The sequence below is a fragment of the Megalops cyprinoides genome, chromosome 1 (genome assembly GCF_013368585.1).
Source record: "Megalops cyprinoides isolate fMegCyp1 chromosome 1, fMegCyp1.pri, whole genome shotgun sequence".
Taxonomy (NCBI): domain Eukaryota; kingdom Metazoa; phylum Chordata; class Actinopteri; order Elopiformes; family Megalopidae; genus Megalops; species Megalops cyprinoides.
Window position 1 is genome coordinate 38,313,442 of NC_050583.1, and position 285,522 is coordinate 38,598,963.

General features: G+C 44.5%; 9 protein-coding genes and 1 non-coding gene across 13 annotated transcripts in view; 4 read left to right on the top strand and 6 right to left on the bottom strand.

The window, feature by feature from the left end:
- The first annotated feature begins 55,090 nt into the window (after nucleotides 1–55,090).
- LOC118787677 (transmembrane protein 98) lies at nucleotides 55,091–62,901 on the top strand. The gene is made up of 7 exons (XM_036543260.1): nucleotides 55,091–55,284; nucleotides 58,745–58,958; nucleotides 60,891–61,022; nucleotides 61,500–61,533; nucleotides 61,653–61,768; nucleotides 61,884–61,943; nucleotides 62,608–62,901. Exons 2-7 carry the CDS (start codon nucleotides 58,828–58,830, stop codon nucleotides 62,813–62,815), a joined length of 681 nt encoding a protein of 226 aa, XP_036399153.1. The 5' UTR covers nucleotides 55,091–55,284; nucleotides 58,745–58,827; the 3' UTR covers nucleotides 62,816–62,901.
- A 2,154-nt stretch (nucleotides 62,902–65,055) lies between these two features.
- On the bottom strand, nucleotides 65,056–117,553 carry svild (supervillin d). 2 transcript variants are annotated; one of them, XM_036521217.1, is made up of 29 exons: nucleotides 116,951–117,553; nucleotides 100,936–101,574; nucleotides 95,641–95,675; nucleotides 93,241–93,302; nucleotides 91,057–91,187; nucleotides 89,585–89,813; nucleotides 87,500–88,110; nucleotides 87,089–87,224; nucleotides 79,334–79,481; nucleotides 78,794–78,883; nucleotides 78,580–78,666; nucleotides 78,170–78,350; nucleotides 77,582–77,754; nucleotides 76,088–76,243; nucleotides 75,531–75,667; nucleotides 74,755–74,902; nucleotides 74,067–74,212; nucleotides 73,367–73,542; nucleotides 71,884–72,022; nucleotides 71,153–71,444; nucleotides 70,378–70,532; nucleotides 69,701–69,803; nucleotides 69,169–69,376; nucleotides 67,988–68,121; nucleotides 67,550–67,705; nucleotides 67,145–67,288; nucleotides 66,615–66,727; nucleotides 66,204–66,359; nucleotides 65,056–65,729 (listed from the first exon to the last, which is right to left on the bottom strand). In XM_036521217.1, the coding sequence occupies exons 2-29, from the start codon at nucleotides 101,325–101,327 to the stop codon at nucleotides 65,643–65,645; spliced, it is 4,725 nt and encodes a 1,574-aa protein (XP_036377110.1). In that variant the 5' UTR covers nucleotides 101,328–101,574; nucleotides 116,951–117,553; the 3' UTR covers nucleotides 65,056–65,642. The 2 variants fall into 2 exon arrangements, with proteins under 2 accessions (XP_036377110.1, XP_036377118.1); XM_036521225.1 differs by lacking the exons at nucleotides 93,241–93,302; nucleotides 95,641–95,675; nucleotides 100,936–101,574; nucleotides 116,951–117,553 and adding an exon at nucleotides 91,824–91,892.
- Nucleotides 117,554–127,981: 10,428 nt separating this feature from the next.
- Nucleotides 127,982–137,406, bottom strand: nmt1b (N-myristoyltransferase 1b). Its single transcript, XM_036535219.1, has 12 exons — nucleotides 137,105–137,406; nucleotides 133,875–133,983; nucleotides 133,413–133,557; nucleotides 133,201–133,319; nucleotides 133,004–133,095; nucleotides 131,830–131,946; nucleotides 131,443–131,613; nucleotides 131,191–131,299; nucleotides 130,590–130,760; nucleotides 129,986–130,153; nucleotides 129,559–129,696; nucleotides 127,982–128,953 (listed from the first exon to the last, which is right to left on the bottom strand). Exons 1-12 carry the CDS (start codon nucleotides 137,212–137,214, stop codon nucleotides 128,933–128,935), a joined length of 1,470 nt encoding a protein of 489 aa, XP_036391112.1. The 5' UTR covers nucleotides 137,215–137,406; the 3' UTR covers nucleotides 127,982–128,932.
- A 3,470-nt stretch (nucleotides 137,407–140,876) lies between these two features.
- LOC118786560 (1-phosphatidylinositol 4,5-bisphosphate phosphodiesterase delta-3-A-like) lies at nucleotides 140,877–167,541 on the bottom strand. Of its 2 annotated transcripts, none has more exons than XM_036541680.1 (15): nucleotides 167,040–167,541; nucleotides 159,937–160,104; nucleotides 154,248–154,476; nucleotides 153,422–153,551; nucleotides 151,653–151,878; nucleotides 150,957–151,158; nucleotides 148,687–148,831; nucleotides 147,244–147,396; nucleotides 145,308–145,451; nucleotides 143,854–144,007; nucleotides 143,372–143,488; nucleotides 142,815–142,993; nucleotides 142,059–142,194; nucleotides 141,654–141,803; nucleotides 140,877–141,550 (listed from the first exon to the last, which is right to left on the bottom strand). In XM_036541680.1, exons 1-15 carry the CDS (start codon nucleotides 167,122–167,124, stop codon nucleotides 141,426–141,428), a joined length of 2,343 nt encoding a protein of 780 aa, XP_036397573.1. In that variant the 5' UTR covers nucleotides 167,125–167,541; the 3' UTR covers nucleotides 140,877–141,425. The 2 variants fall into 2 exon arrangements, with proteins under 2 accessions (XP_036397573.1, XP_036397583.1); XM_036541690.1 differs by lacking the exon at nucleotides 167,040–167,541 and adding an exon at nucleotides 163,527–163,590.
- A 1,228-nt stretch (nucleotides 167,542–168,769) lies between these two features.
- acbd4 (acyl-CoA binding domain containing 4) lies at nucleotides 168,770–177,213 on the top strand. 2 transcript variants are annotated; one of them, XM_036536285.1, is made up of 11 exons: nucleotides 168,770–169,019; nucleotides 169,541–169,752; nucleotides 170,858–170,978; nucleotides 171,128–171,212; nucleotides 171,455–171,575; nucleotides 172,489–172,581; nucleotides 173,486–173,574; nucleotides 173,777–173,981; nucleotides 174,335–174,537; nucleotides 175,196–175,249; nucleotides 175,936–177,213. In XM_036536285.1, the coding sequence occupies exons 2-11, from the start codon at nucleotides 169,623–169,625 to the stop codon at nucleotides 176,062–176,064; spliced, it is 1,230 nt and encodes a 409-aa protein (XP_036392178.1). In that variant the 5' UTR covers nucleotides 168,770–169,019; nucleotides 169,541–169,622; the 3' UTR covers nucleotides 176,065–177,213. The 2 variants fall into 2 exon arrangements, with proteins under 2 accessions (XP_036392178.1, XP_036392187.1); XM_036536294.1 differs by having other exon boundaries at nucleotides 173,846–173,981.
- Nucleotides 177,214–179,701: 2,488 nt separating this feature from the next.
- Nucleotides 179,702–181,597, top strand: hexim1 (HEXIM P-TEFb complex subunit 1). Its single transcript, XM_036541034.1, has one exon. The coding sequence runs from the start codon at nucleotides 180,043–180,045 to the stop codon at nucleotides 181,171–181,173; it is 1,131 nt and encodes a 376-aa protein (XP_036396927.1). The 5' UTR covers nucleotides 179,702–180,042; the 3' UTR covers nucleotides 181,174–181,597.
- An 8,696-nt stretch (nucleotides 181,598–190,293) lies between these two features.
- LOC118784542 (rho GTPase-activating protein 23-like) lies at nucleotides 190,294–222,982 on the bottom strand. The gene is made up of 24 exons (XM_036538864.1): nucleotides 221,425–222,982; nucleotides 214,585–214,767; nucleotides 211,722–211,746; nucleotides 211,233–211,325; nucleotides 209,826–209,904; nucleotides 208,636–208,690; nucleotides 205,639–207,175; nucleotides 200,136–200,291; nucleotides 199,383–199,494; nucleotides 199,079–199,118; nucleotides 198,630–198,767; nucleotides 197,322–197,654; nucleotides 196,552–196,613; nucleotides 196,033–196,151; nucleotides 195,799–195,917; nucleotides 195,384–195,536; nucleotides 194,909–194,987; nucleotides 194,371–194,444; nucleotides 194,142–194,231; nucleotides 193,718–193,843; nucleotides 193,584–193,625; nucleotides 193,016–193,109; nucleotides 191,946–191,977; nucleotides 190,294–191,718 (listed from the first exon to the last, which is right to left on the bottom strand). Exons 1-24 carry the CDS (start codon nucleotides 221,716–221,718, stop codon nucleotides 190,294–190,296), a joined length of 5,460 nt encoding a protein of 1,819 aa, XP_036394757.1. The 5' UTR covers nucleotides 221,719–222,982.
- Nucleotides 222,983–266,670: 43,688 nt separating this feature from the next.
- LOC118791236 (kelch domain-containing protein 1-like) lies at nucleotides 266,671–276,092 on the top strand. Its single transcript, XM_036548537.1, has 13 exons — nucleotides 266,671–266,783; nucleotides 267,155–267,225; nucleotides 267,646–267,763; nucleotides 268,107–268,219; nucleotides 270,675–270,759; nucleotides 270,853–270,951; nucleotides 271,298–271,372; nucleotides 271,728–271,786; nucleotides 272,135–272,244; nucleotides 272,746–272,818; nucleotides 273,408–273,492; nucleotides 274,457–274,536; nucleotides 275,317–276,092. Exons 1-13 carry the CDS (start codon nucleotides 266,682–266,684, stop codon nucleotides 275,465–275,467), a joined length of 1,221 nt encoding a protein of 406 aa, XP_036404430.1. The 5' UTR covers nucleotides 266,671–266,681; the 3' UTR covers nucleotides 275,468–276,092.
- Nucleotides 276,093–277,050: 958 nt separating this feature from the next.
- Nucleotides 277,051–277,122, bottom strand: trnac-gca. Its single transcript has one exon. It is a non-coding gene; the product is annotated as a tRNA-Cys (tRNA).
- A 7,502-nt stretch (nucleotides 277,123–284,624) lies between these two features.
- LOC118787420 (LIM and SH3 domain protein 1-like) overlaps nucleotides 284,625–285,522 on the bottom strand; it is a 25,627-nt gene continuing 24,729 nt past the window's right edge. The window contains exons 6-7 of the mRNA XM_036542980.1: nucleotides 285,434–285,522; nucleotides 284,625–284,829 (exon numbers count right to left, since the gene is read on the bottom strand). The exon at nucleotides 285,434–285,522 is cut by the window's right edge and continues 6 nt beyond it. Coding sequence (XP_036398873.1) covers nucleotides 284,656–284,829; nucleotides 285,434–285,522 — 263 coding nt within the window. The 3' untranslated portion in view covers nucleotides 284,625–284,655. The remainder of the gene's footprint in view (nucleotides 284,830–285,433) is intronic.

The window sequence follows — 285,522 nt, forward strand, 5'->3', positions numbered from 1 at the left end:
CATTGTTTTTGTGTTGTTGTTGTTTTTCTTTTTGCCCTGCTTTTTTGCACCTGGCCAACTGCTCATCTTTCATGAAAACCTTATCTCTGTTTGTTTTTCAATAGGAACAGCTGCCAGTGATGAGCCGGACTACAGGAAATTGTAAGTGTAACAAGATAATGCTCACTGCTCATCTGTTACTGTTTCCTGGCAACCAGTGAAAGAGAAAACGACATATGGGCAGAATCAGAACAGCTGAGTGTGTATATACATAGACACAGGGCTCCTCTGACACAGAAAGAACATCCCCGAAAAACAGTGAGATTATTACATTATCATGTGTAATGACAGGTGAGCTGTATTTTCACCATTATTATCATATCATATTATCTTATCACATCGTTACATATACTAGATATACCTGTATAAACAGAGAAGTCACTATGTTGTATATACTCCAAAAACAATTCCATAGTTTTGAAAGAAAGCATGACAAGAGAGTGTTCAGTCTGTATAGATGGTTTCTTTGACATTATTGTATTAGTTTCTATTCCGGTTCACTTTTGTCATTTTTATTAAATATTTTTTGTAGAGCTGTAGGACCACATGTTTTTAAACATGAAAATTAATTAATAATGATTAATTAATAAATGTAATTATCTGTGAACAATATTGCCTTTCTCTATTCAATGCTGTACATTTTCTTCAAAATGTACTATTGAAGAAAATATAAAATAAAGAAGAAAATGTATACATACATTTTAACCGCTATGTTATGTTTTTCCTATTTAATCAGGGGTTGGGGGATAAATTAATGTGGAGGGTATGTAAAGTACTCACTGGAAATTCTTATTCTTATTCTCATTAAGTTGAAGTGCCATGGAAAACATGAACTGAACAACTGCAGTGTACCATCTAGCATTCAGCATTTGGTTCATAAATTAAGCTCTTGAAATGCTGTTCCATGCTAATTTTTTATTGCTGCAGATTTGAGAGCCAGTAATAGTCAGGATAAAGTCAACTGAAACTCATCCTTATTAGCACCATTAAGGCCCTTTGTCTTATGGGGTACCATCACAATTTTAATGTCTACTTGCATGTTGGAGACACTCTATAGCCTATGCAGTGCACAAGGACACACAACCACTACTGCAGCGACGAGTACAAAAACATGTTTCCCCTTCAGTGTTCTCAGCCCAAACCACTGCAAAATCAGTTCATTATTCACTTCATTTAGTTGCTCTCGCTGAAGATAAATCTCTCCTTTCACAATATGAATGATGCATTTAGAACAGTACGCCACCAATTTCTGTTGGTTTCAACAGGCTGATGAAATCATCTATCTTTCTTCCCTAAAAAGCACAACCCCTTGCTAACAAGACAGCATTTTTATTACACCTGTAACTCAGCGATGCATTTTATATTCCATATTAACAGCATAATCTCACATTTCTTTCCAGTTTATCTTTTGCCACTTGACACCCTTCTGCATCTCTGTGCTCTTTATATATATTTGTCTCTCCTCTCTCTCTATGTCTCTCTCTCTCTCTCTCTCTCTCTCTCTCTCTCTCTCTATCTTTTTCCTTCTGGTTTCAGAAGGCAGCTCTCATCCCGCACTGCCTCCATCACATGCTTTTAGCACATACAAGCACACCAAGTGAATCATACAATCATACATGTAAATCACATGCTTCCTGTGGAATAGATGCAAATTTCGCATTCAGTGTTACCAGCCTGTGAGCCGACAGGTGTCTGCAGCGGAGGGGTTCACTGACAACGCAACAATTTGAAAGATGCCCCTGTTTTTCATGTTTTCTCCACAGCCCCTGTGTTTAATTCTGCAAAAGCAGTTACTGCTAGGTGCTGCATCTTAAAATGCTCACATGCTCTCTGGAATAATGCAGAAGTTATTCTCATCCTGAAGTAAGAAATTATCAAAGGTTTGATGTGATGTCCCTGTATTAAATCATGCAGTAATGAGTATCAGTTTTTGAGAAATGATAAGGGAGAAGTGAGACAAGGACCAATTATTCATTCTATTTAAAAGACAAACTCACAAACCTCTTCACTGATTGGCTTTTGATAATGCAAACAAACAGTATTTGTTTACTTTTAAAAAGCAGTTTCATTTGCACTGCTTTGAACTCCCTCCCATGATTTATGAATATATCAGAATATAGTTTTGCATGCTGCCATGTGTAAACTAATACACAATATCACAATGAAATGATTAAATATATATATTTATATATAATTTGGGACATTTAATTGGTTATTTAATATTTAGAACATTAAGAGTTATTTAAAAGTGTTGAAACTTTCATTAATTTTGAAATATAGTGCTTTTCATGAAATGTGAGATAAATGCTGCAATTTGGCAACCAGCATGTGTCTTTCTTTCATTCCAACTGTGGTGCCACTGTCTGAAACGTGGACCTGAGATGTATGCATGTTTGATATGAGTAATTTCCTCACTATGAGGGAGAAAGAATAAGACTTTCTGAGGGAAAACAACTTTCAAAAGGAAGTCAAGGACAGAAATGTAAATTTGCTAATTAATAAAGCTGTTAAAAAATAATGATGAAGCAACATTGCAGTGTGCTGCTATGAAGCACAAAGATTTTACTGTTGGGCCACATATTCTCTGAGGAGGAGGAGATGAGGGGAAAAAACAACAGACACACGCACAACTAAATTAAGCCAAGTCCTGCATTTTCTGCAGTGAAATGAACCTTGCAAGTACACTCCTGAAGTGTGTCGTAGAGCAATCACAGGAGAAAACTAGCTGGGGTGTGTGTGTGTGTATGTGTGTGTGGGGGGGGGGGGTATGGGGAAGAGCACGAAGCAGAACAAGAACAGCATCTGCAGTTATGTCACAATTATCCCACTATTTCGTATTGGTAATACACATGTGCTTTTAAAATAACCATTTCTTTGAAATTCTCTGTTGTGCATCCTCAGCTGACAGTAACAGCTGAAAGCAAGCTAGGACCCCTTTGTCTCACCACTCACCAGTGACTACAAGAGTCTGTAAGTTACTCAGACTCAGTGTGAAAAACAGCCTGTCCACAGCTGTGTGGAAGGGTGAAAAGGGTAAAGAGACGTGAAAAAAACTATTTAAAAAAAATCATATACCTCTTTGTGTCATTGTAATGATTTGACATAATGCTTCCAAATTCCATAAGACTCCACTTCCTCAGTATTTACTGGTATTTCCTCTATTGTGAGAGGCCATCTGTTCCTTACTAACCTTACTAAGCCTGTGAGAAATGGTAAGGGAGAAATAAGACAAGGACTGTTCATTTAAAAGGTTTATTTAAAAGGCAAACTCAGAAACATCTTCATTGACTGGCCTTTGCTTTTTAAAAAGCAAGTCCAGTTGCACTAAATGCGTTCTGTGATTTATGGATAGATCAAAAGAGCCATGATCAGAGGTTTTTTGAAAAGAAAAGTTTTTAAACATTACAAATGATAACATATTCATAAATGAGCTTTGGTCTCAGGTTTTACTGACCAAGGAATACCCACACAAAAAAATATATACTGCACAGTATACTTTAGGTGGCATTACTTTAGGCCTAATAAGCCATTTCAACAAAATCCATTAAATGCATTTTCCCCAGAAGCTAATCATTGCCCTTTAAAGTAGACACATTTTATGTAGTTACCCAAACTGTGCTTACAGCACCCACGTGGCAATCATCACTGTACCACCATTAGACTCTAAAACCTCCACTGTAGTCCTCTTCAGTTCTGATGTATCATACTCTTATGCTCTGAGGGATGAGTTAGGTGATATAACAGTGAGGCAGCAGTCTAAACTGGGAGGGCATTTTCCCAATGAGTTATTTTGTTTGTTGTGATCAAGGGTTGTCATTTGTAGACAGGGCAGCGCTTGGTAATACTCTATGCAAACTGTGAAGGTTATTTACAGATTTTCTCTGAGGTTAATATGGATGATGCATATCTAAATTTTACAGATTATGTAACCTTTCATTATCCACATGTCCAGTTTTGTGAAGGGCCCTGCGCTGCAACACGACCTGTCATGTCTCATCAAGAACACCTTAAACCTATTCATCAAGCCATTACAGATTACTTATGATTCATAATGGGCTTATAATGAACCTAATATAAGGCCTTAAAGCACAGCATTAGGTATCTCAGCCCTGTCTTTCATGGAGATTTGAGAAAATACAAATTAGAGTAAGAGTAATATGATGTACCAGGATTCTGCTGTCAAATTCAACCAGAAACTCACCACTGATTGTTTGGACACAGTAATTAATTGCACACACACAAGTTCACAGAGGGACCCGAGACATTTCCCCTGTGATGCTGTCCAGAGGAATGTGGGCACAATTTGCTTTTTGCTTGATTTTTATTTCTGTCCATGTTTTCTTAGTCCTCTAAAACTCAGCACAATGGAAATGACATTGCATACTGCAGGTACATGAACTTACTACATCCAAAGCTACCAGGTTGTCTTGAGGAAAAAGATAAGAGGATAACAAACAAGTAGCCCCAGTAATGACACTTCCAAGCCAGGGAACAACAAAAACAGCTTTCCATTCTGGCTTTCTCCACTCGGCCATTTTGTGAAATCACCAGAAACCATGCACACTGTAATAAAAATCCATCTGGTTCAACTTAACTTAAGTTCAATTGCTGCCTTTAAGTAAAATCAAATTGGATTTACTAATTGTTTCAACTCATTGTTCACTGAACCCACTTAAAAACCTGAGTTGGAATACTGAGAACCCATAACATTCAGTTGAAATTGCATAAATAATTATGTTAAGTTGAAGTAAATGAAAGCAAGAAGTTACCATTACTTATTGATCAAATTGTTTTTTTACAGTGCATCATACAGTTTCAAATTACAAGAATCTCACAAATGTGTTGCGACAATTAGAACTGAAATACACAGAAAAAAAATTCTTTTTAAATTGAATATATTGAATATTATCAAATAAATACGTATGTTTATATGTATTTATGCTTGCAAAAAGATCAACAGATTCTGAGCACTTCAGCAATGTTCAGTGGTGAATTCATGTAATAGTGTGAAGAAGGACTGTTAAATATATGCATTGTCTTGAGATTCAAAATGCAAGATTCTAATTAAATATCAGTAAAGTGATTTGTTGAGATACAGAATGCTCTGTACAGCTTACATCCTGACAAAAGTGATGCTTTATTATTAAATTAAATGTTCAATTTGATGTCCTTCTTGTTGTCCTTTGCTTTGATGTCTCAAATTTGAATGCATATGTGCACAGGTGCTCAGTACAGGTGCTATCATAAGGTCTTCAGTGGTGTATACTGTATGTGACCAGTCATTGAACACAACAGGCTTAAAAGAAAAACAGGCAACTATTTCTGATGAGTGCTGCTCTTGCATATCAGTCATTCTTCTTACAACAATGAAAGGGTTAAAAATAGATTTCTCTTCAACAGCAAGCTTATGGGACACTCTGCAGAGATACAAATCATTATCATTATCGTTATTAGTTGAAATTTGGCCCTCCAAAGGTTGATGAAGCGGCAGTGAATCAGGTCATTTTTAAACACGCCTCTCTATGTCTATACCATAGCAAATAATAATAAAAATAAACTGACAGAAACACTGTTATCCATCATAGAACATTTAACTTTACTGATGCTGACATGTAATTAAGAGGAAAAAAACATGCCCAGCAAAACAGCAAGTGTCACAGCAAATCTGTTAGATGTCTCACCCAATTACAAAACAGCATCATGGGACAAGCGGGCAGCCCAAAATTTCACTTGACAGTTCACAATTCAGTATACAACCAGTGGGTTCCACTGAGGACTGAATAACCTACATGAAATTAATATGCATGTGGCAGCATTGTTCTCATCTAGGCATGCTCATAAAAGGCCACTATGCCAGCACCTTCAGACATGAAGGCCCCATTCATTAACAATTAATTAAACATTAAAACATTATTAACATTTATTCGAGTACCTATCCTAACTGCTTACAAATGACTTCTGGACAGGCATTGCAAAACAAATCCAGACTATATTTGAATTCAATACTATATGCATTCATGTTAAAACAATGTGTTTTAACATGAATACATATAATATTAAGACCAACAACATACAGTAATATTTACTTAATAGTTCATTAACAGGATACATTACCAATAGAAAGTTTTTCTGTGGTCTCTCCTCCTTAATTACCGGATGACAGACTAAGCTTATAGTAATATATATGGTAGCAAAGTCAACACTAACACTTCTTTAACAATAATAATATGCTGACATAGTAGCAGGAATTTCCTCTTTTCCTTTCAATGACTTCCATTAATGTTGTCCCACACTAACCTATCCATGGAATAACTGTATAGCCACAGGAGAGGACTGGGTCCAGTATGCAAGATATGCTCTGCACAGACAGCAGGCAGCTAAAATGGAGTCAACATCTCTCATTTATCTATGTGGTATAGTTAGGATTCATCTTCAATATTCAGTGTGCAGGCAGGAGATAAAGACATGAACCACACCAGATAAAGCTCATTCTAATTTCAGTACAGAGGATAAAGTGCAATGAAACTGCTGCATTGAGAACCGTTCCCCCGTCTGAGATCAATATTCCCTTACAGTTCCTCTACCTTTTTTATTTGACCTTTTGACAAACAGCACATGAGTGCTTTGATGATTAAGCCAATTAGCGTTAATGATTCATTCAGTCTGAGTGTCTTCCCATGAAATGCAGGGAATGATAAATAACGGCCTGAAGAAACTGGATGCTGAGTCGACAGAAAAAAGAGTGAAATGTCTGCAGGACATAAAAACAAGTTAATTAAATTGCCCTACAAAAAAACTGACCTTCAGCTTGTATGGTCCCTGTCTACAGTGTCTCAATCAAGGGAAAAGGCTCATTCTGTGGAGTTTCCTCCTGGCTGCTTCACGGAAGCCTAACAATGCATGATTACTCATACATCAAAGATTTTTCAGCATGCAGCCATTTCATTTTCTGCACGTTTCATTCATTCTGAGGCACTCTGATATGAATGATTGTCTGTTTGTTTTTGTTTATTGTGGATTTTGATTACTTGTGTGCAAAAATCACCATTACGCCCTTAAAAGTATGTAGACCTGGTGAAAAACTCACTCATTTGGCAACACGGTTGTTTTTGCATTCTGTTGGTAAATCTAAAAGTTGCATCAAAGGGGCAAAATAAGACCTTGGTATTAATTAGTTACCACCCCATTCAAGTGCTCTAAATTAGAGTTTCCTGATTTTGGTTACGTAGTACTCTTATGTATGTAGGTTTTCGTTCCAACTGTGCTCTTAATTAATTAGTGTTGAGAAGCTGTAAATTGAATACCAGCCTGTATTTGACATCTCAAGAGAGTTATTTGCTTTAAGTCCCTCAAGAAATGTGCTTTTGGGATTGTGTGTGCAATAATGCAAAAATATGAAACTACATCTTCAAGATATGTATCTTGAACTTACAGTTTGGCTTTCCAATTATTGAATTGTTTGCCCTTTCCCCATTAAATTACTAATTGTGATTAGGTTTTATATTCATTAGCATTCCTTAACTTTAAAAATAGCTGCAAGTGCATGAGGAGCTAGCTGTTGATGCTGTATTTTCCGTGAGTTAAATTTCCTTGAGGATCATGATCACATGTAAAACTGACTGACAAAATGACTGAAGGCTTACTGAAGACAAATAAAGATGAAAGAATTAGAGCCAGACATCAAGGACAACCACTTAAAACCAGATTACTGATAAGTGACTAAAGTCCACGTCAGAGATAACTGTGATGAAGTCATTAGTAATTTCAGCTTTACGCTACTGCATCTAAGCCGTGACTAAGGCTCTGTTTCTCTTAGCATCTGATTGAAATAAAATCCCAGGTACAGGTGGATTTGCAGAAAGCTGATTGTTTTTCCATGGAGGGCTTAGACAAAGCTGTTAATAGGAGAATGCTTTTTCCTTTCCCACTGATGGCTGTCTGCAGAATGCACAGTAAAGACGAGCAATGTAAAAAAAACTGCAACAACATGGTCTATTCCCAACTTTAACTTTACATTTGTGGTTATCCATGAAGTATTTGACAGGCATTTACATTTTTTATTACAGCTATGAATGTTCAAAGTGTTGAGATTTTTAGTAGTAGGGGTAACATCATAACAGAGGGTATATAATGGCATTATTTTGGTATTCTGCCAGTAATTACATAGCAAGGTAGCTATTAGAAGCCTTGGTGTTATAATGAGTCTATATTGTCCAACTGCCATGTGAGTCCAAGCTTGTACTGAATTTGAAGGATTTTTTTTTTTCATTTTCATTGAACTAAACTGCTTGGGCACAGAGCATGTTTCCTGGCCCTCTGGGGTAAAAATTATGAACAGTTAATTCCTCATGACTGCATAGACATAGACAGGGGGTTATATAATAACAGAAGCAACAACAATAAAGATATTCCTTATAATATTGTACCACTCTCATAAGCAAATCAGTGAAGATACATCTGCAAACAGTGCCAGACGCACTAACTGATTAGCTGGGGTTTGTGTGTACCTGTTGAATCTGGAACATGCTTACTGCAGCTTCAGACATTCATATTATTATTATTGTTGTTGTTGTTATTATCTGAAAACAATTTAATGGGATAGCGGATAGCAGAAATGCATGTCTGAAATTGAGTGTCTAAGAGGAAAATCAATGATTCAATAGGCCATGCTACTTAGACATACAGTAAAACTAATGGTAATTACCTTGAGACATCACAATTTTGCTAACCTGCATAATAAAGATCTGAAAACGTGATAGTATGCTAACGTCATTGAATTCAGTAATTGTTTTACATAAAAAAACGTTGACCTTCCTCCAACACATACACATACACCTACATACACACACACACACTAAACAACCCTGCAGTGCACTACTTACTGGCCACTCAAAAACCATAAGCAGCGAGACAGCTAATTACAGCACTCCATTACAGTGGATGGTGGTGGTGTGACATGGAGAGAAGGCCACCTTCTCTCGTTTCTCCTCACAATGATTGCTCAGTAGAAATGACAAGCCTGCTGGGGCCAGCCTGCAGAACAAACAACCTGTCTGAGTGGAGCTGCAGGAAGTACACTGCTGATCAACACTGTTACGCAAGACATCTTTCCTAGTTTCTGAACCTTGCGAGTATGTGCCTCAAAACTGCTCCCATAAAGTGCAAACAAAAAATGTGTCACTCAGGCAGCTCCTTCAAATTTTCACATTACTGCAACAGAGTGGCACTTTGTGTGCATGATGCATGCGTGTGTCTGTATCTATGTGAACCTGTGTGGGTGACTGATTCTATGTATATGAATGTATGAGTCCACACACAAGTAAGTCTATGTATTTGTGTATGCAAGTGTATGTGTGAGCCTGTGTGCATGTGCGTGTGTGTGTGCGTGTGTGAGTGAGTCAGTGTGTGAGTAAGTCTATGTGTATGATTTCTCCTCCCATATGCCCCGATCATTCACTGGCATACTGTCACGGTGCATCAGCTGTAGATGTTCCTGTAACTCATGGCTGGGTAAAGGGTGAGCACTGCACTGGCCATTAACATGGTGAACGCTGCAGGCAGCCTGATGCTGGTAACTTCCTCCAAAGGAAGAAAGCAGTGCACGGCAGGAATCTAACCGTTCTTTGACTTTAGTGAATCCTTCACATCCTGGGCTGAACTTACACTTGTTTCAGGTAGTTGCAATTTATGATTATGCAGCCCCCTCCCTATTGTATAGTGCATAATTTCATACTTTTTATTGCAGTGTATGCAAGTAAAATACAATGTGTTCTATGATACAGAGCATTGTTCTGGCTGCAATTTGTTTAAATGCATAATACGTATTTGTATATTTGGACTTGGACTTGTTAAGTGCAGGATTAAAAATAAATTGAGTCCAAAACTTATTTTATGCAACATACCTTAATTATTGGAATACATATATTTATATATAATGTGTTATATATTGGCATGGATTTTAAAAACATGCATTTTAAACTATTTAGCATACAGTTTTTCTCCACATTAATTCAATTCTTAGTATGGCTCAAATCAAATACATTTTAAGTCAACTTTTCCACACATAGCAAGCTCTTAAATAATTTTGAAATGAATTACATTGTCCCATTTGTGCAGATCATGATTTAAACAACAAGACAGATGGTATCAGAGATCTTCACATGAGGCTTTTCTTGGAAAGTTGGTGTTTTTCTTCAATCTTGTCCACTGTTTTCACTTCTGAGCATTATGCCATTTTTAAAGGTGAAGGAAAAACTGACGTCTGACTATTGATTAAATTAGATACAATCTTTGAGTTTCAGATACTTTAATTTGAGTGTAGTACCAAACTTGAACTTGAAATAAAAGCATTTCAGTAAGAATAAGAATAAGAATAATGCATGTGCATATGACAGTATTTACAATTGTCAGTATGAACATTTCAAAACTAACAAAACATGGAAACTGAAGCAGAAAAAATGATTACGATACCATACATGGCAGCAGCAGAAATCTCCCCCTAAAGAGAACAAGGGCTATTAGTACCAGTTCCCATTTTTCGCAATGATGCAATAAAATGAAAAGACCCATTACTGCCACACTGTTTATTTATGAAAAGCAAATGAAAAGAAAGTAATCCTAATTCACCATTCCACAACATCACTACAAATATGCTTGCATCAGCTCAGCCCACCTTGGCCGTATTCAGCATAATATCAGAAAGTGAGTCAAGAGAGATTGTCTGGGCAAACATATACTTTGACTTTATGGAAAGGTGACAAAAACAGCAATGTATCCAAGCTAGTGTAAATGCCTCTGTTTGAAATACACTCTATATTGAAAAACTCTGTGCATAGACTAAATGGAAGTTAAGAGAATTTTCCGAAACAGGGTTTACACATGTGAATCAGACTGTCTCAAACAAAACTTATTAATTTGATATGGGATTTTGTGGTAAATGTCAAAAGCAGGTGATTACCAATAAAAATGTTCATGTGAGAAGTGAAGGAATAAATACCATTTCTTAGGATTTTTATTGCGTGAATTTTTCCCATTTCTGAACCAGCGTGCTGTTGAGTAAATCCCAGTGTACTTATCTGATCTATCATAACTACATGCTACAAAGTCTCTGTCATTTTTAAATTGTTTATTATTTTCTCTAGTAACTCATGTACATGCCTCACAAAAGAAAAATAATTACAGAATAAGACCCTGTATTAGCTGAGGAGCCCAGTGAAAATCAATTAGTTGCAGCAATTACCTTCTCCAAAAGAGATGCAAGCCTATTTGTTGCAATTTTTTCTACCTGTTTGAAATCAAAGAAGTGATGTCTGCTTTTATTTTATCCACTTTCATTTTATGCTCAAAATCTAAAATTTCTCAGGGGCATCTCTTAAATTTACGCGACCCATGAAAATTGTTGCCTGTGTTATGAACGCTCTTACATAACACATTTTTCGCTCTAGGTGTTTTATTATTTAACATACTCTTTTTTGTTACTGACTCATACGCTCTGAAATAACACATAATTTTGAGATTTCAGTACATCTGATCCAAGATAATGCTGCCCATTACAACTGTGGCAAATAAGAGTGCACCACCTTCTTTCTAACTATTGTGCCCTAAGGTTAAAATTCAACAACTATCCATGAAATTCACATGCTACTGCCTTATGCAAATCTGTGGAAGATGTGTCCCAGTCATTTCTCTGTGGTTCCCAATCAATAATGATGAGGCGCCCTCCTCCAATGTTTATGCCAGTGCGGATGTCTGGTGAGGGAGGCAGCTGTCCTCTCAGTCTCCACTAAAGCTTGCGCCCTCCAAATACCCCAGAGCTCAGGCCTAAATCTCGCATCTACAAAGCCTCTGACACTCCCTCTGAAATCTCCCATGGGGCCCAGAGTGTACAAACACAGGGAATAAGCTGTTTGCATCAGATCCAGCTCAGTGAAGGATTTCACGCCACATTTTAATTTCAGTGCCGTCACAAATCTGCAAAGGTGCCATGAAGCAGGACTTTTCAACCAATGGGAATCAATACAGAGAGAATAGTGTTTTCTGGGGAAAAAACAGTGAGGAGACATTGGCTTTGTTTTTAACAATCCTGCATCAACTTTCATGAAGGTACTAGAACCAACACATTTGTTCTTGACGACATCTGAGCCACTACGCTTTGTGCTTCTCGCTCATACTCAGAGCAGCAGGGATGAAAAGGAAAATCCTCCCACTCAACCATCAGCTCACTTTCAAACACATTCTAATTGGTTTGTGCTATGAAACGTGCACCTCGCCATTTGCTCCCACACACAAAGGATGACTTCCAGCCCAGTTTCCAAACATATGATATGTGAGGGTGTGCAAAGGTGACCCATTACCAGTAATCACACAAAGCATCATTTTATTATTATTATTGCTAAGAGACTGCTTTCCAAACAAAATTAAGCATAAGAATCTCAGCAAGGATCTGACTGTGAGAATGCTGCAGATGGCACACTTCCTGAATTCCTGACGCGTTAAACCAATCCTACTGACAGCCCATTGAAGTCTTTTCTCCCTGCATATGAGAGCTGCTTAGATTGGGGGGGCACAAATGTTTACTGTTCATTATTATTAAAATCAAAGTATGGGGGGGGGGGCAGAAATATGCAGTTACGCATCTTTGAATCATATGCAGCAAAAGGGAAAAATGGGATCATATTTTGTTTTGTCATTCTGCCTTTACAGATAATGCTTTTAAAACAATACTTTATGAAAAATAAATGGAGAAATCTAACATTTCTGTTGCAGAATGCTGCAATCTCAAACGTGCTTGAAGAGAGCCCGTCTCCTCTCCACTCTCCTGCTTTAATTAGCGTGAGTGGCTAGAGTGGCAGGCACACCATTGGCTGGACATTTTACATGCTGCACTGAAGAGCAGATGCTTCAGAGGCTCCTAAAACGGTGATTTTTTCCATGTTATTTGTTGTCTTCTACATTTGTTTCCATCCTTTCAGATTTATGATAATGCTTCTAATATTGTTGACTCCTTATGGTTTTTTGCTTGTGTTGTACTCTGCCTAACTTGGTTGCCTCTTAACTCTTGCCTAACTAAGTTGCTTTGGATAAAAGCGTCTGCCAAATGAGTAAATGTAAATGTAAATTTACATTTCAAGATTACCTTATGTCCCTGGGTGTCTGACTGAACTGAAGCCTATCCAGTTATTTTATTCCATTTTCCTGGATCCCTTAAAAAGGCAATCCCAGAATGGTAGCTGCAGCCAGATGCATCAGATACTGTGGTAGAGACATTGCAACCATGTTCTCCCAAGAGCAGGAACAAAACTATCATACTCCATCACCCGGTCAAACTATATTGAGTAATCACTCATAATATAGAATTTTCCCATTCCGCAAACAATAGGACTTGACAGGTTACGATAGATCTATTGTAGCTTGCACTCTGGAACTGCGGTAGCTGCAAGGGATGCTCATTAATTCAGACTCAACATACCAATTTGCTCTGTAAAGGGGATGCATAAAACACCTGGCTTTGGCTGACGTTCTGTGCTTAACTCATTAGCATACGGCTCAGTGTTTCTTCTACCACTGAGTGGAAATGGCAGGCAAAGAGGGCACCACAATCTCGTAGAAGTGTTTATGTAATTGGGCTTCCAGTGAATTTGAACAAAGAAGAGATGTTCAGAAAATCAGGTTAGGCTTCAGTTTGTGGTTTTGCATTGGATGGGCAGGTCATTATAGGGATAGGCTTGGTAGGACAGACATTTAATGTCAGATTTGATTCTTATGCCTGCCTTACACCAAACGACTTTCAAGCGATTTCACTGTTGCAGACAAATTTCCAATGTCAGAATAAAATCATAAGAGATTTGCTAGAGTTGTGGCGCGCTCCCGTGATCTTGATCGTTTGGTGTAAGGTGGTAATCTGAGCTGTTTTAAGTCAGTCTTTTTCTTGTCTTGCCATTTTGATGAAATCAACCGTGTTTAATATTATCTTTAGTTTTTAGTCTTGGCTGATGTAAATAGTGATGTGGACATTGTCAACAACCAATAGGTGTCTTCCTTGGTAATGAGTGGTGCCACCCATTCTAGTAGGAAGTCACATTGCTCCGCTGTCATGCAGAGCAGTTTATTAAAGCTGGTCCTGTCATTTTCCTGTTAAAATGCCAAGAGTAAGTAAATAAAAACACCAAAAGTGTTTACATTTTCTGCTTACCCATAGTATTACAATAATTTGAATATAATGTCAGCTTTATGGTGTCGACATAATAGATGTGCATTCACAGGGAGGTTGGGTGGCATTTGGCCATGGAGGCTGAGTAGCACCAAAAACATCATTAGTTAAATCCCTGGCACTGTATTCTAGTCCATGTCCATGTTTCCAACATGTTGCAATACTTCAATATGAAGTGATGATGACTACCAGCAGTTAACTTCAATTAGCTTGTTAAACTGAATTTATGTACAAAACAGAGCTGGCTGGATTAAAAAAAAAATGTAACTGAATCATATTCCACCATATCCAAAAGTGGTAGTACAGAGCCAAGTCATAGTATTCTCATGACATCTTTTGTCATACAATATGGCACCATGCCACAGCTAATTGGCCACCATTGTTATTTAATGACCATCACCTGATCAATGAATAGATAGCCATGCATGCTGCTATTACAAACAACTATCTACTTATAGTGTTCAATCACAGACATATTGGTAGTAAACAACAGGTGATTGTAACCAATTAGTTGGTGATTATGATTAAATGACAACCTTGGCCAATAAGTTGTGGAATTGAGCCATATTGTATGGCAGAACACGTCATGAGAATATGAATTACTGAGCTAGTTGTCATAACTCATCTCCAATTCCGTTTGTAGGATGGACAGACTTTGCTGTCCCCGTTCACACAACAGGGGTCGTGTCCACATTCTTCTGTGTCTTCTCTTTTTCTTTTTGGCTGTTTTTTCCATACAAATCACGGCACACACAAGGGCAGCTGTGGCCAAAAGCTGCTTCTGCTTCTCTCAAAAGGAATCTAGTTGCAGTCTTGCATATAGTGGCGCTGCAAGATCCCCAGTCTTCGCAAAATCATAGTCTGTGAGTAAAAACTCTGTGACTAATGACACATTGTCTTTAGATGTGAGAGGGTGTCAGACTTTAGTCCTTTAAAAGTCTTTTCAGAGTCTTCTCAAAGTCTTCTAGTGTATGGTTAGCATTAGCAATCAATAGCATTTAACATGACTAAGATTTCTTCTGCTTCTTTTCATAATGTATTTTCATTCATTTACCTTTATTTTACCAGGAAGTCCCATTGAGATAAAAATATCTTTTACAAGAGAGAACTTTGTAAAGTGTTATCATTCATTTATATGATGTCATAGGATCAGGTGCCATTGATAAGTATGACTTCTGCAAAAGGCCCACAGTAGCTCCAGAGACATCAGCGTTTGAAAAGACTATCTTAGGAATGTTTTTTTTTTTTTGTTAATGAGTATTTACACGATTTTCAGTTTGCACTGCTCGAAGAAACATCAAAATATCAAAGAAAATAAGACCAAGGAATTCAATAATCAACTTTTCAACAGCAAATAACCCTTTGTTATTTAGCTGTATATTTATCTGTATTTTCAGAATGCACAATAAAAGATAGTGAATGCGTTCAATATTTGTATCCTGCACATGTGACAGCATCAAGCCGGGGTTCTAAGTGATACCAGTATTTTCTCAGTTCCTTCTCTCCCCTTAGCTTCATCCACACGTGTGAAATCGAGCCAATGTCTGGTGCAGCATTTATATTTTCATTGTTTTAAAACAATTCCCAGACACTTCCAGTTCTGCAGTATTTATGACAAAAAATTATGGAATTGATCTAAAATCTGGCATTATGGCATTAACCACAAACCAGATTTGGAGTTATTCTACTGAAATTCAACATCAGATACGAATCTCAGACATTTCACCCTAATTTTGCCAAGATTTTATAGACCAGTTCTGACCATGACAAGCATCCAAATATGACCAAAGTTGCAAAAATTCACACAAACAAGATAATGTAAATAAATTAGCTTTGTAATCAATGCCAACTTTGCTCTCATAAACATCCAGCATAGTAATATTGACAATCATAAACTAGTCAGTTACTTGATGTGCATGTAGCCTATGCTAGTGTTAATCCACTGAGCTGAACAACCATTGTGCTCAAATTCTCCATGCAGCTCTGACTGAAAATCCCTGGAGATGACAGTATGGTTGCCCAATAGCCTTGGTTAACAAAACAACGTGGTAAAGGGATGGGAAAGTAACACTAATCAGTCAGTTGATGATAATGTCTCAGATCATTGGCACGTAATCCTCTGCACTCAGCAATGCCCATGATGCATACTTCTCCACTGTAAAATAGACTGGCTGCTCCCATGGAAAATTCCTGAAGGTGACAGCAGTTGACTAACCAGGGAGCTAGCTGGCTGGCCAGCAATATATGACAGTCATTTTTTGTTGGTTGCAGTGTATTTGTCATCTGCATAATCTCGCATTCGAAAGATTTCAACAGAACAAAAATACGATGCCAAAAGAAACATGAGGCAGGTATATTGGAAGAGCATAGCTCACTTTTCTGCATTTGAATATTATTATAAAACACATTCTTTCTGTTTGAAGCAATCACATCAAGCAGAAAGTAGAGAAAGCAAACAATGCAAGTTTAGGATTGGCCAGCAAGTGTGTCACTGCCAGTCCCTCCAATAACTGTGTCACTTGGCGCCTGTTTTGTTTGAGAGTTGGTTGCAGATTACAGACGCAGAACACAGTGGACATACGGTGAAAATCTTTTGCTTCAATCTGCTTTGGGGAGATTGGCACGAGGCAATAGGTTCACAAATTTTTAAAAAGTAGCCACCTCCAGTTATACTGGCCCCTACTCTCACTGCAGCTTGTAACACTGTTGTTGTTGGTGTTGTTATTTTAAGGTAAAATTGCTGTTCAGGTAGCAACAACTGATATTCAGTAATAAAATGACTTATGTTCAAGTTTAATGCTGTACTCAACCACTGGAGTCAAGACTCAAACAGCTAAATAGGAGGAATGAAGGAAAAATTTATACATTTTTACACAATAGGCCCAGTTACTAAGGCTGATTAACTGGCTGGATATCACTAGTTGGCAAACAAACCAGTTAGCTAATCAGAGTCTGGCTACCATCCCTGTTGACTGAAAAGCTGTCAGTGTCTGTAGAGATTTGTAGATACGTACAGTAGCAAAAAAGAAACTTTTTTCCCAGATGAAATATAGACTAGAACAGTATGTTTTTCCTTGTCTATTACCACTGCTATCTCCTCACCCAGTGCTTGCACAGACTGCAATTCCAGTCCTTTGTGAGATTCAGAATCATAGTATAGAAAGCACAATAACTAGTGATGATTCTGATGACACCAGGAGCTGGTTCTGAATACAAAAAGCCCTACCTTCCCAACCCCATTTTTGCCACCTACTCTGTCAAGAGACACCACAGTGCAACAGACAAATAATGTAAAGAGAGAATAATGTAAGATAAATGTATGAGCAATCACAATACACACATATATATATATACACACACACACAATATAAAAGACAAAGGAGGGTAGTAGGTGGAAAGGGGTCAATTGGGGGGGAGTTTCAATAGCATCAAATTTTGAAGGGGTACATGCCATAATGTATGCAAAATAGATGGCTGACAAGCCATCAGCTCGTTTTGACCATAATGATTAAATAATGTAATGAGCTGTGTGCACACATTGGCCAGCAGTGAAAAAATGTCCTCTTTATCCATCCTGTGTGGAAAGTCTCTGTCTGCTCATGTTGAGTAATCTTTTATAAATACCAGTGATCAATAGGTGAGGTTATTTTCGAATGGAAAAGAGCTCACAGTAATACACTGCAGTGTCTCCTTGCTTTATGCACTTGCCAGGCGCCTTGACATGGAAGCCTGGCAAGTGCATAAAGCATTGAGGACAATGCTGACACATCACACTGTCTGTTTAATGTGACCTCTGGGAGAAATGGGGACAAGTAAGCTGGCATCTGGCTTTAAACAGAAGGTGACTCTGGAACGAGAATGCACATCTGAATTCTATGCAAGATTGAAAGGCAGGTGCAGTTAAATGGTAAATACAAAAAGAAAAGCATTTTCAGTCACCTGTACTTTCCAAAATTCAGCAATGAAAAGCTGGAATTTGCATTACATCAAAGAGCTCACATTTGCATTTCATCACCCCAAATTGCTCATCAAAACACTGAGCCCACAGAAACAAGGATGGAACTCACTTTTGCTTTTAACATTTCACCCTCTAATCTACTGTTCTTTCCATATGTACATATGTAGATATGTACTCCTTATGTTTAGTTTAGCAATTGTATGAGCCAGAAGTGAAAATTCTTGACAGCCTCAGCCTTGACAGCCGCATGTGAGGAATGGGATCAAAAGAAATCATTCAATTGAAGGATCTCTGTCGAATTTGTGCCGTGACATCCATCCTCAGACGTGCTCAGACTTTAAAGTTCTTACAAGATCACACACCCAGGAATAGTGTGCTTCTGTCTCAATAGAAATCTAGCTTCTTCAACAAGACATAAAGGTCAACCTTCATCAGCGATTAATATGATCAATTCACAAGCACTCCTTAAACTTAGGCCACGTTCGTCCTTAATCACGGACATAGGATTGAAAACATCTTGAATTACAGTGAGAGAGCTCCACAGCAGAATTAAAGACACTTCTTTGTATTGGAGACCTCATAAAATCAATTTTGGTGAACATAATCCCTTCAGCTCTGTCTCTCACTCCTGTTTCACAGCTACTGTCTTCACTTTCTAGCTTTATTTCAGTCCTGGTTTGTATTAATCTTTTTCTCGTTGGTTTGCCTGTCCAAACCAGTGAATGGTTAAACTGAGCACTGTTCAGATCACCCCAGGCTACCACCCCTGTCTTACCAGCGGCTATGAAGAACCGTGCCGCTGAGCAATGACATCAGACAGAAAACTGAAACTTTAAAGAACCAATTCACGATCTGCCTGCCCAATTAAAGCCTTAATCGACTGTAGAAAGGCTAATATACACATGCACACGGGAAGAGAAAGCTTATGAGATGATGATCGTAGTCATACTACCCAGTTCTCATTTTCCCCAGCCTCTCTGCAGATACAGATGAACTTTTGGCGAGAGGATGAGAAACCTGAGAGCGATTTTCTTTCTGCTGTTGGAGCTCAATGATGAATTTCAAGGTTAGACAAGGCAGAGAGGTGCTAATGGGGCCTGTCTCAACAGGTAATGAATGCTGAAAGGAAAGTGAGAAGCAGACGTGCCAGGATGGGGACCCTGAACAGGCTAAGGACAGGAAGGGGCCAATGTGGGACATCCAGGGAGACGTCTCCTATACTATCACCACACCAACCCCTGATTGTCATGTCACATCATTTTAGCTCCAGATCTAAATAACAACATGAATATGTAACGGTCTTGCTTCCTCTCTGTCAGTCCCTTCAGACCTGAAAGTGCTGAAGTGTGCTCTGGGGCACCACCACGCTTCTTTGAAATAACAGAAGAACGCAGGGATAGGGAAGCTCAGGAGTTTAGTTTGGACATGAGGTTCTGCTTTTTTAAAAATGCATGACCATGTTGAAAAATACATAGTGTATTGAATGTCTTTGTTGCAGGGGAGAAATAGTGCCCAGATGCACATACACTCAACGGCACGAAGGTTGCTTCATATTTATGATATGTATTTTATCTAATTCCAGTTTTAAAGTAAAACTTAGGTTTGCTTTTAATTACTATGACCCAGTCCCTTTCTTTATGGAATTCTGTATGTTATTGTATTTGTGTTTATTTCATTGCTACCAGAGGTTTGGTTCCATTCTGTCTCACCTCTGAAAGTGAGGCAGGTTGACTATATAAGTGCAATTAGTATGTATGACTGTCTAACTACCTGTTATGGTTTACAAGAAAAAAAATCTCCGTGAGTTATGAAGGTGGGTTTAGGCGTTAATGTAGAGGTAGCGCAGACATCTTTCATGTCACATAAAACCGTATGTGCTAGCTGGTCTGCCAGCAAGCTGAAGGAATTTTAGCTAGCTTGTAACCACAGGATAGCAGGTCTAGTTTGCAAACTAGCTGATAAACAAGTCACACAGCCACAAACTAATTGGTTAATTCACGTATTTTCTCACACTTAAACAACCATTTTGACCACAAACAAGTGAATGAATTGCATAATCACATCAGTAACATTAGATATTATCAAACTATCTTATAGCATCCTGTCTTTTGGATGTAGTATTAATTGACATTCAGTTTGTGTTGTTTTAAATGATTGTGAGTGTCTGAAATCATTGCAAGCAGTATGCAAGTCGTTGTCCTTCTCTGGACCATGGGAAGGACGCTGACAGGGAGTTGTTGGAAATGTTTTATTACTTTCTGTATAAGAAAAGGAGAATAAGTGTGAACATTCAAAAATAATGCTCTTTCTCATCACAGCTGTGTAAACTCCAGCAAAAAGTAATCGTCATAAAGCAACAAACATTCAGCTTTGTATTCAACACAGGTAGCATCTCAGTTTCTTTTTTTGGTTTTGTAAAGGAAAACATCTATTGTGGCTTTGATAGTGTTGTGACATTTTGAAAAAAATGGCTCTTCCTGTTATTTTGGTTCTGACCCCCAGACAAAGTCAAGACATATTGGCTAGTTAGCTAACTAGCTGCACAAAAGCACCTATCATTGAGCACATGCAATACTTGGCTAGCTAAAGAGCTTATGCATGATGTTAATAGTAGATTTCACTAAATTGGACAAAAGTAAAGCTATCGAGTTGGTCTGCCACATCGCGTAGGGTTTGAGAGAATGGATTTGTAACATTCACAGAGGCTACAAGGAGTAGAGTGGAGCAGCACATTGGTTGCTTATGTCTGCCATACCTACCCACACACCTTCGACGAAGGGTGTGTTAGAATCGTGTTAGAATGGCCCACCATATTGACACAGAGATACAGAAATAAATAAATGTAGAGATACATAAAGAAATGTATAAATAAATTAACATTTATTTATTCATATAGTGTATTTATATATTTGTTCTCAACACTTATTTATTTATTAAGTCAGCTTTCACTCTCCATATTACAGTACATATTATTGACATGTACATTTAGATAACTGACAGTTGAGTTAAATTATCTTGTTCAAGGTTACAACAGCAGTGGCCAAGCTGTGACTCAAACGTGCAACCTTTTGGTCCAGTTCCCTAAGCATTGATCCATACTGTCTGGCATGTGGATTGTACAGTCAGTATCTTGATTTTTCAGTCTAACATAGACTTAAGGAGCCAGCAAGGATACAGTTTGATGCAATGAAGAGACATGCCTCCTTGTTTGAGGTTGGGGGCACAGCTCATTAAATGACAATTACAAATACCAATTTTCAAGTTTCCAATTCCCAGTGTAGGTTATACCTAACTGTGCCAGACTCCACAAAAAACTCATCTCCTGATGAGGGAGAATGAGAGCCCACCCCTTTCAATGATCACACACTGGGGGGATCATTAATCCACTCTGTCTCCATGCAACATGTCAGAAAAAACTACTTATTCTCATTTGGTCTCTCACAGACCAAGCAAATGACCCTCTTCCTGCAGATTGGCAGCTTCAACATTCCTCACCTTTTTTTCACAATGTGTTTTTTTTCCCACTGGGTGCTGTTTTTGAGCTGTAACTTTCATTTTTGAAGACAAATGAGACAAACGGCCTGAATCTAGGGAGCATTGCATCAATGACCCTCAGTTCAAAGGAGTGTATTATTTCTCTCTCTCTCTCTCTCTCTCTCTCTTTCTGTGTGTGTGTGTGTGTGCGTGCATGTTATTTCAGTACTGGCTGGCATATGAAGGGAAGATCTTCATGCAGTGAGCTTGAGCAGGCCACACAGGTGTGTTTTTTGGGGGCGGAATGCATGAATAAATTGTGTGAATTTGCCTCTGACTGGTATTCCCTTGCTAAGGCTGAAACAAAAGGAGAAAAACATTTTTGGCTGCTGATGTCCCTTGATCCAATGAGGTAATTAAATCTGAAGCTAAAACTGCAAGCTGACACATGTTAGATTGCCAACCATCCACATTTGTGCATCATTAACAGCTTTCCCCCATCATTGTTTTTTTCACTGTTTCCTGACAAAGGTGACATCAAGTCATTTGCACCCCAGATGGACATCCAAGCTGCATCCAGATCTATCTGGGACAGGACAGAACAAGCCTGGAAATCTCCCCCAAGTGAATGGCACACAAGCCCCAAGCAATCTAGCACTTCCAATCAACACTTTTATAGTTTTTTCATTAGTAAACAACAGGCACAAAACAGTCTGTCACTGGCTTCAGTTGATCATACACAAAGATACTAAAAGGACAAATATTCCCATTCTTACCACTGACTGTGAAATTAAACATATGGAATTACAGAATGTGACAAGAGGATATGTTTGTTGTGCTTTGTTGCTGTACTTTAGGTCAAATATAGCCACTTTGCACATCTTACTGTGAAACCATACATGTCCTGAGAGTTAGACAAAGATATTCATCTGTCTCCATGAAATAATTATGTCTTATGTTGCGTGAACTGCACCTAGCATTTACTGTTAGCCATAAAGATGGCTGGAGGGCAACTTTTGGAATGAAGTCATGGAAGTTGAGTTGGCCTCACCACATCACTCAGCTATGATGATCTAAGGTACTGAAATTCCTTCCAAATCTGTGCTCCCTCCCTTTATTCATGTGTGCAGGAGGTCGGAGGTATGGCCAGTGGCAGTATCTTTGTAGCTTTGGTACTGGAGAAGGAATGACATGGTTGCAAAAGCTATTAAAAATTATAATATTTTCTTAAAAAACTTAAATGGCAGGGAATGAAAAAAACAGTCTTACATGCTATAACTGGAGAAGAATACAGTTGCATAATTTTATTTCCAGGTTTACAAAAACAGTCCATCACTCTTTCACAAAAAGCCCAGTTTGGTTCCTGAATTGATGTGTTTGTTTGCATTCAATTTGGATGTAAGAACATGGTTGCTTGATTTTCACGAATAAACATATTTTAATTAATATATTGTAGTGTTTGTTAGCTAATGCATCACCAGTGTTGTACCCCTCCCGCTACCCCTCCCCCAGGTGCCTCTGGGTCCTATGCACCTGTGTCATTGAAGCTCAGGTGCATAGGCTCTTACTGGCCAGAATGGCCTCACTGTGGGGGGAAAAATGGGGACACTCTGTCACTCATGGCATTGATATATTAACACAGCCCACAATTCAGCAGGAGCAAGGACACAGTCTGCCACTCCTTACAACCAGGGGGAAGGAGGGTTCTTTTCATCCAGATGTTTCAGTGCAGAATTTAAATGATCAGCAGGCCTCCTTCTCCAACAGGATCTTTCGTTGCATCATTGTAGTGGGTTCTATGACTTCTGCCTTTGGAGGCACACTTCACAGTAGGAAGGAAAATATTTTAGAAAGCAGCTGTTCAAAAAAGGGGAAAAAGGGGCAACAAAAGTGAGTTAAGAAATGTTTTATGGTTTGTGGCCCACAAATATTTACCCTTGATTTCTTTGGAAGTGACCCTCTCTCAAGAGAGACTGTATGGAATGACGGCTTGGTACTTTGTTCTGTCGATAAATCTTTACTAAAATATTACCCGACCGTAGAGCAAAGTGGAATTTTGATGGTGCAATTCAACCCAATGATCATTTGTGTAATGATCACAGAAAATATAAAAGCCTGCATACTATTGTTTACATTTGTACTACAACTGCCATGTTTTGCCATAGGTCTGTCACATGCAAAGAGATTCACTCCTGCAGTATGGAGACATGAGTCAATTTGGCATGTGGTGAACTCCAGGTGAGGGGTACACAACAGTCGTGAAGGGAATGGATTGAAACCCAGGTAGCAGAGTGGGTTTTAGGTTATTTTGATCCATGTAATATGTATTTGCAATTACTGACAGTGGCATGCGTATTTTGAGCTGTCCTTCGCAGTGGACAGTGGGATAATGGGCTGTGACACTGACATTTGCCCTCTTGTCCTTTTACTCCACATTAAGCAAGCCTCCAGGGACAGAAGTGTTGGATAACCTTGACAGGCTTAAACACAGGAATATTTTTATTTTTTTCTGCCTTGTAACATCAGCCATCTGCTTGAACCTGCTAAGTTCTTTCTATGTTGCTTTCATTATGTTATGTTATTTTCATTATGGAGGCCCTTCATACAATCGAACACCCCCATGGTCCCTTAACTCATCCCCCTACTGTTTGGTAAACCAAATAAGTCTCGGGATAAATGGATCATCTCCGCAGGTAGGCTTTACAATGCATGCATAATTTGACTCATGAGCAGGATTCATGAGCATGCACACAGATAACATTCTTCAAACACCTGGGTCCACCATGACGCAACGGTGGCCTCATGTGCAGCTGAATTAAACATTAAGACATGTCCGTCTGTCGCTGGGCTCTGGAAAAACCATGTCTGCTCTCTCATGTTTTATTCCTTAGGATGAAAGATTAACAAAGCCTTGTGTTTGCCTTCTCCTTTGAGCTAAATTGTTCCTCCAGCTCCTGTCTTACATTATGCAGGGAGCAGGCAGCTGTGGAAGGTGAGAGAGTGAACACAGGAATCCCATCTACCCCTCCGTGTCCACCACATGCTCGAAGGGGAGCAGTTCCTGAGCCGAGGGGAAACCCCGGCACATGGTGGGGCCTTGGAAGGAACCTCCAGCCGAGTGTGACGCCTACCCTTCATCACTAAACCGCAGCCAACTGGAGCAAATCACCCATAGCTGCATCCACTGAATAATTTAAAGAAGTAGTGTGTGCATGATGCAAGCAGATTAAAGTGGCGGAGTGTAAACTTGGCAGGTGTGTATGTCTGGATTAACGTCACCCTCAGAGGTATAAACGTTAGGCTGTTCTGCGCAACACGGTCATGCTGCCTGTTGGCAGAGGTTTGTTTAACTTTCTCCACCTTTCTCCACCTGCATAGGGATGCTACTTGTGTTCTTCCCACAAAAGCAAACAAGTACAGAGTGCACCCCGCCTAGGCCTCTTGTGCAGGACCTCAGTGGAACAGCATCAGAATGCTTGATGCCTTGAAGTCATTTGATTCAGTGGGAAGTGCCGTGAACACCTACGAAAGGGTAATGCTGCAGATTTCATTAAATGGGCGATGATAAAACACAATGTATTAGAAATGCATTTCCAATATACACCAAAATATGCGGCATCATTGCCTGAATATTGTAGATTGAACATTTAGCATGAATGTTATGCTTATTTCATATGTGCAACTTCATGCATATGTTGTAGAATATATTTCCCCATGTATGCAAATTTGAAAGATATTCAGTTAATTACACACTATATACACAAAATGACATTAAATGAAAAAATGAAATAATGTTAGCTTTGCCATACAACATATACAATAAGTTTTGAGACATTTCCAAACACAGTACATTTGTTATATTTTTTAAAATGTAATCTTTTGACATGTACTCTATATTTTGTATGTTATATTTACTATAATTATATTGACACTACATTTACTATATTTATATAGTATATTTTATATACTGTATATTTGGGATAGAAAACAATTGTAGGCAGATATTAAATGCACAAAGTATACTGCATGTTAATTGGAGGTGCACAACACAGGAGGGATAAGAGTTAAGTCCAAGAGGAGACACGCTGGATCACATCAGAAAGAAATCCTGTTTGATGGAACACATTCTCGATTCATTTACACAAGGTGTTATGCAGAAGACTTGCAGAGTGGCTTACAGTAATCTCATTCAGTTCTTCATGCTTACATATATCCCCCAAATTAATGTAGCCAGGTACATTGTTGGGAAATAGACTGAAGAGCAGTCCAGCTCCCTAAACATGTTTCAACACTACTGTTCACGTGCAGAGAGAACTGGTACAGAATTGGAAAGATGACATTACTCAAACCTATTCTAATGACACTTCCCCTTAGGAATTTGTGGTGTGATTCAGAAATTGGGATTGCTACTGAATTTGCTTCAGAATTTAATCACAAAGGCTCCTAAAGCACCTAGAGAGTGTAGGAAAGCCTCTTTGTTATGGAGCCACTAGGCAGATGCATTTGTTACCCAGGTTTATACTCTATGAAATCAAATAGTTCAGAAGGGTCTTCTAGCTCTTTGCTCTTCACTCTTCCCTATAAAGCTTTGTCCTTACCTCCAGAACTGCTACTCTGCTATTCTACTTTGGTATGACTCGGGTCTGGTCATAAGCATGGCAGTAGGAATGGGTGATGACATAAAATTTGTGCCAATTTTTATCTGTACAGGAATGTCAACAGGGAGTCATTCTTTTAATATGCGTTCCTTTCACACATCATGATGAAAAGTAAAATGGATGGTACCTATACATACCTATACCTATACATACTATTATGTTTTGACTTAATCCCATTTAGAATTACATTAATTTCATATTCAGCGATATTTTGGTACCCTTGGTATTTTTATAACGGTTATCTTACCATCAAAATATCATACTGTGACATATAAAATCTTAAGATACATAAGCTATTCTGGATAAGATTGTCTGTCTAGCAATAAAAATAATAAAAATCTTATATAATCCCTGGTTATCTATTTTTGTGTGGCATTGTTGTCTTTCATGTCCTTCTTTTGAGTTCTCCTCACTCATTTCATTTCTCTCCTTTTCTCTCACAAAACCCTTTTATGCAGATGATTTTAATTATCTTTATGGAGATGATTCTCAGCTCAATAATTAGTACGACAGTGGCAGCACATAATTCCTCTAAATTGCATGTTTTAGCCTACAGACTCTATTGTATAGTAATTGACTTTTGGCCTTGACAATGCCCCCTACATTGATTCACTAAATTATAAAAAACTTAATTAAAATAGTGTTTCCCCCAATACATAACTTGCTGCTGTACTATACATTTGCCTTATATTTGTCTTACATTTGCAACAGTGTTTTGAAAAGCCTCAATAATTTTGCAAGCAGTGAAAGCAAACACATTACCTTGATGGGAAGAATTCAGTAGGGACTTTCAGTAGGGAGTTTTACTGCTGAATGTGACATGTATCATAGAACAAGTGAATTGCACAATATATTAACTTTCCTAATTCACACCACTTATTTCACACTACAGAAACACTTACAAGGTAACACATGTGTGTCATTCTTAGGGCAGGGTAGGTCACAAATGAGTGTGAGACTGCAGACAGCTTGTGCAAGGAGCTTGAGAACACTGTTAGCTTCCAGATATACAATTAATAGATTAGCATCTCTAACATGAAAAAAATCCACAACCACTGTTATACTAATGGTTAATGGTGGACAAAGACAGATGAGCCAAAGAGCTCAAGAACAGTTCAGCTAACAAGATGCTGCATACTGTTGCAAGTCTATCACATACCATTTAGTGCTAGAAAGCACCATATTTGAGTAAAGATGGACAACTCTGAAAAAACCACCTAGTTGACAACATTGATGGTGTTTGAGAGAATGTCAATGTGGGTATTGATTCTTTGCATCTCCTCAAGAGTTGCTCTCACTATGTAATCACTGGTGAGCCAGTTGAGCTCCCTCATCAAGACATACTTCCACATATGATTAAATTAATGGTAGAGGATCTACATTCCTCCCCAAAGAGCTCCACTATAACCCCCCTGCATCAGTTCACAAACTCACTCCAATTTGAACCATAGAACCATCAAGGAGATGGATTTCGCTGAATTTCCTGTCATTCAGTTTACATAAACCAAGGCAACCTATGCTCTTTTTTATGAATTAATTTCTCATTCCTTTTCTGGGGCCACTTTCTAAACATCAATCATTGTTCCCCACTACAAGTTCAATAGACAAACAAATAATAGTAAGGAAATAAGACTGAATTACGGAAGCATAAAAGACACAGTACCAGTAAAATGTTTGCCTGGTACAGAAAGCCTTTGAAATGTATGAGACAGTGCAACTCCTACTGCCTTCCCCTCTTGGTCATGAACAATGCATTCTTAGAATAATTGGGCAGTATCCTGGGCTACATTCTTTGTACGCTTTAATATTTCTGCGTTGCTTGTGTTTTGCTTTACTTGTTTAGCTTATGAAAAAATAGTAACACAGTAAAATATCACCATTATTCCAATGGAAATTTTGCACTCAGCTAGTGTCATGTTGGCAAAAGCACAAACTGAACATCTCCAAGTAACATGTGCACAAACAGCATTTTAGTACAATACTAATGTGATATTCACCAGCTACATTTTATTTCATTGAGTGTTAACAGATAATTCTCATTGTGTATTTATTTTTTGACAGACGCTCTTATTCAGTGTATTATTCAAATGTACAGGGTTAATATGGCTAATATACATTAAGGCATAAAAAAGATCATCAATATAGGTATAAAACTTACACTTTGAATTATATCAGTATTAAGTAACTGTTTGAATCAGATTTTGGGGATTAAGCATAGGAGTCTGTATAGATTTTATCCAGTATGGAAGATCGTGAAGTTTAGGGGTTGAAAAAGCATTAGAATTAGAAAAGAAGTAGAAAAGCTAATTTGAGGATGTGCAGCCACACAAGGTAGGAACAGCCAAATGACTAGAGGTGGCTGAGTGGATTGACCATGCAGGGATATAAAGGCTGATGGAAGCTGATGGAAAATGTTAGTAATACATGTGGCAGTGTGCATAGAGATAATGCAAGTCAGAAAGTAAAATAAAAATAAGTGTCAGTATAACAGTGGCAGGGAAAACCCATGGGCATAAATAACAGGTTCAAATGACTGTAGCAAAGGGCGAGAGCAGTCACCCCACCCAGCCTCGAACGCAGGTCTACGGGGTACCAACCATGCCACTTTGACCGCGACGCCAAAGAGCCAGGCTCATTGGTATGGCAGTCAGAGCGCATACTCAACCGTAGTGACGGCACTCCGTCACAATGACTTTGCATCAAAGGAGGATAAAAGTGGGCTAAGCAAGGACCACTGGAGAACTCCTGTTAAGAGAGTGTGAGAAATTGAAAGAGAACCTCTCCCGGTGTTTTAGTAAGAACAACTTCAACAATGTTTATACTTATACAGACTCATGCAAAATTATTGAGTTCTCGTGTTAGAATTACTACAGGCACATTGTTTGTTGTGGTGATTAAGTAGAGCTCCCAACATGATGTGTTACTGTATAAAAACAGATGTGATCCATTCAAACACTGTCTCCTGTTGGTTCAAACTGTGTGACCTGTGGAGTTCTTGGCTGATAACTGACTATTTCATGGTGAGTTGAAACCAGTACAAAATAAAAGATAGCAAAGAATTCATGATTTCTTGCACCTACTGAGAAAGTGCTTGTGATTAATAATTAAGTAACTAGTCAGCATAGTCAGCTGCCTCACAGGTGCCAGAGTGACCAACATCTATGCAAACCTACAGGTGCTGGTGAAACATAAATGTAAATGGAATGACTAACATCCGCCTGAGATAATCAGAAGTCCTTAAAGGTCATAACCATGAATTTCGCAACATTCAGTCCAAAAGCCCTTGCTCTTTTCATTGTCATTCAAAAACAAGGAATAAATAACAAACAGTTGTGTCTCAGCGAAGCCTGGTGATTATCTGCAGATCTGCAGACTTGAAACAAGGATATAAAGTTTCGGATGATCTCATACTTGGTCCCACCAAATTCTGACAAAACAGAAATATTAGTCCTGGGTACAAAAACCTCTCCATGGCAGTTTTTGCTCAATTTTTATGACTGTCACTCAATCACCCAAAATCTATTTGTAAAGACCTTGGGGTTATATTTAACCCAGACCTCTCTTTTCAAAACCATGCAAAAACATTTCAGGACTGGCATTTTTTTTTCAGCTAAGCAATATTGCCAAAATTAAGCCTTTTCTTTCATGACAGATGCAGAGAAATCAATCTGTTCATTTTTTACCACTCAATTACACTATTGCAATGTTCTCTTGTCAGGATACTCAAATCTCATTTTAAATCCCCTACAACTCCCCTACAACAAAATGCTGCTGCTAGAATTCTGGTTCTAGCACTGTTAAAATATCAGATTGATTTCAAAATACTGCTTGTAATGTAATTGTGCCTGCTTAGTTGAAGGATCTACAACCTCTGCCCCTCCTCAAAAAATCACTTCTTTCACAAAAGACTGACTTAGTGGTGCTTCCAAAAATAGAAAAAAAATAAATCTGGTTGCAGAGCTTCCTCACATAGAGCTCTTCCATTATGAAACAGTCCATGAAATAATGTCTGGGAATCAGGCACAATCTCAATTTTTAAGTTCAGATTGAAAACCTGACTTTATAGTAGTTCTTATTGTACAATTAGGTGTTGGGAGGAAGATGGCCCCTAGTTATATAAAATTTCTGGTGCTAAGCTCTGTCACCTCATTTCCTGTGGGGCTGCCCTTTGATTTTAGCCGGTTGCTGTTCTGAATGTGTCAGCACAGTCTTCAGTCACCTTGGGGCCAAACCTAACCTACCTGCTTAACCCCTTTTTACGCTGTAATGGTTTTTCATTACTGAGGCTACATAGTGTCACACTGCCCCACTAAATAGTACACCCAAATTGCCTGGTCACCCTATTCTAACCACTACCTTCTATCCCTTTCTATGTCTCTCTGTCTCTTTTGCCATCTAAGCAGCAGGTGCTTCTGCAGCCTCTGTTCTCGATGGACAAGATGCCTGGACCATTGTTGCCCTGCAAAACCCATAATGTCCTGCTACTTTTAGATAGAGGGTCCCCCCTCATGGCCTGTCCATGCCTATAGTGCTACTCCCTGTCTATCATACACTGTCCCGAGACTCAAACTGATACGGTAAATTTTCATGTTATTCCGCTGTTAATATTTCACTTTTCCATATGAAAGGAATTATTAAAAAACAGATGCTCCAAATCATTTGTCAGTTAGAATCATGTTATTAATTGTCACATTTTTATCTCAGATGTTGTATGACTGTTATCTGTTCACCAGAAATGAAGGGAACAAAATATAGTTTGCCTTATGAAAATAATCTGTTTATTTTCACATGTAAAATTGTATGAATTCTTCAAGGATTTAAAAAGAAAAGCATTGTCTATATGAGACAAGAGCCATTATCCTTTCAGAAACAGCCAGGTGCAGATTCACCCATTTCCAGCCCTTCAAGCCTTTTCTCAAGTCATTGAGAGTGCTTTGATTGCTGTGGAGGAGTGAGACCAGCTGACAGTCTGCAGGACAACCTGTGCCATTCAGAGCTCTGACTCAGCCAGTCATGTCCACTGGCTGTTTGCATCTGAAACACTGCAGTGAATGTGCAAGGCATGAAACTGTGCAGCAAACTCAACAGAGAACATGTTATACACTGTTTGGTCATCCATTTTCTGGAATGAATTGCCTCCATTGGGCATGAAAGTGTAGCTGAATTGCATTTCAGAGAAGGTGAGCTATTTTTACATTAAAAGCCAGGTCATGGGATGTAGACAATAAGAAGTGGGGTATTATCCTAAGTACCTTTTATAAATTTCTAATCTGAGAGAGCTTTTTCAGAATCAAGGAATAAGGGCAGTGCACCCTCATTCTCTGAGAGTACCCGTGTACCTTCGTGTACCAAGCACTAGCCCCTGATATGAAAATAATCCCCTACACTCAGAACAGCTGTTCTCTTCAGAGCAGCCTGCACACGAATGCTCAGTACTCTTTTGGTTTTCAATGCAGCTGGAGCACTGGTGTGTGGAGGGATGCTGTAAAGATTTAATTACAAAAGCAATGCAGGGGCTGACCGACGGAGCAGATGAGATTGTATTGTGCTGTGCAGAGCATACCAATGTCAAGAGAGAGAGTGCACTATCAGCGTTCTATACTATGAAACATAGGCCCACCACCAGGGAACTCACCTCCTGGGTGCACTCCTGCATTGTAATTGCCTATCAAGCCATCCCTGGAGAAAGGTCCCCCTGTATTTACTAGCTGAGACTACAGAAAGGAGCGCATACATGAGCGGACACACACTTCAGTACTACTTCTCTACTACTATCCCAGAGATGAATTAAAAACAGCGTCTCATGCACTGACACTGACACTGACATGCACTGAAATGAGGTCTGGAATGGATTTTGCGTTTCATTTCCCCCCACTGGTGAGACGCTAGGTTGAATTCTGGGGAACGCGGGCCACGCTGCAGCACAGCTCGCTTCTCAGAGCGATTAAATACGTCACCTCATGCCAGCAGGCCCTCAGGCAACACGGTGTTCTGTCAACCACCTGACACTATATATCGTCTCTGTGTGGGACATCATCTGTGCATCAGGGTAAACCAAATGTGACACAAAGCAGAAACACTAAAGCGAGAATGCTTCACTCTCTTACTGGCATGGGCACAGATAATCCCCATCAGAGGTTAAGGTGTGAAGTTATCAGACCAGAAAACAGTACTCTGTCACACGTATTTTCCTTCATGGTGCAGGGGAAACTGAACACAGACTTGAGGTCAGGGTGAAGATATCTTTTATATTTCCAATCTCCTTTTGTATTGCTTGGACGCACAATTCAAATCACAGAATGTTTTAGACTCCGTGTCCAAAAATATTTTGAGCAAAGAAGCAATGCAATTACATCATCATTGCATAGAGAATCCTGATTGATTTGTGTTACTGGTGGGTGTGTGTGTGTGTGTGTGTGTGTGTGTGTGTGTGTGTCTGTGTATGTGCAAAGGTAGTCAGGGTTTTAAAAAGTCTCACATTAGATAATACTGCCATCTTCATTCACACCTCCTTGTCATGTATGTTGAGAAGTCACTTGTCTTAATCACTTGGCCCTTGAGGCATTCGACACCCACACACATCAGAACATGTGAGCTTTCATAACAGAATGAACTTGACTTCAATACAGGTCCACCAACTCCATTACAGTAATGGCCTCTTGTGCGCTGTTTGGGGATGAAGTGAATTTTTTTTAGAAGTACTTCTGCTCACCCCCACAGTTACAAGGCAAAATTTTCACTCATTACTGATGATGTGTTGTCAATATGCATTGCAGAGGTCTTATGTCATCTGTGGGGATGAGGCAGGACCCATTACAAAGATCAATCCTTCCTATACAGAGATGGCCTGGTGAGGCGAAAAACACCTAAGCAAAAGGCCTATTTACGTAATCTGCAAAGGCAAGCTTGTTGATTTACAGGGCCTTCTCGTTCTGCTGAATCCACTCTGCGTCTAGTACAGTAATGGTGTCCAATGGAGAGCCACTTATTTATGGTCATTCCAAAGGTTCTGGTTATTTCATTGAAGCCACTGATTACATGGTATTCCAGCTGCCAATCAACCAATGGTTGCAAGATAGCTCTGAAACTCTTGGGACTATGGTTATCCCAGACCAGGAGTGGGTGACCACTGCAGCTTGGAGTTTAATGGTGTTCTTATGTTGTTCTTGAAAAGGACACCATGAAGCTCTGGGACCCATTATAGATGACAGGGTCATTCATCACAGGCAGAGATAGAGTTTATCCTCTGGTTTCATCCTCAGTTTAACCACTGCACTCCCAGAAGGATGAACAACAAATCGATTGGCCAGACTGTGTTAAGGGAAAGACCCACGACCAGGCTAAGCCATCCCTGCAGACATAGAGGCCAATCAGATCAATACATCACGCCACAGAGCATTTCATTCTCATTATCGGATATGCCCAAAGTGTCAGACGAGTGTGTCATCTGGCTGATGGCTCCTAGCAGCTCCAACCTCTCTCCCTTGTGTTCTCTCTCTCTCTCTCTCTCTCTCTCTCTCTCTCTCTCTCTATCTATCTATCTATCTATCTATGCATCTATCTCTTTCTCAATCTCTTTCTTTATTGAGCTAATAATAAGGTGGCTTCTCTCTGATCTCATGCTAAAAATCCTGCCACAATGGCAGACAGTGCAGACACTGAATTATCACACTACACTGCAAAACCTTTTCATCATTATTGGAGTTGGGAAATAGATGAAGAGAGTGAAGGGGGAGAGGGAGGGCAGACATGTCAATATATCAGGTAACTGGAAACATCAAAAGGGCACTCAGCTCTAGAATAATTTGAACAGACCTTTGGCATGAGTCGCTAGGCAAAATCCTGGGCTGAGGGCAGCTGTGGATTCAGTAGGCTGAGCCCTGCTAAAATAATAATAAATTCCAGCTTTTGACACTTTTAAAAAGTCATGCAAGGATGTTGAAATATTTTAGGCAAGCCATAATCTAACTAATCTAAGAAAGTAAAATGTGTCAAAATTGAGTTGAACTGCATCATTTAGTTCATTTTGCATGCAGTAACAATGAGCAAAACATTAATTAAAATGAAATAGACCCCATGATGTGAACCCATATCCTTTGAATATGCAATTGTTATTTATTCATGCTCTGGGAAGTTTTGTGTTATATCACACACTTGAAAATAGTGGACTATTAATCTCCTCCTGTGAGCATCAAAGCATATGACATTGGCTGTGTTATAAGAGCTGGCTAGTTAAATAGAGCTGTGAGGTGAAGTCCATCAAAACAGAAATCAACCAGGCATATTTCACTTTCTTTCTGTACAGCTTGAGAATTGCCAGGTTTGTTCTCACTGGTAGGCTTTGTCATTACACTTTTTATACAATATTATGAAGTATCGCAAAATTCAAGGTTGTACTGCATGTTTGCATGTTGCATGATTAAACTTGCAGATTTAACTTTAAAAAACTTTAAAAAACAGATCAATTGTAAATACGAGCTTTGCTTCACATAAGTAATCATTTTTGCTATACATAGAAGTACACACTGTTATGAGACCATTTGTTGTAATCAAGACACTAAATGTGGAGTGTTCCTTCACCTACAAATGCTTGTTAACTCTCACTAGCTCTTGTATCATTTATATTAAACTGGGGGTTTTAATTTGTGATTTTTTTTCTTCCTCTAATGAGCTTGTAAGAAGCGCTTACTCTAGCCTGGATTCAGCCTTGTTGCAGTGTAGCTGTGATTTTGCCACCTCCATGTATCACTTTCTGAACAACCATAGTTTAAATGTAATACTGTATTTTGCTAGCTAGTAAAATTACTGTTATTACTGATTAAGTACAATATTTCAGTGTTCACAGATGAAGTAAGTACATTTCCATCCTGAAATCTATAGTTTCCTTTTTTTTTTCTTTACAGAATGGTTTACAAGAATAGAAATGCAGTGTTCATCTTTCCATATTCTGATAATAAAAGGGCATTAGTTGTAGTTAACAAACACACCTATGTCTTTCAGTCTGTGTCATTTTTCCAAAATCAATATTTTTGCTAACCGCAAATTATTTTATGTGCTTAGCATTATGAAGTATTGTCACCTTGAAAATGAACCAATCAACCTCTGTACAGCTCACAAGCCCCGGTTAGAAACCCATGAAGTGACATGTACATTCCATCTCCTTATTCGTATAACTTTCACAGCACAGTAACACTTTCACCCTTAATCATTATGCTCATATTTTTTAAATTCTCATATTAAGGTACGATAGGAAGTGGGGATGCCCCATGCTGGGAAAAAAAACTGGGATGCAGATTTTTCAGATCTCTTACACTCAATTAAAGTCCGCACCCTGATACATGAATAATGCATGAACAAAGGTCATTTACACAATCTGGAGAGCAATCCAGTGGGGTGCTTTTTAGTAATCCATGGGAAAACCATGACAATTTGCATGCACTCCACTGAATTGAAATATGACATTATTACTCCTAAAGCCAAATGTTCCACTTGCAGCAGAAACTGCATTTTTATTCATTAGCAGAGCATGAAGATTAGATGTTGCCGTGCTGTCAGTGTTTCCCAATTTTTCAGGAAAGGATCATTGTTTCGAAATTATTGTTACGTTGGCCTGCAGATGTATTCGGCCCTTTAATTTCTGTTCACATTGTTCCCAAGAATGCATCACTGTGCAAATACATTTCCTTTGGCTCCCCCATGCACCTCCCACCACTGCTGCATATGTACAGAATATGAGGAGTGAGGACGAGTGTGTGGCAGGAGTGAACTGCATACTCCACTTTGGTCTTTTTACCATTCTGCAGTTCCAGAGTATGTGTGCTGCTCAGAGCTCTATTACAGTAAATGACCCTTTGCCAGTCTCTCTCTCTGGATGTCACCATGCAGCTAATGCAGCAGCAGAATCACTCTCAAGAGATGTTCAGGGTGCTGCAATTTTTGCTTTCCGCAGAGTGGCCGAATGATGTGTTCTCTTAAGTAGTCTGTCAAGTACCATGGTTATTATCATGCTAAAATTGCCAAAGAGAAAAACTGTATGAAACAAAACAGAAACTGGCAACAATGTAGTCTGTCTTGTACGCACATTGTGCTTCATAAGAGTTCTCTCTGAAATTTTTACTTTTCAGTAATGTCAAAATCCAGTTGCAAATTTTCAGTTTTTTTTTCTCCATAACAAACAGCAGTATAACTACTGAGGAAATTTGGAATAGGAATAACTGTGCAATGTGATAGTATATAACTTCTTCTGGGCAAAATCCTGTGGACATTATTTTAAAATGCCTGAATGTAATCAAATAAAACACTAAGATGTTTACCAAATAAAATAGAATTGGGCAGACTTGCAGCATGACTGAGCAGGCAAACATAATTTGCCAGCATTTTGTTTTTCCCTCGGGCATAAATTATTCACCACTCTGTGCAGTAGGACTGTCCCACAGGTGTTCCTCGGTGGTTGCTGCAGCAGAAGAGCAGGGCTGCTTTCTCCCCTTTACATGCATTGGCCCTCACAGGGGTGGACTTGGAGTGCATTATGCTGCCCATTTAAAAACTGATGAAAATCATCTGGATTAACATGGCTTTTTTTTTATACAGAGAGAACAAGGAAGTAAGCCTTACCCTTAAAACGACTGCAGAGGGCACGCCATAGAACTGGATGTATGCCAAATAGTCACACTGCAGCTAAGAGAACAAAAGAAGAAGAAAGCCTCCTCTGGTGGCCAAGCACAATTAGTCCTCCATCTTACATGATTACCAAAAGCAGGGACCTGGGTCAAAGCTATGAGGGGAAAGAGTGAAGGATAGCTAAAATTCCAGTGAGGGTACACAGTGGAAGTGGAACTGTACGGTGGAGCCCAAGCATTGTCAAGGAGTAGGATGTAGTTCAGTTTAATTAGTTTGAAACATGTTTGCCATCATTAGTAGAATTTACTTTTGTTTGAGGATAACTGTGCTCATGCATGTTTTTGCTTCTCTGCTTTCACAGGACATGTTATTTTTGATGCTGTCAAGCCTTTCTTTTGTTTTTGCACCTTTTATATGAATACCCATTGGGACTCATTATGTATTTTTAAAATTAAATCTGGAACACTTCTTTGGCCGACTCTATGCTGTGTTTCTCAACCCAAATACAAAAGAACCTGTGTGAGTTTGCTGGGAACTGAGAGCTGAGAGTTCCTTTCTGTCTTAATAAACTGATGGGTGGTGGTGACTTTGTGTCATATGTAAAAACAGTGATACACAGATACACACTGCATTTCCATATGGCCATTTTATTTTCTGTTAAACACCATGAGTGAATACAGGGGGAACAGCATTAGCAGTGAAATCAGGAAGTAATGTTCATAAAGGTTATGGCAGCTGAGCATATTTGATGACTAACAACACCAAGTCTTTTTTTTTTCCAAAGATGATGCTGACAGCTGAATGGACCATTTCTCTGCGAAGGGGCTGTCCTACATTTCAGCTGGTAACCTCTGCCATGTATCATTTCAAAAGTAAAATTTTATTTGCAACTACACCATGAACTCTTTTATTATCATCAGATTTATGATATGGTTCTTCTTATGATTCATCATCATAGTGTACCATCAGGGTAGCATACCATTCTACTCCTACTCAGAAACAAGTGAAGAAAAAATCTCTTAGAGAAGAAACAGGTACAGTGAGGGCTGGAGTTTAAGAGTGTGGAAGAGAATAAAACATACCTTCTGTCTGCGTAAATAAAACATAAAATTGTGCTATCTTTAAAAGCTTTATGCATCCACAACCCAAATTAGCTGCTCCAAGGCAGCTACCTTGTCCATTCTAGGTAACCCAAAAAAGGAGCAGACCACAAGGAGAACACACAAAAAACAGCTACAAGCATCTGGGGGGAAAAGCCTTTGCAGCCCTGTCACAAGTGTGCTTATGCGTTGTTGCCATTACGCGCCATCCAATATACAATTGTCCTAGTTGTATGTTATTATTCAGCCTTCTGTTGACCGAAGTGCTAGATGATGAAAATGAAAGAAGTGAAGGGGGGGGGGGGGGGGGGGGGTCAAGGAACTGTGTGTACAAAAAACATCTGGAGACATCACAAGAACACTAGAGAAGAAAACACAGAGCTCAGACAGCCCTTCTGAGTCATCTGCTTAATACAAAAACCCAGACTGAAAGGAACACTTTCTGCTCTGAGGAGAAATAATTCAGTAATACATATTTTATTATATTCGGCGTAAGAGCAGATCCATCTCTGAAAATATGATTTTCCTTAATTAAAAGCACTGATGTGAAGCCAGCATGCTTCCTGTTGATGCAGGAAATCATTTCAGTTTCAGTATTATTTGGGGGGAGATTTGAGGTGTGAAAATCTTTCAATAATATTTTATAAAACCTTTTCAATAATATGGCTACATCTGATGATCTGGGCTCTGTGTTGTGTATCTTGATACATTGTTTATATTGTAGGCTTTTATTGCTGGAATCTACAATTTTTTTTACTTCTTCTTGTCAGTGTGTATTAAAAACTTAAACCCACAATTTGTTCTTGTTTTGGCACACAAGGCATATCCGGAGCAGTTTTACATGTAGTAGGACGCAATTCCGTGTGGAGCAAAGATAGAGTTGGAGTGAGACACTGAGGAAAGTCAAGGCTTATACTCTCTCTCTCTCTCGCTTTCTCTCTTTGTCATCTCATTGATTGCTCCCAAACACTTCAGCTTCCCTCTTTTCCTTTATCCCTCTGGCATCCCGCAGAGCACAGCTCCAAAAAACAGGCTTTGCACTGGGAGTGAAATTCCAAAATGTCAAGCTAGACAGGCAAAAGCAGTGTGCAATGGCATACATACAGCTGAACTGGCTGTGTTTCTCCATCTCTTCGTTAAGGGATCATGGCCACCCCTGCTCTCTCTAAATGAGTTATCAGCCTAACAGCCAGCAAATATTTATCACTAAGCTCTCTGGAAGTCAACCTGGTATTCATGTTAAACCATTCACTTTCCTACCTTTTGTCTTATGTCTTCCTGAATTAAAGGAAAGGACTCTAAATCAGACATAAATACCCATCAGTAATTTGTAAAGAAAAAGTCAGCCAGTCCTTCTGAGGTCATCAGAGCCATTAATCATATTATTAATGGCAGTTCTTGTTAGCAGCAGTGACTGCTCCAGGTACCAAGATCACCTTTTCATAATGCAGGAAACCCACCATCATCAAAAGCAATGACATCAAGACATTTATGCCCACATCTTATCCTTGAAGGCTTTGTCAAGAACATTACACATACTGACAACAGAGACATGGTGGCGGAATCAGATGGGACTTCATTTTGAGTGATGAGCACACCGGAGCTCATCTCGTTGATCATCCCTGTAGTGCTCCACACCAGTACTTTTCAGTGCATGGGTGCACAGTGTTTGCAAGAATATACTGGTGTGTCTTTGTTCATTTATTCATTTCATTCATTTGTGAGTTATACTGAGCCACAAACAGGTGATCGCAGTGTTATCTCTTGCTGTGGACCTGTATGGGTGTGTGTGCGTGTGCGTGTGTGTGTACGTGTGCCTGTGTGTGTGTGTCCATCATGACAGTGAGGGACTGTCAACAGTGCTCTTCTGTCTTGACCCTTTCCCTTGCAGTGAATAACTGCTCCTAGGTTTGTAAATAGGGACTACAGCACCCAGAAAGGGCCAGCAGCCTAGTCTGTCCCTTGCTTCTGGGGCTAATAAATTTTTAAAGATAGCATCAGTCAAAGCGTAGGATGGATCAATATGGCAGCAGTTGACGTCTACAACACCACAACGCACAAGCAGTTCACGGGATGCTGCCACAGCCAGAGTGCATGTCAAAGGCTTTTTATCTACATTATGTGGCATATGGCCAGATGATCAACACCGGCTGCCTCCATTGACAAAAATGCCTTCAACATTTTTGGTCACGTGCATAAATAACAGAGAATCTTTGGAGTGTAGGTTCTGTCATAAGAATCAATGTCTCATCTAAAATACATGTATCCCAGCATTTCAGAGTTCCTGGCATATATCATATCGGGGACACATATACACCTTAGACATTTCTCATTTCCTATCTTCTGCAATTCCAATTTGCCTGACTGGCTGAAATACATGTTCTCATTTATTCCATGTCTGTAAATCAAATCCATGCATGAGTGCTGAGAGGAGAGGGAGGAGTTGTTGAAACTCTGCTGCTGATTGGTTCTCAGTCCTGCTCTGGCTCCTATAGAAGTTCTCTCCACCTGCATACTCAGAGGCTAAAATTTAGGGTTGGATTTGTGGACCTTTGGCAAACTTAAGAGAAAGGTTTCAAACAATTAAGCTTTAATTAATCTTCCCTGGGCAAGCCTATTTCAAATCAATAGGGCACAGTCAGTTAGAGTTGGTCAGACTAGTATAGAGAAAAAGCCTTTATCGATGCCATTTCTCTGTCACTTTATTTAGACTGTTGCTAACCTTCCTCTTATGTTTTGTGTCAATGAACAAATAAAGACCTCTTAATTACTGGATAGCAAGAATGATGTGTATATTAAATGGTTTTATTTTAAATTAGATGATAGATATTAGGCAATGTCTGATATTGACAGATGACAAGATTTTCACATACATGCTCTGATATGAAGAACATTCAGTACTTTTTGAAAATCAATAAAATGTAGTTATTAATGTAATTAATTATCTAAAATAAAGACTTAATATGTTTGCAATAAGATGTGCACTAAAGCAAACATACAGTACAAATATATTTTGCTCAGTGCAGAGTACTGCATCCATCTGAATCTAGGGGCATGAATAATACATCAAAGAAAACGAGTCTTGGAAATGAGTCCCAAGGCTGACACACAATCTTGACAAGAAAAGTAGCTCTGTGTCCCTTTTCTTCTCATTGTTCCAGATATTTTTTTTTCAGTAGAATCAAAAGATGGGAGTTCCAGCAAGCAAAGAGTAGTCCAATAATGGAGTGAGCAGCCAGGGGTATGAGCAATGGGAAGCAGGCCCAGAGCCCGGGAGCAGAATGCCACATCCAGGAGCCCGACAGCAGTGGTTAACTGCAGAGAATTTGTTGCAACATTTACCAGTCCCGAAGAGGGGTCTGCAGCTGGAGACGTTCACAATGGCAACCGAATTGAAATGGAACAGCACAGGGCTTAACCACAACACAGCCCACCGCAGTGGCTGCTCCTGGTGACTCTGTGTTGCCACGCTGTGCGCACAATGAAGTGCCGAGCTGCAGCTATCTGCAGCGCATCACGTTCAGCACCACCCTCTGCCAGAGCCGCCGGAGCCGCTGGAGCCGCCGGAGCCGCTGGAGCCGCCGGAGCCGCTGGAGCCTTGTGACTGCGCTCCGGGTCAACGAGCCGCACGACCACCGAGAGGCAGGAATCACACAGCACATGGCTGCATCAAAGCCAACCTTTCATCATACCGCAGAGGCATGCATGACAGACATGCGCGCGAAGTGGGACTTTATTAGTTATACATTACAGCAGCAGAGGTGCTTGTCAGGCAGTTCAGAGGTCAGTCCCATGTTGTGCCGCGCAGCGCCTTGAGGAGCAGCGCAGTAATCCCAACTCAAATTGGAGCCGCCGCCGGGGTGCAGAGGGGAAAGCAGCCCCGTGCCAACGTGATTACAGCATCTGAAGAGCCAGGGAAGGAGGGGGGCCGACACTCTCACGCCTCAACCCTTTTGGGACCCTGGAGGGGGTTTGCGCATGGGGGATCTCATTTGCAGCTGACAGCCGCATGTTCTTTCAGTGACAACCTGTGTGTGAGCTGTACGCTCGTCGGGTGATGGAATCACTGACGGGGGGAGGGGGTTGGGAACATGATGAATAGCCATGTCCAGCAAGAGGTGTGCGAAATTTATTCCTGCCGCTCCCTCAATTGAGTGAATAACTCGCGGGTGTGTGCCTTCAGTAACACATGAGTCAGGACAGATGCTTTTCCAATGCAGTGAGAGCACCGTAAGAGGCTGCCATTTTCCACACAAAACACTCACTGTGAATTTCCCCTTGGAGTTGTTAGAAAGAAACCCAGTGAACTGTGACCACCATCTTCAATTTAAAGCATGAAAAAATGAAAAAAATTATAAAGCAAGAAAAAACTGAAAAAAATCATATGTTCTCATTTTATCACTTTACATCAATGATTCAATAGTTAAATGATTCAATCAATAGTTAAATGATTCAATCAATCTTAAAATGTTTAGAATTTCCTGGAACAACTCAATACTTTTTTATGAAACCCAGTTTGAGCTTTGTTTGATCACACCAAGTACTCACCAGAAACACTGTCTCACAAGATTTCCCTCCGTTTCATTTTTTTTTCATTGAAGGGCCCTCGCTGTCCTTCCATTGCAGTTGCTCGACATGCATAGACATGCCCTCGTCCATCATGTCTGGCATCCTCATTAAGTGCCATATACTGTCAATTCAAAGAAGCGGTTAAATGCATTTTTACTGTTTATACATGGGTTTATTCATGGTATAAGATGCCTTTAAGTCCTACATGACATAATTCCAACCAATCACATGCATAGATGTGTAGGCTGGGGCAGAAATTAGTATCCACAGGTTTTAAAAGCACAGAGAGAGAGAGAGAGAGAGTCCTACATTAAGTGGACTACCTCTCCAATACACCCACATCACTTGTACAGGAGAGTTGAAGCAAGTCAAATGCAATTTACAGATACACTTGCATGTGGCCGACAGCTATTTCTCACACTACAGCATCCACAGTGCACCACAGCGGAATGAGCTGGAGAACAGGCACATCTCCACTGACACCATCAAAGTGAACTGTAGGCGCCTCATAAGCTGCTAGGACAAGTGGATCCTGGCCAACAAAACCCGTCCTACCCCCACAGAATGAGGCCAATCGTATTCCCAATCATATTATCAGAAAATGGCACAGCTCACACTTTAGTTGAGCTGTGAGCTGTGCAACTCAACCTGCACTCACAACAAATGCCTCCAATAGCTGGGCTACCCGAAAACCTCAAAGTATTGTATTTTCAGCATATAATATAATATATAATCAACATGCATCACACATTAGCTGGAAACACAGTGGTACACAAGTGTGAGCTTTGTAACTGTAATTGCAGTTGTATAATAGCATTAATTTACTACTCAGCTATGATGCTACCTACAGTGTATAGCTACCTATAATTCATCAGCATTGTTCAACTATTTTCTCAGAGAAAAAAAATTTAGGTTTATCCCCGGATGCTTAAACTAGCTAGCTAAATTGAAAACACATTGAAACATGAAAACACATGCCATTTCTATGTTTATCTTTCTTGCATATGTGGAAGATTTGTAAAGGTAAATCTTTTGATTTTGAGGTAATGTAGGTCTTGTAGGTGATGAACCACTATTGAAAGCTTGTCAAAAATGAAAACACAAGTAGAATGTGCAAATTAAGTTCAATGAACTATTTATGATACAACAGTCATAAAACATGCAAGCCTATTAGACATGGTTTAAATATACATTCTGTTATGTTAAAGATGGATCTGTAATGGAAAGCATACATTTTCATGATGGCACAGAAATGTTCATGAATCTGATCATAAGCCTGTTATTGCAGGAGAGACTGCAAGACACTTTGTTCCAGTACAAAAAAAAAGGATTTTATGTAATGTTGTGCTCTGTGTAGGCGTTTCCAAAATCTATAGGCTACAGAGAATATCAGTTCTCTCTCACACACACACACGTACACAAGCACGAAAAACCCCAGTAATTCATCCCGATAGATGTTCCTCCATACTGCTGCTCTCCAAGGCTTGCGTCTGTCTCCCGCTCTTGTGCACCACAACAGAGATGAATTATTCTGCACAGCCCTCCAGAGACAAGATGGCAGACAAATGACACAACACAGTTCAGCACACTTGTTTCATTCATTTCACAGTCGATGATTTCAGATGACGTGTGTGATGCTAGAAAGCGGAGTACTACCTACTTTTGTCTCAGACGTGGCCCAGACTGTTTGTTTCGACCTTTATTTATTGATTGACTCATTCGTAGACATGCATCAACAACCTAACGAGAGTCCCCCCGGGCGCAGAGACACGGCAGGATGCCGGTGATGCCTGATCCCACTTTTGATAAAAATCTGCTAAATTAGATGCTGGCCTGCTTTCCAAAAGTTAAGTCTCTTTAAAATCCTGCCAACAAAATTCTCTCACAACTTAATTCTGCTGATAACTCTGATTATGAAGGATAAAGATACAGAAACATCCTGATCTACACTGATTCTGTTCAGTCATTTATTTCGCCTCGGAACCTAATCATAGCATGTCTGATATCAAAACACAACTGATATCAGTAATGAAATGTGGTCTATCTGGTGGATATCCTGCATTCAACTCTGAATAATATGGAAACAAGTGTGAATAAACACACACACACACGCACAGAGAGAGAGAGAGAGAGAGGAGAAGAGAGAAACTGCAGACAGAAAGGTAAAAGCTGACACATGTGCAAGTGAGGTATAGGGTCAAAGCCCCTATTCCCTCCCTTCTTTGACACATTTAACCTGAGAGCATGTGCAGCCACATAACTTCAGCTATTCTTCAGAGCAGCCCCATTCATCCCCTCCCCCTTCCAGCCGTGATGAACCCATACTGACGTCAAACTTCCACTGTCGCACGGCATAACAAACCTTCTCCTCTCACACTGTTATTACAAAGGTGGAGCTGGTAATCCATCGTCTGAGTGCAGGATGATCACAGTCGGCGCTGTGTGGGCTCCATCCCCGCTGATATTAGACTCTCTGGGCACGCATCACACTTAAGAGGACATGAGGAAATGAAAGCGTCCATAGCATGGATGGAGCTGCGGGTCACCGTTGCTCAGTGCTCTTGCAGTCGCAGCTGCGCAGGGGTCCTACAGGAGTTCCATTTAAATCCACACGTGGGAAAGTTATGCACGACCTCACATGAAAGGCCAGTGATCCGCAATGGTAAAGACTGCGTATGCAGCAGCGTGGATTCCATTTTTGTCCGCGAATGCTGTAAGCAGACAGCGTCCGGGGCCTCCTGTGAAAGCAGCTCCTTCTGTGCACGCTTAAGATCGATCGATAGAGCAGCCTGATGTGCTGTCGCGCTCCGGGAATCGTAATTTCCATTCAAAACATACAATATTCCTCACTTTACCCTCCCCTGTTGATTTCCTGCATCTTATAAGAGAGCCACAGTCTTTTGACATTTACCGTAGTTCATCCATGGACTTTTAAGGGGCTTCATCTATAACATAAAATTATTTTATTCAGCTGTCAATTGTATATTGAGACGAGGAAGATGTGTTTGACCCTGCACTAGATCTCTTCTGACACAAAACATAGCTGACATTGTATGTTGCAAATAAGTCGATTACTTTGTGTTTAAATGTTACACTTTTAAAGACCAATACATCAAGGAGGCATTTTATCAACACAACCAGACCACTCCCGGAATAACATCTGAAGATTTAATTTATCTTGGTCTGCTCCATCTTGTGCTTAGTGTTGTGCCACTGTGCCAAATTTCATTATTAATACAGCTTTGTTTTCTGTTCACATTACTATTCAGAATGCTTGCAGGGTGTGGACAGAGTTCCGATTAGCTCATTTTACCCTAGCTGCCCTCCAGCTTTTGCTTTTGCAGATGTAAAGCGTTTCAAGAATGACTGTTCACCGAGACAATCAGCGCTCACTGATATCCACACAGGCTCAAGGTCACAGAGTACTTCTTTGGTGTAATACACTCGGAGCCAAGTAATGAATTTTCCATGCCTTGTCTTTCTGGGAACACAAAAACAATCGTGTTTACCCACTACTGCCTTGTGAATCATTGGTATCTCAAGGACGTGCTCATATAGAGTCTGCTCAAGTTCCTCAAGCAAATCCTCTCCAATCAATAGAAATCTTCTCAGCCTGCCTGTTATGAAAAGGGATGCAGAATAAACAGTGCCCACATAAGGCAGAACAGCTGGAGGGGATCTGAACAGCATGAAAGCGTGCGCTCTTTTGGTTCGTTTGTCCTTCAAATTCAGGATTCAGAATCGAGAACTTTCATAAGCACTGCTTATCATTGCCTTTAACTAAATTGACTGTTGTGGCAATGGCAAATCGTTGCTATTCATCTCAAAATTTCAAAGGTGTAACATGCATAAAACGGCAGCTCCACCCCCCGGGGAAACCTGGGCTTTATTTTTTTTCTGCCTCTCACTATTTAACCTTGTCTGTTGCCCTTATTATTGTAATGGATCTGTTGGGCTAATCACCTCAACGCTGTGGACTCCAACGCATAGACAACCACCATCACAGAGCTCAACAGTCCAGAGTTATCGATGCTGTGAGAGACACGCAGTGCATCCTGACTTATGTCTATGCAACTGCGCCTAATCCAGGCCAAGTCCTGGCCCTCGTCTCCATCATTTACAAACCTGTACCAAATAGTGTCAAAGTAGGTGAAAAATCATTTAACAAGGCCACTGAAACATTGCATAACAAATATGGGCTTGTTACGGTGCATGCACTAGGGTGTTTTAGAATATTTATCAATCCAGTTATATTGAGCGTGCATTGCAATTACATGATATATGAACATGATTACATTAAAATGTTTATTGTACGATTGCTTGGCCTCACCACTTACCTGAATTTAATCTACATTGGGTAAAAGCTGATTTGATTAATTGATTATTTAATTAGGCGAATACTCAAAGTACACATTCAACACGCATGACTGAGTATATGACAACAAATTAAACAGATGAAGGAGAAATGGCTTGTTAACGTTCCCCTGGATTGATGCCGGCGATTTCAGTTCAAATAAGCGTGCATCTGGAGTGTCCAAGAAGATTTAATTCACCTGCAGTGAATACATCCACCAACAAGACTGATTGATTTATTTGGACTGCTCCGAAATCTTTTAGGTTAACACACAACCTGTAGTAATACCTCCATCTGCTGATTCCTGTTACTGTATTAAATAATCCCTCCCACTGAACCGACGACACTGACCTCAGCACAGCACTCAAGCCCAAAGTCATTATTCCGGCTTTGTCATTAGCAAGAAAACGCATTTCACTCGCCCCTTTCCACCCATCTTTACATCTCTATCATTTCTGTCAGGCACAATTTTGTTCCTATTATGAAGGGGCCTGGCGTTGCTATGGATGCAGCGTTTCCAAAGTTCAGTGTACTCACAAGCCTGGAGTGTCATCTAAAACCAGATATTCTGATAGATGTCATTAACACACGATGTTGATAATTTGTTGAGTTGTTCCTAATACAAGTGCAGGGAAAACACTCATTACATACTTCGAGTTGTGTAATAAACTTTAGAGAAAAGAGGAGTCTTCTGATTACCTCTCAAGTGCAGCTCCATGCAAAGAGCGAAGGAGCTCAGTTATAAACTACTGCAGAGAAGAGAAAACCTGTAAAGAAGTTGCTATTTGTGGGCTTCATCCTAATTAGCTGGACCCCCTGGGTGGTTTTCTCTGCTATTATACGATAATCCTCTTGGAGGGCTCCATCACTCGCCTAAATGCCATATTATTATGTTTGTCTATTTTAATCACGCAAGCTGCGCTTTTCTCAGTCCCGCACAGCATTTGTGGTTTTGTGGGCGGAGTTGACACCTAATCCTGAAACACAATGGCCCCATTGATGAATGCCGCGACAACGTGATTTGATAAACAGCGCAAAGCAACAAAAAAAATGCCTCACGAGCTCTTGCTCCACAGCAATGTCTTTGTTTCTTTCATCCGTTGATGCAATTATCCAGCGGCATAGTACGTCCACCTTCGTTTCATGGCTGAGAGACGAGTGTGGATGTGAGCAAATGAAGGGATGTTTACTTCATTACGAGAGAAAAAAAACCTTTTGTAAAGAGACACCCCGCGAGGAAGAATCAACGCGATAAAATTGGAGACAAAGAATAAAAACACTGGAAAAAGGCCTGGCAGTTTGCATTTTGAAAAACATGTCATTACAGACTGAAAATGGTGGGAGTCTTCAAATAGAATGCAATTGTTGACACTCAGCCTCCCTTAATTAAAGAATAGATAACAGTATCTTTTAAAAACAAACTATGCAGTGAATATTGTACTGCAATTTGGAATATAAGCAAGGTGCATAGTGAAAATATGTGAAAGTATGACAACAGGGTAGTCAAAGAATCGAAATACAGCCGTGCTCTGACAATTCACTTGAGCATTCCTGTTCCTCTAGTAAAAGCTGTTGGTCAATGATTATTGCACCCCTCACTCACTTTAACCCTCAGTAAGAAAACACCATCCCTCCTGAATTTGTCAGGCCAGCGATGTGGGCCTCCTCACCTGTGCTTTACCTGGTTGGCTCAGTCCAGCTCCACACACCACATACACACCGTGGCACCGGCTAACCTGTCTCCATGAGACAGCACAGAACAGCCATCCCAAAAACATACAAATTCATTCATTCTTTGAAGCATGTAGCATATATTGCATCCTCATTGCATCACCTTTGGTTCCAGGATAGGCTAAGGAAAAGGTTTCATCATTTTATTCATTTTGCATGTATTTAAGCCTTCAGGACGGAATGGCCGCCTGTTGTATTGGCCCTGTTTTTTTCCCTCTTTTGTTCCTTATTTCTTCCTCCTGTTTGTCTTTCCCACAGAGTTCCCACTGAATTCAATACACCTATTGGCCATACTTTGGAGATATGTGCATAAAATACCTCCAACACCCAATGTCCAAGAACAGACACAATATGGCCACCAAATGTGTTTTTCACATTGATATTTTTTGGTTCTTCCTTGGCAATCCCCAGCCACATCCATTATGTAATAATTAATGTTTTTGCCTTATTTTATCAGACTTAAATTTGACATATAGTGTCATATAAACAGAGACACTGTTTATATGTCTACATCTGATTGAAATTTTTTGTCACCCCAGTTCATAAACCACTACTGTTACATTACATTACATGCATTGAACAGACGCTCTTATCCAGAGCGACTTCCATCACAATAAACATAAGTGCATCCATTCAGTTTAAACAAGCATCAGTGTCAGACCAGGCTAACAACACTCCCAGACCAGAAAGTGTGATCATTACACTATTCAAGCCCTACCACAAGTCAAGCCAAGTATGCTACGATACAACTGTATCAGTATAGTAGTATATCAGGCCAGTATAAACAGGGGTCGTGTCTGAAAAGAGCAACCCCGTCAGCTCACTGCACTCAGTTGCCCTGTAGATGCAGAGCGCAGTGATCCTGAGGGAACGCAGGGTTTGAAGAGGGGTCATAGGTATGAGGGAGCCGTCCCATTCTTTGTCCTGTGTGCCAGCACCAAGGTTTTGAACTTGATACAAGAGATAACAGGAAGCCAGTGAAGTGAGATGAGGAGGGGAGTAACTTGACTACGTTTAGGGAGATTATAGACAAGTTGTACAGCTGCATTTTGAATTAGTTGTAGATGTTTGATTGCACAGGCAGGAGGCAAGTGAAGAAGGAGTTGCAGTAGTCCAGGCCTGAGGGCCTGAATGCGGAGCTGTGTTGAATATGTAGTAAGATGGGGCAGATCCTTCTGATGTTGCAGAGGAAGAATCTGCATGCCTGACTCACTGTTGCCACCTGAGTGGAGAAGGACAGTTGGCTATCAAGTATTACACCAAATAAATCAATGGTCATAAAATAAAATTCTTGAATGAATTCTTATATATTGCCTGATTAGGCTCAAGTCACATGCCCCTCCCAAACTTGGCATATTTTGTTCCTCATAGGCACTAGATGTGTGTGACATACTTTTCACTGCCCAGTGTTGTTAACCTCACCAGATGTGTTTGTAAAACACATGCATCACATCTCACAGCATTCACTCCCTCCCCTCACAATTGATTTAGGTACTGTACTGGTATCTGCTTCAAGACACTCATAACAGTTTTTTTACCTCTTGATCCTTGTCCGCTCACAGTACAAGCACACAACACAGTAATGTGGCATTTGCAAAACATTTGTCAGCAGTCAATTACCTTGTCTTTGGCACATTTAAAAACCCTTGACATGTTGTGTAAATGCGCTCTTGACCACAGGGCAAAGTTACTGACCATTTCCCCTGAAAGCATTGCACTTTGCCTGCAGCCTCTATTTGTCTGTGTAACTGGATGAAAGCACAAGTTCCTTTTTGTACCTAGAAGGGGTGCTTGATTGACCAAGCAGAGCTTTACTGTCCGTCATTTGTAAAGTCCTGTATAGATCGACCTTTAAATCTCTTACCTGGTCCAGAGCCAGCTCACAGGACAGGCATAGTACAATGCTAAAGGTCAACCGGCTAACAACAGAAGAGCACGGCATCACATCTGTTCCCATCTTCCCACATGTCCAAATTCTGCGACAGCAACCATTCATTTTTCTTTGACTGCACTAATATACTCTCAGGGGGCCCTGACCCTAACAAAGACCCTGTGAACTGGTATACGGGGCACATCTCCCATATAGTTCTCAAGAGAAATACAGTAACTTTAAAGAGGAGTTCTGAGGCAGTATGAGACACGGGGATGTCAAAAGCAGTCAGTTCTGATTATATATTGTTCAAGGTTCTTATACCTGAGAGGCTGCTATCAGCTAATGAGATCAGAGGCTGACTGGAGGAGTGTGCCTCAGTTGTAACTGCTGTTGCTATGCGGAGCCATTAGCAGCATCCACTGACGGGAGACTGAATGGAGATTTAGAACCAGCTTACAATTTTGATCCTGCCACTAATAGCAAATTGCAAGGTCTCTGTGTGTGACAGGTTTCTCCAGGGGTAGGTCCAAGAGCATTCTGACCCTAATTGGAAAGTGTAAACTGCACCGTGTTTGTGATACAAAATTAGCAGTCGGCGCAATGCTGGCACAGGTAACGGTGGAAGATTGCTATTCTTCTGACCTTGCCCAGACTGTAGTGATGGCATGGATGGAAAATGAATCATTACTGTGCTCCGGAGTGTGACAACGTGCTGTCGCTCAGGAGGCGTGCCCATCTGTCATCCTCAACGAACGTTCTCCTCCTTGCTTTGAGGTGTCCCCATGCAGCCCACCTGGTCTCTGGACCTAAAAGTACCACGGTAATCGGTACTATAACAGCATTTAATGAGTAACAGAGCACAGTATGACAACTATTAGACAAAAAGAAAATAATAACAGTAAAATGAAAAGCCTGAAAATCATATTTCACAGCTATTGTAACATTGTCTGTAGCTTCTGAGGCCATTCAAAATATGACTTCATGCTGCCACACCATCCATCAGTTGACATTGCAACTGTAACTAGCCAAAAAACTTTTTTTCTAGTTGTTACTATTTTCTCAAATTTTTGATGAACTTTTTCTGTTTCCCTTTGAAATATTTTAACCTGGACATTTTCAAACCAATTATACCATGTCTACAGCACTTACCTTTAATATAATTTGAGTATGTCAGTCACTGAATGCAATAATTGCACCCCCTCTTAAAACAAAAGCAGACATTTTAAAAGAATGAACAACATCCACATCTTGTTTAATCTATAAATTACTTACATTAATCTTGGTTTGTTTTAAAATATACAGGTCACCTGATAAAGTTAATTGGTCTTTTATACCTGCCGTCCTAATAACAAGTATTCACATTCTGGTGCTGGTAGAATGATACTTATCCAAAGCACACATCGATGTCTACAAGGAAATTGTTGAATGAAGTCAAATCTGTGTTTTGGACTGGCTGTTACAATCTCCAGACATCAACCTAGGAAAAAAAATATCAGTCAATCTTAAGAAAGCAGTTCACAAGAGAAAACCAATAAATCTGGATGAAGAAATTCTGCCCAGAGGAGTGATCAAATATCCCTCCTGAGAAGTGCCTGAACCCCATTAAAGCATCTCTTCAGTGTCATCAAAGCCAAGGGAAGATGCAGAACGTACTGATTGCAGGGGTGTGAATAAATTTCTTCATCATGTTTTTTGAAAAACATGTAATTTAAATAAAATGTTTGTGGTGGCTCTGCGCAGTTGTGCAATTCAAAGTTTAGATATTTTTATTTATCTGAGCAAGAAAGAAAATTGAAGTAAAATTAATAATGAAACAACTGATTGAAAGTGCTCAAGTGGAAGGAAAACGTTATACCTTTCTCATCCTCGAGGATGGAATGACCCAAGAGTATGAAAAGGAACTCAGAAATTTTCTTGCTAAAAACATTGCCTGCTACAATGAGGACCTCACAGCCCTCTCACTGTGTCACTCTAGCGATGAATGCGAGCTTGCTTGTTTAGTAGAGGAATACGCCCCCGCAACGATCCCATCGCTGAAACCTTGCTGCCAGATCGCCATGGGCGTCCTCAGACCGACCGGGAACAGCTTGCACACCCTGCTGGAGCAGCACTGCAGACATCCTGCAACTCGCGGTCAGTCCTGCAATGGGGGACACCGGCTGCTTCCAGAGGGGTCGGGCTGCTGCCGTCGCCAAGTGCCTGAGGTTACCCAGAAGCCTCATCTCTGTGAAGGAAGGTAGCATTGCACCTGGTACCACTTTGGGTGGAACGTGATGAAAAGGCCTCGATGCTGAGAACGACACGGGCCTCTGGCCAACGGAGCAGCTTCCTGTAAGGGCAGAGGGACAGACCATCTGGAAAGCTCAAATCTGCCTCTGTGCTCAAATGAAGTGAGGTCATACAACCACATGGGGCATCAGTGGTTATCTGCCAAACCTGAAATAGTGGCGAGAGAGACAGGTCATACATCATTCCTTTTGCCTGCCCGCTGCCCAGAGATGACCTCCTTAATGGCTGCCAGTAAGACTCTGCAAAGCCAGTATGTCCATGTTAAAATGAACCATTTACCAAAAAGTCTGAAAAAGGACAAAAGACAAGGAAGTTGTGCCAGTGTTATGTGAATCACTACTTTCAATGTACCTCTTAGCGAGCCAAAAAGAAGCACATTGAAAAATGAAAATAAAAGACATCAGAGTGAATGTGCAGGTCACTCATTGGAATTTAACTCAACAGTAGTAGAATTTTGCGGATCTACAGAAAATGAGTTCATTTCAAACCTTGATAAAAGATCTCCACTTTCAATAACAATTCCAAGAATTTGCAGGAGCGAGCAATGAATGGCCATTGAAAGATGCCAATGACAGCTTCTTTTTCAGCTTGTGATATGAGAGACTAATATCAAATTGAATTTGATCCAAGAGAAAGTTTATCTGATTAATTCCTGTTCAAAAACCTCTAATGCCATATGGACAACATCAGTCAGTGCTGAGCCTGTGTTATACAGTTGCCTTTGAGCTGCTGGTACCCTTCCAAATCTCTACACACTACTGAAATAGTGAAAAGTATCCACGTCAATGCTGCTTTGGTTATGTACCATGTATATGTGCTATGTACATGTACCATAGTGTATGTACTATGTTTATGTAAATAGCATATAATTATGGTAAAAAATACTTGCTTTATTTGACTTTGCCACACATTTGTAGAGAGTAAGCCCTCCCTCTGGAACAAGTCAGATGAAGCAGACACATGCTCCAATCCTGAATATCTGTAAAAACCTGTCTCTGTGATGAATTTCCTCTGTCAAACACTGTGGGAGAGTACACCATCAGGGAAAAACCGCACTGTGAGTGTCAAATAGTATCAGAAGTATGGCAGGGCTGTGTTTTCTGCCAATTCATGTCCTAACATGATTGTTGTGCTTGAATGCACAAACTAATAATGCTTCTTGACTGGTGTAACATATTTCTCAACTTGGGATTACTTCCTTATTTTTTCTAATGAGGCATTTTAATAAATTCGCCAAATACCCACTAGTAGCCAACATAATGTAAATGCTGTTATTGTTCATTTTTCACTGCTTGAAGTTTTACGCTGGAGTCTGGCGCGGTTTTTTAAACATTTCAATTATCCAAAGCACTTTTATTTTGCGTTACTCCATTACGCTGGCCTGCAGCGCAGATACGAGAATCCCAAAATGTAGCGTTCAGAACCTGCCACCTAGCGGATGAGGATATGAATGTTATGATTTTACACAATTTCAGCCGTTCGTTTGATATTTGGAAAGGAATTTTCAAAAAAGCAGGTTCTGCGGTGGCTTTCACAGACCATTTTGTTTTGAAGGTGAAAGAAAAATGCATCAAGGAAAAGGGCCAACATTCTGATATGTACTTATTGAACCATTAAAAATTTATATTAATAATCAAATCATTCATTTATCATTTCGAGATCTATGGGCATTATTATTCGTCCATTTCTGTTATTACTTTGGCAGCATCAGTGGTATGAGTATCTACCATATCATCTACCACCATGAAGTCACATTATTTCTGAGAGGGGCTAACGTGGCGGTCGCGCTGGCAAGACATCTAACAGCCATTTCAAATACACTGTCTAGATTTTGACAATAGTTTGTATCCAGTCTATTCGTTTCTTAAAGGGAAAAAGCAGATTCAGGAATTGTTGAAACCTTGTAGCAACAGCAGTTTTAGGCTTTGTGTTAAAAGTGTTTGAAGTAGAATTATCTAGCGGAGTGGTTGGGAAACATTCTGGCATCCTCACAGGCTATGTTGTTTGTGCTATGTTGTAAAATAAAATGTGACAACAGTATCAAAGCACACAATGGATTGTAGCTAATGATAGTGGCCTTGACCAGGTTAGTGAATTTGGTGGAAGAAAAAATTCCTCAGCGCTCGCTCCCGTAGAATAAACATCCCCATGACTCGTTCACGACTAATGGGTTAGAGCGATCCCGTCGCATTTGGTTATAACCTGAGTAGCGCCGCTTGGGGAACAGACGCATGAACACAGCCTACAATCTCAAACACAGGGGCCGCCAGCTGGAATTCACGTAATGGACAATGCGCGCTCACCGAGGTGATAACTCCGTGCCGTCTCTGGATGGTGTCTAAGCCCGCGCACACGACCTGGGTGCCTGGCGACTGAAGAAAAACACAAAGAAAAGGACAGAAATGATTGTGTGAGTCAAATCTTTTCAATTAAAATATGTTCGGATGATTAGAGAGGTTTCCCAGTTAATACTTTTATTAATATCATATATTTCAAATGAAACAACGCGTAACGCAAAACAGAAAAACACAATCTATTAATGTTTTATCTGTACTCTAAGAATGGTCTGGGGTTTTTTTTTTCTCCAGAATCTGTGCTATTTTATAATATAGTGGTTTTAATAGTACCTTCTGTCCATCGTTGGGCGAATCATGTTCATTTCAGTTTCGAGTGTTGCATAACTTTAGATGATATGAGTGAAGTTAGTAGGAGAATACTTTATCAGAAGTGCAGGCGGTCTAATGTATTTTTACTTGCGCTTTTTTCACAATCCCTGAGTTGTCATGTTTGGGAAGGGTGGTTAATGATAATGTTGTTCGCAATGTATATTACGAGGAAGGGCCTACCACCAGTTTGAAAAAGAATTGTTTGATTTCGACTAAACAAGGCAGGAGAAGGAGCAGGGGAAAACAACCAAAACTTAATTCTGTGTCCCCTCCCTGCTTTGTCTCTTCAGTAATGGACATTTTTGAGAGAAGAGGGGTTGAATTTATGATTGAGTTCCTGTCCAGTTCAGTCATTTGAGCTGTTAACTTCGTCAACAGTCGCTCAATTGTAAAGTGGGATTTAGTGCTTAAAGCTGTTTTTTGGCCATCAGATGGAAATTGTCAGGGTGTGTACTCTTTCGCCCGTGAATGTTGTGTACCGACTTGACATGAAATGTGAATTTATGTTTTGAACCAGTAATATAAAATGTGTGACCTGACTAATGTCTCTGATCAAGGCAAGATCTCAGGCAAAAACCTGGAGCCATATATGTTTAGAGGCTGTAAGGGGACACCCCTATTCAAGCAGCCCTAAGTATTATCCTAGCTGAAATTCGGGGGCCGTTCCACTCTGTACCATTCCACATCCTGGCATGTCAGATGGAGGCCTTTGTTTAAGAGCATGGTCTGATTCCCAGGTCAGCCAGTAATGTGTTGTTGCAATAGTACTTGATATAGCAGCAGTAACGTGTAGTTGTTATGAACTGCACTTCTATCCAAAGGCTGGTGATTCACTTCTCTGGTGGTTCCCTGTTGAACCCTTAGGCAAGTCATTTTAACCCTAATTGTCTCCATAAAGTATACAGCTGTGTAAATTGATGATATGTAAGCTATGTAAGTTGATCTGGATATGGATGTCTTCTAGGCAAAAAACTAAAACAAAATCAATACCATTTGAAAACTGACAATTAGTATGAAATGAACATACTTAATGATTAGGAAGCATCAATTCCAGCATAATTCTTCTCAGATGAAGAAATACAGTATTTTATAATGAAGAGTGATATGGCATTGTATGCAATTTCTCACGAGTTGAGACAGACCTAACAGTTAGTTTTACAAGCTTCACTAGCTTTTAGACAGAAATAACTGAGAAATGAAGGTCCAGTTTGAGAGAAACCAGTGCATTGAGGATTAATCCTATTAAAGACTTACAGCATTCCAAACTGGCTTTCCAGATGGTTCCTTGCTCGCAGTGACTGTGCACCAGCACAATTTCAAAACCCTATCTATTAATGGCGGGCGGTCCCTGGTACATGCTGCTCTTGCTGGAATTTTAATGCAGATTCCACAGACCACATACTATTAAGTAATGAGGTAATTCAGATGTAAATAGGCTCCTAAGGTCAAGAAAGCCATGTTTGAGATATTTGAAATATAGCTTTATTGTTCTGTGCCTTTGCTGGAATGCAGCTGTATGTTCATCTTATGTTTGCATGCATGTTTTCTGACTGTTTTCAGAAAAAAAAAATTCTCTGTTCTCTTGTACTCTTGAAAACAGTAATCCTTCATTCACATATGACATGATTATTTTGTCTTAAAGAAATAATCATTTTATAGTTCTTATTTGAGACACCTAAAAGAAGCCTCAATTTTGCTGTTGTTTTGTTTAGTTTTGTTTAGAAGTCTTCATTTGCCTCCATAGCAAGACACTTGACATATTTTCACATTTGTGTGGCAAATAGCTTGCTTTCTTCATGGGAATCTTACCTGTTCTATATCATGACACAAGCAGCAGCAATGTCTGTGTTATGTGGCACAGAGGGCTATGCAAGAATCAAGCTAGATGATGGTGATATTTGGGGCAAAACTTCCAGAAATGAGAATTTCAAGTAAATGCAATTATGTGGTCAACTTGTTTAGCTGACTTGTTGTTTCAACATGAATAATATATGTCTATGGTACTGTATATGATCATAGTAGTGTGCACAGTAGCGTAAATTCACCTGTGTCCCAAAGTAAGACATAATGTCCTTTCATCCCAAGATGAAACGTGTGTTTGACAGTCAGTTAATATGCAATATAAAACAGTACTTTTTGGTGTTCAGCTACTGGATGAGCTCAAGATAAGCATTGAATTCAGGATGCTGTGTTTACTATGCTCTCTGATTGGATAGAGCTTGTCAGGTGTACTGTGACACCTGACAAGGTGGCATCGACTTTGTTAATGAGTAACGCAGGCGTCTGGTGGGGGCAGGCCTGTTTGTTTTTACCTGGAGTCCTCTGCCTGGAGAAGGTGATCAGTGAGCTGCAGCTGCAAACCCAGAATCAGATTTCTCAGACATTCAGAAGCTATAGACTGCTGAAGGGTAAGAAGTGACTGGCTTCATGACTCCCCACTTTCTTTGTCCCTTCATAGCTGTGTCTCTGTCTGGAAGACAAATGGAAACCCTAACAATGCTGGGGGTTGTATATACCACCATTTTCCTGTTATAAAACATGTTTCTCTGCATTGTTATGTAAGTGACAGTTTTATACAATGTGGTAGACAGAGGGTTTTGCTTTAAATCCTCAAGAGAGGCCCTTTTCAAACTGAACTTCATTTCTCTGTTTTCTTAGCCAAAATGTCTTATTCCTGTTGATGTATGTATACTACCACTGGCATTGTACTTTGTGTTGACAATTCCTGTTGATACAGATATTGAAATTCATAGTCTCATTTGGGTTGGACAACATATACATATAAGGATTTTGTTATTCAAATCTTCAACTCTGTTGGTGTCATTTTATACTGAGGTTGAAAATGGTTCAAAGACTGGCATGATGATTTTCTGTTCATCCACATGTGTGTCTTTGTAACACTGATTATGTATAAAATGTAAAGAATTCACATTGTATCAAGAAGTGCAGGTTAAGACCCTTGATAGAAAGCATGAGTAAGCAAGTGAGGTGGAGAAAAAATGTTAACTTGACATTTTTTTTAATCTGTACATTACAGTTTTTTGGGTTGCCTGCATGGCACACCCTAGCTACTGACCTAATTATTGCTGTCAATCCACACAGTATGAAGATCTGTGAATCAGTCCAGCATCTGTACAGCACTGTTCAAAAAACCAAGCCCCTTATCAGTGAAATCGGAGATCAGTGGCATGTGTTCTCTTACAGATGAGAGCTGATACTCACTGAATCAGTTGCTGATCTTCCCCGTGTGTTGCTGAGCATTGGCTGGTGCGGGAGAACTTGTCGGCATGGAGACGGTGGTGATTGTGGCCATTGGGGTTCTGGCCACCATCTTCCTGGCGTCCTTCGTCGCTCTGCTGGTCGTCTGTCGCCACCGCTACTGCCGCCCAGTTGACCTGCTGCACCACTTTGACACCAAGTCAGTACCTGAGCGGGTGGAGTAGGGTTGGGGAATGGGGAGCTCTCCATGGGACGGGGTAAAACTGGGGGCCATCCGAGTGTCTGAAAATGTGGAGGTTTTTAAACTGAAGGACGGACTTGATCTGGCTTACCTCATCTTTCATATGATCTTATCAAAGCAGTTTACCAGGCCATAACATTATAGGCTTTAGCATGGCTGGTTCAATTCATTGGACGTAGCAGATATTGTTTGAAAGGTTCCAGGGTACTCTTCTTCTGTTAAAATGCCTTTATTTAGAATGACATGTCCATTTAGGAAATAATATCTGATGCAAATAAATCCAGCAGATCAGATTTTATATCCTAACAGGACATGTCACTCTAAATAAATACCTTTGAATATAAGAATAACCTCATCCTTTTTTGGTTTATTGCAATTGCTCAACCCCCTTCCAGAGTGCACCTTTGATCTTTTGGTTTTTTCACCCTGAATGTTGTGAGCATACTGCTAGTGGCTGTGCAGATAAGAGGGGTACCGCGGGGGTGGGAGCTGCCCCTCTCCATCTCCAGCTCGACAGTTCTGCCTCCTTCTTCTGTGCCGTACCTGATTTCAGATGGCCACTAGATAAAGGCTTCCCTTTGTATTAAGTCTGTTTGTGTAAGGCAGCTCTGAGCTTCGGTTCCAGCTCATTAGTCCTTTGATAAAATTATCACCGGTCTGTGAATAGACCCCAGAGTGTGTGGCAGGTGGCAAAGCTGTTTCACTCTCCCCTATGCTGGTTGTTAAAACATAGCACACACACCAATGTTCCCAGACCACTCCCTGTTTTGTGTGAGAAGTTCCCTCATAAAAACGTGCTGTCATTCCATTGTCTAGTCTTCAAACAACAATCACTGAGGCATGAGAAACAGTAATATCATAAACAGGCATAATGGCTGAGATTTGCTCTGATTTTGGCATCAGTGAGGAATACTGTTTGAGGAACTGAGATTAAAACCAGAACCCAGTGTGTCTGAAGCTGTTTCTTGGCTGTTATTATGCTGAGAAAATGACCTAGCCCGAATTACTTTGGGAAATACACAGGTGTCTAAATTAAACGGAAGATTCTAATAGGGGTATCTGACAAGCCAGTAAATGGTGTAATGTAATTGCTTTAATAAGGGAATATTCAACACATCTAATTTAAATATGCACAAGCAAAAAATATTTTACATACAGCCTGAGTGGACATCTGTAGGCGTGGTCAGAGAGACAAACCAGACGTCTTCTCAGTAGATACTCAAAAGTCTTTGTTTTCCTGGTACAAAAGCAGTAATGGATTTGAAACAGATTCCGATGAAAGAGATCCAGTCTATTGCTGGCATTGCTCTGTGTGGCACTGAATGGCAGACCACAGTATCACATATTAATGTGCACCATGTGTGTTTATTCAAGGGTCCTAATGGAGATGTGCAAATTATAGGGAATAGGGAGAATATATGAATAGAGAAAAACTGAAATGCTCACAGATGTACTGGAATTCTCAGAAGAGTTGGCAGCTAGTTTTTTTTTCTGAATTCTCAAATACTCATGCATGTTAAGCTCCTCTTCCCTCTGAGTTAATTTATTGAAGTGCTATTATGGGAAGCATGGAGAGGGGTAACACTGAAATAATGAGTTAACTGCCACCCACTCCCAGGTAAATCTACATGTGTGTAAATGAGGGAATGGGATGGACAAAAATGACCTAAATATATCCTAAACCAGCTTAATTGCATAGAAGAGCACGTATGTTCTTAAAGCTCCCTCGACCTCAACAATCCCGATGTACATCCACTTATGATCAAACAGGAAGGACGTGATCAGTGTCACTTTGAAGATACAGGGTGTAATCGGTGTCAGTGTTCCTCTGCAGGGTGTGATTAGTGCCAGATATGAGGATAGGAAGGTCAGGCCTGTTTGCCCCCACAGGCCTACGATGGACCTGATAAGCGCCATGGAGACCCAGAGCGAGCCGTCTGAGCTGGAGCTGGACGATGTGGTCATCACCAACCCGCACATCGAGGCTATTCTGGAGAATGAGGACTGGATTGAGGATGCCTCGTATGTCACACCTCAACATTCCTTTTATCTCCACCGCTTTTATTACTGGCTAGGTCACCATCACTGTTATTTTAATTGCTTGTATTATTTCTGATGTTATCAGTACTACAATTCTCCCTTGTTACAGCATCTAAAAATCTTACAAAGGACTGCAATAACATGTTAAGCTTATGAACCCCGCTTCTCCATTATCAAGGATTTTAAGATACTCTGTAGTATTGTACTTACCTGATGGCCTCGTCTCCTAATTATGGATATTAACAGCAATTACTATATTACTGTTAATGTCTTCCATTTCCTGCTCTTACCATATACATTAATTACGTTACACTATATTACTGTTAATGTCTTCCATTTCCTGCTCTTACCATATACATTAATTAATCCCATCTCAGATCATCTTTCCCCATGTCAATCAGACTATTCCCATGTGGAACTATCAGTTTCCAAATAGTTACTTCTGTTTTCCTCCAACAGTGGTTTGGTGTCCCATTGCATCTCGATTTTGAAGGTAAGGTTTTGCACACTTCTGAAGGTGGGCTTAGAGTTTTGTATCTGAATGAAACCCAGCAGACGCTTCTCGACTGGCTTAGGTGCCATTATACACTAATCTGACCTCTCCCCCTGCAGATCTGCCACACTCTGACCGAGAAGCTTGTAGCCATGACGATGGGCTCGGGGGCAAAGGTCAAAGCCCCTGCCAGCCTCAGTGACATCATCACCGTGGCAAAACGCATCAGCCCCAGGTATATTTGCAAACACTGCGTTAAAGTGCACAGACTGCCTCTGGCAAAATAAGAGTGCCTTTAGGCATGTTTTTCCATCTGATAAGCCAAGCCAAATCTTCTGTTGTCTCTGCAGGGTGGATGATGTTGTGCGATCTATGTACCCTCCTCTGGACCCCAAACTACTGGATGCCAGGTTCACTTTTACATCCAAAGCTAACCTAAGACTTACAGCGCAAATCAAACTAAACCCACCATTTAAATAGCCCTCTTTGTTATATTATTGTATCACATACACTTTATGAAATCAGCATTTTTTATTTCTTAATTCATATAAATCATGAAAAATGACAGATCACAAAGTTCACTATATCCGAAGGTGAAAGAGGCACGTATGTGGCTGTTAGGCTTAGAAGTTCACTCCGCTTCTACCTCTATATGGCATCTTTCATGATCAGTAAGGCATCAAGATTTACATTAAATGAATCGTTAAAAATGACAAAAACTGTTTCTAATATCAGAAATGGTTTAATTATGGCATTTATGACTGATTAAAATTTCCATTGTGGGTGTGTTTTACTTCAACAACTGAAATTCACCAAATTGGATTGTAAAAAAAAAACACATGAATCTGGGCGATAAGGAAATATTTAATATATACATGAAAGCCATTTTACTGGGGTGGAGATAGAGGGAAAGGCAGTAAACAATTATATAAACATGATAATAATTAAGAGAATTTTAGAGAATAATTAGAGATTAATTTAGAGAATTACCCTACTCCAGCAGTCCAGATGGCGCAAGAGGCCACAGTTCTCAGTACCTGTCCAAGAGGGTGTGGCTTCATTTTGTCCCCACAGGGCCACTGCTCTCCTGCTGTCAGTCAGCCACCTGGTGCTGGTGACCCGCAACGCCTGTCACATGTCCGGCAGCATGGACTGGATCGACCAATCGCTGCACGCAGCCGAGGATCACATGGTCGTGCTCCGGGAGGCGGCGCTGGCGTCTGAACCCGACCGCAGCCTGCCGGGAACAGACGCTTTTCGGCAGGAGCAGTCGACTATCTAGCTCTGTTCTGACAGCACAAGGTGAAGGGGCCTTACACACAGCTGTACCTTCACATACTACCACACACCTGAGTACTTTTTATACACACACACACACACACAACCCCCAAGCAACAATGCTAGACACATTCCTCTTTCTCAGGCTCGGTGCCTACATTATTATACCATGAGACTCCTGACGGATGGAAGGTGCAGTTTTGAGCAACAGTTCTTTCTGTGTGCTCGCGTAATTCTTCATACCGCTGGCTGTAAAATGTTTCATGGCACCAAGAGCAACAACAAAGGAACTTTTCGGCTTTGTGTGGGTTTGGGGCACCAAAAATCACGCGTTTGATCTCTTACTCTTCTGTTGCCTGAATAACGTAAAATGCAAGCCAGCAATACAAGCCAAGATCCTCTCATGTTCAGCCTTGCAGCGTGGGATGTAGAAAGAGGATTACTTGCAGCGTTTGTTCAGTCACTCTTGTCCGTCCCCGTTGCTGTCCATGCCAGAAAAATGACCATGCTTGTTTGCTTCAGAGGCATGTGATATGAGGAAGGCACTAGTTTTAAAAGGCAAAATATATGGGACTTCTGGAGCGTCAGAGTGAGCAAAGACATCACTTAATATTGGCCTACACACTTTTGCAGCACATGCTCACATTGCCTTTCTAATTTATACTTCTGACTTCTTGATGATCTTTAGAATATATATCTTGACCTTACAAATTTCTTGCAAACAACCCAGTTTTGAAATTTAAAAAGAAAAAAAAGGTCAACATAGTGTATTAGGAGCTGGCTCAAAGCTTTCACAGAAATACAGTTCCATGGTCAAGCAGAATCTGACAGTCCATTCATGTCATACATATTTCAGTTGTTTATATGTCCCAAAGTTTGCAAAGGCAATTCACATGGCTCTTGTATATTCTTATAATATTTCTCTAGGACAGTGTATGCAAACCATGTCTCAGGAAAAATTAAATTGATGGGTGGCCTATAATAATGTAAAAAATTAGACCTAAAAAAGCAAGTGGCCTGACTCCAAGATTTTAATTAAAGGCTTGAATCAAGGTATCCCTGACATACATAAATGTGCAGCTGGGTCCCAGTCTATGGCCCCAGTGAGGTGGTTCTGTGGAATCTTGGTTCCAGCACTCCGTTTGTCCTTCCCCGCGCCCCGCTGTTCCACAGCAGCTACTAATCCACCGATAATTACAGTCAGTGCAGTGTCAAGGGACACTGTCACAGGGTGGCTTTATACCCCAGTAATCCGTCCTCAGCTAAAACTGCTGGGACCGTGGATCAGACCCCTTGAGAAAGTGTTCAGATGCAAGTTAGGCAAGACCAGCTGAAAGAGAGGAGAGCTAGACGGCTGCCTGAAGCAATTGAGCACATTGTGGCACCAGCACCACCGTGTCTCTCCAATGACACAAACTAAAGCCATAAAGCCATATAGTGAGACGTGCGTTTGAAAGTATTGATCTGCATGCTTTAGATTCCAAACATGGGGTTCCAATGAAGCTGACGGTTTACTGAAGCCTGTGCTTACTTGTGAGAGATACATGCATGCAGTTGGTTTTATATGTGTTCTAGCAGTAGACTCAAGTATCGCAGTATTTCTATTGGATGAGTCATGTACATTGCAAGTTATTTTTAAGTAAACCCTGTGATTTTTTTTTCCTGCTACTATAACCTGCAAAGAGCAGAAACAAGTCTGTAACAGAAAAGCACACCAAAATTATGGAGAAAATGGTGCACTTCTGTCTTCCTATGTAAACTTTTCAAAACATGTTACCAGTCTTTTGTAAGCACACAGTTATCCTGTTACTGATGTTCTATTTTTCTTTTCCATAAATTTCTCTGAAAAGCTAAAGTTTCCTAGAAAAAGTATGTTTCTCTTGTTTTGCTTTTCAAATGGGTTCTAAAACAGGAGTTTACAAGGAAAATCAAACCGCCTTTTTACATAACAATTGCAATTTCCAAGGAACATGTTAGTGGACTGTAGTTGGGTAGTAAGTACTGTAGCACGTATTTGGTGACATTATTTGGAGAACATTAGATACACGTTTTGATACTCAAACCAATGTTGGCATGAACTGGAAACATTTTTATCATTTTACTGATTGTCACTGCACACAAGCTATGTAGTCACATAACCACAGAGCACACTTCATAAGATAACAAAACACTGTGCTTTATTAAAAAAAGAAAAAAATGATTTTTTCCAAAACAGTATTCTGCATCTTCATAAAACAACTGGCTTTGAAGGCAGCTCATCGCTCAGGCATTTCCTTAGATCATGGGTAATGAGGAAGGAAGACCAGGGTGCAACCCTGAAAACATTCCTACCAGAAGCCTGTGACCGCACAGTACTGTATATACACTCACTCTCTGAAATTACTGTTTCAGTTTAGTGTTTGCACCTTTGTTACATTTTACAGAAAGTTAATACCAAAGAAAAACAATATATATTTATGATACATATTTATATTTCAGGCTTTGTCTTTAACTTGTATATAGTTTGATATATTTGGAAAAATTAAGCCCCTCTCTTTGAAGGCGCAGGCAGTCCTTTTCACCCAAAGACAGATTTACATTTGGCTGAAATAAATGGCAGAATAGTCTCTAAAATCAGTCTCTAACCCGACCATCTTCAGACAGACAGACAAATAGGTAACCCTTTAAAAACAGACACAGCTGTGAGGTAAGAACTGTACATTTGAGCCGTCACTCAAGAAAATCTGCTTTTCTTAAAAAGAAATACAAAAAAGTGCAGAGTATTTTTTTTTCTTTTTTTGCTGTTTACAGATGTAGCATAGAAGAATACATTACATTTTTTCACCTTGTTTTCAAAACAGTCCTTTACTTTTTTTCAGGTTGATTTGTTTCCAGTTTGGAAGGGAGTTGAACTCCTCTCTCTTCATCTCCAAAACCCTCTGTAAGACAGTCAGAGAGACACATGATTACTTTCACGCCCCAACCAGATTCTGCTCATGCATAAAAGAGTGCATTTATTTATTATGTTACTATACTGAAAAAAATTCCTCAATGTAACCCTTCACTGGCTGCTAGTATCTTCATGATACAGGGGCTGATCAGATGTTTCATGTACTCAGAAAAAGTGATGCCGATATACGATATACACAGACATTGGTGGGATCTCATTGGAAATGTAATCTCTGTAAGATACAACTCACCATTTAAGAGTCTGAAAGCGGCAGTCAGTCACTTTTAAGATTAGTATAGTCACACAGCTCTGGATTACACCAGTCCAGTACTGGGGGAGGAAACCTTAACCACGACACACCTTTGTATGAACTGCACAGGCCGGAATACACTGATGGAGTTGTCCAGCGGTGGGACAGAGTTTACAGAAAACAGCAGCATCCTCAGATTGTAAAAGCCATTACCTGGAAGTCCTGGTCAGAGAGGTAGACCTCCAGGTGCAGAGGATCCACCCCCTCAGGGAGGGGCTTGGCCATCAGTTCCTCCACAGAGTAGTGGGTCTTAGTGAGCCTGGACAGAGCATCCTGGACCAGCATCACCTTGCTCCGCACCGCCTCTTCCTGCTCGCACACACATAGATAGGAGCGAGTGTGAAACACATTCTGCACAGTAGCACAGAAAGGAGTGCGACATTTACCAGACACACTCACAGACGGATGCAGCACACGTAATGCACAACACATGCATACGCTCTCGCACGGGGAGAGTGTGGAATTTACTTATCATGCTCATACAAACACACAGTGTGACAGATTTAACATGCACACCCACAAAAGTGATAAAGCTGCTTGCTACTCCAGAGCCCCTCCCGATACCTGCAGCTTGATGTTGGGGTCTTTCTCCCAGTAGGGGAAGATGTTGGTGAAGGTGAGGGGCTCAGCACCTGCAAGGGTCAGGTAGGCCTGCGGAGGGCGCCTCGTGTTCTTCTCTGAGAGACAGGAACGACAATCTCTGATCAGACCCTAAACAGGGCCACAGAGCCCCACAGCTGCCACAGCTTGCTGTGCGTCCACACAAACACCCTTCAGCTCATTGATCAACTCGTTACCCATGTATGGGGTCCTTGGCAATTATACAGGCTATTCAATATTTTTCATACTGATCCACAGAAGCATTTCTTTCCATTTTATTTTATGATGCACAAATATAAGCAGGACTGAGAAGTCAGGAATATACCTATGTATTTGTATTTTGTACTTAGCCCAATCAATTTTAGAGTGGGGAAAATATATTTTATACATATATATATATATATATATATATATATATATATATATATATGTATTCATTAATTACTGAGTGGTTGCATTTCAGAGCCCCTGTCCTGCCCCTCCCTCAGACACACCTTTGCAGTACTGAAGCACCGTTTCCATGGCACATTTCCTCTCGTTGTCCCAGCGGATCTTGGCGGAGCCGGTGCACTCTGTGTCCTCGGGCTGCCAGCCCTGCCACAAGTACACCTCCATCCGGTTATCCAGCAAGAAGAGGGCTAAAGGGACAGAGACAAATGCAGCCATGGTTCGCTCACTTTGTCCACAATCCCAACAGGTCCACTCTGTGATCCTATATACGAGTCCGATCCTTCCACTGCGAGCGGGTGTGCGAGTTGTGACCACTGTGATCATATATGTTGGCTCTGATTAGTCCCCTGCCATCGTGTATGAGAGTCTGACTACTCCTTGATCATGTGTGTGGGTCTGATTCCTCCCAGGTTATTGAATGTGCGCAGGCACATGGCAGTAGAGCCCACCTGGCTGGGGCACAGAGTACAGGTTCTCCTGCAGGAAGGGCATGGCCATGACGGCGCCCGTGACGCGGGCGGGACTCAGCTGCTCCTCCCCCTCAAAGACCCCCGAGGAGGCACTCAGGTGGAACAGCCGTGGGGTGAAGTTGTACTTGCCCGGGTCTGTTAAGATAACGAGACAGACAAATGAATCTCACTCACTCATTCTTTGATATTACATGTTGCATTACTGTCGATTACAACATAACAGACATAATAACAATGCGACTTCCCAAGAATCCTTCAACCTGAATAAATGGAGAATGTAAAAAATGCAAGCACAGTATCTCAGACGAGATAGGAGAGACTGGTGTGATTACGTAATGAAATAGTGAATGAGTGAGCACACATCGATCATGCATGGCTTTATGTGCTCAGCGGGGTTTTATCAGATGTGGTTGTTACCTTGCAGCATGCAGTCATAGGCCTTCCTGTCCTGCTGCCCCAGAGCGTTCCAAAACTCCACTGGCTCCGCCCCCTCCTCTACCTCTTGCACTCTCACATTGCTATTACTGTTCAGCCCAAGCTCAGGGGGACACCTGCAAAACACGCACACACACACAAAAGCATACACACGTGTATACACACACACACACATACACAGTTATACACAAACACATGCACACACGATTAAAAATTAGAAAACCAGGAAGGGGGTCTTTTCCAAACAAAGGGGCTTGCAAGTGGCCCCTAAATGTCACTCACAGCTGCTCGCTCAACTATAAAAATATTTGTAACTTTTAAAATAACACAGAGGTTACTGGTGCCTTTTCAAACAATATGAGAGATGATGTAAACACTGTATATGATATGATACGTATTTGATACTATTGTAGTTATTTTATCCTTGACACATCTGTAGTAACGCATGTTTGTATTTTGTACGGTACTGTAATGTGCTGTTTACACAAACTTTATATTGTAGATGGCTGATTTCACATCACTGCTTTAGTTTATCTTGCCAATAAAAGTAATATTGTACTGAATTAAATTAAACTGAATTGAGAGAAAAACAGAATGGATTGCTGATTGCTCCCTCTAGCTCACAGCGCTGTGGATTTACACATTAATCACATTCACTCTCGTTCCTGCTGCAGCTCTCAGTGTCACAGTAACAGCAATCAGTCGTGAAGATCAGTGTTTTTGAGAACAATCTGGCAGTAATCATACAGCAAACTTATTTGTCTTGACCAGTTGTTCTTTATCAGGCACACACCTCCTCCCCTTTGGTTCTGCAAATCATTCTAAACCAGGTGCCAGCAAAACGCACCACCTCTTTCACTGGCCCTCTGAGGGCTACACACTATCTCCTTTAAAGTTTACTTCAAAGAGCAGCCTCTTCTGTCTTCTATAAACAAGCCAAGAAAAAAACAGGAAAATATTCCAGATACAAAAACACAGCATTAATATATAAGCAGCCATTGGCTGAAGAATGATGGGGAAAAGGCAATTTTACTGGGCTTGGCATCGGCTGCTCCAAACTGGGAATAGCCTTTTACATGCCCAAGTTCGGGTACCTCTGCGCAGTTGGGTAGAACTGCGCAGAGGACTGTCCCGGAGGACAAGGGGGGGTGATGAGTGCTTACGTCTGCGTCAGGCGCTCCACTGTCTTCTTGCCCACCTCCCGCGCACTGACGTGAGACTTGCAGCCGTGCCACAGGAAGAGCGCCTCCTGCTGGGCGTTGAGCAGAACCAGGGAGGCGCGGGAGCGCAGGCTCGCACAGCAGCATGCCACCTCCACCAGCGAGCCCTCGACTGCCACCTCGCCCCGCACGCAGAACAGACGCCAACCCCCTGCCACAGACACAGAGAGTCTAGTAATTCTAGTAACTCCTCTAACCATAGAGGATTTATCGCTTGTATTCTAAGTAACCCTGGTCCTGGTGATACATCTGAATTCATCACTATGTAAATGAGTCACTTATTAGGAATGTTCTTGCAGGGTAATCAAGTCATTAGACACCCACGGAACAGTGAAAGTCTCGAAAAGGGATATAACATTTCACTGATACTGTATATAGCTACTGTATATATATAGTTATATATATAACATGTTATTTTTAATGAACTAATGCGTTGCTGTCAATGGGGTTTCCTGAGTAACAAACAGCACAGTACCTGTGTTGGTGGCACTGTCCTCCCTGCTGCCCTTGTGGATGACCAGGCCTCCCTGAAAGAGCTGCAGGAAGCAGGGCAGCTCCTTCCCCTGAGAGACCAACACCTATGGAGAGGGAGAGAGCAGCTTCTGAGTAGCTCTGTGGTATTAAGTTACGGTACCTTTAGTTAATATACTTGATATGATGATTAAAAGTAAATTTTGTTTAAAAGCAATCATACTTTTCATGTGTGTATCCTCTACATATCTGGGCAAATGTACATATTGTATTATTAACTACACTGAAGTCATATTTGCAGTTCAACTTTAAAATCTATTTTAATTCCTGTGGCACTATTGCTTTTGCTAGTAGATTACCATTGGACTGGATTGATCTGAAATTAAATGAACTGAAAGAGAAAGCAGAATGGATTGTTGTCTGATGCCTCCAGCACAAAGTATTGTGGACTTGGTTCTCACAAAATTACACATTAATCATGTTGACTTATATTCCTATTGAAGCCTTCAATTTTATACCAACAGCAATCAATCATGAAGCTCAAAAGCACAATTAGGCAACAGTAGCGGAGGACTCTTAAAAGGGTAAATATTTTAATACATATCACTACAGTTTGCTTGAATTAGCTTGCCATACTTGATCTTAGACAGTGTGAACAGCTGGTGGAGTATTTGTGCTCACCTGCGCCCCCCTGTGGCTACCTAGCTCCACAGTCATGAGTGCTGAGGTGCCTTTACCACTGACACTGGAGTGTTGGCCCTGCCAGAAGAAGCAGGCACAGCGCTCACGCCCTGGACCCCCGCTGCTCACTTCCCCAGGCTTCTGTCTCTTCCCCACTGCAGACAACAGGAAACACACGCATAAATACATATAAATATACATATACATATACATACAGACATACATACATACACATAAACACAAGTGCATACACACACACACACACACACACACACACACACACACACAGACAAAAGCACATGCATACAGAAATACAAAAGCAACATAAACACATATCCAAACACATAGGCAGACACAGGTATTCATACAGAAACAGAAAAACATACAAACAAACATACAAAACCATACAGAGATGCAGGCATACACATATAGACACAGGTATGCAGACAAGGAACAGAAGCACATACACAGACAGACACACATACAGACAAAAACGTACACAGATACATAGACACATGCACAAAATCAGAAAAACACATACATAAAGACACAAAAACAAAGATACAGGGACACTAGCACTCCTAATATCACAGACAAACATTAACATCATTGTGATTTTTCTACAGGATTTAAAAATTACTTTTCATGTCATGTAACTTAATATGTAATACAATAATTCACTCACCAAAAATTTCAATGTTGAATAAAGATATCAGTTGCACAGACCAAGTGCACACTATAACACACAACAGAGATACGAAACAAGATCGCTCACCCACACTGGTGACCGAGTACTTCCAGCGGATGACGTAGGTGTCCCCTTCATGCATCTGGCCGAAGCTCTCCTTCGGTATCTCATAGTCATCGAACTCGCGGATGTGCCAGACGTCCACGGCGACGGTGGCCAGCTCCGCCTGGCGGCCGTCCTCCGAGCGCACCAGACCGTGCCCCCGCTGCACGTCCACGCCCTCCAGCATGGTGCGCACCGCCCCGCCCCCTCCTGCCAGCAGGGCCTTGGCGTCGCAGGGCCGCAGCTCTGACTCGTGGGGCGTGGCGTGCACGGGACTCTAGGAAGGAAAGAGGGAAACATAGACAGTTAAAAGCAATTACTCTCACTGACTCCACACAGCAGGGTTTCAGCAGAGAGACACTGGGCATACATCCAGTGTTACATACGCGGGTAGGTACAGCATGAATTGCTAGAGTTTACAATGTGTGCATGTGTGTCACACAATGTGTGTCACATGTGTGCATCCCTGGGATATTCCCTCAGGACTGAACACTGCCCTCCATTTCCTTCCATGTCCTGTTTAATGTAAATCAGTCGTTCCGTGGGAGAAGCACTCAGACTGGCGATATCCACGTATGTTCATTTCACACAAATGCAACATCACACAGGACAGCAGGCTGACAATGAGCACTTCACTATTTCCTGTGAAACACATCCTCTCCACCTGGCTCAATCCAAGAGGGGGCTGGTATCAGTGTGCACCTCCCCCCGCTCACCTTAACCTCCTCCGCTGTGCTCTCCTCCTTGGTGCTGCTCCTCTCAGCCCAGTCCAGGAATTTCTCCCGGAAAAGCGCCGTCTCATTGTGCTCCGACAGCCTCCCGAACAGGGCCCAGCTGGGCCGCCCCTCGCCCTGCCTGCAGGTGCACATTTCTCTGCGTCAACACACTAGGAGACACGGCGCTCTTCATCCATGGTATTGTAAGGGTACCATAAGCCTAGTATGGCTACAGTAATTCTGGACTATATTCTACAGAGACAACAATTTCTTTTCCTAACCCTCACCCTGGTTATGCACCTTCACATCCTTTTCAATTCAGGAGCTCTATTTAGACCCTCTGCAGTTATTCACCCAGAAATTGCATTTAAATATGTAGAGCCAACTGCTATCCTAGCTTTCTCATTGGGCTTCATCACAGCGTCTTCTCCCTTCAACCTCAATTATATAACTATAAAAGCCTAACCCAAACACTCGCTCCATGCCTAAATGCAACACTAAATCTAACCCTAATCCTGACATTAATTCTAGCCTGTGATCAAAATGCAACTGCTAGCATGTCCATAGACCTTACAGTTTCCCTAACCCTAACAGCAGCCTGTCCTTAACGTCTGCCCTAACCCTAAACCTAACCCTCACCCTAGGAATAATCCTAAAGCAAGAAGCTCACCCTGGATATGTACCTCAACCTCCTGAACTCAGAGGTCCTCTGTTAATCCAGAAACTTCCTTCATAGTACATTTCCATCACAGTAACTGGTAACATTTGTACTGACTGACTTTATTTCATTTCTCCAGTAGGTGGCAATACTGTTCACTACAAGTACTACTGACATTTACTGTAACTTGTTGCCATATGTAGATGCTAAAAAAACCCATGGCCATTGCCATTTTCAGAGTATACACAAATATTAATTTCAAACAGTCAAGTAAGAGGACAAAAAGAGTCAAAGGCATCTTCTTAATATGACATAAAGTCTAAAATTCAGAATACCAAATAAATGGTCATAAAGAATCATACTTTGGTGATGATGCTATTATCCAAATGAAAAGTGACTTGGGTCTGGTGTAAAAAATGTGTCATTGTGATCTAAATACATGATGTACTGCATCAAGGGCGTATTTCTGTGAAGTACTGCCTGCATCCTGACCATGAGATTTATGAAAAGCTCTTGTGCTAAAAGATTTAATCGATTCTCACATCCATTCAAAGAACTGCTCTTCACTCGATATGAAACTTTCATCTTACACACTGAGCCTGTGCTTTTGTCAATGCGCCTCTGGTTGTCTTTGGTGTGATGAAAGGAGGCACACGCTATAACCTTGGGGTGTCTAGGTATAAATCTGCCTCTGACTCTCTCTGTGAAGGTGTGCTGATCTACATGAGGCTTTGTGTGCGTGGCTGTGCGTGCATGTTTATAAGTCTCTGTGTGTGAATCTATATGAGGCCCTATATCATTGCATGTACAGGGAGCCGGACTCACGGCTGGATCTCTGAATTGCTGCCCAAGGGATCCAGCGGATTGACTCGGCAGTTGCTGTAGTCGTAAGACCCGCCCCACAACTGCTTGCCCAGCTGCACTGCCACCTTCCTGTCTTTCAAGGGCACGTCTTTCCCATGCCACACATACACCTCGCTGCCAAAGTCAAACACCAGCACCTGGGGGGCACAGCCAAAGGGTGGCACATAACCTGAGCCGCAGTCACAGCAAAGTAAAATCAGACAGAAACTGTGTGAACACACAGCCTCTGACCTCAAGACCACTGTAGTGTGTGTGTGTGTGTGTGTGAAGGAGAGCCTTCACCAGCTCTTCCTTGGACTAAATGCTAATTGTAAATTGTCAATCACTTTGTTCCTTCTTTGGATTTTGAAATAAATCATTAGTTTTTAACCTTTTGTTTCTGGCTCATTTATGAGAGAAGTGGCAGCCAGCTTCTCTGTGCATCAATCAGGAAGAAGTTTCAGATTCATGTTTTAAAGATACTCAGTCAGGTTAGTTATCAAGTTTAGCCTAATGTGTCACCCCTGCATACACTGTACTATGGTGAGACGTAGCAACAGTTACAAAGGAAGGGAAAACAGACAGAGCGAATGGCCAAAGGCAACACCGAGAGAAGTAGTCATTGCATTGAGAGCAGCGGTCAAAGACAGCGCTGAGAGAAATGGTGGAAGGCAACACTGACCTCTTTAGAGTTGAGCATGGACACACTGGGGATGGAAGCCCAGGCCTCATCATGGGGAACCAGCCGGTCCTCCACCAAGCGGTATATACAGTTAGACTCCACCACTCCACTCTCATAGAGTTCATCCTCCTCTGGATCCCCAGCTCCTGCACACACACACACACACACACACACACACATAAGCACAAGCATGCACGCATGCACACATAGACACAAACATTTATGATCTTGTCTGAGAGCTCCCTGTAGAGAGTGTGGCTCTGTGGGTGAATGCATTATGCATGGGACATGGCCTTATGTGTCTATTCAAGCCAAGCAACTGCAATTAAGTGCATTTGTGCTTGCCATATACATACTGGAGCAGTCCATGGGCTCCTTTATGTCCAGGCATGCTGCCACACTCTGAGTGTTTATGAGCGCGTGTCTCATGTAAATTCATGAGTGTGTGTGCATGTCTGTGTCCGATGTGTGTCTGGATGTATATATATTCATGTGTGTGCATGTGTGTATTTAAATGTTTGTGTATGTTTTTATGTCTGTAGGTGTGCATGTGTGTATATGCATGTTTGTATGTGTGTGCATTTGTGAGTATATGTGTGTGCATGTTTGTATGTGTGTGCATTTGCGAGTATATGTGTGTGCATGTCTGTGTGTGTGCTTGTATGTACGTGGGTGCACACACTCATACCCTTGTAGTCCGTCTTGCCCCCCAGCAAGTTCCAGAACTCTTTGGCGCGGCTGCTATCAGTGTTGATTCCCTCTTCCAGGATGGTGACCTGCGGAGCCTTGCAGCCCAGGTCACGCTTGGCCTGCACATAGGATGCCATCTCCGAGGCCTGCTCACGCACAGACAACGCACATCACTGCTGAGGCCCTCCCTCTGCAGATTACTGCTACCACAGGGTCAGCTCAGTGGGCTACGTATGATACATATGTAATAGATCATCTATGGAAATGGCACGACATATAAGTAAAACCAAACAAAAATGCATTTTGTTATAATTTGAAATGGCTCTCGAAATCCACCAAGTCACCTACATTATTACTACTGTGTCTATATCCAATTTTACAATTCGAGCAATGTTGCCTGCAAGCTTTGTATAAGAGTGTATTGTTTTGTATAAGAGCGTTTGTATAAATAACTAATATTAATTATTCCATATAATAAATATGTGGTTATTCACATCAGTAATAGGTTACAGGATGTTTCAAATAAAAATCCAACAGGAGTCAAAATATAATTAGAAGAGGAGTGAAAAGGGTGACAAAGCTATATCAATAACAATATTTAAATCTGGCAGTGTTGCTACCATGTTTAGGTGAAATACATAATAAGGTAAAAGGTACCATGGTAAATCTAACTTCAGTTAAAAGCTTCCATAAAGATGTGTGAGCTGTAAAAATGAATCTGCTGTACTGAATGCACGCACATTCATGTATGCAGCGGGTGCGCTAGGGCAGTACCTTGGCTTTCTCGATGACGTTGGCAAACTCCCCGCTCCACAGGTAGCAGTGTTTGGGTGTAATAAGCAGGAAGCAGTCCCCGCTGTTTAGCGACCGAGCCGTCGGCTCCACCAGACGCACCTGGACGTGCCTCCGACCTGCAGGCAGGAAGCAAACACGTCCCCCCTGAGAGAGCGCGGTCACCCCTTCGCCCCAGCCGGAAACAGGCTGTAACTACGGCTTTCTGACCTCACCCAGGGGCCACATTCAATTCCATAACCTAAAGCACCACAAATTATTGCTGCAGTACATGGAAGCTTACTGTGGTGCTCACTGTAGGAGCCAAGAATATTCACACACTCTACCTCAGGATCTATGTCAAAGTCATTAGACATCAAAATTAAAAAGGGGATGTTATAAAAAACAGGTAAAGGGCAAATCCTTTTCCCCCGGGCTTTTGTAGCTGACGCCCTGAGGAGAACCTCATCTACACAGTAAGAAATCCAGAAAGCTACAGGATCAGCATCCCTTGAGGGCCAGAGTGCTCTGGCCCTGCCTGAACAACCCCTGTCCCTGACCTTTGATTTGGATGAGCATGAGCTTGTTGAAGGGCACGGCGCTGTTGTTGGTCACCACCTCGGTGGACTTCACATTGCGCAGATGGACTTTGCGGAAGTTCTCCTTGCTGGCCAGCCCCGCCAGTGCAGCGTCGGCCAGGTTGGAATGTTTGGCCACTGGACAGAGAGACAACACAGAGAGGTGAGACCAGACCACCCTGAGAAACAGGTCACCCCCACTATCCCTGGGCTGGGCTGGAGGGCGTCCAGCTGGAACAAAGGTATGGGTACCATCTGGCTAGTGATTGCTAAAAACATTAAAAGACGACAGTAAAAAGAAAGTTGTATTCAAATTCTGATACTGCATAAATCTTTTAAGTGCACCAACTGTATTTCACGTCCGTGACAACTGATAAAATGACAAAACTGAAAAAATTTAAAAGTTTCACTGTCATCCATGATGTAGTTGGAAATCCCTGAGGTTGAAGCTTTCTGGGAAAAGTCAGTAAGTATTTTAAAATTATGCTCAGAAAGCCTTCAGCTGGGTACGCCACACAAGCCAAGCCAAATGCCCTACGGCCACGAGTTTGATTTTATACATGATTGGCCCACCACAGCAAATACTTTCCCTGGGGTTTGTTTTCTCACAGAGCCATCCCTGGTGCCTAAGGTCTCCATTACGGTGTTTCCCAAATGTGCAACATAATTTCAAAGTAAAATCCCTTTCAGAGCGGGTCATACTCATCAGGCTTTTGTGTTCAGACAGTGGAAGTTTTGTGCGAACAGTGTGGGGGTAAAACACAGAAACTATGACTCAAATGGTGTAGAACTGCTTTGTAAAATGAGAGTTCCTCTGAAGGCAGCAAGCACAGTGATATCACTGTCCATGAGACTTCGCCACGTGACTCCTTGAGTGCTTTCACTCAGATTCACAGCCTGTCCAGATGAGTTACAGGTTCGTGAGAACGCACAATCTGTTGAGGTAGACGGCGCATGCAGCAGTTCTGCGCTTTCTCCAGCTCACCGCAGAACACCTGGGCTGCGGACTCCAGGGCCAGAAGGTGATTATTCAGGCCAGGTGGTTCAAGGGAGAGGAGGAGGGGTCACTTACAATGAGCCGTGCAAGATCTCATAAAGCACCTGCAGTTTTATTTGGTGTTTATTTACTCCAGCACACCACTGGCTATCCTGCCCTGTGTTTCATCATAAGCTTTCCACACCAACCAGTGATATTTGCTGGGATCCAGAAAGGAAAAAAAGTTGTGTTCTGCTACAGTCAGTGCTGTTTTCCACACTGCCCTCCTCACTGCCACGTGGCTTTTTTCCTAGTACACGAGTGATATATTATATCACCTACTGATTTGTACCCATCTAGGATAGAAATTTATATCGGTGCTCAAGCATCAACCCTAGGATTTGCCTCAAAATTGCAAGGTTTGTCACCTTGTTCTTCACTTGTTTATTTTAATTACTGTCAGATAGTACTGTTCACGACCACTGGGTCATATGACTCACTCCTCTCCACTTGGATCCTCTTGGTTTCCACGGTAGCCACGTTGAGCCGCTGCTCTGTGTACTCCTGCCGGATGTCGTCCCGCGCTGCCAAGGCCCGCAGGGGGTTCCGGGAGGCCTGCGTCTTCCGGGCCGGACGCACCGCCCGCTTGTGCTCAGCCACAGCGGACGTCAGCCTGGACAAAGAAACCACAAGAGGTGAAGCCAAAACACACACACACACACACACACACACACACACACACACACACAGTAAGACACCTGAATACAAATACAGATACTGTATAAGAAAACAGTACCCATACAGACACAGAGAGACACACAGGCAAACCGTATGACGAAGACAAACACAGGCACACATATAGTTACAGAGACTGACACATCTCCTGAGATGGCCCAAATGCACTAAACACAAAGGGAGGAAGGGAGGGAGGCAGGGACATTCCATTTCATGAGCGGGGCAAAGAGCCTTTTAGCCTGGGATTGTGTCTGCTCTGGAAGCACAGCCTGACGAGAGCTGCTCTGCTCACTGTGAACTCTAGAAGAGAAAGAGCTCCTTCAGCACAGGTACACTGTTGGAGTGTGGCGTACTTGGGTGTGTTGGACTGGATGTTGCTGAAGTCCTGTTCAATGACAGCAGGGCTGCTGGAGCTGAGGGCGGAGGGGGAAATGGTCTTGTAGAAGCGTCCGAATGTCTCCTCATCATCCAGCGTCATCACCTCCTTCACCGTCTCCGCCGTCACTTTGATGGAGGTCTCCCGGTGGCCGGATGCTGGTGGCAAGGAAATGGTGAAAAAACCCACACCTCACTTCAGACCCTATAAACAAGACATGGCCCATTCAAAAGCCAGCAGTTTGTCCCCAATCCCCAATCTGGTTAGGGTGCTGTGCCTCCTGCTGCTCAGGGAAGGGTGTTTTCACAGATGTCAGGCCATAACTGACAGAATGGAACCATACTGTAATGTTCCAGAACTGTGCTGGTCCCTGTGGGTCCTGCTCACCTTTGTTATGCAGCTTGCCCAAGAAGGACTCCAGCTTGTCCAGCCTCTTGTCCCCCTCAACTTCGACGTCAGTGCGGGCAGAGATCTCTGTCAGACCGAGAGCGTGGTGACCCCCGAGTTAGAACTGCCTTCCAGCAAGGGCGCTACACGACCTGATGAATGCTAACCCATGAGCATATTGGCATGGGGTTGGCTTAGAGGGAGAGCATTTTACCTTCCAGAGGCTTGACTGGAGTTCCCGTGTTGGATTTCTTGCTGTGGAAGACAGGGAGCTCTTCTCTGCCTGACGCGGGAGCCACCAAGCCTGACAAATTAAAAAGAAAACCCGCTGTGTCACTTCTGCCAGCTTCTGCAACACAACTGTCAGTGAATTCTTCTACTTTATTCAAGCTTGAAAAACATTAAACACATCTACAGTGACAGAAATGGTGGTGCTTTTGAGTTTGAGCTGAATAAACTAATATAATTCATTGAAATTGAACTGTCTCCTCCTTCCTACTGATATCAGAGTAGAGTATGAAGAACAACCCTCTTGGGTAGTACCTACTAAATTAGAGAGAGGGGTGCAACAACCACTTAAACCTTAGCAATATTAGTCTCAAAGGAGACAAGTATAATCAAGGGGTGCATTAAAAAAAGCAACTCCAAAGTGTCTGTCAACAGAACATATTACACACTCTCTTCCAGGGTAATCACCCACCCCCGCTCCCTGAAGGCAGTTTAACGCACTACGCTGGTCTGACGGGGTGCTGACCTCTCTTGGCCATGCGCCCGGCGACAGTGAACTGCGTGGAGTCGTTGGAGGCGCCCTTCCCCTTGGTCTTCCACTGCTCCTCCTTCTCCTGCAGGATCCGCATACGCTCCGCCAACGACATCTTCGTCTCCACATCCGCCTGGGACTTCTGCAGATGCAGGGGGGGGGAGAAGAAGGGGGGGGGGGCATCGCGCTCCCTTTAGAAACACCCCCACAGGTACTTGCACTTGCCAGGTGAACAGCTGCACCTAAATATTTTCCGGTCCAGCTTTGAGCATAGCGCTTCATTAGAAAACGAGCAACTGGCAGGCTGCCTTTGAAGTCAGATTTTTATGGCCACCCGGTTTCGAGTAATAGAGATGCAAAAACGAGCTATTTGCAAGTCAGCACGTAACTCTGATAAACAAAAACATACTTATGGCCAATTATTCTGTATTATGAAAAAAAATGCATAAGAAAGCTTTAGGAAAGTAAAAGAAAGGAAGAATTTAAACACTAAAGCCACACAATTAATAGACACACACCCACACATAAATCTGCGGGTTTCAAATAGGGCCTCTGAAATGCAGACGTGTTTGAATCTCAAATGTTTACTAACCACAAATAAATCTGAAGTGTAAAGCGCTCCACAAACAACCACAGAAAATGTTCTAGGAGGTTGTTTCTGTGAGAAAATCCAGCAAATGAGCCAGTGAGAGAGAGCGAGCATGTCTGGATGGGCGTGTGTGTGTGTGTGTGTGTGTGTGTGTGTGTGTGTGTGTGTGTGTGTGTGTGTGTGTGTACTTCTGCGCATGTGTGTGTGTGTGTGTGTGTGTGTGCGCACTTCTGCACACACATGTGTGTCTACATGTGTACATCTTTGTGTGTGTCTGTGTTTATGAGTATGTACATCCCTGTAGCAATCTTTGAGTGTGTGTGTGTGTGTGTGTGTGTGTGTGTGTGTGTGTGTGTGTGTGTGTGTGTGTGAGTGAGAGTGTGTGTGTGTTTACACATGCCTTTGTCAATGTGAATGCATACGTGAGAATGTGTGTGACAGCACATAGATCACCTTGTGACTCCGAGAGGGTAGAGGGCAGCTGGAGGAGACCTGCAGGGCCTCCGATGAGAGAGTGGTCTGGATAGGAGGGGATGGAGGGTGGGATATTCATTGTAGTGGAGGATGGCAGATTACAGCAAATCTTACAGATTACAGCAAGATTTTACAGCAAATTTCTCAGCCTTCGTAACAGCCCACACCCTCATGTCCAACACAAAGCAAAGGGCAGCTTTTATCACCCAGTGGACTCTGTGCACGTTTACTTAATGGACAAATCTGCATCAATGAAGTCCGCTTTCAGCGGGGCATATTTTACGCCATGATTGTAAAACCACGGCACTTTCAAAAGGGTTACGCAAAGGTTAACACACATTTCAGGCCAAACAACACAAACATGCAGAGAGATGGGGGGTGGGGGGGGCAGTTGATGGTGCGGGCAGTTGCAGTTGGGCTATGGCTGGGCGAGCCCAGAGGTCAGCACACTCCCCCTCATCACTGGCCACGCTCCGTGCATTTGTGTGTGTGTGTGTGTGTGTGTGTGTGTGTGTGTGTGTGTGTATCAGCCTTACCTTCTCTCTCCTTTCCCCCACACACACGGTCTCTCCGCTATAGAATCACGGGGTAAAACGTGGTTTAAACCCCCTATGGTCCAAACACTTGGAGCTGCACTGCATGCTGTGAGTGTTTAAGCATCACTAAATAGGTGCGTGTGGACATTCCTGCTTGTTTACAGGCTTGGCCATCAGAAGAGGGTAATTGTACAATCAGTCAAACACAGTGCTGCAGTTTAGCACAAGATTTACAGAGCTCCTTCTGTTGCACCTGAAGTCTGCTATTAAAATAAATTACCAAAGATTTACATCAAACAGCTCCCAGTGATCCAAGGGGATATTCTCCAGTAATTGATAGACATGCTAGTAATCGAGCATTATGTGTTTTATTGCCCTAGCGAATTTTCCAGCGGCTTGCTGGCAAACACAGAGGCGCTTTGGTGTTTCATTCTTGCACGGTGAGTCGTTTTCCGCTGTGAGCTTCACATTTTTAACATGCTGCCACAAATGTCCTCCCAAGGCCTCTGTGGCTTTCACATGGCAAAACCGGCCAGCTAAACACAGCCAACACGCTAATTCATTCATTTAGCTCTTTTACTCATTAAGAAACACCTGATTGTGATTAACAATGAGAGAAACACACAACACACACACAAGGGCATCCCGCTGCCAGAGTTCATTATGCTGAGACATGCTGGGACGAATTATTTTAGGCTGGAGCTCAAAGAAAAACCAAAACCACACAGTTTGCTGCAAATACCCATCCATTATATATTTTTAAAACCTCCTCTACCCTTACTTTTATAGAAAATGACAGAATTGACCAATGAAACAACGATGAAGTACCGAATTAAATTTATACTGGAATATTTTAAGTGGCGAACAGGACGATTACAGCACACAGTGCAGAAATGCAATGGAACACAATGTGCTGTTCAGTGTTGTCTGCGTTCTGGTCGGGTGAGGACTGAATGGTAGATAATAGCATTGCTAGTGTTGCCCCGCAGCAGAGGGGCAACACCAATCTGGCATGCGCCCCTGCTCTGTGCCCCGCGACATCTGGAATACGCAACCCTTGCAGGTGCTTGTGCCTCACAAAAACTGAAAGCTCATAAATTCCACGCACCATTCATTGGTTTTCTCTCAAGAATAAGTAATAATTGGCTTGGTCAGTGCCTCTCTGGTGGCAACTGAAATCCTAGCCTGGGGGGCAGACAAACAGTAGTATTGCACACTGGCACTATTGTGATCCACAGCTAAAGCCTGTCAGCGACAGGAAATGCCTCAGTCGACAAAAACCCAAGGAGGGATCACTCAGAGCAGACCTTCACAGAAAGCCATGTTCCCCCAACTTACAGCAGCAGAACATTCAATATTGAACAAGTTTTCTTTTCCTTATGACAAGCAGGGACACATTGTTGACTGTGATACTCCAGGTCACTGAAATTCAAACCAAAACAAGGCACTCAACTGCAAACAAAAAACAGTGTTGTGCCAGACACACATATACAGTGCAAAGACACATGCAAACACTGACCTAATTAAACATATCATAACTGGCTTTTTCTCATAGCAAATACAAAGAGAGCTGAAGAAACAGGCTCCTGAAGGGGGGGGGGGGGGGGGGGGGGACTAGAGGAGGGTATGGAAAAGGATCTAGGATTATTTAAGAAAACTGAAGTGTAAGAATTCACTGAAAATTAATGGGTTGGTTAAAAAAAACTGAATAAAAGGCATTTGTACTTAAATTTGAGAGATATATTTTCACAAATGAAGGGAAACAACACAAAGCTCAGTGACCATGAGAACTCAAACTGGGGTTTGCTCGTGGGACACAAGGGAAGCTGACTGATTTTTGCGGCAAATAAATAATGGCAGGAAAATGGACCTTTAAATACTTCAGCATTTCTTGTGTTTAGTACTGACAGGGCCTTGCTTTGACAGTGTGTACAATACCAGCACAACAAGCATGACAGCATGCTGGTTGCTGGCTTACCCAGCAAAAGGTGTGGATGGAGGCATTGTGGGAATTCTCATTGTCTACCTACAGCTGAAAGGCACAGGAGAGAGTGAAGAAGACAAGAGGAGTGAGGGATAGTGCACATCAACAAAGAACAGGAGAAAGGAAGGAAACAGAAAACAAAGTCTGAACCCCCAAAGAGTGCTGACACGGAGGAACTGCTGGGTAAAAACCACATCCCCCAAACTCTCATCCCCCCGTCCGTCTCACTCTCCCCACCCGTGCCATGGTAAGAGGGTGTAATTACATCATTAATGTGGTCATGAACCGTAATGACATCTACAAATACACAGCCAATCACCAGCCCTGACAGGTAGGAATGAATGAGCACTTTGTTACAGGCCTATAAGCAAGTGGCAGGCTACAGAGCCAGCCCTGGGGAGGAGAGAAGAATTATTGTGGTGAGGTCATTGTTATCATACCCCCACCTTCCCCAGACTGTCAGTATTCCGTTTCCATTCTACGCCACTTAAATACACTGGACAGATGTCAAAACCTCCTCCAGGTCTAAACCAGGCCGAAGGGAGGCAGGGGGTGGAATAGAGTGACTCATAAGCTCAGTTAAAAGGGGGAGTGAGGGTGATGAAAATTGGTTTCAGACATCTTGGCTTTTTATACTTTTTTAACAGTGATTTGTTGCTGCTGTGCAAAAGGCATCATACTGGGTCCCAACAGATCGATGCATCAAGTTGAAATCTTCACACAAATGCATCAAGGGGTAGCCTTTTCAAATCACTTACAGAAGACTACAGCTATTTTAACAGATCACTGCTTCTAAGACTAAACGTGTCCCTGTAAATAATTTCTGAGCCACTGATCCTTTTGTAATTAGGTCATTTACAATCTTTACATAAAGGTTCTATACATCATTATAGGAATATACTTCATGTCACTGATAAACACACCTACATTGTTCTGTGTTTTATCATTGATCAAATTGGTGTCATCCCTTCTCTCAGCAGCCCCTCCCACCAACAAAAATTGATGTAAGTGAAATACTGCTATAAGTAGCAATTTAGGGAATAAAACAAAATAGAAGATGAAATGAAAATGGAAAACAGGAAAAATGAAAAGGAAACAAAAGACCGACCCCCATTATCATCCTTTGCTGGGGCCCTGTTGTCAAGAGTGCTTTACTTCTCAATCACATGAGGGTCACATGGCAGTCCCACGCCTCATGGAAGTGCTATGGTCTGTGCTTTCATTTCATGTGATGTAATTGCAAATATCTAGAAAGTTCTAAGCTCCCTTAGCCAGTTTATTTAATGAAGAATCTGGGTTTTTCCAGTTGATTGTAATCCATTTTCCTTGCAGGCCTTACTGCTAGATTGCTGTATTTGTTTTGGAACAGGCCGTCCAATTCACAATCACAAAGACTAATAGACAATAGATACAGACACACAAGAAAACCAGCCCCAAGCAGAAGGAAACAGCTTTGTCTGTGTTCTCCCAATAGGATGTCAACAACGGGCAGCTCCACAGCAGATCAAACAGCTTCTTGTCCTTTGAATCTCAGGCATAAAAATCGAATGTCGGCATGTATTTAATGTAATCATGACTATGTAATATATTAAGTGCAATGTATTTTGTTGTAAAAGCTGATGACTCAAAACATAAAATGTTTAGTGTTTCTTCTTTTTTCTAGAGATAGTTGCATAGAATTAATCTGGATTCTTTGCATGAATCTACAGAAATGGGTAAAGGATGATTCCACAAAGCAGTAAATGGATATGGAGGGAGGTACACTTACAGGAAGTTATTTTCTTCCTCACTAATTCTCATTGCATTAAGTGCCAGTGGATTATACGTTAATTATACAATATAGTGGCACAATAATCTAGTCTTAAGTTATATGACGATACATCCTTAACCGGGATACCAAATCATTTTAAAACCTGTCTAATTACGAGTTGTGCAATAATAAGCATCATATCAACTGTGGAATCAAGTGTCATGCCTCCAGCTCTATAATGGTAGCTTGAGAAAACTAAATTTTATTGTCTGTGTACCCCCTACCCAAATAAAGTGAAAAAAAACAGGCTTAGATATGGAAAATATATGAGTTAATTTTAACTTCGACAAAAATTCATGTGAATGTACAGAAAAACACTGCAGCCATCACTAAGTGCAACCATCTGCTCCAGGAGAAGGTGGCTGCATCGTACACCCAACACAGATGCTGCTTTCCATGAGAAGAAAGAGTTGCCACATCTGCTACAGCTCAGCTACACATGACTGAATGAAGCACTCCCACTTCCCCCATCCCACTTTGGCCCAGACTCTGAAGGACTCCCATAACCAAGGGCGCATATCACAGAGTTCACCTCCTCATCATTCTTTCACCCCTCTGGAAAAGCTCAGGATCATCACGGGGGTGGGGTGTGTCAACACCGGCCAGCTGAGCGGAAACAAGGGTCCAGAAGGACCGCCGTCCAAATCTTGCACACATTACACAGTTTGTTTTCCCTAGGTGCTCAAAAACTCTAAAATTACCATTTATTAAACAGGGAGTGTTTTAAAGCGTTATTGGAGTAGAGTGTAATGTGGAAGACCTATCCAATTATGAAAAAAAAGTATGCGTGCAATAAGCACAGCGTTGCAAAATGGCAACCCGAGGGGCTGTGATCATGGTTTCAGGTGTGGACTTGCTAAAAGAGCAAAGTCCTTCAACAATGTTGACAAAGTTGGTGGCAAAGGCTGAACAGGTTACTGCGGTGGGGTGTGGGTGCACAAGTTGAGTGGGGCAAAAAAGAAAACCCAGCTGCCGTAATAACAGATAAGATATTGTTCTTATCACACAAGTAGGTAAGAACCGCTGTCCTCCTGTTGCCACTGCCCTCTCATCAACTAACGGATGATCACAGATATGAGGGCGGAGCATCAAGGACCCCTTCCCCCATGTACATCCACAGGCCAAAGCCTGAGTATAGCAAATTCCAATCCAGGTCACTAGGCTACACTTGGTGGGATCTAAGTCAGTTCACTGAAGTATTACCAAGACAGATGAAGACAGAAAATCTGCAGACATGTTCTAGAGCAGTGGTTCTCAGCCAATGTGCCGCAGCACACTGGTGTGCCGTGAGGCAAAGTGAAGTGTGCCATGGAATTTTGAGGAATCCCCAATGCGTTTTTATATATGTGTGTGTGTGTGTGTGCACTTACACTCTGTGAAAAGACTGATGTTTTATGCTGTACTATTAACCCTTTCACACGTAACTTATTTTTATGATATGTAGTGCATGCTACGTTACATGGTTCGTTATGTTTATTAAGCTTCTCATAGTTTTCAGTTAGCATTTGCTATATTTTTTAACGTTAAATCGCTATTTCCTCAAAGCTAAAATTAGCTTGAATTTTTCTAGTCCCCTAGTGTTCTAATCGCACCGGTTTTAGCATATGTGCTAAACAGCAAATCACACCGGTGTGACCGTACATGCGAAAGGGTAAAAAAATCTTGGCTTTTTAACAGTCCCCCCCCCCCCCCCCCCCGAGTGTCACTGTCCACCGCGATGTTTCACTGTAGACATCGTCATATGCCAATTCGGTAGACATCGCCCAACCCTAATACAAAGATTCAGTCAAAAGCCAGAGCTGTCCTGAGCCATTCTCCTGGGATGTTTTCTTTACCCACTGCTGACAATGCCCTCTGCCTTCAGTCACATCTCCCTCTGTAGCCAGTTTGATTGGGACACAGCGAGACTGACGCCTGGGCAGCAGAGACAGTCCCGCCCCATCAGGAGAGACACAGGAAGCGCGCGTATGATATTGTTACGAGCGGGCCGGTCAGCAGCGGCGGGCCGGGAGGCCGGTTAAGCCCTGAGATGCAGTGCAGCCCGATCCAAAATCCCCTTTCCTGGCAGCTGAGCAGAAAAGAGCGCTGACTCAGTGCTGGCACAGACCCCTGTGCCCCCACTCACCCATCCTCGCAGCGGCTCCACTCCTCATTTTTACAGTCTCTCTGCACTGACCTGCCATTCCCTGCTGGGGCTCCACCCCCTCCGGCAACCACTCTACCAACGCACTCAGTTCTGTTCTATGAATGACCCAGTATCGAGGCACCTGATAGGCTCCATGTAAAGTGGAACCGAAACCACAGTGTGACCGTCCGCGACCTAGAGGCTGTGTTGATTCAGCAGGCCCTACCGCACCTTCTTCCTCCAGGCATTCTCTGCGTCCTGCAGCTGGTTGCAGCGGTCAGCCAGGGACGTGTGAACCACCTCGCTGGGCTTGCTCTTCTTCAGCTTACCCCTCCAGTCATCTTCGCTGCTGACCATATCAGACAGCCTGGCAGGGTGGGAGGGACCAATTCAGAAAACCACACACCCAACCCCACCCACATACAGCCACAGGCCCACTATCTACACTGTCCTAAAACATTCTCACAAACAGGGCTAAGCTACTACAGGGATCAGAAAGATTTAAGGGCTAGATGCATTGCAAGCACTGAGGTGGTCTCATTTCAGGAACACTGGTCTCTACTAATTTAAGTCACTTTTAATTACTAACTTTATAACTTAAACAGCAATGGACTGAAGAGAGGAGCGACAGGTGATCCATACCTGTCTTTCAGGGAGGAGGCCAAGCTACCATCCAGACTGCTGTCCAACTCATCGCCCTCCTCAGACAAAGAGGAGGTCTTCTCCAGGCGGTAGGTCTCATCGGGGGAGGGTGCACGGCCCGGGGCCTTGGTAGAGGCCTCTTCTCTGGAGCTGGAGGAACTGCTCCTGTCCCTCAGACTCCAGCGGTCAGAGGGAGGGGGACTGTCATCACTTGCGGACCCCTGGGAGCTCTCCAGGTGTGCTGCGTCTGCCTCCTCCTGCTCCTCCTCCTCTTCCTCCTCCTCCTCCTCCTCTTCCTCATCTCCCTCCCTTTCCAGCTCCTCCTCCTCCTCATTCTGACCTCTCCGCAGCATGTCCAGGGGCGTCTCCCCAGGGGAGTGCTGTGCAGAGCTCCCTGCACCCCCAGAGTCGCTCTCCACGCTAGTGGAGCGGCTCTTCTTCAGGATGCTCCTGACCTCTCGGGGCTCGGAATCCTGGCGCTGCAGGGGGCGCCGGGGGGTCTGCTGCTCCTCCGGGAGCTGCCGCATCTCGGAGGGCTTCAGGCTGGAGGACTGGGCCTGCTGGCGGTCAGACAGCTGCAGTGGGGGTAGCTGGGTCAGATCAGTCTGGACCTGTCGGGAGGGGGGGGGTCGAACAAAAAAGAGGAAAAATGACCTCAAACTTCCAACATGATGGTTCGTGAAACCTGGCTGCTTAAGTCCTAGCCTCGTGGCCGTTTTACACTGTTAATACAGTTTCCTGAATCTGGTGCAGCTTGCATGTGTCACCTGCATTTCAACGCTGTTCTTCCAGGTGGCTCTAAAATTACCCTGGCAGAACTCATCTGAGTGACAGAGGTAACGGAGCGCATTATCTGCGGGGCAAGGTTGTCCTGGGACTAAAAAAATTCTGTGGTGTACACACATGTCTATCCTTCTGCAGCTGATTATGATGTGCCTCCTGTGTCTCTGGGTGCTGTAAAAACTCTGCTAATGCTTAACAGGGAGAAAAACACCGATGGCAAAACAAAAACCCAAGATGTATGGTTGGAAGCAGCACCATTCATAAATCTGCTTCATAAAGGTGTGTGCTTAGTACATATAACCAACCACTCTCCACGGCAAGCGTTTTCAAATACTGGGTTCTTCAAAGAAACTAAAAAAAAAAAAACAAATGAGTTTAGAAATCTGAGGCATCCTTTACAGGCAGAAAGTTCTGCAGGCCATGGAGGGGAGGCGCTCAGGAGACAGTACTCTCTGCAGGCCCGGGGGGAGGGGTACAGCAGACAGTACTCTCTGCAGGCCCGGGGGGAGGGGTACAGCAGACAGTACTCTCTGCAGGCCCGGGGGGAGGGGTACAGCAGACAGTACTCTCTGCAGGCCATGGAGGGGAGGCGCTCAGCAGACAGTACTCTCTGCAGGCCCGGGGGGAGGGGTACAGCAGTGCTGGAGGTCAGTTCCAGAACACACGCGCCTGGAACACACTCCCAAGGGAGGCCCAGTGGGGCAACACTGCCAGTGTCTCTCCACACTCAGAAATGGTGTGCAGGAGGGTGGAGCTTGCACTGCGAAACGCAGGGAGATTACACATGGCCATGGCTATGACCGGCTGCTGGCTGACACGGCGGCATAATAAAGAAGCCACTGAGTTAAGGGCATGTCTGTCTCGTCACGAACCCATAGTCACATGCATTTTTCTGCTAGTGTCAAGTGTGCAACAAAATACTTGTTTGATTGCATGCAATCACTTTCCCACTGTTTTTTGGCATTTGCTTGTTCTATCTAGTCTTATTTGTATCTTTGTATTCTTAAATCACTGTATTGCGTTTCATTTTATGTACACCACCTTGAGCGTGGGAACAGTGCATAACAACTACAATTTATTAGGAATATATATTTTTTTATTATCGTTGCTGCACTTGTGATCACCGTGAGATTGCATTCTTTTCTGTAACAGTAAAAACTGGATCACAAAAAAACGCATTCCCGCAGAGCAGACACAACAGAGTAACAACATGTGCAAGCTGAGGAAGGTCAAATTAGCTCCTCAAGGACTGAGGTATGGAGCTAATTCTGTCACATTTAGTCAACTTAGGGCTTGGCTCACCAGCTCGACCTCGTCCACAGTGATAGGCTGTGTGCGGTAGCGTCCCCCTTTCTGTCTGCGCTTGTCTGCAGCCTCCACCACCGGCTCTGCCTTGCTGTCCAGCTGGGATATCTTGTTGAAGAGGGCCATCTTCTCGCTGAGGGTACCTTTTGAGCCTTCGCCTCTCCCTATGGACCTCCCCACTTCCCACCCGGACTGGACCTCGTCTGACACGGACACCTTGGGGAGGCTGCAGGGCCGGAGGGGAGAAGAAGAGACAGAGAAAGAGAGTGGATATCAAGGTGTGTAAGGTGAATCTACACTAATGTTTGTCTGCTAACTGCTAATCCCCCATCCCCCCCCCCCCCCCCCCCCCGCCCCCCCAATGTCATCGTCCATCGCATCATATGCAAGTAGACCCAGAATCTATAGAGCGATGGAAAAAAGGAGCAGTCCGAATTCCGTAACTGTCAGAAGAGCCCTTGGGGGGGTCGGGGGGGGGGTTTTGCTCAGGCCTCATTCCTTATCTGGAGCAGACCGCGCCATTGGCGCTGCACCCGCTCACATTTCCAGCCCGCAGCTGCGAGACGACCTGATTTACAGAGGCCGCTGACGGCGCGGCGCTCCCGTGCTGAGGGGACACTGGGGAGGCGCTGGGCGGAATCCAGGGCCGCTGCTTCAAGATGCGTCCTGTTCAGCCGCCTAATCTCTTTATGGCTGCTCCCGCTGGGCCTGGAAGATAAACAGCGATCTGCTCCCCGGCTCTCTCGGGCCTGCGGCTCGCCACACCTGGAGGCCATTCCGTCAGAGGAATGAGAGTGAGGGGCCGGTTCGGCAAGGTTCCCAGCACCGCAGACGCGATAGACGCGTAGACGTCTCTCTCTCTCTCCCCGAGAGGTCCACAGGACCGGAGACAGCGGAGAGAGAGATGGGTTGAGAGAGGGGCCGCTGACAAAAGCCTGTGAGTCTGCCCATTAATCCCGCCCCGACCCCCCTCAGAGAGAGGGAGACCTGGACGCAGGCCCCACGGTCTCCCGGGCAGCAGGGCCCAGAGGTGGTCTGGATGAACTGACGTTATCCCGACAGGGCCGCAACCAGCTGGGATTAGACGGATTATGTCAGCCCCCATACCCTCAGATGGTTATCAGACAGACAGCGTTCTGCGAGTCTGCCTCCTGATTCACTCTTTAACACACCAGTGCCAGGAAACATTCTGAGATAACACACATTTTCACCTACACCACTACCTAGGGAGAAATATGACACGCTCATGACTAATGCTGAAGGTATCTTACCCAAAAGCAGGCTCACTAACGGATCTGAGAAGCCAGAGTCACAATACCAGAGAAATACCAAAGGAAATCTCGCTGAAGTTCTATGGATGAACATATTTGGTGTTCAAACATTTTGCTAGTTTAATAAAAAGAAAGCCAAATAAGTTCTCTTTCAGCATATCTATCCAAGTGGTGTCTCATCTCCAAGGCCACACCTACCTCACTGCCACCACCATTTCCTCGCTGGTGATTGGCTGTGTGAGAGCCCGCTGCTCAGTGGCACGTCGTGCCCGACGTTCATGAGCCCCACCTTCTGGGCGGGGCTTCAAGACAGATGTCTTCTCCAGCTCCTGGGGACACACACAGATAAGGGGTATATTTTTAGTGTTTTTCCACTACACAGCAATTCTCCTGAGTCACACTAGTTCTTGTTCCATGCCCCATCACATACCAGTTCAAACAGACCACAGTACTAACCAATGCAAATAGCAAGCAGAGAGATCTTTCCACTGCTCTGGTGGGCACATTAAAATGCATAAAGGTTACATCCATGAATAACTTCACTGAACAAGGGTTCACACTGTCTGGGAAAATGTCCCCTCCTGAATGGGTGCAGAGGGAAAGAGAGAACCTTTAAAAGCTACTGCTGCTCTGCACTGGCCCAGATCCGGGGTGGGCACGGGTTCTTTCTCTTTCTCTCTCTCTACTGGAGACCAGCTCTGTTACCAAGACAGGGGCAGCACAAAGAACTGGGTCACAGACCGGTAAAGGGGGTTCCAATAGGCTCTGAATAAATCAGAAGGCCAAGGACATGATCGGCCTCCCAGAGTGGCAGTGGTAGTAGAGCAGGGGGTTCTGTGGGTCGTGCAGACTGTAACCAGATTCCGGAGTGCACAGTTCCAGCCAGCCTCACAGGTGAATCTAATTACAAGTGTGCAATCGCGTTTAATAGTGCCCCCCCCCCCCACCCCCAAGCGCATTTTCACCTCAGTTTCAGGGGAAAGAAGCCAGGACACGCTCACATGGGTCTCCTGTTCCCAGGCCGGCCCTGTGCTGGGGCTCTTTTTTCAAACAAAACACAGGGAAACCCAGTATTAACTCTTCGCACACTCTGAACCTGACACTGTACAATGCAGAAACTGTTGGCAGGAGCACAGGTCTGCAGCAGACTTCAGGGGCTGAGGACATGTGTCAGTATGTTTCTCCTGCAGCCCCCGATGGTATGTCTGAACCCTAGCGCTCTATTTACAAATAAATAATACGTTGAACAGCCTCTTCATTTCACGTGGGTTATTCATGAATGATGCCAGCTGTGTGAGAGTCGTAAACAGGTGAGTGAAATGGCTGTTCTCATGCACTGTTAGACTCCACCCACCTCATTTCCTGGGGTAATGACATCATACTTCCAGAGGGCTTTGGAGTTGGAGGACACCCAAGAAGCTACTGCCTGCCATGCCTTGCTGGTACACCTCTAAGCAGCCCTGGCTCTGTTTCTAAGGGTGATTTTCATTTCAGATGACCGCTCCAATGAGATTAATAGCAGTCCTCCCATGGCAAGAAAAGCTGGCCTAACTCCAGGATCTGGTCATTAGGATACTTCATTCTGTGTCCCAGTGCAAAAGCCTGTCAATCTAATTAGCATCATATCGATAGGGCTGCAGGGCTCACAGACAGGGAGATTGTGGGGAAACATTTCCAGTCTCCAGGTGCACAGACACACTCCTAGAAAACCTTTTTTTAACTCAGGCCGGATTTTGGAAAGACACACCACTCGTTTAAACAATAGTGCAAACTCTTACCAGCCTGCTCCAGCTTCTCTTTCATAGCCTTGTGCCAGAGACTGGGACTGCTGAAAAAGTCTTTCTTGAAGGATACAGTTAATCATGTAAGTCCTTTCCCCTGTTCCTACAGAACAATATTAGAGCTGACAGAAGTGCAGACAAAGTAATGACTTCATGGTCCCACAGGGATTTTGGACTGGCCTATTCCCAACAAGTGATTCATTTCTGAACTTGTAGCTTGCCCTGGCTTGTCACTCGTTGCACTTTCTCAGGTAACTGCAGGGATTTGAAAATAAATTGTGGATCACCAGAGAAAACAAATTCTCCCCTTTTGCACACCTTTTGCACAAAAACAATCTGATGCTTTGTGCCATGGCATAAACTTGGAAACCTGTAGAAACAATGGACAAAGGCAAGATCTTTCACAGGAAATGCATATTCTTGTTTGTAAGTGCTCCAAGCGTGGGTGTTGCACACCATGTTTCTCCACTTCCTGTGAGTGTGCATGGGGGGGGGGGGGGTTAGAGAAGGCCGGGGCGGACTGCACAGGCCTGTGACAGAGAGCGTGCCTCAGCAGGAGTGCAGATTCCCGATTTGTGACCCCAGGGCCGGCAGCACTTACTTTAAACAGAGACATCTTGGCAGCAACGCTCAGCTTGGCTCTGTCATCTGTTTTCACATCAGCTGTAAAAGACAAAGACACACAACCACATCACACACACAAACAGTGTACAATTAGACCGTAAGCACACACAAACACAAAAGGCATGTCAAACACACAGTAACAACAGCAAAACCATTCTGAAGCCAGCTGGGAATGCAGCAAGTGAATTTTGGCAGGCTTTCAACATTTACATCTCATGCAGCCATGCTGTGAAGACTGCGAATTCTGCTTTCTCCTTATTGAGCTTGGTTTATTAAGTCAGACTTTGCACTGAATGAGAAGTACACTTTCAGGCAGTTGGAATTATGATCTGAAAAAAAGAAAGCAGAAAAAAAAACATGGAATTGGGTGACAAAACTACGTGACACTGTCAGACAGTAAAACTTGTATTTCTCTCTTGTATTTCTCTCTGCAACCAGATCTCTGTCTAATCGCCTCCAATGGGGACACTGGCAGCATTTCACCCAGCCTGGCTCTGGACACAAACCTAGTACTGTTTTCTTTTTAAAAGGAGCCGTCCTCACAGATAACGGACTCCTGTAAATCTGTTAAGCGTGGTAGAAAACAAACAGGGAGGACTCAGTGCAGCCAGAGGGGCACTCAAGCGGAAACCCAAGCGAGACTCTTGGATATAAGTGGAACACCTGGTAGCCATGGTAATGCGGAGCCATCTCATCGTATCGTGACAGTTCTTGCGCTTCAGTGCCGCCCCATTCACAAAGCATTATACTGAGTGTCCTTTGAGTAACAGCTGCACTTACAAGCACTTTGAAACTTCTGATTTCAATTTGGAGGCACTTCAGTAGCTCATAACATAACACCAAGACGATCTCAAGTGAGACCCCGAAGCTTATGTGAGTTTTGTGGGCAAAGCTTTTGTGTGTTTTAAAGCTTTCAGTAACTCATTCTGTCATCATCAGAGTGTTGTTAAGGCTTTACTGGGGCATGGGGTGGAGGGGGTGCTCTGGATGACCATGAGAATCTACTCTGGGAAAAGAGGAGTGAATGTGATTTACAGCAAGGTGTGAGAATCTGTGTTTGGCCATGAGGGGTCAAGCATCTTGGGGTTAAAAACACAAGCGCCTTGCGCCAATCAGAGTGAGAGCAGCAATCAACGCAAAGGAGCACACTCTGTTTGTTCCACGAACAGTCAAGGCAAGGCAGCTGTGAACTTCACATCCAATTCTGCACTTCAGTGCACTCTGGAGCTGGTCAGATATGTTTCCAGGCTTATCTGCTGCATTTCGGACAGCTGTGGGACAAATAAAATGGGATGTGGAAATGGAGGCCTCGCAGGATCAGTAATTGTTTCGTAAGTGGTGCCATCAATCTCTCAAAGCTGCTCCTTTCCCTTCTGAACCAAGTTTGTCCCATGTGACAGCCGCGGCCCATCATGGAGTCAGTGGCAATCTGAGCTGCTGTGAAAATTGCCCAGCCCAGACTGGGATCTCGAGGGCAGGCCTGTGGTTATTCACACTTATTCATTAAGCTGCAGGTTTCAAGGGAGAAAGCAAAAAGAAAAATCTGAGTCTGTCCAAGCCTCTTCCTCCTCCTTCTACCAGCATTTTCCATTTATCAAAGTAAAATGTTTCCAGCTCAAGTGGAACAACTTAGCTGCTTGAGGATTTTTGCTCTGCTTCTGAGTGTTTCTGGCTCCGATTTTAAAAAGCATCCATGCCAAGAGGAGTCTTCAGACAGAAACGCAGATCCTGGCCAGCTCTGAGCTCTTTCTGTCCTGGGTTTCTGTGACCATGGTGTCTCTCTGATTTCCCCCTCTCTGACTCTCACTCCTAGTTCCAGTCCCTGGCTATTAGAGCTCTATGCGTCTCTCTCACACCCAGCCCCAGTCTCTAGGAGTCTCCGCCCTCTGTCGCTCTCATACACTGCTCTTATTTGAACAGGTGGCGTGCATGCCGCAGGTTACAGACATAACTCCCGCTGTAAGGAAGATTGCAGGCCGCGCCTTCTGTGTTTGCTCCAGGATCACTCCTTCTGCGCAAACAGCCTCTCTCTTGTCACCAATGAGCGGACCGGTGGTGCTGCCTTCAGCATACGCCTTGCTCAAGCAAACAATACCTCGCGAATCCCTCTGGACTCCTCTGTTACTTTGATGTTAGCGGCAAACGTCCAGGCATTAAAAAATATTGGCTGGGTTTGCCAACATTTCCACACCAAGACACCTGAGGCTGAGACAAATGTCCTCACCTGCTGCACTCCCCTCACTCCACTGTGCTGCTCAACAATCACAGTCACTTATTCGAGCGTAATGGGGCCTCTCGGCTTACACAGAACAGGTTCTGCACAATAGATAGGAAACAGATTTGTGTCCTACAAAGACGGCTTTGAAAAGAGTCTTACCTTTTGGCTTCTGCCCTTCCTCAGTTTCCACCGAGCTACGAGAGAATAAAGAAAAAAGATAAGATCAAGGGCTGGAACACGCAAGAAAACAAAAGATGGCATGAGTATGCTCTCCCTCACTCCCAACCCGCGGCGTCTCGAAAGTTAGGCGAGGTGAGGAACAAAGCGTGGAGGCAGGACAATGGTCAACGAGAAGCGTCTTTTCACTGCACGCCCGGCGCTGGGACCGCATTCCCATGCACAAAAACACGTACATACACCACCACAGCAGGAAACATAATTAGAAGTTTGCCTCATAGGAGGAGTTTCACAGGAATTTCAGAGATTCCCTATCACAACAGCAGACCCCCCCCCCCCCCCCCAACAACACACAGATATGATTAGAGATGCTAACACAGCTAGAAAACAAATATAACAAAAAAATCTATGTTTTTTAAGGATGAGGATGGAAAATTATCCATCATGCATTTACATTAATAATACATAAGATGTTATTGACATTTAAGAAACGCACGTACTACACGCACTAATCATGGCGTAGCAGTATCACAGAACACGCTGAACCTTGCCCGGGCAGCTGTGAGAGGGCCAAGTTCATTCCCGATAACAACACTGAATGTCTCACAGAGAACAAGGACCACAGGAGCAAGCCATCATTATACAACATAATACAATATCATGCAGCACCTCACAACACTAAAACATTGTGTGTTTCCTCAATTCACACACAACAAGAGGTACTGAATTTCTGTTTGACACAATACTCTTCAAGGCCGTTCGACACGGCAGCATACTCCGGGCCTTTTGCTGGTGGCACGCTCTGTACCCGTTGCTCTCCAGCATCTCACTGGCTGTGACTGGTCGAGTCCGGAAGCGCATGTTGGTCTTGTGGCCCGCCTTGGTGGTTGCGGGGAGGTAACAGCGGGGCCGGCGCCATACCTCGGACCCAAGCCCAACAGCCAAGTTGAGGGACAAGGACACCCTTCTACCATCTGTGCTTCTTTCAGATTGGCCAAACAAGGAGAGTGAGAGAGTGAACTGAGAGGGAGAGAGAGAGAGAAACTAGTGAGAAAAAGACCAAAAGAAGCGAACTGCACATGCAGACACATGCAAGCTATCAAATGTCCACTCGCACACACTCAGACGCAGGCCTCAGGCACGCATGTTAACAGGCGGAACCTGAGTGTGTTAGCGCGTATGATGGAGAGGACACGTCACACAGAATGCACACGGTGAGCTTCAGGAGTAGCGCTTACTGAGCCTGTGCAATGGTGGTATTTTTTCTTTCCAAAAAGAGCTTGATTTGCATCCAGGTTTTTGCCCTTAATTGCGTGGAAAAACCCGCTCTCCTCCTGCTGTTGCTCATCATGGCATTACTCATGCCTCAGCGTCCTGTGGCTGCGAGCCACTCAAATCCCCTCCGTGCCTCAGTCCTCCTGGGGCAGGGCGCATTTAACGCTCGCATGTCAGGATGGGGGAAACCGGGCCAGCGAGCAGGGCTCCTGCAACTGGAAACATTTGGGAAGCATCTCTTCGGGCCCTGTACATCCAGCACCAAAGCGTCTTCTGATGTCAGGAAAGGGGAACATCTGGAGCTTGGTCTCTGGGAGGGGAGACCGCTGGGTCTCCTCTGAACTGAGGGCATAAAGTCATTTAGGCAGGATCAGAGGGGTCCTTCAAACTGTTCTTGAGTTTTACCTTCCACTGCAAAACAGGGAGAGCACATGGAGGGCATTTAGCATTTCACTGGGATGACAGACTCCCCCGCTGAAGTGGCAAGGCCCTATCTTTACATCAGGGTTCTGAGTGGCTCCTCCTGTTAGGTGCTGAAGCTTCCCAGAGCAGGATCCATGGAGAGTTCAAATAATATTTCAATTTTACTTGCAATCAGGCAGGAGGAAATAATGTAGATGGAGGAGAACTACAGTAAGTGCATGCAGACAGACTGTCTCTGAAGTGTGTGCTGAATCTCTAAGGGCGCCACTGCAAACGCTTTCCTCTCCTCTTTGGCCAGGTATGGTAAAGCAAGGCAAATAAGAAGCTCCCAGAAAGGGCAAAGAGACAAGTCCTAAAAGGCCAAAATCCTACAAGCTGGATTTGTCACAGTTGGAATAAAAGGAAAGTTATGGCCAAAGAAAATGACAAACTCAGGAGAGACTGACCAGGGAATTCCCCTTAAACAGGATACAATGCAAAATACTTCACGACAAAGGTCAGATACAATCTCAGAACAGAAAACCCTCTTGCACAGCACTTTGGCAGTAATAGTGTTGTCAAGGAGGGCCAACCCTTTTCCTTCAAATATGCAATAAAGTAGCTTTAGTGGGTCACCCTGTAGTGTAAACAGTGATTTGGAAGGATTTAGCCAGACGTAACCCATAGTGATTAAAAGCTAAATGCCAGGGATGACTTAAGAGATCACCTCCTGATACTGATTCAGTGCCAGGTCTTAGAGTTCCCTGTGCATTCCCCTAAGCCTTTAAACAAACTCATGAGCATTTTACAAAGCATGCACACTAACAGCTCAGTGTAAGAAAATACTGAAGCAAACATAATACTGGTTTCAGAGCTCCCACAAACTCTGACATGCTTTTTGTTCATTTCCTTGGAATCAGCTGGCAAAAAGGCACCAAGAGTGGTATGCGCGAGGAGTGAGGCTGACCACAAGTGGCATTCCTTCCTGTCAGACTGGCTGGACCTTGGTTTGGCACCCCCTATCTGTCACCTCCCGGGCAGGGCACACAGCTGCAGGGTGGGGGTGAGGGTGGACTCTCTCAGCCCACGGCTCACTACATCTCTGCTGCAGCAGAGATCTTCTAGGCTGGTCCACTGACAGGGGTGTGGAGTCGCAGCACCCCCCCGGGCATACAGGGGGGACATAAGAGGTCCCCCTCAGTATGAGAAGGAAGAGAGGTAGGGAGGGGGAGGTGTGATGGTGGAAGAGTTAACATCCATCTTGTCTACAGTGTCTCTGTCGCTTGTCTCAGTGGGCAGGAAAGGCTAGACCACTGCTTCTTTTAACAAGCAAATGGACAGATAAATAAAAGCAGACAGCGCTATGCCTCACTAAACTGAGGAGACCGTTTGGCCCACTTGTGTGACTTGCCCAGTCTAGCACCACAAATTATTGGTGTTTACAAGCACAGCGTGGGTTTATGAAGCGGAAAATGCCACTTGGATTACAAAGGCCTGCTGATCACCACAAACACAGAAGTCTGTTGGTATAAGGACACTGAATCATGGTTCCATTGAGCGGGTGAGAGAATGGAGAAAAGGTCACTCAGCTGGACTTGTTGCTGTGCAGTGTTTGTGTCCAGAGGAAATAAAGCAAATAAATATTTGACAGGCCTGAGAGAAAGGGCACTGATGGCAAAGCAAGCAACATTTGTGTATGGCCACTCATCATAAGCACCCATAAACTGTAACTAGAATAATTCAAATCACAATTAAGCAAACCAAAGGCAGTGGGAGCATAATTTTTAAAGATGAGAAACTTTACTTGAATCTAAGCTAAGCTTCAACCAGAACAAGCTGGCAAATAGTCAGTTATGACAAAAAACTCTAGATGTTGTATCACTGAAGGCAGTGTGCAAATACAAAGAGGCAGCCCTCTCTGTTACCTAAAACCACCCCTGAAGGGGTACCTCATACAGTGCACTGTGACATCACTGCTCTGCCAGAGCAGATGGCACTCAGCAAATGTGCACAAACCAGCCAACCCTGATAGACGCCTCACCAAATACAAGCCCCACCCTCTCTCGTTCACCTGGACCCTGGCGCCAACAGACACGCTAGAGGTTAGAGGCCGAGCCAGGCACACTTTAACTGGACCGGCAGGTTCAGTGCGCGATACCACCACAGCAAAACACAGGCCTCTGCTTTCAAGATCACCTCCCATGCTCCATCAAGTATGGTCATGTCATCCTGACACATTTGTGTGTGTGTGTGTGTATCTGTGTATAATGACGGTTGATTCAGATTTTACTTGCATATGATTTAGAAGATAAAAGCTTCAAAACAAGTCAAACATATGACATGCAAGTGAAGAGGCATTGGGCTTTCTGTAGCTCTATGCTTGACGAGATTACTTCAGGGCATCCATCAGGAATCAACAGGTCTGAGGTTTTTCATTTCTGTGAAGATTCCAGAAAATTTCTGAGCATACAAAAGTGAATTTCACAATCTGTAAATGGAGATGCTTATTCCTGTAATTAAGACAGTCCTCTTCCTGTACTCTCCCCTGGGACTACCACTCATTTGTTTGAGGATTTAATGTTTTTCTACCCTCACGTGAAATATCATTATTCATAACAGCCTCTCGACAGAATGCTCAAATTTCAGGACAACACTTATGTAGACATCATATGGAGTTGAAACTCATTTAAATGACAGCTGTGATTTTGTAATGACTTTGCCATCAGTCTGAGACCTCCCTGATTTTCAATTCCAAACATGAACATAACATTTGAAGAGAATAAAAATATCTTGTTTAATTCCAAGTGGGCAGTAAAATCCACAGAAAAAAAGGCAATGTCACCGATAAGCGTGGCACTACTCTGATTAGCCAGTAATATTTACGGTAATTGCTGGAGCCCATGCATTCGGGAGCGTTGTATCGGCATGTAACATCCCTACAACTTACCAGCAATACCCGAGCTGTGACACACATCATGAAAGCGCTTTGCTTAAATGATCTGCCAAACTGTGCAAAGCCTTTCAAGGAAAAAAAAACTGAGAACCCACTGACTAGGAAAGTGCATTGTAAAAAAAGCGGTGAAATAAAAGCCTGTATGACAGGTTCTGAGAGATTTAATCAGGCCAGACACCTTAACCTTTCTGCCCTACATGTTTTATGTCTACTGATGACAATGCATTGGCAAAAGCCAAGGTTTACAGCACCTCCCATGCTGTCACAGGCATGTGAATGGCTTTCTAACTTTCTAACTAATAGCTCTATGTTTTTAATCTGTGTATATGAAGTTACTGCAATTTTTTTTATTCCCACAAAAATATTTTGAGAGATTATTGACTGAACAACATGCCATTTCAACACAGGAACTTTAAGAGAGAATACATGTACACTAGGGCAATTTATCTTGTCTGTCATTAACTGTCACCTCTGTTAAAAAAAATTACAAAAAATGAAAAGAAAATGTCTATTGCTGACTTATAAGACGAGCATTTAATGCGTATATTTTAATTTTATTAGATTCTATCAATGACGTTGACCAAAAATTCTCAAATTAAAATGACTGATTAATAGGAAAGGATAGGATATACCAAATGAGAACTCACCTCTTTGAGGAGGGTGGCCCTGCTGTGTTCACCTCATCACCATTGGAGACTTTCGCCACGGTTGTCTCTCGTGTAGGCAGCAGTGCATCATCCGAGCAGACGCCCCCTCTGTCTCCTGCCTTCTGTGTGGTGCCTGAGGCCCTCTGCTCGGCATGGCCGCTTGTTCGGTCGCCGGCATCATCTGTTTGGGTATCATCTTTGACAGAGACTTCAGGCGTTGGCGTCGTCTGGTGGCTCTTGGCAACGGTATCTGAGGCCTCTCTCCTGTCGCTCCTTGTGTATTTGGAGGAGCGGTCCTCTGTGGTGCCATAGCGCTCTGCAAGCTCCCTCCTCCTTTCCGCCTTGTACCGGGCAATCCGCTCTGCTTTGGACTCCAGGGCCGGGCTCTCCATAGTGTCCTTGGCATCCAAGCTTGCTTTGGCTTCTATACTCCCTGACCCTCAACTGGTGGCACCTGGTCCTCCAGCAACTTCACAGCAATAAAAGCCTCCTCTTGCTCCGGCACACCACTTGAGCACCTGTCAAACACCCAGGGGCTTTCTCAGAGTAGTTCTCCAAAAAATTCCTTCTTCCAAACACAGGAACAGTTCCAGAGCTTTTCCCAAATGAACTGATCACTCCATTAAAATGACCTCATTGCTGGAAGAAAGAGAGTAAGACCATTAGTTCACTGCTGCATGCTGGGACACATCATAAGGCCACAAGGCTGTATGTGCAGGATGTATAGGATTGTTTCATCAATATTCTTGCCCCCGACCTGAACTGCTTCTAGTGAACTGCTCTGAATTCAAATTTATCTTGAGGAACTGACAGCATCACACACAAACATATGTGTGTGCGCACGCACACACACGCACGCGCACACACACGCACACACACACACACACACACACACACACACACACACACACACACACACACAGAGTACTGGGGACGGTCAATGGCCTCAAAGAAATGTACATTAGATCATTAGCCAATGTGTCTTCACCCTCACATAACCCCCAAATCTAAAACTGACACCCTGCTCAGAGGGTAACAGTAGACATCCATCCACAGGTCAGGTGCACCTCCACCCATTCCAGATGGTACACACATGCACATACCTTCAAACTGCTTACCACCACCCCTGCCACCAAACCCAGCAACACCACAAAACATCTCACTCAAAACAAATGATCGTAAGCCCAGCTGGGTCCTCCTGGGAAAGTCAGCCCTTTCTCTGCATGTGCATACCAGAGGGGTAGTTTCATTCAGACAACAGCATGCGGGAGTTTTACACCACAAGGGTTGCTGGGAGAGTTATGGGTATGAGTGGAGAGTGTTTATTTAAGGGGGAAGGGATGCCCTTCTGAATTCCTGCTGCACAGTGCGCAGCTTAATGTGGCACATGTGGGACTCCGCCTCTTACAACTTTCACTGACAGAGAGGGGAACAGAGGCCCTCAGCCATGATGGAGTAACCAACTCTGCAGGCAGCTGCTCTCACATCTGATTGAATAACCAACTGCTGGGTCACAAATGAGCCCCAGAATGTTGATTTTCTTTTTTCCTCAACATAGAAAAAAATATGTCAGGGCCCTCTCTCACAAGAGGGACACTCTGCACCTACAGGAGTTCACCTTGACCTAGTGCACCAAGTCCTGCAAAGACGAAACAGCTGAGGCAGCAAATAAATAAACTCAGCTGTCCTAGGGTAGTGTTTGCAGGCTTGCTGCTTACAGAATGGAGAAACTGCCAAGCAGTACCAGGGGAACACCAGTGAGAAACATGACCTCAAAAATGCAAAATGAGCCCCTGAAAATGTCCAACATTGCCACTGAGAGCAGAGTGGTATCTGAAAAGGTAAAGAACGCTTGAAAAATCCTTCAAAGTTTTCCCAAACAGGGCCCACACTTGCCATGTCACAGCCCAATCCACTCTTTCTCCCCCTATGCAGCTGAAACACCTTTAAAAGGAAATCAAACTAAAACTGGATCTGTAATGGCAAAGAAAAAAATTGGCTGTGTTTGGAACCTATTTTTTTTTTCCAACTAAACAAGGAACAGGAGTGAGTCATATCCTAGGAAATTTGCGTATCAGGGAAATGTAAACTTAGACTGAACGAGGTCACTGTTGTGCTTTAAAAGAAATCCAAATAAAGGTAGTTGCAGCACAGAGCAATCAGGGTCAGATTTACTAAAGAACTGCATGTGTACTGCAGGCAGAAAAGGCTTGGCAAATGTGCATGAGAGTTACCAAGAGGCTGTAATGGCTGAAATCCACAATTAAGAAGTGTTTCTCAGGGACAGTCTCCATGCAGGCTTTAGACCTTGCTATACATGAAAATTCACAATTTATCTTTTACTTTATGTGTACATCCTGCCTGGCCTGATATTACCACTAGTGTGTGTGTGTATGTGTGTGTGTGCATATATTGTTAGCATAATGCTATGACAAATAATCTTGACATTAATGGAAAATATTACTTACTTGAGTGGTATTTGGAGCTTTTCAAGTTTACTCTGGATAATATATTTATCTGGATTGTCCAATAAATGTAACAAAGAAAATGAAAGTGTGATGTACAATGCCAGCACAGCACCACATTTAATTCAAATTACCTAATAAACCTGTTCGAAACAATAAACTCTTTGTGGGAGAAAAATGATGTCTGCCCACCCACACACAATATATAAGCCACGCATGGATCAATATCTACTGTGCCTCTATTAAAACAAGTCATGCATTTTGTAGCTTGCCTCAGTGAACTCTGATCTTATAGGTCACAGGGGAGCTGTCAACAGTTGTGGGAAGACACTCTGTCTTGGGCTATCACTCGTCAAGACGTGTTCCGTGGCTACTCTCTCCTTGACGAAAAGCAGGGACTGTAGAGCATTTTCGCAATCGCCTCCGTACCTCCGTAACTGCTCTCCTTGCTTGTGTCAGCATGTATGGAGTTTTCCAAATTCCCCCAGGAACTACAGGCCACCACATGGGGTCTTACCGATGCCAAACTTCGCTTTCGCTGAAACCTGAGACCCAGGTTCCCACTCCATGACCCAAGCTGGACTTCTCTGAGCCCGGACCACCTACGGAGCTGAACGGCCCAGCAGCCTCAATCGCACCGCAGGGCCTCGCCTCTGTTGCCCTTATAAAAATAATTCTCTATTTATACGAGATAATGGAGTCAGCATGGGCCGGGGAGCAGCACCACTTTACACAACTCCTTGTGGAAATATTCCACTGATCCAAGCTTACAATATGGCTTTAATCACTTGCATCTGAATTGTTGTGACTTCTCCCATAAAAACCTGACCTGATTCCATGAGGTCTTCATTCAGCATAAAATTCAGTGCATCCCATTTAGAGACAGTAACGCACACGTTTATAAATGTTCCCATTCATACTCTTATCTGCAGCTCTGCCGCTACTGTGCAGTCACAGCATGCAAAAACATCTCTCACGCAGTTTGGTTGAATGATAACAGAGCACACATAGAATTTCAGAATGACACGCACTGTAAATAAACAAGCAACACTACTTGATGGGCACAGAGGGCCTGATATGTGGGGGGGGGGGTTGCGTTCTGCTCAGAGCTAAGTAAACAGGACATTCAAGTCGGCTCCACTACCACGGGGTGGGAAAAACCCTGGCTTCCCCAGCTGTTCCAGCTCAGAATGGTGAAGTCAGCCCCCACCCCCCCCAGTCAGCAATGCCCACAGCCTTAACAAACAGGGCACTTTAGAGGCAACCCTTCCCACCCCCTGCCCTCCATCACACACACTGCACAGCTCAGCCTCTTCCTTGCTGTAGTGGATGCACTGTGAACTTTCTCCCGCTGGCATTCAAGTTTCTCTGCAGTGCTTTAAAACCCAGACGTCACACACACTTGTTCCATTTAAAACGGTTACTGCAGAATTACAGACCAAGAATCTTTGGTCAAAATTACAGTGAAGGTTATCATGCTCAAATGCACATAACAAGATACAGTTTAATATTTAAAAATAGCTTTAACAAGTATTATGTTTTTATTTGCAGGAATTTATGTTTCTGTGTTTTGCAATGAAATGCTTCTCACATTGCATTTTGAACACTGCAGAATAATGCGTAGGCGTACAGTGTAGGCGTAAGTATATAATTTACAAAATATTACTGACGTCAGCAGACGAAGTGCAGCAGACTACAGGATGAACCTGAACGTGATACTGGAGGTGAGGACACCATAAACACGCCAGGGATGGGGCCAAAACCTAACAGCAAACAGATGAGCGTTTCGTGCCCGCGCTCTGCATGACCGGAGCATGTAATGGGGGGTAACAGGACCCGAGAACACAGCAGCATGGCTAAGGTTCATGCCGGGGACTTCAGGTTGTGGACTTGGGCTGAGTGGTCTCACCCTGCAGGTTCATCTGAGACAAGAGAGGAGAGCAGCAATCAGACCTCCGCCCCCATCACAGGCGTAAAGAGGCCAAAACATAATGGGATTCCAATCCAGGGTCCCCGCTGTGTCAGACTCTTCCGCAGCGGCTCTGCAAACTCTTTACACGTGGGATGCTAACTTCCACCCTGACAAACGAGGAACCTCTCAAAGAGCCTTCATTCTTCACATTTTTGTCCTTTGCCCAAAGACTCTGGCGGCGCCCGGCACCCTTTCGATGACCTGCGGCGCTTTTCTCTCTGGCTTGTCACAGGTCTTCATCACTTCTGGGGGGGAGTGTGGACAGGGACAGGGTAATTGCAGACGGCTTTGAAGAAGAAGCACCCCAACGACATGAGCGCTTCTCAACCTCCTGAATGTGAAATGAATGACATTTAAAAGTGCAACCAGAGAATGCTTCAAAGGGGGAGCGACTGAACGCCTGGACGGTGCTGCCATTGCTTCAGCGAGGTCACTCAGTACCAGCTGGGCCGGGCCGGGCCACCCTTCAGGAGAGGCCGGCTTCAGGGTGCTGAGACGAAAGCATGAATCTCTCAAACCTGCCTGTGCGGTGAGACTGGTATGACAGCACTGCTTTTTGTTTTTTGTTTTTGCTCTCACGGCCCAAAATTCTTTAATAATTATGTCTTCCAGATGTGCAAGGGGCTCTCCTTGAAGGTCTGGCAAGCAGTACTGTGGTGGGAATTACAGACAAGAGGTTTACAGGAGAAACCATCAGTGCTGACACAATACTAATATTAACACACACAATGCAATATGCACAAGTGGACAGTAGAACTGCCTTACATTCACACAAGGCAATCTATAGATGGCCATGTCAAGCCAGGAGCTCTGTTGACCTGATCCTGCATGGAGGAAAAGAACTGCAATGATACCGTGGTGGGTCCTGCCTCATGTTTTTAGAGAGGTCAAATTCAATCCTTTAACGATACATCTTTAACGATATTACACAAGTCCATTTAACCTCTGACCCGTGTCAGCAGACGGGAAGGTAAATTCCTTCACAATCCCAGCCGATGAAAAAAACACACTTCTGTTCAAATTAAATAGCCCCTGATGTGCAGATCCCTTCCACGGCAAGTGGGAAACCACGCTTGTATTGCAAAACTACTCCCTGCTTATGAAATGCGGTCTCCTGGCAAAGGGCGTGCTTTTGATCGCCGCCAAAGCCCAGCGCTAAACCGTCAGACCGTAACACGGGTGCAGTGCGCAGAGACAAATGAGGACAGCAATTGCAGCGAGAGCCAGTTCCGAACTCCGTCTGCGCTTTTTTTCCCCCTCGTGTCGTCCGGCCGTCCCGCGCACCGCTCCGCCAGCTCCTGATGTTCAAGTTTCCATCCTATGAAAAGAGGGAGGAAACTTTCCTCACAGTGAAAAGACCAGGTGCCCGAGCAGGGTCCGGGCGAGGGTGAAACACCATCTGACTCCTGTAAAGAGTCTTTGTTATCCACTGACAGTTTTAACAGGCTCATTTGCCACAAAGCTCAGCGACCCATGCCGAGGAGCGTAAATTGAGAGAGGGGGAGAAAGGGACGGAGAGAGGGAGGGAGGAACGGAGAGATAAACAGGGCATTAGAGTCAGCCAGGGAGAGTCGAGACGCCTCTCCGACAAAGACCGCCCTACCTTTGCTTGCGCAACATGGAGCACGACAGAAAGAGACGCCCCAGGGTCCTGACCGAACTTGTCCGGGCGCAGAAAAAAAACCCAGTGCTCTGTGTCGAACGTCCCATGCAGCAGTGAGCGAACGTGTCCGTGTGAGGTCTGTGAGTCGCTAGGTCATGTGACTAGCCAGAGGAGACACGGCTCAGTGTGGGTCATCAGCTCGTAATCCAATAATGCTATCTGACATGTACATGTGCTAAGTAGCAGATTAAGCAGAATCAATTCACTATGAATATGGGCGAACACACTAGGCTGCCATGCCTTACTGTTTCCACAAAAGAATAACAAAGCAGGGAAGAGACTGGGCAATGTGTTTCCCATTAAAATGACATCTATTGAGCCAATTCCTGTTTGTGTCCCAAATTCCCATCAGTGCCAGAATTAGTAGCTAATTACAAACACAGGGCTCCCTCTACACACGCCACTCCCTCTCAACCCCCCACACCATAATGGCATGCAGCCTGTTTAATAGAGAAATGTAATTATCAGTGGCACAACACTTTTAAACCCCAGAAACAACAGTGATGGGATTCATGCTCCCCTGTTATTTAGTGTGTGAGATTTTGGTGAGATTTTCCGCAGTGTCATGGGGGTGCAGGTGGGGGGGGCTCTGTCTGTTGTTTCAGCAGATTTGGACAGGGCCACTCCATGCTGCTCGGGCAGAAATTGGGCTGGAGTCAGATTAGTGTCTGGATTTCCACCACCCCCAGGCCTTCAGCATATCAAACCCTGCCCCCCCAACCCCCACCCCAGCCCCCAGACACAGTGTCAGCGACAGTGAGCTCCACCCACACACCAGGGCCCTGATAGATACCAGCACCAACCAATTTCTTCTATAGGCCTGAAGGTAGCTGATTGACACACAGCTGATGTGGCATGAGGCAGTGCATTCTTGGAATTCTGTCATTATAATGATTAGTTTTCAGTTCATCTCTCATTTCAAAAGCAAGGCTGAAACATGCACAGAAATAATTAAAAACAAACAACATACTAATAAGAGTACACGACATACTGTCCATTGAGCAATGTGACAGGTCAGTAACTTAATCAAATTCTAAAAGGAGTGATAATGCTCAAAAGCCGAAGATGCATTTTGGTAAGACTAAGAAACCTGGCTGAGATCTTTGTACTTTTTCCTTTACCTCAGCCATTGCTCCTGAAACCTGCCAAAAGGTTTTTTTAAGCATGACAGCAAAAACACCACTCAATCACTCAAACACACAGTTCACTGTCAAAAAATTTTTACGCACAGACTTGTTAAAATGATAAATAACAGTCTGAATCAACAGTAGTAAAGCTAAATATTTAAAGCTCTGCACTCCCGTTGCAGTTGAATTTAGGGGAAAAAACTGTGGAAAATGTATTAACTCAAAAAGAAAACTTCATCATCAAAATCAGAATACTCCCCGCTGACGGTTTTCCATAGCTGTAAGTTGCCATATGAAACACTTGTCACTAGTTTGGATGCAGGAGAGTCTGTGGGGCGAATGAAAACAAACTGAAAATGAAAGTTAAGTCCGCTGATCATTTGATGTTATTTACTAGCTAGTTCTTGTGGAGAATCATTAAACAGAAGGAGGAAGAAAATGTGGGCATGCGTGCCCACGCACACACATACACTAACAGTTTTACGGGTCCCTCATCAGAGAAGCACGCAGGGTGGGGCACTGGAGGCCTTATCAACAGACTGCATCAGAAGATCTCCCCGCCTATGAATAGGCTGTGGCTCTGCTTGGCTGCAGAGCTAAAATTGTTGCTGCAGAAACCCATGGCAAAGTGATTATCGTTTTTATGTGACCAAAGTTGGAAACCCACTCTGTTCTCTAAAGCAATTCTACCATCATGAGTACTGAAGTCATTAATGTCTAAGTCACTGAGTACTCCCTGGAAGGGAAATCCACTGAGATTGTGAAACTGCCTCCAATGCGTTCTGGCAAGCTTTGACAGGACAATAAATTGCCCTTGAAGCTAAACTTTTTGACAAAAAAAAAAAAAAAAACATGAAAAATATGGTCTTAACTTCAAGCTACACAGAGATATATCTTTAAGTGTAAACTGACAATGATTCATCAGTTTGGGTCTGCCTTTTGTTAAGATTAAAGACGATGGTGCAGAAAGCATTACGCTAGATCACATTTCTGAGGGGATTCCACTTAACTACAGCAGACACCAACTGGGCCCCACAAATTCAAGGTCAAATCTGGAAAGACTTCAAAAGCAGGGTGGAAAGTACATGCAGTGGAGTGGAATGATTCGCTCAGCCCGTCATTCATGGGCAGCCCGGACATCACCCGGAAGGTAGGATTCAACAGCAGCAGAGAGAGTGACGCAAACAGCACATTGACTGCAAAGCAAAAAGCTGTATCAATCCCTATAGTGGGCAGTGTTTCCTTCTGTCAAAAGTTCCACAACACAACACTTTGTTTATTCCTACATGTATTAACGTTACACATCGACTCAGTATACTTGGTGAAGTCAAGCTGTACAATTATCTGATCTACAAAAAAGTCACCATGTACTTTGTTGATACAAATCAGAAAAAACCAGGGTATGTGCTGGTACCTAGGCATTCATTTCTCAGTTGAAGTGGTCAGAAAGTAGCCTGGCCTGAGGGAATACAGTAACTCAGTAGTAAACATATAGTAGCTCAGCACAACATTGTTATAATGATACAAACTGATGGCAATACAAACAAGGTGGTGAGAAATTGGGAGTGGTATGTAGGGAACATAAAACAATAACCGCATCATCGCCATACCGTGGTATTAGGAGGTGTACTGCAGTGTTGAGATCGTCACCGCCATTACTGTCATAACAGCTTTTTTTCCCTTATCTGAGAGCGCTGCCATCCTCATGTCACGTCATTGTAACCTTCTGGTCGACTGACCAATCAAATCAATCGAGAGGACTGACACGGAGGAGAAGCGGTTTGCGAGTCTGGTGTTGAAAACTAGTGAACAACTGCAACTGTCAACAAATAATTTTATGGAGGAAAACATTCAGTGTATGATAACCTCTGTCTATACCCATGTTTATTAATTATAAAGCGTAACAAAACTCACATAAAATGCTTTTAAATGTGTGTAATAACCATTTCCACACCAACCAACCATAAGGAAATTTCTACACTGCTGCAGCCCTAATGGTATGAAAAGGTGGAGCCAGTACTCACTCCCATCATGGCAATGTTTTCCACAATGGCACTACATTTCAAAGATGGTAACAATTCAGTATCTGATTGCTGAAGCTGATTGCCTCACAATACTGAATAAGCTTTTTTTTAATGTCCCTCTAGATAAGAGTGTCCGAGTGAATAAATGTGAAGGAAAAATGTAAACTCTATCAAACATTCACCCTCCTTTTCCAGGATGGAAATGCAACAAAGGCCATTTGCATAGCCAATTGTTACCACATCAGACTGTGGGACAGCAGACTTTTATGCAAATAGTTCGGATGACATATGTCCATTGTGAAAAGACCAGTCTCACAAAAAGATATGTAAACTACATAAACGCATATATCTGGATATGGCACTCCATGTCAGGAAACGACGCCTATGTTTTACAAACCTGGGGCTCTTATTGGACAAACCTGAACATCAGTGCAGCAAAGGTATTCCTTCATATCCTCAGTTTCTAAAGCTGTCTGTTGATAACAAGCATAGCTGATACCATTTAGAAAACAAATTAGGTAACTTCACAGATCCAATGGTTCAAAAACAACTAATCCACATTCTGTGGTGTGGCTCTCAGTGGTCTCCATGCTTATTTTTTTTTCTCTTTTTTTAATAGTTTTAATAGAATTTGGCCTCCCAGGAATTCCCCCGCAGTTTGAGAAGCCTTTACCTGCCAGATGGAGACCGGCAGGGCAGCTCCGATTCATCATGCTGCCACATCCCCTCCACTCCCTATAAATATTTACAGAGTGAAACATCCCAGCCAATCGGCCATTACTGTCAATGTGCAGGAAACAGGATGGAGAGCAGCAGGGGGATTGATTTTGTTTTGGGTCACGGGTGCTGACCATTACTCAAGGCTTTCCTGCCTATGAAACCCGATCTGTCCTACAGTCAGCATGCTCACCAGTGAGTAATGCTCCGAAAATGCTGTGACCATTAAAGTCAGTTACAGTAAACATTGTGCCCGAGGGCAGGCTGTGGAGGCAGTAGTGTATGCTGATTTTGTTACTGCATTGCACAAGAAAAGCACATCCCCTGTGTTTAAAACATGTGGTATAAATGCTGGGCCTCACAAAGCTTTGCTATCATCTGCATCTTCTCTCACTGGTAAAGATGAGAGAAAGAAATGGTAAAGACAGGTCACAAACATCTTGAGACCAAAAAATGTGAACACAGCTGCCCGGTGAGGAAAAACACCTCCACGTTAAACCATTTTCACATGAGATGCAGGTTGCAGTTAACTGGTGTTCTGAAGAGCAAGAGCACTGTGGAATCCTGTATAAATGATAGAAGTATTCTGGAGTATGCAGAGCAAACACCATACTCGCCTGACGTAAGAAACCTGAAATGAACTGACGGGGTGCGGTAATGGACTTCCATTTTCAGTGTCTCTAACTGAGGAGCACTGCACCAGCCAAGCGTCAAACCATGACCCTCTTTCCACAAAAGCACAATTATTTCCTGCAGAAGAAATAGCATGACCTGGTAATGTTACTATTGAATAAGGCTTAGAATTTTGCTCTTAAGTGTGCAGGTCAAGCATCAATGTCTCTCAAAAATCACTATAATAGGTCTCTGTTACATAACTCAGGAAGGTTAAATACAACCTTCTTTTTTACACACTCTTAAGTGACTCAGTCCTTCACCTGCTTGAAAACTGACACTGGTATACGTTTAGACAAATCTGGGAATAATTCTATTCTCTGCATTTATACACCAGTTGTGAATGTTGCCACAAGCTCCCACAAAATCAAGCCAACAGTACCATCACCAGAGGATAAATCGGTTTATTGAATCTGTCTGCAGAACACCCATAAGGTTAATATTAATGAGGAATAAATATGATATTATCAACATAAAGCCGCAAGTTCAGGCATGCAAGATCACAGCGTTCAGTACTGTTTTGTAAAGTACTGTGACCAATGTGCAGGTGGGTGGAAGGACCTCTTTGAGCCACACAAATAACTACAACATCTCTTCAAGACACTACTTAGTGACAGTTAAGGAGCAGTGTATTAAACTGGGAAAGACATCAACACTGCTCTGTAATTCTTTCTTGCATAACTCTTTCTCAATGTCTGAATATCAGAGACTTTTCATTACAAGACATTGATGTTTGGAAAGCTTGAGGTTTCCTCTCGTCATAAAACCTTATGCAGGTTTGTAATTTGCATCAGGGTTTAACTAAGGACTGATTCAGCACCCTTTCTCCAGCAACTAAGCTACAGGAAGTCCCCCACTAAGTATTCCCATAAAACCAACCACTTCCTGTTTCCTGTCAAACATTACCACTGTAAGATTCCGTCTGGACTCTGCCCTTCCTGATTCCAGTTTTCTTACAGTCAACACATTTTCATCTCTATTTATTGTTCTTTCAGTAAAATGCTTCAATGTGAAGAACTCTCAAAAATAATTTCTTAATCTAACTGTATCTTCTTTAAGGAAGCCGACATCCAGCATAACAAAACTTCCTGGATAACTATAGAACATACAAATCCCAGTACAGGCAAAAAGGTTGGAATGCACTCCAAAAATGGCATGACTTTACAGACATATGTGCATTCTTGGAGGAAAATGAAAGAAAAAGATGTAATAATAAACTGATTTTAAACATGCCTTCTTCACCGTTTTATTATATTTATTGACTATAATAATTTACATCTTTCTAAAATTTCCCTTCAAGATTTGCTGAATTGAATTCTCTGGACAGAGTGAACTCCTTTTTAAGCATCATGGTGAATTTAAGATGTACTACCAAGGGACGCAAAAATTCTGTTTGATTCAGTCAACATACAGTTTTTGTTGTTTGTTTACCTTGTGATCTGTATTGATTAAAGTGACTTTTTAAGTAAATTTTTAACAGCGAAATCCCATCAAAAGACAAACAACACTCCATACTGCAAATAAATTTCATTCACTATTAGCAACTACCATAAATTGATAATTGTCCTTCTCAATGCATTCTGTCATCCCCAATGATGAGTCACGTCACCTACGAGACTTACATAATGTCACCGTCACTCTGCACAAGTGGTGCGTGTCAAACGCAGGAATTTTTGTCAACCCCACGTCACAGGTTCCCCAAATGGCCTGCTGAGCGAAAGATGCCTGTATAAGCAATTCAGCAGCACCACTCCCACAAGTCATACGCACAAACCCACTGATAACACTTAACAAAATTCACAACATTCGAGAACTTCAAACAAAGATGTTTCTGTCATCCCATTTTTGGTGCGGCTGCTTGTGCTGGCTAAACATGAGAACGTGAACAAAAAAGGTCTGTCGTCTGCTGGAACTTGTTTCCAGAACTATTTTCTGCGGCCAAAAACATGTTTGCCTGTGGCTATAGCTCAGTACGAAAGCATGTGTCTGCAGTTCAGACCCACCCCCTCTGCCTTCCCTCACCTTTGTCGGCAATGCATATCAGGCACCCATCAACATTCCTCCCCTTCCTTGCTTAACTGTGAGCATTTGCAGGTATTTGTGTGAGGGCGTGTTGTGGCAAACACCGCTTTATTGCATCCTGTCAGTAAGTTCTACAAATGAAAAATGATCATTCATACTAACAAGTACAATCGAGAAGCTCCAAGACCACGCTCCTTAATGGTGAACCTATGACACAATCACAGTGACATGGTCTTCATGTAGACTTCTGCAACAACTTGCCTTTAAATATCTTTCTAATTCATGTTTTTTTCAGTTAGTCTATTACAATCTAGTTCTTAGAGTAGAACAGTGGGTCGGGCTGTTATGAGTGTTCACAGTCTTCCACTGTCTTTCAGTACAGGAGGTCTTGAAATGTGGGACAGCTCTGACCCCACTGCAACTACAAATACGAACTTGGTCTATGAAAGAAGGAACAATTTGGCTGTGTCCCTGGAACACTTCCAACACAATGTGTGGTTGAGGGCAGGGTCATGAATTCATTTTCTTGCATTCTGTTCACTCTGCACTAAATGTAAAGTTTCAATATCAAACTATGAACCATTAGCTGCTCTGAATAATCTACCTCCTTTTAAGGTAAAACAAGAGAGAGCTGTCCTGTCCCCTTTTCAAAGTCTCCTTGAGCAGTTGCTTGCATAACAGCATCACTGCCTGAGACTCAGCCCAAAGGCAGCCTTGCACTGGATCCGTGAACATCTTTAAAAATCCTGCAGCCTAGCAACTGCCTACAAACACATGCTAACTCAAACTCCACATGTTGCATGCGCGCATACACACACACACACACACACACACACACACTTCAAGTTGACGTGCAGAAGCTGCACATGCTGAACCTCTGCACTGCCTTTAGTACAGATTGCCCCATTTCTACCTTGTCTCAAGAAAGCAAAATGGGTGACTGCAATGCTGTTTTCAACAAATTCAGGTTGAAACACTTTTACCAACACCACCATTTCATCCTTGCACAACTTCAGTGGAATAAATACAGCATTCCGAGAGGTTCCAGGCAGAAACAAGACATAACTTGTCCCAGATCTCTTTTGCTACAAAACAAATTGAAAAAGATTTTTTTTTTTTTTACTCGTGAAATCAATTTACTCGTGAATCTACTGGATGCCAAGTGTCAGCTATATCTGCACTATCAGTACTGCACTGCTGCAAGACAAATCTACATACCACCAACACAGATGCAAAAACACTGCCTGATGCAAATAAATCAACCATAATGCATATGGTTGTAAATGTAATGACATGAGCTTACTCCCGGTCTGATGAGATCAAAGTCTCAGTCCAGTCAATCTGGCCTACATTACTCTAATGACCCTTAATGATTTTGATTGCTGTGTTTGTGAGGTATTCAACTCTTTGGGACAGAACAAAGAACAACCATGGAGATTCTTCAGCTGAAGAGTGGGAGCATAATATTCTAGGACACTTGCAAGGATGGGGCTGAAGTGCACCAAACACCCCACGACTTCGGTACAGGGAGCTGACGCACTGTGGGGCAGCAGATCAGCCACTAAAACCTACAGCTAGGCTTCATTCCAAAACTCCAAGGACTGCAGAGTCCTCACAGTCTTCCAACAGCTAGTCCTAATGCAACAGGACTTCCTAATGGCAAAATGTTTTCTGCAGGTGCCTTGAGACAGAGCACACTCACATAATCACAGTGGCTTCCTATTGGTCAGTGCTTACCCTAGGAATGACATGGACCTTGCTCACCCTCCCACAGAAAGCCCTGTTCAAGTAAGCACTGTGAGCTAAACTCCTTATTCTCTCTGGATGGCTGCCAAACTTGAGAGAAAAGTCACTGACTTAAGGGAAAGCTGTTTGGCACAGTTTTAATGACATTTTATAATGCATGCTTAATAAACTGCCTTTCTGTGGGAAAGGGCCAAAACCATCCTCAGATTTTGATCACAGGTACACTGAGCAGAATTTGGCCTACAATCAAAGTCTGGCACAATGTCTTTGTTTTCAGGGCTTGCATTCATTATCAACATTCAGACACCTAAAGACTACAGAGGAAAGATATTACATATTCAATTATTCCACAGGGAATAATGACTATGGAGATGGTGACACAAATACTACAATTCCCAGATGTCAAAACATGTGTGACATGTCAGCACAGGCTTCTCAGATTCTACAGTAACCCTGTCATAATCAGCGTGACGTAAACTCACAGTAGACTCATAATGTGAAGCATAATATGAGCATTATCTTTTACAGGAACAAGTAAGGCTGTGTTATTCTCTTCTAAATAATCCCAGCATATGCTTACTATGAGAAAAGTAATAAAGTCCCAATGAACACCCATGCAGTTTTGTCGGTTACAGAGAATGAAGCATCCTTCACTATGGAATGATGAGAAAGTGGTAGGACCCTGATACGAAACACGTTATAGCATTCCCCTCTGATTAGCAACATTATGGTCGGGTCTAGCTCATTTTATTCCATTTTACCTTATCTTTGTTTTACGTTAAACAGCCCATCCCAAACAGAATACAATGATTCACAGACGATGTAATATCAGTACTCGGACCAAGGCCACGCGCATTTAAGAGGATGCAGTAATGAGGAAGCACCTGAAAGCATACAAAAATTGGTCCATAGGGTGCGGCAGTGTGGTGCTGTGCTAGGACAACTGTTAAGTTTGTTGTGGGTTTGAATCCCTAGTGGGGAAGTGGTGCTGTATTATTGAGCAAGATACGCAAGATGAAGTACTTCACGACCTACCTAGATGCATATATGGCTGATTTATAAAATGACCTATGTGTGTCTACAGTGGACGCACGATGAAATAACAGAAAAGTCTAAAGTGCATATATTCCAAGAAGTTTTCACTTTCGACGCACTGAATCGCAATTAGCCATTCTGAGCGTGCAACGAGAATTTAAAATATGCATGACGATCTTTAAAACTAATATAAATTGGCTCGTTGACTAGCTAGGCTAATTGTTGTAGCTCGTGGCTACAATGTAAGCTACTGTCCAGAACGGCAACAAACCCGTAGCTAGCTAAGTATATTGCTGTTTTCATTTTCAGGTGTTTGTATGGTGATCTGTGTAGCGATAAAGCCGGTGTCACGAAGTCAGCATAATACCTTATGGGCTGCATAATGCGATACATTCTAGACCATTAAGTTCAAGCAGCCTTCCCATAAATGACTTAACCAGCACAATAAAATGCATTGATAGCATACGATAACTAGGCTATCACAATCGCTATCGCAAGCTGAGCTAGTTAGCACCCTTCAGAACTAATCGCTGTTTTACAATGTTCAAATAAAACATGAATTGTTAACGTACCTTCTTTCAGTTAGTGTATTTAACTGTAGCGCATGCAGTACGGTGCTGTATTTTCCTTTGTATGGATTGTCTTGTTTCAGTTCTTTATAAGATATGAAATCACTGGTCTTACATGAACTTTGAATATACGCGCAGAACTAAAAAAAATCCGAAACTATCCACAAATGTTAAGCGTAAACGATGTAGTGAAGGAGATGCTAGTCTTTGTTGTATTACGGAGCTCCGCGATATTTCGTGTTCCGGCAGCTGTTATGTTGATAGCCGGGATCTCCTCTTGATTTGGAAGTAGTTTTCTCAGAATATGGCAGTACAGCTAAATTATTCGCTGATATAACACAACCAGTCCCTCTACATAAGCCTTCCGAAGTGTAGTCTAACTTTCCAATCATTGAACAACTGAGACTTGACTGCACGCCCCGCCTCGACCGTACACACACAAGCAGGCTAAGTTGCCCAGACCGACTTTACGCCTTTGCTCTTATTTCGGAAGAAAAAAATCAGTGGAGCAATCAGGCAGCCCGCGAGGAAGCCTAAGCAACTTGCAACACAACCAAGAGCCTGTCTGTACAATGTATTCCATGTACTCAGATTGCTCTGACACTAAAGCTCTTCAGCACCAACAGCGTTACACAGCTTTAACTTGGCAAGTCGTAACTCCACACAGTTAGAACCTACATTGTCATGCTAAATTGTTGCACTGGATATTGCAACCAGCCCCGACCTCGGTGTTATACTACCGTTTCTCTTTGCTGCGTGACGGCATCGTATTTGTAGCAGCATGAAAACCAGAGCTATCTGAGGTCGTGACCAACTAGTCATTTAAATCATACTGTGCAGTATGTTGGCAAACTATCTGATCAAGTAATCTATGTAAACTGTCATGCAGCGGTGTTTCACCTACCCGAATACAGTTGGAGAAACCGTGTCGAACGTGAGGCTTACCTTATGAAATTGGTATTTTTTAATGCAAAAGATGGAAACTTCTCTGTTGAAAAGCCGTTGCACAGCGTTCATGTTATTATTTAAGTTTCGTGGATGTGCTTCATACTTCCCCTTATCCTCTGAGTAAGCCTGATCGGCCTACTTTATTACAATATGGGTGCACTGTATGTACATTGCAATGATATTATTCCCTTTTAATAAATGATACAGACAATCTCTCCTTTCATGTAATGGTGTTGGGTATAAAAATAACTATTAGGATAGCAGCCCAAAAGCAGTAAAGATGATTTTATAAAGAAAATCTGTATTATGTACCTTAAAATTTTAGACCCGAATTGACCTTCTCCCCTGTTTATGATGATTACTGTCTTTCTCACTTTGGCTCAAGACAATCAGAAAATGTGCATCATCTCTGAAGTGCCAGTTATGAGCCATTCATCTTTAGCTATTACTCTGGACAAGTTGATAGGTTGCTGAGTTTACTTAAGCTGCATCTGCTGAACGACTGGGCCCAATGTAGTGGACAAGAGGTGGCAGATAGCTGGGGATGCATGAAAGCCCATGAACAGAGAACGAGCCTCAACGTGATGCCAGAGACCCCTGATCCAAAAAATCTGCCCTGCATGTTCTCCTTCAGGGCACCAGCTGAGTGGGAGGTACAGCACTGTGAGACATGTGTCGATATCAGTATTTTTCATGACCTTACCCAGAGACACCAACATACCGTTTGTTATGTATTACCAATGTATTACCAATTTGTTTAACAATATATTTCATTTGGAAACCCACATTAAAATACACAATGGTCATCATCAGGGTCACAACTAGAATTTTATGGTTATTACACACACAGATGAATACTGATAATAACATATTTACAACCATAAATCTTAGAGACAGAGCACACAGAGCGAGATGAGCAAGGAAAGCATCCCTGGGCAGATTTAATCAGATAAAATAAAGTGAATTACAGACAAAGCATCTGGATTCCATAAGTCTTGTTTTGAGGGTTCTGAGTCATCTCCTGCTTTTTACCAACATAATGGCCTTAAGTGCATTTTCAGTGGTAATAGTGGGTTACACAAGTAAAAACTCCAAATTCTGTTTTTCCGGTTGAGACACAACAAATGTATGTATGTTAAACACGCGGGCTGGTTGGACAAGAGACACGTGAATCTGCTTCCCATGCAATTTCTGCAGCAGACCACTTGTTTCAAAACATGGGTCAGATCATAGTACACAATGTACAGCATAATGTTTCCCATGTCTTACATAAGCAACCACACTCACCTCACCTTAAACATTGAGAAAACCCTTTTAGTGTGTGGCATGTGCACACAAAGTCAAGTATGCACCGTCCATCAAAGTCACACGCGTTAAAATTAGCCTGCATGTCAGCAATGTAGTTAACAGCAAAAGTAACCAAACACACATTAACAAAGCTTAACAAGCACTTTATGGCTTTGCAACAGCTCCACCTGCTGTCCAGATCAAACCAGCATGTGGATCGTAAACCATCTTAGATATGAAAAGACTATCAAGAACATGCCATCTTTTAGAAGGTCGGACACATAGACAAATCTGACAAATAGAGTAAAAATAACTAAAAAGGTAAGCCAGAAACCACTAGTGGTTTTTTGCTCAAGTGAGGCAATGTGATCTCAAGAGGCTAAAGATAAGCACTGGAAAAACATACACCAGTAACTCTGATTGAATGGCTCTCCCCCGCTAGCGTCTGTGTGGCCCTGTCAACTGCCAAGTCTCAGTTTTCTTTGGCAAGCGAGTGAAAAGAGGGGCCAGCGCATGCTGCTTTGCAAAGCGCACGGATGTCACACAGGGAATGAGCCAGCCCGGCGCACGGCCTGGTGCCACGCCAGGGCCGGAGGCCAGTGGGGGAGTGACCACTGCACCTTCTCACCCCATCAGGTCATACAGCACTGGAGCTACCACAGCCATTGGGGGAATAAGACTCAAACAGGGGCACCAGCTAGGTGTTTGGACCCTCTTCCAAAAAACAACCAGTGGTGTGCAGAGGGCTGTGCATCTGTCATGCTGATGAAGATGACAGAATTGGATGAGGAACCCGTTCAAACACCAGTCCCTTCAGCTTAAAATGAAAGAGGGTGAGTGGATCACAGGCAGTGAAAACAACATCTGTGCTTTTACATTGAAGATTTGTTCTAATGTTTACCATTTTATTCTGCAATTGATAACCTTTGCCCCCTGAATGATTCTGCACAGAGGACACTCTACGCCCACCCTCTTTTCTCTCGCGTTCTCCTCATGACTGCCTTTGTCTGGGCCTCTGCGTTTCAGCATTGCCCTGCAAAGCACACAAACAGCAAGTTTATGGCCATATAAAACATTCTAACATTCTTAAACACGTTGCAAATATATAAGTGTTAAGTCTATGGAATGCAGCGCTAAACAACATGACATGCCCATGGTGTAAGCAAAAGATACTAATGGAAAAAAGATTCAAAAAGAAGTGAGGGAAAGGCAGAATAATATACTTCCCCTCTAGTATTTTGACATATACATGACTAAATACTGTGGTGGACAGTACTGCCTGTCTGATAGTACCCAAAGTGGATACGAAAATCAAAATAAAATTGTCTTTCCTGGCATTATTGTAGTCTTTGTGGGAGCTTCAAAAATGAAATGGTTCAGAGCATGTATAGTATCAAAATATTAACTATAAGCAAACTTACAGACTGTTAATGATTCACCTTCAAACACAAATCCAGCCAAAGAGGCATGGGTTCCTTCCTGTCAGAAGATTTAAACAAGTGGTAGTCGTGGTTGGGCCTGTAGGATATAATTAATGATTTTAGAGGGTCATCCATGGAATCTACCATAACTTTTTTCCTTTTTCCAATCAATAATCAGGGCCATTTAACTCAAGAGTGAAGGAATTGTCCTGAACTGACAAACCTTTACAAACACAGAAAAAAACGTATTCCAATGACAAAGTTCCTGAAAGGGTGTCAGGCCCATAGGGTACAAGCGTGCCAGTCCAGAGAAGAGCGCTCTTCACCTTCCTGTGGCAGATAAGAGACGAGGACATCCTGGCCGTGCAGCAGCTTCCCCTAAAATCTTGCAGTCAGGAAGCAGACATCGCTATCTTTAATCACTTCCTGTCCATGTGTTATCAAACGACTACGGCTAATATGCATGTAAGCTTTTGTCTTGGGAGGAAAAGGGAAAAACTGAGAAAGAATTTAACAATGTGTGCATTTGAGGATATCATCAGGCTTGCCCCTCTGCCTCAGTTTTACCACAGAAGTGAGTCCATGCTCTCAACCTCAGTTTTGATTCTTGAAATTAGCTCACTGTATTAGCTCACTCCTAACCCTGCCACTCATGTCTGGAGGCCAGTATTCTACTATTCCAATTGCACACCCCTGACCAGAGACTTGCAAAAGGAAGAATCTTACATGATCCCACCATACCACTGTGTCCTTTGGCTTTAACAAGAACCCCTTAACCACAGCAGGAAATGACCCGTGCTGTCCTTGTTTTTACTCAGTTTGTTGACTACCTCTGCCAGTCTACACAGTGTCATGGACAAGGATGGAAAAAGCTAATTGGCCAGGTCAGTGTAGTGGAGGAGGCAGAGCTTGAGAAATGCCAAGTATGAGAGGTTGTGTTCTGCTTTTTCTGCAACCACACCCATGGCTGCATCGCCCTCGTACTTTGCTGAGCCTGTCTGACTGGGCTGTCCCACAGGTACTCAGGCACAAACTGTTTCACAGCAGTTTGTATTGCTGAATATTAGAGGTTAACGGTTTTGCAAGACCAGATAACTAAATACAGTAGTGATTCTTGATGGAACTGCAGTAAGCAGTTTCCACTGAATTATATCTGTTGAGTGTATGAAGTATGAAATTGTGGGTTCCAGAGGGACTTTAATGCAGTGCAGCACACAGTCATAAAGCATTAGCTCATGATAGAGACTGCGAGAAATAAGACACAAAAATTCAACTGGAATCCATCAGCTGAAAGGAATGAATGCTTCATCCCTTCTCTGCAAAGTACTAACACTGTGACTTCTGTTGCATGCTTCTCCTGCCTCATCCAAAATGTCAGGTTGACCTTCACAAAACCTCAATGAAAACCACTTCCATATGAATGCATTCAGTTAACCATCAGAATACTGTGCTTGTTCTGTAATTGTGTCATTTTGCTAGTTCGGTCACCAAATAAGGGAACATATTAGCTCCCCTGCCTTGCAGATCATAAATACACAGAAGGGAATCAGGCCACAGAGGAATGTACTCCCAAAGATCACTGGGGCAGAGAACGGCAATGTCTTTGGCAAAGGTGGAAAGATGAGACTACAAACATGAAAGGAAAACTGCAATCCCATAATGCACTGCATACAGCATGGAGCCACCATGTACAGGGTACAGAGAACAGAGAACAACTCTTTCTGCTGGCTTGATATTATTTCCCTTAGCTTGATGAACAAAAAAATCTTGATCCCACGGTAAAGTACTGTATGCAAGTGACCCTGATCCGTACTTATCCGTACTTATCGCTCTATCTCTGTAATGTTTGAATTCCCTTCAACAGTGGGCAGCAGTCCTGCACAGCAACATAATAATAGCAATCCTGTCAGGTTCATTGCAGCTGTTTCAGTAAAGCAAATAGAGAGCTATTTCCAAGAAGTAAGAACTAACAGAAATGCTTTGAACACTAAGAATTCGGATGGGGGCAGATCTGAACGGTCTCTTGAAAACAAATGGACCATGAGTTAGCTGAATACGGGCTTATTTTCAGCTGCGTGGAAACGGGATTTCCTTCCACATTTCATGCCTTAGCACAGACATTCAGTCCTGTATTGGCCAGTTGCTGTTTGGGCCCTCAAGGAGTCCTTCTCTGATTTGATCACAGGCACATGGGTGGATGAGTCTGATCAGAGTATTTTATCTGAGAGGGTCTTATATATGGCCTGCTCAAGCAGGAGTGCTTCCTCATCGGCCCAGCTTGCTTCAGAACTGTGGCTCAATCAGAAAGCACAATATGACTTTGTCAAATGGGATATGAATCAGGCAGCCGCTGCAGCTGCCTACAGTTCAGCTGACCTGGTGTGCAGTGAAAATGTACATGCTTCATCAGGTGCCCCATACACTGGTCAGTTACAGGGGAAATGGGCCATTCAGCAGTGATCTACAGTCAGCAGAGCATGTGATATAACTGATATCAAATTATCTACGCTATCAAGGCCCTCATTATACCTCATTACACCTGTTCCACAAGCTAAAGTGTAAATATAAGTTCAACGGGAGTAGGATCTATATGCAAAAACAAGATCAAAGCTTTATTGCAGGTAACAAGACTGGAATGTCACCTGTGTATCAGCTAACACAGCGTGTATTGCTTTTGCACAAATGGGCATGGTATCTTGTTACCAAACAAGAGCAAAACGTTGAGAAACTGATTGCAACAGACTTCCTAAAACTTGCAATCAGGAAGGCTACTCCCCAGATTGCTGATACCACTGACAAACACAGCAGCCAATATGCTGTGAAAAAGCTCACAGTTGTGTGGTAGGTAGTGTTGAATATGAATGATAATATCACTGGATAACATTTTAAGAATAAGCACAAAACACTTTGCCACTGTACAGGCCAGTGCTCAGAACCAGACATGCACATTCCAACGGAAGCTCTACTGCTGGTGCGTACTGTGTAAACAGCAAGGCACTGTATGTGGACCACTCTGTTAACAGTGAAAACAAGAGCCATGAGAGCAAGCCTTGGTATATGTCAGGCAAAAATAGTACTGATGGTCATGGTGTATTGAAAACTATGCGCTTGTAAAGGAAGCAAAATCTAAACAAGGTCAGATTACAGTGAGACAAATTTACTGTTGTAACTATGATAAGTGGGATTCGGGATAAGACTGATCCAAACCTACCCCTATCCCACAGTGCAGGAGCATAGGAGGAAAAGGCTCTTTCATCCATCAAACACAGACATGGAAAGACTAGTAGTGTAACGGTACACTACTAGGTTTCATGGTTCAATACTGTCACAATATTTTGAGACAAACAATGATTGAATAAGATGCCTTGCTTATTAATGAATTATTTATGTGTTTTTATTCATAAAATGTACAAAACAATGTTTTGTTTTCTTTAGCTTATTTTTTACAATTTTTTGTTGAAATTGTACACAAAATGTAACGTATGGCGAAAAAAAATAAGCACGTTTACATACTTATTGCGCCCTCTGCTGTTCAGATAATGTAATTAATACATAGATACAGTTGAGTCACCACCCCAGGATGTGTCTGTGGCAGTTACTATTCATTTGCTATGTGCAATTACTGCACTCATTACTAGGCTTGCTACTGTCATGCTGACTTTCTCAGAGGTATTTACTGAACAGAACACAACTCATGTAAAGTCACTTATCATTTCTAGCTGGCTGGCTATTTCTTGACAATGATTGTGCTTTTTGCTCCACAGTCCTGAACGTATTCAGAAGTACAATCACTAGCCACTTGATCTCCTCTCCCTCAAACTCCAGACCAAGCAGGACATAGACGCATCACTTTAAAAAGCTAACTTCATCTGTTTATAATAGGATACAGGACAGAGAGCTTGTTACCAAAGACATTACTTTCTAAGTACTACAAATACTAGTGGTTAAATCAAGATGAACGGAAACACTAAACAACTATACACGTCTTTGGTGTATAGGTATACCATTAATTAGCAATGTAGGGAGGAAAATCAAAACCTTAGAGAATAGGATTATATTTAATTAGATCAAATAAATAAGGGGAAATGCCACTTCTCTATTCCCTAGAAGATGATGCTAAACTTCTGACTCCTAACCCAAACTGCCATCTGTCACTATCATTACAAAGACACTGATGATGAGAAGTTTTTTTTTTTTTTTTTAATTTTGGTAACAGAAGTCAAAATCAGAAATCAATATCCAACTGCAATATATGCATATCACTTGATTCTTGTCATATAGGTGGCAAACTACAGAAAACATGCTGTGAGTACTCACATTGACTTCAAACATGAAATCCTATAAAAGATTTTGCGAAGTTACATTTAGCCATCATTTCTTCAATCCTTAAAACTTGAAAATTTCATACAAGCCATGCTTTCAGCCACAAAAAAATCAGGTACAATATTTGGATTATGTACAGTATTCATGATTCAAAGGATCATATAAATATGATTTGAGACGAGGAAGTAAACAATGGATGAGATCAGGTGCTGGTTTCATAAGGTATTTTCTGCTCACATTCATGTCGAATACTGCAGCCCAATCTCTTATGAACAGCAGTTGGATTTAAAGCAAAGGGCACATGAAGAAAAGCATATAATGCCTACACTCTCTCTCTCTCTCTCTCTCTCTCTCTCTCTCTCTCTCTCTCTCTCTCTCTCTCTCTCTCTCTCTCTCACACACACACACACACACACAGCAGCAGCAGCAGCAAACTGTGACTCATGCCATCTGCTATTTGTTTTTGAATACCTTGGAAATGTTTCCACAGGAAATTGTATAACCTTTGTAAAGAGAGCAACAGTGCAGAATGTGAGGCTGGTGTGAAACTCAAAGCAACCTTTCACAACCCCGAGGACTGGGGAAGCTTACCTGCATCAGCAATTGTGTTTGCAAACAGAGTGAAGCTGCTACCTGATCTGCAACAGACTCTTCCCCTGCAGGAAACCACTGCCTTAAAGATAAGACATAAGAAAGGTGATAAAAGAATATAGAAATTGAGACAGGGGAGCAAATCCACTAAAGTTTATTTCTCACATATGACCAGCAAAATGACTACATACATATCTGCTGTTACATGATACTTTTTGGAGTAGGTGCCAGCCTTAATAATCTCATTTTCAAAATGACTTACCCTATTGTGACACATTTTAGCTTACTCATGGTGCAGAAAGGTGCAGGTGCTCACTGATGTATTGATACACTAACAGGGCTGGTAAACCACCCAAACCATTCATTATTTTCAGTGGAAAACACCTGCATGGCTTTCACAAAGCGAGAAGTTACCTAATTCAACAGCCTCATTGCTTTTTTATTCAGTATTTTGCAGGTGGCAAACCTAACAGTGTAGGTTGACCATCTAGCATAAATACACTTTCATTCCATGAAAGCTGAACAGTGTCACTCATCAGGCTGGGACAGTCCATTTTAATACAGTTAATCTGACATTGACATCTTTAATCCCTGGTTAGTTTTCTTTTTAATCCTACCAATAGCATACTCTTTCAAGAATGTTATGTAACAACAGCAATAAGCAGACTAAAGGAATACAGCAATCCATGACCGTTTGTGTAATGTAAAACGTAAGCAAATCATTGAATTTAAATGTTCTTTTGTGTTTGAACTTAAAACTGCACATTTTTTGCAAATCAGACCATGTTCTCCCAGGGCCAGGGAATTATTTAAAATTTTTTCCAATATTATTATTATTTATATCTTGAAAGGCGCCACGCTCTGTGATCAACTCTATGACAATTTCCATATTTTCCATATTTCCATAAATGAGCTAAAATGAATAGAAATTGATTGATTGAATTTGATTTGGAAGACTGTGTTGGTGCACATGGGATTCTCAGCAAACTGAAGGAGACAGCATCCGTGTCTGGAATATGAAAAGTGTAACACATCCGCTGAGCAGAACACCTTTCAGACACATCATCCACAGAGCCAACACCGTGACAAACAAGAAGTTCAGCTTTTCATCTGCAATGGAGGGCAAGTGGATATTTAATAATGCAGAACAATCAAATTGGCTACCATGTATAAAACAAGCACTGTTGAAGTGACTACATTACTATTTTATCCAGAGGATAGCATTAAGGCATTTTAAAATCTTGTTGGGGGGGGATGTAAGAGTTACTTCGGATTTCATAAACAAATCCAAACACCTTAACAGTATTTAGAATGTTATTTTGTTTGTCAAATCAAGGTAAGAAAATAGTTTTTCAAGCTTTTTAAGTTTTTTTTGTCACTGCATAATTCCATTTCTGTTATTTCATAGTTTTGGTGTCTTTACTATTATTCTAAAATGTGGAAAATAGTAAAAATAAAGCAAAACCCCTCTATGAGTAGGTGTGTCCAAACTTTTGACTGGTACTGTATCCAATATGATATAAATATTTTAGAGACAGTTTACTTTATTTATACCTGAATGTCAACTATTTTTTAATATGCAAAATAATAAATTATATATAAAATGATACTGTATATTACAAAGGAAATTTCAGTGGCACCTCTATGGAAACACTGAAGAGGACAGCACTGTTGATCTGTAGGGAGCACCTTCTTTATTCTACCTGTGCCCACTAGCTAAATACATCCAAGCTCTTAGCAGCACGACTCCTTTCTCAAAATAGTTCATGTGCTTGGTGCTTCAGTAATTACTGCAAACTACATTTTTGGAACAGGAATATGTTCAAATCATGCATTATTTCGCTCAGCTGAGCATTCCATTCCATGCGAGTGAGCCAAATTATTCTTATTAGCAGACTGTGCAATTCATACAAGTGAGGTATTTAAACCACATTAGTATACGAATGACTCTGAGTGTTTTGATCATTGTATGATTTATTCTTAAATCAGTATTTCAGTGCATTGTACGTATATGAAAGAACTGTAATATTCAATATATAAAGATCGTATCTGCCAAGTGATGAGTCCCTGTTCTAAGGGTGTCTGTCTAGTATTCACCTTCAAAGAACTGTCCATTAAAACACATCAGAAGCACAGAATCCTGTACTTGAGTCTTCAGTGAATATTTGTAAGGGGTCAAACTCCCACCACCTTCATCCCTTCTAACTGTTATATGGTAATGTAGCTGGCTTACATGAAGAGTCCACACTGAATCCAGCTGAAGTGCTCGATGGCAGCGACACAATGACAGACAACTCACACCTCTAGTTTTATCCTCCGGAGGGAACACTGAGACGGCTGGTCAAGGAACTGCCCATTCACACACAACCTCAAAATAAACACCCCAGAGGATGCATAAAGAAAGCAAAGCTCAGAGCTCTTTCATTTTTTATTTTTTATTTTTACCAAAACCTGGAACTTCACATCTCCTTTTCACCATAAAACTGTGTGACCAGTTTCACAGAATTTCCCATTTCTCTGCTCTTGTGTGTAAAAGGAACATTTTCACCTTAGTGCTTGTGCCACTGGCAATCTGTCCCACCCACTCATTTCTCTTGTTATCTGTTATGTGTCCTTTATCTCGCAGTGCCCAATGCCCAATCCTCCCATCCCCTCTGTACCATCTCTACCAGCAGTATGCTCCTTCTCCATGCTCAAGCCAGCCTGTCCATGCTGGTCCAAGAACACTTTTTGGTTTACACTGGGCTAGTTTCATGCAGCACCTCTCCCAAGCTGCAGCAGCTGTGGTACCAGAGATTGCAGAGTCCCATGAAGTGGCATACAGCAGGGAGCCAAGATCCCTCCACCTTTTCAATAACATCTCCGTCCTTCTTACCACATGCAGAGAGGGAAGTGGGAGGTTTGAAAGAGTTTGCAATTTCAAGTCACAGTAATTTTACTGAATAAAACTGACAGTAGCCCTGGTCTTTTGTCCACTTTGGATATTTATTTACTTTTTGCGTTTGTTTTTTTCTTTTTTTTATTAATTTCATCTAAAACTTACTCTGGATTAAATGACAGATGGTTTTAGAATGCATTTGTGGTGGTGGAGAATTTTTAAAAATATTACTTGAGTGTATGTTTTGAGAATATGTCACTTGTATATATATATGTGTGTGTGTGTGTGCGCGTGTATTACAATCATGATGGTCTTCAGTTGCTTTAATTGTCTGAATGGTCAAGGTAATGGCTTCAGCTCCATGCGAAGGGAGGGATGGGGACTTTCCCGTCCCCCAAAACAGCGGCAGTGCAGGTCAAGGTCAAAGTTCAAAATAAAAATGGAGGGTAGGTTCTCCACAGCAGAAGGCCTGTCAGTCCATCAGTTGGGTAGTCAGTGCATGGCATTGTCTCCTGGTCTGGCTTCCGTCCCAGAGGGTCACTGCAACACCAATCCCACCTGCAGACAACAGCCTCAGAATCAGCTTGACTGAGACCAGCAACTATTACCTATGCCAGTAAATACACTTATTAATCCACTGTTGACATCTAATGGAGAAGACAGCTTGATAACCTCCCTTTAACCCAATACTAATAACCACACACAATAACTTCATTCAGTGAGGGTTAAGTTTCATTCCTTTCCTCCAGAACTATAGCATCCCCTAGTGCCTGTCAATTGAACTGCAGCCTCAGCAGTTTTTGTCTGCTGTTTTCAGAACATGGTAGCTTTTGTGTTCATTGCTGGTACTGTCCTCTGAACAAACACGGAAACAATTAAAACATGGTGGAGTGTTCTCTGCCACTTGGTCAGCAGTAATATAAAGGGTTTTCCTTTAAAGAAGATCCTTCGTGTATGACGAAAAGAGTTTTCTGTCAACTACAGAGTTTTCAGACAACATTCATTTTAGTGTTAAAAAAATCTGATTGCAATTGCACGAATGAATAGATAGCCAGGTTGGCAATATTGCTTCATATAGTTTATCTCTGGCATCATTATCAATTATTGTGCCTGTTTTAGTCCTCATGTGAAATATTATGTATACTCCTGCTGAAGGAACTAACCTTCTCTGGGCACATGCTGGGGCATTTCCAATTGTACAGGTAATACTGCAGGTTCCCGTCCCCAATGCCAAACTTTAGCTTCTCCAGGAAAGTCTTGTTCTCCATCAGGTCCAGTGCATTGAAGACATCAAACCCTTTCTGAACAGAGAGAAAGACAACAGTGAAAAGGGAGTGCCATAATGGCTGTTAAAGAACAGTGGACCCACACGTGTGGCAGGGGGATACACCAAGCTTTACAGACCTGACCTGCATTAGCTGTGAAGATATCACAGTATCACACACACATGTAGCTCCATGAACCACCAAAGCACAGAGCAGAAATATCTGTGAAATCCCTCTCTGTCCTAAATAGCTGACGGGTGTGAGGCAGGTCAGATGCATTTGGCTCCTGTGTTAAAAGGTTGTCCTGATGCTGCAGGGGGCTCACCGATTTGGCCAAGATGAGGGCGTCGCCCATGAGGTCCAGCAGCGGAGCGGTGGTGTGCACGTTGTAGAAGGAGTAGGCCGCCTTCAGGCTGTGGTGCACAGGGTGGTTCATGATGGTGGAGGGCAGCGTGTAGAAGCTGATGAAGTCCGTCACCACACCCTGCTCATTCTGTGGCAGACACATTGGCACACACTATTGTTAGCAACAACAACATGCACGAGGCTGTAGTTTACCGGACTGGCAATTTCTTCCCTGTTAAAGCTCTTCGGGGAAATAATAGAAAATGGCAGCAAAGCAGAAGAACGGTGGTATGAAAGCAGTGGCTGGCGTTGCCTGGTGACTGCGGTAGGATAGTGTTGGGGCTGCTGGAACAGCATGAACTCAAAGGTTCTGTACAACAGTGGGGAGGACCAGATCGTGCCACAATGTGATTGTTATCGAGAAGTGTACCATCTTAAAAGGATCACACCAAAATCGCTTCTGCTGTTGCTAGGACACATCAATGCCCGATAGTGCATTGGGTCACCTTCAAATAAAGGGCTTCATGGGCTAAAGGGCCAACCATATCCAAACACCTGACAGCAGACGAGCCTGACCCACTGACCTCCACCACGTAGGTGTCGATGATGTTCTCCTGAGGCAGCAGCCAGTGCTCGACCTCGTCTGCGCTCATGAGGGGAACCAGGTCGAACTGCCGCAGGTGCTCCAGCAGCAGGCGTTGCACCTCCGGCACATCCTTCCTGCCCATGGGCCGCAAGCCCTGTGTCTTTGTGGTCTGAGGGTGGGCAGGAGGGAGGGGCAGTGTTGGAGTTAAAGGAGACAAGAAGAGAGGCAGGAGTCAGAGGAGTAGGGAAAGGCAAAAGGGAAAGAGGTCGGTACAGCTCATAATCACAGATGGACTGTATCCTGAGGTATAGTGATATTAAACACGTTAAGAAGGGATGGATTTATGCATGAATAAAATGTATACTTGCTGATCGACTGAATGCAACGTCCAACAGCATGACAGAGTTTAATAATTCTTTCATGTTTACTAGTTACTTAACCACAACATTAAGCAGATTTCTAAGAGCTGACAAAAACATCTGATAAGCAGGTAACGCCTGTGACCTTTCTGTCAGTGCTGGTGCTTGAAAGGAAGTCATACTATGGCAGCACATGCCAACCATTTGGAACAGCGAGAAAAGGGCACCCAGCTCACTGACCTCAGGCAGGCGGTACAGCTTCATGGTGCGTTGCATAGTCATGTTTCGACTCAAGTGCGAAAACTTCACCTCGATCAGCTTGCGCGGGTTCAGGGAACGGTGCCAGTACCTGCCGACACACACACACTTTAGTGCCCGCGAGCTGCAAAATATTCTTGGGAATGCTGTGGCACAACAGTGGATCGACATTATTAATTATTCAGGCCCAGTGCTGTTCTGAAGAGACACAGGAAGTCCTCTGAAGGTTCACACCTGCAGGTGCCCACAGGTTTGGGCAGCACCACCCCTGCAGTGTACACAGCTTGAAAGATCCCCTGCAGGTTGACCCGTCTGGTGATCTCTCGGATCAGGACCGGCGCCACCCGCTTGGAGCGCAGCTTCTTGTGCACGCAGAGGAAGTTGATCTCAACCATCTTCTTCTCCCTGAGGGGGGTTGAGGATAGTTTCAGCCACTGATCAGGTCAAGCACAGACACAGTGACTGGTGCTGCCCCAAGCAGCCAACAAAACGGACATTTGAGCATCAATTTTACGTTAAAAAAAAAAGAGTTCTTTCAATTTACATTAAACACGGTGTGGTATTCCCGCCCCCCACCCTTAAAAAAGTAAGCAGATGGTTTTGTAGTTGTGCTTTACTGACGTGTCGTAGATGCGGATATTGGCCGGAATGGCACTGATGAAGCCCACCAGCTTCTGGTTGGAGTTGACTCGTACACCACAGTGCCACTGGGGCAGCCAGCCCGGGGGACGCAGGGCCCTGCGGCAAGGACACAATGCAGACAGGACATCGGCATTTCACTTTCAAACGAACCATCAGAGGACAGACACTGCACAACTCTAAAGGAACCCCTCATTATTTCAGCCAATGTCATATTTTGTGCAGTAAACAGCCAACCTTTGATATTCTGTTTCCCTATGAATTGCCACTGACATTGGCAATAACATTCCTTTGTGTTGCTTTTTTGTCCTATTCGTTTTAACAACACATGACCACACTTCAATCCTACCCACAAAACTAAACAAATTAATTGGCATGTGATTGGGGAGCCACAGAATTAATTAGGCCTCTGTGCTCAAATTCAGCAGAGGTGGAAATGAACAATTAAATGAAAAAACATCCAGTTATAAAAGCATTAATGGCAACTAAACAGGGCAATACTTTAGTTCACAAAAGTTCCCGGGCTTGAACCTGCAACTAACACAGAGGTACCAACAAGAAGAAAAATTGGATCAGTTGTGTTGCTCCGGTTTAAGGACAGCCGTCTCTCCAACGTGGACCTGCACCCGAGACTCAACGTTTCTTATCACCCTTGATAAGCTCTCACAGCACCACACTGTACACTAGATATGTGCATTTGCAACAAGCAGCCACTTCAACAAAACATATATGGGCATTTCTGAACATGAGATAAGCGCCCACCCCTCTAAGTATTGTTAATTTACACTGGAGAAGCAACAGCCCCAAGGCTGACAGCAAACGGACGCCAACAACAGGCACAGCACACCAAAGATGGAGCCAGGCAGCAGCTGCGCGGGACACAGAGACGCCACTTCACGCTTGTGAGATCCTGCGTGCGGTCCTGCGAGCTCAACATGCTTAACTGTCTCAGCGAGGCAGAATCAGACTTCAGAGAACCAAGGGGGGGAGGGGAATAACAGCGCAAAAGATCGCTACCAGGATGCTGAAAACAAAAGGCTTTCCTGCGAAGGTGACACGTCTAACAGATGTTGACTGCTGATTTCAACACTGAGAGAGGCAATCCAGCACTTTGTGATGATGTACTCTGCCAACTGCAGCACGACACTGCACTCACCACAGCAGGAACTCCGGGGAGTAGTCAAATCTGAACATGTTATCATCGTCCTCCACGTAGTTCTCATTCAGCAGGGTGTACAGCTCTTTCAGCTGGCAGGATGAGGAGGAAAGGAACGGTGAGTCATGCGATTCATGTTTACACAGGAGAAAACTACAGAGAAATGTATCTATGCTGTGTGAAGGTTAGTTGCTTACCACGCTAGCGTTCCCCAAATCCAGGGTGTCCCAGGAGAAGCCATGCGGAAGGCTGTAGGGCTCCTCGCGGATGTTGGATTTGTCTGGCTCAATGGAACCATGTGATGTCACCTGCTCACCTGAAAAGGAAAAAAAAAAATGTAAACACTCAAGGAGCAGGAAGAGAGGGAGCGACAGTAAAAGATGTGCTGTCCTACCACGGGGTTCCAGACCTAATTTGGGGACAGGTTGTGTGTCCCAGAACTGGTAACTGCGACGGCTGGCATCCTCCATGGTCTTTGCAGGGCCCTGGCCCACGGAAAACAGCTCAATGGCCTTCTGGATCTCCTGAAGCTTTTCTGCCGGCAGAGAGTTCACCTGGGCAGAGTGCCATTGGTCAGCCTGAAGCCAGAGAGCAATATACCAGCGTGCACACACACGCTGACATAGACACACACAAAACAAACACTTTGCCTCTATTCTTTCCTATCTTTATCTCACAGGCAGATGCGCGTGCACAAGCACAAAACAAATGCTTCACCTCTATTCTTTCTGATCTTTCTGTTTCTCACACATACACAATACTCACCAGTTCCACTCCCATACCTACATGAAAAACTGTACAGCTATATTTTTTTGTACTCACAAACACACACACACACACACACACACACACACATAGAAACGCGCCTCACCTTGGCTAGTGGGTCATGAGCTGCGTCCTTGCCCCCCGCTTTGTCCTTTTTCCTCTTCTGTTTCTTCTTCTTCTTCCTGGTGCCGCTGTCATCCCCCGTACTCTTGTCACTGAAAGGGGATGAGAAAAAAAGAGTTATCACCACCTGCCCCAAACCCAACCTTGAACCTTTTTAATCCCTTAGAGAAAAAGAAAAAAAAAACAAAGAGAGAAATCATTACAGGTATTTCTGATCCGACATATTGGATTATGAGCGGTGCAGGCGTTGTGACCTGTTCTACTGTAGCTCTACAGTTTTGAAAACACTGCGCCTTATCTGGGACAGCAGTTAGGGGGAGGTAGGTGCCTCCTACCCCCTCCACCCCATGCGTGCCCTGCCCTCCTAATATCTGCCTAACTGATGATCCATGAGCCACACAGCTGAGCTATAACACGACACACGCACATTTACATGCATCACCGCCATATCACTTCTACATCAACAGGCAATGACTCCACGTAATCAGGGGGAAGAGTCCAAACAAAATAGCACGGTCACTATGAATGTCTGCTCCGTAAAGCCAAATCAAACAATCAGCACTATGTATACCAGAAGAAGCCTCTACAATTTAAAGGCAATGCTGATATGCACTCAGACTGCCACGTTGCACTGCTGTTTTGCCAAAAAACCTTGGCAACCCTTACAATTCATCAGCCTGGATGCAAGCAAGACCTTTTTTTGTCCCTTCATGGTTATTTATAGCAATGAACAAGCAACAGGGCGAACGACTCAGGGCCTAAATCATGCTAGAATAAATGCCACTTCAGAGTACGCACCAGACAGCGCTACGTTAACAAGCACTGGCTATGCTGCCACAGTCTGAGAGCCCAGCACAGTCATCTAAACAGTCAGTGCACTGATTCTGCTCACGCGCTAGACAGGCAGTGAGAGGAGGAAGTTTTTTCAGGTGCGGTCCTTCCCTGTGTCCCAGCCACAATTCAGGCCCCTTCCACACCTGAACTACGTGAGAAGAGGTGGGTAGTGTACTTACACAGAAAAACAGGTTAATCTCATCAGCATCTAAGGGGAGAGAGTGGCCGCAGACTGAGTCGCATTTGTAAGACCAGGGCAGATGGCCCAACATGTGACCCCAAGAGACCAGGAAAGGGTGGTGGGTTGTGGGGGGTGGGGAGGTCGGTTGACAGTGACGGTAGCAGGAACAATAGAAGTGCACAAAGACCTCAATGCATGTTCCACACGGTTCCAGCAGCAACTGCCTGGAAATAAAGGGCCGCTCCTCTTTTTCCACTTTTCCTCTCTTTTTCTCAGAATGTGGATCTGATTTAACAATCTGGAGTGCAGCACGTGCCTGCCTGTGTGTGTGTGTGTGTGCTGAGGCATGTGACAGCCCACTCTGTATGACACCTGGGTGCCACACACCTCCTAGTGCAATATTCACTTGCTCATGCGTACACATTGGAACCCCGCCATGGGAAATGTGGAGCCGGCTGCACTCAAGTGAAAGGGTATTGCCCAGGGTAGCGCATGATTATTAAAATGGCAGAGTATGTCAGGCTGTGCTGGACGTCCCACATCAGTGCATGCCAGCAAACCTGTGGTAAGCCCTAGTCTCTTTCGACCTTTAATGTAATTCGATGTTTAATGTAAATACAGATTCATAATTCATAAATTGAAGGTACTATCACTAAAGACCAATGTAGCACAATAATCCCTATGTTTCAGTAAAGAACACATTAAGCAAAAGTTTAATTAAAAAAAACTGGCAGGGGTGGGAAAGACTACCAATCAGGTCATGTTTCTCCTTCAGCCAGTGCGACATGTGGCACGGTGAATAAGCCTCTAGGAGGATCCCATTGCCTGCTTTCAGTTAAAGTAGTTCGACATTCTATTCAGTAAAACTAGCTGTTTTTAATGCTGGCAGTTTGAGAAAATCAAGGCATAACAAAGAAGTTAATAGTGAACTAGTTGCCACTGACAACAGTCTATGTTATAACACTTCTTCACAAGACGGCAGCAAAATCTGAGCCACAAAACGCAAAACTCACTCTCCGCATGGCTCGGTTCACGAATGACTTGTTCACATATTTATAGATATTTTGGTTTCATAGTGGCCCTCCGCGGTCGTCTAGCTAACACCCTCTCGGCCAGAACTTGCATACGGTGTCAGAGCAAAACCTAACTACACGACGTGCATGACTTCGTTGAACCCAACCTGCGTTTGCGTCTCGTCAGGACCGTGCCAGCGAGCCACATCACAGGACGTATGCAAGTTACGGCCAGTGAGTCTCAAAACAATGACAACAACGTGAACACAGACACTGCTGCCGTGCAGTGAGCAGTTTGGGCTCAGCTAAACTGGGCTCGGCCAGCAGTGCCCCGACAACACTGAATGGGTCTGAAGTGTAGAACCCCTGGAACCGGGCGTAACGGTACGAAACCCCATTTTCAGTTTTTGTAACATCACGCGTAGTTTAAATCCGCTTAAATTTGTGCTAAATGATTTCAGAATGTAACCCATAAACATACCAGCCTCTTATGTTTGAATCTCCTGACTTCTCTGTTTAGTTACTTTGTGAAGCCTGAATTATGCGATTTTTTATACTCGCAGTAGGGTGGAATGTCCGTTACATTGTGTGTACCTATATTAGCTGGATCGAAAGCTTGCTTGTTACATTAAGTTACAAAAAGTTAACTAGTTAATCACAGCTACCCGTATCTGCCGGGCCAGCTGACAGTGCCGCTGAGGAAGTAGTCTTTTCCACGTTTCCCCACTTCAGCCACGGCAGTTACCAGAGACTCGAGCCAACCTTGATTGCAAGCTTTCCGCCAGAAATATTTAGTTGTGCAATACCCGTGTAGGCAACTAAATTACGCTTACGATTTGCTTAATGTTTAACTGTGTACTTGTCATATTTCAAAAGTTAACAAAACAAGTCTCCCCAGTGAGAGGTGCACATGATATGTAAATGAAACCGTGCGCAAGACAAGCAAACATAAAAACCCCACTGCGCACCAACTCCTTCCCACACCAAGGAATGACATCGCTATTATCCAATCAATTTCGAAATAAAACCATCAATATATTCTTTCCACCAATAATGAGGACACAGTAGCCGAATTACTGTGTTCACGTCCAGTAGATGTAGCTAGTAAGCTAACTAGCTATTCTTTCGATCATCGACACCAACAAATGACGCATACAACTCCCAAGAAAAAAGTTGCGTCTTTACCCGTCGTTGACGTGGTGTTCATCATTTTCGCAGTCGCTGCAATGTCCATGGTCCACCTCTACCTCCTCTTCTTTCCCCGGCTTCGGTGCTGTCTCACTCTCATCCGCCATCTTTGACTAGGAAGTGAGGGATTTACGGAACGACTCAGCATCTCACGCTGTTATTGGTCGCTAATCGATTGGACTGCTGGACCATGTAGTTGTTTCCTGCGGCACATGGTGAAATGTTACTTAATCAATGTCGTTTATTTTCTACAGTGTTGTTTGATACACTATATTTTTGACGCATCTAGCTATGTATAAATATTTCCTCCTTTATAAACCTGCGAACAATTAAAAACTCTTTTACTGAAATATTCCCGATGTTTCCTTTAAAAGAACACACGAGGGCGACCTTATGCTTACTTTTCTGAGGGATCAGGCAAGCTCCAGCTGAACTTCACGTGTAAAATACCTGTGTTACACCAAATCAAAGAGAAACTACCAGGTGAGGAAAACACCGTAGTGCTTGCATGTCTTTGATTATTGTGAAATAGAGTTAGAATAGATAGTTGGGTGATGTAGCAGACTCGAGTCACACAGAGGCGAAAACTAGGAGTATTTAGATGTTCATCAGCAATAGTGGGAATATGGTGTGTTTGTGTGTGTGGTTTAAAGTAAATTAAACGAGATTTTCCGATAACACAACCTTAATAGACTAAAGTAAGATTAGCTTTCTTTTTCCTGTCAAAGGTAGGTCTTATTTTACAGCTTTTTTTGCTAAGGAAGCAATATGGTTGCAAAGACCGCTGCCGCTTCACTTCTGTCGTGTAAGGCAAAAGCGAAAAGAAGGAAACTGTAAAGATGAAAACAGGGTGTGTGATAGGATTGTAATGGAGTCAATCATTTATTGACCTCTCCACTAAGGTAGTGACTGGCGATATCTCTTCCAAAGTGATTCGATGTTATGGTAATTTGTTGCATTTTCCCTGATCAAGAGTGTCATTTGTGTCATATCTTGATGAATGATTATCAAGTAAACAAGAAGACTTATGGTGGACTTTCTACGCACAGGTATTTCCAAAGGTTGGACCTTTATTGCTTGCTAGTGGAGTAATATGATAACTTGTGCATAGAAGCACTCATTGTACATTTGTTGTTATTGTCAAAATAAACAGAAATGTGTGCTTTTTTAAGGTAATTAAGTCACAAAACCCGAAAAGGTTCACTTCTTATTTGTCTGCACACATGCACACATGCACGTACACATGCACACATTTCTTTTGGGTTTAACAGTTTAAGATACCCCCAAATGAGAGACAAAATCCACAAAGGCACAAGGTTTTGCCATTAAAATACTTTTAATGAAATTAAAACATGCTTCATCTCACTGCACATCTATCTTGTTTACAGTCAGCCTTCAAGACACCTTAAATAACTACAGTTAATGTATTTACAACATCACAGATGAAATATGGCTTATTTTTTACTTCATTTATTAAAAGCAAGTAAAACTACCCTACTACTGCTGCACCTATTCTGACTCCCTTGTTACAACACATCCCGGATTACATCACTCACAGTCAGATATGTCTTTCTAATAACCTGTATCTGCTGTTGTGAAACGAGGTGCTTTTCCAGTGCAAACTGGAATCTAGACTGGTCAAGGCACAGACGATCCCACAGTGCAGGATCTGACTAGTTTCCACAGCCCACAAGGGAGACGAGAGCAGTTGAAACATTACATCTAATGCATCAGCCTGTTAAAGCAAACTGAGAAAGAATGATCACCTATCATATACATGGATTTGTCTTGAATTGGTGACACAGGACTTGTGAGTCTTGAAAAATGAACAGGTGACAGATAACAGCATTAAAATCACAATAATAATATTGGGATAGATGAGGTGAAATGGAACAGAATTGAAATTAAAATAATGAATAGCAGTAACATGAAAGTAAGAAAATAATCTGAAACAGTACAAATGATCCAGCCGGCTTATTATAAATAACTACAAAATCAATAGCTAAAAGTACTCTGTTAAATGGGCAGCTAAACAACAGTAATTCTGTATAGAACCCTTTTCACATATAAACTAAAGATCATAAATTAAAAAAAAGGTTTGGCTGACCTTAGGGCAGCACAACACTTGGTAGAATAATACTCATCTCAGTAATGGGTTATTCCCACCACTGCTGCTTACCTGGCAGACCACTGCTGTAAACCTGAAACCTTTGGGATTCATCCTGTAAGGACACGGTCATAAACTGGGGTCATGGTGGATCACACTGGAATTGGCTGTAAATGTGATTCACAATTACTTCATCAATCTTTCAATGACCGGCAACACATTGACATGAGTAAACATTTTTAACAACACTGTGCAAACCCCTTTATGATTTTTGGTGGATATCCAGCCAACTACATAATAGTTGTACTGTACTATGTAACAAATGCAACTTTCTCATAACGTTAGAAATATATTAGTAAAAATGTTTGGTGTCAGTAGGTCAAGGAGGAATGCAGGTAGTTTCACAAAGCAGGCATATACTGCGTCTCAAAAAGAGCACATGAGACCATCAATATAGGAATTCAGTCTTATCTACAGCCATTCTCTTAGCTTCACTCTCTAACTCTGACAGTTTGACCCTCTATAAATCCATAACACTGACTGGATCAGATTAGTGCATTATCAATGGCAATAATTCACAGGGTGTAATTACACAAATCCTTATGAAAAAACAACATATTTCAATATATTCTAAAACACATTTCTGTTTATAAATATACTATAAAATATAGTAACTCCTTTATTGCCTGGGCTAAATTATATGAAACTTTCAAAGATGTTTTGAATCATCATTGAAAAAAAATCATTATCGGCTGTATTATAACATTTCCTTTTTCATTAGAGTAACCTAGACAAACACCTGAAAAGACAAGAGAGAACATTAAAGACGTTAAGGACACTAGGGTAAATGCAACTAGTCATCTTCAGGCTCCAAGGCTCTTCTCTCCACAAGCTTAAAGCCAGTCAGTAGATGAAAAAGAGACTGCCTGCATTCTCATCTCTGCTTTCCTATCCTGGCCTTCCCAAATCTGAATTCCTGTCCCTGGATCCTGAAACAGAAGCTCAGACCGGTACAGGCAAGCTCCAAACCAACAGCCTGGCTGTGCCACTGTCACCCCCCCACCCCCTGCTAAGAGACATTACCGTTTGGACGGAGAATTCTGAGCTACGTACAAGACATTGCCTTATTCCCAGTAACCTCAGCTTCATATATGACAAAAATACTCCAAATGCTGAACACCATCATCTATAGAACACTTCAAAATGTAAGTAATAAATACACCTAGGATATGTCTGAATTATGTCAGTATGTAACCTGTAGTATATACAGCCATTGCTTTAGTACCTCTAACAAATATAATGACCTGATAGCTATATCTAAGTCAGTATTTTTTTTTCTAAAGCTATTTCAGTAACCAAAATTGGTCCGTCCTGAAATGTTTTTGTCATGTTCCGCGGTCCCTATATAGTCTGGAATACAAGTCTCTTCTCTGCTGTGTGTTTAGTCAATTCAGCCAGATGTAGAGTAAGACAGTTATACAGGAATGTATAACCAAAGGACAGACATGTATTATGTATAGGTACAAGTACTGTGTCCTCAAACAGACCTTGCTCTCAGCTGAGAACTGTCTCATTGTGGAACTGTACACATCCTGTCCCCGTACTGTCGCTATACTTGCTGTATGCACTTTTGTAAGTTGCTTTGGATAAAAGCGTCTGCTAAATAAATAAATGTAAATGTAAATGTACAACAGGCCTCTAACAGAGTCATTTAATATGCCCTATCACTGAGTTTACCTCAAAATTCATATTTGTTGTTGCCTTGAGAGTTCATGGGCTGTGAAATGGGCCACACACACATCCAAACCCTGTTCAAACCTGAAACCGTACATTTAAGATTTAAACCACTCGCTTGGCCTCTGAATGACTGTCATTGACTGAATTTAAACTGCCACTGCTCTTGGTCCAACAGAAGGCTCCCATCCAAGCACAGCAAGCTCCTGGCAGATTTGTGCAAAGCAACGGCCAAAAGAATGAAGACTCAACTGGAGCCAAGTCAAATCTACTGGTCAAAGGTGTAGAGCACTCTGAGATTAGAAGACTGGTGATCAGTTGCTGTGCCCAGCAGTGTCAGTGTTTGAGGCAGACACCGAGCAAAGGCAGTCTGAGTGTCTGACTCTAAAAGTGCTCAGAGGGAAGGCGGAGCTTCTGTTGGCCCACCCTCCTCCCCATCCCCTCTTATCTCCCACTGTCGCCAGCAAGTCACAGAGCTCAGTGTCGACACGGGGATGCGGCCTTTACAGGGACTCCTTTGTGGGACACTTTGACGTGGATGAAGAGAGTGGCGGGGGACAGACTAGAGCCATCAGCCTTCAGCAAGTGGACATGTCGGTAACCTGTGGGTGAAAGGGCAGCGGTCAAAGGGGACCAGATTGGTGTAGATTCACACACACACACACACACACACACACACCTACTGTCTTACTGAGTGCTGGGTACCTGTGCGCAAGCTAGTGAAGGGCAGAGTGAACTGGCCCACAAAGTCATTCTTGGAGGTGTAGTCATGGTCCTCCACCACAAACCGCACTAGAGCCATCTCTGGCACATGAAGCTGGAAACTTAGGGTGCAGTCCCAGCGGGGGTTGAAGCCTGGGGGGAGGGGATAGTCATTGTTCATTTCCTTAGCAGATGCTGCTAAAAGAGTTATGTCCTCGAGAACATCACAATTTACAGCATTTATACCACTTCAAACTGCACTGCCATGCACCAGCTGAACAGAGAAGCTAAACAAAACTCTTGCAGACATACAAAATGAATTCAACAGAAGAAAAGCCTGAATGTTTCATGCTCTTCCTCAGGACAATAACAGAGAAGCATGGAAGAATGGATGGAGCACTGGCGCACCATTGTTGTCAATGCGGTGGGTTTTATTGCGGGCATTATCAATAGCCACCCCGTGAATCTCCACCCACACCAGCGGGTCTATGATGGAGTTGGGCTTCTCTGTATCCAGCTTGGGGAGCTGCTGGGCCGAGATCACCTGAGCAAGAGAGAGACGCACATATCCTTACACCACAGTACATCACACGTGCACAGAAACCTCACACTCAGGCCATACATATCCATTCAAATTAAACTAGTACTTAGTCCCATTGCTTAGTGAAAATCTTACATTTTATACAATGTACAAAATCTCTAAAAATAAGAAAGGATAAATACAAATAATAAACAATTTAAACATATGACAGTATGACATAAACTTTTACTAACACCTAAGGAAAGGGGACATGAAAAGCTACTGTTGTAGAAATGAATTGTGGAGACAGTCACAGTGCAAATATTTTTGAAAAAAAGTGTTTAATCCTTACTTTTTACAGTAGATTGGATTAGCCCAATTATTCATAAGCATGCTGTTCATGCAACAGATATTCCATCCATATTCCACCATAAAATATATCATCAAATATCTTACACAATTTAAAGCATATTATCTGATAATAATCAATTGCCCATAAGGGTAAAGATCTAACAAATCTAATAAAGATCTAACAATTAATAAAAAAGTTTAGAACTGCAGAGTTTGTTAGTATGGTAAGGTAGAATATTAGAATCATTCTGCCACATTCAGAATGCTATTTCCCTTCCCAGAGCGCTGCTCACCCGGATGTTCAGCAGGGTGGGGTTGTGACCGGGACCACCGCCTGTGTTCTCAGGGTTGAAGTCGGAGTCGGCACAGCGCAGGAAGCTGGGCTTCAGAATGTAGCCACAGCGTCCATTGGGCAGGAAGCGGCCCTGGTTCAGATCCATCTGCTCCCCTGGGGTCTGGAAATTGAGGGCCACTGCAGAAGAGCACAACATATCAGACACACTGCAATGCACTAAGACATGCAGCAGCAACACGTATCCACAGTAAAGCAGTGCGAAAGACTACAGCACTACAGCAGAGCACATGCTGTAGATCATGGGGTCTTACACATTGTGTGATCATTTCATCATTGTGAGTATCTCTAACATTTGGGAAATTCAGCCAATATCACTTTGAGGACAGAATTCCACTCCCATTCTAATAGTACTTTAAAGCAGCTATAAGGTACGAGAATACCATGATACTGTTTGCTATCTGCTTTATTCTCAACACCAGTACAAACAGCATGATGAACAGCGATGAATGTGAGTGCCTGACCCCACTGACACCCAGATGCGGACACAGCACTGACCTATCTGGCAGCCGCCATTCCACATTTCCTGCGGGTCGTAGTTGGAGGACTGGAGGCGCTGGCCGGAGGGGTAGATCCTGCTGAGCTGCCTGCTGTTGTGCCGGACAAACAGTTTTCCTGCAGGCAGGAGAGGTAGAGGACACTAAACTTCACTGAGTCACACACACATATACACATGTACACTCACATACCCATCCATTCATACAGACACACACACACACACACACACATACACACAGAAGCTGATCCCTTGAAAGCACATGTCAAAGCCAGTGCAGTTTTGGCCAGTCATCCTCTGTGTCAGAACAGAGTGTATTTTTTCAGTAAGGTTTTGAGCTCAACCCAATCCACAGGTAAGAAACAGAATGTTTGACCCCAGGTAAGAAACAGAATGTTTGACCACAGGTAAGAAACAGAATGTTTGACCCCAGGTAAGAAACAGAATGTTTGACCCCTGCCTTGCTGCCCTCTGTGCCCCATACCTGCGTCCTTGATGAGACGGAGGGCTTCGCTCTCGGAGAAGGACGACATCTCACTGGGGGGTTTTCTGGCAGCGTGGTCGAACCCCCGGAAAGGCACGCTGCGACAGTACACGACCAGGTCAGACAGCTCTGGGCTCAGCTTGGATGACGCAGCCTGATAAATGTCAGTGTGAAACAGAGGGAAATGCCCAGTACGTTCAGTGACCACAAAAACGAGTAGCATGCAAGGGAAAGCAATAGCATGACATTACAGAGAGAGACCAATAGAGGGCAGGATTTCTACATAATGTGATACACTGTTAGTGTTCATAATTATACTCACTCTGAATGTTGCTCAATTCAAATAAAATGGAATGAAAGGGAGCGTAGTTTCTCTAGCTGTGAGTTCGGATTAATGACAAACAAAAAGAGAAGCTTGTGGTGACAATGTGCTTATGTCTCATTTGTGAAAGTATATTTCTATAAATAAACACCATGACAACCAGTTCTACTGGCACTTCAGCTCTGGCTGAGGAAAACCTGTCATTGTTGTCAGGGCCTTCTCATCGCCTGACGTAATTTTTGATTTGTCATTATCACATGTTAGTACAAAAACCAGATACAAACAATTGGAGTATGGGGAAAGTGCTCAAGATATCTTTTTTGTTTGTTTGACATACGCCCTCACACAGGGTGAAATATGTAGCTGATGGTTCTTCTGTAATTCCTTTTTGTGACATAGCCAGGGGTGTGGTTCCTGGAACAGTGCAGGAGGAACCATGTGTTACCTGGAAAGGCTCAGTCTACTAGGCTCTCCCAGAATTGTGCGCCCAGAGTCAATCAACAGCCAACAGCCAAAAGCCAACAGCCAACAACCAACAGCCACTGCCATATACCTAAAGCAGATTTCCTTCCTGGCCACACCTTTAAGTGATCTCCAACCTGCCAGTTTGTTGAGGTGATTTTTTGAGAAAAAAAAGAATGGTTTTCTAGTTTTCACGCCATCTATTCTTATGAGCTGATCTGAGCCCCGCAGTCCTTTATCTATTGAGGGCACAAGAAGTGAGTTTATGTTCTGCAGAGCTTGCTGTTTATTTTGTGGGTACAATTTTGCCTGTGTATTGTTATATTTAACAGATCTCTTACAGTTAATTTTACTCACTGCCTTTTGCTCTGATTACCCACTATTCTGTTGATAACATGCCAGATGCATGTTTAGTTTTTGTTACAATGTGTGCATCTTAATACATACTGAGGCAATTTAGGTGATTCAGTATCTTATCTACTACTTCTGTTTAACACTTGTCTCTGGCTTCAGTCCTGCTTGCGTTCCACATAATTACCTTCAACAGTGCATAAGGACAAGTGTGTTAGCCATAGTAGGCCAGCTTCACAGTAGTGATAAAATACTTACTGCCTATATACACACACACTATACATGCCTAGTGTACAGGCATATGTCTGGACAGACTCACCTTTCCGGAATCCTTCTTGGCTTTGGTCTTGCTCCCGCCCCCAGATTCATCTTCTGAGCTGGAGGAGGAGCTGGAGGAGCTGTCTGCCTTCCCAGACCGGACGCTTGCCCTCTTCCCTTTTACCAGGATCCGCCACTTCAGCTCCTGGAAGAGGCACATGGAGAATTGTCCAGGTATAACTTCATTTGGGATGAAAAATAGCATGAATATCCATAACTGTCTAGAAAAGTCAGATATTTCCGAGCTGCAAACATCCGTAACCATCTCACTCAATTCAGCATGTTCTTCGTATCCAAAAATAAAAATTGATAAATTAATGTTTCTGCCTCAACCGCCTTCAGTAGTTTATTGCAATCAGGACTCTCATGGAGAGACCTTGTGGGTCTTTGTGTCTCTGTCTCTTTCTTTGTAACACACACACACGCACAAAGAGTGGTCTAATGAGAGGTTGCGAGAGAATCTTATGTGGACTGACAGATGGTAGCGCTGTCCTCATTTTCTGCCTCTGTGTGGAGGTATCCTCCCCCTCACCTGCCTATAGACTGAGCTTCCTGCAGCCCTCTAGGCCATTGTATCAGCACATAAAATTATGCAAAAGACATGGATTTCGCCAAATAACACATGCTAAATTGTGCTCTTAAATTTGTCTCTTGTTGCCGCCTTTACCCTGACGCTCATTGTGCCGTTTGAAGTTGTTGAAGTTTGCCGTTCGAAAGTGTATCGTATTAGTTGCCCTATAGGCTGTAATTGTACAAATCTGATAGTACTGCGTCCTCAAACAGACCTTGCTCTCAGCTGAGAACTGTCTCATTGTGGAACTGTACACATCCTGTCCCCGTACTGTCGCTGTACCTACTGTATGCACTTTTGTAAGTCGCTTTGGATAAAAGCGTCTGCTAAATAAATAAATGTAAATGTAAATGCTGCACTGCAGAGCTGAAATCCCTTTTCAGAACAGTTTCCCCATGTGTTTTTATAAAAGACATGGGGAGAGTTGGGAGATTTGACTGGGCGCAATAAGAAAAGCATGATTATTATTTATCTGTTTAGCAGACAACCTGAGCCAGGGGAAACCTACATAGTTTTTACATATTCTCCATTTATATAACTGGATATTTACTGAAGTCATTCAGGTTGAGCTTTTGCTCAAGGGTAGAGCCCAGCTACGTCACACAGCAGCCGTAAAGAAGTCTAAATTCTGTTTAAATACTCAGTGAAAAAAGCCCCTGTAGTGCAGGGTTTGGATCGAACGGCAGTGCATTTTGCATGTGGAAACAGTGGGGAAAAGGCCAGTTTGTATGAAATGGTCTAAAAACGCAGAGGTGGCTCCAAAGCAGTGACACATCATTTATTTTAAGAAATCTTCAAGTTTATTCCCCACCCAAAGCGGCCTCACTGTGGCGGATACTGTGCATCTGAGCACGGGCCACAGAGGCGCAGGAAAGTCGACAGCTAATCAACAAGAGACACAGAGGAAAGTACAGATGCAAAAGTGCTTTAACAACACAGGTTATCTTGCCAAGCAAATAAAGCAAATTTTAATTAAAATTGGTTAAGAGGGAGAGAAGGATGGAAAAGAAAAACAGAGAGTGAAAGCTGGGAGGGAGGGGGGAAGAGGGAAAGACAGACAGAGGGACGGGCAGAATAGCATACTATCTGATCCTAGTAACAGAGTACACCATGGAAGACCATCTGGCTTCATTAAATATTGAAACAAAGAAAATCACTGACAAAATATAGATTGAGTGTGCACAGTCTGGCTATAGCATCACAAGCAGACATGGCTTCCCAGACAGGATAGACTGACTGGTTGATTTCTTGACAAGGCCTTATTGATTGCTGTTTATGCTTTGCAACATGTACTTTGTACACCATGCCAATAATGCATTTGAATTGACTTGAACTGAACTGAACTGACAGCCAGACAGAGGCTCACCTCTGGGGAAGGTAGGGTCTTGAGTAGCTGGCCATTCAGGGGCTTGGTGAGCAGCTTGTCCCCCAGGATGGTGTGTAGGTGCTGGGCCATCACCGCCTGCTGCTCTACCGAGCAGTGGTTCTCCAGGGACAGGATCAGGGGGTACGGCGATGCCTGGGTGGGGTTGAGGTACAGGATGGGAGGGCCAGAGAAGGAGAGGGATGGGTTTGTAAATCTGTCACTCTGTCCTCAACATGCACAGGAAGGATGTGGTCAAATTTTGGGTTGGAGAGAGGAACAGGGCTGAAAATCAGCAAATGGCTGGCGCATGATTGGGGCGGACAGCTTGAAGAAGGCTAAGCCCTCTCTATGACCGGCTTCCATATATCAGGCTTTGATCTCCCACGCAGGGGACCTTTTTGGACAATGACTGATCTTACATTTACATAACAACAACAGAAACATCCGCTTATAAAATAGAAACCACCTGCTATATGATTGAATGGGATATTTCAGGACTTAAGTGGTCCTTTGCCACCTCTCCATACTGCAGATGTGTGAGAGCCAATGAAAGGGATTCACAGACTCTTGTGTGTCAGTGGATTCTTGAATGAGTGAATATAGGGACCACATACTGTGGGTAGTGAATCCACTGATGTAAATAAAGCCTTGAGCAAGTGACTCAGCCACAGCAATGCACAGATCCTAAAAGGATCAATGGAAAAATACAAATGCCTTTTCATTCTTTGGAAAAACTAGTGTGCATTATTTTATGCATATCATATACAGTACTATTTATATAGCCCTGAGAAAGTGTAGATGAAGTATGTCCTAATTCATGAACCCTTATAAGACAAAAAGTATATGTATTTATATATGTTTAAATAGAAATCACAATACATTGCTAAGGTGTTGCCCATTTTGCCTACTGAAATTGTACTGTTAAGTTCACTCTGTTCAGAAACAACAGCTGTAATACATATTCAATACTATCTGCAGAGGCTATCATAACTCAAAACGTTTAATGCTGGCTTGGAAACTCATTTTTGGACCATTCATATTTTGGCATTTCTTCTTTCAGTTCATCCTTAAAAACTGACCATAAATTTAAAACTGTATGCACTGTTCCTCACATCTGCAATATTAAGACTCCATATTAAACAGCTCTTAATTTGTATTAATAACCAAGAACTAGAACTTGTTTGAAATCCTTTCCATGTTTGAACCTACTTCACTGCATTTGGAAATCATGCCGTTGTTATTTATATTTTAAAAGACATTTTTGGTCACATCAAAAAAATACAGACGCCAGAAGCTTAGCTAATTATTAGATACAGCCCAGTCTTTGAATGCTAAAACAGTGTGTGTATTATTGCATGCAATCCATGTGGTAATAGCCAGAAAGACACAGCCTAACCAGTTTCACAGTGCATTCTGTAGGCTGGAAGCAAAATGGGAGTTCACCTTGAATGCGTATTCAGCAATGGTCTCAATGACCTCTTTGAAGAGCACTTTGGAGGTGAGAGTGTGTCCGTGGTAGATAACTGGCTCTCCCTTGTCCCCATCCCAACAGTCCAGCTCCACACAGCGACAGCCTTGATTCAGTGCCCTGAGTGCATACACACACACACGCACACACACAAAAGCACACATACAGACAAGATTACATACACAGTGCACACATAGATCAAATGGTAAACATTCATTCTTTTTGTCACTGAAATCACAGTGTGGGCAACAATAAAGAGATAAGAGAGTAGCAACCAAAAGGAATGGCCACTGATAAGATACCATAGGTCTATTTACATTTTAGGCCAGAACTTGATTACACAGGCCCTACACAGGCTGGGTGTGGCATATGTTCAGTTTTTCATAAAATGTTAGCATTATCTTAGATTTGTAACTAATCAGAAACCTCACAGTTGCAAAATATCATATTACATCTTCACGGGGCTGATTTATGAGTAGTACAAATAGAAGTGCATGCACTTTGTAAATCCTAGACAAGTCACTCTGTGTTAGTAAATACCAGAGAGTATGTATGGGATATATTGAACAAGCAGTTTTCCTAGACACACTGCATCCAGTATGTGGCAAGTAATGTTTCTGTGTGACATAATGGAAACAAACAGAAGGATACTGTTTCAAATAAATGTGACAGACAGTTAATTAGAATTACTATTAGATTAGTAATTAGAATTACTATTAGAATCAGCATTAGTATTAGCATTAGTATTCGTATTAGCAACAGTATTAGTATTGTTACTACGGCACTACTCTTAAAGGCTTACACATTGCTAATAACTCAAGCAGTTCAGAGGCTTATTTTATGAGGGTGGTTTAAATAAGTCAGTCTTAGCTCCAGTTATCTGGTTTGCTCTAGTCACAGACATAGACTCATATAGAATGACTCATATTAGCTGACTCACTCGATTTGAAAACACTTGTTTAGGACTAATATGATCATGCTAACTCAAGGCCAGCCTGTTAGACTGAGCTATGAGCATGTGCATGTCAAACATTTAAATACAGTGCACAACGATGTAATGACATTGTATTCAAATACATATACTTTAATATGGAGTTGGTCCCCCTTTTGCAGCTATAACAGCTTCTACTCTTCTTGGAAGGCTTTCCACAAGATTTTGGAGTGTTTCTGTGGGAATTTGTGCCCATTCATTCTGTAGAGCATTTATGAGCTCAGGCACTGATGTTGGACCAGAAGGTCTGGCTCACAATCTCCGTTCCAGTTCATCCCAAAGGTGCTCAATGGGGTTGAGTTCAGGGCTCTGTGCGGGCCAGTCAAGTTCTTCCACACCGAACTCATCAAACCATGTCTTTATAGTCCTTGCTTTGTGCACTGGGGCACAGTCATGTTGGAATAGAAAAGGGCCTTCCCCAAACTGTTGCCACAAAGTTGGAAGCATATGCATGCCGAAGCATTAAGATTGCCCTTCACTGGAGATAAGGGGCCTAGCCCAAACCCTGAAAAACAGGTGTGGCCAAATACTTTTGTCCATATAATGTGTGTATGTGTGTGTGTGTGTATATATATATATATGTGTATATATATATAAAAATGGTACCTCTGTTCCAAAATATTCTCCAAGATATACAATGGTGAAATACAGCACTACATCATTTGCAGATGACAATGGAAACTGTGACCATATTATGCAGTAACCTGCCAAGGGGACCAAAGCAGATGAACCAATATCATAGTCATCCTGGCAAATCGCTACATTCTTTGTCGATTTCAACAGTTAATATACTTGAGATACTGCTTGAGGTTTTTCTGCTTGACAGATTGCACACTTTGTTGCACATGCTTTGATTCATTGCCTCACTCTGCCAAGGGGATGTAAGAGCATCCAAATAATATCCATTCCATGACATATTTTATTTGTTATTGTGTCCAATCTTTTTAACACACAGACGTTGCCCACAGTATCTTCCAGCCCCAGGGTCAATGGAATCTCCATCAAGGCGACATCACTTTGGAAGAATGGATGACTGTAAGAATGGATAATCTGATTTGATTGGTTGAGTCCACATGAACTTATTTCTATACAGCCAGGCTAACCTCGAGTTAGAAGGATGGAGATCGTATACGTTGCCATGCTATGTGGTTAACAAGTCTAAATCTGCTTTTGATCAATGATGCCACACTGCTGCCAGTGCACTACATATGACACCACAATGTGGGCATACAGATGCCGCAATAGCTGCAATACCTGATGTAGGGCTCGGTGCTGCTCGCACTGGTCACCTGGTCCTTGGTGAGATAGGTGTTGTGGGAGGAGGAGATGTAGTAGTGGGCCAGCGGCTGGGTCATGTCCTGGTAAACGTCGGCGTGATCGGGGTTGAACACATCATTCTCACGGGACAGCATGTACATGGTGAAGCCATTCGGGGTCATGAACTGATTCTTCTGGGCTGCAGAAAGCAGGGCACAGACACATGCTATGCACATGCACATGGTGTCTATACAGGTAAGGGCAGCAATAGGTCTAGAGAACCAATCTCCTCTCTTGGATACAAAGGAAAGCATGCATGCTTTTAAAAATGATTGGACAAAAATTTAAATCAGAAAAGAATTAGTTCCAGCAGTTCCAGAATGATCAACTTAACATTTTTATGCTATTTTGTGAGAGAGTGAAGCAAATTTTGACTGATTTCCTCATCAGAGTGAACAGCGCCATACTCTTATTTCAATTTGAGTGTGAAGGTTTGTGTTGTACTTAATCCAAGGTACTCCTTACTGAGGTTAAATATGAGTCTATTTTAATTTAGATCCTCAAGAGAGATATTCTCAGTGCCCATGTGAGGGCCTGCAGTCTGCTAATACGTCTGAGTGTGACTGAGGGCAGGCCTTTGCGGGGGACTGAGGGTGACAGTAAGTCATGGTTACGCTGAGCGACGAGGCCTACCCCACTGGTTGAGCTCGTAGGAAAGGATGAGGCTCTGGGCATGAATGTGCGAGGCATCCTCTCCCTGGTCCCTCAGGAAGTCACGCAGCTCCAGGGTGGACAGAACGTAGCCATTGCCAGAGTAATGCAGGAACACTGAGTCCAGCTCCGGCCGCCGCAGCAGCTCCCGGCAGAACTCCTCGATCTCCACGTGGTCCAGACGCCCGTCTGCAGAGCGGTCACACTTCTGTTAGAGAGAGAAAGTGAGGGGGAGAGAAAGAGTCGGGGGGGGGGGGGGGTGGAGAGAGAGACAGAGAGAGAGAGGAGAGAGGGGCAAAGAGAGAGAGAGAGAGAGAGCGAGATTCTCACAGATCATAAATACACACACTGATTCTTACAACAAAAGTTTTACTCATATTCTTCGCAACTTCTACATGTACGCAATTGTTACTTTTCACTCAGTGAATTTTTACAAGCACCATCCCTGTGCACAGCATTCATAAATAGTTATCATCTCATCAGAAAGAACACAATGATATGGAGAAATGCACATACACATTCATGCATAAACATAAACCACACACACTGTAATTTTCATATTATTCTAGCCCTTCTGTTGTCAGCAGCTCCCAGACTGTTTCTCAATCCTATTCTCCGTGCAGATTAAAGAGGGGGTGGGGTGTTGTGGTAACACAGTAGGGAAGAGGTCAAGGGCTGCAGGGCTTTTCAATGTGATCTGGGAGCTGGTCTCCTGAAGTTGGTCACAATACAGTTGTGAATCTGATGATGATTAGTCAGTTTCTTTGGCAAATGAGCAGGAAAGGATAGGAGTGTGTGTGTATGTGTGTTTGTGTGTGTTTAGTCTGAACATGAGAGGCCCTCTGACTCAGCACAAGGGGCTGATAATTGAACACAGACTCACACAAGACAGTCTTGGTAACAGAGCTTAACTCCACTGTGAGCAAACACACTGGTGCCTCTGATAGTACAACAACTCACAGCACATGCACACACATAGCTGTATGTATACATTGATATGCAAATTACCTATTATACATCTTTGATCTGATTTGATTGGTTCTGCTTCGCTAATTTTTGTTTTGTGCTTTCATTGCTGGTTTTCTTATCAATTATTACTAGTTTTATCTCAATGTTATTAAAATTCTGTTTCACCTGTTGCTTACTTTTTATCAAATTTCTTATTTTTATCCACTGTTATGAGCATCCTTTTCTGCATTTTTTAGCTATCATCTGCTTTCTTCCAATGTTTTACATTATTTCTGTTTTATTTTGTCTTCTTACAGTGCATTTTATTACTTGAGATGCTTCTTGCTATACTTTGGATGTCAGGAAAGCACAACATAAATAAAATGATTTATTTTGTAGAGAAGGGAACGGTACTGTAATGTAGATTTATTATTCTGTCATGGCTTCATGGTGACCCTGATATCACTTCAACACAAATATCAAATAAAAAAACAGGTCCCCTAACATAAAAGGCCAAAAGAAAAAAATCTGATTTAAACTGAATCCGATGGTAAACTGAGCTTTTCCACACAAAGTTTCAGCAACCTTTTGGCCCACCATTCAAGTGGTATATCATCCCAAAAGTGAAAACACGACATGTTGTGGAGTCAAGTGGTAGATGCAATGAGGCGGGGCTTTATTTCTTGGTGGGTCTGAGGGAAAAATCTGGTAATCTGCCTTGGGCCGAGCCTAGCCTGGGCTTCTCTACACAGGGTGAGGGGCATGTCTGAGCGGGTATCTGAGGCAGAGCTGGTGGTCCTCACCTTGAAGAGAGTGCGGGCGTACTGCTCGTTCAGGTCAATGTTGATCATCTGCAGCAGCCGCTTCACCTCGTCGTAGCTCATCTTCCCATCCTGGTTCTGGTCTGCCCTCTGCAGGTAGCCCCGAATCCAAGTGCACGGGCGGGGTCAAGGTCAAACCCACCAATCAGGAAAGCCCGGAGCCAGAGCCAGGCCCCGTTAAAATAAAAGCGCTTTGTAAAGCATGTAGAAATGCACACATGTACACATGCTTTAACTTAGAGGCACACCCTATACACATTGCGAAAACACACACATGCAGAAACACACACTTTAACCATGAGCCACACTATACACACTCACACTGTAGAACATGCAAAAACACACATTCAGGGTCCAAACAATGTGGCCAATGGCCACACCACAGCTCAAAGCCTCAGGTAAGAGATGGGAAAACTCACATACAGACATCCACAATCAGAACACACAATAGCCCAGCCACATCTCTCAGGTGTCACTTCATAGCGACCAGTGCAAAAGTGATTAGTTAGCACCCTCATAACCTCACTGCACAGTTCGAAAGTCACCAGCCTTGGTATGTTCATGCCTGAACAATTCCCATTAAGAAAGTGAGTGTACAACCGGTCAGGTGCTGTTCTCATGATTCTGTGTATTAGCTTTCCTTACATAATACTCTTTAACTATAACGGACATCATGTACCGTAATACAGTGCATATTTATACATTTTACTCAAAGGGTCCTTGTTGTTGCATGCCTTAGTCGTGCAAAATGCAAGCTCTGGCATGATGGCCATCGCTAGAAGGGCCTAGCAGGGACAGTGAAGGATATTGGTCGAGTTTCTCCTTCTGGGTCATGTTGGAGACCCTCTCCTGCAGGGTTTGGATTCCTCTGACCCAGCTCTGCGCCTCCTCCTCGCTGGGGCAGCACAGGTCCAGACTCTTCCTCCCACCCTTGAACACCACGGTGAAGCACCGGCCCTCTGGAACTGAACCAGCCAACTTCCGCAACACCTCTGACTGGCAGCCTTCACGCACGCACTCTACCTCTGTCACCGAGACTAAGAGAGACAGAGGCCATCATAAATCACTGTTTACAATCTTGATGAAATTATATATTATATATTATTTATAAATTATATATATCTGTGTGTACATGTGTCTGCATGTGTGCTTGCTTTTGTGTGTGTACACCCCAGTGGCCTAATGAATAAGCCACTGGCCCCCTAACTGAGGAATTATGGGTTCGACTTCTATCTGGGGTGGTTAACTTTACGGGCAGCAGTATGGCATAGTGGTAAGGAGCAGGGTTCATAAGGTTGCTGGTTCAGTTCCCCGCAGGGGCACTGCTCTTATACTCTTAGGCAAGGAACTTAACCAAGAATTTCCTCAGTAAATCTCCAGCTATATAAATGGATAATGTGTAAAACTGTGTACTAGTTTTAACATGTAAAACCTATGTAAGCCGCTCTGGATAAGAGCATCTGCTAAATGACAAAAATGCAATGTAAAAGTTATGTAGATAGATAGACAGATCTAGACACGCTTCCACTAAGCAGGCACTCAGTACCACACTGATTGATAGTTCATGTTAACATTACCACAAATCCCTACTCACCAGTTGTACACACAGTTAGAACCTGTATGTGTCATCATGCACCAGTTTATAAGCAAAGCATTCTCCAGTGTGGGAGGGAACTGCCCAGCATTATTTTTGGATAGATACTGCAGACCCTTCACTCTGGACCTCCATCCCTTGTGTGATCAAAAACTGCCCCTTTGGCTTAACTAAACAAAAATGCTGCTTATCAGACAACAGTTGTACCAATGAGTAAATGTGTACTTCGCTCCAAAGTTTAAAGGCCCCAATGTAAAAAAACATTCCACACCGTCCGTCTGTTTTCTTATCAGTAACAATCTTGGGCTCAACAAACTGAGAAAACATGGCAGTGTCATAATCTGCACAGACAGCACACCCCTCCCCCCTCACAGCTGGAACAAGGTGTGCCAAGTGTCCATGTGACACTGGCATCACGGGTTAACAGCTAAAGACAGAGAGACAGAAAGAAGGAGGGTGAGAAACAGAGGGGGACAAAGGAATGACAGATGTGACAAAGAGTCTGTGAGTGTGTGTGTGTGTGCGTGTGTGCATGCGTTGTGTGTGTGTGGAGAGGGAGCAAGAGAGAGAGAGAGGGAGAGAGAGAGCAAGAAAGAGAAAGGGAGTAGGGGATAAGAGGTAAAGAAAAAAACACGCCAGCCAGAGAGTATAAGAGAGGGAGACAGACAGTTGGATGACAGACTGAGAGGGAGAGGTAGGGGGAAAAAGTGAGAGATAGAAAGACTAGACAGACCGACTAGACTAAGAATAAGAGACAGAGACTGACAGAGACACCGGATGAGAGGCAGAGATAACCAGAGTGGAGCTGCACAGCTGTCGTATGGTGGAGTAATGGGTCAGGGTGAGGTTGAGAATGTTGTGGCAGGACATGTGAGTAAAAATGCTTACTGTGCAAATGTCCTCCAACAGACAAAGAAACTGTAAATTCCCCCACGATGCATACAAGAACTGGATGGAAAACCCGTGGAACAATTGCTCAGCTGCACGTACCACTAGCCATGTTTGCAGGCTGTTTGGAAAGAGAGAGTTCAAAGGCTAACCCCTGCTGGGACTGCGCTCTAAGCTTCCCACTGCAGGTGTAAGACCTGGCCCTAGTGCACTTTGTGATGGAGGGATGTGACTGCACCTTCAAGAATGACACTGAGGGCCAGCTTACCCTGTCCCTCACTAGCCTGCACACAGGTACTCAGCACTCAGTTACAGACTGTGTGCATGTGTGTGAGACTGATGCAGAGCACTGCTCCCTATGGAGTGAGTACTCTTAATCCACCCCATTCAGCTCCAGCTTTATATTGAAATGTAGACAGGTATAGGGTCTGTCCCTCTCCATAGTAAGACACGACCCAAGATATTTCCCAGCTCATGTGGGTCCTGGTTCCAGCATGATCCAATGCTTACTGTCCCGTCAGCATGATGCTCACATACAGTACCTCATTAGCATAGCTAAGCTGTAAATGGGACCCAGGCAGTAGATTCTCACCTTCTCCCAGTGCCAGACTTAGCTGTTCTAAGTGTGAGTGATTAACTGGCGCTGCCTCCCGGGCACCAGCGGGCCACTGTCCAAGCACGCCACTGTAAAGGACAAGGAGCCTCTCTGCCGCACTCACAGCAGGGCCAAAACGCACCAGGGCGGGCGTGCCATCCCACAACAATCCCAGGTCTACAGGTCCTCTTCTCACTAAGGTAACTGAGCACCCTCCTAACATTGCCAGAATCCTGCGCATGATCCCTGAGGTTATGCGACTAGGGGCTGATATTTGCAGAAAAAGTAAAGGTGATTAAGGTAATTAAATGTGACTGAGGGATCAGGTAGGGTGGGGGGAACACAGTGTGCAGCACTGCAGTCACATTGGATTGCTGGTGTGTGAGGCCTTCTGACTGTCTTGGGTACTAGCTATGGGATTCCTGTGTGTGCTATCAGCCATCCTGTCATCAGCCCATGGTGTGAGGGAGAGAGTACCATGGTTAACATCAGGCTCCTTATACTGCCTGTTTGAACCCCTTCCCCCAAACCCCACACACACATTCCTGCACCCATGTCTAGCAATTACTCTCAATCACATTGAGGGTTTAAGAAGGAACTGGGTTTGAATCAGAGCGGACTAGCTGTGGAAAATCTTGACTCCAAAGAGAACAGTGTGTTTTGTGTGTGTGGGTTTTGGTTGGGGGGGGGGGGTACTGATAGCTTGTGGAGAGAGGTCATGTGACTAAATCTCCCAGCATACTCTGTACATTCCTGGCTCTGTAGGGCTTCTCTGGAGCAATTTACTGCTTTATCAGTAAAGCCTAAGGCACCATAAGCACTATTTAAATGTTAAGTGGGTCAGTTTGTAATGAAATTGGCTTTGGTAGTAAAAAAGAATACTTGGTAGTCTTACTCAGGTGGAAGCTTCTAACCCATTTGGGTGAATCATCTCTTCCCCTCTCACTGTTTCTCATCTTACTGTTACTGTCTCACACACACACACACACACACAGGTCACTAGAGGACTTGGAAAAAGGACTGTCAGAAAAGCAAAGCTGACACATTCATGATCAAAAGATGACATCTTTTTGACCTTTCCACACAAGATATTATTCACACAGCTGAGGCCGCATGAGCACAGGGCGTTTAATCCTTTGCAGTATTGTGCAGTTCTGCACTCACAGGTGAGAACAACCTCGCTAAACGTACTCCATCCATACGAATGGGAGCTCACCTACTCACAGCCTGGATGTAAGGAGCACTTTGTACCACACTGGGTGTGACCACTTTGCCACAATCACGTCACGGACAAACAGTCACCCCCACAGGTGAGCCTCTCAACAGCAAACACCAGTGACATTCACCAGCTCTGCGCCAAGATTAGGGTTTAACACTGCTGTTCAACTGGGGCTGTGTGTTGGGTTGTGTCCCTGGCAGAGCAGTGAAGCTCTGTGATTACCTAGGAACTGTCAAGATTTTTTACCTGGATTTGTTTGCTAAACAGACATAAATACAGTGCATGTAGTGAAAACAAGAAGGCCTTCAGCAGCAGGTGGAAACTGGGAGTCTTTCCTCTCCCCGACACATGGGGTATTTTCAGCGTGTTTGTTTGCTAGCACATATTTAGAAGAATGCGAAAAGGATGGCTTCTCTCAAAACACGCGCAGAGAGGCATAAATAAGCACCGGTAAATACCGGCAGTCATGTCCGCGGCTCCTTGATGTTTGCTCATCTCAATTTGTCAGTGCAAACAGGAGCATGATTCTGCACTGTCCCACCCAGCGTCCACTGGAGCATCAGGACCTAACGGAGATCATGAGGGACCATTAATTTAGGAAATGATAGGTCCCTGACATATGGCTGACAAGGCGCCTTTAATAACACAGCCCTTAATGATAGCTGTAACCACTGGGTGTCTACCAGGAAGGGAGTGGGCGGGGCCAGGCAGAGACACACCCTGCTATTGGTGGTCAGAGACCAAAGCCCCCCCACGTGAAACCAGCAATCAGATGTGAGCTGCACTTGGCCACATTACAATACGCTCGCTTGAGTCTGATGAGAATTGAAGGCTACCTTTCTATGTTCAGACCTCCTGACACCAGCCAAGCCTGTGATTTTCTCCTGCTTTTAGCTGCACCGAGAAAGCCACAGTTTTCGAGGGATACTCCTTCCACCCTATCTGTCCTCTCATTAGAGAGTGCTTCAAACAGAGAGGCCCCCTTTCCTGAGCTGGAAATAGAGCTGGCTTTTCTGTCATAGCTATACATTGATGGCTGCCAGCTGTGTGAATACTCAATCCACCACCAATTTACAGGGCTCTGTCTGTGTGCCTGGGCCTCATGCTCATGTTCTAATTCCTAAACAGGGTTTGAAACTTTGAAATGGTAGAAACCTGCAAGCTAGTAAAAAAACACGTCCCCCCACAGTACGTGAAAATACTGGGAATGCAATACCCACGGAGCAACTGCTCAGCTATGTGCAGCATCCACCACATTTGCAGGTTGTTTTGAAAGGTAAAGAGTTCAAGGGTTCCAATAACTGTAAAATATAAAATGACTATCCACTCCCAACAAGCTTAAACCCACCTTCAGGAACGACATTGTGGGTCAGTTCACCCTGCCCTTCACAAGCCTCTGCACAGGTACTCAACACTCGGTTAAAGACCGTGTGCAAGTGTGTGTCACTCTGTGTGGGTGCATGTATGTGTGTGTGTGTGTGTGTGTGTGTGTGTGACTGTGTGTGGGTGCAGGTATGTGTGTGTGTGTGTTACTGTATACGTGGGACTGCTGCAGAGCATCATTCCCCCATGGGGTGAGGTATCTAACTCCAGCTGATCGAGGTCAGTGCCTCGGGCTCCCATGTGCCTCCTCCCTCATTTGCTCTCATATTTAGCACATCTGCTTCAGATCTGCATGTTCTTTCCATCTTAGTACACTTTCCACAGAGCTCCTGTCCATCCTTGGAAGGACAATGCACCAGAATTATACCCTGAACTCAAGCCAGACTTCGAAGACTTAAATTGCATGTTTTTGAACCTGGGTTTGCGGCACGAAAGATCACACTCTGATCTGGGAAGCAGATGGGATACAAGCACATCCTTACAATAAGGTTCTAGATATATTGCTGGACTTAGTCATTTAACAGAGCACTGAATGTACTTAAACAAGGACAGTGGTCTATGTACCAGTGATATATCATTCGTTCTCATGCATTATGTAGGGATGTTCACCATTTGGCTTCTCCCTTTCCCACACATCAAAAATCTCCTTCCCCTATGAGACCACCTCTTTTCCTATGACGACAGCCTCTCCCCCAACTCTCTACCAGCCTAATCACTCCTTGGAATCCCTCTCACTCATCACCCTGTCCCCTCCCTTCTCACAAGCACCAGCCCACCTCCTCTCCCCACAAGCTCCCCCCTCCTCCCCGGTCACTCACAGATCTGCTGGGCCTTGGCCCTGCGGGAGCTCTTGCTGGACTCGCACCACACGGTGACCCCATCGTCCAGCAGGCGCAGGGCACGCCTCTTCTGCCAGCGCGGGGACCGCACCTTCACCATGGTGGTGCCCTGCAGCATCAGCTGCACGTTCTCATCGTCCCCCAGGCCTGGAGGGGGGAAGCACAGAAAAGGACAGACTGATAAATTAAACTGATAAATAAATCCCTGCTATTCGATAACCGAACCTGTGATAGACTCCATTCGGTGCAGTGTTAACTGATATACTTCAGTCCATCTCCTGCCACACAGCACAGGCACTGGCTTCCTCTCAGCTGCCTGCTTTTAATGAAATTGGTCTAATAATCCATACCATTAGCAGATGCCCATATTAAAGCCTCTTTTAGGCTTAATGCTGTAATGGGAGATTGATTGAGTGGCTATAACAGAGTTGCCTGCAATGGATGGGCCACACTGCCTACAATACACACACAGCATAGCATTTCCCTCGTACCACAACCACGGGTACTGCGTTAGCCATTGTGGTTGAAAGTGGTACTTTTTCTTCCTCACTGGCTCAGCCGGTGTCCCCTTGCCTGCACCTGCACTCTCCCTGCAGCCTGCACTCTCATCATCAGTTGTGTCTGAGTCTGGACCTCTCGTTGGCTCTCCCTCTCCACCACCCTCCTCCTCTCTCTCCTCATTTTGTTTTTTAGAATAATCAGCAATAGACCGCTTCATCTTTGGAACATGGTAAAGGCTAAATGGATTTTTTGCGTGTTTCATCATCAGTGCGTGTGTACAGGCAGAAAGTGCAGGCAGGGAGAGTGCAGGTGGGGAGAGACCCACTGAGCCAGTAAAGAAGAAAAAGTACTACTTTCAACCACAATGGCTAACGCAGTACCCGTGCCAGAGGGGAACCAAAAAAGCCTAATGATCATCATGCACTCGCATGAATGCGACCACATGAAATTGTACCTCGCACACTCTCAAAATATGTTCACAGTCTGGAGCCCTGTATAAAGAAGCTGATGTAGCCGGGCTGCATTCATTTGCTCCTTGAAACCCCCCACTGTAAGTACAGAAGACCGATGCACAGGACCCACATTGCTAAACAAATGTGAAAATAAGGGATCTGACAGAGAGATACAAAGTACCTCTATGGAGAAGCATATACTAATGATCACTACATACTCTCATTTGGAAAGTTGCTACAGGGTGTTTTTAGCCCATTCACATCAGAGTAAATGTTTACATATTTGTTTACAAATAAAATACTATTTTGGTCTACAGGAGTCGGACTGGTAACTCATTTTTAGTTCTGACATGAATGGTTTGATACATAAAAAATCTATATTGATGTTCCACCAACGATCGGTGACCAATGATATAAACATGGGTTCAACACTGGCTCCTCCAGAGTCTGTGTGTTTCAATCGCTTTTGCCCACCATACCTATCCTAAGAAGCATAGCAAAAATGAGGGTGTAAACTGTGTTTATATCTGACCGCTTCTGCCGCATACATTGTTTGTCCAAGCTGGTCCAACACTGCTTCACTCTTATACACAAAGTCCAGATGGCCCACAGGAAAACATGTACAGGCTTAAGGACAGAGATTATTAAGAGATCAGTTAGGGTGAGAAAAATCAGTTTCCCTTGCATTTAGCCAATGTTGAGGAAGAATCTCCAGCTTTTACACTTTAAGCTCATTTTGGAAACTTTATATTCCGTTGACCATACACCATTTTAGCCATATTGCAAATACTTTAAGAATGAGTGTGTAACAACATATCATTATGTTCTAACCACACAGTAACTAATGGGGTAGAGAGTTAATTGCTTTTGCATAATACACTATTGGTTAAAATATGGTTGCTATGTAACAAGGTCAATCATAAATAAACCTCTCGAAAATAACTGCAGTTTTGTTACACTGATATTAGGTCAGACTACAATGTCATGCTCCCTGCGTTCAGCTGCTATGCAGTTAATGTTTAATTTTGCTGCCTCTTCTGAGTTTAGAAGCAAATGCTGAGTCTGCCGAGGCTCGGGAATGCAGAGCTACAGAAGAAAAGCTCCCTTTTGAGTGGGGGCAGATTCCAATACGCTCCAGATGAATTCCCTGGGCAGCGGCTATTGAAGGACTCTACACTAAGGGAAAAAGGGGAAAGCACACATTCCAAGCAACTGGGGCAGCAGAGCCGAGAAGCCTGGCACCCATGCCAGGAAAACTGCTGGAGTTTTATGGTGATGGGAATTTAATGCTTTGATTTTTGTTATCGAATACATGACCCCTGATATTTCTATCTACATTTTCAAGCCAGAGTGAAGGGAAACCCTACCCTTGAACACCAGCATTAAAATGACCGGCTGCTCAAGTCTATGTTGAGCTCCAGAGTAAATACAAACACCTTGCCAAGACATACTATTTTCCACTGAGACACTCAACGCACAAACAATGACAGAACACTCTGAGAAAAGACAGTTCACAGACTGAACCAAATCAGATAAAATGGATTATGTCTGAACCATGTTTCAGTAAGTCTGACTGAGCTCCATGATCCAAACTGTGAGCAGAGCTAAAATCAGGGAGCACCAACCTGGATTGTACAGAACTGGCCAGTTCTATGCTCCAGTGCATGCCATCTCTTTGTCACTCTGCTTTGGAACAGTGATCCATCACCTCAGAGAGGGACAGAGAGGTACACTGTCTTGACGGTCAGTTGCTGAGAAATAAGACAAACTAAAAAAACTTCTGTGCTGTACAGCAATGAACAGATCTCCGTACCTCCAAATCAACTGTTCACAATGTTGGGACTGAGGAAAAACTGTGAGCCTCTCCTCTCCAAACTTGTCAACAAACCCCCAGCCCAGCCCCATTATTTGACAAACCCATTTTGCCACATGAGACGCTGCGTGCACCAGGGGATGAAAGAGGGCAAAACTAATTAGAAACAGCCTTTACGTCTGAGACGGCAGGGCTCCTTATTAAAGCAGACTCTCCTTGCTTCTTCCTGCTGCCAAAACTCTGCCCTGGGTGTTGCCACATGCGAGTCACTCTTGATGCCAAGACAAAGCTGCCCATTGACCAGGCCCCGGACAGCCTGGCTGTTTTCATCAGAAGCAGGGAAGTAACCATGTTTAACCATCTTGTTTCCCCTCCAGCGTGTCCATCCTTTTTCTTTGTGAAGTACTGACCCCATGTTAACATTCTTTGAAAGTTTACAACGCATTCCCCCTTCTCCCCACCATCACACACTTGCATACGCTCGCACACACACACGCACACGCACACGCACACACACACACACACACACACACACACACACACACACACACACACACACACACACACACACATTCAGCCAGCAAACCCCTGACTTGAATGAGAATGAATGAGATCCAGACAGTTCCTGAGGGACACAAAGCTCAGCAAGCAGCTGAGGGGCCAGTAAACTGCGCGTATGGATTCCCAGAGAAAGAGGAAGAGCCCAGAAGATTCTGCTCAGGCTAAAAGGAGCCGGAAGTGCCACATGCTACACGAGGAAGGACGGCTCCAGCTGTCACCGAGGAGAAGGGCACTGCATTAACCTTTTTTGAAGAGCACTGCACACATTCACAACCTACGCCAGGATCACGAGAGCTCTTGTTTCTGCTTTGAAGCATTCCACTGTGCAGGTTTCCGCTGGGTCTGCGATGAGGTCACGCAGCCTCGAGGCCCCCTCACACGCATGCAGCCCTGCCTCCCTCTGTGCCCATAACGAGCGAGGAGAGCAATGGTGACATGTGCTTCATCGCTGGGCTGGCATGACCTAATTCTGTGTGTGTGTGTGTGTGGAAGTCAGAGCATTCAGCAGAACTCCACAAAGATTCTTGCAGTGAAACTGAAATACAAAACATGGAAACTGACATACGGATTGAAATATTCATCTCTGACAGCAGTATACTGACCTTGCTAAAAAGTAAAATCACATCACAAAACGACCTTACCTGCACTGATCAAGAAATGTGGGCCTTGAGTTGAATTGCTCACAGACAGAAAACATTTTTCATTAATAAAACTAGAATCCTGTTAATGGATTTAATACCATAACGCAAAACAAACCACCAGCATGGGGGTTGAGGGGAGTTTATGATCTTTGGATATTTAGAGCTGTGCTAAATACATTCGTCTTTGTGATCTGTCAACATGCAAATCGGTAGAACATCTGGTAATATATTCCAGTCTTGTGAAGGACTGCTCTCCTTGTCTCTGCCTACTACCCAGTCCTTGGCGCTATAGGTGATACAGCACTGTTACAGCACTGCAAGGTCTCCACATTCACCAGCCCAACAGATTAAATGTGATTCCAATGCTTCTGTGTACATTATTTTGTTATATGTACATAAACACAGACCCATAATGTCAAACAGGAAATTAATAAAATGACACAACTGTATTTTTTCATTAATGTACTTCCTTTAAAGGCCAAGTAAATCACAGTTGCTCAAGCAACAGCCGTTAGCAATCAGACCTGGAAAAAAGCAAACTCGGACACTGGAGTGCTCACACATTAGCGACTGCAAGAGTCCAGTAAGCACCACTCCTACACACAGTTCCCTTTCAGTCCATTTAAACTCTTCTTAACTGTTTTTAAAAGGAAACATTCAATGAGTAAGCACTTTCACTCACTCCAGCAACACCAGTAACAGTTGGTTGCCTGGAAGCCGGTAACAACCCTGCATGTAAATTTGCACAGTTAACCACTGTTATTAATATAGTCCACTGAGTGGTTAGTTTGTTAATGTGGGCTGAAAATTGTTTTGAGGCCTATCAGTTTTAAAAGCTCACTGCAGTGTTTCCTCCCTATGCTCTGGCCTCCCAATTCCTCCATAAACCATTTCTGCAGTGGTGAGGAAGACTGGCTGGGCCCCTCAAACTGGAGACAATGTTCTCACAAACCTCAATATATATTGCCCTGTGCAGGAGGCAAGGACAAAATTCCTGTAGTATTGCACCAAAGTAATCCCCTGATAGAAGCTTGTTAGTTCCTTGGCCTTAAACAATTTTAGTTTAATAAAATTGGAATGTTGCAGTTTTTCCAGTCTGGTATTAAGTGGCGGACACTAAGAAGTAATATGATTTTGAAATCTTCCTTACATCAAATGCGCAATTAGAGGTAAATATGCTGCAGTCTTGACCGCAAGAGCCTGGCCCACCATGGGAGCCCACATCGAGAGTGTCCCCAGGAACCATCCCTGACCCAACCACAGACCCCACACAGTACATACAGGCATCATGTCCCCCAAACTAGGTCACAAATACAGTGGTGAAATACATCTGCACAGGGGTACCTGTGCATGCTTAGCACTTGCCATAATTGACAAGCAGGGATGAAGCAATATTGCATATGGCACACATTATTGCACTCGGCTATTACAAAATTAACATCAATGGTTTTTCACAGAGAAAAGGTTCCTCAAATCTGTAAGTTGTGAATGACTAATTGTCATAACTTTCACATGCAATTTTGTACTATTGTGTTTCCCAATCCTGGTCCTGGTGACCCACTGAGTATGCTGGTTTTCATTCCAGCTGAACTAGGTTTGAATTAGGTTTGTTTGAGCTGGACTGTTGGAAATATGTTTATTCTAACAGAAATATCCATATGAGATATTTCTGTCAGTTATTTCTATTCATTTGAACCGCAAAAATGAAATAGCAACACCAATGAGTATTCACCTTAATTAATTAAGAGTAATTAGCTGCTGAATGGGGCCTAGAAAAAGTGAACAACTAATTATACTTAATTGGGACACCTGTACCAAATTTGTCCAAGGGGCAGGCTGAGTAACTTTCTTTTTACTACAAACACATCTGTAACAGCATATTTTGTTCAAACAGAGACACTGTATGTGACTCTTTAGAATGAAGCAACAGTACTGATAATTATTCATTAGAGGGATGTTGGTTTTAAATACAAGGCTGTTGATGACTTTTCATTTTAATTTTTTTTTCTGAGGACTAAATTGCTTTTTTCGAGTAGCACTCATCCACACTCGAGTTAAATGTGACACATTGTTTTTGATGACCATTGTCAGCAAGGCACTTGGAGCTAACAAGTGTTCCTGGCTGTTGCACCCTATCTCACAGCGGCTGTATTTTTACTAGCCAGGTGAAGGTGACTGCAAGAGAGGGAAGATTGAGAGGGCTGTGAATCAGGAGGGTACATTGTTGGACACATCACCACACAACTCTGTGTTTCCACACACACACACACACACACACTCACACACAGTATTTAACATCACCAAAACTCTCTTACTTCAATCGTTTTGAGTACCATTTCATAAGAGCAATTTTGCATACCTACCTGGGAACATCTGCAATTGAAATCAATAGAGCGTCAACTTGTCCCAAATTGGGTTGTTTTTGATAAAAACAGCCTAAGCGCACGTATAAAAGTCCTTTCGTTTTCAGGTCTTATTACTTTCCTCATTTCACAAGTATATCCAGTTTTTAGGTTTTCTTTTAAAAGTCAGTACTTAATTAATTTTAGGTAAAGTGTTTAGTGGGACATGTAATTCGCACAACAAACCCCCACCCTCCATAAAGCTAGTTTATAAATGCCTATTACGTCCAAATAAACATCTTCTCCTGTTCTCTGCTGTTGTTGAATAACCTGACGCGCCTTAGGTTATTCATGGAAAAATCCAGATAATTATTTTCCACGATTAAAGTCCCAGGTTATTACTATCATTGTTTGCACATGCACCCAATAACGACCATAATAACAGCAGACATAACTGTAATAACCGTAAACAAACTAATCGTAATCGTTAAAAGAGCACAGTTAAACTGTGTCTCAACTGGCAACTCAAAGAATGCCTGTTGGAGCGGGGTGCACAATTCATATGTTGAACGGCATCAAATGTGACAGCTGCACACCTAATACAGAGAGGAGGCAAAGTGGATAGACAGCATACCTTTTATCTTACCGAGCACTAATACTGGAGCTCTGCGGAGATCAGACATATTAAACATTCCAATATTCCGAATGTACAACGCAAGGAAAATACTCAAGATTGACCCATTGAAGAAACCAATTCTAGTTACCTCCTTACCTAAATTCCTTAAGGGGTCGTGCCCTGCCGCTGTCTTCGCTTCATTCTTCTGCACAGGATTCGCCTTCTTGCCTGTGCCTAACATGACGCCAGTAGCTGCTTCTTCTGTTCACTTTGACTTACTTCGTTTCTGGCTCAGCCCTTCCTGACGTAGTGAGCTTTAGAATCCAAGTGCGCCGAGATGGGTTGCTGTTTAGCGTCTCTAGGCAGACGGTCAGAACTTTTCCTTTACAAGTATTGCAAAGGAGAAGAGAAGACTGCCCACATTCACTAAACGTTGCCAATATAAGGAGGCAAACGCACTTACTGCGTTCATAAAGCTAAATCTCACCTCGGGTTTGCCACATCAAAAAGGATTACACTACACAGTAGGCTAACGAACAGCTGTAAATCAGAGCAGAGGAAACGCTTAAAACCATGCCCTTCAAACAGCGGTATCTGCTCCTCTTGACAAATGGTACTGGCCACCCAAGTAATCTGTTTATTAACCAAAGCTAAATCCAGCATTCTTTCTTTGCATCCTGCTTTTAACCTCACTTTAACAGAGCCACGCCTCCATTGGGTATTATTTTAGTCCAGATCCTGACGAACAAAGAATCCGCTAAGCCTCCTTCGACATCACCCTTTGATGTTTATGGAGAATTAGTTCTCATCGAACAATAAAGCAGCCACGATGTCTCAAGTTTAGGACGTATTGCCACAGCAGATCGCAGAGCATTCATTTAAAAGACTCTGGAAATACAACACTGTATTCCTTTACCGTATTAGCCACACAATCACAGGAAAGGTGGAAATCTGCCGTCGTTGGCATGGGATGCGAGAGAGCACATTAAAATCCATACAATTCAAGGATACGGGCTGGACATGAAAAAACTGACTGAAATTAGAAACAAACGCCGGGGTCTGCGCCGTGGGCAACCTGGGACCAAGATACAAGATTTGTCCATCCCTGGTGATGTGTTGCCCTCTAGCAATAATGGAGAGAATTTCAGAGGAGGACAACCTCGGGATAAGGGGTTAACGTAAATCTTCCTCCAGTCGAATTGCTGGCTGTCTTTTGGCACTTGGCTAGGATGACCAATAGGGTCATGTCATCTCCTGTCATTTTTACATTCAAATTATTTCGCATTTATATGTACTGTTTTCTCGATATCGCACATTTCCAGTAAGTAGCTGTGGAAATTGTCACATTTTTATGCCTATAACTGTGGGCTTGTTTAGATGCTGTATCATAAATTGACACTGGAATACGAAACAAACTGGACGCATTATAAAATAACCCCTGCAAGTAAGGTGATGATGATTATGATGAAGATGTTGATGGTAAGAAGAATGATCATAGTCGTGATCGTTGTCATTATAATCATTATTATAAGCATCTTATGAATGAATATGAATATCGTGTTTATTCCAATTTCAGTTGCAATATCAGAGAAAATCAACATACTAAATAACAACAGATGTTTCTGTGTGTTGCATTCATAAAAAGCTTTGGTTTTGTTGACAAAATATAAATAGAAATGTTAGGTCATGGTGTACGTATGCATGCTTGGCCCGGCTGTCTAATTCCTGTGCTCAGCTCAAAGAAAGGGGCGTCTTGTGAGTTGAAAGTACAATTATGATTGGTTATTTACTGTTCCTGCATTGAAGCGTGGTATTTCTATTGGTTAAGAACCACGGTACGTAAACGTACAAGACCGCCACGTGACAGAAACTAGTTCTACGTGAATTTCTGTAGACGAGATTGTAGGATAGAGGATTCGGCAAAACGTTAAAGAGAGCAGAAAGTTGATAGTCAGCTAGTGTTCTACCGGCATCAGACGAATTTCAGTAATATAGACTAGTAACATTATGTGTGTTTTTCATTTTCTAGATGTTTTGCACACTTAGCTAGATACACTTCTATGACACCCAGAGTCCTGTCATGACAGGTAGCTAGCTAGTGTAGTTAGCTAGCTACCACGATCAACAAGAACGAAGGTGAGCAGTGAGCTAACGTTAGCAACATGTACTGTCATATTGTATGACCTTTCGAATCACAAACTTAACCTTTGCAGTAAGGTTGATAGCTGGCTAACCACCCCGCTTTATGGAAGTACCTTACGGGAGCTACCTAGAAAGTTGAACTGAACAGCAACATGTAGCCAGTTGGTGTGGCTGTTCGGCTTGCTTCTAGCCTGCTAACTTATGTGTTTGCATTCATCCGAATTCTCTGCGAGGTCACTTTCCTTCGAATTTTAAATCAGTGTAAACTCGTTAGATCTTCAGGTAATATGAAGGAGGGGTCATAAAGATTTTCAATAACATGTTGTAGGACAGAAAAGTAGTGCGTCCGTGCACCAAACCGTAACCACTTACGAGTTGGCAAGAATTAGCTAACGTTAGCTGTTTAGTCTGGCTGTTTGAATTTGTTGACAACGTAGCTAGCTTGTCTGGATTAGATTAATAATTGAACTTGAGCTATGATATAAGCAAGGCTTTCTGGTTGCGTTTTTTCTTAGTAAGGGTAACTACGGTGTCCCTTGGCTACTGGAGCGTGGGAGTCGGGCTAGAGCTCTCACTACCGTCCGGGGACCCGGCTGGATGCCACGGGACTGTTGCACCGATAGAGCGCGGAGAGTTCTGCCCGTTCTGTCTATGGCAGAGTCAGAGGAAAACTGTCAAAGGCGCTTCCAGGCTGCCGTTGACGTAATACAGAATCTTCCTAAGAACGGTAAGTGATGTTAGCTTTGATAACAAACTTAACTGAACGGACCCAGCGTTGAAGGAAGAAATGCACAGTCGTTTTGGCTGCCCAGCACACATTCCTTATGGTCCAGTGCTCTTACAGTGACAGCCAGCTGTAAATTCCAAGAGACAAACAGGTTGTGATTTCTGACAATCAGATAGTGTGTACATATGATGTACCTTCCATGCTGTAAGAAAAGTAGACCAATTGACATTGTGTGAAATGAACACCAACGGTCTGAAGTGACATATTTCATTTTAATGTTTAAAGATGCTTACTACTCAGATTAGACAATCGAGTGCTAACCAATCCACATTGATTCACTGATTGAACAAGTGTCTTGTCTCTGACAACAAACCCTTTGAAATAGTTGAAATAGCCATTCATTAGTTTTTTGTGAACATTTTTATGAAGTTAATTTGGCACCAAGTTGGTGAGGCCTCATTTTTACTCATAACTTCTCTGAAGTTTCCATTTTACATTTCACATTTTATTGTGAAAAGCAGTTATAAGCATTTGCTCTTGGCAGGTGAAGGTTGTTGTAAATAAATTCATCACAGCTGATATTATGACAGACTTTTTTTCCCACTTTATTAATCACTGCTGCTGCTGCTTAATGGCTCAGAATTCTAAAATCATATCGATTTCTCACAGAATGAACCAGCTGCGTTGTGAGTGGGCGCAAAGGGTTTCATACTGCATGTATGAGGAACTAAAGTAAATTAATTGCCGTCAGAACAGTTTTTAGAAGTGTAGTTTCACTCATTACAAAGTTGTTAAATGCATTAGCACATAGTTTAAAATTAAGCAAAAAAAAAAAAAACTAGCCTTATCTGGAAGAAAGTTACAGTTGTATTTTCATCAAATTTTACAGAGTCCTTTTTCATTTTGGTGTTGCCATTAATCCGCTCCTCTTACAGTTTCTGGTGTTCTTCTGCAGCTGGTTAACATGCTGTCAGAAATTACAACAGGTTCTCAACAGGCCAGCTAAGTTAACATAATGGCAATCACAGCTCTACGTTTTCAGCTGAATGTGTGTGCACGATAGGTGTCCTGGATCATGTGTTTTGTGCTGTGCTACTCCCTCCAGGTGCTTACAGGCCCTCCTATGAGGTGATGCTTCGCTTCTATGGCCTCTACAAGCAGGCGGTGTGTGGACCCTGCAGGGTCTCCCGGCCGGGCTTCTGGGACCCTGTTGGTCGCTACAAATGGTGAGAGGCAGAAAGTAGAAAGAGGGGACACACTATAAAATGTAGCGGACAAGGTTTAAATTGTTGTTGACATGTTGCTGTTATTATTGTGTTGTAATAAGATGGAGCATGCTTGGTTTGCCAAGGGCCCTTTGTGGTGTTATTTTCAGGGATGCCTGGAGTCGCCTGGGGGAGATGAGCAGCAGTGCAGCTATGATGGCATACGTGGAGGAGATGAAGAAGGTGGCACAGGAGGTACTGTGCAGTGTCCTTGTTCTCTTCCAGCACTGGGACCTATGAGTGTCCATATGTCTGTGGACCAGTGGATCAGGGGTGTCCATTTGTGTTTGGGTGTTTGTTCCCCTGCATGAGTCAGTGTTGACACTGTCCATTGGTGGTTTAGCACTGTACATGTCTGTGTGTCTTTCTGACTGCGTCGGTGTGTCTCTGACTGGCCCTGGCATCTTGACTAGCAGCCATCATGCCCTGCCTTACAGGTCATTGACACGATGCCAATGAATGAGAAGACGGCGTCTCTGTTCCACTACTTTGAGCCTCTCTACCTCGTCATCCACGACATGCCACGGCCACCGGAGGCGCTGCTGAGTCTCAGGGCAGGTCAGCAGCGGGGCAGAGAGCAGAACAGTTATGATCTTGTAACCTCACAGACTAAGAATGTAGGCCCCTCATAAAATGTCTGACCTAAATTTCATTATATTATAGGTGTTCTTACTGAAAGTGAGCAGTTCTTTTCACTATGGTGAGATATCAGTTTTTGTCACCCATAATTTTGTCACACTGTCATCTGCCTGTGACATTCCTCTGCTCTGTCACATGAGCATTGAATGGATGCTTGATTAATAACATCTTGCAAAACTCAGTTTTTTCCAATTTCTGTGTGAGCTTTCAAAGCTTTTACAAGTGGCTGTCCTGTGACATTTATGACATTTATTTTTTTACTGAAATGTTGCTTTGGTATCATTTTAGTTGAAACTGAGTGTACACCATCTCATTTTATTCCTGTCTGGCTCTAGTCTCTAGAGTACTCTGTATAGATGGTCATGCCCCTCTGTCTGTTAGCACAAGGCTAATGCACTGTTAAAATGGATATAAACTCACATTCCACACAGTAGGACTCAAACCAGTTCAGTGTATATACAGTAGGCAATGTTCTCGGCTTTCTTAGTGTTGGGTGATTGTATTCATGAATTCAGGTGGCAAAGAATCATTTTAAATAATGAATTTTCACAATTACTGTAATCCACTGAGAGAAGGAGAAGTAGCAAAATGTAGTCTAGGATTGGTATGATTGGTATGGTGCAAAGCCTGACAGGGTATAAAACCAGGAATGGATTTCAAATTGACAAGTATTCATAGTTATTAAAATCCATGAAAAGCTATTCAGTATGGATACTAGTGAAAATAAAAATAAACAAGGTTGAACATGCTACATTGAAAGTAAACACATTGATCATAGAAATGCAATTGTTATTGTTTAAAGATTGTTAATATGTTTGTGTGTTATGTGTAGAACTAGAGGGGAGCGACCACACAGCTAGCCCGTCAGAGGTGGAGAGTGAGGTTAAGGAGGAACCAACCCAGGGGACATCCAGTGACCCTAAGAGTAAGTGTTGAGTGCCACACATCAGTATTGGTCGAATAGTATTGTTCCTAGTCTGGTGGAGAGAATGTGCATATCAGATGTGTAAGAATTGCTGTAAGTGGTGACTGATTTTAGCCATTTTTTGATGGTGAAAGAAATAAGTGAACAGATTACTCGGTGCCATTTGATTAGACCAGAGCATTCCGCCGACGAAATGCATTTAGCCATCTCTCACCTGCCTAACGAAATTCTCAATGCACTGCTGGAAGTGACTACACCCACTGTTTGTGCTGCAGTTCCCACAAAGAGCCCTGATAGTTAGCTATCTTAGGTTAGCTAGTAAGAGACAGTGATTGAAATGGCACTCATCTCCCATTAATCATGTAATAATTTGTGCAGCTCAGAGCTTTTGCATTTTATTATTAGTAGTATTCTCTTCCATACTCACACTAGCTGTGGGTGGAGGAGCAAATTATTGAGTAAGGACAGTTAGTCATTTTCCACTGCATATCAAGTAAAGTGTGACAAAAGGCAGTTCTGAGGGTGACTGACAGAAGATCTAGTCAAGGGAAAAGGGCAAAGGGAAATTCACAGGAGCATCATTACACTAGTTTAAAAAGACTGAGAGGCAAATCACTCTGCATAGAGGGTGTATAATCGAAATTATGCATCAGGCAGACAATTACAGGTCACAGAAATCATAAGAAATCAGTTATCATAATTGTGGTTGAAATGTGTATTATTACCCTCAATTGGGATTGTAATCCAATCAGATGGTGAAACTCATTATCACTCAGCATTAATGCAGTAGATCTTGGCTGTTGACATGATGCTGTTGCCATAAACCGAGATTTTTCTTTCTTGCTTGTACTTATATGCTGCCGGCATCAGAACAGCCTTGAGTGATGACCTTTTATCTCTGCAGATGCTGCTTCAGCGGACGGCTTGGTGGTGACCAGCGACTCAGAGAGCGAAGTCTTCTGTGACTCGCTGGAGCAGCTTGACCAAAATAAGGTACAGACTGTTTTTCCCCTCTCCATACTGTACCTCCTTCCCTTCATCCTGATTCTCAAAGTGCTTAAATGTAACTAATCACCAAAAAGGGACATTTTAAGGCACTGATGAAAAGCAGTATTTGAGGGGTTGAAGGAGGTATGTGTGGACTTCTGCGATCCTCACATCCTTTCCCATGTGTGTTCAATGTGTTTATGTGCAGGGTGCCTCTAGACCAGGCAGTCTCCACAGTGAGCGCGTGCAGTCCGAGCCTTCCTGTAACCCCATGCAGTGCCGCGCCCCCATCTCCCGGGTGACACAGGTGGGAGCTGGACAAGGCGGAGAAGGGTCCGGAGAGGGAAGAGGTGCACCAATGAGAGGGAGAGGCTCGGGCAGGGAGATGCGCCAGGGACGAAGAGAAGAGACACGTGAGCTCCTCCATAACCCTTCTTTCAGCAGAAACACTTGTCAGGGAAACCTTGAGTTTTATTAATGAATCATTATAATTCATACCTTTAATAAGTATCAAGTCTAAAATGATAATGATCTTTCATAAATAAATACTATGCAGGGATAGTACTGTTGATCATTCATAAATCAGTTCACTGTGCTATGAAAAAGTGATGGCTGTTTATAAATAAGCTTTCTGAGCAGTAAATGCAGTATTTGTCATTCCTAAATCAGGACTCAGCAATGAAGTCAGTCCTGACAGTATCTGTTAAACACAAGCTTGTCGTGCAGCCATGTAAGCTGTGGGGTGGTTGTGTGACCGTTTGTCCAGGTGGTGAGCCACTGGGCAGCGCGTGGCGGGCGGCGCGAGCGCCCTCGGCGGCCGGCGGAGGGGACGGCTGGGAGGGAGGACCCGGGAGAGAGCAGGATGCGCAGCTGCAGCAGCAGATTGTACTGGCGCTGCGGCGGCTGCGAGAGGACATGCACAGCGTGATGGAGAGGCTGCAGGCTGTAGAGAGGCTGGCTGCTGCACAGGTGAGGGTGACATATGCTCAACCCCCTAGGTTAAGACAGGGCCAGTGATGGCAGCATATTCGATGCGGGTGCAGCAAGCAGCAGGAAGTCTCATTTGGGTTGTAAAAGGGTTGTAACATTGCACATGCCAGAGGGTGGATGCAATCCATGCATAGGCTATATGCAGGGCAGACCTGGAGCTCACCTTAGGTCTCCCTGCTCATTTTATGTGGAAACATCCTTGAACTTAATGCCTCCTCAGAAGGGTTTTTCCTTCTGGACATGTTCAGACAAATTGGTCATAGGGTAGTTCTACAAAATGTGTAAACACAACAAAGTAACTGTATTGCACTCTGTAACAACACCTGTTTTGGTATCTCTTAGATTGATTGATGTTTTGATTGTTTGAACTGTTTAATTTTGAAAGTGGGTGATTGACTGTCAGTGCATCGACTTAACTCCCCACGTCAGGCTGACGCTGGTATTAGTAAGGGGGGGTGTAATCAGCAGCAGCAATGGTGGATTAGACAGCCCCTGGAGGCAGCTTTACAGACGGACCCTCAGCTCAGGAGATGAGGGATAATGTGGCTGCTGGGGGAGACGGGTTTTGGCTTTATCTAAGGATGATAACTGCTAGAGCGTCAGCCTAGGATCTCTCCTCCTTTTGCTCTGATTGTAGGCTCAGAGCTCAGACTGGACACCTGCTGGAGAATTCACAGCTCCTGCAACAGAGGTAAGACACCAAATAGGTGTGTGTGTGTGTGTGTGTGTGTGTGTGTGTGTGTGTGTGTGTGTGTGTGTATGTGTGTGCGTGCGTGCGTGCGCTTGCCTACATGCATGCGTGTGTGTGTGTGTGTGTGTGAGAGAGTGCATGTGCATTTCCCATCACTCTCTTTTTTTTCCTCATACCCTTGGCTCCTGTTGATAGGAAAACAGGTGGTGTCTGTCGGGCTCTGTGGGGTAGGGGTTGCTGGCTGTATTTCACACAAGTCTTCAGTCCTCTCCCCTGTAGTCAGTGCCCTAATCTGGTTTGGCATGGTGTGGGACCAAAGGCAGCAGCAGTGAGAGAGAGCGAGAGCACAAGTCTGAGAGGAGAGAGAATAGGCAACCGCAACAGCTTCTCACCCTCGCTTTGTGTCGGAGCTGTCTGTCAAACTATGCCAACCTACGCCAGGCACACTTGGCACTGCTGGTATTTACGGTTTGGCTCCATGCTCTCTGAGTGAGAGGGATCCACTGACTGTAGAGTAAAGGGCACTCAAATCAATAAGAATTCCATTCTTGATCTGGAAAGTGAGGCTGGGCTACTTGGTTCTCTGCAAGTAGGTGTGCATGTTTGTCTCTATCTGTGTGTGTTGATGGTTGTGTCGGTGCATGCGTGTTTCTGTGTGTAGTGATAACCTATCTCTGTCTCCACAGGAGGCTTGGTGGTGGCCATTTGACGTGTCTGGGCGCACGATGCTGCTCCTGCTGCTCTGGCCCTTCGTCGCTCAGGGGCTTGTGTTCCTCCTGCGCCGCAGCCACAGGAAGTCCCGTCTTGCTGCATAGAGACGCTCCCTCTCAGAATCGGAGAGAGATGGCAAGAAACAGCCAAACGCTGATTGAAGTGCGCTGGACTGGATACACCCCCTGATGCTTTATTTGGAGTTCAGATTCATTAGGGAAAGCTAAATCTTTTCAAACCCCCGTTAGTCTACACTAAAACTAAGATGAAAATGAACCTAACACTTGAGTTGTTGCTCACCTCATGGTACCCTGTAATCATGTGACTAAAATCCATTCAAGGATGTGGACAAAAATTGTGAAAGACTGTAGTTTCTTTTTTTGTACCCTATACTGTCATTGATTATGTTAGTCTTATTATAACTAGGGTATTGTGAGGTGAAAGGAATAACAGCCAAAAGGTTCATTATTGAGGGGTTTATAAAGATTTTGATTAGAGTTACCTAAATGAATTCTCTCGCTGGTAAAGAAGCCATATTCAGTCCATTGTACAGCTAGATCAGTGTTTTCAGTGGGCCGTCTTCAAAACTCTTAAAACTTAGCACAGAAGTTTCAACGCAACCCCCCTGATTGAGTGACTATGCTGCTGGATATTTGCCTCCTGACACCCAAGCCAGCTTTTTCCTTTTTGGGGGTGTGGATAGATTCTCATTCACATCACGACCTCAGCCTTCGTGCAGTTGTCAGTGTCTGCCCTGTTGAGCGTTGAAACTAGTTTCTCTGTCTGCAGTCTGCTTTGTCACAGTTATGATCAAACAAATGCAGCAGTGCAGTGACTCATCAATGCATAAGCCTCAAACAACCGTGTTCTGACAGGTTGTGTAAAGTGCAATTTAATATATATTTTTTCTCACTATGTGCATTGACTTTCAGGACTCGACACATAATCCTCAAAAACAATCTCCTTTCCTCAGTGGCCAAAAAACATACCCTCCACATCCAGAGGACGACTACTTGCAATGCTCATGCATGATAGATTATACAGGGGGGAAACTAAATCAGACTCTGCCACGACACTATAAAGAATGAAGGCACGGAGCAATCACCAGAAGTGTACAGATGTGTCTTGACATATATACATGGGAGTCAGTCATTTGTTCTGAGGATTCTTACGCCCTGCACAATGTTTCTAACAAACAGGTGCCTACTTGTCTGTTTACATATGAAACGTAACAACTATTAAAAGATTTGAAACTGGGGTAGCAGGAGAATGTGATTGTATGTTAATGTCTGCAGTTATAAACTGTGTCCTTGCTTGGCCTGCAACGTTCTCAGGCATGTGCTTCTACCACAAAAAGTGGGGGGTGGGGGGGGTATGGTGCGTTTCAGCATTACAGCAGGCAAGATCCTGGGCTGGGTGAGAGGGCACAGAGAGATAGCAGTACCCAGTATGCAGTGTATGTGACAGATGTTGGAGCCCCTCAGCCTCTCTTCAAACCTGTTTCTCTTACATCAACATATGTTTCAATCAGCCCAGAGGTTGTAAATGATTCAGCTAAACTTGGAGCTATTGGTTTAAAAAAAAAACAACAACACTGTAAATTACATATGACACATATGAGTGGTGCTGTGGGGGATCACAGCTGACATTATGATCAGAAGCTCCTGCTTTATTTATCAACCCAACATTATCCTCAGGGTGGAGGATGGAGCCATGTCTTTGAGAGACGTCAAATCGACAAATGACACTAGTAAAATTAACAATGCCAACGTTACGGATTCGACCACCTTTTGACATTAGTGTGCACTACAGACTCTTACTAGGGGAAAGGGGTAGAAATGGGATTGGGCTTTAGTGTCTAATTTTCGGATGAGTTCATGGCGGGATTACTAGGAGCAATCCATTTCTTTTTAATTCAAGGAACGCGCAAACATGTACGTGTATAATTGGCTCGTACGAGGCACGTGGTACCTAATCAGATGGCGGTAGCCACACAACTGACGCTGGTTGGATCTACTGATGCTCGGTGTACGCGCATGAAACTACTCCGCAGGCACACCTCCTACAACAATCGTCGTATGTGCTGCGCAGTTACAAAGCATACCTACTTGAACTATTAAATATTACCTATTCAGCCAATTATTTTACACTAACTGGTAAAGTTGCTTCCTCAGCATTGGTAAGAAAGTACCCAGCAGCTATTGATGATAGACATTAGCCAGCTAGCTCACTGACGTTAGATGTTGTTTGTCCCCTGCTTTAACGTCTTACCGCTAGTTAAAGATAAAATCACTAGCTACAATAAAATTCTGTGAATTGGCGTAATATCTAGTTCATACGGATAACAATTAACGTCCGTTGTCTATGCAATTTGGCTGTCTTTAAGCAGCGGGTCATTAGCTACTGCTGTCAAGCTAACCAAGTTTAACATTGGATAGCTAGCTAGCAATTTTGTTCCTCGGAGACTCGTTCCAAATGTTTGACTATCTAGTTACAGCTAGCGACGATAGCAAGCAACATTAGCTAATTTCGACTGAACTGATTTTCAGCAGACCAAGCCAACTAATGCTAGCTAGCTAGCTGGCTATGTTCCACATTCTAATGCAAACTATCGTTTTGTTCCAGAACCACAAGATGGTAGGTAGCTGGCTAATAATATAACTATATTTAGTGAATCAGCTAACTACCAATTTTAAAACACTCCCCTGGGCTATGTTGAAGGAATGGGTTATAAATCGGAGCCACATTGCTCATCTCTCCAATATGTCTGGTCGAACGAAATTATGAACATAGTATCAGAGTACACATTTGATTGAGCTGGGTAGCCAATATAAAACTAAAACGACAATCACAAGATAACGCAGTAATGTTCAGTGAGGAATTGTGTCACAAGCTGTTTATTTTAACAGTACAAATGGCAACTTCTCGTTCCGCCATTAACACATTTGTTTACGTTTCGTCAATTTCTCCCATCTCCTTACGCTTCTTTTCAAGGGGGGCGGACAACAGAATAGTGCCACTCCGCACCGAAAACGAGGCGGCTTCTCGACACCACATCGCCATAATGTCATTCAGAAGGCCACTCTTTAATAGTCCCAAGGAAAAAAACAGATCAATACAAACTGAATGTTTAATGAATGTTTAACGCTGTGCACTGGAAAACAGAACTAGTTAATGCACGACGGGGCTAGGCATCTCTTCTGGTAAGAAAGGCTTGAGTGGGTTTTTATTACCAGTACGATGAAAACACTCCCTTCTAGTTGAGATTTAAAAACACATTAAAAAGTAACATCAACAACGTTTCATATAACGTTATAGTTACGGTGTGCGTTATGTTTCAAAAATGAACATTGTCACCCTTTTCTGTAAGTGGTAGCGTCGACCGGGACTGCTTTCCTCTAAGGAAAACAGGATTTATGATTGACTGTAGAGAAACCCAATTGGGATACAACATAAGCGTAGCAACAGCGCAAGTACATTTTTAACCAATAGTATTATTAAAGAGGTGGGTCTTGCTGCGCTCCAAAGCGTAGAAAATGATTGGCTTACATGTTAGAGAAGAGGTCCGTAACTGTGGACTGTGTAGTTTTGTAAACGATGTTTCCATACAAATCGTGATCTTTTAAACTACAATTCCCATTGGACCGTTAGCTCTGACAATATTCGCCTGCGCACTGAGAGTAGCGGAGTGGGTATATAAACAAGGCCCCCTTCCTCTCAAGAGCAGTAATACACTGGATGGTTCTGTACAGAGCGAGACCTATCCGGAGCGAGGGAAAGGAGGCTATTTCTTGCAGCATCGAAAGGGTTAACTGTAGTCATAGAAGCTGACGAACTGAATTAGCTAATTTTATTTGAGAGTTAAGAAGTAAGATCAGTCAAGTTTCTTTTATTTATTTTTTTAAATCATAACCATGTTACAAATATAGCCAATGTTGCTTTATTTAAGAAATAGAAAAACATACTTTACAAAGCCTGGAGACTTCTATAAAGGACTTTTATCTTCAACCACACCGTGACTTAAACCTGGAGATAGCTAGCTAGCTTGTTGACAAACCTACTTGCCGTTCCCAGTTGTCAAGATGTCAGAAGCAGGCGATCAGAAGACCCATCACACGAAAACTTCTCGCACCACTTCAGGTGTGAGCTCTTCAGTTTTGGAGCATCCTACAGCCAATGAGAATGGTGGACAGGAGGGTGACGATAGGGGGCGATACAGAGATGGCCAGCAAGCAGACGGCAACACTATTACTATGAAGCAAATGCAAGGGGAGCAGCTGGAGGTGTGTCCAGGGCTGGTGGCTAGAGACGCACACCCCTTGTGCCCAGCAACAGCTCAGCCTTGTCAGGAGCCCGATGCTGGTAATGCAGTCGGGGAGGACGGACTTGTCGCTCGCGGCAACAGTGGAGACAAACCCAGAGAAGAGACTTTGAGTCAGGTGCAGGGCGAAAGTGGTAGCCACATTAAGAGGGTAAACTCCGGTTGCCCCGGCGGTAGGACCCAGCCTTTGCCCGATGCGCGACTAGGCAAGAAGAAACATCGCCGACGACCCTCCAAGAAGAAGCGACGCTGGAAGCCCTATTTCAAACTGTCATGGGAGGAAAAGAAGGAGCTCGACGAACGAGAGACTGCACGGGCATCCCGCATGCGAGCCGAAATGTTTGCCAAAGGTCTCCCCGTCGCCCCCTACAACACGACGCAGTTCCTGATGGAAGAGCACGACCGTGAGGAACCCGACCTCAACACCGAGCTGGGAGGCAGGCGCATCTTGGGCGCTTGTCGCTCGGACGATTCCAGCGAGGAGGACTGTGTCGATCACGAGGAGGAAGAGGATGGCAGCGGAGGTGGCAGTGATGGCATGGGGAGGCCAGGGAACGCTGGAGGGGAGTTTCTCCAGAGGGACTTTTCTGAGACCTATGAGAAATACCACGTCGAGAGCCTGCAGAACATGACCAAGGCAGAGTTGGTGCGTGAGTACCTTGAGTTAGAAAAGTGCATGTCACGCCTAGAGGAGGAGAATAATCGGCTCCGCCGAACCAGGAGAAGCCCGGACATAACCGCAGAAACCCCGGTTGCCCAGCCTGACGCGTTGCGCCTCAGAGAGCTGGAGGGCGAACTTGAGAGACTGAGAGCACAGAACACTGAGCTTCGTCGGCAGAACCAGTTGTACACCGAACGGGGGCAGACCGTCGAGAAACAAGAAAATGAATAAAAGACGTTAAATGTCTTGATATTCAGGGGCTGGTCATGTAAGTTCTTTCTGTTTTCTGTTTTTTTTTTCAATGTGACTTCTGTTTATTGTTAGTTAATTGGTTTGACAGCTCATTGGACTGTACTCTGTTTCATTGCAATATTCATTACTATTCAGTTTTTACACAGCGTTACGAGTTTACATTTTCGACGTGAAATGTAAAAATGACACAAAGTCCATTGTTTAATGAGCAAAAGGGGAGGGTTTGTTATCATTTCCCTCTTTCATGCCACATCTTAAAACTATTCAGTGCTAAAGCTGGTTGACCAGCAGGACATGTTTTCTCCAAGTTTGAGCTCTGTCCTAAACTGTTATGAATTTGTCAGCTTCTGAAGAAACTATGGTCATAATATTGAATGTGTAAATATATAAAGAAATGAAATGGGTTTTTGTGTGTTTTATTTTTGAGTTGAATGTTACTGGTGTGTGGGTGTTGTCACAGACTTTAGCCTCCAGAAGTGAATAGAACATCTGATCTGTGAAAGGACACGTGTAAATATTTTTTCCTTCTAATCAGAATGTAAGTTGAGGATGACACAAAAGCTACTGATTAATTACTTTGATAGTTAGTTCAGAATTTCAGGCTTTCTTGCCTGTGTCAGTTGGAACCCTTAATTGCATTAGTCTGGCAATACAGCAAATCCCAAAAGCACATAATAGTTGTTCAATTGAAAAATGTTTACACGGTTAAACAGTGCATTCACATGAGTAAAGCTTAAACCCATATACTGATGTAGTAGGAGCGGGTTGACGTGTACAGTGGGACACAGTTTCCAGAAGCAGCAATGGATTCCAAGCTGTTGAAAATGGACCATCGCCCTAAAAAGGCCACCAACATCCTCTGTGTTCTCAGCCATTCTTTACTGCTGCACCACATAGCCTCTCACATGGGGCACTTAAGGCAGTTTTGTACACCGTGGAGAGGGGGGAATGTCTAGATTTAGCTATGGGCTTTAAATTTCATAATGTGCTTGTATCTGTGATTTAAATCCACTTGCATACACGGCTTGCAGCTAACTGCCATGTTAAGACAAGGCATTTCTGTCTAAGGTCAGAAGTAAAATGGGAGATGCCAAAACAGTGGAGGTGTGTCTGGGGTATGCTTATGACTCATTTTTGCCCCATTGTGTTTGCACATACAAGCCTTTTCATAACTCTAGATCCTGTTAAAACAAGTATATTTATAGTGCTCCATTTTTTAAAAAAATCAAACAAGTAAAAATCATAATTTTGGAGGCAGCTAACTTACAAGCTTTCTTAAGACTAAGGCTAGAATGACATAAAAATGGAACCCTACACACACACAAAGACAACCAGTGGACATGAACATTTTGCATTGCATTTGCAAATTTTCATCACTGTGTGGCAGAAAAAAATTGCTCTTGGACCTGAAGTATAAATTTTTAGTTGACCTTAACATTTAGATTTCCATAGGCCTGGATCTATACTGAGTGATAACTAGAGGAGATCTGGTGGGCACATTGTTAACTCAATATTAAAAGTAGATGTCATGCCATGGAAAATACACAGTGGTATATCCCTGATGGGTTTTATATGACATTTTGGAGTATACAGTATGATACAAAACATTTTTATTCAACAAAAGAATTAGAATGTACTACAGCCTGTTACAAGGGAAATATTTGTCCGCAGTAATCTTACTGTATTAAGTTTTTAAATAACCATTGATTGTAAGACAATTCAATAAAGGCATTTTGAATATTCTGTCTGATCAATGGAAAATAAAGGAATTTAAAAAGGTAGACTTGTTCTTAGAGGGAGAAAGAAAGCTGCCTAAACCAGTTTTATCGCTTTAGAATCCGTTTAGAGACCGTTTAGAATTATATTTACCTTTGTTGCATTAAACCATTGGCATACAGATATGTTACTTACCTAGGTGTGAAAACAACTTGCAACATATGACTATTGAAACTCTGCACATTACTGCACTTCAGTTTTATTCTCTGTAGGTGAATGGATTTGAAGAGGACCTCTCAATAAATACTGTGCTAAGGAGAGTAATAGCATGGTGATCATGTCACCAATTCATACTGTGCATTTTTCTTATTGGGCTGTCAAGAACACTTCAAAATTTGAAATTTTGAAAGCACAAGCCATTCTCTTTTGAGGTCATTTGAAACTGTCAGGTTACATTATATTTATTGTCCTTAAAAATACATTACAAACAGAGTGATATTTGTCAAACGTTCCAAATGCTCAGAATATCCCAAAGCAGATGTGAGTGTGTGTGTTTGTGTGTTTACACATTTAAGGAATTATTTTACAGAAAGCTGTAATTTGAAGAGCCATGAATTAATGATGCAACTGAGATTTAAAATGCAAGCATTGTCACATCTTCTATATAATTAATTATGTTTTGTTAATGGCAGCTGTGCACAAAAGCTTTGGCTAAGTAGTTTTACTTACACATGCAAATTAAACTTCTTATTCAACAAATGTCTTACTCTTAATTAAATCCTAACATTGCAGAAATTAATAAGAAAAGGTTATAGCCACCTCAAGTAATATATTCTGCACATCAAGGTCTTGTTTTGACAGGAAAACTCCCAAGTCTAGCTCAGTATCACTTTGTTGAAGGTCTGCCTCAGTAAAATAGTTTGGGTGTCTATCATATTGACTTCAAATAAAGCATTATGTCTTTGAAGAGTTCCCTGGATTGCTGAGCACAAAAAGGTGGATCTTTACTGTTACAAATAAGATCATATATTGTCAAATGGACATGTATTGAACAGCATTGTCGATCTTATCATTATTCAATCATATATTACATTTCCTACAGCATTTGCTAGCATACACTGTACAAGAATAGTCATAGATGTATATTTACATACATTTACATTTAACGATTTACCTAATACGTTGTGAGATGTTTTGGGCTTTATTTTAATTTGTTAAAGACAACATATTTCTCAAACCTCAATATCGTCTTAAGGTGCATATCGCAAAGCCTGCGCGAGGCCTGCAGTATGCAATCGGCCCAGTTTTCATCATCATGATTTCCTGAGCTCCTGCACTGACGATGCACAGAATTCTGACGTTCTAAACCGCTTTCGACTTATCGTTGTAAGATGGCTAACCTCTGTATCCCTTTGTGTTCAAAATTAAATGAAGTATGTCACATGAAACTACTCGCTGCATTTATGATAAATAGTTTAAGAATTTGGTGGATAAGCGAATACTAACAACGACAGGTTGTTAGCCCCATGACGAGGAAACTAGACAGCAGCGAGCGGATAGGCGGAGCTTTCTCTTTTTGCAACAGTCAATGGGAAAGTTCTGTAACGCTTTTCAGTTGTCTTGTACACCCTTAGACACAACTTTACCGATAGAACGTAGTGACCTCTCAACCAATACACGCTTTAAAGTAGCAAAACTACTTAAATGCTGTCATCACAGATTGCGTCGCGTCCCCTGCACACCTTTTTAACAGCAATTGTGGACAGTGTTGCTCGATTCCCCAAAATATTTCGTAAAATTTCCATATTTGATAGTTCACACCAATACAGACTGACAAGTCTTACCAACAAAGCCTTTCTCACCTGCTGATATATTTTCTAACTCTGGCACTTTCCTGTTTCTCACAATTTCCTTTTATCGCTGCATTTGGGGATGAATCTCGGATTGTCGAGTCCTGCGTCCGCGGGGCAAAATTCAGATACCATTCATGAAGCTCCAAACTAAATTATCCACCGCTTAAAGCAAGCTCCGTCCAGTTTCACGGGAAATACTCCTTCTGTTTTCAACGTCACCTCTGGACAGGAACTCATCATAATCAATACTGACACCTAAACTTTTAAAATTATATCTATGAATTTTTGTTGACAAGAACATGATGCTTCTATTGACCAGAACACAGCGTGTAGCCACAGTATATTGTTAATCTGACACATTTCTATAAATTTTGTCTCACTTGTATCATACAACAAAATGAGTGTAACATACATCCCAGATCTCACAAGTATGTGAATGCTTTGCTGTAGGTGCTTCTTTTTATCTGCTCTCTGTTTTGAGTGAGGGGTTACTGGTTTTGATCACATCTTTTTAGCATATCTTTTGAGCTGTTATGCAAATATCTGTACATACTGATAGTTTCTCTGACCTTTGCTACAGATGCAGCAGAGCTCAGTACAGCATCTATGTATTGTTTTTCTAAGGCTGCAGATTTCACAAGTCTGCGTTGGAGTTTACGGTGATGTAACAGCAGACATACAGTATGTAGATTTCTAATGGTTTTATTCTTATGATGGAACTCTTGGTGTTTAGGCATGTTTCTGTTTTATACCAGAAATAATTAGCCTATCAGTTAGTGCCTCTGGACTATCTTAGGTCATGTGATTAAAACGGTGTCTATTCAGGTGTGCGTGTGTGTGCGCGCGTGTGTATCTGTAGAAAGGATATATGAAATTTACAGATGGACTTGGATTAAAATTTTTGAAATTACTACCTACAGGACACTGAAGATGTAATTTGATTTTAGAGCTGATGCAGCAGCTGTTAAGGGTGGCAGAGGTATGCGCCCTATGGAGTATTTATTCCACCAATTTACAAAATGCCCCTATAAAAACCACAGTTTATCAGACACTCAGTAAAAACAATATTGTGCTAAAATCATTGATATTCCTCCAAAAAAGTGTAAAGATAACTGATATTTTGTGACATATAAAATACTTGTCCATTCTAGCCAGCTAGTTTTTTTTTATTTAGAAACTGATTTTCATTAAAAGGAATGTCAACCGGGGGTTTTAGCAATGCAAAACAGAAATACAGAAACATACTTACACAATATTTGAGACGGACCGCCCTCTTTGTCCTGTCCATTCTTAACCCTCTCCCAATATTTCCCATGTAAACAGCAATGGCCAGTAAAAACAAGTGAGTAAGAGTCTAATCCTCCGCTTTCACACATTCATGTGATATGTATTCAATTTATGACATGTCTGATGATGCACTTTTGAACACTTTTTTCAAAATAGGGAATAAAAATAGAAAATGAACAAATTATGTAAACTATCACAGATGTAAACAATCACAGCAACATTAACACTATTCAGTTAAATACAATTGCAGTTGAATTGACTGTGAATAACTGAACTATCCAAACATGACAAAACTGTTACCATATGTGGGTAATAATTTCTGAGGATTCTACATGGTGTGTTTGGCTCAGAAATAAAGTGCCTATGTATATTTTCTACCCTATCTGGTGTGCTGTAATGGTTTAATTGCCGTATCACTGTTCATCAAATTTCACTAACTTACATCCACATCTATGTTTCTGCAGGTCTACACAATATCCCCTGGCTATCTTCTACCATAACAATACTGTGCAACTGTCAAATATTAAAATTCATGTTTTAAGTTGACCCAAAATGGATCTTTTCAGATCTAAAGCCCTAAAACATAACTTTACTAAAGATTACTAAAACATAGGGGTACCATGGTCTCTGCAGACCACAATGACATCAATATATCATGCAGACACAGAAATATAAATCTACTGGGCAAATTCAGTAAATCCATGATATCATCAATCCCCAAGCAAATGTACACGCCTGGTCATTTTTGTACATAATTCCATTTATTTCCAACATATATAGACCTTGTTTAAGGGGTTGCATTGTTTTTTAAAGCACTGAACCATGTAAGAATTAAAGGGACTGGTCTCATGCATGCTGCCTTAGTTACGTCAGGCCAGTTTCATTTAAGCAACAGTATTCTTAGAACAATTCAAAATACTCTTTTCACAATATGTTACACATTTGAAGACAATATGTACAAAAATCTTAAACTATACAGTAATTATTTGCATACAGTTTCAAATGTAGATACATACATGTAGAGGATACACAAGAATCTCTGTGATATTATTGTTTGAGTTTTTCTTCAAGGCCTCAGTAGGAATGGTTGAAATTGGTTTCTTGCTGTTTCTGGAAAATTGACAACCTACCATAACACTGTACACTGTATTCCTTATGGAATGAAAGTACCACAATTTTCTTTTTATGTAACCCACAATTTCATGTAACCAGTGTCCCTCAGTTTCCTGAATACAACTGATACAACAGGAAGTTGTTTATCTGAAAAGAAAAAAAAAATGAAACAAAAAAAGCTTTTCCACAGCAGCATTGTGTTTTTCTCGTTGCTTTTTTGTGTTCCCAAAGGGAGCACAGAAACTGCATAGATGTGTTCTTAATCTGAGTGTGCTTTTCCAAGCCTTTCAGAGGTAAGAGTCGTTATGCTTTTTCATCAACCTCAGGAGGCCTCAGACTGTGGAGGCGGAAAATGACGCAAAGTGAAACAGGTGAAAACAGTGTTGCGGTGAATGAGGAACTGCAGCATAAGAGGAATGCCACTTGAGGTGTGGCAAGAAGGAAGATGCTCCAGAAACAGGAAACTTCCAAGGGACTTCGTGAGGAAAGGCAATTATGCAATGGAGAAGAACAAAACAGAAACTTTAAAATCTATAACAGATCTTTGATGTCCAAATGTTAGTATTTGGGGACCTTAATTTAAGGAATTTCTCCTGAACCTTTATATGGATGACCCACAGCCTAGGGGCACACCAGGCATACCCGATGAGTTTTAAGGACCTACAGCACTACATTCAGTCCCTTGTTTCCTCTACCATGTACAGTTAGTTATTTTAATATACGGGAGTATCTGGCAAATGGTCCAAGACTGAGGCTAGGGGATGACCTCTGAGGACCTAAACCTTAAGATTTTGAACTCTCAGGAATGAAATTTAGCTCTTGTTGCCTGCTTACACTATGTTAGATCAGAGTGTAAATAACCTGGATGAATGAAACAAAAGTTTCATTTTGGTCAAGGCATTGCTTTACCCTCACCAATCACAGGGTGAGGGTAAAGCAGGGCACAATTCCAATTACTGAAACTGCAGAATGAGGAGAATCTAGACAGCATCAAGCGTTTGTCTCAGAGCAGACAGCAGAAAAATCTTTTGAGGGAAAATTATTTTTGGTTCAATACTTGGATAGTGGCACGTGACCTGACTTGAAAGTCTTTAAAAGTGATTTTACTGGCTGCTCTGTATGAGGACACCAACCCTCTGTGGAAAAGTGACATTTACGAACATTTCAACTGTCTACAGAACATTTACATACATTTAATATCCCTGGACCTTCTACTGTAAACTTGTAGGCATGGAGAATGTAAGGAAAATGGAGAAGTTCAAAGCAAAATCTGGATGCAGACTTACTCCCCTAAAAGTATGCATGATTGAAGAGGTTTGTGAGGCAAGTAAGCAAGGCAAGGCTTTTCTGAAAGGTGTATTTGGATACCCAGATTCAGAATGGACATTTCAAGTTCAGCTGTAGGTTCTATACATAAATAGACTATAACAGAGAGCCAATCATATGATGTCAGAGGAGAACGTTTCCTTCAAACCTCACACCTGAGGTACCCAGGTTAAATAAATACACGTGTCTCAATATTTTTGTCTCAATATGGGCTGAGCTCAACACAAACATGCTGGCAAATGAGATGCTGCAGATGAAACAGAGTGTGTCATGATTTGCTTCTCTTCCTTTCAGACTTACACAAAATGTCTAATGGGGAGTGAGGAGTGGGTCAGTGTCTGCTCTAATTAAAAGTTGCTTTATGTAGATACACCAAAAAAGGGGAGGACAGAGTTTTCAAAGCACACAGAGGGTTAAAATGCTGAAAATAGCACAACTGCTTTTTGACATTTTGTTGATTTGAGTGAAATGTTGGATGGTTTATTTTATGCCGTTGTGGTGGAAGAATAAACTCAAAGATTTTTGCAGAGTAGCTGAAGCCATGAGAAACATTTACCATAAAAAGGAAACAGTCATCTCATTAAGTTTTGTTTTTTGTTTTAGTTTTACACAGAAACACCCCGAGAGTTCAAATCACAATAAAAGTACTTATCTTTCATACAAAATATATTTCATATATATATATATATATATATATATATATATATATAATATTGTAAGTAATATATGAAACAAAATATCTGAAACATAGACATGGAAACATTTCAAGTAATAGCAAAAAAGAAACGATTGTGCACCATGATGCACCATTGTAAACAAAAGACAAAAAAAATCAAAAACAAATATTATGATGAAATATATATATGTATGTATGTATAATATATACATTGAGGTTAACTTAGCAAGGCTTTGTACAAATGTTACAAAATCGCTCAACACACAATAACAAACACACATGCGTGCACACAGGCACACGAACACGTACATACACGGACAGACGGACAGACAGTGGGGCCGCAGGCAGCAGGGGCATTTGGAGGGGAGTTGATGGCCGGCAGTGAAGCTCATCACACTTTTGCACACTTTTGTATAGAAGCCACACACCCAGCTGACTTCTGCTGTACATCAGAGCAGCCAGGAGAAAGAAAAACTATTCAAAACCAAAAAGCACCAGGGTCATCACAGGTCAGGCTCTTTGAAATAGACAAATACAGATAAAAGAACAGAGGGGGAAATACCACTGCGGCCTCTCTCTGACCCTCCTCCTGCTACAGGGCCACTGCTGTAACACTGTGTAATACTGTCAGGGCTGCTCTTTGTGTGTGTGTGTACCCTATGCATGAATATCACCTTAGTACTGGAATTAACAGCTACTCAGCTAAACTGCAGGGTGCTCTCTAGCACAGTAGCTAGCAGTAACAGCAGGGGCCAGAAGCTCCATACATGAAGCTGCACTTGGCCATTACATTTATTGGACAATGAGACTCCGGAGTCACGTCCTGTTTCAGTACGCTACCGTTTGAGGAAGTTTTGGCAAAACTGGAAAGTCCTTGCTAGGCCAACAGGGCCAGTGTGAAACAAATGAGACCATGAATGTATTTGCTGTTATACTGATATGTCCCCAGCCCTGCTAGGTATTATACTGCCTTCTACTCTGCCCCTCTCCCTTTGAGAAAGTCTGTTGCATCTCTGCTGCCTCCTTCCTGCTCCAGCTGCCTTAGTGCTGTTATTTGGGAACTTGGCCAGGGGGACTGTGGGATGTACAACCCCCCCCCCCACCCCTACACCCACCCTGCGGCTGTCCCTACAAGCACTGGTGGAACGTGGAGGCCGGGATGTGCCGTGCAGGGGGGGAGGCAAGCTCCGAATTCAGGGGGGCGCCCCTGGATTTGGCGGTGAGAGGCTCCGCAGGCGGGGAAGCGCAACCGGGCATGACGTCGGCGGGGGCGGCTACAGCGTCACTCAGCCCGCCCAGGCTGACCACCACAGTGTGGCGACGCCATGTGCTCTTCTTGCGGCGCGTCTCCGGCGAGACCGGCTTGCGCAGCCCCACGGCCCGCATGTCGTCAGCCGAGGTCATGAGGCGAGCCCGCACCTGCTCCACCAACGAGCCCCGCCCATCTCCGCCAGGAGAGAAGGAGGCAGCCTCATTTTCCCCAGGGGGTGGGGGAGAGGGGAGCGGGGCCGAGGCAGGGGCCGGGTGCAGGCTGTCCTGACTGCTACTTGATGAGGCTTTGGCTCTCGGGGCACCCGCCCGTCCGCCTTGAGACCCCGGCTGACCGGTTCGAGGCCCCTCCCCCGCTGGTGCCGTGTCCACCCCCCCGTCCTCGCTGCTTGGGCCCAGCTCCAGCTGCAGGTCCAGGGAGCGCGCCTTGGCCTTCTCGCCCTTCAGCTTCTTGCGCGCCAGCGTGTCGCACTGGATGAGCTTGTGGGAGTTGAAGGAGGGCCGGCTGTGCAGCCTGTGCGGGGCGGAGGAGGAAGAGAAGGAGGAGGACGAGGGGGTGGTGGAGCGTGCCCTGCCCTCGCCCCTGTCGCCCGCATCGACGGTCGGCAGGGGCGACCTGCGAGTGGGGGAGGCACCAGGTGGGGCGGGCGCCTTACAGTGCGAGTACAGGAAGCTGCGTGGGGGCTGGGCCGGCTTCTCTGGCCTCTCCTGGGTGAGCGAGCGCGAGGCGAAGCCGCTCTCGTTGTCCGTCTCGCTCACCAGCTCGCTGTGCTCGTCGTCCGCCTCGTCGCCGCGCCCCTCAGAGGCCAGACTGCGGCCCAGGGTGGAGAGGGTAGAGTACCCCGACACGATGGAGCGTGCATCCTCTGGGCCCCGCCACGCCCGCACTTTCACCCCGACCCCGCCCTCTCCTGCCAGCATCCCCACGGTGACTCCCTCCTCTATCTCCTCCTCACACAGCCTGCTGTGAGGCTGTCCCTCCACCTCCACTGTCGCTCTCCCGTCCTCCTCTTCCTCTTCCTCCTCTTCATCGTCCTCCTCGCCCTCTGCTCTGGGCGCGGTGTCTCCTCCCCCCGTCCCCACGGCCCCCTCTAACTTTCCCCTTTCTGGGCCCCGCCCACCCCTGTTGCTGGCTTTGATTGGCTCATGCTCCGAGTCCTCATCTGTGCTGCTGCCCAGGAGGCGGGCATTAGGGCGCTTCTTGCGCTTGCGGGTGACGGCAGATATGATGGACAGCGAGAGGAAGTCCTTGGCATTAAGATCCCGCTTCGATCCCCATGAGTCCTGAGATACAGAGTCACAAACATCACAACGCTGACCTAACCTGCAAACCACACTCCTATTTCAGTTTACCAAGCTGGTGCTGATGGTACCGAGTTTAAAATTTGTACTGTCATACTGTCAGTGGGAAATGGGGAATCTATTACCACATCTCCCTGAGATTGTAGCTCAGTCTGAGTGAGAATTCACACACAATATGCCAGAACTGTGACTGGAGGAGCAGGTCTTACCTTGGATTTAGCTGAGTCGCTGTTGGTTGAGTCTGCATCAGTAAAGAGAGAGAGAGAGAGAAAGAGAGGGGTTGTTAGCACCACAGGGGAGGTTCATTAGTGTGCTGCTGAGGAAAAGGAATGGGAGTAGCAGAGGTGAAACAGAGCAGGGTACACACACAAACACACAAACACAAACACACACAGCCTGTTTGGATTTTCTTAATTAGCCACTTTAAAGCATTTGGGTCTGACAGCGGTTCTGCATCTGTGGATATAAATATAATTTAATTGGCTGAATGTCAAACAATGCACAGCAGAATTGTCTAGTCTGCAGTCTCCCTCGCCTCCTCTCTTCTGGCAGCAGACTTTGATCCACATGTATGAAGTGAGACCCTCAGGAGTATGACATATTACCTCCCAGTGACTGTCATTCAAGGAGAGCATTTAGCACCTAAGCGTGTCTGGGGGGAGCCAGTACACACTGGTGAAACTGGAATTCATTAATCCATTGGCTGCATTGGATTAGAGCGTGCAGGATGCTTCCACATAGCATGCTTTCTCACTGAAGCCTTAGCAACACTGACACTGAGCAGGGACTTCATCTGCAGGGTACTATACACACACACGCACACCCACAAACACACACACACTTGTACACATACATACACATATGAACATTCACAGATGACACACATATGCACGCATGCGTATATGCACCCCACAGACATGTACACGGGCACACACACACACACGCACACACACACACACACACACACACACAGACACACACACGCATGGACACACACACACACACACACACACACACACACACACACACACACGCTCACTATGCCAGGGGAAATCCTGTCCTACCGCAGTGGTTGCTCCACAGGCTCAGCTAGGAGGACGCAGAAATGTACAGAGAGAGAAAGTTGGAAATAAGTATGTGGAAAAGAAACAAGAAAACAGGGAAAGAAACAGAAGTGCAGAAGTACACTAGTGACAGCATCAGGAAAGAAGCAGTGCAGCGCAAAGGCGCTCCTTGGCACGGGTCCTGTAAAAGTGCACTGCGGCAGCTGTTGTCTCACCTGAGGCCTCCCCCAGCAGGGCCGTGCGTCCGATGTTCGACAGCAGGTGGTCGATGTTGGGGACAGGCTGCAGGTCCCCTGTTTCCACCGGTGTCTGCAGAATGACAGAGGAGGGGTGGGCATTTCGCCACACAGGTGGCCTACGGCACTGTTATGCTACATAGTGACCAGGTATTCAGCTCTGTGCACTTTGCAATGAAAGTTCTGTCCCCGCCGTTATTGATGTTCTTAGTGTTCTGATTTGCTGACTCATCATGAATATTCTTGAATGGGTGTGGTCTGAAACAGTACACCAGCAAGCAGGTAACAACTGAATCTCCTATTATTAACTGCAGCCTACCAGACAAGAAAGTGCAACGGACAGAAAGGACAGAGGGAAGGCAGACGCTGAATATCTGGTCATAATATGGACTATCTGCTGCCTGCACTCTGAGTTTGTCTGAGGTCTGTTCATCTAACACTGAATAAATATGCCAGAATTATCAGTAGTTTTGGCTGCAGCTTCTGCTGGTGTTAGTCAACACACAGGTAAACATCCTAGTCTTTTCTTACGCATCCACATCCATACCTTCTCATCTTTGTCCAGCCCTTCGTTGAAGAACCAGGCATGCTGGGAGAAGAGGAGAGAGAACTAGGGTCAGCATAGGGCAGTGGGTGAGGCTGGAGTCAGTACTGCTGAGAGCAGGGGGAGGGGGCACTCACGTGTTGAATGAGCGTCTCCACAATCTTGTAGCGGTCGGGCATGTGGGTCACCATGTCGGTCATGTTGTCCTCCGATGTGCGCACGAGCGTGGGGCCGAAGACCAGGGCCAGGTTACGGGGCTCCATCTGAATACAGGTGGAGAGATGAATGGAGGGGTAGAGGCTAGACGTGGACGGGGGGCTGGATTCATGTGCATTTATCTACCTTCTGTGGAGAGGTGGAGGAAAAACACCCCTATGGCACCGCCTCTAAGGGTATCACAACTGCTCTGATGGCAACACCTCTACTTTAACCTGTAAGCAATGAGCTGACTTACAGCATTCTACAGCCCTGAGGGAATCCACGAATTCACATCCAAACCACAACTCCATTATGCTGAGTAAGCAACCCAGAGTGTGCATATGTGCATGGTACAATACAGACCTTATTCTTATCTGCATGATCTGCAACCGTCTTTAGGTGGCCCACCAGGAACTTCAGGGTGTGGTAGTAATGGTCAGGCAAGTCATGGATCTGAGGGAGTGAGTGACACAGAGCGTGTGAGAGAGACGGAGACAGATGGGGGATAACTAGGTAGGACAGAGCCGTAACAAAGCCTGATTGTTTGCATTTGTCTGCATTTCCTCGTTCCCTCCCCTACTTTTCAACGCACCAGCTTCTTCATGGTCTTCAGCCTGTCCCTGGCATCCTCCATTCTATTGGCATCAATGAAGTCGTTGTATTTGTCTGCAGGGGGAGAGAGGACGGTGAGTTAAGCAGTCATTCTTGAATGGAAATTTGGGATCTGGGACTGAACCTGTAGCACTCATGTAACATGACACCAAGCCTTTCCCGATGATATCCATTTATCTGTATAGTATAGCGTACAGAGGGTACTGTAGCATGCCCAACCACCATGGCCAACATGCCCAGGGCTAGTGACATATCTGATTGTCCTGTACTGCCTTACTGGTCTGGACTTTGTGCCAGCTAGTAGGCAGCTTATGAGCAATTTGACCCCACCATCAATATTTGATTCATGTATGTCAATCACTATACATTATAATAGATACGCATTCATCATATTCCATCATGTATTCATGCATCACCCAGTTAAGCCAGTGTGGTGGTGCATCATTAATATTTAAGGTGTGGCTGTTTCTCATGGCTGGTCACATGACAAGTGGGGCACAGGATGGGTCAGGACTCACCATCAGTGAAGAGGGGTTCCGGAAGTTTCCTGAAGAAGGATTTGAGTAGGCTACTGATCACGTTCAGGTCTTGCCACTTCTGTAGCAACAGATTGGAGAATAATCTGCTTCAAACCTCAGGCTTTCTACTCTTTCCATAGTTTCTGGCATGTGAACTGTAGCTGTGTATCAGTCCCTCCCCCAATTCAAGAGATAACCCATACTGGAAAACACCATGCAAACATTATGTCTATTTAGTGGCTCCAGAGTTAAGACACTAGACTTTGCAGCATCTCAGCTGGCATTCAAGCACATAAGTCACTGTGTTGGAGGACAAAAGCCCACTTTCCTAAGCATGGCTAGCATAAATCAGTTGAAAACATTGTAAAGGCTGTACATTTGTGATGAACAATGCGGCATGTGATATTCACTGCTCCAATGAGGCGTGCGCTGTAACGGGTGCAGCGCTCATAGCGCAGTGCCTGGTGCCCCTCACCTCCTCGGTGGGGTTGATATCGACGCCCTTGTTGAGCTGGTCCTGGAGGCTGGACACCACGGCGTTGTTCCCCGGGACCCTGTAGATTCCTGTGTACTCCAGACCCATGTCCTCCACCAGCCCGCAGCAGATCTCCACAATCAGAGGGATGAACTACAGCGGGACACAGAGAGGGGGGCATGTTTTTAATGATGGTTTATAATGGCTTATAATGGGGCACTGAGGGGCACACACACAGTACAAATGAACATACACACAGACACAGTTAGGCAAGGACAATGAGACTGGAGCTTTGTAACAGTAGATGTAGACAGACAAGAACCGTTTACCATGTATAGGTGGATAGTTTACCTGTGTGTATGCTCAGGTAGGTATGTGTCTGTCTTTGGAGGTGGGGTTGCCGTGAAAGACTGACCTTATTGCTGACAGAGGGCTGACAGTCCTCCAGCCGCACACCAAAGGCCTTGGGCCCCGACTTCTTGGACTTCTTCATGATGTTGATACCCCACGGTGACTTGGGTGGGCTGCTCTCGTCTACAGAGGGACAGAAAGGGACAAGGAGATCCTGTTACACCACAGCCAACGGCCATCCCGTGAGCCTCTGTGGCTGTTGCAGCGGAAAGCGCAGGCGCTGCAGGTGCACACTCACCCTTGCCGTCGGGTTTGGGAGAGCGGGGCGCCCCTGCAGTGTTGTCCGTCTTGGCCAGAAGGAAGGGCGGCTTCATGCGGGGCACCCTGGGGGAGGAGTCTGGCTTACTGCCCGTTGGACTGCGGGGGGAGACAAAGAGACACTGAGGATATACACTTACCTGGAGGGCATTCATTCATGCAGATGCACAATAACAACAGGCTACCAGAAACACAGAGCTGCTGAAATCACTTCCTGGGGGGCAGGCATAGCAGACAGCATATGCTTCTTTACTTCAAACTAAGAACCTTGCTCAAGGGCTCAACAGAAGTCCTCCTCTGAGGGTTTGAACCTGCAACCTTTCAATTACAAGCCCAGTTTCCTAATCACGCGCCACCAAGGCAAACTGTTGCAACAACCCAGAAGTGTCAGTAACAATATGCAGTTCTGTCTAAATCATAACAGGAGTGTTGTTTACGATGTTTTGCCACTGTGCACCAGTCTAGTGAACGGCCCTCCTTTCTCCTTTGATGCACCCACCTGTGCTTCCTGTAATCGTTCAGCTTCTTATTGATGAGCGCCTGCCGAGAGAAGCCCAAATCCTGGAAGAGCAGGAGACAGGTTCAAATATACATGTCACAGGGGACTAGTGATTAAATGCTCAAACACAGACACTTTACAACTGGCTAAAAGTAGCTAAGTGTGACTGACTGAAGCCTGACAGACATGTCAGACATGCGGTTCTCCCTGAGGTGTCATCTAAGAAAGGTGAAAGATTTACATGGGATAGTATTATGCCATGATTGACATAAAGTCGCAATATTCCACCTCAAGCGTTTTGGATTTCAAAGCGGCATAAAGTCAATACAAATCAATTAGAGCACACCCAGCCTTGTTAATCAAGCAACCCTGTGAATCACACATTCTAGTACCCTAAAAGAAAGCAGATCTCTCTCTTCAATCTAACTGCAATGTAAACAGCTCTGAACATGAAGATTTTAAGAAAGTGTTGTTTTATGTTGTGGAAACAGGATTTCATGTTTGTTCAATGGTTACTGAAAAGACAGTGTTGTGTAAGAAAGTAAAAAGCGGAACATTTGCTTCATCCCTTAATACACATTTAAAGGCAAACTGCACTGCACTTAGACAGCAACTACAATGTAATATATACACAAATGTGTAACTTACTTTAAAATACATTGAAAAACAGAGAACAAATACCACATGGATCACCAGACACACCATGCATATAACACTTGGCTGTCACATATTAGGGGGAGGGGTGTGGGTTTTTGGGGGAGCCCCCTGACCTCGCTGTCCGTCTTGCTGTTCTCACGGATGACCTTGATCCAGCCCAGCATGTCGTCGCGATCCTCCGCCTGCAGCAGGTACTCGCAGAAGTCCTGCGTGGTGAGGCGTAGCGCGTGCTTGCGCTTGGTCTCGCTGTAGGCGATGTCCACCAGGCAGCCGCGGATGCTGATTGGCTGCTCGTCCTCGCCGTGGCCGGCCCCGCCCCCGGCCCCGCCCCCTGCCACCGCCGCGCTGTGCATGACCGCCTCCCGCTTGTCCTTGTAGAGGAAGAGCGAGTGCGAGCGCAGCACGGAAAAGACGCGCTTCCACGGGCGGATGCCGCCGCCCACCTTCTGCAACACACATGTGGAGACAGAGAGAGGGAATCAGGGCCCCTTTCTTCACCCGAATCTCACTTCTACGCTTAGCTCCATGTGCTTGCTTTCAACATGCCTGCTCCTTCTTAAGGGACAGTCAGCTGCGGGTCTGGAGAAAAGCAGGTCTCTCTACACAGTCACGAATAACTGTATACAGCCAGAAAACTTGAACTAAATCAGGCCAATGCAGGACCTTGAGCTTGAAGAAGTTGGAGTGCAGTACTTGTATCTGAAGAAGCTTACGAGGCAAATGCAGTTTCAAAGAGAAAATAAAGCTGGGCATAATAAGCACTTATCAGCCTCATAAAGGAACCATTTACTTGGTGTGTGATGTCCATGGAGATGTACTTCCAAATGACCTTTTCCTGAAAACTTCACAATTAATTTCAAGCTCCAGCAGAGGAGACTCGTGAGTGTAAAAAAGATTTGGCTAAAAGCATTTGACCTACACTCAGGTACATGATGCCCAGAGCCTGTAGAATTACAATGGCTTTCAGCAATCACCACTTGTCTAATGCATCTAATTGTATCTAACATGGTTGTGTGGCCTTTTGTCACCTTGCATTCATTACATGAATGTTCTTAGGGCAATAAAAAGTGTGAAGTTAAGGAGCAAAATCTAATAAACTATAAACTATGAAGTTAAAAAACAATGAACAAGTTCACAAAAAATAGAAGTTTGAAGGTATAATTTTAGCCTCCCCTATTTAAAGCTCAGGAGCCTGCCGTGAGCTTCAGTTAGACATACGTGTTAATGGATAACTGCGAGGCACTGTGAAGCACTGCTGTTCTTTTATCGGTCAGCCCTAGGCACCCTTTGGACGAAACACACCCCCACCCCCATGCTCCCATCCGCTCAGCAGCAGCCAGTTCATCAGATGCAGCCGGCCGCTTTGCTGAAACGCGGGTGTCTGCTGTCAGCTCCCACAGTGCCTTAGGTGGGGCCCTCACCTTGCCCTTCTCTGTGAGGATCTGTTTGTAGTGCAGCCAGCCCTCCCTCCGCACGTCGCTGAAGGACAGGTTGCCCAGCTCCGAGGTGGAGTGGCGCTTGGAGCGAGTGTCCTCTGCCGACCCCAAGCTGTCCAGGGACTGTTGCACAGAGAGGGAGGGGCAGTCACATATGGGGTGGATAAAGCTGTATGTGCTTAGGAGAGGCATGTGAGGGACTTTTTCACTGTTCGTTCATTTGCCTCTGTAAAGCACTTTGTTTTGCAACTAAAAATGAAAGGCGTGATTTTTAAGTTATTATTAATATCAAGTCAACTCCATAACATGCACACATTCATTAACAAGGAAACCTGCTCTTTCTTTGCCAGTATATGTGATTAATTTGTTGTGTAAACTAGATAGGTTGAAACAGTTGCATTAAGTCTGTCAGCATAAAATGTGAAAAAACTCACCCCATCTGTGAAAAAGCTTTTGACTCTTTTTGGTAGTCTCCTGAAGAGAGAGAGGCAGAGCACAATAATATGGATTTAAGTGAAGAGGCTAAGCTATGTCAAAAAAATAATCATCCTTCCAGCACTTTGCCCTGTAATCTGACACTAACTTTGCAATGAGGAACAGAGGTTTAGAGTTTTATGTTTCTGCACCAAATAGAATACCCCAAATTACATTAATTCTCCTCCTCTTTTCTTAACACCCCGTAATGCCTCAAGTGAAGGGGCCTCCCAAATCTTCCCCTCCCACGCCCACACAACTCACGAGAATACACGGCCTTCCTCACGGAAAGTGTTGAGGCCCTCGTCACATGACTTGGAGCGCTCGGTGGTGATGGCAAGCAGGTAGGAGGAGCGGCGGCTAGCCTTGATACTGCCTGCTCAGAGAGAGACACAGAGGGAGAGAGAGCGAGGAAGAGAGGAAGGGAAGGGGAGAGAGAGAGGATGGAGATGAGAAGACCGACATGGACCACGGACACCGTCACTTTGGCGAGGAGAAAAGAAGAAGGGAGTGAGGGACGACAAGACAGGACAGAGCAGAAGGGGGAGGCTGGTGGGTGGGGAGGCGGGGCGGGGCGGGGCGGAGAGGGGGACTGAGACAGGGACCCCACGGCCACCGCACGTCACTTTGCTCATTTCTACACGGCTGCCGCAGTCTGGAGGGACAGCTTTACCGTGCCTCGCAGCTCAGTCAAATGAGAGAGACGCTTGAGCCACTGGATCTGTCTGCCTGCAGAAACATGGATCAGTCCTGAGCTCACGGGCAGAGCGTGGAGGGATAGATCCTGGAAAGCCCACATCAGTCCTCGGACTCTCTCTTTTACTGCCGAAATTCCTTTTGCTCTTTTAATCGAGGATGAGTCTCCTCCCGAGAGGTCACCCTCACTCAGCGACACGGAGGCGAAGGCGGAGCATCCCTGCCCCCCTGTTCCACCTGCAGGAGTGGAGTGTGGGACGGGCGAGTCATGCAGGCATGCAGGGGCGTGCGGTGGGTGGGGGGGGGAGGGGTGACACTCACTGCAGTCGTGGGAGAAGAGCCTGGTGAGGGGGAAGGTGAAGGTGGGGGAGGCGGGGCTGGTGGTGACGGCGGGCGCGGAGCTCATGGCGCTGGACACCACTGAGGAGGCAGGCACGTGGCGGGCACGCAGGTCGGCGCTGGGACTCGTTGGCTCATCTGTGGGGTCGGGGAGCGGGGAGGGGAGGAGGGAAGGGACAGAGAGGCAGGGCCACGAGGCACCGCCAGGTTACTGGGTTACACACACGCGCGTGCACGCACACACACACACACACACACACACACACACGCACAATTTACACTGCAAACAAACACTGCGAAGCACATCACAGCTCCACGTTCATACAGTCACGTGCACTCTCACTCACACACTCAGACTTCACAGGGCAGTGTTCCCGGATCCTCCCGCTGCAGGGAGAGGGGACAGTCACAGACAGGGCGGGGAAAACCACAGCACACAGTTATTTGAGTGGAAAGCATAGGACACAGAAAGGGAACTTGGACAGAGTGCCCCTCACCAGCCCATGGTCCGTTGCTATGGAGGAGATATCTACGAATACATCGACACAATGAAAGGAACAGACAGACATACAGACAGAATTCCCCCTCCGTAATACCTGCGTCTCCAGTCTTGATATTAGTAGCTCTTTGTGTGAAAATGACAAGCACGTCTTACTCAGAGAGAACACAGAGTTTCAGTTCTTCAAGTGTATTTATGTGTGTGTGTGTGTGTGTGTGTATGTATGTAGATGGGTTTGCTGCTCATTGAACCATTTGTTGGATTATGTTAATTGCCTTTGATTTTGTCTGTCACTTGACCTGTTGATACCAGTGACAGAGGCATAACATGTGACACAGCATTCCTGTGAAATCCCTTTGTGAATGTGTTGCAATTCCCCACACACCCACTGGAATAACCCATCCGAGACAGAGTGCTTCTGTGACAATACCCCTGTCAATGTGGTGAGGGGCCAATTAGTAGTGACGCACACAGTGGAGGGAGAGAGATGAGGAAATCTGAAACAAGTCAACCCTCTCCTCCTCTTCCCCTAAAGACACCCTTTGCAGTAATTCTCACATGCAGTGGCAGTGAAGTCATTATGTGACACTCTCAAACTCACTTTCAATTCCTCTCCCTTGAACTGCTCCACCCCACGCAATACTCTTACCGGACAGTAGGGGGAAGCAGAGCACCACTCTGAAGGGGCAGAGTGTATCAGTGGTCTCTCTCTCTCCCTCTCTCTCTCATTCTCTCCTACCATCTAATTCAAATGCCTCTCTCCTTCTCTCTCTGTTTTCCTCCCTATCTACATCAAATACAAATGCCTTCATTGGCAGAAAGGAGTTACATCCATGGTTTGCCAAAGTCTTGATGATTCTCTCTTTCTTCCTCTCCATTTTCACTCCTTCCTCTCATAACTTGTCCTAACACTCGCCCTCTCTCTCTACTGGTTGGGGACACTCCCATGTGCTGTTCAGATGCTGCATGCATGCGTGTGAGGCTGGGAGTAGAAATGACTGGAATTCAGCTGTTTATGGCAGACAGCAGAAAAAGTCATCATTAACCCTGCCACCACTGCATCACAAAACAGAAACACTCTTTCTTTCTGAGGGACAAGCCGGAGGTCAGAGGAGTCCCGCATTAAACCCCACGTCCTCTTCAGGAGACCTCTACACTATCGGGCGTGATGGAGTTTCTGTATGAGCACAGCATCTCTTGTTCCTCCTTTTCTCAGAGTTCACCTTGAGAAAAAGCTCAACTGTAAAAGCCCTGAACAAAACCACTGTGAAGAGTGTTGTGCCAAATAAAATTGAGTTAGCAGAAAATGATTTGATTGCTTCAGTTCATCCAAACAAAGCTCACACTGACACCACAAATCAAATAGCAGGCCTGGCCTGGGCGTAGGCTGCTCCACCCACTACTCTCTCAGTCTTTCCCCATTAGTGGATAGGCAAAGGAATGTTCCAGAACCCAACAAGAGCACTGCAAAGGAATTACATTCAGTCCCTGATGACCTCGACCCGTGACCCTTGAAAGGAAGCCTAAAGTGAATCCTGTCTCTCCTCCATGCTTTTCTAGGTTTGACTTATCTGGGCTTATAGGAGCAGGGGGACGCACTTTATCCCTGTGACAACGGCCCACTGTCACAATCAAGTGTCACACTGCTGTGTGATTGAGTGGAGCAAGGAGACACTCCAAAGTGCACACGCATGCAGCTGTACACTGGCCTGGGATTAAGGGCATAAATCAGAGTCCATTCTACCCATTTCAGTTCCCCCTTACTGTAACATCTGATATTCTATTTCCCTTTGGAAAACTGTTGACCTTGTTTCTATTGCACGCCGGTTTCAGTAAAGCCTAGAAGCACCTGAAATTACCATTCCACAGACAGTCATTAATTATCAGGAAAATCCAGAAATTCCCCTTATGCGATGACCCAAAAATGGCCACGGCAACAACAGAAGCCGTGAGTGGCTGAGGTCAACCTGTTCGTCCGTCGAATTTAGAACACAGAGAAGAAGGTTTAGGAGCACCCCAAAGCCTAAGGCCTCATTCAGACTGAGCAGAACGAAGACACGAGGCAACGCTGCAGGCACGCAGGGCTCGATAATATCAGCCTTGAGCATGCAAGAGAAAGGGAGGCAGGCCCATCAACTGTAAGCATCCTAGTTTCAGTCCTCAGCCATTAAACGTGCCTCAGCTTGTGGCCTCGAAAGCGGAGTTTCGGGTAATTCTTCACCTCATGCCACAGTAAGACGTTGTTTTGCTTTTCATTCTGAGAGGGTTCTGTCTCTGTGTGCGCCACTGCTGAGGTGTTCTGACTTGTCAACCGGCGCTGTTGAAGCCCGAGTCAGAGCTGCGCACACCTGTTCTGTAATCAACAGGCAACTCTGGATATCAAAACATTTCACATACAATTGTTTGCAGATATTGCAGATATGGTAAAATTTGCCATCTGTACCTTTAGCATAGCTTGGGTAACAACACAAGGTAAGCAATATAAAGGTTTCAGAAAATGATGAACATGCCTCAAAAAACAGCAAAGAACTGCAACGCTGCTGCTATCAAAATGAAAGTAAGCTAAACCTGATTTCAGCTTCATTTCAGTTCAAAAAAAGAGAAAAGAGAAAATAAAAAACTACCAATCTGGTAGAGTACACAAATGTAGGTTGCCACTGGATACAAACCAACCCCAATATAACAATATTAAAACTGTCAAAATGACACAACCTTGAATCAAATAAATAGAGTACTTACATATGCTTATGTACCATGCATTTTCATTTCCTTGAAAATAATAACCACATATGCAAAACGGAAGGCAAATTTAAAAAAAAAAATAAATTCTGGATAACGTGTAATGCTTTCAACACTCCTTTAAATCTTTAGTAAAATGCACTACAATATCAAAGCTATTAGGTGTGAATAAAATACCATCACTAGGTTGAGTGTGTGAGTGTGTGGGGAGGAGTGTGTGAGGAGGAGTGTGTGACACAGGTTAATCTGTGTTTCCATGTCAGCTATAAATCAACTTTAACTTTCTTTTTTTCTGTATACTCGGGTAAGGTGTTTGGTCAGACCACAATTAATTTTAGCCCCGTGGCTTCAATTTATAAAGTGTTTGCTCAGCATGTCTAGCCAAAGCCTTTTTTATGGATTTTACCTGGAATATGATAAACTTCTTCCAGGTGCCCTCACTCAGACTAAGCACAGCCCTTTGTGCTCTTCAAACGCTCAGTGATTTGGATCTCGACTTCAGTCCCTGTGCTCAGTTCACTTTTCTACAAAGCCACCATGCTTGTCCCAGAGGGAGCGTGTCAGCTGACAGCTTTCCGTTTCATCACGCAAAGTGGGAGGCAAGGGTCAGCACACCCAGCAGGGGAGTGATGGGCGCATGCTGGAGCACAGCTCCTGCCTCCACCTCTCTGTTCAATTCCACCTGCAGTTTGCTTCGCAGCAAATACACATTTACGATGCTGAAGCAAACACATTCTCCTTTTGTAAACAAATGGGAATAATAATAATAATAATAATAAGAAGAAGAAGAAGAAGAAGACGTACTAAATAAGAAAAATTTAATGATGAAAAGCTGAAGTGAAAATAATTAAAATTAAAAAGACAGTGTTACAATAGGTGATCTAGAGTGTCAAAAGGAAGTATAGTTCTTTTATGTTACACAGTCTATCTCTCTCTCTTTCTCTTTCTCTTTCTCTCTCTCTCACATACACACACACCCACACCCACACACACACACACACACACACACACACACGCATACAAACACATAAATAGGTGTAATAGGTCCAGATATCCACCCTTGGAACCCTAATCTCTACCTTTCCCATACTACACAAAGGAATTATAGTCTCTTGCAGTTATGAGTTTTGCATTCAAGCTATACACTCTGCTGCAGGTAAAGGCAATGATTACAGCTCTTTTTAGAAGGCTAAGACATGTTCCTGCCCTGATTCCTGTTAAAGATGAGATACAGGGAAATGGATCAGGAGGGAAAAGAAAACACTACGATAATCAGTAAGATATCAGGTGTCACCAAAAGATTCCCATCTCCTGGGCAGAACGGCTGAGGCACCTGAGGAACTGCCAATGTTACGCAAGACCCACAGAGTCAGGGAAACCTGAAATGAACCCAATGACCTCAAAGGGTAGAATCGAAAGGTTCACAGCAAGCTGATGTTCTCAACATTACTCCTACTGCAGTACTTTAACAGTAGAAGAAGCTAAGTCTAACAGTATATCTCATTAGCCTAAAAAGACTTCATTTCAAAATATCAGAAGCACCTAATATACCAAGTTTATAATAAGGACTCTCACACTCTCACACACTCTCTCAAGCCTATCCTCAAATCCGAGGGGAATGGTGCTTCGGTGTGTGTGTGTGTATGTGTGTGTGTGTACATGTTCGTGTGTGTGTGTATGTAAGGAGAGCTGAATCCACCACCCTCTGTAGCTATCTGCATCCACAGTCACAAGTACACTCAAGACACATGAAAAAAGAGGTACCCAATGTGTAATGTAAGCGAAAGCCTGAAAAAGAAGAAAGAAGAGAATGTGGGAGCATGCAGTAAGAAAAGGCTCTGACACGTTCCCCTGCACAGGCCACTAAACCCAGCCACTGCAGTCATCCCTACATGCAAAACAGAATGCAAAGCAGTCATGGGTGCAGCGTGAGAACAGCAGACAGAGTGCTGACTGTGTCACTGCAAGGGTGTGTCACTGCAGAGTGTCACTGGGAGTCACTGTGATCACCATGGTGCTCGAGTCTACAGTGAGATACATTGTGGAGCACATTGAGTACATTGTGGAGCAGGGTCCCTTACACTTGGACCCTTCCAGCATAACACACATCCACAGCATAACACAGCCCAGTCATTCCTATGAGTGTGCTTTTGATCTAGGTCTTGTCTGAGGTTAGTTGTGTGTTTGGCACCGAAGAACAGACAGCTGCAGATTGGAGCTGTGTGGCTTGGGGGAAGTGGGTCTCACCTATGAAAGGGATGGAGGCCAGTGAGTCATCCTCCACGGGCAGGGGTGGTAGGCTGCCATTGGCACGGCGGGAGGCGCCCCCCTGGCGCGGTGCAGCGGGGGCGGGGGCTGGGGCTGGGGTGGGGCCTGGGGCCGAGTCGTGGGACTCGGCGGGGAACCCGGGCGGCTCGGCAGCATCAATGGGCAGGGCGTAGTGGGGGTGCCGCAGCGCGTGGGAGGTACGTCTGCCTGTGGGCGGCTTTTGCCTCAGCACCACCTCCTGAGTTTGGGCTACCGCCTCCCGCTCCTCCCCCACCCTCTCGTGGCTGGACTGTCGGCAGGCTCCGTTCTGGGGCTCAGGCGTGGTGGCAGGGGGCGAGGAGGAGCAGGGTATGGAGGTGGCGGCAGAGACGCTGTCTGGGGGACTGGTTTTTGGAGTGGGTGTCCAGGAGAAGTGCGGTCCTGAATATGTAGGGTCCCTGAAGGAGTGCGCCTGCATCAGGCGGCCCGCCTTGCGGTAGAAGGAGGGGCTGTAGCTACGGTAGCCCACTGGCTGCTCGTCCATGGCCTGTGTGGGGAGCCGCCTGGGCTGGGCGGCCGACTGGGAGTGTGAGGCCGCCTGCTGCTGCTGTGCCTGCGCCTGCCTGCCAGCAGAGGGTGCCGATGTGCCGCCGCAGTGATTCCCCGGCCTCTGCTGGCCCTCAGTTCTAGGTGGGGCCTGCTGGGCCTGCAAAAGCCACGCTGGCCTCTCAAACCGGGGAGAGACCAGCGCCGCCGCCTGGTCCAGAGTCTCGTTTGAGCGTCCGCAGCGGTCATAGGCGGTGGCCAAAAGGTTCTCCGAGCGGGCCCGGTTGGAGGCCTGGCCGTACGGGGTACCCCATCCCCCGGCCCAGTACGGGTCACCTTGAGGAGCAGAGCCATGCTGCAGCAGCAGGGTGTCCTGGGAGGCACTGTGCGGCCAGCCCCCGCGGTGGTGCCCCAGCGCCGCCCCCACCTCGGCGAGGCGGTCCTGGGAGTAGGAGCGGTGGCGCGGGGGCATGGCGCCGCCCGTCCGCTCCGGCACCTGGCTGTAGTACCAGTCCGTCAGGGCCTGCTGGCAGCGCTCGCTCTTGCTGAGGCCGCCGGAGTGCGGCTGGGGCTGAGAGGCCGAGACGATGGCGGCATTGTGGTTGGCAAAGTGGAAGTGCAGAGGGCTGACGAGGGCCCCCCCTGACGAGGCGGAGTGGGCCCGGCCACCGGCGCCTGCTGCATACTTGACCTCCCCGGACCGGTGGGCAGGGCTTGCGCCGCTGCCGCCTGCCCTGGGGTCCACGCCCCGCCCCTCTTGCCAGCCCGCTGCGCTGCCGTCCCCAGAGCGGTTGTCCAGCGGGGAGGGCGGCACGGACGAGCCCGGCCAGCAGCTCCTGTTGTCCAGCTGGTTCTGGCCCGTGGGCACCGGCGCGGCGGGAGGCTGCTGGGCCTTGCTGCGTGGGTATGAGATGGGTGGCGGGTCGGGCAGGTTCTGGGCTCCCCCCGTGTAGGGTTCATTGCCCTTCAAGTAGGCATCCTGAGAGTATGCCTGTGGGGGAAAGACAAAGGGCAGAGTGAGAGGAGGACGTGTGGAGGAAGAGTACGGACAGAGGGGAGAGAAAGAGCAGGACGGCGCCAAAGCCTCCTGTTTATGTCCATCTGTTTTGTGCGGTGACTGGTCTTGTGGGAATGAGTGTTCAAAGCTCTGTGTGCGTGGGCCCTCTACTTTAAAAAATGAACCTTCAGCAGCACCATTCGACCCTATGACATACCACCCCTACTGCCACAGACGAGACCTCTAGTGCAAACACTAGGTGACTGCCAACTTGCAAGAGGAAATTGCCAAGATCAGGGAACAGCTACAAAGAATTTGTGAGAGACAGCATTACACACCCTGTATGCAGTGAAATCAAGCGAAGAATAAAGCTTCAGCGTCTTCAGAGTTTATCTCTGTGGCTTCTGGAAGCAACAGGTTCTCCCCTCTCTTTGGGCAAGCAAAGAGAGACACTTTGACACAAAGTATTCCCAAAAAGGTATCCAGACGTTTCAAATCTGTTCACAAGCCTTAAATCCAGTGAACAGTCTCTTTTTGTACCTCACTCAGACTCTCTCATGCTTTCAGAATGGCTCTCCTTCTCTACTCTCTCATTCTCTCTCCTCCCTCTCTCTCTCTCTCGGCTGGGCTCAGAGTGGTGTCTTCACACTGGCCACGCCCTCCCAGCCACTGAGGGAGGGGTACGGGGGCTGGTGATGTCACCCCAGGAATGCAGCTGATGCAGGCGCTGAGAGAAAGGGGTGGTCTAGAGAGGGGGCGAAAGCCTTGGGGGCGGGGGCCTGGTGCGAGGGGTGTCTGGGGAAGGGGAGTGGACGGGGAAAGGGTAGAAGGGTAGACTGTGTTTGGGAGACTAGGGCAACGCGTCTCCCAGTCTTGTTCGTGATTCACAAAACCAGCATTGCACAATGTGTTGTGTGTTATTTGTGTCGGCCTGCGTGTGCAATTGTTTGTGTGTTACGCCACAGGAAGCAGAATTGGTGTGGTTTATGGCCCTGACCAGCCCATGTGGCATAATCACCATATAGTGCTGCATGCCATAGAGTTTACTGGACTGACTCACACTTCAGGCGAGCCCAAGTAGTTCTTTCACTTGTTCACTTCCTACCAAATCACAACAGGCATATTTATGTAACTGATTTTATTTTGCAAAAACATACATGCCTCTGCATGCTCTAAATCTTAGCGATTATAACAGATGACCAAACTCTTGAGAAACAGAAAGCACATCTGTTTGAAAAGAAAAAAACTTTTGATATCAGCTTTGATTATCAGTTCTGTCTTTCTGTGTCTATGTAGTTTCCAAAAAAACCTGTGTAACAAATGACAGGGGAGGGTGGCTTTACCTGTATGCATGTGTGTGTACGTCTGAGTGAGTGTGTGCGTACATGCACACCTCTGTCTGTGCGTGTGTGTGTGTGTGTATACTGAGACAGAAAGATCATACTCACACTTACCAGCTGCAGCACGTCTTCATCTTTTGGCATGATAGAGAGCTCCAGGACACTCTCACTGCAATAAAACAGAGAGGAAGAGAGGCAGGCAAGAGGAGGTGATGAATCATGAATTAACAATTCAACCACCTGCGTTATGACACATCACTTGATATCAACAGAAGACGACATGCCACAATTTTCACAGTTTTTGTCACAATGAATGTAGCTAAATGGCATACATGTTAGAATTAGATTGATCATGTTAGGACTAGACTGTCCTGAATCACACTGACCTACACTAGACTAAGCATGTAGTCCTTGAACATTACTTTATTAAGCATTTTTACTGCGAGTGAACCTGACACACTTAATGAGTGGACTGCTGCACAATCGAGGAGTTGGGGCTAATGCACTGCACCGGTTTTGAATTTGGGGGAGTGTGTCACCACCTTGGAACTGATTTACAAGCCATATGGCTCCACCCACTGCCCTATATTGCAGCAAGGTAACAAAGCATAACTTCCCATAACTCAAAGTCATCAATGGTTTTTTTTATTGAGCAGTGCAGCTATTTCTTTGCTCCTATCATACTTAGAGGTTGCTGTTTATGGACAAGTTCAATAAGCCCTCATGTTCCCACTACAGCCCAGCGAGTTCCTCATCTACTTCTATCCAGCATGTTTCTGGTTTGCTGTTCTGGTATTCTACTTTCAGCTCTTTTTCCCTCCATGGCCTTTTGCTGTATGTGCCTATACAGCCAAGAAACAGTTTCCAGAAAAAAAGCTGCTTGTAGTTGGCACATTATGTAACCAAATGGCTAGCTGTCATTGGCAGTCTCTCATGACTCGTGAAACATGACACCCAGCACGATTTGCTGTGTATTTCTATCAGGCAAGAAACTGACTTGCAGCTCAGAAGCACTCTCAAGGGAAGGTTATCACTGGTTATAAGCTGCTGATACACAACTCAACCTGAGGTGTTATGCCAATGTACAGCAGGATTACAGAAGGAATATGGCAAATTTTACTGGAAATCATACTCGTTGTGACTATTAAAACAACTAAAACAGAGATGCAATTGCAACATGAATGGTTGGGAATGCATGTTAAAACTAGAAGAGGAGTGAAAAGAAGGACCGGGCTCCCCATACTGTTCAAATCCTCCCGTCCCCCTCAGCCTCAGGGCCATGGACGCTCAGCACTGATCCTCACCTGTTCTGGATCAGGGCGATCACTTGTGAGTACGTCTTTCCCAGAACACTTTCCCCATTCACCTTCACCAGTCGGTCCCCTGGAAACACACATCAACAACGGTCCTCTTACTGCGCTCTACCTGGTCTCACATACTCACACTGAGCCCCTCTTCCAAAACATACAGATCGGAGCGACAGGTGATCACCACAACAAACACACCAAGACCGGAGGTGCGAGGGGTCACCCATGTTCAGCTGCTTTGAAGTACACTTGAATTTTCTGTGGTGTTATTCCATATGACCTGGATTGGGGGTCACTGTTCATCTCCCACAGTGCTCTGCAGTACCAGAGAATAGTTTTGACTCCTTCAGTGGGGTGGAGGGGCATCAGGGTCTGAGTATCTGGGCTCTCTGTGCCTTTGCGGTATGGCTTTATCAGTGCTGCCAACTCTCTGATTTTGTCACCATATCTAGACAGTGTGCAAGAAATGCACAGTGTGCAAGCAAGGTTACCATACAGAAGCTGCCAGATTTTTTGTTACCTACAATTCAAAAATGACACATTCATGTTTTACACATTTTATGTTGTACCACTGTATCCAAACAGTGAGTTAACAACAATCACAACCGCCCTCTGGATAACTTAAGGTCCTTGCCCTGGCCACTCTCGTCTATAAAGAAATGACTTTTGCTAATCTGATAACTTACTGCTCCCTTGTCCCCCTAAGAGCAAGCTGCGCAGTGCTTGATGAAGTCAGATCCCAGGAGAGAGCATCCTTTTCCGGGGACTTTTCAATGAAGTCAATTCCATAGAAGGAGGATATTCAGGTACGGAAATATTTCCAGGACTCAAAAAAATGAGCCCTCTGGGGGGAGCGCTGTGGATACACGCTTCCTTGGGATTGTAACAGTGTAGGTGTGCCAGCGAGGGGGACTAGGATGGGTGGGGTCAGAGGAGGAGAGCTACATTGGGGAGGAGGTACACCAGCTGGCAAATGGAATGCAAGTGGGAGTGTGTGGTAAGCTGGGGAAAGAGAGGGCATGGGTTTACTGGGCAAGGGCTCCTCTCCTGGCTGTGACAGGAATAGCACTTAGGTTACCTGGTTTCATTCAGCAAAGCAAAAGAGAAGGTAGTCACTCCCTGCTCTAATGATGTGTTTGTCTGTGTGTCTATGTGTGTGTGTGTGTGTGTATCTGTGTGAGAAAATAGTATTCCCATAACACCTGACTTTCATCTCTGATCTCATCCATTTGTTTGTAACTTTGTCCACACAATGATGTGTTCTTTTGTCATTAGGGTCATTTCCATTGCAAATAGGTCTGCTCCCATGTGTGCATCACACATGAACTCACGCTTTGGTAAATGGCCAAAGGGTTTGCAGGGAGAAAGGAGCAGTCACACACAGAACACCTCCAGACCTCCTACCTGTGCATAAGCCAGCTTGGTGGGCTGGGCCTCTTTCTCGTACATTCTTCACAAAGATGGTGTCCATCGGCTCAAGCCGACCCCGCTGGCATCCTGTTTGTGCAAAAAAAAAAAAAAAAAAAAAAAAAAATGCACACACACAAACACACACACACATAGTTTAAGTTAAGATTATTTCACTGCATACTGCATGTGTTGTTCATTAATGCATATCTAAATCATTTTACAGAGATTGCGAGCTTAGAAGAAGATAAATCACTATACATAAATGTTGCATATGGAATGTGAAAGTTCTGGTCGGCAGATAATTAAACTGCGTTTAACTGCAACGCTACGGACGAATCATATAATGAAACAACAGGTTCTAAGAGGGCGCAATGGCCCAGTGTCTCCAGGAGAGGGAGCCATGTGACAGCAGCTGGCTCAGGGATGATGTCATGCTGGAGGTCCCTGTACATGCTGGTACTGGAGAACAAAAACAGAACTCACCCTTCCCATTCCCGTTCTCTTCATCCTGCAACACAGACGCACAACAGGCTGTAAGTCACCTGTCCACACTTGGGAGTGCTGCCATGGCAACTCACAACCAGGGGGGAGCCTCATCCTTTCATTTACAATTTTGCCGAGCAGTCTAATGAGGTGAATGAGCAAAACTGAGCAATACAGATATCAGAGTGTAGATTTTCAGGTTACAGAATGCCTCTGCTCTTTGTTACAGAGATGTGCGCTCAATAGCTACATCCAAAACTCATTCCACACATTTTAATTTTTAAAATGCAGCTTAACTCAGGGTAGCATTACAAAATAAGTATATTGTCGAGTCTTAATAGGTGTTCAAATGCTCCTCTTATCTTCTCAGGGAGACCTCTAAGGCTTGAACTTAAACCTAAGGGCAGGTGGTCTTTAAATGTGATTTCTCACAGGCTGTATTCCCTTTCATGTGTATAGACCCACTCATGCGGCAAGCAATGGAAATCAGCTATGCAACCTTCTCTGAGCAATTTCCCCTTTAGCAACAGGCACAAGTTACAATGAAACTATTAACATAATATCTTGATGTGACAATAACCAAACAAAACAAAAAAGTCATTTGCCCAACCTTTTGTTGGTCCTTTTCCTCAAATGAAAAAACCATGTTTTAAAGACATGAACATACATCCACATTAACGGGTATAACAGCACCCTGTGGAGGCAGCGCTTTTGAGACCCTCAGCTCATACAGAATTCAGCGCATGACCTCATCTGAGGCAGAAGACAAAGAGCTTAGATTGCTTTGTTCTTACAGCAGAGGGCAGTGCTGTACCCTAAAACAGGAACGCTGTCACACCACAAGACATAAATACAACAAGCTGCCTGCCCGGTAAACAGCTATAATGAAACAGCATGGCTTTGTTTTTACGGGAGGTGTTCTAAGACAACAACAAGGACAAATAGGCGGGTGCTGTTGGCAGTCTCAGTGGGGCGCCTTTCGGGAGCCTGTGATGTGTAAATGAGAAGCAGACAGGCAGGCAGACAGACACCCAGGCAGGCAGGCAGGCCAAGGACAGAGCCAGGTGGGACTCCTGTGTCATATACACCTCCACATGAGCCACAGCCACTGTTGCACCACACAGGGCCGGGTGCTGTACTTGAGTTGCATGCTCGTTTCAAAGCCAGAGACCCAAAAATACGCCTTGGCTTCCTTCCTTTAACACACAAGTCAAAGCGAATGACCTTCTGCTCCCCTGCACAAACGCCTCATTTAGAATGCAGCAGCAGTGCCATCTGGGGGACACCACCCACAATGCACCAGGGTGATCCCATAGGCACCACAGATGACCGTGAGAGTGGGAGTCTGGCTCTGAAATGTGCTCCGCCCTCATCGCAGGTGGAGCACCCTGGCATTGCCGCAGCGTAGCGGGAGCACTGAGAGGACACCGGGAGTCCCGTCCCTGTGACAGGAGGAGTGGCGGGGACGCCACGCACGTGGGTGTGACCGCGCCGAGGACACTGAATGCGGCTGTGACCTCGGAGGCGCTGGGGGCACGCGCACACAGACGCACACAGGCACAGCTGACTGGGCAGTTTGGGCTGGCTGGGCCCCGGCTTTAGCTTCGCTGATCGAGCTCATTCCTGAGGACCCAGACAATGGCACCGGGTTTACAGGAGAGAAAAGAGTGTGAGCAGCCCCAGAATAGACACCACGCTGCCCTCTAGCCACCATTGCTGGGGCACATCCGGTAGGAGCCGTAGCTGGGGGGGAGGAGGGGTCTTTGGGAAATCCGTCCTGCTCTCCGTGTATCTCCAATTCACCATGTGCACCACTGACCCCACCAATCACATGGGAGATTTATCCTGCTGGAATGAGAGAGATGAGCAGACTTTCTGCATAGCAGAATCCCTTCAGTAAGACATCTCTCTATAGGATTTTTATTAGACAAATGATGATCTTAGGTGGGGAGTCTTTTCAGCAAAGTTTAAAATAATGAAATGTCAATCTGCCCTCACAAACTCTGTGTTCCTACAGTCATTAAAAGATGTGCCTCACATCGGTACTTGGTGTACCCTGGCCACACTGCTGATCTGAGCGGCATGATTCCAACGAGGCCAACACAAGCAGCATTCTGGCTCCCTGTTCCGACCAACACAAGCTGTTCCCTGGAGAAAGACTAAGGGCGCTGCGGTGCTGGTCCCATTGTAGCACACCCTGGTACTGCCCAGCTCCACACACACGCTCAATACCACAGTGCCACAATGGAGTCCATTTACTAACCCCCTGCTGTGGCTGGCAGAGGGGACCTAAAGAATAGGGGCCTTGTTTTTGCGGGCTGAGTGCTGCCCATTCTGCATCTGCAGAGCTGGGTGCCCCTCTCCGCACCCCAAAACAGAGGCGATCGACACCCACTGGCACCATGCAGATTTCAGGACGTCGCCACTGCCCGACTGCCTTTGTGTTCAGGTGCCTGGTCTATAGCTCTGAGGCCCTCTTTACTGAAAAGCTGTTTGCAGAAACGAACACTTACAGGCTCACAGAAATGCTGTCATTTCTAATTCAGTAAAATGTGAGAATTGGTCAAGGGTCTGCACTCTTTTGTAAGGCACTGCATCTCTGTTCAGCTCCATTCACACAGAAAACAGACTAAAAATAAGTGAAGTGGCTTTCTGGACTTCTCTGGAGGTAATTTGGAGCATTTACTAGACATTGGCCAAGTTCCCTCCTCATGTTCCCATCCCTGTTTCCACCCCCCACTCCATTTCTCTCTCCTTTCTTCCCATGGAGTCCATATTCCCCCCATTTCCCTCACATCCCCTCATCCTATTGGCTTCACCCTGTACCTCAGCCCTCTGATTGGCTGGCTGCAGCAGGACCCACCTTGAGGCTCGTGTGTAGGGCGGACTCAGGCGGGTACACGATGAAGTGGCGCAGCGTGAACCCGAAGCCCTGCGAGTTCTTGTGCAGGACCACGGTGCGAGGACCCTGCCAGGCCAATCCCTCGCCTGACGCCGGCCGCGCGTTCTCATTGGACGATGAAATCCCATCTCTCCGCCCTTTTGCCTGCAACATAGATGGAGACACATGTGAGAAAAACCATTGGCTAATCTACCAAGCTGCTTTGTGTCATATCAGAGACATAGAGAGGCACGGCAGTCCGTCTGCTCTCGGCCTATCTCAATTCTTCTCTCCTCTCAGTTCCACTTAGCATTTTCTGACCTCTGTTAGAACAATGCCGGGGAAAGACACCCTGAGAAAGGTGACTTCACTTGCACTGGTGAAGCCCCTGGGACAGCATGGCATTTCTGAGTCACTTCCTCTCGCTCAGGAATGTCCAGGGAAGCTATTTTAAACACAAACAATCAGCCTCATCGAGCACTACGTGGTACACGCAACAATGGAGGCCTGAAAATAAACTGGGGGCTTGGAATGAAACAACAGGAAAATAAAAGTTCCAAAAGTAGGAGACTCCTCAAAATGTTCCGCCTGTATGGAGGGCAGTGGGAGAACCTGAGAGCCACGGTGAGGAATGTGTGGACGGAGGTCACACAGCCAATCAGGGGCTTCCTGAGTGAGGCCACATGGCAACACAATCACACTGAGCTTATTCTTCACCACAGGGCTAAACCCTCAAGCCTGTCCCTGAACAGCTCTTTAAACACTGAAAATGAAATGAAAATCCATTTCAACCAGGTTAGAAATGATAAAATAGTTCATTAAGAAGCCATTGGTATTGTCTTGTTGCCTTATCAAGCCTCCTGCCTTGAGACATCTGTATCTAAATGTTGGGGTGATTATAAGGGAGTAGCCCAGATGGGGTCTTCCGGGGTGACTAGATACTTGCTCCTGTTGAACGTAACATAAGCCCCTGTGTCTGCACCTGATATTGATTGGCCTGATTGGCGATCCTGAGGAAGTGGAAAGAGAATTGCAGTCGCAATCAGGCAAACATCAGTATTTTCATTAATTTTTCAGTTAGTCATGCCTTCCTCATCAGCATTTTTTGTTTTTCCATTGTAAAAGATATGTATGTATTGTTTAAATAATATTGTTCCTATATTCTTCTATATGAAAGCTGTTCCAATAAGACATTTCCTGAACTGTTTTTGTGTAATGTAACCTGTGGCAGTTCTTTTTTCCAAGAGCATGATATAAATATAAATAAATAGAACAGAGAGTACAGAAGGAGCAGCAATGGGTGGGTATTTCAACAGCTCAGTACCGATTGCACAGCACACACTTTTTCAGAAACATACATCTAAAGGTAAGAGGCCTTACATAACATCAAAACTGTGTCAACAGACTTTTTCTTTAGATGCTAGTCTATCATTTCGAGGCTAGTTGAGGCCATGTGTTTTATTATGCTTTTAAAAGGAGAGAGAACTTGCACCGATACGACAGTGACACGGTCAGTCAGATGATGACGCAGATGGATGAATGAAACCATGCAGACAGCGTACGCCCAATTCCCTTCAGCAGCACTAGCCCCTGATCAGTGATCAAGGGTGTGGAGAGCAGTTGTGGGTCACCTAAGACTTTCCAAGCACCGACCTGAGATCAGTGTTTCTGAGGAGAGCAGGGAGAGAGGGAATGGGCCTGGAATGTAACCCCCAAGCCCCTAAAAGGTGCATGAGCGGGAAAGCGTGGGCATGGGTGAGCAGGGGTGCACAGACACTGACGTCACACCGAGGCCCAGCAAACAGGAATCCACCCGGCAGGCACGCGTGAGAACTGACACCTGCCACGCCCCCCCTTTTCTGTTACCCAACACCGGGGCATCTGACCAAACAAGCCAGATGAGCGCTGCAGCCACGCTGCTGTCTGTGTGGGGGAGCCAATGGCTCTCACAGGGCCCATTGATACATGTCAGGAGGCAAACTGATCAAACACTTCCTCTGGGTTTCATTTTGCTGTGGAACCACATCAGGTGCCTTTTAAACTTTGCAACAGTTTATGCGTGAGCTGAAATCTCACCACATCACAGCAATTTGCCACTATGGATGGGCGTGTGATAACAAGGTAGTGGAGTTTAGGGAGACTGAAGGTGGACACGGATGAGTGAGTGGATGAGTTAATGACAAATGTCCATTTATCATGGTAACTAGTGAGTACTCCTGTGAGTTCCCAACTCACCACCACAGTTTTAGTTTTATGTACAGATGCATATACAGTTGCTGAGAGCACAATGTTTTTTCTCACATATCACAGTGGGATACAGGTGTACCCCTTCTGCCCACCCCTGTGAAGTCACATGGCACACAAGCTGTCAACAATTGACAGAGGGCATTCCTCCTCTTCTCTGCTACTGCCTCATTCACTCAACTTCCTGCCCCCCCCCCCCCCCCCCCCCCCCCGCCAACATTCGCTGACCTTGCAGGCTCAAAGCCGCACAACAACAGGAAGTGGCAGCCGTAAGGGAGGAAGTGTGGTACCGGAGGGGTCACTGGTCATTCAGAAAATACCATTCCTCTAAAAATAGCAGAAAGCAAAGGGAGGTGTGGCCCTTTCAAGCACACAGCCAGTTTCCTTCACTCTCACAATGAAGTGTGTCCCTCCATTCCCTCTCTCTCTCTCTCTCTCTCTCTCTCTCTGCAGCCACCACAGCATTTCCTCTCCCTTCCTTTCCACTCCTTTCACCTCCACCGCAGGGCTGTGACCGCAGCGCCTCCAGCCTGGCTCTCTAGCAGCACAGGCGTCCACCTCGGCTCCGCCATCCTGCTACCTCCCTTCTTCCTCCTCTTCCTCCTCCTCCTCCTCCTCTCCTCTCTGTGCTGCAGTAGCAGCAGCAGCCGCAGCAACAGCGCTCCATCTCTGCCTGGCCTGGGGGCCATAAACACCACAACTCCACCACCCCAGACCGGGGCTCCCGAGCAGACAAAAGCACAGCACTGACAGAGAACAAAGAGGGGAGTGGGACTGACCTCCAGATAGAGAGGGAGAGAAGGGGAGCGAGTGACAGAGAGCAAGAGAGACAGACAGCGAAAGAGAGAGCCCTGGACATGTTGAGGCTTGCACTAGAAGAGTATAAGAACAAGGATTGCATTAAAGGTTAGAAACAGCTGAGAGATATAGAGATGGGGGGGGGGCACCAAAAAAAAGAAAGTAATGCTGGAAAGAGAATGTGAGGAGAGGGTGGTGGGGCAGAAAGCTTAGTCCGGGACAAGCTCCAACATGACAATTTCGACTGCAGTCTCCCTCCCCTTACTGACATTGGCAACCCTAGTATTACTCCCCACATATGGAGCTGCTTTGCTCTGGCCTCTCCACTTCTGCTTGTGTCTGTCAGTCTGTCTGTCTTTCCCCTCTTGTCTCTCCACATTTTTCACTCTCGCTCCATCTTCTGGTGCCTATGCCAGGTATGTAAATTAACATTACAGAAGTGCTTAGATTTCAAATGCCATGGATTATCCAATTATTCTTCAAGAACAGACACTGACCTCACTATTTCAAATATAATTCACTTAAAACATCATGCATGCCATCATGACTTTGCAAAAAAATGAGTCTATCAGTTCATCAACAGCATAACAATGAAAATACTGCAGTATTGTCGGATCACCACACAAACAAACAGAGTGAATTGGAAAATTAGTTTAATCACTCTCTCTCACTCTTGCGGTGAAGCTGAACCTTGCCATGACCAAGCAGAAAAATAATACGAACAGCACAACCAGTCAGGCTAGTATATTTCATTACTACTCAGCACGTCCAGCCTCAACATAGATTGAGTGCACTCCCCGTGAAAACACCATTGCCCTCACTTCCTAACACAAATTCCTCCCAACAGCTATCAGCCTGCCTGGTTTCCCAATAGAAATCAGAAACATAAGCCGATGCAGATGAACTGAATGCACATTCTTATAGAAGGGATGGGCCGCCTGATCAGAACCAGTGCCTGATTCCACTGCTGATTTACCTTTTATCATTTAACTACCTTACCGCTCCTCCTGCCCACAGCCTGATTAAGGAACTCCCAGGATTAATAAGGTTTTAGGTCATGAAACCTGGAGTGAAAAATCTACGCTCTTCTGCTTTGAAAATGTGCATTATTCATTAAAACATTAGCCATACCTGATCAAACAGCCTCGAATGATTAACAACTGCCAGATATTCATTAACAGTCCTTGAGTCTGTCTGGCTCATCTCCTGAGCTGCACAAAACTAAAGGATCCTGCATAAAAAAAAATTGCATCTCACTATAGGATGTGCATTACGGTATTTTGGAATGCTCCTCAATGAATGTATCCTTGCATCACTGAGAATTTCCACCAATGAGGATTTCAAGCTCATTTTTCAGTATCATTAGACATTTGACAAAATTGAATGTAAATAAGCAAATTCATGGACGCCGCTAGAGAATAATACATTTTACACAGATGTGTTTTACCACTTATACAGTAGATATGCATGTAATTTGCGGAAAACAGCTCATTAGACGCAGACCACATATGGGATGCAGCAGGCCAAACTGTCCACACACGCAGACAGCCCTTAAGAGTGGCTGGATTGGTTGCACTGCACATCTGGTTTTCAAAGCCTTTGACAGGTGCCATTGCTAATGATGTACCCGAGGATTTCTCTCCTGTGTAGTTAATGAGGCTGGGAGTTTTGACGGCTTGGGCGCAGTGTGTAACTTAAATAAGAGGGAGTCTGCGATCCAGCCATCTGGGCAGAGAGAAGACTCACTCTACTTCTGCACACAGCACGATGTAGAGGGTGAGGGACACAAGCCGCCCCACTGAGCTACCACAGCTTGCGGTCCACCTTTTTAACAGATCGAGGGTGAGACAGACGGAACTCTCTACACATCCACACACACACTGCCCAGATTGCCAAGGCTGGATCTTAGACCTGCTCTGGGAGCTGGGCTTCGGGCGTGTGTCTGGCTGAGGGCTCACATTCTGCAATCGTTCACTCACCTTCAGACCCACCAGGAGGGACAGCCAAACCCACCTCAGCAACACTACACAGCTTGGGAGAGGGCCACACACCCAAACTATGACATTCGACAGATTGACTGTCCCTACCCAAATCTCACCGTAGCACTCCCGCAAGGCTATCTGACATCACAATGGAGGTGTCTGTTAGGAGCCCTCTGCCTTCAAACACAACCCGTGCCAAGTTCAGTGGAACATGTAAACAGATCACTCTGCAGGTGCTGCCGTTGGTGACTAAGTCCTTTTCAAACAGATGAATGCCAGCAGGACAGGCTATGCAGGCCTGCTCGTGATGTCTGTCAGATCCTTGGATCATTCAGTCTGGCAGGTAGAAGGAGTCTGTTAAACAGGGATTTCCACATCAGTGACACCAAACAACTCCTGCTGGAAAGAATTTCAGAATAGCTGTCAAACAAACCCAGGGGCGAGGGAAAGCACTGTGCTCGGGAGAACAGACTGGCACCGGGAGCTCGGTGCCCCTCCAGTTCTCAGAATGACCGGTGACATTCCAACATGAACATACACAAGTGAATGCACACACACAAACACACGCATATACAAACGCTCTCACACACACACACACACACACAGAAACATATGCACACAAACTTATCTGTGCCCTTCAATGCACTGATTACAGCTGAGGTCAGTAACGGACTGGGGAACTCCATCGCTCAACCAATAAATCAATTTCCTTTTTAGAGGCCCGTGGACACACAGCGCTTCACAAGGCATGGCAGAGAGAAGCCAAAGGTCACATAACTATTGTAATGGGATGCATGTGGAGCGAGAGGAGAGCTCAGAGGGACGGTCCCTGCGCGCGGGGCGACGCCGCTGCACTGTTCACAGTGTGCGCGCACCACGCAGACTTTTCACCAAGAGGCCGAGAGTAAACACACACCAGGGCGAGAGCTGTTCCACACAGGCCAGATCTCCCTCACATGCCCAGCTGTGCACACTGCATTCACAAGCCCCCCACAACTCTTACCTTAGCAGCTGCATGTGGACCCCTCTCCAAAAGAACCAGCACCACTCTCCAACAGTACCTGTACTGCCTCCAACGAGAACAGCTCTGTGTACTATAGAACCAGTACTGTCTCTGGTAGAATTTACACTCATCTCAATAATAAAGAGATACTCTCCTAAAAATATGATTTCTGAGCAACCAGTATAGTGGACTCCACCAACCCAGTGTGGAACCTCCTCCAGTGATGAGACGTACATGTGCCTGTACCTGTGGCCAATCAATATGCTACATGTAACTACAGCTCCAAAACCCCGACCTCCGCACTGTCCGTTACCCCCGTCCTCTGTCCCAGCCCAGAGATATAATCCGTTACTGTAGCATTAGAGGGGTCATTCTAACATATTCTGGTAAAAATAAACTGGGTCCCAAAGAGCAAAACGCCACTGTCACACACCGCAGGCGAGAGAGCTACTCTGATTCCCTTCCCCTCCACCAGTCACCCGGAGCCCGAGGCAGCCTTTACATAAGACCCTGGCACCGACAACCAAACGACAGACAGAGAAGCAGCCGACTGTGCACAACAAACAGGAAATCACAGAACAATGGAGCCGTTCACCCCCAAAATATAATGCAAAATTCAGCGTCAGACACATAAAGTCGACATCACAGACATAATGCTGGTGCATCAGTCATTTTGCTTTGCTGATTATGCCCGGCTACAATTCCATCTCAGCTTCTCTGAGAGCATTACCTTACTTTATTTGACTGGCCCCGAAGCAACTTTTGGGTGGGTTAGGGGGCGAGAGGGGCGCTTACCCTGGGCTGCCAGCAGTGCTGCCGCTCTCTCCTGTGGGCTCCTCTGCCGGGCGGGCCCGGGGGTGAGCCCACGCGCACCCCGCGCAGCACCGCCAGCCAGATGCAGCGTGGCTCCGGGGAGCTGCAGTCCACCCCTACTGCGTTTTCGAAGCACCACTCCTTCCCCGCCAGTGCCGGGACACCCGCCGCCGCCGGCCGCTCCGCCATCCACATTCCCTCCCCGTGCTGCCCGGACCAACGCCCGCGGGAGCGCAGCTCGGGAGCGGCCACAGCAAACTCCCCCCGGGTCACCATCGCCGGTCCGTACTCCCACCCCAGCACATGGGCCGCGCACCGAACGGGAAGCGGAGGAAGCGATCGGCTGGCGGAAGGAACGGTGATAACGAGGTGGGCGCGAGGCGAGCGCTCCTCAGCCGCAGCTGGCAGGGCGAGAGCAGTCCGTCCACAGGCAGCGGCGGAACCCCCTTCAATGGAACCCCTGCTCGCTTCTCTGCTCCTTCCTCCTGCAGCAGATGATGCTATTCCCACATGTTCCACATCCGATGCTCAGCGCTCGGCTTCCAGTGACTTGCAGGCAAAAAAGGCTGCTCCGGCCACGTTCCCAGTCCCCTCTCCAGTACGCAAGTCCCCGAATAAAGTCAGTCAGAAATCGGTCAGAGCGCGGGCTGTGCCAATCTGCTGCTGTCGGGGTCACCTGTTTGGTACCTCTCCTGACCAGTCCTGGTCACTTACAGAGATTCGGCTGGAGATTTTCCTCACAAGTGCCGGTCAATCCTCGTTTGCAAGCACAACTGCCATCCAGGAGGGACTTGCACTCTGCCTCCTCTCCTTTCTCTTTCTCTCTCTCTCTTTCTCTCTCTCTCGTTCTCTCCCTCTCTCACCCTTTCCTGCTCCTCCCGCTCCCTGGCAGTGCAGTGAGCGTCTTCCGTCTTACCGGATCATCCCTCTCCCTCCTTCTCTCTTCAGCTCCGTCACCACACAGGGACCTTTGCGATCCCACAAACCCAGGTGTGAAAAGAGCATACCCGAAAGAGCAAAAAGGATAGAGAGGACTGAGCGGAAATCCGACCCCTGGCTGTAGCGGGAGGGACAACGGTGCCCCTTTACCTTGACACCTGTGCGCTGTGTGGAGAGAGAGAGAGAGAGAGGGACAGAGAGAGAGCAAACACAGAGAGGCACTGCTCTGATCCCCCACTCCACCAATCAAGCCCCCAGGAGACACCAGAAAAAGAGTCTGGTTTCAAACAAGAAGAAGGCAAGGGGTAAAGAAAACATGAGCTCCACTCCTCGGTTGCCTCTCTTCTGTCATTTCTCTCTCTCTCTCCCCCTCTCACCCCAGGCAGCGCACACGGCTACAGCCCCCGGGCTGCTGATGGGACGGGCAGGGGCTGACACTAACTGGGGGAGCGAAGGGGAAAAAAAAGCGAAACAGGAAAACAGGAGAGAGAGGGAGCTGGGGATGAAAAACAGCGCAGCAGCAGCGGGGAGAACATACTCCACAGACACACAGAGGGCTGAATGACAGAGAGAGGGAGAGAGAGAGAGACAGACACCTCCCCACTGCTGCTCATTCAGGAACGCAGAACAAAGCAGCTGTTATTGGCTATCAAACCACTCAACACAGTCACACACAAACATGCACACACACACACACACAGCCATTTAACAAACAACCAGTCACACAAAACACACAAAACCAGATCCAAATCAAAACCAAATGTTCCCCACGATGTGACAGCTCTCAAGACACAATAATTGAACCTAATAGCAGGCTCTTCTGCCACTGTGAGTTCATACTCTAAAATGTGGCATCATCATACCATAAATTTGCTCTTACAAGCAAATGAAAGTGCAAGACCAAAGTGAGACCAGAGTCCTCTCCTATAGCTTCTTCACACAGTTACATAAACATGAAAACTACACACAGACACACACACACATATATCAAATGCATATGTATGTAAACAAAGTATCTATGTAACAACCTGAATGCTATGACCCTGGACCCCTGACTCCACCCTTAGTGATGGGCAGTCTGGTGGGAGGAGACACACTCCCTTGTTTGTTTTGCCATGTGTGTCACAAAGGCTGAATAAACACCTCTTTGCTCTGCTCTCCCTGTCATTTTAGCACAGTGCTGTACTCCACCTCTCCCTCGTACACACATACACACAGAGGAGCTCTCGCCAAACAGCCGGGACTCCCGGGTCTCTGTGAATGATATGGGCAGGTCAGCATCCTCTGTCAGCCCACCACTCTAACCATCTCGTTACTGGGAAACAACTCAGTCCTCCAGAGGTCTCAGGCTGAAACCACATGACCATTATCAGTGAGGTCTAACTGGTTTTCCCCTACTGCTCGGAAACCCATGCATGTAGAGACAAGTATAAACTTCAGCAAGCGTACACACACACAGGTACATACACACACATATACACATACACAAGTACAGACACAAACATACACAAATACAGACACTATATACTTAGGCATGCATAAAAAGTAGAGAGCTCTGTGTTTGGGAAAGCCTTTCCTTTGTGGTGAAGCCCCATTTGGGAAGGCAGCCAAACACTGTGACTCCTGGGAGGAGAAGCACTCTCTCCTTCAGTGAGTTAAGCTGGGATTGGCTGACGATCCCTGCTCATCGCTGAACCCGCCAGCATGTCTCACCTAAAGCCTCGAGGGGGGGCAGTGCACAGCCAGCCCAGATCACCCCCTATCTCAGCTTACATCAACAGGCCCCTGGCAGCACGCGGAGTGCTCACCGAGATACGCGGTGCTGTGCTCCCGGTGCGGCGACAACCGTACGGCGACAATGTGGAGGGAGAACCCGAACAGGGCTGCGAGCGTACAGGCTGTAGGTCTGTGACCACGGAAAGACGAGTCACCGCCACCATGGGAGAGGAACCCTCTGACCCCGCCATCCCCGACCGGGACAGCGGCCGAGCGTACCTCCCGCACCCCTTCACCCCCCCATTCGAATCCGGGATAGTGAAAAGAGAGTACAGGAGGAGAAGAGAGCTGTGTGTTTGTGTATTGGGGGGGGGCTGTGCGCATGGTAGCGGGGCAGGGAACTCTGAGTACAGAGAGGTTTGGCTGCAGAAAGCGGAACGGATCAAATGAAAATAAAAGTCTGAGTACGGCCGGAGCACTGCCCCAGGGGGCACGAACAAAGGGATCTCTATCTCTCTCACTCCCTTTCCCTTTCTGCGGTAACACGTTTCAGCTGCCCGCAACAATAACCAGAAGAAGAGCACAATGAGGGCCAGGGCAACGAGGCAGCGCACGGAGAGATAGAGGGAGCGAGGGCTGAATTACGGACGGATGACACACACCGTGGCGCTGGAACCGGGGGCTGGCTCGTGCTGCCAGAGGTGCAGGGGGCACACTATTATCCTTTTCATCCTGCTGACCAGCCAGCATTACCGGTGAGATGGCAGCTGGACAAAAGATACTCGCCACCAATGGTCACAGCACACCAGAGGTAGACAGAAGTAATCTGGGGGCAAAGTATTTATGGAAAATGCAGCCGAGGAGTGCAGAGCTGGCCGTTCTGGTTGCACGTAGGGGAACAGCAATCATGCTCTACCATATCAGCCAGGTTTGGTTTCAGACTGTGTTTGCATGACCCCAGCTCTACATCAGAGAAGTGGTGACAGTGACATAGCTCTGGTTCAAGAATATCATGGTAGCCAAACCTGTCTGCTTACTGGCACTCACACACACCTTCAGACATGCCCACAGATGAATGTATGTGCTGGACACGGAGTCCAGGTTGAGGTTGAAGGTTGATCTGAACAGTTAAGGTCAGGTATGGATATGCCGGGAGAGCTGCTAGCATAGATACACAAGTACTAGATCAGCAATAAATAAGTATTGAAAGCAATAAATACATGCACAGCCGGGCAGACATACTGGACAAGAATGTTCTAATAAATTTTTGCTAAAAAGTTATTTTGATGTCAATAGGAATTCAGGAATATCAGGTTCTCTGTCTGTATGATGGTGTCCTGACTGTGCATTTAAAATATAAACCTTGTAGTCTAGTAAGGCTATATCTATGGTGGTTGAACAGTGGGGAGGGCTGCTGCCTGTCTCAAAACGTGTTTCACAAGAAGTCCCTCTGAGCTGGATTTCTCCCCTCTCCCTGCTCTCCATCTCTTTCTGAACATATAACAAAACATGCTACAGGCTCACCTCTGCTCTAACAGACTGAGACCTCTGGGTTCATTCCAGCCTATATATTCCCTTATATATTCCCTGCTGTCGAAGAGACAGAATCAAAGACTGTATGCTGCTAATCCTTGGCATTACCCACCCAACGTTGTGTGCAAGCGAGAAGGCCGACCACTGACAGGCCGATGAAGTGCCAGATACACCCTAATCCCTGTCATAGTCCCGCCTATCCCTCCAACAGCGCAGATTAGCACCTGCTGATAGCACGCCCCTCCTCCAACTTTTTTTCCACTTCATTTCCAAACCAAAACAGCTGTAATACTGTAATAATAGAAAGGAATGAGTTACAGGGTCATATGATGACACAAGCGACACACCACCTCGCTGGAGCAGAGAAGCAGGGCTGCTCGGACAGCTTGTGCCAGGTTTTATGGTGTCTTACACTCCAGGCTAACTCCTAACATCCCTGCAACACTGCTGTGAGAGGTAACGTACTACGAGTGCTAATCACAGTTATGGGAAATTCTTTAGAGCCCTCTGTGTCCAGGAGTCCATCATACAGCTTTTTGCAACGTGATTTGTCCAAATGACCACTTTAGCAAAAAAAGTCACAAAAGTAGAAAACCAATCATACGCATTGCATATTAATTTTGATATGTTTTATATTAACGAAAATGGGAGACATGGCCCCATTTTCTGTCTCAACATATCCTGGATTTCTGAATGTGGCAATTGCAAATGAAGAATAGTTTATGCAATGACACACAAAATTACACAAACACAGCAGGTGAGGCTTCCACAGGCACAAAGACACACCGATCTATCAGAAGAGTATTGCATGATTGTCTTCTGTTAATTTAGTCAGGGAAATTTGCTCAGGGAAATCAGGAACTTATTAAGCGATGGGTGTGCTCATGGGGAAGATTTTAATAGTTACACAGTGACCCCAGAACAGACCTAGCAAACATATGGCTGCATTCTACCAATATCCCCAGTCCCTCCAGAAACAGTAATTTCTGATCAGCATGAGAAGGTGTGGGAGGCAGCCACTTATAAGATGACCCACTGCTCACTGGTCAGAGATCAGTGTTGATAAGGGGAGAAAGGAGTGAGAGAGAACAGTATGGAAGCAGGCTGGGTCGCAGTCAGAACTGCACATTGCCCCCGACAGGAGCAAATGTAAATGGTGATGAGAGCCAGGCGTAGGGCAGTAACAGGCAGAGGACAGGGTTATGGGGAAGGATGGCTTGAGAAGAGGATGAGGAGGGAGCTAGGGTACAGGGGGACACAGAGCTCTCTTGTTCAGATGCTGACAGGGGACACAGAGGCGCTACACAAACACAACACAGCTGACAATGATGCTGCTTAGGCGGGGGAACAATGGGACACGTGGCCTGGATCAGCAGACACACCCAGAGAGCTAACACTTACCCTCACTCACTGACACGCACACACACACGCGCACACACACACACACACACACTCAAGCACCCAGAAGGCTTACACTTACTCAGACTCGCACACAAGCACACACCCAGAGAACCAACACTTACACTCATTCACTGATATAGACACAAACACACACATGCACACACACCAGATTTGATGCATACGATACCCATTATATACATGCCATACAGTCTTAAATCTGGGCAAACTCAGGTCAAACTCATGTAGCTTCCCTTTCCCTTTACAGGATAAAACACCATGTTACCTGGATACTGGTTGAAGAAGACAGTCATATTTACTGCAAACATGGGTGATGTGCTAAACTCAGGAGTGCAGCACTCGAGAAAAGAGGGAACTAGGTCAGCATACAGTGACAGATTGCAAAGATGTAGACTGGACCCCCCTAGAGTGTACGAACACAGAGGAGGGGCTCCCTCTCCAGGGCAGAAAGGATGCTGTTTTAGTCAGAGGAGACCATAACACACACAAACACACACACACAAACAAACACATAAACACACCAACACACAGCCCTGCCAACTCTGCATCTGGCTTTCCACCCACCTCCCACAACAGAAACATAAACACTGCCTTTCTCTGCCAGATATTACCATGTGCACAGTTTCTCACACCAATAATCTGTTTGCTTTCCTAACCCGATCATCACAAAGACTTAGGCCGTGTTTACAGTTTACACTGGACTGAGAGGGCAAAGAGAGGGGCAGAGGCTCAGCATATCATTGATTCTAATGTGGCAGTGGGCTGCTGACCTTTGACCTCCTGGCTACAGTACATCATACATAGAGAAAGCCCTACAGCATAAACTGAATCTGTGCTCTCAGATGCCACTCGTACCCCACAAAGCTACAGTTTGAGGACTACTGGTCACTAACACGTCCGGAAGGGGGCGCTGCAGACACACATCCACAGCAGAAACTGGAAAGCTGAGGGGGAGAGCAAAATAATTAATGTGCTGTTGATGTGTGTGACCAAAAGGATGGTGGCAGACAGGGTTTCACTGGTCAGGAAATCACACTGACCACGTGGGCCAGGTCACTGGGGTGCTCTGGCAGTGTGCTGCACTTACAAGAATCACTGATAAAATGATCTGTCCCTCATAATGACCAGAACCTGTGGGACCAGTCATTACGGCCCCATATAAAATGCTCTGCTTTCAAGATTCAGCCATTTACGAGAATCAAATCACATTGGCCAAAATGTGATTATGATAAGGAGAGTGTGGTGTACCATGCCAAAACCCGCCAGGAACAAAGATAGAGTCTACACTGGCGCTGATAACAGCAAAAATCCCAAGCCAATTCACAGCAGCCTAGACAGACACTAATAATAATCAGCATGCTATAAAAATCCTATAAAAATCAACCATGTGGACAAAGAAAGCGCAGGCTAAGAGGGTTTATTTTAACCTTAATCCTCCGTAAACCTCTGACCCACACAGGCACGCATGCTCCCTCAACCACCCCTGCCCCTTGGACGCAGCTTCCGCTCTCCAACCACTAGAGAGCAGCAAAACCAAGGCACACACTGGAAAATGTGTTTCTCAGTGCTCAGCTAAACTTACTACCTCATCAGAATTACTTCTTTCACAAACTCTGATGTTCCTCTCTTTGAGGTGTAAGAAGCTATCTGTCAGGACCATCAGTTTGGAAGCAGGAGCCTGAACCTAGGGAGGTGACATTCCCCAATACCTACATGTACCTGGGTGAACACACAAGCTACAACACTATCCTCCAAGCAAGGGGGAGGCAGTCTGAGGAGCGTCCTCCCTGCATTTTATGGCAGACATCGGTACTGACTCCACATGCTCACCCTGGTGTGTTACGTTAATGGTGCAACATCCACGGCCCACGCTCCACAGCACCACTTGATAGAGGGTGCACCGCAAAAAGGGAAACTGCATGCTAGGTCAGAGGCTGTGGCCACCCCTCATCTGGCCTGAAGTGCTCCACGCACCTCTCTGACATGTGCACACCTCCGCCGCGCTGCTATGAATGCTCCCATCAGATCTGACGCTAGCAGCCAGTCTGGGAATGGGTCTGAACACACATCCATGTGCCTGGCGCACACGTGTGTGACTATGTGTGTGTGGGTGTGTGTGCATGTATGTGTGTGTGTGTGTGTGTGTGTATGTGTGTGCGTGCGCGTGTGTGTGTGTGTGTATGTGTGTGCGCATGTGTGTGAGTGTGTGTAAGGATCGGGGGCACAACACCACAGAATGAGGGAAACCCCTGTCAGCTTCTGTTCACAATGCCTCCCCTAAGTCTTACTCTCTGCGCTTGATGTCACACTGAGCAAATGAAAGGAGAGAAAGATGGGAAAAGGGAGAGAGTGTGTGCGAGAGAGAGAGAGGGAGAGGGAGAGAGGAGGAAAAGGTAACGGAGGTGAGAAAGAGAAGAGAAAGAGAGATGGAGGAAGAGAGAGAGAGAAAGAAAGGGGAGAGAGGGGGGGCAAGAGCGGGACACCGCCCAGACCCTCCCAACCCTCAGGATGGATGGAGTCAGCGGGAATAATTGGTCTGGCTGTTGGAGGCCGAGCAGTTGCGAGGCCTGTTGTGGCTAGAGCGGGCAGAAGGGAGGAGAGACGAGGGGGGCGATGCAGCAAGGAGAACAGGAGGGAGCAGAGCCCCAAGGGTCTCCTTCAGCGCAGATCCATCAGGGAGCACCCCTCTGGACTAACAGAGTCCGACAGCCTGAAACTCACCCAGCACAGCGGAACAGGACAGGGACAGGGGAAGTGATGGAGAGAAAGAGAGACAGAGAGTAATAGGAAAAGTGTGCAAGAGGGAGAGAGAAAGGGGGAGATGGATGGAGATAAAGAGAAGGAGAAAGAAATAGAGAGGGACAAGATTAAGGAATAACAGAGGAAAACAGTTTCTAACCTTCCCCTAGAGGAAGCTAAATGAAGACAAGAAACAAACAGCGAATGAGAGAGAGGAGCCCACAAATAAAACCATAAAAACAAGACAGATGGCGTACAGAAATAGACATCACACACTCACACTCGAACACACACCCCCAGATCCCTGAAAGCAATTTTCCTCCCCTCAGAGCAGAGGCAGGCGTGCTCCCCCTCTCTGCTGGTTTTTCAGGCACAGCGCCGCATGTGCTCTGAATTCCTGCTCTGGCTGCAGACGACGCCCACACCACTGTGGTCAGGACCGGAGGAAGGGGGCTGTGGGAAGCAGGGCTGTACAGCCTCACGGGCTGCATCGGGAATCCCCATTTCACAAAGATCTGTGTGGGACACGCACTGCAAATAGACTCTAGCTACACACGTCGTATTTTATGCTACATCGCTTAAGGACCTAAAGTCATATTTAAGTGAACGTGCGTTCAAACCATTCTAACATTCGAATGACGCAGAGAATGAGTTTTTGTCTTAAACTGCAAGAGCCCCGCCCATTCTCACATCAAGCGTTCTATTGGTCAGAGTGAGATGTGCCATTCTGATCTGTCAGTCAGGCCACGGATGGGGTTACCTGTAGACAGACACACACATGCACCAACTTTTATGGGCATGTTGTTGTAGTGCAGAGTTTAATGCTTTCATGTATTCTTCTCTCTCTCTCTCACTGTTTCTCTCTCTCTCTCTCTGAAACACAGATTAATGTCTTTTTCCTTTGACACTCTGTCCCAGCTCTGACCCCATTACCTTGGTTAATATCTGTTACCTCTCTCAATATCTCTTTCCCCCTCTGCCCCTTGCCCTTACACACACACACACATACACACACTCAAAAGTCATAAAAAGTCCAGAATCAAGGGGTGGCAGAAACGGATCTTGGACGGCTTTGAGGATTAAGAATGAAATGGCATGTATCTGAGCCAGTGACATGGTAGTTATAGTAGAGTCATACTCTGTTTCTTTCATATGGAACAGCTGTAGAACAGGGAGAATAAAAGTGAGCTTATTAATCAATTACCCTGATCATTCAAGCCATTCCGCCCCCAATGATTTAAGAAAATTTCAGCCTCTGTGTGAAATCTGGTAAACTACACTGAGATGCTCGGGCACAGAGCTCTCAACAGCAGGAAGAGCATCTTAATTGACCTATTTTTAGTCAACTGTGAAATTACTCCATACTAAAAATACAGCTTCAGATTTCCCAGCTAAATCTTTCTCTATTTCCCCTGCGCTGTTTTTCCACATGGCTGCAGCTGTTCCTGATACTGCCATCCCTCACCACACCCTGTTGCCCTGGCAACCGTCACCGTCCTCCCTTGAACTGCCCTGACAACCCTCAACGTTCTCCATCCGTCATTCTGACACCTGCCAACGCACTATTTCCAACCTGGTCACACAGTGACCACTTCCCTCATGTGATGTTGCACATGCACACACACACACACACACACACACACACACACACACACACACACACACACAAACACACACACACACACACACACATACACACACACACAAATACACACACACACACACACACAAACCTTGAACATGGTGATGCTGTAATTGAAGTCACGGGTGTGTCAACAGGCCCCAGTAACTTCCATAGTGTCTGCCGTTTCCCCCAGTCGACAACAATTGGCAGCCCAGACCGCAGTCTCCCCTGCCAATGGCAGCGCTGGCTAGGGCAGAGTGCGAGCTTCTTGTTGCCTTGGTGCTTTCTGTTGAGGAATGTTGATGTGACCCAGTTTCCCCATGGTCACCGGGACAGAACCCCTGCCACCCCATTCTGCAACAGTGCGCCAGGATAATGGAGTCACAGCCGGGGTAACCCCCGCACACCACACGGCCACCCGTCACTCCCCCCGCCCCGTCCCCCACATCCAGAGCCGGCTCCTGTTCCGTCTCCCTGACAGAGGTATGCTGGGGAAGCAGTTAGGCGTGACACCGCTGCTTCAGCAATGCGTTCTTGCAGTGGTGTGACATATTTTTCTATCCCCACCTGGGAATGGGGTTACCAGGAAGCGCCGGATGTGGCCTCAAACCACCAACACCCAAAAATAAATGTGCACTGCACGCGACTTCTTTTTCTCACATTCTGGCCTTCCAATATCCGATTTTGTGGCTGTATCTTTCAGGTTCAGTCGAGCTCATGGGACATCGTGAGGGTGGGGAAGAGAAGTGGACCTGCCTCAGACCCTAAAACAACAGCTCACATCGGCACAGCATTGAACGGGACCGTCTCACCTGGCATTCACTTCAGAGCAGGCAGCCAAAGCCGCGAGAGGTTTCCAGCCTCCTTGTTTCAGCGGTGTGACATCATCTGCTTTTTGTTTGTAGAGCTTTCCTAAGGTTCCCCATGCTTCACAGCAACCTGTTAAAGCAGCTGCCATTTGGGGCAGCAGTTTCCATCAAAGAAACGCCTTTCGGACTCCCAGCATCAGCTGCCACTTCTGTGTGTCTGCTGCTTATTCAGGTTAAGTACCTCAATCAGGGGCACAACCACAATGCCAGACGCGAGATTCAACCTGAAACTGTGTGTGTACAGGTCACTGTTCTACCTCTACCATTCCTAATGAAGACTAGGGCAAATTTACTATTCCTAATGTAGCTCAGGGCAACTGCAGAAACTAGAGTGAAGGGCTGACATTACAATTACATAATCCACACCCCATGGACAAACCCTACATTTATACACTCATGAGAAGTAGATATACAATTTGGTCAGAGCTCTTTTCCAGGGCAACAAAAATAGTATTGTTTCCATCCTCCTCAATGTTTCACCACTGGGTAACCAGCAGACTTACAGCGATGCCAGATACCACAGCGAAAAAACAACAGACTCGCGTCTAGACCAGATTTTGATCAGATTGTGACGGGACTCCTCTAAAGATACCTTTGCTTGTCCGTGCGTGTAAAACACAGCGATTCCGTGGTAGCGGAGTTTTACTGAAACCACATGGCTCCAGCCCCCCGCCCCCCCCCCCCCTTCTCCCCTTCTCCCCTTCTCCATCTGAAGGGGAGCGCTATTCTCACGGGGCTCCTGCTATATATACAACCCTGCTCACTGCGCTCATGTAATTAGGGGGACGAAAATTACAAGTTAGACTGAAGTGACGTTCTCCATAGCGATCCCACCCTCAGTGCCACTGGATTCTGACCCGGGTGCCGTCACAGAATGAACACCATGACGAAGAGACAGCATGCAAAGTGAGGCAAAAACAACGTTGAACTTCTATGATTTTAATCTGCTTCACGCTGACAGTGAATGGGTCGTGTTGATATGAACTCCACGACACCTCAAATCCATGCTGTGCTGTGAAGATAACCTGGTTTGCTGAGCACTCCCCTCATCCCCAGGGTGTAACCACGTGTGTGTGTGTGTGTGTGCCCACGTATGTGTGATGTGTGTCTGTCAGCTATTTAAGGGCTGACTGCACTTGAATGGCGAACATGTTGGCAGTTTAAGCACTGAAGGTAAAAACCATGCGGTAGGCAGCATGAATTTTTTTGCAGAAGCAAAAACTCAGTGGTGAACACTTTGGTGAAACATACTTTATACAATAACAATACCATGGTGGAAATCGTTGCTACGAGTCTATGACTGTGCAACACTTACTCCCATTGTGGCAGTGTTTTCTGCAAAGGCACTATATGTTAAGTATGTATATAGCTAATTGCCTGGCCCTACTGAATGGACTTTTTGTCAGTCGCTCTCGATGAGTGTCTGCTAAATGAATAAAGGAGCACAGGCCTCTATGTCTGGGAGTCTGTTTCTTTTCCATTCACAATGACACTGAGAGGACTGGAACACAGCAAGCAGATAGAGAGGGACAGTCAGGGGACAAAGAAAGAGACAAGAATGTATGTATGTATTTATTAATTTATATTTTTAAAACTTAGTTATATATTTTAAATATTTAACTATTTTTTATTTAAATATTGAATATTTAATGCTTAATAGTTTAGTATGTATATATTTGGATTTGACAATACTTCACACCTGTGATCATGCTAATAAAATCTATTATTACAGAATTTGATTATATTTTATTATTAAACCCTACTAAAGAATTTGAATTGGAATTGAGAGCACAGCATAGTACATCTGATACTATATACACATGCATATAAATGTATATATCACTTCATTGTCCTCTATTGATTTGTGCATGTATGATTTATATTATAATATATGTTTTGGCAATGGAGATATGATCTTTGTCATGCCAATAAAGCAGGCTGAATAGAGAGAGACAGAGAGCGAGAGAGAGAGAGAAGGAAGGAAGGAAGGAAGAGGCATACAGGAACAAAGGCAGGCAGGAGGGAGGTGAAAAGGACAGGGATTAAGACCAAATGCAGGAACAGGAGAGGGAGAAGTAGGAGGAGTGGAGAGGAGTGAAAGTGGAGATGGGGGGGGTGCTATTCCCTCTGTCTATGCCACGCTCTGTGTGTGGGAATGGAGTGGAATGGGAAAGTTCATTATGGATCTGCATGGGGCAGGAATGTTAAACCCATCTTCACTGCCAGCTCACTCTTTCTCTTTCCCTCATTTCTCTCTCCATCTCCCTTTCTGTACCCCCTTCTCACTCTGCTCTCTTCTTTTCCTGTCTCTCTCACTCTCTCTCTCTCTGAACCAAAGATGGCATTCCATAAGAGCAGCAGAATATGACATAGAGCATGCCGAATGGTGGGACAAGGACCCCTCAGAGCAAGGGTTAAGACTGGTCATAACTACTCCAGACTAATAAAATACCTGTTAGTCTTTGCTAGTGTGGGTTGTTAGAAGACAACTTTCTCTCTGCCTTGTTTTCTCCCTCTCTTCTCCCCACACCCATCGCTCACTCCATCCCTCTCTCTCCCTGGTTCTCTCTCTCCCCTTGCTGGCAGGCCCACACCTCTCTCTCTCTCGCTCTCTCTCTCTCTCTCTCTCTCTCTCTCCTCACTGGCAGGCCCACACCTCTCTCTCTCTCTCTCTCTCTCTCTCTCTCTCTCTCTCTCCTCACTGGCAGGCCCCCACCTCTCTCTGTCTCTCTCCCTCTTCACTGGCAGGCCCACACCTCTCTCTCTCTCTCCCTCTTCACTGGCAGGCCCACACCTCTCTCTCTCTTTCTCTCTCTCTCTCTCTCTCTCTCTCTCTCCCTCTTCACTGGCAGGCCCACACCTCTCTCTCTCTCTCTCTCCCTCTTCACTGGCAGGCCCACACCTCTCTCTCTCTCTCTCTCTCTCTCTCTCTCGTTCTCTCCTCACTGGCAGGCCCACACCTCTCTCTCTCTCTCTCTCTCTTTCTTTTTTTCTCTCTCTCCCTCCCTCTTCACTGGCAGGCCCACGCCCCTCTGAAAGCCCTCCACTGGCACACAGGCCTCATTCACAGGCCGGCGCGGGGCTAGCGGCTAGCACCACGCAGCCACTCATCTGAAACCCACACTGCAGCGCACCACCGTGACGGCACTCCCAAACTATTTTTCCAAGCGGTAAACCAATCCGCTTTTTCCCCTCCGTCCCGTCTTCCACACTGCGTCTGCAGCTTGGGGGCCCCCACTTTCGACAGGCAAGCCGGAGGCCCACGAGGCATGAGGGTGCAGCAGAGCACCTCGGAATTTGGCACGCTGATCTGTTTTACAAGCAATCGCGTTAGCCATCGGGACGAAACCGCAGCCAATCGATTGATCATGAGCCACGCTGAGGCAGATCAGAGGAAAAACACGGCAAAAACAAGACACGGGCATTCTCATCCCATGCCGCAGGGAGCCCTAATGGCATGTTATCGCTTCATTTGTAGCGGTCTGTACTCCGGTTCCCACATTAGGTAGACAGATTAAACGGTGTCCTGCTCCCCTCCCCTCCCCAGTAAAGCGATGCATGGAGATAGGCACTCCGCGTGTTTTGAAAACACAGCTATCAGCCCTTGCTATCTCCAGCTGGGCTGCATACCATTTCCTGTTGTTGCTGGAAACGACGCATCCCTGGGTCTCCAGGGTCTGTTTGCAGTTTGTACGTGTAAGAGATACTTAATGCGTGTGTGTGTGTGTACCTGTGTGTATTTGTGTGTCGCAGATGTCATGCTTTACAAACCATGTGGGCAGCAGTCATAACTATCTTTTTGATCTTTTCCTCCGAATGGACATGTTCTAAAGTGAACACACAAGCACTATCACACACAGGTACAAGTAAACACACACACACACACACACACACACAAAGAGAACCTCCCACTATCCGGTCACGAGGTCAAGGAGGGTTTTATTCGGCACATCACAGTGAGGGACAAAAATACAGAAGAGCCACGGGGATGCGCTTTTCTTGGACACTGATTCCTGGAGAGCCTTAATCCTGCAGGCTTCAGAAACCTTTTTAAGCCAGGGATCATTTTACATCACTGCCACAAGGTCACTTCTACTGTGTAAACCTGAGAGTGGAGTCAATGAGCTCATTAATATATGCATGAGAATTCCACAGAGAGAGAGAGAGAGAGAGAGAGAGAAAGAGACAGGGTCCTCTGCACTGTGCTGTGTCACTTAGCAGGCCCAGATTCGTTACAGTCATGCGATGAGAACATCGCACTAAGGAGCATATCGGGATAGGAAGGCTTTAGCCAAATGCCACAGCCCACAGCACCCCCTCTATCTGGAGGCCAAAAGAATCACAAAGCTAAACAACACAAAACACACATCACTATACAAGCCATCCAGAGGATCTGTTGCCAGTATTACTGCATCTTAAGATGTCCATGAAGTTGTGGCACTGCTGTGGGACTTATGTGGCTAACCTCTTGTTTGTTATTAGCTGTTAGTGACGGTCCCCCTTTGAGTGGTAAGTGCATTGCTACAGAAGGAAGTTGGCTCTGTTAGAGCACAGTGGCCAACGCTGACAGCCTCATCCTGAACTGGCTCCTGGACCCACAACATATCTCAGTCACTTTTTCAAAATTGCTTTCTATGACTTGCAGAACGCTGCAGTATACTCCGTGAGGACACTGACAGATCAGAAGTGCTTAGCCGTGCAAATGAGGTAACCCCTGCCCTCTGCTGACAGTGTCAGTCCCATGTTTTTGTCCCTCTCTCCGTCACTGACGGCAGTACAACTTCATCCATTCCCAAAAAGAACAAGCACTAATGAGAGAGAATAAGCACCGAAAACTGGACATGTCAGACATGTATATACAGTAATGTAAATACAAGTCAGCAACACCAAACATTGCACTGAAGAGGGCAGCATTACCTCCTAAACACAGAAACAAGTCACCTCCCCCAGCATGTAGTTTTGTCAACAGAAACTGAAGCAACCAGGTAAGGAGGTAAGCCCAAGGACTGAGGCTCCTGCTACGTAGTGGTAGAAACATCAGAGCTAGGAAGACATAACAGACGTGAAACCAGCCATACATCCACTTTTTGTTCTTTGTTCAGTTTCGGCCCAGTCCTGTGCGTGATGGCTGTCATGCTCCCGTGCATTTTCCACTGCAGAGCTATGTAAAGCCAACACTCTTCCACCCTGTGGAAGCATATGGAAGTGACAAAACAAACAGCTCACTATCTAAACACCACCCCAAAACAAATGAAGTGTCATGCCAGGCTCTGACAGGTCATCGGAGTCACCTGACCCTCTTGATGTTTTCCTCACAAATATTCTGCACATATCAGCTCTTCCCGTTTGCTTGTCTGCTTTCAGAGAGGCACCGCCCATCAGAATCAGAGAGTGTGCTGAGTAAGTGTAAGGCTTGAGAGAGAGAGACGAGGCCAGGGGAATACCAGGGGGAGCCAGAGGGAAAGCCCCGAGACACAGCGCAGAGGGCTGAGGCAGTCATGAACACGCAGTGATGAAGAGGCGGTCCTCGGTGAGGCTTCCAGAGCAGACTGCGGACAGGCTGCCGGGAGTCAGGAGAGCAGGAAGACCGACCTCACTTTCTTTACCTCTGCACCGTTGTAATCGCATCAACACACTGTGACTGAGAGAAGAGAGCAGCCACTAAGGAGGCACTGGCCTGCAGGGGGCGCTGAGAAGCCTCAATCTTACGAGCCTAAATCCTGCATCGTTACCTCACGCTGCCACGCCCACATACCATACCACTCCAACAGCTGAATAGACTGCGGCGCTTTCCCGTTGCACCAATGCAGCCTCGCAATCGAACAGAAACATTGACATTCAGTCACAATGGCCTTTGCTAGCGGATGTGACTGACCCTCTGGCCCCACAGCCACACTTCACACACACGGCAGAGTAGCAACGTGCCTGGAAACCATGGCGAACAACTGAGAGTGAAAGAATAAAGTGATTCCCTTGCAGTCAGGTTCCTGCCAAGGGGGAGAGAGGGAGGGGGGAGAGAAGGAGAGAAAGGGAAAAGAAAGTGATTGGGAATGAAAGGAAAGAGACAGACAGAGAAAGACTTGTTGACCTTTAAAGAGCCTTATTTAACAGCTGTCAAAAGCGGTATGAATAGACCGAAAAGAAAAAACGAAAACGAAAAAAAAACGAAAAAGCCTTCACACTCTGTACCATTACTGAGACCCTCATATTGTCAAACCAAGGAACCCTTCCACACTCACATCACACATTACCCAATCATGTCTGAATGCACCCAAGTATTCAAGCAATATTATTCAAGTACCCACGCCAAAGGAGACACATAGAGAAACAGAGAGAAAGGGATACACAGCTCTGTTGCCTAAGAGTTTTGTCATATTTGTCCCTTGTGGTCCCCTCCCTCCCCCTGGGCTGACGAAGCGTCTGCACTCCCGGTCCGGGCTCCTTATCTTTCCCATCAGCGTGGCAGCTCCAGGCAGGATCCCAGTGCTGTCCTGTTGGGGCAGGCTCACAGAGAGAAAAAAATAGGACACTGCTGTTCCCCAAACACACCACAGCACCCGTGAGATGGGTCTTGCAGCCCCCTTGAGTTGGAACCCCTCAGTGCCTTTTTGACAGTGACATTTCACTCAGGCTCCCACGGTACAATCCCCTGGTCAGTAAGGCAGTACACCCAAACAACAGTACCCCTTCCAAAATGTCATTTTAACCTATTTAGAGTGTAATACCTGTACCTACATAGTTTATAACAAGGCCAGCTCTTAAATACTATTTCACCAATTGCGTAACAGAAAACATAAAATGCATGTAACCAGCAGTGGCCAAACCTGCTGATAATAACAAGACAGCTACCACCGCCTGAGTGAAGGCCCTGAATCAAAGAGAGTACTTTGTGTGTGTATGTATGCATGTTTGTGTGTGTGTGTGTGTGTGTGTGTGTGTGTGTGTGTGTGTGTGTGTGTGTGTGTGTGAGTGTGTGTGTCTGCGTGTCCATGTGTATGTGTAAATGGAAGTAGGCGCTTGCTCATGTGAGTGTGTATTTCTGCAGGGAGTGATTCAGGTCAGTGGATGCACTGGTTGGAGCTGCCCGAGATCTCCGCAGACAAGACTGTCTCCGCATCTAACCGATACTTCATCACATTCGCATTCGATTCTGACAATTCATGTCCAAACCACTCCCGTGGACCCAATGCACTGAACATCCATTATTCAACCCTACCTCCAAAGAGCCGAAACAAACAGGGACCCTATCGAGACTGGTTTACCTCAACTGTCCAAACAAACATCAGAAGCTAACATCTGCACAAGCTGAAGCGCTGAACATTCCATGGAGGCCAGTGGGGACTACAGCAGCAGGGGGCTGCGAGGGATTCCCAGCAACGGATCACACATTACTAATCACTCTGCGGTGTTCTTCCATCATGAAGTCATCGAATAGGTGTCCTGCATACAGGTATTTGTCCAAAGAGAAAAACAGTCCTAGTTAAATGATTATTGATCTTGAAGTAGTTATGTAGTGAATTTTTAGAGCATAGCCAAACTTATGTGTGACATCATTATTATCTGAGTTGGAGCATATTGGTAAGTACATGAGTCTGGCCTTTCTTTGACTTGAGAATATTTCATCCCAAAGGAGCATGCAAAAGCTTATATTTTGTTTTAATTGTATAAATCCATTCTTACATTAGAATTATCAATCAGAGAACATGAAAGCCTTCCCGGGGAGAGCGCCTCGAAAATCCAGATGCCTAGAGACCCGGCACACGGCGGTACCACTCCAGAACGAGGTGGCTGAAAGTCTTCCTCATGAGGGCCACGCAGCAGGGACGCATGTATCCAGCCATTGTTCCCTCCAGACAGAGGCCTCTGTGTCTCACGGCATTCGGGGGGCGGGGGGGGGAGGAAAAGGGACAAATCTGCTGCCACTGGCTTGGGTTGGAACCGCGTCCAGCGTCCGCTTCAAAACGCGGGGAACAGAAAGAGCAGCAGATTGCATCTGAAACATGAGGATGCAGGCGACGCTTGATACCGCTGCAGATGGCATGGAGTCGAGGCAGACCGCATGGAACGGCTCCGCAGCTAATCAGCGAAAGGCCAGTGGAGCTCTGGCTCAAGGCGTGCAGCTCACATGCAGTGTGCAGCTCAAGCCGCTGTCACATCCTTGTGTCTGGGAAAGGCCAGCTTTCCGGCAAGAGCAGGACACAGGGGGCAGCCATGGAAAGGACACAGAAGTAAAAACAGCCGTGACTGGACCTACATGACTGGACCTCATGTAGGTCACTGCATTCAAGCCACACAACACAACAGATATGCAGAGAGTACAGTTTAACAGAGGCTGAGCCCCACTAAGAGCCAATCTGTGCACAGATCTGGGTTCAGTGAGCTGTGCAGAAAAGCAGGGCACGCTGGGGGTCCTCTGGAGCAGAGGGGGGCAGGTGGGGTTAATGAGAGGGGAGGAGGGTGAGCGGGGGGGGGTGGGGGTGCGTGGGGGGCCACAATACGCTATCCCGGATGCTACGGCAGCAGCTGGGGCACCAGATGGGACTGCTACCCCAAGCAAGACTCCTGGAGGGAAGTGCCAACCCCCTCAATGGAAGCAGGGAGCTCTACTGACTGCACCTGAGGCCTGAGCCCCCCCCCCCCATTCACTCTGCATGGGCAGAACTCTTGGCATTCCCCTGGATTTCATCCTCTGTGTTTCGATCCCTCTCTCCTCTCTCCCTCTCTCTCTGTTCCTCTGCTAGATCTGTGCTCTTCACAAAAGGCTGAGCAGCGGAATGTGCCCCCACATCTGACAGGCCTGGGACACAGAGAACTATTCACAACCACCCCCATCTCCATCTGCAGGGAGTGCGCGCACACACACACACACACACACACACACACACACACACACACACACAAATCTCTCCCTTTCTCTCTCTCATACACACACACAAGTCTCTTCTTTTCTCTCTTTCACACACACACACACACACACACACACACACACACTCATACACACACAAAATCTCTCCCTCTCACACACACACTGTGAGGTCACTTCCTCAATTACATTAACAGGCAAAGGGGAGGCACCACACTGCCGCAGCTCGGAACATGAAGCGAGCCGGTGTGGGCGCTGCACAGAAGAAATCCCCCAGGCAGGGGCGCAGCGATCCCCGGTCCAGGTGCATGACCACAGCCTGCCACCAGCAGGAAGCTGACAGACGCTCGAGGCCACAGCACTTTGGCCTGACACCAGTTGCACCTGCCCACCTGTGGCCCTCTGCGACCTGAGCAGGTTTCTGACTGGCAGCATCGACTGCCGCTTGCGAGAAGCGGTGCATGCTCTCCTCAGCGCCCGCCCCTCCCCCCCCTCCGCTGAGGACAGAGCAGGGCTGTGCTTCTGCGGCGAGCGAGAGGTAAACAGGCCCACGCCCCGCGCCGACTCCAGCTGGAATGTGGAGAGAGAGCGCTGCGGGCTCATTGTGTTAATTAGAGGCAAGGTGCTGCCACTTAAAGCCCCGCCCCTCTCCCCGTCAAAACACCCCCCCCCCCCTTGCTTTCACACAGGGCCCACGAGACAAAACAAGGTATCCACTCCAGCTTTGCCTCTGAGTGGGGTGGGTGACAAGGGTAAGTGCTGCCTCTGACCTTTGAACTCTGACCCCACAGCTCTGCTCCTTCTTTTGCTCCCACCCCCCCCACCCCCCCCCACCCGACTCCAGGCCCAGCCTACAGAGGAGCATTGTCCTGCCTGTGTTTCAAAGCAAGACCCGGCCTGCCCTGCACCTCCCACTCGTTCATACGAGCAAACCCACTCTTGCTCACTTGCTCTGCAAAACACACAAGCACAAACAGAGTGGAGACCGCAGGGTCAACTCAATTTGCTCTCCGCCAGCACACAAAGGGGGAGGGCCATTTTTCCTCTCGCGCAAATCACTGCCCGACGACCTCGGCACTTTCACTCGGGATCAAAGCAAACAAATCGCATGATGACACACCGCTGTCTTTAGCCCTTAGACTCCATTCTTATCTGTGGGAAAAGAGGACTGCTGTGAAATGCACCAATTCGGAAAGGAAGCACAAAACAAAATGTTAACGACAATGCAGACAGCATGACCTGGAAAGTTCAAACAGGCAGACGCAGATCACAGAATTGGTGGATGGTAGACGCTGACAAGGAATTAAGGAGCACTTATGTCAAAGCGTAATGCTTCATTAACATCACTGCAGCATCGCAGCAGCGTGGCACTGCAGCCAAGACTATTAACATGGGATATTCAGCTGCTCTTAAGCAATATGCACTGCACACATCCTGTACAAGGCTTTCATTCTCCATTACTGGGAGTGGATCCCAGTAGAATGCAGTCGGTTTTGGGGTCTCTCAGCCTTATAACTTTTCTGTTGATGCAAGTCCATCCCTGGTCTACCCAGTCACAACCACATAGTCATATATGACTCCCATACAGTCATGGCATCACAAAGATCAACAACCAATGACAATCCTTCCGTCTTTTACACGCAAGTATCCTGAACGCATACCTTCTAAAATCAGCAGCATTCCTCTTATTTTGGGCCATCACAGGACGGCTCTGTTTACAGTGAGAGACTCTTGGCAAGCATGCCGTTCTGTCTGTCCCTGTTGGGCATGTACGAGTAAACACGCAGACAGGCAGCGGGGACCGGTTAATAATTGAGGAGGTCAGCGCCCTGCGCAGCTGTCTGCTTGAGGCCCGCTCCTGCGGGCGTGCCAGTGCCTCGGAGTTGGGGCGCGGCATCACTGCCTCGCCGCAGCGCTAACGGACCTGCGCTAATCGCCCCCCGCCCCCCCTCCCCGGCCGCCCCCCTCTTACCTCCGTACTAAATTCCCTGCCAACGCACCTTCGGTTCATGCATTTCATCCCGGCTATTTATACCTCCTGGCTCTGAGTGGGTCCGCTCAACCGCACAAACAATGGCAGGCATTATAACTTCCCCATGTAAAAACCGAGGTGCTTTGAGGCTCGTTTTCTGCAGCTTCGTGCACCGGTTTCCCCCCGGCGCTCCTGGGACGCTGCTGCTGTGAACCCGGGTTGAATTCAGCTGAGTCAGCGTGCCGAGGTAAACTCTGAGCCATAAAGCGCGCCTTGTGCCTCTGCTCTGACTCATCTGGGGGTCCTGCAAAGCAGAGGGCCCGTCTCACGTAAAGTGTGGCGTCAAAGCATCTGAGTACGCTGTCAGCATGCGGCCGTTTGTGTACATCAGATTTGGTTTAACATGATGCTGTCGTTGAATGACACCCTCTGTGCTTGTGATTATTATTTGTTCAGCATACGTTGCTGTTGATTAGAAAAAAACGATTTGTAACAACCTCTTCAAAACATCCAACAGTATCAAAGACAAACTTGTGATCGTGAACACTTTTTGTGCGCAAAATTTTTGCACAGTTTAAAACACGATACCTGGTTCTTTATGTGGCAACAAACCCTCAGGGGGAATTTCAAAGCAATTAGAACAGCCTCAGGTCTCTCAGGTACACACAAAAGGGCTGCCATCTTTTTTCTCCATGGCCCGTGAAGGAGGAAGAGCAAAATCTAGTCTCTATACCTGTCCCTATCTACTGAAAGAAGCTTTGGATCTTCCTTCTGTGCCTCTCACATCTGTGTCGAAAAAAAAAAACTCTGGAGCTCCGGCAGCATTTGCATGTAACACTGCAGCACACATGGCACGGCAGAGCACACACAGCACACTGGAGCACACAGCACACTATAGCACACTAAAGTGCACGTAGCACACTGTAGCACACACCAAGCTTTAGCACACAGTGCACTGAGGTGAACACAGCACACTGAAGCACACACTGCACACTGGCATACACACAGCACACTGGAGCATGCACAGAAACTGGCGCAGCCCGGCGGACTCCTTGCTCCACCTCCCTCTCGTGCACCAGGCCTTCTCCATCTGGAACACTCAGCACTGCTCTGCAGAGCTCACAGGCTTCCATTCAGAGCTCAGAGAGACACGAAACATGCCGCAGTCTGTGGAACAGCAGACAGCAGTATCCGGCGCCCAGAATCCTAATTAGGCAACAACGCAGCGTAGCGTATCCTTCCTCTGCTGCCTCACGTCTTTGCTCTGCACACGCCGTCGATTCTTTAAAGGGTTTCTCATATCGCTGATCGATACTGCATGATGTAACAGAGCGTCTCGTTTGTTCTGCGGCAGGGAACGGGATGCAGGCCTTTCCTCACTGCCACCGCACTGTTCCCACAATGAACCGGGTTCGAAGGTCTGCTGACCAAAGCCGCCTTTTTTTTTTTACAGTCTGACCACAACAGCAGCACGCTAATCAAAAGCCAGAAGAAAATATGACTAAACTATAAAACCCAACATTCACCGTGGTCACGTTGACTTCACAGCACAAAAACATGGGTTGAAAAACTGAGCATGTGTATCTCAAAAAAAAAACAAAAGCACAGAAAGGTCACTGAGTTGATTTCTCTCTTGGTCCGTCTAATTGAATGAGCATTCCATCATGCTTTGGTTAGGCCTGAGCATTCACATCCCCCTCGCCCAGCACAAGCGAATGCCGGTCTAAACTTAGCCTGTCTGGACCTCCATTGGCATTAGCAAGAAAATCATTTCTCCCCATGAGGGCCTCGTTCATGTGATTTCTGTTAAAAGTTTAAATTGGTATCATTTGTGATAAAGTGCTGGTGCTGGCCTGGGCCGGGGTACAGGAGTCTAGCCTCTGTCCTGAGGCCACGGCCCCCCGCCTCTCACAGATGTCAGCCCATGTGCTTGTGCTCCAGCACCCTTGACCAAGCAAGCCCTTTTAGTAAAGCTAAAATTAATTGCGCTAGTCTTTTGAGGCAAAAGCAAAAGTTTGATTGCATGATGGGGAACTGCAAGGGCAAAGTAATCCGCTTCAGTAAACACGAGACTGAATGTAAGCTCAGAGAAAGCCGAGCAACACGTCAAGCTATCACTTGCTATTCTGACGGGAGACCCTTTTAAGCCCCTACATGATGTTGCAACACTGTGTACAAACAGTGGGTGTGAAGTGAGTGAGAAAAATGTGGCAAAACATTTCACAGCCAGGGCTGATGGGAGATGAAGTCCAGAGTTGACTCAGGCATAGTCTGCAACCTCTAGTGAGGCATCTCATTTCTCATCAGTCGTGTTGTGAAACAATGTGGAATTCTGCCTCTTTAGCCCACTAAGGGAACCCAGCTGAGCCCATGCAGGAGAGCAGAGAACAGGTAATTATGGTGTAAAAGGACCGAGTAGGGCACCCCCCTGAGGGCCAGCAGAGCATCGGGACAGAGCTGCTGCCCGCTCCAGTCCACTGCAGGAGAGGGGAACAACACAAAGCAGAGACAGAGTGTCACTCCCACGTCAAAGTCCAAACCACACAGAAAGAAAGCCGAAAACACAGAGCATGGCGGTAAATGAAATCTAAGGTGGATGGCCCACGAACATAAACCCCACTTTTATCTGCGATTAAAACCGCAAGAGTAAAAATCCCAGAATTCGACAATTTGACAAAATTCTCACTGATTCTTGCCATTTTCTCCCATAACATGACAAACCGCTTTGGGAAAAGTCATTGTGGACGTCTGTTAAAAACACAATGCTGTTAATGAAATGTTTTGAGAGGGATATGTTCTAATTTGCTACATTTACAGTTTCTGAATTAATGTATTACATTTTATTCACGACAGCACAGTTTGGACACAGAGCAAGAGGGCAGGTGTCTTGACTGGGCAGACAGAACATGAACCTTTCGGGGAAACCCCCAACAGGAATGGACACGACCAATGAACCGTACTCAAACATTCATTACATTAAGCAAGGACACAACAGATGGCTGTATACAAAATATTAGGACTAATAATACCAGTAATAGAGCTTAGAGTTTAATAACTATGTTTAAGACCTGCAGTGTCGCTGAAGTTGAACGAGTAACATTACGTAATTCCGTTGTGACAGCTCATTAGGCAATCTTTGACGCCCAGTGATACAGTTTTGACAGTTACGAGCGGAATCCGTTACCTATACAGAGGGCAGGTAGCTAATAACGTGCAGAGGCGAGACTGTTGCTGATATTGAGTTACATATTGACTGAGAATCACTCAAACTCAAACAGCGCAATCAGATGGCTGCGTAATGTTTTTGTAATTTTGCTCATCTATACAGCGAAGTCCTATTCAGACCTAATACAAGAAGGCCATCTCCACGATTCCTTTCAGTAGCCTATCTTTGCACACGCTTTAATCTTCTTAAGGACATCAATGCTCTCTGACCACGTTACTGAAGTTGGAAAAAATAAACACGTACAGACAGAGCCAACAGAGCTGTTCTTTCAGAATGACTGCTATGCAAGTTCCACCACTCAGCATACCGACACGGAGCAATTACACGGAGAAGAGGCGAACACTTACTTCAGTTTCTGGGTAGGGTGGAATTCCAACAAGGCAAAAAGCAACTCCATTCATTGGACAGCTGGGGTTGTTTTGCAGAAAAAACTGGGGGAAGGACTGGTGACCGTTTCTGAAGTTGCAAAGTAAAATTGAAACAAATACTGGACTTGTTTTAAAAATGTGGCAATTCCCTTGAGTGCAGGTCCATAGACGATGCTCGGTAACCTTCACCTTGTTTCCTTCCTTGTAACCCTCCTCTTTTCCGTTGTTTGGGCTACGATGTCACCCCCCTCTCCTCCTCCGCCCTGACTGCTTCACACTGTAAATCCCTCTCCTCAGCCGGCCCGTTAGACTGAATCAGACTAGATAGGGTCGCGCTGAGAAAATCTGTGTGCCGAGCTAACCGCCTGCCTCGCCTTGCCAGCAACAATGGTCCCTCCCTCGCGTTCTCGCGTATTGGGTTGCCCTACAGGAGCGCATTAGCTCCCTCTGGCCGTTCCTTTGATGAAAGCTGTTCGTACTGCAACCCCGATGCGTGGACGTGAGTCAGCGCCCAGTTTCGGTGCGAAAGTTAAAATAAAACAGTTGCGGTGCATGTGACAGTCTGCAGGGACGTTAGCACACAGGTAGTGAAGCAAATATACAGTGCGTGAAGGCCAGGGAAAGGAACATTTTAAAAGTAATACTTCATGTCTTATACCCTGTAATTAGCACCGAGGAAGGCAGCGAATATTTCAAATTACATAATGTGCAGACATATCTTGGGACACAATGATAAACCACGGCAGACATGTAGACTGTCCGCCGTTTCATGTTGTGTTACATTTATTTGAACTTGAACTGAAGAAAAAACTAACAATAAACACACTAGCACATACTGTATCCACTATTTCCAGTACAATCGACAGGATGTGATATTTGATTATTCAGACATTCTACCACGAAATTGCCAAGTAATCACTTCAATATTTTAATGTTTGTGTAAAGAATAATAGATCATTCATTCATATTATCATTTGTCTAGCCTGCAAGTGCAAGTAAATGAAGATGGCTTTGCAGTGAATCATTGTTTACACAAAGCTGAGGTTTCACACATCATGGGGGGTAGGGGTTTACACAGAAATCAACTATTCAAATATTTGATATTGGAAGCCACAGAGCATTTCAATATAAAATTAACCGAAATCCTTGTAACTGACAATGGCTCCTCCTTCAGAGATGAAAGCAAACAAACAGCAGCTAGCTAGGAGAAAGAGGACATCTCCGGACTGGCCAGAAATGGGCCTTGTCAGATGGGTTGGAGAACAGAAAGAGGGGGGTGTAGCTAAAAGCTCCGTGGCAGAGGGGCCGAAGAGGTGCCTGACGGGCAGGGGCCTTTCCAGCCACGCTATGGACAGAAAGACAGAGAGAGCTCCCAGCACTGAGCCATATGCCTGCCATTAGGGAGCAGGGGGCTGGAACAGCCACTTCAAAGCAGTGTGGGCAACAGCTTGAAATGATGAGAATCAGATAGCGACACTGCTCCTAATACCACCGCTGAGCCAGGCAGAAGCATTCCGTGCAATGCTTTACGTTCTCTCTCTGTCATGATTGGTAAAAGAATACTGTATTCAGAGCGGAAGAAAGTGATATTGAACATAATGAGCAGGTTACAGCTACCAAGGTAGGTATACTCTGGCAAACCTCTCCCTGACTGAGGGATAAAACTGACAGTGAGGTTCCTGGTCATCTCTGTAGCCATGCTGAAGGAACAATAAAACCCACAACAATTCCAGATTGCTGTGGGCCGCCTTGCGACTCCAGATTTCTCTCTTTGCCCGTCTCCCACACTGTCTGGCAGCTTCTACCAGATGCTCCTCTTAGCTCCACCCCTCGTAGGACAGCTCTGAATGGAGCCTCTCTCTGCAACCCTGATGTTGTTGCCGCCTCCCCACTCCTGTCCCTCACTGGGCACAACCACCTTAGAGCCTCATGCATCAGCGGTCATCGCAAAAGAGTCACCACGCACCTCAAAACAGCATGGCGCCCCCTGCTGTCCAAAATGCAAACTGCCAGGCCACAGTGCTTCAACATCTTCACCACCCTCATGTGGGTGGATTGCATCTCTGCAACAGCCTCATGCTTTTCTGAAGAGCTGGGTAATATGGCTAAGAAAGTGCAGGTCAGCGATACCCTCACACACAGGCACAGAGGAAGTGTGCAGCGCTCTAGTGCAGTCATTGTCAGTTTTGATACCTACACTATGAAACAGCGCATTGGGCGTAGGGGGTGGCCACACACACAGCTTTCGCATTCCGCTGTTATACACAAACGTGACAAGTCCTACTGTCCTTTACCGCCAACTTCCTCGCAGCTTCGCCTGTTCGCCTTGTACACTTGCACCCCCCCCCCCCCCCCCCCCCAAAACCCAGAGCTGACCAGCGAGCATAAATTACACCGTTCTCGTCAGAGTGTCAGATAGCGTGGTTTGTCCCGCCTGCGCCTCCTTGTGGACGTGCGCTGTCAGTGAGACAAAATGGTGGCTGAATTATTGATGGAGGAGAGGGTGTGCTGGATGACTGAGGAGCGGGCTCTGTCTCACGCACCAGTGTATGGGGTCAGGGGCCATAGACACGTGTCGTTACACATGCTAATTAGCTTTCTGCATTAATCACCCACACGGCGCAGCAGAACAGCACCGCGGCTTCCAGCCTGGTATCCCTCATCCCAAGGAAATTCAATAGGATGGTCTAACACCCAGGCAGTCCGTGGTATATGGGCTAAAGCACTGGATTCTGAGCCTACCTTTGAAATGCTGGTGTTGGTACACTTTGCCTGTTGCAATACTATGAAATCCAGCTGTATAAATCTTTCACTTCACTAGATGAAAAATTTTGACATTATTTATCTGCAAAGCAAATAAAGAGTAATAATATTAGAGGAAAAAAATAATAAAAGACATTACCCATATAAAAGGTGAGCAAGGACTGTATGGCCTCTATTCCTATTCCTATGGCCTTTAGCTTCTAATTGCTAAAATTCACTGATGCTGATAAAATGATATGACGCTGCTGACATGCTAGACTTTCATCCTCTGCGACCTGGTACTTGACCACACTGCATTCGGTCAGTACGCCAGCACGGTAGCCATGTCTGTGATGAAGAGAGCGACCCGTCTCTGTGTGTCCATCCATGGGACCTTAGTACCGCGCCCAAGGGTGGTAGAGCGGCCTGTGGCCAACAGAGCGAGACGCACTTTGACGCTGACGTGGGGTGACACTCCCTCCGGGCGGCGAAGGGAGCGTGTGCGCTCACACACAGTCACTGGTTACGTAACGGGTCAGCATGAAATTACTGCGAAGAAATAGAAAATAACATTCACAAATAACATCCATTATACACTCTCCCTCTCCCTTGCTCCCTCTCTCTCTCTCTCTCTGTCCTTCTCTCTGTCCCCTTTCTCCTTCTTGCTCTGCCTCTTTCACACTCCCTCTCTCCAGCTCCAGACCCCTCAGGTCATCTGCATGACGAAACACTCGTGTGGCTCATCGAATTAATGAGAAAACCCACGAGACCTACAAATAAAACCCCTGGCTCACGTTGATTTTACTTCTGGGCCAGTTCACCGAGCGCACGCTAAAGAATTAGCATCAATTCCCTGTCACTGTAGAGGGCCAGGCCATCTACACTCACACATCCCCTTTCCCAGTTTTTTTTCTTTCTCCTTTGTTTCATACCTCCTCACTCCCTTTATCTCAATTTCAGGCTTTTAAGGATAATTGAATCACGCCGCTCACTCCATCACACATAGCTTTGCTCCTGCTGCACTCTGGCTCATCGCACTATCTCCTCCTCTTGACATCACTTTGATATAATTCCACTTCATGCTATCTTGTCCCACGTGCTAGAGTACAGAGAGCTACAAGGCACATTAATCCACTTCATCCTTCTCTGCCCAATCTCCCTTCTCTCTCTCCTCTCTTTGATTCATTATAAGGCCTGTCACCGTAGCTGCACCTCATATTCCATCACAGAACATAGTTTCGCTCAAGCTTAGCCCTCTCACCCATGAGTCCTCACCTCCTCCACCTGCTTGTATCTTCCACTGGGAGTAATGCGCATCCCCAGGGGAGATGTCTGCGATGTTGTGATGGGTCTTTGAAGATGTGTGTTTGTGTGTGTGTGTGTGTGTGTGTGTGTGTGTGTGTGTGTGCACGCGCGTGTGTGTGTGTGATTTGGTGTACACCTGTGTGCATGTGTGCACATGCGCATGCAAATGTGCCATCTTCATATCTGTGTGTGCATCTGTGCCTGTGTTTATATGTGTGTGCATGTTTGCACGTGTGTGTGTGCGTGTCTGAAGAGGGAGAGAGACATTAGAGCAGTCCCTCGTTATGTTTAACCAGAGGGCCATGAGACACTTGGAGAGAGTTGGAGGTGCACTCAAAATGTTTTAACAGGTAAAAGTGGTTATGAATATCCACATTTGCAATTATGGTCAGGAGAATTCCCTTTTCCTGTCTGTCGGGACATCTGGGGTGGGAGAGGGAATGCACAGCCTGAACCAATCAAAAACAGAGTACTCATAACACTGTGTTATTGCCACTGTTATCATTCAATGCCTCAGTTTCTCAGAAACTGAAAACTCATTAAAAAAAGTTCAGTGATTTTTCAACTTAATTGATTGTTGAAGTTTAATTGAAGTTGCTTTTAACATTGTAAAAGATAAAACATTGTCTTGGATTGTGACTCTAGGCATCTCTAGACACAGTGGCATTCCTCACTCACTCACTCATTCACTCACTTACCCACTGACTCACTAACTGACAGATTCACACACTGAGTGGCTCACACAGTGACAGGGCAAGGTTTGCCCGCTCAGTTCTTGTCTGACAATAAGATTACTTCAGCAAATGTAAATTTCCAGGCAATTCAAATGCATCTGTCGGACAGCGTAGAGGCTGGCTGTTTGATGTGGGTACAAGCATATCTTTGGCTTGTAGTACAATGTAGGGATCACGCCTGGGCATTAGGATGAATTCGTTAACCCTCCATTAGGAAGTCATTCATAGAAAATAAGGTGGAGATGGGGTTGTGCTGCAAGCAGCTGGAAAGGAATTGCTGAGAGGGATTTTTGCACTTGTAGACAAGTTTGGATTTCTAGGTTTGGTTTAGTTGAGGAGGGAATGACTCAAAACTCTCTTCATTTGGAACTTCAGTAAGTGGAAAGTAGGACAATTAAACATCTTTGTTTTGAAGTATGTGAGTAGCGCTTGAAGGAATTTCGTGGCCCATTTCTGTGTGATGTTGCCCAGTCATGTGATGCATTCCAGTATGTAATGTCTTCATACATCTGTGCACTGTGCAACACAGTGTAGTTATGTTATTTATGCTTGAAATAAGGCAAGCGAAATGAGTCATTAGACAGCATTTGATTTACTGTTATCTACAGTACTACAACTGTACCAAACCAGATAGTCCAAAAGTATAATTTCAGATAGGATGACCCCACATTAAGATATATAATATGACCTTTTCAGTGGCTATCCCTGATGACCAGCAATGTTATCAGAGGGAGGTAGAGGGGCTGCATGACCGGCTGTCCGTGGTTGTTATTTTGATGATGGGCACTGCTCAGTCTGAATCTGTCTAACTGCTCCCAGGCTGGTGTGTTCCTGCGGGATTGTGCTGTGGCCCCTCCTCCCCCGGACCCTTTACTCAGTCTCTGCTACAGCTGTTTTATTCCTTCCCCTGCCCATTGCGTAGTCCACTTCTCTCTGGCTCTCACCCCCTGAAAACACAGCCATGAAGCCCCATCTTAAATAGGCTTGAGGACGAGATGATTGTGTAAGCCGGCCTGTTCTGGAGAGGGTGAGTCACCGCACTTCCACAGGGACTGCTTGTGCACTCACTTTCTCTTACTCGCACAGCACTGGAATCCCCCCTAAGCAAGATGCTATTGTGGGCCATTTATTTCCTCTTCTCCCTGTTTCAGAGTCCTAGCTCAGCAGTTAGACGGATGCATTGACGTGCCACTCAAAGCCCGGAACATTAGGGGGGGCCACGTGGCAGATAAGTGTTTGGGGCAGAGGCGGTTGAGTTCCCTGCAGCAGCTGGCTCCTCAGAAAGGGGTCCTCAGTGATGCCCAGGTGCCCTAGTCCAGTGGTTTTCAACCCTGCTCCTTGCTACTTGATTAAATCAGGTGTGCTCAGCTAATCAAAAGTGCCACTGATGACTTCAGTCAGGCAGGTAGATCAAGGATAGATAGAAGATATGAAGGACAGTGTGCCTCCAGGAGCAGGGTTCAGAACCACTGCCCTAGTCTATCAAGGCTTGTTGTCTGCAGTTCGTGGTTCCACCAGCAGAGGGAAGCAGCATGCAAGAAGGAGATACCATATTCACAATGTTTACCAGAATTACAAATTAGAAAATATCCAAGGAGAGAAAGTGTGTTTAATTTAAGGCAGGCTAAGTGCTCTGCAGCTCTCTGGCACTGTTCATCAAGGACAAAATCTGTCATTGCTGTAGTAGCCCTAATGATATCTTTACCTTAAGTGTAGCCAGCCACCTCCCATTCCTGAAAGAAGATGTCTATCACAATCAAAATATCCTCTGATTCAAGCCTTTTATGTCTTCCTTTACCTTCAGTTTAAACAGTTCAGACAGCCACGATTCTCTCTGACACATGACCTCTCCACATTTGAAGACACACTAGAGTCCTTCGTTTAAACTGAACGTCCAGCCACAGGACAGATGCTCTTCTTTTCGGCCGGGGCCTTTCACTGTGAAGGTGCTCTCCGGCAGGCAGCAATGCTGGCCTGTCCCTGTGCCAGCCTCCATGTGGCACCCTGAGGAGGGAGTCTAAAAGGCCTTAATTCCTGCCACTGCCTTCCTGTCCCTCAGCAGAGGAGATTAGAGGCGGGGCAGGCTAAAGACATGCGGGGCAGGCTTTTTAGACTTAGCTTTATGAAACACAAATCGCAGCCTAATTAAATATTAATACCAGGGGAAAGCATCTTTGCGTTGCCCTAACACCCGTCTGTCCTACAAAAAAACACACACACAGGGACAGGGAGGCTCGTCTAGACATGGCGTTAGAACACGGTAAGGCCGAGGGGGTGGGGTGAAGGGGGGGAGTCTCTCGGGAGACTCTGCGTGACGATGACTAATCTTCTGATGTCCTGACAAGGGTCCGCTCCCGCTACCACTCTGGCCCATTAGGAGCACCCTCTCCGCCCACACCGCTTGACCTCAGACCCCCGCTTCGTCTCACTGAAGGCGTGCTACCACGTAGTCCCTTACTGTTAATTTCTCACCTGTGACACAGAACAAGATCACCTCTTTAATATTCATGTATGTTTTTGCGCAGTGGAGCACAGCGGTGATTAGGCAACTGCTTGTGCGGTTGTGATTGATACAGTAACATTGATTCTTGGGCAATAATGCAAGAGTGACTTTAGAGTACATTAATGAAATAGCGCAGTAAGTGGAAGTGCGCAAATTAAATTACAATGACCAGACAAACAAACATTCATCATGTTCTGGCAGCGAGAGAACAGGGGGCATCCATCTGTCCATATGAGGTCTGCTTTGGAGATTTCTATAATCCACATAATCCTGTCAACAGGCCCAGCAATGAACTGGGCTTCAGTAATGCCATCTGTCCAGTAGAGGGTGCTAAAATCAACCGTCCTGTTTACGTGCCTCGCCCGAAAACTGCAAGGCTCTGCTACGCGCCACATTTCTCACACACATGGGTGAGCGTATGTGAGAGCTGGCCTGACTAGCACAGTGACAGGGGAATGAGAGAGGTCACAGAACAAACAGCATCACTCACACGTGGGGGATACATGGGACTGTGGTCTCTGTGATCTGGTCATTCCAGCTCTCTTCAAAATGAGGTTATTGTAGCTACTAACTGGATAGGAATCTGTATCACCAGTTGTTCCAGCTGTCAGCTGAAAACCATTCCAAACCATGCAGCTGGTGGACTGGGAGTAACAGCACTGACGCAGGAGAAGGCTCTTGGCCCATCCAGCGCACAGCTCTAAGTGAGTGACTCAGGCCCGGGTGACACGAACACAGGTAGACAGCCCGCAGTGGAGTGGTGTTTGAATCATCCCTCTAATGTTGCTGCTGACACACTCGCTCCTCTATAGAATCCCCTAAGCCTCCACGCAACGTCCTCTTCCGCCTGTTCATGATTCGTATGAGCAACCCCCTGCATAGGAGATCTGTCTCTGCGGTGCAAAGGATTTTGGGAGTTTGTGGCGTCCTCCGTAGGTACAGCACTAAACTGGATTTGTACTCTTCAGCGTGTCGCGCAGCAGGACAGCGTCTAAAAACAATAACAGACCACACCACTCACCAACAACCTTGTCCCAAATCCCCAGGGACTGGTGACATTAGATGATTTCCCTGAAATCCAGCATCCAGCTCACTTTCTCACTGGCCACTGACCACTCCTTCTGCCACGCCCACAACAGGCTCTCTGTTACTTTAATTCAGGAACATTGCAAAAACATCTCTACAATGTCAGAACATTATCTCTTTTGCCTGGTACCCACCTCCTCCATCAGAACAAGTGACCGTTATCCATGGGTGTCCCCAGTTATGGACCCGGCATGCTGCATGAAAGTGTAACACCCTACAGCACTGTCCTGCCTGCATTCTGCATGATGGTGCAGGTGTCATGCTGTGTTTTTCATGTGCATTGTGTCATTACTGGTTTTCATTCCTGGTGCAGGTGGTCAACAAGGCAGGCTTCCCTTGGAATGAAATTTCCAGCTGCACAAACTTGCAGGACCAACAGTCTGCAGAGCTCACCACTGACCAGAAATTGAAAAATGTATCATGGTCACTTGGTTAAACAACTCAATTACACTCAGTTGGTCAAATGCATTTGAGCAGAACAATTGAACCCTTTCCCTGTGCTATTTTAGGAAACGGGAAGTTCCGTTTCATTAGTTTATCATTCAAATGGGTTTTGTAATGTAATGTTGAGCGTTTCACTCCAGACCGTACCCCTACACCCTGCAACTGTTACAAAACATCCATGAACATGCATCCTTACACCCTCCCTGCTAGCGACCTGCCCCTCCCACCCCCCGCCAATCCTGTAACAGTCTATCTGGGAAAGGTCAATACTGCTATATATTCACAATCTCAACAGGAGCGCTTTGCCGCCTTGAGATGCTCTGCCTGCTTTCTCGGGACAATCTGCCCATTGTTCTCTATCAGCAGGGGCCAATTGGTCACGGACAGACAGAGAATCTTAAACTGCTGGGCCTTAGTGCCCATTAAACGGGCGTACACCCCCCACACAGACAGGCACACTGTGCTTGGCCAATCCCCTAGTACATGCAATCAGGAGACACTGGAGAACATGCTGTATTTCAGTGGCGCACGTGAGAAATTAATGGGAAGACACCCAGACAGACTGACGCGCCGACAGGCCCACGGACACACAGACATACAGGTGTGTCGCCCGGACACCCAGAACACAGCGCACTCCCGTCGTTCACTCCCTATGCCCTATGCTCACAGCTGCGGCCCTCGATCTCACGAAAGATCAAACCTGGAAAGCCGGCGTAATGATGAAAGGAGAACGAGACCACCTCCCGGGGCTGCAGAGAGGGGGCCATGCAATTACTGAACAGCAGGGGCAGGCGGAGCCGAAGGGCGCCGTGATTCAGATGCTACACGAGCTACGCTGCGCCCTGTGCTACAGGCTAAGAGCACAGACGGAGTCCCATCCCTGAGAAACACCCTTAATGACCCCTCCACAGCAGAATGCCAGAGAGAGAACAGAACATGATCAAACACAGACACATCTTTTTTTACTCCCGTAGTGACCTGGATTTACAATCATCATTAAACTGAGCACATTTTCAGATGATGATGTTACACATATTGGACAATATTTTATTTGTAATTAGTTTTCCTTCAGGAAGAGGGAGGCCTCCACAAAGATGTACACTGTATAATTTTTGTCAGCAATTTATGAGGCTGCAGTTTAACGGGAAAACTGGAGTAAAGTGCATCGTTCAAAAAGCAGTGTCCCTTTGGGGACTTAAACCCATTACTCTCCGTAGTGTCCAGAGCATTCCAAGCACAATCAGCCCAGTAATACCCTGACAAAACAGAACACCCTGACAAAAGCAACACATATGCACTTTGTGCCACCACTGTCTGCACTGCAAAGTCACCATCAACCAATGACATTCTGGGGTAGCCTAACGCGGAAGAGCTGGAAATTGAGCCACAGCACTTGAGTGACAAGGCAGGAAGACAGCCCCACCGCTGCCGCCGCTCCGACGCCCACCTCCGCTCCTGCTCCTCACGGCAGGCAAACTCAGCCGGAGATGTAACCAAACAGCCCGAGGGCTCAGCACGTCAGCGCCGCCGTGTACTGGGACTTCAGGGACTCAGTGCTGGGGGGGAGGGGGTGGTACTGTGTGCTGAGGAGGTGCGAGAAGCCCCAGCTGACGCAACGGGGATCCGGCTGCTGCATCTCTGTGTGCGTTCGAATGCGCAACAAAGGCGTGCTGGGGGTGCTACCAGAGGGCGCATTGCTAAGACTCCATGAGTTGCGCATTAATGTATGTGTGTGTGTGTGTAAGTGAGGCTACAGGTGCCAACATCAATATAGTGCAGCACAAGGCTAGTGTTGATACACAATGATATTATACAACACCAAGCCTATTGCCACTCAAAACCGTGAAATACAACAGTTATGGGCACAGATGTCATTTACACAGAGAGGTTAATTTATGCCCCTTTCTCTTTCTCTCGCTCCCTCCCTGTTTCCGTCCTGTCTTTCCTTCTGTACAGGACAGATAAACTTCAGTTCCAAAGTCTGGTTACAGATTACAACGGCAGGAATAGCAGAACTGTGTCTGTATGAGCTGCTGTGTATGTGTGTGCGTGTGCGTGTGTGTGTGTGTGTGTGTGTGTGTGTGTGTGTGTGTGTATGTGCATGTTATTATGATTCAGGGACTCCACTCACCAGAGCCAGGCAAACAGATGCACTCCTCACTTGATTCCTCTCATCCTTAATCAATAGCCCTCTAGGGGACCCTCCAGTACAAGAGAGCTCATTTAGATTTAAGCGATTCACCAAGTCTACGTATTAATGTAAAACAATGTGCTCGTCCACACCAGGGCAAGTGTATTTCTTTTACTACACCTACTTTACGTTCTACAGGGCTAAGCAGTGCTCGCCACACAAACGTGCACCAATGGCTGCCTTATCTGAAGTTGAGTGGTTTTGCTCACACAAACACACGCAAGGGGAGCAAATCCTTCTCTCCTTCAGGGAGGCCAGTGAAAGAGCGCTTTCAGGCCCTGTCTGGGTGTGAAATTACAAGCAGATTTGTGGAGTTTGAGGGAGTGAGGGAGGAAGTGTGACGCCGGCAGTGTGGCAGATTAAAGCACCTGTTCCAGTGTTTACTCTCCAATACACTATCGCCTTTCCTCTCACCATCCCTCCCTCTCTTCCCTCATTCCTCTCTCTCCCTCCTTCTACCCCCCCCCATCTGTTTCTCCCCCACCTCTCTCCCTCTCTCTTTCTCTGTCAATCCCTCTCCTTCTCTGTAGGCACATATTCGGCTGCACAGGGAGACCCCTGTTTAGGAAGGGAAGGCGGGGAATCTCTCTAAGATGCCATTGGCTTTTGCAGCTCCTCTCCCTGTCACTAAAACGTCACCGTTTAGGAGTCATGTGACAGGCAGCAGAACCAAAGCGGTGACGATGCTCTTGTTTCCACGGTGATTACCATGCCAATACCCGTCAAAGACATTCCCTTACTCACAGAGAGGCAGGCGGCTTGCTCTTTGATGCTGGCTAACACATAACGTTCCCTCCACATAGCTGTCATGGTGCAACAACATTACCATGCCGCTGCAGGATCACAGCATCAATGTAAAAATGCTACACATTCGCCAGGACTATACCCTCCCCCTCCTATCCCTATGCCGATCACATGCAATCGCTCTGGACACGAGTCAGATCCACACCCGCCCTCGGTGCCCCTCTCTCTTTTCATAGCAAGGAGTGCTACACTGTGTGTCCCTCTATGCTAGCATTTCCCTCTCAATGACAGACTGATGGACACTTACACGCAAATCCAGGTCCAGACTGCCCTGTAGGTAATCATGCCCAATCACAGCACATTCTTCCCAGAGTGAAACACTGGAGGAGCTCATCATAGGCCTTTTTCTTAGCTACCGCACCCCAGCGCCCCCAAATCACAGCGCATTCTCTCCAGAATGAGGCACTGGGTGAGCCCACCATAGACGATTTCTCATGCAGTCACTGCGAATCAGAGGCCACTACTGCTGAGTGTGACCCCAGCGCTCAGTCGCTGCAAAGGGGCAACGTGATTGGAGAGGATGAGCAGGCAGTGCCCTGAGGCAGCAGAGTGGCGGACATACACACACACACACAGACACATGCACACACACACACACACACACACACACACACTCTGCCCCCACATCCGCTCACACACTTTAAGTAATTGGCCTCTTCCTGTCCTGCAGTGCATCACTGCAGCTGTTGCTATATACATCTGTGTGTGCGTGAATGTGCATCCTACAAAGAAAGAAAGACACAGTAGCACACAATCCCCTTGTCGGAATCCAATTTGCCAGTTGATTCTTGTAAATGGAGCGCTTCTATGGGTTTATAATGGGGTCTGCCCCAGATGGTCTCATCATTATGAGCAGTTCATTCTTTTTTTCTCTTTCCTTAGGAGTGCACTGCACTGTAAATAATACTCTAAACATCATATGAAATTTTCAGTGCTTTGCGCAGCCCCTTTGGAAATTAGATTTTGTATGGGAAACATAAATCCATCAACCCACTTTTACCACTATCAGTTGCATTTGTATCTGTGTGACTGTATCTGTGCATTCTGCTCATGACTGTGATGTATCCTTCTCTCATGTCCTTCCCTGCTTAGTTTACACTCTGACACAAACATACATGCAGTGCCCAGCAGGACTTCATGCCCGTTGACCTCCCTTCTCTCTGTGGCAGGGCCTCCTGCACACTCTTGAACTGACGCTTAAATGAGCCAAGTACTGGTGTCCCCCTGGGTGTCCGCTGCCTGTACCCTGATGCTCCATAGACTCTGATAAGGACAGGGAAGCACAAAGAGCACCTGGAATGGGGCACGGCTGGAAGTGGACATAAGGGGGAGCATGCTAGTGTTGCACATGGGAAACAGAAAATCGCTGTTGTTGTTCAGTCGCCCATGTCTACAGCCTCCCATCAGCAACACTGATCTCCAATCAGCGCCCATCAGGTGTGGGGCTGCTCCCCTCGCCCTCGCACAGATCACAGATCAGCATTGCTGAGGCGAGCCAGGAGCAAAGGGGCAGTCAGGAATGTGGCCACGTCACCACTGCACACATTGTTCCATTTCCCCCGGATCTAAAGCCTTCATTACTGGATTCTGAGCCGCCATCAAAGCCGTGGCAACAGCAGGGCGCTCCTCCCCGTCATCATGACAACTGGAGAGCGGACAGAAGGTGTGCCTGCCTCCGGCGGAGAATAGAATGTGGGAGGCAAGGCCCGATGATCATCGGCGTCATTATCATTATTGATCTGTTCAGACACTCTTACCCTGGGAGAGAGCACTCGCTGTTTCACACCTCCTGAAATGCGTTTAATGCAGCAGCACGTCTTCTGTAGGTGTTGAGGGAAAGCACCCCAGCTCAGCAGTGCAAAAGCAGCCCAAAGACCCACCTCCTGCCATCAACCCCTAAGGCCAGTGCTCTGACCACTGCCCCACCAGCTGCGTTACAGTCCTGACTCACAATGGTCCAGATGGGAAGGGCTGCATAGGGCTAGATTTTAACAATGAATTTTTACTAACGAATCTATCTAGAATGAATCTAATACTAGCTTACAAACATACGTGCACACACACACACACACACACACACACACACACACACACACACACTGCCCCAATGCTCCTTCAATCTCATCTGATCTCCACGAGGTCACTCACACACTGCAAAACATGACGCTGCAGAAACACACACACACACACACACACACACACACACGCACACACACACACACACACACGCACACACACACACACACACACACACACACACACACACACATGCGCGTATGCAAGTAAGGAGAGGCTGGGCAAATTGTGTCAGTGATCTTTCCATCTGATTAACAGCCTTCTATAAAGAGACCCTTAATGCAGAAAAGAGCAGTTTCTGTGTGTTCCCATGTTTCAGTGGGAAGTGTTTACAAATCAAGTCTAAAAGCGAGAGACACAAATCTTTTAAATGAATGTTTCCGCTGAGGTGATCTTTGAGCTTAAGGGTGTTCTACAGAGCAGCTCAGAAGCTCAGCTCTCTCATAGCAAAGAGCTGCCAGTTCTACTAAAGACAAAGTGCAGGGCCATTGCATGGCTGAGATCCAGGAATATTATACTGCACAAATGCCCTATGAGAGTCATACAAATATTCTAAGCTACCTACTGTATCTACCTACTGTAGGCTGTCCTGTGCAAATTTGTGTTCGTATTGTGCGGGCATATTTAAGTTTGTGAAAACTTACATTTTCTTTAAATAATGAATGTAATTCATTACGCACATCGATAAAATTTGCATCTTTTATCCTAGGAATTTCTAAGTATACATATTACATATATAAAGGCTGTTACATATTTACTCTTAAATATATCATGTGCACACATACACGTGCACACACAAATATACATACACACGCATGCATGCACATACACGTATGCGCACACATACACACTCACTCACACTCACACACATGAAGGCAGGCTGGGGACCAACGACATCATCCCAAAACCTACCCTTACATCATCTTAACAGGGTGAAAAGAACTCTTCCCTGGCACATTCATGATGAATAATTTAGTTTTAAAGAATAGAAAGAAATTCGGACATGCCTGGCTAGTCAATCAGCAGTTTCTAACCAGGTCCACTAGAAAGGTGCGGGGGGGGGGGGGGGGGGGAAACGGACATGAGCAGGGTGAGAGATGAGGTCACCGGGACCTGGTACAGACTCAGGGGAATGTGCTCCGACAGGGAGGGGGACAGAGGAGACAGCCCCCCTTCCTACTGCTGCACCCACAGACTCCATTCACCCTGGAAACAGACCACTCTATCACCTCCATCCCCATCACACTGTGGAGTGTGCGCTCAAGGATGCCAGAAATGAAGAGTGTGTGAGTGTGCATCTACATGTTTGTCTGTAAGTGTGTCTGTGTGTGTGAGCATGTGTCTGCATGTGTCTGTGCATATGTGTCTGTGGGTGTGAATGTGAATGTGTATCTGTATGGGTGAGAGTGTCTGTGTGTGTGTGTCTGCATGTCATTACTGAAAGAAATGAATAAGTAAACCTTGTCCCTGGAGCCTGTGGAGGCTGTCATTGAACTCCTAAATCATTTCTCCCTAAGGGTCCATGCTGATGCCACAGGTAGCATGGTGTACGCAGACACACACACACACACATACACAGATATACATATGTTACACACAGACGTGCTTGCATACACACACACTCACACACACAGAACCAAAGAGATCCTGAAAAAAGACATACAATTACAAACACCCAGGAAAAAAAACTGTCACAGAACGAAGACACATTAGTAAACAAAGACACAAAACACATACATGTACACACCACCGTGCACTCACACACCCTGAGAGCCACCACCCCGTCTCTCCCGAGCCTCCCTCTCTGGCAGCATCGCACAGGCCAGCACCCATTCATAAACACACACGCACACACACACACACACACACACACACACACACACACACAGCGAGCTGTTGGCAGCGGCAGCACACAGCAGCAGCACACAGACACATCAAAAGCGCAGTCACATCTTCGGTGTCACACGCTCCCTTTCAGCCAGGTTCCCTAACCTCATGCCCTATCTGCGCCGAGGAAAATGACAGACCATCGCAGCACACTTAATTCGAGCAGTCATTTCCGCGCAGCACCAGAGAACACCCAAAAAGAACACGGAGTACCCCTTCAGCGGCACGAGCAAAGACCGACCACAAAACAGTCTCATACGACACAAATGATGTAATCCCACAACAGCAGGTGAAATCCTCCGGCAGCACCGCGAGCTACAGGCCACCACAGCGCTTACCCAGCGCTCAGAGAATCCTGTTGCACGCAAGAAGGCGAGGACCTAATTAGCATGGACAAATTCCCCTGCAAATTGGTAGCGTTGCGTGCTAATTGCTAATTATCACAAGACGGCCCAGTTGAACGTTCTGAACACCCCCCCCACCCCAACCTCCTTCCCTCCTCCCCATTATCCATCACACGCCTTTCTACAGTTAATCAGACTACAATCCGAGAACACACAATTATCGACCCGCCTTCTCCCTTAGAATCATCAGTCCTGCAACTGCTGGGATGACTCTCTGGTGGCTGGTGTAAAATACTACACAAACATGCTGAGGCGAACCGGCTTCCCCCCCTCCTCCTGATGGAGATGAATATTAATGGAATGGTGAGTGAACGTGGAGAGGCGCGCTTACTGCGCTGTTTGTTTTGGCCCTGGCGGTATCGTGGTGGGGGGGGTGAACGAACACCCTCCACCCCGCTCCCTCCCTCCTCTTCCCCCCTTACCTGGGCCATGTCTTCAGCGGGGCTCCTGCTGTCTCCTAGTCCCGGGCATGGCACGGAGTCACGCGCGCCCTGGCCGTCCCCCGCCTCGAGTGACACTCAGCCTGTCCCGCGATGCAGCCGGGGCACACACACACGCCGCCGCGCCTCTCCGAAACGGCATGATCCCCTCTCGCCCCCCTCTCTCTCCCCCTCTCTCTCCCTGTCTCTCTCTCACTCGCACTGACAGCCACCAACATCCACTGAAAAGGCTTCTCTGTGCTGTCTGTCCTCCCTTCGCTCCCGCTCCTGTGCTCTCTGTTGTTTTGCTGGACAGGCGCGGTGTGTAATCCTTGCTTCTTCGCTCAGGTAGAAAGAACGGGGAAGGAATGCTCCCCTCTATTTCGCACTCTCCCTCTTACTCGCACGCTGTAAGCTGGCTCATCGCCTCGCCTCTCTGTGTCTCTCTCTCTCTCTCTCTCTCTCTCTCTTTCCCACACGCTAACTCCCCCCGCCTCTCCCCTCCTCTCCCCTCCCCCCCTTCAAAGCACAGACACAGAGCATTAAGAGAGCCAGGGCGAGCTGGCAAGAGGGGAGGGGAGTAGGGGGTTGGGGAGGGTGGTAGGGGAAGACCATGTGACTCCAGCCACTACTCTGTGGGATTGCCTGACAGCTGTCCAGCTCATACCTCCATGAAAATGTCCGTCGCCATTGACAACCACTGCTGTGGGCTCAACAGCCATATGTCTACCGGTTCAGTGCCATTGGCTGACAGGATTCCATCCCTTGCCTGATACAGAGAGCATGTTGGGACTTGTAGTCTTGCTACACCAAAGGTAAAGCAGACACAACATTATGAAGCTGTTTCAGGGGGTGGAGTACCATTTTCCTTGATGTATTCTGCTTTGTGTTCACTGAATTTTTCTAAAGTGTTGAACGAAAATTTAATCATAATTAACACTTAACACGGGCCACCTTTATCTGGAGGGGAAACAGCAGTTTTCCTAGCAAGTCTAAAATAAACACAAACACACATGCATGCACACACACGCCTGCTTGTGCACACATGAGGTAGGATAAAAACTAAGTGCTCGGTCACTCAGGTAGGCAACCTCCTCCAGGGTTTCTCTCAGGCTGTATCACAGTAAACACCAACCCATAATGAAAGGAACTGCACACAACACTGCAACACTGCTTCTCTTTCCTTCAGCATGTCCCTGACTGGCTCCAGAGGGCCAAACCAGCCTCCTGCATGTCACTCACTACCGTCACGATCAGGTGTCACAGAGATGTGCCCGGGGTCCACAGTGAAGTGCCGCCCATGGGGGCTCAACCCCAAGTACTACTGCCACAGAACAGCACGACTGGTGAGGCCAGAGTGAAAATTAGCATAATGCAGGGTGAGCCGGGAGAGAGGGGCACTGTGGACCTAACTGGGAAGGGATGCGCCTTTTGGAGAGCGCTGACTATTGGAATTGACTATTTCTGAGTGGAACAGACTGGGAACTGACACATGTGACAGGATGTGGAGGTATTTTAGATATAATTAGAGATAATTTGACCTGAGGGAGGCCTTTGAACAAAGTCCAGAGGAATGACAAGAAAGGCACACACAGGGAATCTAGAACCCTGTCCCGCACAGAAAAAGGCCAAAGGTCATTTGCAATACAAAGGGGTGACCACTGGATTCCCTGTCAGTTCAGTTGCCTACAGGTCACTGCACTAAAGCCAATGTAGAAAAACATTTACTCTGATGTACAGTAAGTAAGCACAGTAAGCATCCAGCAACCTACTTCTGCAATTATTCATGGGATTATTTATATTTTCCATTTTTAATCACAGAGAATGGTCAAAAAAGTAGCTACTCTCAGTTTTATTTTTAATTGAACTGTTTATCCAAGACATTTGCAAGAGTCACAAGACATATTATAAATATTATCAAGATCAACAGAAGAATGTTGATCACTACAGTCAAAGACCCTACAGTATTAAAACTTGATGTACTCAGCACTGTAGACCACCGCTAGCTGACAGGTGAAGGAAATATAGGCCAGGTGAAATTTGCCTATAGGTAAAATTTTTCTCAAGTCGTATACATTTTATCAAAAGTACCCACGGTGGCATCATCATCGCGTAAACTGATCTCTAACTTAAAAACTTTAAATGCACCTTCAGATCCCTGCAACCTTCTACGTCCACAGACGACAGTTATCTGACTCTCTGATGTTAGGGCGACATCTGCTGGAAATATAGCAGCATTGGCGGTAATGAAGGAGGGGAGGTAATGCCATTCATCGGCTGCATAATTAAGGGTGACCAAAAACAAATTTAATTGATCACTTTTAAAAGTGAAGTCTGATCAGAGCTAAATATTTTGGATTTGGATTTGGATCTGCAGTATTTCAGCAACGAATAAGTGGGACCGCTGTGTAAATCAGAAAGCTGAGAATCAACGCAAACGTGACGGATACTAACTAGAAAAATGTATTTTGCAACTAATCTGTTAAGAAGCTGATCCCTATCCAGAAATAACAGTACAAAGACTAACAAGATTGATATAAGTATTTCATTGCATAACGTGTACTTACATTGTGACATCAACAAAGGAAAAACAGCAGCAATTTATATCTGGTAAAATGCGCACATGCGTAATTCACAAGCTTCTGTGAAAGCTTCTGTGACGCAGGGTTTCATTCTATACCCCTGACAATTACCAGGCAGCCTATGTGAAATTAAGCTTTAAATTAATTAAATTGATTTACTAATTTACACAGACGCTTGTCGGTTTAACCTGAAATGTATTATTTTGCATATGTGTGGCCAAATCGCCTAGCAATTCAGACATAGTATTGAAATATTTTCACAAGTACGTAAGTTAACGATCTTTTAAGAGCAACTTAAGGGAGAGTTTTAATAAATAATACAGAGGTGTAATTAGGATATTCAAGTGTTTATTTGTATGTAATAGGACTATACTAACATTTTTTCATAAGATGATTAATACGTAGTCTGTAATGAGCATCATATGGTTCAGTATATGCATTTGTATATTTCACTTTGAAATGAGTGGATACACGTCGAGTTAAGATTTTAGAAAAAAAATCAAAAGCCATATATTATTACATACCGCGTAACACTGAACAATTAAAAGATAGGCTACAGTACCTACAGCCACGTGTGGCCCTCTTACTGTTGACATTCCACACTGAGGCCCACGGGGCTGAATGTCCTGAAAATCACGTTTACACACATTCTTCCCAGCTTGCTTAAACACGTAGCGTAAGGCCACCTCCATCCGGAATTTACGGTCGGCATATTTCTGTACTGTCAACAACAAACCAAATGCACATTGCCTGTGTCTGCCCAGCTTGAAATCTCACCTCGACGTTTCGTCAGTATGGATTCTACAGCTGAACTTCGGATGTGGTCGCCCCGGGAACGAAGCGATCACACGGCTTTCGTGGAAGGAGACCTTCTCTATGTGTGGGGCGGATATCACGTAAGGCACAGTGCTGTAGATACATTAAACGGTTAAAATTGTGTACTGTAGAACCTAGGCACGGTTGTTACTTACCTACTCATCTTGATGTTAGCAATATTTTGCATTTATATAACAATTGGCCACTTGGTTCAAAGTAATCAGGAGTAGAAAAAAATATTCTTTGAGTTCTATTTAATGAGACATCTTGTATTTCCAGTCTGACAGCAAGTATTTGTTGTAATGTAAAAAAAAATGACTGACCTGGAATAGGTCCTTAGTTTCAAAGTAGGTCGAACCTGAATAACTAAATATGTAACTTGCTGTAGTTATGGATTACTGTTCCTGAAGCTGCAGTAATAATACTGGTATTTTTCAATTTTCTTTTGCAGTCAGTTGCTGGTGAAGAGGTGTTCTTACCTAGTGACGAGATCTGCCTTTATGACATGAGCAGTGGTATATGGTAAGATTTAAAGGTTTTCCATTTTAATGCGATTAGCAAGACAGATGTTGCTGTTCACGTTATTCTGAAAGAGCAATAACAAAGCAGACATTTTCAGCCAGTAAAAATAACATGAAATCATTGAAATGCTTTTAATTCAGTGAAATATTGAACATGGCTGGTATGATCATCTGTCTATGCCTGACCATAATTTGTATATTCTACTTTTCCACTTTCAAAGGAATTTGCACTATTAATTCAACTGCTTGCCTTTCTGCTGTAAATGTATGTGAAGTTTCCATGTAGGCTTTGAATATGTGATACAGGAAATGGTGTTCATGTGACTACACCTGTGCTGCAATGAATTCATGTTACAATAAACAGAAGCGCCCCTGCCACTTTGCATACATAATTTGCATCCAATTTGCACATGTGTCTTAGGGAGACTCAGGCCATGACAGGGGATGTTCCACCTTCTTTGTCGCAAACCTGTGGCTGTTGCCTAAATGGGGTAATGTACATCTTTGGTGGATGCAATGACAACGGCCACACTAATCAGGTAAGCTCTTGGAAGTGCCCCCCCCCCCCCCCCCCCCCTCCCCGAAAGGTAGCTGTGATATTTCCATTGATGTGTCTGTTTGAAAAAGTACCCAAAATAATCACTGTATCTGTTCCCTCAGACAAATAAACAGTGAGGTGCTTATGAGGGGCAGATTATAACAATAGGAAAAGGACGGAAATCAGTTCATGGGCATTTTTGTGTTCAAGGCTGTTTGTATCTTGTATCTTGATGGTTCAAGACTGTGTGATGGTGATCATGCTGAAGCATATTGTATTGTTGCCTGGAAAGTGAAAGCCTCCCTGGAATAGTATTCCAAAGCTGTTCTCACCTATATTTACAGCTTTATTGGGTTAACCTACTGGATGGAATGTTTGCCTGGAGGAAAGTGACAGACACTAAGGGAACTCCGCCCTCACCACGAGACAGACATTCCTGTTGGGTTTACAGGGACAGGTAGGTGCTCACCTGATAAAATGTGCACACAATTCAAACAGGGCTGGACTTGCAGCCCAGCACCTCTTAAGAATATGACTGCCACAGCGTGAGAATTTAAAGCATTTAACAGTACTCATCTGTGCGTGTTCACTTGTTACCTGTGGGTAATACCCGTAGGTTGATTCTACACTGATAAGCAGCTGATTACCTGACTTTGTGGTTGTCTGAGTTTTTTTTGGCTTTGGGTTATGATTTCAACAGGCAGAAAAGAGATAGAAATCTGGTTTCCTGGAAGCTTTAAAACAACTGGGTGTGCTATGTTACATAAACACAGCCTCAATAGCTCTATGGATGGTGAAAAATAAGCATGTGTAAACAGAACAGCAGCCAATGAAGTGAAGCCTGTTAGCTGTATCAACTAAGAGAAATAATATACCACCTTAAGTAAGCATGTAACTGTATACAAATGTTTACAAATCTATAAATTGTAATGAAAAGGTACAGGAAGAAACCTTGTACTCCCCACATTTGTAATTGTGGCAATGTTGGGCAAAAGACATTGATTGACTGATCTATTGACTGAATAGATAAATAAATAAAGTTGTCTTATAAAACATCACATGAAAGTTGTGATTCTGGTGTGCTAACAGAGAAACACAACATGCCAATGTGTAGAAAGCATACCTCAACATAATGCACCATACATCACACCAAACTTTACAGAAGTCACAGGCTACACAGGATTTATAAACTCAGAAGACGGGGGTATACCAGTAATGCACATGTACACAATTATGAAATAAATATTACAAGAAGTTAAAATCTCTTAAAACTCAGCCATAGCGACCCAATGTCTCTTTAATTGCCCTTACTTTAAATGCTTTCCATTATAGGGAAAATGGCACTTGACATCAAAAAGTACATACAGAAAGTGTCAACAGGCTAACTATAGTTTGGGACGCAGTTCAAACCATTCACCACCATCTCTTATCACACCTGTGTCTGCCATATCAAATTCAATGAAGGGACTTGGCTGCTGTAATAGATAATTTGTCTCTGTAATTTACATTTCCAGGTGATGACAGACATCACCAACCCAGATGTTATAACATCAACAGTGCTTGGATAGCTACTGAGATATTTGAAACCACAATGCATTTTGATAGAAAAAAATTATGTTTCATATAGTAACGCTGTGCTGCAGTACATGATGCCATTTTTGCCGTATGCCCATGTTGACAGACAACCCTGTCATGTTGAGCTCTGGCTCATCACGCTGTAGTTCATGTCCTGCTGTGCAAGGTCTACATGAAAACAGGGAACCTGACAGAACGGGTTAGGAGAGAGAATAGTTCTGCTTTAAATCTCATTGTTCCTTTTTGTAGATAGCTGATCTCAGCTGATTGTGTGCGCATAACATATTGCAGAGCAGGTTCTCCATTAAGAGACAAAGCTAGTTTTAAGAGAGGTAGGCATGGCATGCTGTGAAAAAAGCACACAATCTAGACCAGCGTTTCTCAAACCTCTCCTGGAGTACCCCCTGCCCTGCATGTTTTAGATCTCTCCCTGCTCCAACACAGCTGATTCAAATGATCCACTCGTTATGAACTCCTGAAGCTGCTTAATAACAAACTGATCATTTGAATCAGCTGTGTTGGAGCAGGGAGAGATCTAAAACCTGCAGGGCAGGGGGTACTCCAGGAGAGGTTTGAGAAACGCTGGTCTAGACAATAAGGATGAGGCTGCATATTCAATTGCGTATTCAGGTATTTGACCATGAGATCTCCAAGTGATTCTCTGTACCAGCCAAAAACAAGGCACCATGTCCATTTAAGAAAAAAATATTGGTCATTTTAATGTTTAAATTGCATGCACATGTGTTTTCTTCTTTTGTGGTGATATGCATTGAATTTGCCACTTCCACCTCTGGATGAGCACAGCCTTATTTACAACTGCCTAAAAGGAGTGCTCCATTTTCTCTCATTCATCACCAAGTGACTTCTTGGATCAGTGTTTATTGTTTATTAATCAACAAATAAGAAAGAAAATCCAGCTTTATTCTTGCTCATCAATGTTAATGAAGGAGAACCTTAGAACTTTGCATAAAGTTACAGATAATTAATTCATTGATACTCATTTTCCTTTCCCTGAAAGTAAGAGGATGCAGATCTCTTTGTAGTCTCACTGGTGACACAGGAAAAACTAGTTTCATACAGGGATGGCGGAAGAACGGGCCCAGTGATTGCTCAAAAATTCAGTCTGAGGAGCTGTTGAATATTTGAAAATCGGCCCAGTTGAAATGCATATTTCTGCTAGGCAGCATTGTGCTGAAAAACATCAGATAGACATGCAGCAGGAACGAGCCAACCTCATTTCAGAGGTAACCTGACCTCTGTTTCTCTAGCTCTGGCTTTGTGGCTTTGACATTTATGGGATTGTTAGCATGTTCATCCCTTTGTCATTGTTCATATAGGATAATCTACTTTGGTGGATACGGATGCAAACAGCTCCGCGAGGTCAACGACTCCCAGAGCTTCATCACAGACGAGGCATCTTGGGTAAAACCATATTTTCCCTTTGTCCTTGTGTCCTTTGTTTTATATTGCTGTAAGTGATTTTATATCACAATACATATCATTTGTCTTTCACAGGCAACGATCGGGACTGCACTTTTCAGATTTTGGGGATGGAATAATGAAGTCCACGTTTATGACCCCAAAACAGCCACTTGGAATGAACCGCAGACGAATGTAAGATGGAAGACAATAAATGGTTACTTAATTTTAAATTGAGAGCAGTATTTTAACTGCTCCAAGATTTTGGGGAATCTGAAATTCCTATTAAAGGCATACTGTGAATTGAATATATGATTGTATAAATGATGTGTAAACTGTAAGATGAGTGAGAGGGACATAATATGCTTCACCAGATTGTTCCTGGCCATGGAAATGGAAAAATATGAAAGCCAGGTCACAAACCATCACGCAATCAATAAAAAAGGAGTGGAATATTTATTATTAATTTTAGATTTGACCATGTGCAGAAATGGCCCAGTGTCCATCAGTCACAAGTGTTTGTGTCTGCTTCTGTTGGCAGGGTGTTCCCCCGACTCCCAGAGCAGCCCACTGCAGTGCCACCCTGGGCAGCAGGGGGTATGTGTGCGGGGGCGTGGTGAGTGCTTCTGCAGGACTGCCTGATTGCGTCTGTGCATTGCAGATTTCTACTAAAATTCCATTAACATTATTGGGCCTTTTAAATGCACACCATTGTGTTCCCATAAATCAGTGATTAAAGGTGCACTGCTTGATCACTACAGAAAGAGTAAGCTCACAAAAAAGTGCTGTATGTCAAAACATGGTTTAAAATGAAATCGGAAATACATTTTTAGATGCTGTACAATGCAATTTAACAGTATGGTCTTCTCAAATATGTGCATAAAACGATCTAAATCAGATTCTGAAGTTCAGCCTCCTCATATAAGTCAGAATGTGCTGCTACCTGATGTCAGTGTGATTTCTCTCAACAGGAGGCCACAGCAATGGACATGCATTTCCTGGATCTGGAATCATGGACATGGACAAAAGTGTAAGCCTGAAATAATGTGAAAGAAGTCACTGACGATGTAACGTATGCCACAGCTATGCACGGACAAAGCATTTGCAGTTTTATGTAATTTAGTTTGAGAAAGAGTGTTGTGATCTCCACAGTCCCAGTTTGTTTACCACAGTAGTAGTTTAGCTAAGAGATGCTCATCTTCATTATGACACAGTGCTTCTAATATATTTCACAGCCATTTATACTGTATTACTCTTCCTGTATTTGTCATTTGACATTTATCTGAATCTCACAATTCATTAATAGGAGTGTTATGAACCTCACTGCAGAATTTAGGGAAACATTTGAGATCTGTATCTCTCTTTCTTGTGTCTCCAGTGTACCCACATCCACAGTGCCCATGGGGCGCTCGTGGCACACCCTCACAGCAGTGTCAGACAGCGCCCTCTTCCTGTTCGGGGGGCTTAGTGCGACAGGCAAACCTTTGAGTAAGTAACACACTGTCGAGGTGTGACCCTCTGTTCAAGAAGTCTGCTGGCACGGACCACACCTAGGGCTTGTGCTTTTCAATCTGCATCACATAGACGTAGTACAGAGGAACAGTGAGACATGTGAAACAATGGAAAACAAAGAAGCCTGCAGCTTAGTTTGAATGTTGGTGAAGGTTGACAGAAGAGTGAGGGTGAATGAAGCTGATTGGTGGATCCATAATCCCAGAAAAACTTGGTGTAGACCCCTTTACTAACAACTTGTTACCTTTCACATGCTAATTCCAACAATGGAAGGATGAATAGAGGGAGGAAAAGGGTGGAGGAGGGATACCAACTTGTAAATACACAATGGACAAAGATCAGTGGGTGTTGCATGCATGCATTTGGGTGTGCCCCTTCCTGGTCACCTTAGTCATATCAAACAACATCAACATAGTGTGAATGTTTTCTTGTGCTTTCTAGTGTTAAAAAATCACACTCATTCTGTCATATCTCAAGGTGATGCATGGGTGTTTGATGTCCAGACAAAGGAGTGGACAGAGCTGGAACACTCGCACAGAGACCAGCCGAGGTATGAGGTCTCACTGTGGGCTCAAGATCACCCGCTTCCCTGACTAATGTACTCTGACTATAATGCACACATTATCTGATAGAAGCCTGTAAATATTGAACATGGAGCTTGAAAACAGGAACGCTGGTAATGTGGTAAAAAGGCACATGATAGATACAGTCTCAATCAATACACCTAAAAGAATACAAATTTGGAATCTTTTCATGTCCTTTCCATTCCTATTTATATATTGACATTTTCTGGTAAGAAATTTTTATTTGTGTCTTCCAGTTTTATCAGATAAGGTACGCATTAAGACAGTGTTCCAGTCAATGAAGACTGGTGGGGGGGGGGGGGGGGGGCTGGACACATTCATTCATGGCATTTGTGATATGAAATTGTGTATAGGGTCCCTGTGGCACTGAGCTGACAGTGATGCAGCAGTTGATGGTGATATTGCAACAATACATATATCAAGCTTCGGTAATGAGTTTAACATTTAACAAGCTGTTGGCACAGTAATATTGTGATGCTGAAAGAGCATATGAAAGTAGCAGTAATTCCAGCATGTGTCCCTGACTCCCTGTCCCCCCATGTACACCTCCCTCAGACTGTGGCACTCCGCCTGCCTGGGAAACGACTCCGATGTCATCGTGTTTGGGGGAAGTCGTGACTACACCCTCTTAATGGACACAGTATGTACCATTGGAATTACAGGGGGAAACGCAGCTTGGGTTTTTCTACGTTTGCTTTTCCACACTAATAAAAAAAGATAACAAATAATGAAGCTGTTGTGCATGTTCAGTGTTTTTGAGTGGAATAGTGAAAGCCCCTAGTTAGTCATGGCAATTCATTTCAATGTATTTTATATTCATTTGTAGGTTTTGATGTTGTGAAAAATATTTTTTAAAATATGCATCTTTTTTTGGATACTGATTTTTGGAAACTACTGTTATCATTTTTTGAAAAGGGAACAGTTAGCTTTATGTATTTTTGGTCTCTGTTTTATTACAGTTTGGTATATGCTGGGAAGATTGAATCTGTTATTAATGTAATGAACACTTCCATATCCCTTTACATTTAGTTGTAAATGAAAAGACAAAAAAAAACAGCTATTACACAGGAACCCAATCTTTACTGTCCCCACATGACTTCTACGAGTTGAATATTACACTAGAAATCACCATGGCAACCCTTTGATTCACACTGACATTCTACTCGGGCAGAATTTCAACCTAAACATTTCATGCAAATTAACGAAGAAATGTGCCCTTTGGACTGGCAAATTTAAAATTGAGTTCTTGTACAAAAAGTGTGTGTGAAAGGTGGATGAATTAGCACACATTATGTAAATGACTGGGGACATGTAACAAATCCTGAGAAATCCCAAACTGACTTTCCACAATTGTGAAAGGCAGAGAGGGCTAATAAATACTGTGTTAATAGCCACAATCATGGAAGATGGTGGAATTATGTATCCATGTGTATCGGGGATTATCATGATCTGAACATTGTAAAAATATGCATGTGCACATTGGCAGCTATTGGTAAGTGTTCGTTTTCATTTACCTGACCTGTGAATCATTCCTGTTTAAGCCTTTATCGTAAAACCTGCTTGTGAACTGGCACATTGACGTGAGAGCATTTTGCTGTTCTCAGATCTCTGCTCTTCAGTCACCATCCCAGAGCCACTGCAGTGATGTGCTTGTTTTCCAGACCCAGCCGTATCCCCTCATTAGGTAACACTGTCTCTGCCTAATCAATGTGAGCATATTTGTGATCAAAGGGATCAGCTAAATAATTTATACAAATCTGCTTCAAAATGGCCTGTAATATTCAGATGCTCATTATTCTAAGCCACAAATTCTCAACAGGGCCACACTAGTTCTGTTCCCTGGAACATCTGGATGGCTGGGTTGCCTTAACTAGTCAGCTGACAGCTATTATGGCCTGTACACCATCACTATCAGCTGGTTGCAAAGCTATGACTTTTTGTAAATTGCTTTGACTTTGTTTACTCTTCTGAGGTCCACAGAGAAAGAACAGAGTTATCCAAGTTCTGACTTTCGCAACAAGGCCTCGCGTTTTTGTGACATGCAAACATCTGCTTGTTTGAAATAACCTTCATTTTTCTTGAGGCATTGATTCAGAGAGCTTAGTAAAGGTGCTTTTGTGATCTGACTGTTAGCATAAGCAGAAACAGCAGTTATCCCTAGACGGAAGCAGGAGCCCAGCATTTCCATAGTCAGTCAGTTCTGCATACATTTGCATGTTCTTCCATTTTCACTCTGTGCTGAACTCTTGTACACATTAATCAGGTCAGATGTGTGAATGGTTGAGGTTTAAACATTTAAGAGGTTCACGTGCTGTATGCCAAGTCCATGATGACACGTGTGACAAAAGGGGTATTTTCATAAATGACAACATTGTCTAAGCACCATTGCCAGTTGCTCTGATGTTGATTAGGTCTCTTGAATTGAAGTATTACAGAAATTCTTTTCTTCACTCTCCTCTTGCAGGTTATGTGAGGATTGCATTGTAAGGAATTCAAGGATACTACAAGAGCAGCTGCTATGGTTACCAGCAAAATTTCAGGAAATCATACAGAAGAGGACTTCCTGCTTTAGACCAGCTGCAAAACCTCAGGAAAGAAGCATTCCTTTGTTATAGCTGGCAGTCTGGACATGAGTGGAAGAGTGTGAGCATAGCTGTGATACACTGATCTCTGGTGCTGAACGAATGATTGTCTTTTGTATTTCCAATGTAGAAAGTAAAAGCCTATTTACTGCAGTGTGAAATAATTACAATGTACAATTATACTCCTTAAAATATGTCCACATTTTAAACCTGCAGTGCAAATGCAAATGGAAATGGGTCTTCTCAGAGTTAGCCAGTATATGCCACTTTAAACCAACGAAGAAGATCCTCTATCAGATGCCTGAAGACAGGAATAGACACTGTACAGACACTTTAGGTAATAGCTATCATTGATAGAAATTGTTATACAATGCAACTATATTACTGGGGTTCCACTGCTATCCAGGATCATGTCTGTATAAAAATAAGAATGAAAGATGGATGGTGTCTGATGTTTGTATAATACTGTAAAGATTTAATATACTGCTGAATACACACTTAAAATAATTCAAGATGAATTTTAGAAGAACTTGTATAAGGGTTCAAAATCTGATGTGTAAATTTTAAAAAAGAATGTCTGATAAAGACTGCAGATGAAGGCTATGAATGCATGTTGAAATGCTTACTTTTATTTAAAATTCTGAACAATTAAATCATCGGTGGCCCAAAGACTTCTGCCATCTCTCCAGTTTATAGTAGAGTGCTCTTCTCTGATTCCCTTTTTGATCTTCTTATGACCTGGCAAATGGAAAAAAGCAAAAAAGGTTTAAAATGTGTTCTCTTTCATCTAATAGTGAATTCTCAACAATTCTATAACTATTTACACCAGCAACCTTGAGTTATAGCTGATCTATAATACGTATGGGCTATGTTTAAGGTTTGTGTGCCATTCACACTCGTGAGCCAGTCAACACTGTCCGTACCCCTAAAGACGCGTTAAGTATCCAGAGATTGTGGAGGCGTGTTAAACAGATGTAGTGTTGCTGCTTTCATTCAATAGAACCGTCTAATAAGCACTGTAAGACATGCCACACTACGCGTAAATGAAACGAGTGATGTGTGATGTCTGTTGCGTTATAATGCTTGCATTGATTGAGTATTATATTGTTTTTTATCATTATTATATTATATATTATTCACGAGTACGTTCCGAGTAATTAACAGGTAAACTCGCAAATGAATTCTGCTTTAAATTTCAACCAGCATACGCCACATCTGGCAACCAATACACATGATCACACGCTCTCTCTAAACTGTGATGTTGCGCATTAACACAACTGGAAAGGCATGTGTTTTCTTCACGTTTTGGGTTGGAGCACAACAGCATTTCGATCTATTGTTATTGTCTACTTGTTACTACTCATGCAACTCTCAAATTGAACAGCCCGGATGGTCAGCATCGGTTCGCACACGTAGTACTTGTCCACTATATTATGTGAAAATTGCTTCTGAAAATCGACGTGGTGCGCTAGGTACTGCCACGGAGAGGACACCTTTGTTGTACTGCGAATTAAACAACAACGCATTTTTGCCTGTAGTGATTTATAGAGCGTCAGTTATATATTGATTTCAGACCAGATGTGGTCCATTCAGTGAGGCAACATGTAAAACATCCAAGGGGGCACCCGGATTTGAACCGGGGACCTCTTGATCTGCAGTCAAATGCTCTACCACTGAGCTACACCCCCTCCGCTGTGCGCACCCTTACCTGCCACTTTTTTAGCAGCCACGGTGATATAATGTTGCTCTGTGTTTTTAGTCCATGTTCACAAAAGCACTTTAATTCGTATCATTTACAGCAATATTGTGGCAGTTCATGTTCATTGCACTAAAGGGGATGTCTTCGTTTTAAATACGAATGGTGTATAGCAAAGCTCAGGCATTTCACACATCTTTGAGGATGATGTTACCATTGTCACACCGATTCACACACAGCCCTATTATATTCCAAGGTGGTCAAAGGCTGTTACTTTATAATTAAATAACAGAGCTCATATGGGCTACCAACCTCCAAAGTATAAACTCACGCTTTTTTGATGGGGTAGTGAGAGGAGGGGGACTGATATAAAATGTTGTGCGCAAAAATTCCACTTAGCGCCGCCATAGACTGACTAATCTTACAATGCCTACGTGGCAGTTCAGTTACGACGCAGATCTGTCTTCTCTCCAGCAGGATGCGCTTTTGGACTCCGACCGCAACAGGTCAAGGGGTGTGTTCTTTTTTTCAGGTTCGCCTCTTTATTTACATATTTTACACCGATTTTGTACAGATTCTTGAAAACATTTTGCTGTTGTTCAACTGACACCCTAGACATTTATACCTTGCTTATAGCCCACTCTGCGCATAACAGTGCAAACATAACTCTGTTTTCACCTTTGTCAGAAACTTTAATGTGAGGGCTCCTGAATTTGGCTTCTCTTGTAAGTATACTTTTTTTTACTCATTTATGACCAAACTTTGGCATTATACCTGTGAACTCTGCTCATAACCCTGATCTGGCAGGAGGTGAATTCTGAAAGATATCCTACCTTCACACCTGCTGCCACTGGCAAAATGCATATGCTTACAGCAGATAAATTTGGTCTGTATGTTTTATTTAATTCACCTTCAAATTTGGAACATCACCTGTGTCATCTGCCGATGCATACATCTTTTAAATCGGACTGAAATGGGTGTTAAAAATGACAGAGTCCAAATGTCTGGTAGATTCCCTCCTGACGACACTAAGTGCATCAGTAACAAATGTGAGCAAAATGTGGGGGTAGATGAAAATACAATTGATTGTACATAAATACATACCTGTATGTACATTTCTAGGCAATGAACTCTCTCAATTTAAAAGTGTACCCAGAGTTTATTATACTCCAGAAAGGCTATATAAGATGAGTGCTGAAATGTCTTTTGTTTGCTGGTGATTTGAGAAGCGGAGACCAACTCCGTATCATATGCTCTGGTCATGTTACCATCTTACATCATTTTGGAGTACTGTTACAGACACAGTCTCTCTCTGTTTAGTGATTACTAACCCTATTTGACCTCGCTTATGTCCTCTTGGCACTAATGACCAAGCCAGATGAAACAGACTAAATACTTACACCTCTACATATACATATGTGTGTGTGTGTGTGTGTGTGTGTGTTTACATTTGAAATGTACATTTGAAATCATCTCATTATTTACCATGTTACAAGATTAAAAAGATACATTTTTTTTTCTTTTTAAATCTGCCAATGTCATTTAGAGTATATGTCATCTAGAATGGTTGAATGCTTGGTAAGAGTTTGCTTGCTTCTGGTAATTTTTCTTTCCTTTACTGAGTGCTTTCTTGTCATTTGATTGTATTATACCATTTTGTTTTACTTGATTGTTTTTCCTTGTTGACATGTTCTGCTGTATGTAGTTACAGAACTGTAGGGAACTATTAATGGTTGGTTATCACGGGTAGGGGGGGAAGGTTTGCCACTGGAATTACAGTGCCTGAACAGGAAGCTTACTACAACTTTACACCTTATAGATGACATTTGGTGATCATATCATTATTGATGTACACAGGATTATAAAACAATGTTAAAATGCCTTGCAAATATTATAATTAACTGCACACAGGTGGAAGTTTTTCCTATATATACAAAACGTTTTGAGTGCTTCATGAATCCTCCATATGTCTTCCTTGACAAAACTGAATGTCAGAATCAAGATAAAATACATAAAGCATGTTCACATTTTGATTCCAGCATTCAAACACTTAAAAAAAACTGACAGTCATCCACAGCTGAGCTAATTTGTCATGCTATACACCACTCTTATATATAGTTATTACTTATTCACGTTGATCTGGAGGACAAGTGGGGAAGAACTCTAGCACACAGTCAGAAGATAACAGTAACCCTAGCACTTGAATTATGTATGGGAGCAGGTGAAGGACGCATTCCATGTCAGTATAAAATCGTAGGCATTGGCTTATATTGGTTTAAGTACTGTAGAAAAAGTAAGACTAGCACTCTGTGATTTTTTTCAAAAACTTTATTTGCAGTTCTTAGAGAAACTCCCCTCCCCCCAAAAGATCAGAACCAAACATGTGAATAACTGTGGGAACACAAAACACAAAAACAATACTGAAATAACTGCCCTGGTGTTATGTGGTGTGGTGATTTATCTGATTCATTAAAGGTGATTTCATTTAATTAGAAGGTCAATATGCCTGCTAAAAACAATTGCAATGAACCGATGATAACAGTGAAAAACACAGCATTCGCAATGGAACAGTGCAGTTACAAGGACAGTGGAGCGAAAACAAATAATACCATGCCTCACTCTTGAACCAAGAGGCACCTACAGTTATACACAGTTAAATCTATTTCCTGATGTATTCTCACACTACTCATGGACTCATGTTTTCATAAAATAATTCTGTCTCACTGCACGCACATCTGAGCTGACCAAGCGATGGACATTTATGTTTTATGTCTGGAACATCTGTCTTTGTAAAGACAGCATCTCAGCTTGTGTTTGCAGTGACTTCTGTGGGCTTTATCAGTACTTGGAGCTGTGAGACAGGGAGGATTGTAGGTGTGGCTCGGAAGACAAGAGAGGGAAATAACGGATATTGTAATGTGGCGATGATGACTTGCAATTGAGAGACGTTCTATAAACCCAAAGGATTGTGTCAGGTGACCTAGCAATCTTACAGGTCATGGGGGCCTGTCCAATGGAGAGGAAAAGAGGGGGCAGCGGTCTCTTCCACTCCCCACACACCTTTTCAACACTTTTGGCCAGTACATCTTCAGTCCTGACAAGTGGGAGACACCCTTCCCTCGACTTGACCAGCAGGTGACACCCTTCCCTCCTCTCCCTCGTCCTGCCCAGTGGGAGACACCCTTCCCTCCTCTCCCTCGTCCTGCCCAGTGGGAGACACCCTTTCCTCGCCGTCTGAAACAAATGCAGAGATAACCCCAGAAGGACTTACAGTTGACATTGTTGACAACAGGCGACATTGACGTTCTGTGCATCTACCGCACGTCCGTAAGATTAAGCATAATGAATTAGTTTATCACTGTTCGAATAAAATGCAGGCATTCGCCCTGATAAAAGTAGGCTACAATCAGAATTTTGTATATTCTAATGAAGCACTAGCTAGCTACATAGTTTATCGCACATTACAGTGAGTAACAACACGATTCCTTCGTAATCGACTGCAAAGAGAAACAACTGCACTTCGCCTGTGTGTGGGTAGCCTATACGAAGAGTCTGGTGCACTGTCGCAGCTATTTATAGTACGGGTTAACCACTATTCGACCTAATACATTTTGTCTAACACAAAGGCAAACACGTACCTTCACATTGTGCACAGACGACAGATACACAACAACCGAAAATGTCTGTTGTTTATTTTTCGTCCTTTCAAAATGACGCGCTCCGCCATCGCGTCCATCACAGCAAGTAGATGATGTAGGACAAGAAGACGAGTCCAATGATGGTGAAGAACATCAAAATTAAAATGTCCAACATTGTGCTGTGGGCAGGAATGCTTCTGCGGTTAGTACGCGAGGGAAGGACAATGTGCAGTGGGGAAAAAGCCGAGGAGTTTCAAGACATATCTTCTGCAACCCTGAAACATCAGACCGGCGTTTATGGGTACCACAGCCTTCCCAGCGCTTTGGAATGGAGATGCGTAGGGCAAACGGATTTCTCTAGAATTTCACAACCATGAAGGGTGAACCTTGTTGAGGAAAGTATCGCCGCGCTACCGCACGCGAAAGGCGGTCTTCATTTCGTCAGTCAGTGATGTCACCACACCGAAGCAATAAACAAAAGAGGCTGCCGGGTACAAATGACATTTTATTGAATAGTCAGTACACGTAATATGACAGGGTAGCAAGAGATGATAATCAAATTCCTGAAATTCAATGAGTCGCGGAATTATGCATAGTATGTAAAACTATGTAAAACAAAACACGGAATGTATCTCATTCTCATTTTAATTCTTCTATTCATTAATTTACATTTTTTAAATCGGATAACAGAACGGAATGCTTGAGCAAAGTAACAGCGAGGCAGTGTTAGCATAAATGAAGCAGAGATGTATTTAATTGTAAAGTTGCGCGGGGAAAGAGAGGGCTGGAGTGGTTGATAAGAAAGGGGCTGGGGAAGGGGGTCTTACAGTAGTCCATGGTGGTGTGGATGAGAAAGCAGGTGGGGGTGATAGTAAGGCAGCCCCCACCTTTACCTCCTTGCAAGATGTTACACAGCAAGAGCATGTGTGGCAGGTTTGTGCTTCTATGGGCCCATACCCCCCTCCCCGCCCCCAGGCTCAGGACTCTGGTCACCAAGCTCAGCCTCCCACCATTGTCCTGCCAGGACATCTCTGACTCAAAAGCCACTTCAACTGGGGACAGGGGCAATGCCCTTCCCTGGTCACGCCCAGCCAGCACGTCTCATCCTCGAGTAACCACAAATCTGACATACGTCACTGCAAAAATCACCAGTCCAAGAGCACTCGCCACGCAAAACTGGGCCAAACCGGTCCCATTCAGAGATCGTTCCCAGGGTAGCATGTCCAGAAATTACCATGCCAGACTTACAACTCTGCACTTCAACAGTTGCTGTTTGAACATAGTTTGACAGCTAGTGCAGACATCCAGTTATTAAGCACTAGCAACTTTGGCGTTTACCCTTTCTGTAGCAAAACAATTTGTCATTCAATGTATCATGTGGTAGGAGCTGTGAAAAGGCAACTGTAATAATGCACCATTATGACCATCTGAACCTCAAAGATAAATTCACCACACATACCACTCTGATGTTTCTGTTATTCTGTTTCCATTTTTGCAATATTTCATTGACACTCTACTCATTCATCAGTAACTCCAACAAACCAGCAAAATTACAGCTTTAACCCATTCCAAACTAGAGAAGCACAAATTCTTCCAAACAGCACAATATCCCTAACACTGAAACTTTGATTTAAACAATTTTCCAATACCTCACTGCGAATCCTTTTTCAACCTCACAATATCACAATTTCTCATTTCTTTCATATATGTATGTATATATTTATTTCCATTAGCTGTGTTTTGAAGGACTATTTTTAAAGCTCAGAATATTTTCATTCAAAATTTTCCATTTTCATCTACTGCTGTAGCAGTCACAGTGCATTTGTGAACACGCATGAAGCAGAGGGGGCAATCTGTTAAGAGAAGGCAAGAACACAGAAGTGTTGCAGAGTGACCCTGCTCACAAACTCAGGCCTTCTGTCTGGGGGATCCTCAAGGAAGGACCCCACTTCCCTGAGGAGAGGGGGCCGCCCCTGAGGCCACATCACACAACCTGATAAGCAGCTTTTCAGAGCATCCTCTACTCGCGGTAATTACCTCAGGATGAAATTAGTCTGTCCCACATTTGTCTGCTTGCGTAGAATATGGATTTAGGTTAAGTGAAGATATTCACAGCAGCCACAGGTCGAATATGAAGAAATGGATTTTGATTTTGAGGTGGCCTAGAAGCCCAATGACAACAGGCCGAGTGACGTGAGCAAGGACGCAGAAGCTGTGAATGGAGATCGTTCCTTCAGTATGTTTAGAGGTACTTGTGTAGACCTACAAAGTGTAAATGGACCTCATATTGAATAAGCTCAATAATTCAGGGTAGATACCAAACAGGCCGTGAATATCTGTCTTTTAATCTTTTAAGTGCTTGTCTGTTGACCCACAGTTCCAAATTGTGATGCCTGTCTATGTTCTGGATTTAAACCAAAGATGTTTTTCTTATCCTTGGATGACAGTTCTGAGATGAAGAGCATGTTAAGATGGAATGAGCAACAACACAGTGATACCTACAACAGTGACAACAACAATCATGACATTAAACACAGGTGGCAAAATCATTGTCCTTTCTTGGTTTAATCTTCAGCACATTACTCAGGATTATGGATTGGAATGCTTGATTACACATTAACAATGGAATGATAGAAGTGATTGAGAATTCATCATTTCAGACTTGTACACGGTCTCATTTTCCTGGTCAATGGTTCTTCCCTTGAAGGGACAGTGGTGACACAACCATGGCACTTCTCAGCACCATCGTTCCACCAATCGTTTCTTTTTGTATAAAACTGATGGTGATTTCATCTTCATATCACAAAGTGCAGAAAAACAACTCCTAAGTGTGTTCTAGCAGAGCTCTGCCTGTCTACTTTGATATTACATCACTGCGTGGGTGTATATTACTGTAAACGCTGGTCAGCATGAAAGAGAGTGTTACCATGCCTACAGGCCCCACCCGTCCTGCTCTAAGATCCCTCCACAAACACACAACAATGAGTGATCATTAGCTGATTAGTACCCAATTCCAGTATTATTATTGTACCCACAATGCTTTGCTGGACAGCCATCACAAAGAATATAATATAGATATAAATATAGAAAGGCTTTTTGTAAATTGACATTGAATTGACCGTTGCAGCAGCAAAGGAGTATCTAAATGAATGGAATGTATTAAGACCAAAATTTGAGATTTTTTCAAAATGCATGAACAGGAGAAAGAGTTCATGTCTGAGTGCACAGGGTGTGTGTGTGGAGGGTAATGAGGCAGTTTACCCTCTTGTTAAAGGCCAAGAATTATGAGAGGTCAAAATTGTGCTGTCAATGAATGCCAGGTGTTTGCATTGGTCAGAAGTGAAGTAGATGCACACAGTAGCTTCACCCTCTGCCACTCCCCCTCTGTCCCTATCTGGCAACCTGAACAGTGGAGAGGTGTGACCTTTCCTGCACAAGACTGCCTGGACCTGTTGGATTCCGTCATATTGAACAGGAGAAGAGGGCAGCTGTATGTAGGGAGGTGTGGACTGTCTGATCTGGTCAGTGCAAGCACTGCGTTCATGGCATTGGCTGGAAGTGCTTTGGGGGAGGGGCATCCGGTTTAAGACTCTGTGTGTACATCAGTTAAGACTTAAGTGCCACTTCCAATCATGCTTCTGTTGACCAAGGACCTCAAGACAGAGAGACACAAAAGCAGACAGACAGAGAGAGCCTGCGGCGCAGCAGCTGTGCGGAAGAACAGCCGGGGGGGGGGGGGGGGGGGGGGGGGGGGTCGCTCGGAGCTTTTAAACTGAGAGAACAGTGTAAAGTAAAACAAAGAGAAAAGCGTATTAAAATGAGATGGCACTGGGCTCTGATTTTTCTCGTTTCCCTCCCTTTCCTCCTCCTCCTCCTCCCTCTGGCTCTCAGATGGCCTCCACGTAGTTGGCGGGCAGCATGCCCTGCTGGCCCGTGCGCTCCACGCGCCCGTACATCCAGCCCTCGTCGATCTGCTGCACGTCCACGATCACGTCCCCGTCCAGGAAAGACACCTCGTCTTCATCCGCTGCGGCGTAGTCATACACCGCCCGGTACCGCTTCTACACACGTATACACACACACACACACACACACACACACACACACACACACACACACACAGAGTTAGGGATGAGGCCTCCTCCCCCTGACGCACACACACCTGCGAGGACACAGAGGCTGCTTCTCTGTTTCAGAGCTGTTTCTACCAACAGGGCCCCAGCATCACATCTACAGTCAAATTACACAGTAAACAGACAGGACCCAGCACCACATATACACATATATTACACAACATACAGAAAGGACCCAGTACTACAGATACACACAAATTACACAGTGTACAGACAGGGCCTGGCAGTCTATCTGTACACACATTACACAGTACAGACACAAAGCCCTGCACTCCATCTACACACCCATTACACAGGATGGAGAGAGGGCCTAGTTCAGTTTCTACGTAATGACACAAGGGCTTACACTGCCCCTACACACAGCAATATAAAACACAGCAAGAGAAAGAGGCATGAAAATAAACGGATATAAAGATCAAAAGACCAGGTTGTCTTGGAGCTTCAGGCCCACGGGAGACAGGGTGTTCATGGAGCGAAGAAAAGAGCAAGAGAAGGCAAAAATGGAAAGAGAGACGGTGAGAAGGTTCCTCACCCCGGCACTAGGGGGTGGTGCAGCAGCAGCAGAGCGCACAGGCTCAGGAGCTGGCTGGTAGTTGTAGTTCTGAGGGTTGGCTGGTTGAT

Coding starts and splice junctions, on each gene's coding strand:
- LOC118787677 (XM_036543260.1), top strand. CDS start 58,828: ATGGAGACGGTGGTGATTGTGGCCATTGGGGTTCTGGCCACCATCTTC. Junction 61,023..61,499: donor GACTGGATTGAGGATGCCTC/GTATGTCACACC, acceptor TTCCTCCAACAG/TGGTTTGGTGTCCCATTGCA. Junction 61,534..61,652: donor ATTGCATCTCGATTTTGAAG/GTAAGGTTTTGC, acceptor CTCCCCCTGCAG/ATCTGCCACACTCTGACCGA.
- svild (XM_036521217.1), bottom strand. CDS start 101,327: ATGGAGAGCCCGGCCCTGGAGTCCAAAGCAGAGCGGATTGCCCGGTAC. Junction 77,755..78,169: donor ATCCAGTCCAACACACCCAA/GTACGCCACACT, acceptor TTCTTTGTCCAG/GCTGACGTCCGCTGTGGCTG. Junction 69,804..70,377: donor GTAGCCACAGGGGGGCGCAG/GTGAGCACAAAT, acceptor CCCTCTCCATAG/GTGTTGGTCTCTCAGGGGAA.
- nmt1b (XM_036535219.1), bottom strand. CDS start 137,214: ATGGCGGATGAGAGTGAGACAGCACCGAAGCCGGGGAAAGAAGAGGAG. Junction 133,320..133,412: donor ACAACCTGTCCCCAAATTAG/GTCTGGAACCCC, acceptor TTTCCTTTTCAG/GTGAGCAGGTGACATCACAT. Junction 131,300..131,442: donor AAACCTGTGGGCACCTGCAG/GTGTGAACCTTC, acceptor GTGTGTCGGCAG/GTACTGGCACCGTTCCCTGA.
- LOC118786560 (XM_036541680.1), bottom strand. CDS start 167,124: ATGTTAGGCACAGGCAAGAAGGCGAATCCTGTGCAGAAGAATGAAGCG. Junction 148,832..150,956: donor AGCACCGAGCCCTACATCAG/GTATTGCAGCTA, acceptor GTATGCACTCAG/GGCACTGAATCAAGGCTGTC. Junction 141,551..141,653: donor CTTCACTAGCTTGCGCACAG/GTACCCAGCACT, acceptor TTTCACCCACAG/GTTACCGACATGTCCACTTG.
- acbd4 (XM_036536285.1), top strand. CDS start 169,623: ATGCCACGGGACTGTTGCACCGATAGAGCGCGGAGAGTTCTGCCCGTT. Junction 172,582..173,485: donor GACATCCAGTGACCCTAAGA/GTAAGTGTTGAG, acceptor TTATCTCTGCAG/ATGCTGCTTCAGCGGACGGC. Junction 175,250..175,935: donor TCACAGCTCCTGCAACAGAG/GTAAGACACCAA, acceptor CTGTCTCCACAG/GAGGCTTGGTGGTGGCCATT.
- hexim1 (XM_036541034.1), top strand. CDS start 180,043: ATGTCAGAAGCAGGCGATCAGAAGACCCATCACACGAAAACTTCTCGC.
- LOC118784542 (XM_036538864.1), bottom strand. CDS start 221,718: ATGGTGACCCGGGGGGAGTTTGCTGTGGCCGCTCCCGAGCTGCGCTCC. Junction 207,176..208,635: donor ATGAAGACGTGCTGCAGCTG/GTAAGTGTGAGT, acceptor TTTCCCCCACAG/GCATACTCTCAGGATGCCTA. Junction 200,292..205,638: donor GGCCTCCATCCCTTTCATAG/GTGAGACCCACT, acceptor CCGACCCCACAG/ATGAGCCAACGAGTCCCAGC.
- LOC118791236 (XM_036548537.1), top strand. CDS start 266,682: ATGGATTCTACAGCTGAACTTCGGATGTGGTCGCCCCGGGAACGAAGC. Junction 268,220..270,674: donor TGTTGGGTTTACAGGGACAG/GTAGGTGCTCAC, acceptor TTGTTCATATAG/GATAATCTACTTTGGTGGAT. Junction 273,493..274,456: donor ACACCCTCTTAATGGACACA/GTATGTACCATT, acceptor TGCTGTTCTCAG/ATCTCTGCTCTTCAGTCACC.